We start from the raw sequence: 251,063 nt of genomic DNA, 5'->3' as shown, positions 1-251,063 counted from the left end.
GGGGAGAGCAGTCCCAGGACATGTAACACTGTGCCAACACCTCATGCCCAACACATGCACTCACAGCCAGGCCTGTCTGGTGAGCAGGACAGACAGCTGCTAAATTAAGCATGGCAAGAATCTGAGATTAAGTGAAACAGCAAAAAGTTGATATTTCCATTTTTCTTCCTTTTTGATTGACTAGAAAAAGCAACAAATCCACAGGCATCTGCATGAATGTAAAGTGTCCCATGTGTCTATAGTACATTAATTTTGAAACTTTTCAAACCAGTATATCCAGTTACTACCACTTTCAGTGCCAGAAACACTGGCCCTTTTAATACCTCCCTAGACAGAAACTTCTCAACAATTTCCCCAAGCAAGGGCCTTCTGTTATAGCTGCAGTCCCATTCACCCAGGTTCCCACTCAGCTTACCCAAAACTCAGCAAAACTTCCCAGATCTGAAAACCTGGGATCCTCATTCCTTCCTCCTGTCTTGGCTCCCCTCTACCTTTCTCTTAGCTTCAACATAAGGGACCCTAAAACTATAATGAACACTGGAACACATCTTGTATGAGGGTACCAAACATCTCAAGGATATCAGTAAAGATACAGGAACATGCTACAAATGCAGGATAGAACATGGCCCAGTGCCTTGCTAATCTGAAGTATCTATTATCCATCATGCTACTAAACTCACTATTTTTATAGTGACTCTGTCACACTATCTGTCACAGACTCTGCCCTTGTTTTCTTGATACTGAATTTATCTTTTTTAACCTGTGGTAGTAGCAATTGTATTTGGTGGCACAATAACAGAAAACAAACAAGCACCATCTTTTTTCAAAAGTAAGAGCACTAACCATGTTCAAGGGCAAAACCTGGAGCAGAAGGCAAGTAAAGACCTACTTACTGTACTACCTGACCCACAGAAGGTTTTAAGGAGAGCTCTGACCAAAGGGGAGAGCTGTTCATCTGTTTGATCTTTTCCTTACACACTTCCGTCTTTCTCTTCTGTTGACCAGTGCTGAAAATGCAAATGTTTCCTTTACACCCATCCACCCAGAAAGGAGAGAGCCAGTCCATTCCACATAACTTGTCTTTTCCTTTCAAGACTGGGCCAGCATTGCATATTCATTACCACATTAAAAACACTTTGCCTGAGGCCTGCATTTCTTGCTGTGCTGTAATGAGTTCAAGACCCCAGCTGTCTGCTTGGGGATTTAGAACACAGATATTTAATAGTAAATTATAAGGCAGAATATTTCATTTTACTTCTTTTCTGCTGAAGTAGCACATTTATAATGGTACACTACAGCCACTAAATAAAGATGGGGAGAGCATTTCTTTCTGTTCAGATAACACAATCTCTGGGTTACTGTGGTCTGGCTGGAGCCAATTCAGTTTCTGGATGCTGATCTCTGCTTTTAACCTATTACTGGATCTCCCTAATGCTACATCTCCCACTACAGTCAAATAACACATTGGAGCAAACTGTAATATATTTCTAGCACTATCCTAACAGCTTTTAACAAGCCCTACACAAAGCAGAGCTGCTAATAAAACCAAAATGCTCTGCAGTTAATTCTTGGAAGCTTGCCACTGAGATCCCACCAACACTACTTCAGAGACATTGGCTTTATAAAGCTCAAACCCTGCTTTCATCTAATGGAAGGGCCCAGATCCACATCCTGACAACATTTCACAGCTCTTGGCTCCCTCTGGGTCCTCTGACAATCTATGAAACATGTGTAGCATCACTTCCCAACTGGGAACTCTTTTAAAAACTACAGTATTCTAGAAGGAACAGCAGCATAATTATTATTTTTCTAGGTAATACCAGATGTGTTTAAAAGCCACAAAGGTAAACAGGAGGGGAAAAGCTGCATACTTTGAATTAAAGCTAGTAAGAGCATAAACAAGGCCCTACTTTAAATTTTCCTTTTACCTGTTCAGATGTATAAAATAGCTCCTTTCTGAAAATATCTTTTTGTAGCCCTCCAAAAAACTTCTAAAAAGACCGGCTGCTTCAATACATCACAAAGCATACTGGATTTCTTTCTGGTGCTTTGCTAAGTAGAATGTAATTTATGACATTTTTTTGCCAGTGAATTTTGATCACCTATAAAATCCTATATGAGTATTTTAAAAAATCTGTCCAGAAAGGATTTTTTTCTATTTCTCATTCTTAACACAATAGCAACACAATTGTGGAAATATTTTTCAGGTAAGCAACATCAAGTCATATTAAGCTTTGGTAATAGCACACGTGCAACCTGTTAATTTTTGAATTAAATATGGATTATATTGCCACAAACTGCAAACCAATAAAACCCATACAGAGAGATTCAGAGATATTATTATTGCCTGCTCTGATATTTGGGAAAAAAAAAAAAAAAAAAAGCAACAAAGAAACAAGAAAGGGAATATTGTGTTTATTCTCTTTCTGAAAGTAATTCCCAGTGCCAGGGAACAACATTCTCTGAACTGTTACTCCAGAGTCAATTGTTTATCCTTTTAACAGCCTTTAATGGAAGCATATTTCTATTATACATGATTGTATAATATATAATATATGTTTATATATATATACCACCTGCCCTTGTTTCCACCTCCTAAGTGCTACTATTTTTCACTCCGAGTTGGCTCAATAGGTCCTTATCCGTCCATGGTGGCCTCCTGGAATTTTTACCCAATTTTGTTCTTGATGGGAGGACAAGGACCTCCAGCTGTGTCTGCCTACATTTAGTGTACAGGAAGGGTGGGTTTCAGTGAAAAATAAATTCTATGTAAATGTGAAGTCATATAATATTCATTTGAGTTCGGAAGGAGTGTGAAAATACTGTAACTGAGGTCATGTGCAGGAGCAATATGTGCAACCCAGAGTGGACACAAGGTTATATGCCAATATGCACTCAGACACTGGCACTAATTTCTCCAGCAGTAGTAACACAGTGTGCATATACACTACTAGCAGTAGAATGCCTCGTAGCAGACTAAACCACAGCCCTTCCCTTTTTGTCACAGCAGTCCTAATATAGATTTATTTATTGTTTTAATCTAGAATAACTTGTAGCCTTAAAGGTCTGGAAGCTCAGCCTTCTCGGACTTAATTTGAGCAATGGGGTACTTTACTTATGAGCAACTGGTGTCAAAATACACATATAATCTGTGATGCTATTTATAGTAGCTGATCTGTGATAGCTCGCCTTAGTATGTGAATTGCTTTGATAAACACTCTGTGAATGTACATGGTGGACTTGGCTTTTCAGAAGACAACCAAACAATTGCTCTTGATGCTCGCCTCTGAAGGTAAAGCATTTGTGGAGAGATCGGAATTTATATCCAGTCAACAAAATTAATCTCATCAGTTTTAAAGAGAATGTACCTTCTAGTTGGTTGTCACAAATATCACAAATGTTGTATGTTTTATTTTCCTGATTCTCTGTTCCCTTTTGTTTTTTACTGTTTTTTCAGTCCTCTATTAAAACTTTTTTATTTGCATGAACTAATTAACAAATATTTTAAAAAACAAGAATGTGCAGCAGTGAAGCATGCCTTTCCAATGACAAGAAACAACAATTTATCACAGGTAACAGTTCAAAACTAAAGTCTAACCCTGAGTAGCAAAGAAAAAACCTTCAGAATTTTTTTTCTACCACTGGATCATGGGACCTGTTTGGCTTTTGTTTTTTTCAGTGAAGTTAATACAACTTGTTCTTAAGTGTTCTACTACTGGGACAAAGTTAATTTTCTCATGTAAAATTTACTAGTATTATGAGACAGTGGTTATGAGTCATTAAGGATCTGAGGGTTCTTATACAACGAAAAAAGAACTGAAAAAACTGTGCTACAGAAATGGATATGTAAAAATGATGCTATATGAAAAATAAGATTAATAAACTGAAGAAGATAAAAAGAACCCAACTCTTTTCATCCTCCCTACAATTACCAAAATATGAATTCAAAATGGATTTGACAAATGTGAAATATTTTGGCAAATACCCATAACAGCATCACTAAATTAACAAATAATGTCATCCCATTGTGCCTGTGCTTCTAAAAATTAGGAAACCCTCAATTTTCTCCTGCTCCTGACTGTCCAGTTGGTGACCACGAATGAAGAAAAAAGATGGACTCTGACTGAGGTGTAGTCACTTAAAAGTATCTTTCCTTTAATATTTGTCCTTTTTTTTTTCCTTTAAGAAAAGAGGGCAAAAGAAGTTCCATCAGTCTGTTGAGATCTTTCAGTTCCAGAAGGAAACATTCTTACAAATGTTGCACTTGTATTATATATCTGCAGCAAAGAAAAAAATCTCATGTTAGCTACCATGCTCTAATTATCAATTAAATTGATAATATACTTGTAAGGCAAAGGTTTTAAATTTAAATATTTACAAAAAATTGGGAAAAATAACACACCAGCAAAAACTCTACTAACAAAATAATTACTATGTCAAAATTCAAACTGTTATTAATTGCCTTTCTGAATTCTTCAGCTTGAGTATTTCCACCCCTAGGTGATCTTGCTTTTTGCTACCATAAATTTGATTGTGAATGCAAATAGGTTTGAAGATGATTGCAGGAAATCCTATTCTTCCTGGTAATTTGTGATTACTAGTTGCATAGTGCATGGACTATATTCGTACTATTTTCATTTCATTTTTCTTCATAAGAGCCAGTTATTCTAGAAGCTTTTCATATCTCTCAGGAATATTTTGATTACATAAATAAAAGAGAAGCTCATGACCCCTTGTGATAAAGAAATACTTTATTATGGCTGAAGAACTCTGATTTTGGCTGCATATGCACAAGCGCTCTAATGACTGAACAGTTTTATATTGACCTCATATGACATTGGAATCTGAATTATTTGGAGAAGCTTTAGGCACAGAAAAATACTTCTTGTAAGAAACATCAAGGCAATAGATCATTTGAATTGTGAGAATGAAAAATGAATACTGGGAGTTGTGGCTTTGTGCTAGAATGACAATATTTTTTGACGGTTTTAATAAAAGGAAAAAATTTCCATGAAATCTTAAATTTGTAGTTATATGCATTATTGTCACAAAGCAAAGGCAATCATTTAATAAAATGGGTAGGTTTCAGGTTTTTCCCTTATTTTTCCGGTAAAAGCAAAGTGGCATATGACATAGTTTATTTCAGAGCGATGACCATCACTGATGAGTTTGTCGAAACAAAATCTTAGAATCTAGTCTATGAATATTGCCATTACATCGCATATTTTTCACATCACATATGTATCACAAATATCTGGCTTTGGTATTTAGTTGTCAATGTAATAGAATGATAATAAAGTCATAAAATATTTAGTTCTCAGGTTACTTTACGGACCGGGTTTAGGGCAAATTTGGGAGAGAATCTCCAAAGGGGGGCCCCTCCAGTAAGCAAACCCACATGGCCCCGCCACCCAACCAGTTTGGGCAGAATTTCTCGGAGAGAAGTGGAAAGAACCTGTTTATTTCACAGGCACAGCACACCCCAGCACACAAAACGAACAATACTGGATGACAAAACTCCTTCACCACTCTGAAAAAAAAGATGACAAATTCAGAAAGTCTCTCTCAGGGGTGCTCACTCTGTTCTCAGTCCCTCTGGAGCTCAGGCAGCTGCTGCAGCCCTCAAAGAACAAATTCTGGGTGTTCCCAGGTCCCAGTCCAGAGCAGGTTCAAGTTGGTAAAAAAAACGAAAGGAAAAACAGGCCAGGAAGAAATTTGGACTGTTTAGCTAAACTAGCAAATGAGCAGAAGAAAGAGCAAACAGAAGCAAAGCAGAAGCAAGAGCGAGACAGCAGAGCAAAACCAAAAGCAAAAAAAGGAAAGGCAGCACAATGTACTGCCCTGTCTCTGTGTCCCGACAGACTGAAAAGAAAACCCCAGCTACACTTTGACTCTTCAGAGCCAGTTTTAAAGACACAGAACAAAATATCCAGCATAAACAGAATATGTCCATGAGGATACAAGCATAAAAATGTCACCATAGGACAACACTGCAGCACATTTCCTCAAAGATCATTTACTACAACATTAAAATGGATATGCTGGATTTATTGGGATTTTATGAATAGCATTTCATTTGATAAAATCGCCTTTCCAGAGTGTTTGTAAGCCTATCTTTCCAGGTTCGCAAGATTCCATTTAATATTCGTAAGGGAAAAGGAATCTTGCGATTTCAATGGGGAGCAATAGAGGAATCTTTGGTGCATGTCCCTGCACCTGATGGCATGCCATGCCTTTTGATGGCTTTGACTTTGGGAAAGATTTTTTTTTTTCTCCTCCAATTGCAATTCCTTTGATGGTATCTCCATTCCGGAGTGTTTGCAAGTCCTTCTTTTCTCTTTTGGCCTTCAGTGGGGATCCATTTTGGGCAAGCTTTGCTGCATGTGCCTGCACTTGATGGCATATGGCCTGCCTGCATTTTGATGGCTTTGACTTTGGGGAAGATTTTTCTCTTTTTTTTTTTTCCAAGTATCCATGCCATATCCCTCATCTCTTCCCCTCCAAGTTGTGTCTTCCTCCTTGACTTTTTCCCCATGCTTTTGCAAGATCTGTGAGCTTAGTTTTGGTCCTTTGCAATGCAGCTCATTTCCTCACAGCCTATTTTTTGAAGACACCAAAAGTCCCCATTTTCTGGGATTTTGAGTTTTTTTGCAATTGCATTTCATTTGATGTTTCCAGAGTGTTTGTAAGCCTTTCTTTTGGGGTGCGCAAGATTCCTTTTTCCCTTCCCGAAAGGAAATGAAATTTGAAATGAAAAGGAATCTTGCAATTTCAATGGGGACCAATAGAGGACCAAGAGCCACAGGCTGACAGATCTGCTCATTCTTTTTTCCCCATCATATCTCTTTCCTACTTCAAGTTCCACAAGCATGCACCACCTCAGTTGCCATGCCAGGGCAGAACATGTTACAGGAAGAAGCTAAGTCTACTTTTCCTTCAGAAAAGCTCCAAGTGTCCCAGTATCTCAATTACCATGAAATCTATGAACCACCATATTCTGCTATGCTATCTCACCTCACTGCAATGGGAGGCAGACAGGAACAGTCTTGGATCTCTCATGACAACCACCTCATCCTCACAGGAACCACAGCCCTGCCCTTGGACATTCTGCTTTGCCTTATTTCTTTCTGTGTGCTTATCCCCTGGAATTATGGCTAGTTTGGGTTGCTAGTGCTCTGACAAATACAGAACTGAGCAACATCAGAATGAGTCATAGATGTGAACAGGAAAAAGAAAAAACAGGAGAGGAAGAAGTTTTTCCTGTGACTGCTTGTGCTTCAAATAATCTTGTCCCCCCACTGCTATATTAACACTGCTATATACAGAATAGCTTCAAAGATGTTCCACTAAAAAGCTCTGATCCGGCCACTTACCTGATGAAACAGAACACTCTTTTCTTTCCAGCAGCAAGACATCACCAGCATAATGTTCTGACTAAACTCCTTTCATTTCTGCTCTCTAATTTTACCTACACCTTGACAAGCAGAGCAAAGCTTCAAATTCTGAGAACAGAAAATCAATGTCCTTCTGCTCAGGATATTGTTTTTGTTGGCTTTACTCCTTCCTCCAGCCTTTAGGTTAGAACCTAGAATAAACACGCCAGTACTTCAGAAGGGCAGAAAAGGATTATAACCATACACTCCCTTAGCATATCTAACAAAAACTAGAAGCCCTTACTAGAACCAAGAACCAATCCAGTGACTAACAGGTGCCCAGAAACAGGAAGGAAAAACTGTTTGAAGACATTGCTTGTTTTTTATTCATTTTCAAGACATGATTATTACAACATTTAAATCAGGTAACAGCATCAGTTCAAGGACTGCCCACTGCAATGCCTAGAAAGAGCCCAGAGATTAACGACCATCAACTCTTGAGTGGAAACATTATCCTTTATGGAATATTCATGGCCAACAATGACTTTCCATCTCCTGCTTGAAGCCAGCACATCCTTCCCCCAACAGGAAGGAGTGGAGTTCACAGAAGGTTTCTCAGCCTTTTCAGCACAGATTTATTCCCCATTATAAATGCAACCACAGAAAAGCCCTCACCAAATTACACTGATCTCCCACATGAAAAACAGCACTAACACTTCAGCCAGCACATTCCTACTATCACCTCAGAGCCCATAATCACATGCCTCAGGGCTGTTCTTCAGATACAGCTGGAGGTAGTTTTTGTATATTTGTGGGTCAGTTATTGTAGCCTTGATAGCAGGGTCCTCCTTCATGGCCTCCATCCAGCGTTGGAGCTTTGGGGTGTGATTCAAAGAGCTACAGGAAAAAGGAAGAGACTGAGTAATGCAAATGGAAAATTCAGAGGGCATCAAGGAAACAAAACAGCTTGAAAAGTTCCATTTTACTACTTTCTCTGTCCCAGTACAATGTCCAGTTTAGAGCAGGATGCTTCCCCCAAACTGCAACACAATACAAGCTTTCTTCAGCAGCCCCCAAGAGTGGCCCATTGCTGCAGGGTACACCAGGAATATTGATGCTGAGGCACTTCAGAACACACCAGAAGCCAGGCAAAGTACTTACTCCTTCAGCTGGAATGGTTCCAGACGTTCAAACCATGGCCAGATCATGTAGTCAACCATTGAGACTGAGTCCCCACCATAAAACACCGTGTTGCGTTTGGACAGAACCTGGGAAGGATGAGAGGTGTCAGCTGCCCTCAAGGAAAAGTGCAGCAGAACACTACACAAAAACCCCACTGCACAGTGGAAGGCAGGCACACTACAGGGATCAGTGAGCAAATGAAGGAGATACAGTACATTTCTCTTGTGCATACAGTATTAGCAGAGTCAGTATAGTTAAGATTAATACTATAGCTGCTATTTCACAAACTCAGCCCAGCTCTTCTCCAGAGGTTCAAAATCTGTCATGAAATATGAACCACTAACAAGCTGCAGCATGTGCACAAACAAAGAGTAGCTTAGCTCAGAATGTTTGCGATTTTTTCCTTGTCATAAAACTTAAATGGCACAGACTAATCAAACACAGCAGCAAACATTCATTTCTTGAGCAATAAATCCAGCTAAATTAATCATCCTGCTAAATTAGAGCACCATTTTAGCAGGGACTCTCTTCCCATGGCAGCTGAGGCCAAGTGGTGTCAGGGAAGCATTTCTAACAATACATCTCAAACTGCATTTGATTCCAGGTGCAAAAGCAACAGTAAGCAAGTGTAACTGACACCAGAAAGAGATCCTTCTCACAGCTCAGCACAGAAAGCATGCAGCAAGCTCTCCTGTTACATTTATGACTCTGATGCACTTTTAAGTGCCACGGTCATCCAAGTTTAATATGCTTTAAGGACCCTCCAGAGCCTGTTCTCTTCTTCCGTTAGATTAGTGGCTCTAGATTCATTAGTGACTTTATTTTCAGGCACTTTGGTGTTTTAAAGGTGGAACTCAAAAGAACTTTACACAACTTGTTTTTTTTGAACACACACCCCCTATACACTCACATGGCATTTATTCCCTGCCCATAACCCCCATGATCTAGTAGAAATCTTGAAGCAGCCCTTCAGGAAGCATGGAGCTGTTTGAGTTCTCAGGTGTCTGGCAGAACACAACCAGCAGCTGCACAGGGGCAGCGATGGGAACACAGCCCCCTCTGTTGGGCAGCAGAAATCGAAATACAGAAGTGTTCCAAAGTACTTCCCCTCTGGAATATCTCTTACAATACACTGAGGAAGTTTGCATGGCTCTGTTTCAGCCTCTCATTCACAGCTGACCATCAGCTGCTGCTGTAAAATCATTCAGGGTATAGTAAAATAGAGACAATGAAGCAACAGCAAGTTATTTTGCAGTATTAATTGAGCAGGAAGAAGGTTAATCCTTCCCTAATGTTTAATACATCTGTATTTCAGGGAAGTGAAACACACAACTTCCCCCAGGAACTCGCCATCTGCACTACTCCAGCCTCAGCCTGACCAGATGGACAACACTACCCTGGAAACAATTGTGTTTTGGCAACCCAAGGGGATGGGAAAGCAGAATGCACCAGACTTTCAGGAGAACTAGGAAAGAATTAAAAGGTTATTGGCAGCTTTGCACCAGAGCAGAAATACTCTGTTCTTCATTGATCCACCCAAGCATTGGCTGTTGATGCTAAAGACAGAAGGAATGGATTCATGACAGAGACAAGTGCAACACCTGTTCAGATTAGCCAAGAACCATTACTGACACAGACTGTCAAGTGGCTAACACAGCATCAAAGCCACCTGACACTTCCTGGAGCTCCACTGAAGTTGCATTACACCACCATGGTCCAGGGCTGGATTTCTACAAAGCACACATTACATTCTGCTTCCACCCACCCCCACAGATAAGCTCTAGAACAAAAAAGATTTTGTCATCACCAAGATACCTGCACTGGTTGGGTTCAGCACAGATGCTTTTCAGCAGCTCAGACTCTTCAGCCCTTGCTCTTAGTACATGCTGCAAGGTCTCCTTCACTTAGAGCAGAACAAAGACAACAGCAGTGGTTGTTCAAATTCAAAAATCTCTACAAGCCTACACAGTCCTTATCATAAGATAAAGTTTCGTTTGTTTAGTTTAGCTAGTTTTGGTCCCTGAAATTTATTCCAATGGTGCCATTGTGCATCCTGGGCTGAGGGTAATAAATTGAGAGACTGGTTGTTGTGGTAACTACCAACTAAATGAGAGATCTACCTCCAAATGCCACATCATGAAAGGACAAAAGGGAACATATAAAGGCTGGCAATCTCCTCCTTATCATGAAATACTCTCACCTCTTCAAGTTTGCCAAACTTTTCAGCAATCTCTGCTTTCAGTGCAGTGGTGTCCTGTCCATCTTTGACTGCCAAAACATGCTTGAAAAGCAAGGATGTTATCTATAAAAAGGAAAGCATAAAGTTTTTAATGCACCGATTACAAGAATATAAGTTAGTCACTCAAAACTGAAAATGTTAACTTAGATGTTAAGATCTTCAATGCAAATTAAATCTTAAGAGATTTGACATTAAAGAGCTACATAAAGTCCATTGATAAAAATCTTCTATATTTCATAAAAGCAAGCAAAAGCCTAGAGGAAGAATTAATACAAACAGTAATGAATTTTAGTCTTATAATAAGAAGAGAATAGTGAAAAAATGTTTTCCATCTGTGCATTTTCTTTCTTGCAACACACTTCCCTCTTTCCATTCGGCCTATTTACTGAGTGTTGTAAATATACTCTCCCTTTTATTCTCCTTCTTTGTCCACACCCTTTGCATCTTCTGTTTCTTTCTCTCTTGTTTCATGTCCATGTGACTTCTTTCACTTCCTAGACTCCTCAAATCACATGCTTTGTATGTTTGAATGTACAGAGAGGTTAATTCCAGTCAGCCAGCTGCAACCCCAAATAAGAGCCAAAACCAGCCTCCCTACACAAGTCCCGTGTTTACAGCCATGTGCCTGTCATGGTTTTAGGCTCTCTCAGGCACTTCCCACATCCTGCATTCACTCAGCATTTCCTCCAGAAAGGACCAGAATAAAATACAGCAATTGTCACTCCCCAGGTCTCACACATTTGGCTTGTTTGGTCTGCTAACCTTTGTTCCACTGCAGGATGCTCAAAACCCTATCTCAGTCATACAAGCTTTCACTTGCTTGGATGCCTTCCTGCATCCATCCTTGCACATAATTCTGGGAGCAATTCAGAGACACAGCAGACTGTATGTGCTCACAGCAAAAGGCCCCAAATATCCCCTCTGCCTATTTAAATGCTCATCTCAGACACAAAACCTACCTTCAAGGTTGACAGCAACATCAGCAACAGAGCTGCAGTTTTTGGTGCAATGGTGAGGTCAGAAACAGTCCCACCCTGATCACACAGTACCTTTGAGAAGTCTTCCAAGAGCATCTTCTGACAAGCTCGCTCATAGGGGTCTGAAGGCATCAGCTTCTTCCCTGGAAATGCTTCATCCAAGTACTCACAGGTGATTGGGGACTCCCAGATCAACTGGCCCTTGCTGGTCTCCAGAACAGGAACCAGCCCAGAGGGGTTCTTCTCAAAGTACCAGTCAGGTTTGTTCTTCAGATTGATGTTGATTACTTCATGGCTAAAAGAGCAAAAGAAACAAGACCCAGACAGGCTCAGTTCTGCTCCAGTCCAGCCCATACCATGGTGAAATGTAGTCACCTCTACAGTTCAATAATTGAGGGGCTCAACCCTCAAGCCCCTGTACTCCCCTGTTTTCTTTGAAGCTGTTTGCAGGACTAATCCTTTGACACAGAAGTACTGCCACACTTTGCTGGAGAAAGCACATACTGACTTGCAATGGGTTGGCTATAGACTGCAGACATGTCTTTTACTAGATTAACAAGCACACAACTACCAGGCTAAAAACAAAGATTACAACTCAGCACACTTACTCCATGTGAGTCCAGGGGCAGTCTAAGAAGCAGGTGACTGAAAGTGAGCTACCCCCATTAAGAAATGCACCTGAACCTTAACCTGCCCTTACACCAAAGAACAAATCAGGAGAGCATCCTTCCTGCTTATCTTCCCAACTTATGGCCTCATAAGGAACAACTGCTTAGGGCAAAGGCAAATAGATATTGATTTAAAAAATATATGGTAAATACATCTATATTAAAAAAACAAACAAACAGAAGTTATATGCTGACTTGAATGTGTGACCCGAGACAATTCCTATTAAGCCCAAAGGTCAGCTAAACACAGCTGAGCCTTCAAACAACTGAGTAGTTACCAGAAGGCAACTATCACATCTAGGTAGCCATAAAACCCCTCTAAAATCACTATGGTACAACAAACCTTCCAGCTCCAACATCAATCCAAAGACACCAAATAAAAACAGAATTAAACTGACCCAGAAATTTTATTGCATCTACCCTTCCAAAATCAAAACACCCATGTAAAAAACAAAATGAACTAACTCAACCCTCATCTTACTTTCAAGAGACCTGTTAGCATTCCCCATTCCAACATGAACTCCCAGCCCTGCGCTGGTTCACAAACCACTGGTAGGCCTTGGACTTGGCAGAGCCACAAAAAGATGGAAAAAATGGTTAATTTTCATTTGTACCTGAGGAAGATACTAGACCCCATTCAAGAATGCTGAAATGGCTATCTTGAAAAAGAAACAAACACAAGCACTGAATTTTGTTAACTAACTACAGCACAGGCAAGATACAATGTTATAGCAACACGGTACATTTCCTTTTTAAAAACGTCATTCACTCTCTAGTGAGTTTTGTTGGGCAGTAACACAACAGAAACAACTCCAGAATTTTCACAGCCACTCACATCAAAAACAAATAGTGTTTGCTATGTCTCTACTCAATTTACTCAGGGCAAAAATTATAAAAGAAAATCAGCTAGGGGTTCTTACTTTGGGCCTTTATGCAGCTGCTTTCATACACACCCTACTCTTTCAAGCTCCAGAACAAAACCACGCACAGAAGCCTGTTCCCAAGCAGTTCGTTCAGGGATGTTTAATTTAGGAAACAGAGGCAGCCAGGCCCGCCGCTCGCTCCGGAGCTCACCTGATGCCCTTGGCGCGGAGAACCAGGCGCGTCCGCTGCGCGTAGGGGCAGAAGCGCATGCTGTAGAGCCGGATCAGCCCCGCGGGCACCGGGCCCGGCGCCGCGCTGCCTGCGGGGAGAGCATAGGGGCTGTGACCGCCGGCCATGCCCCAGCCCCAGAGCCGTGCCGGCCCTGCCCCAGCCCGAGAACCCGAGATCCGTGCCGGGCCCGCGGCGCTTACCCTTGCCCAGGCTGCGGGAGTGATCGCCCGACATATCGACAGGCTCTGTGACGGCTCCGATCGGTGACGGCCCCTCCGCAGCGCCCGGCACAGGCCGCCGGCACCGCCCGCCGGGGGACGGGTGTGCGGCCCCGCCTCTCTCCCTTCCCTCCCAACTCCCTCTCGGCCCGGGAGAGCTCCGCTGCCGCTGCTGACGCCGAGAGCTGCTCGGTGGTCCCTCCCTGAGGTGGCCGCCCGCCCCACCGAGCTGGGACAGGCACTGCTCAGCTGCTCTCCCTCCGCCCGCCCCACGCAGCTGGGACAGGCACTGCTCAGCTGCTCTCCATGCTCTCCCTCCTCGTTTACAAATAACTGCGCAACCACCTCCAGCATTCCCGTGGCGATAGCACACTCACGGCCAAACTCCACCTCACGGGCCTGCTGAGGTACAGGGTTCCCCTCAGTGCCTCCTCTGCATCACCTACCACTCTCCAAAGCCCCATCCAACCCCACCTTGATGGTAACAAGAAGGGTTTATCTCTCCTGCAGCTGTCCTGCTTCATGATAAAAACCCAGAGAGGAGATAATAACCCAGGAAACAGCATAGCAAAAGTTAAATCTAACTTAATTACTACAGTGCAGTTATAGGATTCATGCTTCTGCAAACATCTTTGTGGGAACATCAGTGTGGGCATAGAGCAAAAGAAAGAACCAAACACAGATTGAAGTCTTCTCCATCCCTTTGCTCCATCTCTAGTTGAGACTAGGGTACCAGGGCCTTCCTTGTACCAGCTTTCCTTGAAGTATAAAAATGGAAATGGAGGTGCTTTCCTCTCAATGATTTTCATATATTCACACAGTGTCCAAGTTGATTTCTGACCACAGAGGTAAAGTGATTCCGGTCCTGTGGCTCCACACACCAATCTTCAGGTTGGCACTGTACATTTATTGAAACAGCACATTTGTAGGGACACGGCTCTTGCCAAAGGGAGGGAAAATCCTGGCCTTCCTGGCAGTGCATACTCCTCTGTCAAACCCCCAGGCTAACAGAGCATTCTCCAGTCCCATCAATGGATCCATGTTTACACAGGGGACAAGTCCTACCTGTTTTGGTTTGGTTTTTTGTTCTGGACTTCAGACACCAGGTTACAAAGACCAATATTTTCTGTGGAGATCTCACCTGCAGAAAAACACCAAGATGATCACTAGCAACACAACCATGACCTTGACACCATTATCCATTGCAATGGAGGAACATGATTTTTGTTGAGTCACTGCTGCTTGATTGCGTAGATATTAAGCAGCTCAGCACAGAAGGGGAGTGGTACCTTGTTGCACAAAGGTCTGCCACGCCCTAGGCAAACAGAACCTGTACATAAGGTGCTCTTTGCCAACAAAAAAACTTCTCTAACCATAAAAAAAAACCCCAGCTGTGTTAGAGGACATAGCCTTTATTCCTCTAAGTACCTATCCTTAGTAAAGATTCAGCAGAATTTTGTGATGAAAATAGAGAAAATTAATTTGAAATTTCTTATAGCAATTATGAAACACACAGGCAGTCTACTAACCCACAGCCTGGAGACAGGCATGTAGGAACTCAAACCAGCATCACAAGACCCACATGCTGCAATAGGCCCTCAGAAGTACCAAAGAAAATAAACTCACTTCCTCATTCTCTGCTGGTGTTGGCTGACACGCAGAGTGCCTGTGGAGACAGGAGGTGAGGAATGGGCTCGTCCTGCTGCCTCTGGGCAGAAATGCCACTCTCCATGCATTGCCCTCTAGCACTGTGAGTGCACACCAGAATGGCAAAACTGCACACTGCCACTGTCCAGGGAAGTTACAGCAAGCTAAAACAAAAAAAACCACAGTATAAATAAAAATCCTCCCTTAGGAAAAAAAATCTATTTTTTAAATTCTGGGAGGTTACTGCTGTGTCACCAGGCTAAAAGTACAGAAGGAAAGGCTGCAGGTGTACTTTCTCGTTTTTTCTGGGGAAAACTTCTCCTCAGCTCACTCTGAAGCTTCAGGAGCTTTATTGCACAGAATCCAAGAACTTTTGTACCTTGTGGAATTACAGAATCATCAAGGTTGGAAGAGACATTCAAGACCATCAAATCACCCCTAAACCACATCACCCAGCAGCAGATCCAGACCCCTCTTGAACACCTTTAGGGATGGTAACTGCAGAAAGACACAAGACACAATGGGAAAATAGGTACAGCTGTCCTGCAAAGAGACAGGCAGATGGCACTGGGTGAGATGCAGAGACATGCAGGGTGACCGAGAGATGGAACCCACAGACTCTCTCCCAAGGCTGATGCGCTCCTACACTTGATTCAGCAGCAATGATTGCCCAGGTGAAAGGGCACAGATTATATCAGTGGCTCAGGGGCAGAACTACCCCAGCTTATTAACAATAAGAGCTGCAACAACAGCTCCCACACTTCTCACGGCTCAGCTAAGAAGCAACGTCCCCACCTGGGTTGTTAAATACCCGCCCGTGCTCATTGATTGGCTGGCGCAGGGGCGCGGGCCAATCAGCTGCGTGCTCCGAGCCGGGCCAATGGCGGGCGCCGTTGCTGTTGCCAGGGCGCGGGGGTCTCGCGGCGGCGGCGGGCATGGCGGCGGGACCCGGCGCGGAGGGAGCCACCCTGGAAGTGAGGTGGGGGCGGCCGGCACCGCGCCCACACGCTCCTGAGCCCGCCTGGGGGGCGCCGTGTCCTCAGCTGTGCTCAGCCCGCGGCGGCCCCGTGAATTGGGCGGTCAGACAGGGAGGGGAGGCTGCGCTGTCGGGGTCTGTCAGGACAGCGCGGGCGGAGAGAATAATCATGGGCACGGATGGCAGGATCACGGAATGGGACGGTCCAGGGCACCTCAGTGGTAATCTGGCCCAAGCTCCCTGCTCAGGCAGGGTCATCCCCGAGCATGGTGCTTGGGATTATATCCACACGGTTCTGGGACAGCTCCAGTGAGGAGACTCCACAGCCTGTCTGAAAAAACCTGTTCCAGTGTGTGGTTCTTCTATCTATCTATCTATCTATCTATCTATCTATCTATCTATCTATCTATCTATCTATCTATCTATCTATCCCTACCTGCCTGTTTCTAAACAGCCTGAACCCTTGTCCCCTTAGGCCTTTACTGGATGTATAAGAATGATAAATTGGACTGTCACCCCCATTAATTTATCCCTACATACACGTTTTCTAGATTCCATTTGACCTCTCAACCAGAAGTTAGGAATACTTCATTTCCAATGATTCAGAGCTAATGTTGCAGAAAAGCACATTAGCTTTTAGTAAGCGTGTTCAAACAGGTCTCATGTGCTGTGGCACCCCATACAATCTGTTTTTGTATGAAGGAAGGCCCAGAAAAACACTGGCAGCTGGAATGTCTCCTCTGTTGCCATGGCTTTCAGTTCATCTCCACAAGCACATCGACAGGGCTCCCACTCCTCTCTGGCTCCACTTGACTCCTATGTAGCAAAAGAAGTCTAGAGCAGAAATTCCTCAGAAAAGATAATGGGAAGTTATTGCTGAAAATAAATTCATCTCAAGACCAGCAATTTTAAAACGTTCCTAAGTATGAGAGTGCTGAGGCTTTAGTACCATCTTCTCTGAAGAGTACAAAGGATCAGCAACTGAGCTGATTTTATGACTGACTTATGTTTGTGAAAGGAACATAAAAATATTTCTGGTCATTGCAGAAAACAAAAGTCCTTCCCAGTCAAATTGTCTGATTTGGAAAAAGAGAAGAGATGGGATGTTTCTGAATAACAATTCAAATTATTCAGAGGGAGGATGCTAACAGCAGTGTTGTACACAGAGGGTATCTCTGACACTGCTGGAGCTTTCCTGCCATGGTACCAGCAGGCTGAACTGACATCCTCACTTGGTGGTAGATGCAAATCCCTTTGCTAAGACCACCCTGCTGTTTGTCCACACACTTTTTCAAAAGTAAAAACATCTGCAAGCAGTTACAAATTTGTTGACATGTTGTAAGCTCATAAACAGAGTCCTCCTCAGTAATTTATTTCAGTCCTTGTGTAACACATCCTTTTACATTCCAGACTTTTACCGTGTTAAAGTACTGGAGTCTTTAAAGCAGAACAGTCCTCCTGGTTTGCTTCATATAAACAGAAGCTGTACCTTTATATCTTTTATGTGTATGAGATGAACTATGAAAGTGCAAAAAAGTTAAGCAAACACAACTGGGTCCCAAGTACAGATCCTACCCATGCAGTTCTTTCAAATAAAGTTATACCCTCTGCAGGGATATGTGAAACCAGAGCCTGTGAACTTGGCTGACTTTATTTTTAGTGAAAACTGAAAGAAATAAAAGCATCTCTCCATGTTCTTATGCCAGTTCTTTGTGCATTTTGTGACTATGTTTTTGGAAACAGTGAACTAGTGACTCATAGTACCAGATCTTAGTTGTTGTGGTTTTGCAACATTGGTATGGGGATGAGTCTAACAAATCCCAATCATCAATTCAGTGTAACTTTGGCTGCAGCGTTCCCTTTTGCACAGTATTTTGAGAAATTTGTGTCTGATTCATGTTTTAACATTCAGTTACTCTGTTTGCAGCTGGGTTCAGGGGTTCTCAAACAAGAACGTGGCCTTTATCAACAATCAAACTGTCTGCTACCCTTGTGGTAACTACATCCTCTTCCTGGACATCAAAACAAAGAAGACAAGAGCAGTGCAGTGTCAGAATGGCCAGGTGGGAGCCTTTGCAGCAAGTGCCAGCAGCCAAGTGGTGGCTTTTTCTGACCGGCAGCTGAATCCCCTCATACACATCTACACTTTTCCAGAACTGAGAAAACTGACAGAGTTAAAAGGTAGTGATGTGGTAACCCTCATCATCATCATTATTTCATTAAAACAGTACTTTAATCATCAGTTTCTGAAGTTGTGGGGCCTTTTTATAAGACTTGTAAACCAGGGACTGTTTGTCCCTGTCACAGGAACTGTCTCATGAAGAGATTCATGGAAAGCAGTGCAAGGAATTTTCCCCTGCACTACTTTTATTTAGGTTTAAGCTAGGGAGGAATATGGCCATACACAATGAAGCTATTTTAAAAGGAAAAGAAGTTAAATGGAATTAGTTTTAGGAAAATGTAGTCAGAATAAGCAATAAAATCATACTGCAGTAGACTCCCAAGCCAGATGAGAAATCCAGGAGTGAGGGATGAGGGTTCTTGCAGTTAAACTTTGGAGTCCAGGATCTAATGTATGGTTTTACCTGCTTCATGTAGTTTCTCTCCTTGGTTTAGTTGCTTACCTTATTCATGTTTCAGTTCCCTTGCCATTTAAATAAGGATCGTGATGCTTGCTTTTTCATGTATTTGAATAAAATTATGACTGCAAAGGATTTCATCGGACGTGGGGAAAAATACTTTACAATTTCAAGGTATTATTGGAAAGGAAATTGAAACAATTCCAAGCAGTGATACATAGGGAGCACTTTTATGATCAAATCAAAAGAATAATCTGCAGTGAAGCAAAGAAATCAAGGGCCTGAAGAATATTTAAAGAGTTAAATGGATATAAAGGAAGTGAGAAGAGTATCTGTGGTATTATAAAATAAAGTCTGGGACAATCAAAGACCATATTATTTATTTTTACATTTCAGGTGATGCTCAGCTGGACTATACCTTACTTGCATTAAGTTTTAAAGGCCCATATCTGGCCAGTTACTCTTCAATCCCAGAGTTTGTTCTTTCAGTATGGTAAGAGTAAAAAACCAAAATTCTCTTACACCATTTGTATTTAATTCATATTTTTGTGTGACTACTGTTTTAGCATAGATTTGGCTAACAAATATACAAATATGCTACACATACTGGTTGCCTTAATCTCTTCTTTTTTTGTTCCTGACTGATTATTGTCTGCAAACTTTCTGAACCAAAAATGCTGTTTATTTTCTAGTATAAGTAGACACTAGTCAAAATGGCTGTTAGTGGTAGCAAAGTTATCTTTCACCTTCTTCCAAATTTTGCTTTTTGGAGTGCTTCCAGAGCCTTCAGCATCAGTTAATTATCTGTTCACTGTTGGAGGGGGAGCATCATGCTGGTTGTGGAGGAAAGTTGCCTGCTGAAAAGAGGAGAAGGGTTCTAAAGCTGATTGGCACTGCTTTGTCCCCCTGGACTGTTCAGTGGTCCTCTTAATTACTTTTGCTTGATCTTAGTTCTGGCTTATAATTTTGCTCAGTGATTACACTAACTTGGATCACTGGGTTAGATCATAATTTTCTGCTCATTGATTTGAAGTATTATATAATGCAGTGCAGATACAGAAAGGTAGAATATTTAATATTTTAATTGTACTATAAAATATAATCCTGCTCTTGCCTTCATTGCCAGCAAGCTCCCATTGGCTGTGGAGTCTGAGCACTTCAAAATAAATGTGGAGGGTGGAGTAGGAGAGAGGCAAGTGAGGACATGTAAGGAACAGTCAGTATAGTCTCATTTTACTGATGATCTTTTCTTGTACAATTATAAGTGAAGATGCAGAAACTTCTGGAATTTCAGAATTTCAGTAATGAGAGTAGATACTATTACAGATGCCTCTTCTCCCTTCTGAAGAAGAATAATGTTTGCTGTGAACTCTGATCATAGACAGAGAAGGATGTCTGTGCATATCACACTGGAAACCAGCAAAGGCTCACTGGCCTGACAGCTGACACACTCATCACCTGCAGCAGAAGTAGCACACCTGGTCCAGTGTGTTCATTGTGTGCTCTTAAACGAAAATGCACCATCCTGAAAGACTTCTCTAGATTATTCTTAAAACCAGGAACACCTAGAAGTGTTTAAATGCTTTAAAGTAGTAGTAATTTCCAGGGCCAAACAATTTTAACCAGTTTGAATCAGTGTGTTACAACTATCAGCAGGTAATTGTCATAAAAACCATCTAAGACACAAAGAATTTAGTAACAAAATACAATTACATTAGAATATTAAGCTTAGAATGTGCAATAATTTGAACAGAGGTGTGTGAATTTACTGCCAAATCAGGACCTTCATTTTTGTGATTGGATTGTATTGTGTATTCATTGAAGATCTATGTGTGTATAAAGGTCAGAAGTCACAGTGTAGAGCATTGGATGTCACGACTATATCATAATTGCACACCCCAGTACTTTAGGCAGATAGTTTGGAATCAGAGGTGTAAGAGATGTTTTGAAAGATGTCATTCTCAAAATATAAAGAGCTTGTGGATAACTAAAACTGACTTTCATCTGAGATATTTTATCCCTAATATTTATTCTTTGCTGTTCAAAGGAGAAACTTAATGTCAGATTCCTTTTCAGATACATGTTTCACCATAGTTTCAGATCTTAGTCAATTATCTGCTATAAAACCCTGTTGGCATTATCTGGTAGGTATGAGACAAGAACATGCTGACAGATCTTTAGAAAGCAAGATAAGCTGATACCTGTAAAAGTCAGAATTGCAGTTTATAGCTTCCTGTAATTTTAATGAGGGCAACTGCATATGTGTGAATAATTCCCATTTTTTGCATATGCTATAAATGTTAACCATTGTTTGCTTCTTGATGGTTTCTGTGAGTGAATTTTTTACAGCCAGGCTAAGGGATTATACTGAATCTATTTACAGCAGTGTATGCATTTTACATTTCTCCTCTCACCAATAATGACAAATACTAAAGCTATAAATTTTATTTAGATTAACAGTCAGATAGGTTGTCCAATAAAGTAAAAAACAGTTTTAACCATTTTCTTCAAATGTTGTTAATCAGTTCTTGGATAGTACCTAAAAATGCAATTACCATCAGATATTAATCTGAATATTGAAAAATATTAAAAATAGATGAGGAGGTCATAAAATAGGTTATACTGGACAAAAGAAAAGTCAGCAGAAAGCAGATTCCCAGGTTTCTGTTAGCTACACATAACAACCCCACACAAACTCTGCCCTGGTTTGTGGCCAAGTTAGTTAACGCAGCCATAGCTTGTATGTCTGCATTCTCAACACAATTACTGTATTATCTAGGTAATTAATCCATAGATAATCAGAGGCTGAATGTGGTTTCTTTCCTCATTATCACACCTTCCAGCTGCAAGCACTACAGTCATTATGTTACAGATTGGAAAAGCAAGGCTGGGGTGCTGAAGAGTTAATTGTTTGGGCCCATTTTAGTTGTTGCTGATGGAGCTAATAAAAAAAAAATCCGTTTCACTTGACCATTAGTCTTTTCACGAAAGGGATTGACTGATAATGTTTCTAAAATGTCAGTTATTCAATCATTTTCTAGCAGTAATAATTTTATGTGTGGCTAATTAACCACATCCTTTTCATTCTCAAGAGGACCTTACTGTTTTGACAGCAGAAATTTTTTGTCAGTGACAAAGTATTTGTTTTCCAGACTGGATCTTGAACATCAGTCCTAATCAAATCCCGGCCTTTGGCTTCAATGTTTTTTACCTGTTTAATGGATTTAATTTTCTTTTATTCTCCTTAATGAAGGAACTGGCAAGAAAATATCCTCCTGTGCAGTGAGCATCAGCCAGGGCTCACAGGAACCTCTCTGAGTTTTAACCCCATGAATTGGCAGCAGCTGTGTTTTGTTGCTGAGAGCTCTGTTACCATCTGGTGCATTGAAAAGAGCAAGGACGAGTATCTCCTCATACGACAGTGAGTGGAACCACCCTCAGGCTAAGAGCAACCTCTATAAGTATATTTTAATAATTAAAGACTGGCCGCACACATCTATTTGCAAAGGATTTAGTCCCACTTAGTTCACCTAGGTATTGCAGTCAGTAATTACTAAATCACAACCACTATAAATCTGTCTAGTCAAGCAAGTGAATTAAATTTATGATTTCATTTCTTAGTACTCACATGACAAGATTATGCACACCATGAAGCTAATACTAAATCAGCTGCCTTGGCAGCCTTGATCAAAAGCTGTGTGACTGAATAAAGATAGTGCCTGGACTGCTTTTCTGTACATGGCTTTCTTGAGTATTGCTTTTGTAGCTATGAAAGCATCAAATTTAGCTCAATTTGTACAAGCATAGTTAAACAATATCTTGTTGGAATCACAAATTGTACCAAAAGCTGTATCAGTTTTCGATGTGATTTCCAACTTCTGTGGCTAATTTACAGGTCCAGAGAGCATAGCTCTGTCAATGCAATTCACTGAGCACAGCAAAACTAGAATTTATTTATGCCAAAATGTGTTTTGAGGTTGGTGGAAAAGTAGCATGTACCACTGAAGTTGGACTTGTTGACATATAAAACCTGTGCTTCGAGGTGGCAGCTACTCTGCCATTCCCAGCTGTGTTTAATCTCATTAACTATTAATGTAATCAACATATTGCCACATCCACAGTTACACTAATGAAAGTATAAACAAGGCCTTAATTTGTGATCTGAAAAAAATACCAAAGGGCTTTTGCCTTTTGGCATTACAGAATGCATATGTAAATACACAGGCATACTTATTTTTCCTCCATTCAGTTTGCAGAAATAAAGCCCATTTTAAAAACAGCTTCTCCATTTTGTATCAGTGGTTGCTATTCATATCTCTGCTCCTCTGACTGTGTCTTTTGCCTTTTCACAGCCCTGTGAAACTCCCTGATGAACAGGGAGCCATGAGTCCTCATGAGGATTTGTTTTTCCCACCTTCTCGTAAAGATGATCCATACTATGGCCCTGATTTGCCAATTTCAGCCATTGGTGGACTGGAAGGAGATGAAGCAGAAACATTTGTGGTAGTTACTGAATTTTTCCCTTTTTACTATTGCCAGTCATATTTTCTATACAAATACTTGTTAATAAATTCATAATTCTAATGCTTATTAAATAGGTACAACCCAGTAAATAGATCTGTTATCTCAACAATATTTTTGAAATCCATTTTTCCAGGAGACTGAGAAGGCATAATGCTGCTGCATAGTGCAGTACAGTGTTGAGATGTTTGACATAGCTCCTAGCATAAATCTGTGTACTGGAGGTTTGAATCTCTGTCAGCATTTAACTGTGCCTTGCTAAAATGACCTGCTGAAAACTTGAAAACTTATTCCCATGCTAAATTAACCCTCATGTATTCTTGCTTCCCATTGGGATTTTCTTTTTGACATTGAAAATATTTCAAGCTATGAAAATGTTGAAGGGTTTTTTCCAGACAGAAACCCCTGCTTCTGAAATACATTCCCATACCACTGGAAGTGTTGGACCTTGCCATTGGTCTCACTTGTATTTGATTATTTACTTTTTATCCACCCTTGAGGTGCCTCTTTTTAGAGGCTTCAAAAGTCTTCTCATTTTGTTTGAAATTTTACTTTCCCATGACTACCAGCTAGAAGTGTGAAAACATTTAATTTACAAATCTGGGATTCTCTTCTTAGATTAAGGCCATCAATTTCTATTTGGTGGCTTGTGGTGTATATGAGGCACCAAAACTGGCATGCATCAAATGACACTGGCATTATATACTGCATCTGCTCAATGGACAAATGGGTGTTCTGTATTAGTGTACAAAGTAGAGTCAAAAGGTAAAACCAGGAAATTATGTTTTCCTGACTTCATAATCTTTTTGTTGCTTCATGCTTTCACAATGGTAGAGGTTTTTTAACTGTAGAACTAGTTTCCTATGGTTTTTAAGGACAATCAAGAACTATTAAAAAAATCCTTTGTTGATTCTAAATACATGTGAACTGTTCCTCTTTGAGATCACTTAGAACGTACAAAGTAAAGACAATATATGCTCATCTGGGGCCTTGTCATTTTCTTTTGCTTTACTGCTTCTTAGGTTATGTGCAGATGATAAATTCTGCAAAACCCACTTTGTTCTTTATTCTGTAAAGTGAATTACAAGTAGTATTGGAGAAAAACAGTTCCTGTGTTAGGTCTGTGAGGCTTTATAGAATTTGTCCTTGAATAGATGCCATACTGTGCAGTAGTGGTAGGTTCTCATGCTTGAACTTGCAGAACCATGTTGGGGACTTTTCCACATGGAAAAGTTTATGCTTTCAGCCATGGTTGATATATGTACTAGAGATCTTTATAGGGTCTTTGCATTCCCAGCTGCCTTCAGAAAACCTAGATTTCTTTTTAGCACCTTCAATGTGATTATGTTCTCCTTATCCATAGAAATATTTCTGGAGTAAGAGTAAACTGTTCTAATAGTCTTCATTGAACATTTCATTTTCTTTCAAATTATATGGTAAATATTTCAATAGTTATTTACTGTCCAGTTTTCTTAGATGGGTGTATTTTGGTTGTTAGTAGTGGTAGGTAATGAACAAGTTGTTTAGAAATGAAATGGGGTTTTTCTCAGAAATACAGGCCCTTGTTCCTTTTGTTGTGGGGGTGGTATGTTGTTTCCTGTGTACTAAACTGTGAGGTTCTACACTCAGAGTTTACCTCTGGGAGGCAATGAATCTGTTTCTGGCATTTTTTCACCTTGCTCCAGTAAATGGTAGCTGGGTAATTTTTTTTAGGACTTGAATTTATTGTGCCTCCCAGGACTAATTCTCTCCTCCACGCATGCCTGTGCACATAAACCCCATCTCTAACCGAGCAGAAAAACTGAGCCCTCTTAGATCTTCTAAGCCCTGACACTGGAGGGAAATCCTTGTGATTGTGCTGTCACGTTTAGCCTCTTTCCAACACCCCAGCACTGAAAAGCCAGCCCGGTGTGCTGGTTTGCCTCGTGGAGGTGTGTCAGTGTTCCGTGCTCCAGAGCCACGTACTGAGACTGGCTACGAACCCAAGTGTAACCACAGCGGGGCAGCAGAGGGAAAGGATTGAAATATCCCACAGCTTTCCAGCCTTTTCTTCCTTCCTCAGAGTTTTCTAAATGTGCTTTACCACAGAATCACAGAATGTGCTCGGTTGGAAGGGCCCTACAAGGATCATGGAGTCCAGCTCCTTGCCCTGCTCAGGACCATCCCCAGGTGTCACACCCTGTCCCTGAGAGTGGTGTCCAAACTCTTGAACTCTGTCAGCCTTGGTGATGTGACCTCCGCCTGGGGAGCCTCTTCCAATGCCCAGCCAGCCTCTGGTGAAGAAACTTTCTCTAATGTCCAACCTAAACCTCCTGTGATACAGGCCATTCCTTCAGGTCCTGTCACTGTCACCGCAGAGCAGAGATCAGTGTCTGTCCCTGCTCTTCCCCTCACAAGGAAGTTGTAGTTGCAGTGAGGTCTCCCCTCTGTCTCCTTTTCCAGGCTGAAAAGACCAAATGACTTCACCTACTCTTTATATGACTCCCCCTCTAGAGCCTTAACTATCTTCCTAGCCCTCCTTTGGATACTCTCTAACACTGTATTATCCTTCTTATATTGCAGTGACCAAAACTGCTCACAATGTTCCGGGTGAAGCAGCCCCAGTGCAGAGCAGAGTGGGACAATCAAGCCCACTTGAATCCATTTCACCTCTAGCACCAATTTTATTCCATTGTCTTTTTATAAAACTTTTTGTGGCAAGGATCCATCATGGATTTTTTTCCCCTGATGAGGTGCTACTCAAAAGGGAGAGAAGTCAAAGAAAGACAGCATTATTATTATTATTATTATTATTATTATTATTATTATGCACCACCATACCATTGTACAGTCCAAGAAGCAACCTGGTTGGGGATTTACATAATCTCATCCTAGGCTTAGCATATTTTTATATGTAAAGACAGTCATGGCAGAAGGTACAAAGGAACACTGCAGAAATTGTGTTTACCCAGAAAGCTTCTGTTTTGCAGAAGTTCAGTTACAACCTTCCCAAAGATTTGTGATGTTCAAGCCTTATAAAATCAGTGAAAATGCCTATATTAGATGTTTTTCTGGGTGATGTAAAGCCCTATTTGCTGTAAATTTGTTACTGTCAGCCTTATTTGATTTATAAAGTAAATATTAATATACTTTATTCCTGTAACATTTTTCCCCTGAGAAACTAAAAATGCTTTGTAGGCATAAATAAATAGAATGTAAGTTACTTACCCAAAGTCACATAACAAGGGCTTGGTATATTTTGCTAATGAAATCTAGGTACTTATGGATATCTGTCCTATGTTTTCATCACAAGTTCATCCATATTTTCTCTTTTTATAGAACCTTTAGTGAGACAAAAGGTGTTTTACAGAATCATACATAGGACCTTCTTTTTTTTTCATCCATCATATTGTTTAGTGACCCTCACCACTTCTGCACACATGTATGGTGCTTTGAATCCTCTCTTTTAAATGTTCTCCCAAAGTTTTCTTGTGTTTGTCCCCCTCTTCCCCTCCTGAATTCTCTTTAATCTTGTTCTTTCTGTAAGGGCATTTTTATGACCTCTGTCACTGTTTTATCTGAACAGGCCACTCTCTGTCTTTAATAATATTTGCTGGAGAAGTTCTGTTCTTCCTGTTTTATGGAGGACAGATTTATGAGAGTTATTTTAGCAAAATGAAATTCAAGGCACATGGGAAGTCCAGGTCAGGGATATTTCTAGCACTTATTTGCAGATGACACAAAGATTGACAAAGCTGTTTTACAGAGCAATTTGGATTATACAATAAGATAAGGTATTCAAACAAAATGTGTTTTAGTGCTGCTAGGTATGCAAGAACCACATGTTCACGTTTTGGCAATAAAGTGGAAGAATATTCTGAAAAGCAGTTTGAAAGGCATTTGTTGTGGTGAGGTCATAATAAGTAACCATTTAAATTTGGGCTTCTAGTGCCCTTCTGACATTTAAAGAACCCTCTAGGGGCTCAGTGTATTGAATTTTATCATAATTCTATCATTAAAACTTTGGAAAATGCCCCTGTTGTGGTAGGTCAATATCTTTGTGAGGATAGGGAAGATACTGGAGGGATTTCCAAGCTAGAAATAAAATTGTAACAGATGCAAGTGCTGGAGAATAAATCCAGATAAATGCAAATTTAAAACTAGATAGTTTTTCATTGAAAATATAATTCATCATTTAAACAAGTTTCTAGAGGGAGAAGTGATTTTTCCACCACAGTCTCTAGATATACACTTTTTTGGAGAATGTTCTCTGTCAAGTTACTGGTTTCAGTGAAGGGATGACTGAATAAAATAATGCTGATGTTAAACATGATGTCAGACTCTGAGGTAATGATTTTTTTTTTCTTATCTTGAAATGTATGTAAGAGCTTGTACAGATATTTGTCCATTGTTGATTGAACTTGTTTATTTTCATGCTGAAGCCTAGAAATTGTATTAAGACTTCAGTGCATCCCACTGCCCACTGCTGGACTGCAGCCTCAGAAATATACATGGGCTGTAAAGAAGGATATGTTTTGGCAATTGATGCTGAGCAATACAGTGTTTCTGTTCTTCAACAAAAATCTCCACCTGGTAAGAAATAGCTGAGTGGGTTTCATTCAAGCAGGAAAGAAAGTAGATAGGTGAAAGCTTTTTGTGTTTTCTTCTGTTCTTCTATTGGGTACCTTACAGAAATTCTAAAGCTGTTTTGTAGAACCCTTTTTTTTTATTAGTAGAGTAAACAAATGAGAATGTCTTTTGAGATTCTGTGGGGGTGTTTTTAACAGCCAATAACTAACTTTGATTTTTCCTCATAAAAAAACCAAAAAAAAACCCCAAAAAACTGTAAATAGATCAAAATTTATTAAATTAACTGTGTTTCCAGGAATCCTGAGGTGGTGTCTCCTCTGCTAAGTGCCACTACTCTTCTGTGCCCATTAAGAGGGCTCCTAAATGGAGTATGCTGAGACACAGCCAGCAAAAATTTTTCCTTAGGCAATGTGTACCCCATCATCCTTTGATGGGATGGAAAGTGTCAATCCTGTGGTGCACATGAAGTTCATACCTTGGTCAGGCCTAGGAGGGGTACTGGAATATACTTCTCCCTAACATAGGGATGTTTCCCTAACAAACACTGAATTAGTGGTAATAGATAATCTCCTGATAATCTTATTTTCTTCTGTTTACATATAGCACATGATTTTTTAAGCTGCAGTAAGTACCCTGACTTCATTTTTGATAGTTAACACCAAAATGGAAGGCTGCTTTTAAAACAATCTAACAAACCAGCATTATTTCTCTTTTTAAAACAATCAGACTTTTAAATTTAGCAAATCAAGAGTTGGAAATCATCAAGAAATAAAAACCTGAGGTGTGACCAGAACTGTTTTTGTTAGTTGAGTAGAAGGCAACAAGAATATTGGCCATTTGGGCCTTTTCTTGGTCTGTGTGTTCATCTTTGAGTCCTGTCCTAAAACTGTTTAACAAAATGCTGTGTATTTATATTATACTGAAGCTTCTGCTTAATTTAAACCAGGCTGCAATCTGTATCTAGCAGAATGCTTAAGTGCATGGCCAGCTCTAAGCACATGCTGAATTCCTGATATGGTGCTGCAAACAGAATCATAAGGAGCCACAACATTTCACTTAGGCATTGTTTTCAGAGTGGCTGAATTTTCCTTCTAAGTGTATAAAAATAAATTTTTGTTAGAAATAAGAATACCATAACTTGGTACTAGAAGATAAATCTGCATCTGAGCCACTCTCCACACTTAAGTCCATGTTATCTCCTTGTTACAGCTGTAAACTGAATAACAGAACTGTGCTTGCTCAGTTGCATAGATGGCAGAAATGGTAGATATTAGGAAGAATGCACATTTTTCATTTAGCATACTGAAGCTGGCCTTTTGTTGAATAGAGTGGAATACAACTGACTTGTTTTGCAATATTGATCTACAAACAAAGTTGACATTCTAAATTGTTTTCTTTTGTGCAGAGGTCATGCAGAAAATAGCAGATGTGGTGTCCTATGCTCGTAGTGAAGTGCAGAAAAAGAAAGGTATTTCCATGTTCAAATGAAGCTAATAGATTTTTAGGCAGCACTGCTGATGTCTGGGAGTAATAATATGTGAGTGCAGCTGGAAGCCACTGGTTGGAAAAACTCATCTTACACTGGCCTCTGCAAGACACATTGTTGGCAATGTTGTGTTTACATGACAAAAGATTAACAGCTTTTCTGCTAAGAGACAGCCAAATTAAAAGCCTCAGGAGAAACAGTGACAGTGGGAAAAATTGTGTTCATTCTAATTTAAATTGGAATAAGTGGTGCTAGAAGAGGTTCCCTACTGCTTAGTTTAGCATTTCTGTAGAACTGCAATCACTCATAATTTATCTGAGTTAGGATTTAGGGGTTTGTCTCAAATGCTTTGTTTTGGGCACCACAGTACAAAAAAGAATGGATGAACTTCAGCACATTTCCACAAGGGCTGTTACAGTCGTGTTACATTACATACAAATTTGGTGTGAGAAAACTGTTTGTTCAGCCTGGAGAAAAGGAAATGAGGGATTTTACCATTGCTTTAGCTATCCAGTGAAAGGTTACAGAGAAGATACAACCAAACACAGTTTGCATCAACAGGAATTCTGGGTATATTTCAGGAAATAAATACTTTCACAGTGAAGGTAGTCAGCCATTGGGACAAATTGCCCAGAGAAGACATGGGATTGCCATTTTTGGGTATATTCAGACCTTAGCTGATATGAGTCTGGGCAACATAATTCAACTTTGCAGAGGGTTCCGAGTTTGAAATCAGCTCTGAGCAGGAGGTTGGATTAGAGGACTTCTAGGATCCCTTCCAATCTAAATGACTCATGATCCTTTTACTCACAAATAAATAGTAAATTATCCTGGATTTGGAGTTGCAGCACATGGTTGAAATAAATTAAATTTGATATTTTGTGTTGGTTTTGTGCTTTCAGGTCGCAAACCAAGCAATCTGCAAAAACCTGTTTTACTTACCATGGCATTTTGTAAAGAGGGACTGTATGCAGCTGGACATGTAAGGCATCCTTTGTGCTTTTGATTTACTCTGAGTGTGTGAAAATATGCATTCAAATGGAGTATATTTGCAGAGTTCACTGCAAAGACAGGAGTTAAGAAAAAGTGAGGGGCTGCAGGACCATAAAGTTCCTCTCTGGTGTTGACTATATTACTTTGTTAAGGCTTGACACAAGGGAGCAGAGTGTGAAAGGATTCCATTTTTGTACTCAAAGAAGCAATAAAAGAGGATAATCCTGGTTTTATTTAAGAATATTGTAGAGGAACAGAAATGAAGGATGGACAAAATAGGAAAGGAGAGAAAATGGCCAATAGAATTACCAAATTATTTTGTGCAATATCTAACTCAATATCTAACTCAATCTGAAAATGCCATTGTACATTCTCAAGTGGGAGACAAATTCTTACACTGTCTCAAAAACAACAATATGAAATCAAAAGCATTATCTAATGAGAGAATCTGTTGTTATCAAACATGGACTGTCACTAAGAATCGTATTAAAGAACACCTTTATGTTCAATAGATTTATTATCTCAGTTTAGAGTGCTTTAATTTAAACCTACTAAAGACAAATGACACCATTGGTGATGGGATGCAGTTAAACTCTGCTGCTCTAGTGATATTCTTAAGATCTTGCAGTTTATTTTGCCAGATAGTATAACTGACATAGACCTCATGTGGATTTGTACTTTTCTGCACAGGAGGGCATTTTAATCTTTTATCACATCAAAGATCTGCAGTATGAGATAAAAATCTCTGCTGATATCTCAGAGCCCATATCCAGCCTCGTGTTTTCTCCTGATTACACCAGTCTGCTGCTTGTCACTGACCAGGTACAACATTTGAGATAACAGCACTGCATAATGGGATATTCCTGGGATTCTATATGAATATGCTGATACTATTAGTACAAAATGTTTATGTAATCACACAAGTACAAAATGTTTAATGTAATCACACAAGTCAACAAATTATATCAGAAGATAACATAGTCCATTCTGTGTTTTTACTGAAAATTGGAAAGACTTTTAATGAAGCACAGAACAATTGTCTCCTACAGATGATGGAATATAAAGTACCTAATGTTGGGATTTCCCAACAGAAATCCTTGTGTGTGTTCAGTTGAGTACATGTTCAGGGTCTCTCATGTGTCCAAGTCATGGATCTACTGGGCCTGAATTCCAGGCTTGATGTGTGCCTGCAGAGGGAGAAAAGTGTACCTTGGGTGTATCAGACCTACTGTGACTCTGCAGTAGGGTTGTTCTCTCTACAGACATGAAGTTTTGTGCTGATGTCTATTTATTCATTTCTTGAGTAACATGAAATTGGGTGTGTTTAAATTACTTTATTAAAGCAAGTTTGAGAAACAAAACTTCTTGAAAATCAGGTTAACTGGAGTGCTCTAAAAGGAACTAACATTAACCAGGGTAAATTAATATAATCCTCTAAACTCAGATGAATCCTACTAGGCACATTTTACCTAAGGTTTGAGTCAAATATAAAAGCTCAAAGAGTGAAGCTCAGAAAGATGGGAGGGGTTTTTTTAAGTCTTCAAAAGCTTCTAATATGCCAGTGATGGATTATTTCTCTGTATTTGTCAGGGAACAGTCTATAGTTACAGACCTGCCCATAGTGGAGAAACTGTCAAACTCTTGGATGCATCCGGCAGTTGTTTTCTGGCAGCTGATTTTCTTACTCCAGGGAACAACTACTGTGTGGTAAGTAATTGTATTATTTGTAATATAGAATAATAGCTCTTTTCGGGTAACCAATATGTTCTAAGGCACAAAATGAAAAGCCTTGCAGAAATCAAATTGTTCTGATATTTGTTACAGTTATGTAACTTCTCATTAAGGAAGTAAATGGCATTAATTTAGCTATAGTCTATAAAAGGGTCAGAACTTTTATACTGGGTTTCAGGTTGGATAATTTATGTTGTATTGGTTCTGATGCTGATTTGTGTGACTTAGATTGTTCAGGAAGATAGCTGAGCAAAAGATGGATTCATTTCAGAGAACTGATGTTGTCCAACAATTGCTACTGATCTTTTCAGCCCTCTGCACAGATTGGAACATCCTGAGAGATACTTCTGTGCTGAGTCCAGGGACCAAGAATGCCTTACTCATGCACCTGTCCATTCTTAGAAATTCCTTGTTTTTCACTGTCTTTTACCCCTGCAAGACATATATCTTAGCCACCAATTCATTTCCAGGCCATGAATTCTCCAGGTAGCCAGCCTAGAAAACCTGGGGTCATAGTTTATTAAATTGGCTGAATCTCTTTGTTCACCATTAGCATGGGAATGCTAAATTTTACCTGACTGTGTGTGAGTAGTGTGAAGGTTGACTGATCTCTAGCCTTACTTCTTCTAAGCCTTACTCCTTGTAATTATGGAATTACAAAACTACCTGGATATAGGAAGAACTCAATTGTTTTGATACCCATCATTTTTCCTGTGAGAAAATGAGACCTCTTCTCAAGGCCTTTCCTTTGCAAATAAAATGATAAGCACGTTGTTCTATTGCTGTCAGGATGGCAGGAGTGCTAATATTGATCAAGCTAACAAATTTTGCCCTAAATTGTCTCATTCTGCTAGAAGCTGCAGGAATGCACAAAAATTATTGAAAGTGTTCCTTAAGTTGATGTACCTTGCAGCACCAGGATTTAGTGAAAAGCTAAATAATCCCAAGTAACCTTAATCTGCCATGCTCAGTGATTATTTGAATATATATTCTATAGGACATCACTAGTCACTTCCAGACTATTTGGTTGTTTCATCCTCTTCTGACTCTGTTTTTCTCTGTTCAACAGTCTGTAACAATTACAGGGGAAGTACAAGTTTGGTCCTTGGAAGATGGAACTTTCCTCAGCAAGATAAACCTTGATACTGAGGTACAAGTAACCAGGAGCTTATATCATGACTGATACTTAAAAATTTCTGTATTTTTAAATTGATAGCATCATATTCCACAGATTTGCATCAATCAGTGCAGAGGAAATTTCAGTAATGTCTTTGAGCAACCCATCAATGAGATTTAAAGATTATCTTTCAGAATGTTTCCTTGAGCTAATCCTGTCATGTTTTTATCTTGACTTCAAAGAAGAGGAAACATTTCAGCCAAATGTCCTCATGATGCATCTTTCAGTATTTCAGTACATCTTTGTAAAAAAATCTAATTTTTTATGGTATTTTTTTTTTAATGAGTGACAGAAAAGTTTCAAAAGTATATAAGCTAAATGCCTTGACTGATAATGAAAAACAGGTTTTAAGAATTGAATTGCTGAAAGTATTTCCAACTGTTAATGCCTTGTCCTGATTTAAGATGCATTCAGACCCTGAAATCTGACATAGTAAAGAATAAAACCCCTTTCTATAACAGCTATACACACAACAGTGCACTCACTGTTTTATTTAGGTGAAACTTCTTTCACTTAAAATCTGGAGAGTGGATATAATGTTTTTTTTTTTCTCTGTAAAGAACAGAATTAAGTTTTGATGTGTAGCTACAAAGCATAGATAAAATTTCCATTATGTCTCTAAATACTTTCTTTGTTAAAAACATGTTTTTAAAATAAACCACTTGTGGTTTCTTCTTCAAATTTTAGGGACTTTTAAATAGCAAAGGAAATTGCATGCTAGCAAATAGTATAATATATAAAAATATGTTGAATTGTTAAGTATCTTCTACTTCTCAACCAGGCAACTTCTATGGCTTGCAGTCCCTCCTCCAAGAGTGTTGCTGTAGGGACCCAAAGAGGTCAAATCTGTTTCCTTGATGTTACCAAAGCTGAAGCTCCAAGGGTTGTTCACAAAACTTTTCTTTCCAAACTTCCAGTGCTGTCTTTGCAGTAAGTATGTAGTAGGGTAGAGATATTGTCAGTTTATTCCTTGAGTAATGATATTAGTTGAACAAAAAAATTGACTTTTTTATTCTACAAATAAAAAATTGAAATATTTTAATAGCTTCTACATTTTTTGAGCATATTCTGAATTGTTTGCAAGAGGCAGTAGCAGGATTTATGAGAGAAATATAATAAATCTGTATTTTAAGAAGGTTTAACTTAACACAGAAGATACTGATGTATAAGATCCTTTCTGAAAAATCATATATGCAGTAATTATGCACAATTCTACGTATCTCACTTTAGAGGGTTATTTCTCACTGAATATAAATTTAAGGTTTTGTGAAGTTAAATTTAAGCCTTTTGGTCATCTCTTTCTATATGGTGGATTTTTTTACCATTGCTAATTATTCATTTACTTAAAGTTCTGGAGATTACCAGTCCTCTTGTAATTAGCTCTAGTTATCTAAAAGGCTTTTGGTGTTTGGTTGGGGTTTTCTTTCGGTTGGGTTTCTTCCCCCCGCCCGCAATTATTGAAAAATCTGAGAGTATTTTACTCTCCTTTGCAAAAGATAGAATGGATTTTGAACTGTTAAACTTTAATATAAATCTGCCTGTTATTTGAGACTCAGATGTATCCCTTTTCACAGCTACCTAAGACAGAACTTTAAAAATAAATACAGAAAGCAACTTGTTCAAAATTAAATCAATGCAAAAATGGTTTTTTTTCAAAATAATGTCAAGAGCTGTGTAATAATTTTATTTCCAAAATAGTGAATGTAAAAGAAATTTAGACTTAACAAAGTTGTTAGTGCAGACTGCAGTGTAGTATGATCAACTTTAAATTGATCTCTCACTCAATTAGAAACTGCACTCATAGTACTGAGCTTTATATCTGACCCTAAACTGTAAACCCAGGAGCTGAAATTTATGTTTATGCATTCAGGCAAGTTATGGGAGTGAAATTATTTGACTCTTTTTGTTGACTGTATTGAATTGATTTCGACTTGGACTTGATTTTACCTAGTTATGATCAGATTGGTCAGTTCCTCATTGCCAGAGCTACAGAAGGACACATCTTTATTCTAGATGCTCGTCCATCAAAATTGTTCCAGGTTCTGGGATATACAGGTAATACATGTAACAACATTAATTACATTTTCTTTTCTCTATTTTATGCATTTAAAGTATACTTATCATTCAGCCTAAGCCATTCACCTTCCTTCTATTAATTTTCTTGGGGGACTAAACATATTCTTCCCACCTGTTTTCTAAGGGCCAGAGTTCTTTTTGGGGTTTTTTGTTTTGGTGGGTTTGGTTGGTTGGTTTTGGTTTTTGCTTTTGTTTTCCCCTTTGTAATTTTAGTTAGCAAATGTACCAATATTACCTTTCTTTCAAAGTATGTATAACTCACATGGAAAAGAATGGACTAACTGACAAACTGATCACAGCTCCAGCATAAAATTAATAGTAATGGCAAAGAACTAAAGAACTTTGTGAGAATTTGGACTAAAATACTGTAGGTTATAATCATTGTGTGCAATCTCCTATTTCAAATTTCTACCACAGGCATCTTTTACATGGGAACTGCTGAAATGGTCACCTTTGATGATTGATAGTGAGGAATAAAATATGATGAATTTTAACTCACAAAAAAAATTGGAAATTGTGAATTGATTTTTCCAAAAGCATTATTCTTACAGATCATATCTGTGTGTATAGATCTTCACCATAATTTTAAGTATAAAGGACATTATTTTATCATTTTAATTGGTTTAGCAAACAGAACTATATCTCCTTAAATAACTTATGTAATCTGCCTGATCATATATATTCTCATTGTCTGGAGGACTTGTTAGAGGAGGGTTTTTCTGTTCTTTATCTGGCAGTTATCAGCAGATAGCCTCAAAATTGCTACAATTCAAGCTTGAGGTAAATTCAGATTTAACTATTTAATGTAATGTTAATGTGCTGGTGTTTAGGGATTCCCAGCACCCAGTGCCTCAAGGGGAGTTGAGTGCATGCAGCACTCCTGAGCTGTGTTCCCAACAGGAGTCTCATTTTTTGTCACAGGATATTTTAATAAAAACAATGTTACCATGCCACAGTAACAATTTCCATTGATCTTCCTTACCTGCTTCAGTACTGGAAGGTGAAGTGCTCCATCTTTCTGTAACTCCTGACTTAAAGCATGACTTAGTTAAAGTGATGGTACTTCTTAATGTAGCAGAGGACCAACAAGCAAGACTGGAAATTTTTCATCTGACTTCAGCAATGATAACAGGTAAAAATTGAAATAGATACTTTCATTTTCTAGGGCAACTAAGGCTAGTGTCAGATTTTCAAGTTATTTACATTTAATTTTGAAAAGGCCTTACGTTTTACAAACTTTTCAAAAAGTAGTTTTGTAGTTTTCAACAAAGTTAATATTTTCTTTAAATATTCACTAATTTTGGACTTATTTTTGTGCCTGTGTTTAGATATATAAAATGGGGCTTTATTTTCAAAGCTGCTGAAGAACTACAGTTATTGTCTTCATTTCAGTTTTATATCAGGTGCCTTGTCAGTCTTAATTTCTGGTGTCCCTTTAAAGCTCAAATTAGGGAATTAATAAAATATATTACCTTTATATTACTAACTTTTATTAACTAATAAAATGTATTAATTTTCTCAACAAATTAAATGCCCTTTTGAAGATGTGAACTGCAGTGCTTTAACCAATACCACCCAGGCAGTGTGTTCCTCATCGCAGAGATTCCTAAAACAAGTTCTAGATGAAGGCAGTGGTGACATGAACCTGCATGCAAACTAATTAGCACTAATTATGTTGACGTAATACTCAAGAAGCAGAGTAAATTAGTGCATGCAAATAGTTACATCATGGTGGTTAAAGTGTTTCCAGTACTTCTTTAGAGCCAGTAGAGCTATTGCTCTGCTTGACTGCAGTGTCCTGCACCAGCACAGCTCACTGAGCTGGTGTTAAATCTAAGTGTTAATTAATTTCCAGTCACTTCCCTGAAAATTCCCCTCATGCTCACTCCTTGCTGAGGATCATTTTCATAACTACATGATAGACAAAGCACCTGTATTAATGGTAATCATGCCTCTTCTTCCTCTCTCTTTCTTTTGTCAATCCTTTAGATAATGAAAACTGTGTGAATGAACAAGGAATGTTTAATGCTAGTGACCTGAAAAAGAAGCAATATGATGTGGATTACCCTTTGAGCTCAGCAGTCAGACTGAAGAATAACACTGTGTATGGCTACTGCTCCTGTGCACCTCTCATCTGTCAATACCACCTCTCTGAAGTGGTAATTCTCTGAAGTTGCATTATTTTGGGTGGTGGTTAAATACAGCTAAATAAAAACAAAAAAACAAAGGCTGCAGATGAAATTAATATAGCAGGATATTATCTTAAAGAAATCTTCTCTCTGGTCAAAATACCTACTCCATGCATACTCATCAACTTTCAGTATCTTACCACTTGCTCAGAAAACTGGCAAAAATAATGTCCTTGTTCTATTATTTGATTCTTAAAATCCACACAGCTTGCAGGCACTTAAAAGTGGCTTCTGTGCTGGAGCTGTGGGTTTGTGCAGTCTGCTCTGAGGACATGCAGCTCTTGAAGGGACTGAGCCAACATCAGCCCAGGACTCTCAAATGCAATCTCAGCCCAGCCTCGCAAGGAAGCAGTGGGGGCTTCAGGAAGCCACTCTCACTGCCTGCTGAGAGCTGCAGCTCTCTGCAGCTCATAGGTCTCCCAGAGTTTATGAGTCAAGGCAGGTAAAAAGGTGAATTCTAAGGTCAGATTCCTCCTTGACATGTCCCATCCTTTCTGAGCCAAGAAATTCAGGCTCGAACGTACTGAATCCAGGCCCTTTTGCAGAAATGAGAAGCAATCAGCAGCACAGCAATGTCACTACTTCCTCAGCTCAGTAATCCAACAACAGTTTAAACTGCAATGCATGTGGTAACCCACAAACCTCTCATTAATTTTCTCCAAATGGCATAGATATCATCTGAACTGCTGCTAACCTTTTGCTTGTTTGGCAGACTACATTCGGAGGTCCAACAATATTTTCATCAGAACTGACGGTTCCTAGCAAACAGTTTGGATCAGGCTTGCTCTGTTTATCACCCAACAGCCAGTGGCTGGCAGCAGCAGCCAAGGATGGTGTTTTATTTATGTACAATACTTCTGCTCTGGTAGGTGGGCGTCTGGGCACAGGCTTTGTTTGATTTATGTGAGACAAAAGTGTGAAAATTACTTCCTTGAACTGTAAACTTTTCCTCACTTGAATAGAAGTTGTGTGAGAAAAATTTATGTTGAAAATGAACTGGCTTAGCATTATACAAGACAAGACAATTATTTTTATAATGAGTGCGTATACATAAAAAAAAAGCAAACAAACCACTTACTTCCTTCTTCAGTAAATTTTAGTATTGATAATTTTGCTACTGTTCTCACCTCCTGCAAAATCAGTATACCACAAACTTGTCCCATGTGTAGTTAAACCTTTTTAAACTGAAAAACCCTAGTATTTTATGTACTTTGTACTGCCATTTTGGATTGAATTTTATCTAAAAATAAACCTACATTTAAATATTTTTTAAATCTAAGTAATAAAAATATTTTAAAGACATATTCTATTATAAAAACATATTTGCTGATACTGCTTCTATGACTTCTCTAGGATGTTCTTGCTCAAAACCATTGTCACTCATATCAAGGAGGGGGAATCAGATCCATGATATTCTCCCTGGATGGCAATTTCATCCTAGTTAACGGTGAAAATGATTGTGCCCTGGTGTGTCTGAAGTGGAAGTATGTATAAAGTGGCAGACTAATATTGATTGTGTCATTTCTTGTATTCTGATAAATTTTTCCCTCTACTTGTGCTTCTAGACTTCTTTTTCCTAGTCTCAAAGTAAGGAGAAGAGTTGGATAGAAATAAAATCATTCCTTTCATCTTTTGAGGCAGCCTGACCTCCCTAGCTCAGGAAAAGTCTTACACTTTGGGTCTGATTGCAGCACAACATACAGGAATATCTTCTGAGGATTTTTACAGAATCACTGAGTTGGAAGAAACCTTCAAGATCATCAAGTCCAACCCATGCCCTAAACCATGGCACTGTGTGCCACGTCCAATCATTTTTTGAACACATCCAGGGATGGTGACTCCACCACCTCCCTGGACAGGTGATTCCAGTCCTTTATCATTCTTTCCATAAAAACTTTTTCCTAATAACCAACCTATATTTCCCTTGGTGCAGCTTGAGACTGTGTCCTCTGGTTCTATCAGTTGCTGCCTGAGGAAAGAGACCCCACCTGGCTACAACCACCTTTCAGGGAGCTGTAGATGGTGATAAGGTCACCCCTGAGTCTCCTTTTCTCCAGGCTGAGCACCCCCAGCTCCCTCAGTGGCTCCTCACAGGGTTTGTGTTCCCAGCCCCTCTCCAGCCTCGTTGCCTCCTCTGGACGCGCTCCAGCGTCCCGACGTCCTTCCCAAGCTGAGGGGCCAGAGCTGGACACAGCACTCAGGGTGTGGCCTCACCAGTGCTGAGAACAGGAGCAGAATGACCTCCCTGCTCCTGCTGCCCACACTGTTCCCAATCCAGGCCAGGATGCCATTGGCTTTTCTGGCCATCAGGGCACACTGCTGGCTCATGTTCATGGCAACCAGCACCCCAGGTCCCTTTCTGCCTGGGCACTGTCCAGCCACACTGTCCCCAGCCCGTAGGGTTATTGTGGCCAAATGCAGGACTTGGCACTTGGACTTACTAAACATAACCTGATACCTCTTATCATTCTCACATCAGCTCTGGAAAGGGCTTTCTGGGCATGTAAGGGATGTAATCTGAGATACTGTTTTAACTCAGCGAAAAGGAGACATCACAGCTTTAATGGAAATTCTACTGTGCCTGTAGAGAGCTCTTAGCAGACATTAGGAGTAAGAGGCACTTGAAAGTACAGCTTTCCTGCAGGAAAATAAGTGTTCAGGTAGATTAATAAAGATGACTCTGTCAGAGCAATATTTCTAATATGGGTAATCCATCTTTCAGAATTTTTATTTCTGTGCAATTCTAGAACTCAAACAATACAAAAATACTGAATGTGCATTTTTAACACGTTTATAATTGTGTTATAAAGAATATTTAATACTTTGTCCTTTTTCATAATATATGAAAAATACATCAGTTCCCTTTCTGTTTACCAGGGAGACAAAGAAAACTGAAGTTGAAAAAGCTGCTCATTACTGGCAATCTCTACATGATATACTGAACAAGTCTATTTCAGCTGAAGACTCTGTTTTAAAATCTATGGCAGAATGGAATTTTGACCCAGAATCCACATCAAAATCATTTTCAGTAAAGAAATTTAAAGTGCTTTCTTTATTTTTATGGGGGGGGGGGGAAAGTTTGATCATTATCCTAAAATTTTACATGATAAAAATTGTCCTTAATACACTGATCCTTTTGTTAAAGTGGAAGAATACCCTTGAGGATAGGCTGAATATGCTTAAATAGTACTTTGTGAAAGAGTACTATCAAAGAAATAGGATATTTATGTGAAGATGACATTCACATCTTGATGTTCACTTGGTTTCCTCAGCCACAGGAAACTCTGTGAAAGTCAGTTTCTCCTCATGTGAAGTTACATGTCCTTCCCAGTGAGATGTTACTGCTATACATTCTGTGTTACTAATTGTATGGCTTTTCATTGAAACCAATCAAAATAGGGATTTCAGAGATTAGTCCAGTCAATCATTTCAGTCAAAAGGCTGTGCATAATAGCAAGAGTTTGCAGGATCAGATCTGGGGACTGGTTAAGCAACAAAATTGTAGCACCCTCTAATTTGGTGGTGGTGGTGTTTCTAATGGGAGTCCACTTTTTCTTTAATTTCCATCTTTCTGTCACTCACTCTTATAGTACCTGAGCTAGTTGTTTATATCCTTAATATAAACATCAGGAGGCACCACTGAAATCTTTTCATGCACAGGTGACAGAAGAAGATGGAGACGTCACAGATACTGATGGCATGACATGGATGGGCCAGAAAATACAGAAGGTACTTTCAAAAAACATTAATCACATGTAAAGTATTAATCAAAACCAGAGTTTTCAAGGGTCATTAGTCACTTGGGGTACCAAAGTATTTGCTGTAAACAGATCTAGTTTCAAAAGCTTTTCTCACATTGTGACCCTTTCTTTAACCATTGTGATCTAGACTTGTAGAAATTCTAGGCCAAAGGCCAAGGTTATAAACACATCAGAGAAGGTGCCTAGCACAATAGGAGCTCTGAAGACCAGAAGAACAGTTCTATACAAGGAGTATACCAAAAAAAAAAGGCAAATAAAAACAAGGGGGAAAAAAGCCTGACAAATTCACTTATTTTAGAAACTTAAAAACTTTTTATACTATATGTCAAAAAGTTGTCAAGAAGATTATTACCAGAAACCAAGCAGATTACTCAATGAAAACTGAAAACAGTGAAAATTTTCCACAATGAAAAATCTAAGGATTAAAAAATTCTGGGAGTAGACTTTATGCAGTTTAATGTGTCTGTAAGCATTGCAGTTGTAATTACATCTTTCTTTATATTTTCTTTTTTTCAAGTGCTATTGCCGTACAACCAGTTTACAATGTGACCTGGCTGTAAAATCTGTTTTCTCTTGTGCAATTCTGAGAATCATCCTATTGAATTAGGGTTGTGTCTGTTTCAGTTATTAACCCCTCTGGCATTTTATTTTCTTTACAGATAATGTTCCTTTAGATTACTTCTGATTTTTTTTTCTCTTGCCTTTTTTTTTTTTGCCTTTCAACAATGCATTGGTTGTATGTCAGGTTATGAGAGAAGAGACTCTGAGGTTTGCTAACCAGAAGAAAGAGGTGCAAATGGGAATTAGAAAACTGCGTGAAACTGTGAGTTTCTTACCAGGGTAATGGCTCAGCTTCCCAGATTTGTTTACAAGAACACTTCCTTTATGGCTGTGAGCTCTAGTGCTCAGTTACATTTTTGTCATAGACTCTGAGCAGACAGGTATTAAAGAGATGTGCCTCTTCAGGGACCAATGCTGAAACTGCCAGGAGCTACTGTCTGCTTCTCATTTTCCTTTGCTCCAAATGAATATTTTGCGCCAGCCTCATACCTTGAGCTATCTGCCCCCTCAGCAAGCTAATTTCTGCCTGTCTAACAACCTTCCATTATAAAAAAGACTGTCCTCTCCTTTTTCTTCTGTTTCTTCCCATAAGGCAGTTAAAACTGCAGATAATTAAAATAATTTTCTCTAATGTCAAATTAAGAATAGCAGTTCCTCTATTCACATTCAAATTACTTTTTATTCCTTATATTTTTTTTAATAAAAACAGATTCAGAAAATGATGCATGAAAATGAGCAGGTGCCAGACATTGAGAAACTCGAGCACAGGGAGTTCAACCTGGATTTAGAAGAACAGGAACAAGTGCAAGCAGAGGCTGAAGAAGATGTGGCCAGGGTATGGCAGAATGGGGGAACATTTTAAAACTATCAGTGTAAAGGAGAAAAGTTATTAAATAACAGAGGATTAGCTCAAAGTTGCTGTTCACTGCTGAGAAGCAGAAAACCAGGAAAGTATTTAAAGTCACTTTTGAAGCAGGTGAAACTGCTGAGGCAGACAAGGGAAACTGGAATATGATTTATGCCAGAAACTATAAATCTCACACTGTGGCCTTGGGATTGTTGCTTAAGATCTAGAATGCTTTTCTTCTAGAAAATGATGCCTTCAGTACTATGCAGATAGTTTTTGGAGAAGACAGCTATGATAGTCTAAGATGATGAAATATTGATAATTCATTTCATTTGTTAGTCTTCTTTCAGTAACTCAATACAAATTGTCCATATATTGTTACTTTGCACCACATCCTGTTATTTTCTCTTATTTGTCTTGAAAGGCGAAGTGGGAGATTGAGATGGAGATTTTATCCTACCGCTATTTGCAGGATTTAATCAAATTTGAGTGCTGGGATAACATGTGTGTAAAAGAACGTGCAGTTAAGGTAACCTCTGCTTTCTAAGATATTTTCTGCAGTATTTTATTTATTCCTTAAGGTACAGAGACAAAATAATACATTTCTGATTTGCTTATGGTGTGGGAAAAACTTCACTTCTTCCCAAGGCTTGGGGAAATCTTTTTTTCTGTTAATTTTGTCTGAGCCTGATGAATTTTACCTTCTAAAGTGGAAAGTAGTGCTGATAAGCAAATAGGGAACTCTAATTCCTTGATGTCAGACAATATATTTACACTTTATTGCTAAAAGAAGTAAATACTAATTTTCCTTGTCAGTCCATATGACTTCTGCTACAGAGAACATAAAAGCAAAATTCGAACCTGATTTTTCCTTTTAAATAGAGGGAGATGAGTCAAACTGATGATTCTGAATGATCCCAAGGGTAGTGAAAGACCAACTCATTTTACAAAAAGACCAAACAAACTAGTTCTGGTTTAATTCTGTGAATGAAGATGGATAAAGAGGCCACACCCATGGATTATTTTTTAAAATACAATTTTAATGCACAGGTGACAGAACACGATGGAAACATCACAAAACAATGTATTAAATACAATGTATTTAATACATTGTCTGTACTAATTGATCCTCAATTTTATTCCTGATTTGAAGCAGTCTGTAACTGTTTAGCATTCAGGTATTGAACAAATTAACTGATAGAAGCATGATGAAGAACTCCTTACTGTGTATTTTTTATTTTAAATTTGAGCAGTGCTTCCATATGGATTTTGCAGTGAGGAATTTTCCAGTGAAGGAACGTAGTAAAGAAGAGCTGGAAACTTTGAAGGAAGTTCTCCAGTTAAAGCGGACAGCTGATCTTCAGGTACAGATCATGATCTTCTCAGTTGGTATTTTATCACTTCTTCAACTAATTACATTCCTAAGGCCCATTTTCTTGCTCTAGGAGTTGGCCAAAAAAATTTAAAAACATAAATCAAGGTGAAATGTTGTTAAAAAAAAAGTATTAGTCTTAAATAATCACAGAATAGCTGAGGTTAGAAGAGCCCTTTGGAAGTTATCTAGTCCAGCATTCCTAGAGCATTTACTCAGGGCTATGTCCAGTGAGGCTTGGAATATCTCCACGGTAAAAGAATCCATAAGCTCTCTGAGCTACCTTTTCTCATGTTTGACAACCCTCACAGGAAAAAGAACCCCTCCAAGCCTTCTCCTTCCTGAGGGTAAACAATTCCAGTTCTTTCAGTCTGTCCTCACATATAAAATGTTTTAAATCTTTACTAATATTAGTGCTCTATCACTGGACTTACTTCAGTATTCCCAGTGTTGTACTGGGGAACCTACAAATAGACCCAGAATTCCAGATATGATCATTTCAACTTTGATTATTTTCATCACTGAGTAAATTGAAGAATATAACCTCTAGAATTTTCTTCAATGTGTGCCCTGGATCGTGTGCAAACTTAACACAGTTGCCATGTTTCTGATATGCAGGCTCAGAAGAAAAATCTTGACTCTGAGATTGGTTTATCTGAGGAAGAAGGAGAGGGGGCAGCATGGGAAGTGGCTGATCATGGTGCACCTCTCTGCCTAAATGGAAGCCTGAGCTCTCAGTATGGTGGGGACACATCTATCCTCTACCACCAGTGTGACCTGCACACAAAGGAGCAGAAACTCAATCAGACAATATTGTTGAAGGTGATATCTTCTGAAACCTGTCCTGCTGCAGTGACACTCTTGTATCTGTTGGTTTTTAAACCAGTCACAGTCACTGTTAAATTTTGGACATACTGACACTAAACAATGGAGAGTGGCACCAGTCTCTGAGTAACTGAGACAAAAGCTGATACATGCACAAACTGCTGTGGCTTTGCCAGCTTGGGTGTGCAAGAACAAGATTTTATGAAATTGGTTATCCAGTTTCAGGGTATCTGTATCCTTTTCACGGTGCATTTTAGTAAATTGACACATTAAGAGAGACATATGCTTTACCCTCTTTAAATTTCTGCTTTTCTTTGTTGAGATCAATTCTTTATGCTAAAAGAAGAATTTATCCACTAAGAATACAGGCTTTTTAGATAATTCTAAGGTCTGAGGTTTCTTAAAAATTCAGTTTCCAGTGTTTGTTTAATGGGCACATTTTACTTACATGGAAGCCTATTGAAACTGCAGGTTGCATCAGGAAAGTCTATCCTTTGCCTCCCTGCACCTGTGATTCACAGTCTCTAGATTTACAGGTCACATGTGTTTTTCTTTGAAGCTCCTCCTTCCTTCACCTGGAGAGGGGCAAAAAAAAAGCCAATAGAGGAGCCTAATTTTTTATCTAGCTTTGGCAGCAGCATGTTTCCTTCAGACTCTTTCTTAAATGCCTAATATGTAGAAGAAAATGAATAAAAATTTGTAGGGAAAAAAAAAGAAAAAAGACATCATCTGCCAAAGTCCATTTAACAAACTTGAACTCTATGCTTACAATTTTCACAAAAAAGTTTTACCATTTATTTCCTTGCCACACACACAAATACATTCATGATTCTGATGGCTTGAGGAGTAGTATATAAACATGGATGGATGTGATCTGAACAGTGCTGCTGTTTCCCTTTTTGGTATTCCAGGAAGTCATTCACAAAGTGAAGGCTTCTTTTAATGAGGAATTTGACATCATTGTACAAAAAAAGGAGCAGGAGATAGCACGAGTGAAAGAAAGAAACCTGAAGATCCAAGAAATCTTGGAGCAGCTTGACCTTCAAGTGGAATTGTGGGAGCCAGACTTTACAGATGATGAGATTCCAGAGCGAGTGCTCACCGTTCAGGATTCAGAGGTGTCTGAAAAATGCATCTTCGTATTTGACCCATTCAAACCCAGCTTTCTAATTCTTGTCATTTCCACACATTGTGTCAGTACTGAAAAACCCTCATGCAGATGTGTCTGTATAGTTAAAATCATCTTTCTGGCCCATTTTCTTCCCTTTCCTTTTTAGAGAGAAAAGCCTTAATAAGTTGATCTGAAATGAAAAATGTATACAAACTTAATTTATTGCTGTTAAAAGTTTTAAATACGCCCATAAATTTGATAGAAGTTCTTTGTTTCTAACATATCAACCAGGCTTTCAGGAATTGCTTCCATAGTTAAGAGTTTCTCTGTTTTCTCTGAGTGCCATTTTGAAAAAAAAGTAGTTTTAAACTAAAAATCTAAGTATTAGAGCATACTTAGTAATGTACTTATAAATTCAATTAATTATTTACAAAGAAACACCATATTTCTTATGCAGTAAATTCCACTGATCTTATCTGCTCGTGTGGTCAATCTTTTCCCATTTTTCTTTGCTCTCTCACCAGTCCATGTCATTGAACTAGAAGAGAAGGCATACACAAAACACAACTATAGCAACAATAGCAACAAAATAATGATGGTTTATATTTTAGGATATTTAAATATTAGCAACAAAAGTGATGATAGTTTATATTTTAGGATATTTAAATGTAGTTTCTGTTGTTGTTCAAAATGAGAATTTTCAACTTGAGGAATATTGTCACAGAGCAGATATACAGCAAGCATTGAGAATTTGTAGTACTCCATTGTCATGCTTTAACCCCAGTCAGCAACTATGCACCACACAGCTGCTCACTCACTGCCCCTTCTCACCAGGGTGAGGGAAACAATTGGAAGGGTAAAAGTGAGAAAACTCATGGGTTGAGATTTGAACAGTTTCATAACTGAAATAAAATATTATAATAATGACAACGATGATAAATAATAGTGTAATTAATGCAATTAAAACATAATCATAAATGTAATTAAGAGGAAAATAATGAAAAGAGAAAGAAATAAAGCCAAAAAAAACCCTAACTGATGCAAATGAGAAAGAACTGCTCACCACCAACATAGCAATCCCCAGGCTGTGGGATGCACTGTACACCAGCTACTTGGAAGAAAAGAAACTCCATCCCAGCCAAAACCAGGACTACCATTTTTCCAAAGGTTCTTAGTCTCTGTGATCACATTTGGAGAAAAGAACCCTGATACAAACTTCTTCATTTTCTGCCTTCAGATTAAAGCTGAGAAATACATGACTGAAGAGGAGAAAGAGCAGGCAGAAATGCTGGCTAAGCTTGAAAAGGAAAGACGCCTTGCTGCTACAGTAAGTGAAGAAACATCCCTTTTACACATCCCCATTGTCTCTGTTTAGGCTGTTTAATTATTGCAGCACTGAAACATTCCAGTAATGTAGTATGAGAGAATAAATCTAAACTGGTAGGTATTGATGATATCTGCCTCTTCCTTCTTATTACTGTTTACAATCAGAACTACATAGGTCAGCTGGGGGAAGAAAAGATAGAATGTTAGACTCACAGTTTTTAAACATGTGCTTAGGGGCAATTTAAAATACCATATCAGGTGGCTGGGAGCTAGATACATGTGCAAATTCATGCCTCTCCTCAGTCAAGATCTTTTTGCTTGATATGTGTTTGTTGATTCAGCAGCCTCTCTTCTCCATGGTTCAGACTAGAAGATTGTAGTGCTTTCCTCTGGCTTTAAAATGCATCTATAAAAAAACTAAGATGGTTCTGTCTCCAAAACAGATGCACAATTACAACTTCCTTCTTCATAGCTTGTCAGGAGTAACTTATGCCTGCATTCTTTCCAAAACTGCCAAAATGGCAGTTCTAGTAAGTTATTTGGCATATAAGTAACTTTACCAGAAAAAACTGAAACTTTTGGCCTGTTTCACACACATCCCCAAAAAGCATCAATCTGCTTTTACATGCTGAATAATCTAGAGGTAAACACTGTTATCATGCCCAAAACTTGCAATTGCTACACTTCCTTTTGTACCTTCAAATATTTTTTGTGGTTCTTCCCAGGATGATGATCGACTGCGTGCTCTTGAGGAAATGATGGGTGGAGTGCTGGAACTCAGGAGGGAAGACATTTTGAAAATGGTGAGATGTGTTTCTGCCATGTCCTTTAGGAAACCTGTGGGCTCTTCTGGCAATGTGAAATTCAACCAGCAAATATCTCCAAACTCAGTGACCACAAAAAGCTGGAGAACTGCAGAATTGCATTATGACCAGAGGGACTCCATAAGAGAGCATACACAAAAAAAGACCACAAGATTTTACTGCCTGTGTAGAATTACCTATCAACATCTATTCCTATCACATTGGAATACTCTGGAACATCATCTATTTAATGTACCTCTAAGATATTACCATTATAACACCTATATTGCTGGGGGAAGGCTGTGATCTTACAGAAAACCACTTTGTTTCATTTAACTCACCAAATATAGATAGTACAGCAATAGAGAAAGGAAAGGATGTGAAGGAGGGCCACAGGAAAAGGGTTGGTAGACCCAAGCACTCCTCTGAATTAATCTGTTTTGGAATATTAGGACACCACATAGAAGCTTATGGGAGCATGGAGTTAGGTTTGGGGTTCTGAAACAGAAAATTTGGTGTATCTCATACTGCAGTAGTATTGGAGTATGAAGTTCTTGTATTTGCAAGATCCAGTAGTGAATTCCTGTAAGCCAGTGAGTCTGCATATATATATGATATATAGACAATATAGATACACTAAAATTACTGGTGCAAGTAACAGACCAAAGCACAGAATATATATGTTACTTTGAATTAAGACTTGTATCTTCCTAAGAAATACCTTTTATTAAATTTAGTGCATGCTGTAGTTTCTTAGTGTGCTAATGTAGACTTAATACTGATTTTTAAACATATTATTCTTCAATACTTCCAGGATATTCCTCCACCTGATTTTTTATCCAAACCTGAGGATCTTTGGACTGAAGAAGAAAAGAAAGTATTTGAAGAATATGAAAAAAAAGTCAATGAATTGAATGAAGAAAAAGAAGATTATAGACAGGTAAATTAAAATGAGGAAAAGATGGGTTTGTTCACAGTGCTCATGACCAAAGCTTCCAGTCTTTCTTAGAAGCAACTTCTAAAAATGAATGCTAATAAATAGGATAAACTAAGAATAAATGATCATCAAAGATCACATGGCATATTAAATAAATCCCACCTCAGACAGAATCAGGCAGTCTCCACTTATAACAATTACTATGGGCAAAAACCTGTAAAAGATGTGATATCCTGAGAAGGTAACTTTCCTCACAAATGTACCAGTATTTCTAAAATGTGTTTTTCAGGTTCATTCCCAGAGTTGCTGATGCCATACAAAAATAATAAAAATTATTTATTCTTCAAAGTGGTATTGGAACAACATAACTTTGTAGCCTGGCAGAACTCTCTTTTCAAACAAGCAATTTCTGTGGCCTTTTGGCTGAATTATACATTTGTGTATTGTGCATTCTCCATCATCTCATGTATATAGATATATATTGAGAGAGACATAAAAAGTTACTTGTTCCTCCAGATGTAATATTGCTGCTCTTGTCCTTCCCTTCCCCAGTTTCTGAGAAATGAATGGAAAAAAATTGAAGCTTCCATCAAGGAAACAACACAAAATTTTGATGAGCTTGTCCACAAACTCTCTGTAAAGAAACTGAAATCACAGATGGTCATCTACCAGGTATTGCAAAAAAGCATTAATTTTTCATCTGTACCTCTGTGCAGCAGAAATTTTAACTTTTTTATTACAATCATTTCACAGGAAGAACTCAAAATAATCAATCTCATTTACACTTTACTGTTGGATGAAGAGTTGGACACCAGAGAAGCTGGACTTCATAAATTCCTTATGAAAAAGAAGAAAGAAAAAGTAAGTTATCATTTGGAATGCTGTTGTTGGGAGTAATGTAATGTTTAAAGTACAGTTTCATGTGAAGTCTGCTCTTTCCAAACCAAAATCTTGCCATAAAGGACTTTCTGACAATTTACAGTCTTTTTTTTCAATTTGTGCAGGTGACATACATTATAAATACTTCTGGTTTTCTTGATAGGTTCTCAGCTCAGTTCACCTTTGGTAAAACTTCATACATTCAGAAGGGCATGCTGCTATTTGTTTGCTACAAAGAATATTCTTTTCTACCTGGTATCAAGCTGAAAGTACAGCAGTTGGTCTAGGTTTCAGTGCAAGTCTCTTACTGTGGTAGTCTGCAGGTTGCTTCTGGCTTTTGGGACAATATTATCCCATTTGCCCACTTTGTCTTCATGGAGCTGTTCATGAGTCCTCAGATAATAAATATGCTGCTGCCTCCACATGTCAGCTCTCCTGCTCAGCCTGTGTGTGTTTGGAGCTGCCAGCAGCCCATTGTGAGCTGCAGGGAGGGATTCCCAACAGGCATCTAGCCCCCACCACTGAATTCACTGGACTGGTTTTAAAGCCATCTGAGGCCAAGAGTATACAAGCTTACAATTTTCAAATTTTTTTTCCCCTCATTTTCTAAATGGGCACCTTGGTACAACTTTTGGTCCATGGAAACTGTCAAAAACTGTCACAACAACAAGTTTGTCATACAACAGAACTGTCTCCCCAGCAGAGTATTAGCATTTAACAGTCTCTATAAAACATGACTTTAATATCCTTATACATAGCAGAGCTCTGCCATGACAATGGGGAAATTGCATTCTAAAGTTAAGAACTCTCCACTGACCAACATTTGGGATTTTTTGACTGGTTTTACCTGAGATGACATGAAAGTAAAGAGAAATCTCTATAGAAAAAAAGGTATCAACGTACATAGTTACATTCAATGTTTCAAAAGGCTTGTAAGCATTTCTTTTGAAATGTGTTACATTCTTAAGCAGCAGTTAGTTTAATTTTACAGCACTTCATCTTCTAGCAGTACCTGTAAGTGACCACTGAAGAAGGCACTGTATGGTTACTTAAAATAACTCACAAGGTTATCTCTAGAAATAAGAATGTGTGAGCTTCATCACTGTGTGTGAATAGCCATCCACTGCTTCTGCTGCTTTTTTCATTCCTGAAATCTCTCGGTTTTACTATAGGTCAAGGGTGCAAGAAAAATCCTGGCTGCAAAACAGGCTGTTGAGGCTTGCACAGGCCCCTATAAAGAGGCATTACATGAAGAGAAGGTGAGACTTTTGAAAACACAAAGAGTTTCAGAATTCAGAGTTTCATTAAAAGTTAATGTTATATCTTCATAATGAGAAGAATGTACTGCTCTGTAAGCAAGAGTTGTGGCCAATTCATTGATCAATGAAATTAGGCAGTAAAGGACACTGTGTGCATAGAAGAGTTTATGAAATAGTGCAGATTCCTGTGATGTTTGGGAGCACTTGCAAAAGCACTGTATTCTGTATTTCTAAGATATGGGCAAGTTGATGCTTTTTTAAAAAATAATATTGTGGTAACAAAGCTTTCTTCCTCACTCCCAGAACCTGGAACATGGTTTTGTGAAGCAGTTTGCCCATACACCTGGCAGTCTCTTTGAGGAACTTCTACAACTTTACAAACATCGACCAGAGTAAGATCCCCTCTGATTCCATTGTTTAAATACTAATCTTCTTTGTGAGTCAAGAATGAGAATACTATTTATTCTAATAGTCTAAATTTTATTGCCTGCTTTTTATGGAATAGTTGATAATAGCTAATTTCCAATCACACTAAAAATTGCTATTTTGAATATACATTTCCTTATTTACTCCACAAAATCTATTTTAAATGCAATCTAAGCAATCATCAGGTTCCAAGACAATATTATTGTTCGGTATAGTCTTATCTGTTTGCTTTTTGCAAGAGATTGAGAGTATGAAACATTCTTAGTTATTTGTGACCTTCTGCTATGCAACAGAAAATACAAAGTACATTCTGTCTGTGCTCTGTGTGTGCTCTAGGATCCCAGATACAGAAATCCTCCTTGACACAGCTAACCCCTATGTGAAGGGATCACCTGAGGATTACCAAGGTGCAGTTTCCCTTTTAATGAAAGCCATGGATGAACTGGATAGACCTGAGCACATGCCTAGTGGCTTAGACCGGTCTATGTGGGAACGTTTTTGTCTAGCTAGAAGAAATAAAATGGAGAGCGAGGAGCTGGTATGTAAAATTCTTTATTTTGCCCATATACTTCTTGATATTTTTGAATCTTAAATTTCAGTGGAGTTCTCATGTAGAGTCAAGCTAGTGGTGAAATAACAATGCAGGGTACATATACTCCCTTGGCCTTTGAAAGTTTGTTCTGGCTACATTCAATTCAGAATAACAGGTGAACCTGTTCTCTAGTTCTAGCTGTAGTTCTTCAGAGGAAAAATTAGCCTATTAATATGGATGGATTTGATCAGAATGATTGTCACCTTGATATGGTTTCATTAAAAATAAAAACCCATCATTTTCCTTTTCTCTATCCATACAAAAAAAAACCTATAAGGTATTTGATTCCCTTTATTTGTTGAAGTCATCCTCTCCCATAAGCATTCTACACTTGCACCAATGCATTCTGATATTTTTCTAGACTTTACAAAAGACGGTTCTGGAGATGTATTTGTTAATCATAAAAGCATGAATGAATAAATCTGAATTATCCAGAGACAGATATACATGAAATTTTACCAAAAGAGAAGAAAATATTATTTCCCTCCACATGAATATTCATATATGAACAAATAATTTCCTGAGCATAGTATAAGGCTTAACCTTTATGTCTTATATGCTGTACTGAGATTCTCAAAATACTGGGCTGCATATTTATATATAAAGACATCTTCTTAAGAACTTGGCTTTTCTGTCCTCAAAGAAGCTTGCCCTGACATACTGACAAAGTTGAAAAGGTTGAGAATGTCACAGTGTTGCTTGCCTAGGTGAAATGGAAGACCCTGGCACTGGCAGAGATGCAGGGCTGTCTCCATAGAAGAACGGAGGAAAATGATAAGATGAAGTCAGAACTGGAGAAAGCTTTCCAAGAACTCACTTGGTAATTTTTTATCTTTTCCGATGTTCAGCTGATCTTTAATACTCCGCTAACACAGAACCAAAAGTTACAAACAAAATCATTCACTTCTGTTCTCCTGCGCTCTTTTATCTAGGTTTCATAAATTCCAAAGAAAAATATAAAGGAAAATGGGCCCTGGCTGGAAGTCTCTTCTGTTTTCTTTCCAATTGATATTAAGATTTCATTTCAGTAATGACATTTTCCCCAGAACATTGCTTAGTGTATGTTAAACTGAATCCAGTGCTTGAAAACTTTAAGTGTATATATACCATAAGTTCCAGATTTTGTAGTCACTTCAGCAGCAAACAGAAGACAGAGTCTGGAAAAGAGTAAGCCCTACATGAACATACCACCTGCCAGTAATAAATAAAAACATTGAGAATCATGGGAGAATTTCTGTAATCCTGTTGAAATCACTAAACACTGTTTTTGTTTTTTGCCATCTTAGGCTGAAGGAAGAGAAGATAAAGCTTCAGCAGAATTTGATTGTCCAGTTTTTGCTAAAACAAGGACAGGTGGAATTGGATGGTACTCAGCTCCCAGAGTACAGTGATGCTGTTCTCGTTGATAGGAGTGTTGTTGAGGAACTGAATCGCAATGTTGCGGTAATTTACATTATCTGGAGGAGATTTAAGCTTCCTAAACAAATGTATTGTCCTTCAGGGGCTCAGCTTTTTCTCCAGTCTGACATCTAGTTTCAATTCATTACAACACACCAGCAGGCTCAATTGTAATCTAGAAGCTATTAAGCATTCTCTAATGTCTCTTCTGATGATGTAGAGATTGCAGTGCAGACTGCTTTCTTGATGTTTGATCAATACAGTTCAGGTCAATGAAATGGTGACAGGCTTTAGACACACCATCACTTATACATTGTAACTAGAAAATGCTAATATCATGGGCACCAGACCAAAAATTCCCTTGAGGCAAACTTACAGCCATGTTAAAAAGCATTCAAAGAGTGGCTCACATTAAATTTGAAAATTCATAGTTTCTTATGTAAGGTGAAATTGGTGATGATACTTAAAACAGTTTTTCATACCCTCATGAAATGTTCTTTTTTAAGGCATTCTAGCTGTACAAAAATTGTCTTTTACTGCTACTGCACAAAGCCTTCAGTAACATATGCAAAATAACTTAAACAGAGCAAGCTTGTATTTTGTAGACCTAAAATGCCTTTCCATTCTTATGTAAGATAGATCGATGGGGCGAGAGGTTAGTTGTCATTTTCTTCATCTATTTCCATGATCTAAGGCTGTGACACAGAGCATAAAAGAGAAAGAACTTCCTTAAAAGATAACCATCTGGAGTAAGTCTGGAAAGAGGCATAAAGTATAGCATGTTTAATTGACTAAAATTATGACTTTGGAAACTTGCCCATCTTGTTGCAAACAATTATTCCATAATCTGTTAAGTGTGTTAATTAAGATTGATCTATTTTTTTAGGCTCAAGGAGAAAAAAAAATTACTGCCATGGTAGAATTTAAGGACTTCTCCAAAGGGATAATACAGCTGGAATGGGAACACAAGAAAATGAAAATGCAGATACAAGATCTGAAAGAGAAGGCTCGGGATATTGTAATCCTACCTATTTCAAAAGATTGCCAGCTAGTGAGTTGCTTTTTCTGATTTATATTTCAACTGTAGAAAATTATGCTGCCTATACCTATTAGAAAGATCATTTATATTTGTACCTCATAAATCTCTTATTACCAGAGAAACATGATTCCTAATAGGTCAACAATTCAGCTTTCAAAGGGAAGTCTTACTCGTGAGATTGAGCAGTGATGAAATTCTTCGGGATGTTACAGTGTTAAATTAAGGCAAAATTAGCCCTAACTCAGTGTTTCAAAATTGGCCTTGAATAAGGAACCAGAATTTTGCAGCCACAAGGAACAGATCTCTTAAATCGAGCAGTCCTTTGTAAGTGGAAGTCTGAGGTGCCCCCAGCTGGTATGGTACAGACATTTTTTAGCTTTGCTCTGCTCGGAGCCTGAGGTTCCTGGGGGAGCCTCAGCGGGTCCCACCCTCTCGCTGCCATTCGCTGGCCCAGCGGCAGAGCCGGGAGCTGTGCCCAGCCCGGCAGGCAGGAGGGGCGGCCGCCGGCATGTCAGCACCTACACAGCTTCCAACAAGCCCAGCTGGCAGGCAGGAGAAAGAGGTAAAGGTTGTGGGACACGGCCAAGGATACCACTGGGAGAAGGAAGGTTGTAGGCAATGCCTGGGGGTATTGCTGTATGGGATGTTGAAAACTGTAGGGAAATCTTACAGTCATATGCTGATGAAGGGGGTGGCATAAAGGTTTGGAGTAAGGGATGTTGAAGGATGGGTAGGCTGAAGATACAGCAGTGGGGACAGGTGTAAAGCACAGAGGAAAAGGAAAGTGTTGGACAGCAGGTAAGGATATTGCAATTCAACCAAAGGATTAGAAGAAAATTCAAAACATATGTTTTGCTTAATCTTCATTTGTATTGCTGTTCTACAAAATGCATGTTCTGAATCACAGCCACAGGACTTTCATGGCTAACACCAATCACCAGAACAGCTTTCCAAAGAGGTGTTGTGACAGTGCATTGAAAAATTCTTGTGGCAAGTTTATCATCAGTGTTGCCGTTAGCTCTATTCATTACACGGATGAGGAGAGCTCTTGCCCTTCAGAGTTAAACTGCCCATAGTAAAGGCATTTACCAGTTTAATCAGAATTTGAATGCCCTGAGGGAATTTACTTAGGTCACTTTTGGATTAGAAATATGGGGTTAGTGGGAAAGACAAGGTAACAGATACCCCAACAACAGGAATGGAAAGAAAGATGGTTTATGAAAATGTGTGTGAGCAAGGACTTGAGATCATTTGGAATGAGGGCTGTTAATGAAGCAGTGAGTGAAAGAAGTTTAATTCTGTAGGCAAGGAGCCCCTTCTGGGTCTTTCCTGTTTCTCCTCCTGTAACTAGAACAGTCCACAGGATTCTCCCTGTCACTTTGGTGGGACAGTATTCTGGAAGGATGAATCTACGTCTACAGAAACCTGTCTACTGCCTGTTATAGATCCATAAAACATTATGGGGTTTACCATTTGTCATTTGATAAAGAGGTATTTTAGTAGCAGTGTGCTCAAGGAAAAAAAAATCAATAAATTCTGATATGTCAGTTACTATGCAGATAGAACAATAAAAGAAGTAAGAATGATTAGGAAGCCACTAGACAGAAAATAATAATTTTCCTCTGTAGCCTAAAGACAGACTGCCTCCAGCTATGTTAGCTTAGATTACAAGCAAAAGCATACCTTGGGGTTTCTGACAGCCTCAGCATACTTGTTTGGCCCTTGTTTCCATTACAAATATATAATAAATAACATCCTTTTTAACAGCTGCACAGTCTAGGTACTCCCACAGCATCCAAACATATCTTTACAAGGTCCATTTATGATCAATAGTAAGCTTAACACTGCAGAATTCCGGTGTTTTGAGTTCCACATAGTATGATTTTCTTCATAGAAGAGTGGAATTGTTGAGAATGAACAGGCATAAGATCATTTCCTTCTGGTTTTATTTTTTCAGTTCCTAACTGTGCATAACTACGACACCCACACTGCTCAGCAGCTAGCAGGGATGGAGCAGAGCCTCAGCGTCATGGATAAGGTAAATCCAAGGGAACCACCACATCTGAGAGACACATAGATATATAAATATAGATATATCATGTATTTGTCCATCTGGTTTTCAATAGTTTCCTCAGCTTGAGCTGTGCTGTCTGCAGCAGCAGCTCTCTAGTGTTTGGAAGCACTCATCACATGTGGATTGCTGCAGAGATGAAGCCTGGCTTCTTGCTCTGTTACTGGAATTAAATACTTTCCTACCCTGAACATCTGAATGCAGATATGCTAATCATTTCTTACACAGCACTGCCTATAAGTCATTTCTCCATTCCTAATGAAGCATTCTTTCCATCTTCAGTGTTTAATGTTTCTCTCCAGGAGCACCAGCCTGTTCAAAGTATGCCTCCCCTTTGTGTTCAAAATAAGAGACACAACAATCTGATTTGCTGGCTGCTTCATGTATTTCATCATTCAAATTATGACTGTCCTTTTTTTTAAAGTGATTTCACTGGATTTTCTCCAAGTTGTGCTAATTGGCATCAGCTTCCTCTTCCTCTTAGAGCTTTAGAATTTATCTTATCCCTTTACAGCCCATCCATCAGTTTCAGCAGCTTAGAGCATGTCCTTAACTCACTGATTCCATTGACTTCCTTTTCTCCCTTTGCCTTTCAAGTTTTATCTTTAATATCTCTTTCTTCCTGACCCATACCTTTTTATTCCTTGGCTGCTCCTTAAATTAGAACTCCATAAACTGAGATACCATGTGTGAAAGACACTTTCCAAAGTAAATCCTATCATGTGCTACTAGTCAATTCAACATACGTTAGAGTTTATCAAGATATGACACAGTGCTTAAAATTATAACTTTTTATAAATTTATTTATATATTATAAATTTGTCTGAACAGTTTTTCTATGACCTCATATATTTGCTTTATTCATCTCAAAATGGACAGTTGCACAAGAAGAATGTGAAAAACCATCAGAAAAAAGTCAGAGAGCTGAAGAAGTGCATCTGTCTGAAAGAGCAGGAGAACTACGAGCTCAGCCTGCAGCTGAAGGAAATGCTTGTCTCTGTGTCAGAAAGGATGCACATCTTCGAGGCAGCTGGTGAGTCCACTGAGGCATTTAGGCACAGGCAAAGAACATTCAAAAACTAACTGCAAGGCTGGACAGTGCTGTTCTCCACCATCAGCTGAGGGGCAGGGAATTCCTGTTACTGTATGTGCACAATGAGCAGAGTCCTTCCTGCCAAAACCTACCATGGTTACTGAAGAGTTACCTGGAGACTTTTGTGGCTCTTGTAACCAAAGCTAGCTGAATTCCTGGAAATGTTCAAGTCAAAATATTACAGTCATTAATGACTTCATTAGGCAACACAATTTCATTTTTTTTCTGAGAGCTGTTCAATGGGCTTCTTTCCACCCTTCCAAGAGAACAGAGAAAGTAATGTGGAGCTAAGAATAGTATTCACTATTAGGAAAACTTAGAGAGATCTTTCCACTAGTGGAAAACAGTTACAGATTTTTAAGACAGTGGGTACTTGCTAGAAGCTAAAGAAAGCATGTCCAGTGCCTTTTGAAATATTTTGACCACACATCCCCTTTGAGCACAGGCTAACACTTTGTTTTCTGCAGACACACGGGATATTTCTGAGAAGATCACAAGGCAGCGTTACCAAGAGATTGTGAAGCAGAAATATCTACGGAACCTTATAAAGGAACAGGAAAAACAGCTTGCACTTCTTCAGTCAAAACTTGAAAGTTGGAATCCAAGAACACTCCATATTATTTAAAAATCAGAGATTAATAATAGATGAATAATACCATGGTCTTAACTAAGGGAAGAGATTTTGACAGCTGATTCTTCTCCTTCTGAACTTTTCTTTCCACAAATTGTTTCTTCCGTAATTCCTTTTAATAATTTCCATTTGAAAGATGCATAGTTGTCTGATTTGTATTTTTTACAAATAGCCTGGTCTTAACCCCATTATATTTCAGGTGATGAGATTTATTTCTACTGGTTTTATTGTATAAACTGTATAGCTCATTATGGAAAAGAACCATGTGTGCAAGCTGGCCCCATCCCAAAGGCAGCTGTGCCTTATTGTAGTATAATCACCCACAGCCAGCAGGAACTGTGGCTGCTGCCAGGGGCAGAATCACAGGAAAACCAGGTTTGGAAGCATCTGGCCTCCTGAAATAGTTGCTGGCATCTCCCACCCCTTTACACTGAGGTGCAGAGTATTTTCCTGCCAGCTCCTTCCACGACAGCTAAGAAAAATAAAGGACCTGTGATAAAGTTACCTACTGCTGGAGCCCGATCTACCCTCTCAGGCATTGTCCCTGCTTTTTGTTTCCCTGCTCCATGGTGTGGGTCAATCCTTCTCCTTTCATAAAGTCACATGACATCTTAACCCATTTCATTGTGAGAGCAACAAATAGCTTTGATGCCTTAGCTTAAAATTCTACTATGTCAGTTGTGATCCTGTACATGTTTTTTCGCTTTGCCATCTCTACCTGGGATTTGTAAGGATTCTAATTACATCTCACTACAAGACCTTTTGTCTTCTGCTGAAAAAGCAGCAGCATCATTCCAACTCCAAGGAAGTGAACTGGCCCCTGCACCAGGCACCATCATCTTTTTGCATATGCCTAAAGAGGCAGAGAAATAGTACTTTAATACTCAAAACATGATTTGCAATAAAGGCTGTTCTGCATTAATTCTCTCTGGACAGCAAAAGTCAGTATTCTTAAGAGCAAATTGTAGGTACAGTCTGAAGTCTAATGAGCCTTACCAATGGTTAAAAGGTTCTGTATGATCTTTGATTTTCTTTCTCTTGAGCTGTCTAAGAAATTACTCCCTTATTAAAGTAACAGGATATAGCACCTGCAAACAAAAAAGGCAGGGTATAACCAATAAGAAAACAAGATTCCTAGCAGGGAGAGTTGTATAGTCATTAAGATTTATGTATTGTTACACTTGAGAAGCAGTGATTTTAGGGAAAATAAAAAACAAAAGGTACCATGATGAAAAAATAAGCAATTTCAAGTTAAATAAAAACAACTTTCAAAAAAGGCATTTGTTGGAGAATAAATGGAATTGTAAAGATTTATTCAGCTTTATGATGCTGTATTTGAAGCAATCCCATTAAACAAGGCCTTGTTTTTCTTATTTATTTGAAGAGTGGAAACACCTTGGCTCTAGATGCAGTAGAATAGAAAGCTGGTTTCAATTTTCTTGCCTTCCCTTCTATTACCTCAGGCTGTGGCAGAATGCTTATGAGACAGCAGCTCTGCAGAGACTGTCTGGACCAGAACCTGAAAGCAACTGCATTACGACACATTTTCCTCAGTAGGAGTTAAAGCTAGTGAAAACACCTTATCTCAGCTCTGGAATATTACCATCATGAAAATCAGTTAGCTTCACTTAACTCAAAAAATGCTGTCATTAGCACCAGGCAGACGTGTAAAATGGGTGTATCTATAAACAAACTGCACTCATCCCCATCTGAACATCAACAGAATTGAAAATTTGGGTTATTTCAATACAAGTAACCATGCAGAGACTAATAAAAAAATTGACTGCTTTCTACCCATTAAACTATGACTTAATTTTATTTTTATTAAATAAAAATTCACTGACCAAATCATTAAGCCAGATTCTCCAAAACATCACCAGTTTGTTTTTTTTCCATTAAGTAATGCCTTTTACAGTGCCTACTGTATGTATGCACACAGCTTTACAAGTATCTCTGGAGAAAACCTCCTAACCCCAAAGCATAAAGTCCATTGTCTGACCAACACTTCTGACACAATCAGTATTTATTCAGTCTTTTCTGCTTTTGTGTCTGTGCAAAGAAAGCTCTGCAGCTGTAGATTACGCATCTACAAAATCTTCTTCTGTTCTGCTGTAGTGCAGTAACTGGTCTTCTAACCCAAAGGTGTCGATGAGCTGAGTGAGACTCACTTTCGTGCCATCTGCAGAAAAGGCCGACTGCAGCTCATACAGCATCAGCTGGGTGCTGCTCCTCCACTTCACTATCAAAGCCTGCAGCTCACACAGGTTGTTCTGAAATTGGAACAGACAAAAAAGAGTCATCATCTGCTGCCAGCAGATATTCTTATAAAATGCCTTCAACTGAGACAATACACAAGCAGCACAGTAAAACACCAGTGAGTATTGCCTCACCTTGGATCTGTACATCTTCACCATTTTGAGCCTACGCAGCAGCTCCTCCTTCTCCTGCACTTGTTTCTCCAGCTTTACTTTCTCTTCAAGGGACTCCTGCCGACCAACATCAACTTGCAGCACATCTGAATCCTCTGCTGATCCACAGGGATCACTCTCCTGTGAGGGACTTTTGAAACATGCATGTCCAGTGCCATTTCCTTCCAGGCTTTCAGAACCATCTTGTAACCTGGAACAGTCTGCCCTTGTCTCTGGCAAGCACTCAGTGGCAGCACCAGCAGTGTCTTTTTCTTCTGTGTCTATTTTGAGCCGCTTTGCCACTGTAAAATTGGCATTAAATGAACGTCTTGTTTTCCTTAATCGTTCCCTCAGAGCTGCACTCATTTGCTAAAAAACAAAATAAATAAACCCAGAAAACCCAGGTGGTTAGAATATTCTTAAATTTTTATCAAATCTCAAATAGCTGTTTAGCAATCATTATTATTTACATAGAATATGTAATATATTTAACTATCATTTTAAAGCTAGACTTCCTAATTCTCTGTACAGCCTTCAAAAACTTGAACAAAATCAACTTCTTCCTCTCACATGTATTTGCACACACAGCTGCAAGATATGGAAAGGTGTAGCTACACATTTTATTGGACAAAATCCTATATTCTAGTGAGGTAAACTTACTCATCTAGCGTTTGTGTAAAAGAAATATAGTATAAAATTAGCCAAGTTGAAATATGCTATCAATTTCCCCCCTAGTTTAATGGAGATAAGGGTTTAATGGAGGTATGTTCTGTATTCTAGAATATATTAGAAATACCTGTATAGTTTTGACCTGTTCATGCTTCAAGATACTTCACAACCATCTAAAAAGATTTTTTGTTCTTCAAAATAACTATTTTTAATAATCTAACATTTTTATTTATAGAAATGCACTAAAATACAGGAGTGAGGGATTAGTTATGGAATTCTTTCAAACCAGGCCTGTCCTGCATAGATCTGGATGCTGAGTGTGACAGTACCACCACTTCACATCCCAGGATAAGACCAAAGCAGAGCTCAGCACTATGGAGAAGATACAAACTGATATCATTGTACTTTGTTCCACTCAGGCAGGAGTCACAGAAAGTCATCCTGCATGTACAGCAACCCAGAAAATTGGGATCTGAGAAAACTGAAGATGACAGGTTAAAAGAAAGAAGCAAAAAAATCCATCACACACCCTATATAATATTTAAATTTATTAGTAAGACATTGGGTTATGTTGCTGCATCACTTTGTATTCACAGCAAACATCTGCATTTTCACAGCAAAGCACCCCAGGCACTTTCCTTACCTGCACAGCCTCCCAGCTACAGGTATAAGGTGCCTGTCTCTAGCCTTCCAGCAAGCAGCATCTCAGTGACTTCTGACTCCTGGATGATTTCACAAGCATTCCTTTTACTAGGAACAATCATATTATTGGAAAAGTAGAAAGTTTTCATACCTGTTTCCCTGAACTGGTCCCTGGAGCAGGTGGTGCCCCAGCATCCTTCGGAGTACTGCACAAAGATGGCAATTTATCCAGCACTGACTCTTCCATCTCGAGATGAATAGCTGTCTCTGTTAAATGACAGAATGAATTATGGTGTCATTGTCACCTGATTATAATGAGCCCTTGGCTGCAGAAACGAGTAAAAAACTCTAATATTAAATTCTAAGGCTTATTTTCTAACTGGCATGTTCAGAAAGGACATCTGCATAAGTTATACAACTGTTTCCTGTGTAAGTAGCATTTTGCTTTGTGAACAGCTTTTCTTTGAGAGGATGCATGACACTACTAAATGTCATAAAGTCCTTTACTATCCATTTAATATATTATTTTTCCCCTCACTCCTAAAGCTCTGTGGAGCCAGGAACGTTTTTGTTGTCCACAAAAATAAACAATTAATCTTTTCTATAGAACAATGTAATTGGGTATCCAGGTCTCTGAAAACAATCCACTCTCATTTGATCCTTCTGGGGGTGCTGCTTAAAAAAGTAATTACTCACGCAGGTGGAAGTTTTGATTAACAGGAAACATCCCAAGCTCACTCAGAAAGGCACCTTAATTAAAATGGTTAAGTCACACCTCCCAGCATGAACCAACTTCAAATCAATTTGGCAATGTTTAATTTCATTTAGCAATTGTGAACCACCTACTAATGACCAGAATGCAGCTGGAAAATCAACAGCTATACCTCCACTCACCTGCAAATTGCAATTACAAGTTTTGAGACAGAAGCCTCTCAAGAATAAAATCCTGCAAACCAAAACTAGGCAACAGAGGGCAGGCACAAGGGGCTGCCTTTTCACAGATGAAAACTGCCAAAGCTTCAGTATGCCAGAGCCTTAATAGCCCAGCAACCCTGGTCTTCCTGGCTTGATACCAAAGGATGGAGGTCCTCATTTATCTTAGAAGTCAACATTCCTTCCCAGCTATTCAAAATTGAACATGTGGTACTCGATTAAAAAAACCCAGACCTTAGTAAGGAGTTTAGTTAATTGGGTATTTTAGTTATCTATCAATTAAACAGGAAGCCCAGAGCATCCATTAAATATAATCAAAGTTTAATACTATTATTTCTTTTTGTCAGGAAGAGCCTAGAAAAAGCAACATCATTCTTATGCATACTGTATATGACAAATATGTTGTGAGCCTTTGCAAGGAGCAAAATAATTTTAAGCCTAAGAGAGAGCTTTAAAACCCCCAAGCAATCCTACGATTCTCTGCCTTTACTTTCTATGGAAATTCGTCTTTAAATGACCATAACTAATAGTTTTTCCACTGCTTTGCTAATGCTGTTACTTGGCAGCATATTCACACAGATCTCCTGCACTCTTAAAATCCTTTTCCTGTATCTTCGGCTAAGAATCCTTGGCATTCTCAACCAGTAATGCTGTTCATCACACAAAAAATTCTGTCCAGCAAGTAAAGAAATTTTGAGTTAGAAGAGGAAAAGACAGTTTTGCTTTTCAATACTTACTTGACTTTTGCACTTTGGGTACGTCTGCAACTGTCCTCTGTTTTCCTGCTTATAGCTACGTTATATAAAGGCACGCACTCCTTTTACTGTCTCAACAACAAAAGGCTCTATTAACACTCAATACTTTTAACACTCTATTAACACAATACAATTAACACTCAAGCTTTTGCCCTGCTAGTTTTCCACCCGCAGAGAAGCAAGATGAACCCTGGGGAATCCATAAGCACGGCCACAGACCTGTGGAGCTCGTTCTGAGGTGCTACACCCCAAAAACGCAGCCACAGCACCGAGCCGCAGGGCTGGGGAGCGAAGGGAGGCCCCTGGGCGAGCACAAACCCCAAAGGACCGGGGAGAAAGGGGAAACAACGCGGCGGAACCGCCCTCCCGTCCCCCGCTCCCCTCAGCGCTTCAACCTCCCGCGGCCGAGCCGGGGCGGCCCCGCGCCTGCGCACTGCGCGTGCCCGGGCGGCGCCGGCTGTTCGCGCCTGCGCGCGGCGGGAGGCGCTGTGGGGCTGAGGGGCGGGCGCGGAGCCTGAGGGGCGTCGTGATTCTTCTCCCGGTCCTCGTCCCGGTCCTGATCCCGGTCCCGCGAGTGAGAAACGCGGAGCATCCCCTGAGGCCTCGTAGACTTTCCTTTTCTGTCTGAGCATGCCAGGGGGTGCTGTGTCTCTTAGGCCAGCATGGGCCCGCCATTCATGGCTGGCGTCTGGGCCAAGGTCAGGTGTCACCTCACAGAATCAGGCTGAAAAGTTAAGATGATCGAATCCAGCCTATGACCCAGCTCCACGATGTCAACTAGACCACGGCACCAAGTGCCATGTTCAGTCTTAAACGCTTTCTGGGGTGGACCAGGACCTCCCTGGGCAGTCTGTTCAAATTCCACTCACCATTTCTGTGAAGAAATTTCTCCTAGTGAGCAACCTAAACCTTCTCTGGCCTAGCTGAAGATGATAAGACAATGTCCCTGCAAGTGTCCCTGTGCCAGGGAGGGGGATTCTGCCTCCCCATGGATAGCACAGTAGGCCCTTTTGTCACAGCCAAGGGAACCACAGCTCTCCATCTCAAGCTGCAAAAGCCTTTATCCCAGGAACTGTCTCCTCACATAAGGGGAAAAAGTGTAGCTGAGGGACTCACTGGGAGATGTGTGACCTCAGCAGCACTGTTATGATTGTGGGAAAGAAGAGGTAATGAAGACATTTGACTGGCGAAACAGGGAGATTGTGACCGTGAGAAGGAGCAATCCCAGCTGTGGCTGCACTGTGCAGTTCAGGATTAGAGAGCTCCCTAACACTCAAAGTCAAGAGTGATCTTCCTGTTTCCATCAGCTGCACACCTGGCTTCCCCATGTGCATTTACTTTCCTCAAAACTGATTTGTACAAAATGTTTTTCAGCTGTAGCTGTCAGGTCCGACAGGTTGAGCTGAGGAAGCCACAGCAACAACAGCTGCCAGCCCTTAGGGGTCGTGTCCCAGTGGTTCCTCCACACTGCCCACAGCCAAACGGCCCCGAGCTGTGCCTCGATGCCTCACGCAGCCGTGCTGAGAGCTGCACGTGGGATGCAGGCACCCACATGCCTGGATCATGCCCTTGGCTTGTGTGTCAGGACTGCATTGATTTCCTGTCTGATTCCTCCTTCACTGCTACAGGTGAGGACACTATTGTCTCTTCACCTTGTGTAACTCCTATCTCTATTGAGACCAGAGACAGTCTTGAGCTGAGAGGTGAGTAAACACTGAGTGTTGTAGGTGTGATAACATGTTAGCAGTTGCTGAGGTTTTGACCATGAGTTTTCATAGGTTCACATACTTCAAAGAGGATTTGACAGGGATGATAGCAACCTTATACTTTCCTACAGTAAAAGGTATCAAAGTATTCAAAGCCCATCTACATGTTTTGGGAAATCTGAGAACTGGAGGCCTTAAGGTTATACCTTGTATAAGATCTTATCTGTGGGTGAAATTGATTTAGAAATAATATTCTCAATAGCTAATGTGGGAATTTACCTTATGTGGTGTTGTACTATATTTTGTAACCACCTAGCAAATAATCCCCATTGAACAATACCCCAAGTGTTGAGGCAGTTTGGAACTATTTTTTAAATCTGCCTCTTTTCTGGGTTTTGAGTTTGTTTTTTTAAACCTTTAATTTAATATAATAATTTTTTAATTTTTAAATATGTTAAAAATGGACTCCTGAGCACAACAGCAAAAGTGCTAATCGAACTTCTGCTGCAAATTTATCAAGAAGGCTGGATCTCAGATACTCTGGAGCTTTGTGGTGGCATGTCTCCAAGCTCACAGGGTATTTCCTTCAATCTCAAGGATGGTCCCTACTTTAAATTACTCATGCTTTGTTGTACAGACATGCTAACAGATGAGTTGCACAAGAAAAACAGCAAGTTTGAGATTTTAGATCATTTGCCAGGTGAGATTGCAGTAAGATTTCACAGGAACATAACACCTAAAGAAGTCATCCTGTGCATTATCATTGCCCTTAATGAGAGCAACGCCCGAATGCCCCACCCCAGTGAGATGACAGATGTTTGGGACTGGAGTACAGAGAGATGGTGCCACACGTTGGGTGTGTGAGTTCAGTGTGCTACATCTAGAGTAGAGGAAAGGAAATATTGTCATCAGTATTCACTGATGGGCAGTGACTCTAGGAAAAGGTCTTGTTCAGGTTGGTATTAAGTGTTTAGTTGTGTTTACTCCATTTACCTCCATTTACACAGTAGTGCACAAACATGGCTCACCCAACACTTGGCTGGAAGCCCCTGACAGAGCTGGGAACTGGAGTGCCATCAGGCACTATCCAGTATTTCTATTGCAGAAACACAACAGTGATGGATATTGTGTTTTCTTCAATTGGCAAACCAGAGTTAGACTGAAACCTTCCTCTCAAAAACTGCTCATCTGTTTGTCTTGGGAAAAACAGATTATCCATGTGTCATTGATTCTGGCATGTTTATGGCACTCTGCAGGGTGTTTCTTATGCTGTTCAGCTAAGATCACCAGTGTGCACACAGAAGAACATTCATTGCAATACAGTCTTTATTAAGCACTGTAATGCTATTGTTTGATTTCTTTGATTCCTCTTGTGACAGAATAGTTTGAGGTAAGCAAAATAATTGAAAAAAGTGTAGGAAATTGTGCACTGGGCAATAAAATTATTGATCACTATTTGCTGAACATACCACTTCCCTTCAGAGAAATTAGTTTCCTCAAGGAACCAAAAGGAAAATGTGCTCCTTGGTTTTATTTTCTTTGGTATTTCTGTGTTCACATTTTAGTGATCAGATTATTTTTTCTTCCCAGTGTACACCAGTTTGGCTGCACAGTTGAAAGATATTACCTATGTACCCTCTCAATTACCTTGTGGTAGCAGGAGAGCTCTGGGGCTGACACATCAGTGTTCTCAGGACAATGACATGTTTTAGTTCCCCTAAGGGCATCATCTGTAGTAGCAAAGGCAAAATGGAAGGTAATAGTAAAGGATACTGGCTTTGAGTTTAGAAACTCCAGTTTGTGCTTTATGGGTCCTTCTCTTCCAGGGTGTCAGGAGCATCACAAGACTTCCATTTGACTATTTGCTGGGCACACCAACCAGGCCTTTTCCCCCTAAACATTGCCACTGAGTATCTGGGATGTTAGTGAACATGTCTTAAGGCACAAATGTGTTACTCCTTCTCTCATTTTCTGAAATCTGTTGATCTTGTTTAAAGCCAAGTGATGTATCCTGATGCATGAGGCACACTCTGCACTGTCTGCATATTCCCTCTTGCCTGGGGCAGGAGGGTGGGGTGCTTTCATGTGCCTAACCACTAACTGCTGCAGAAAGTTTTAAAACCCTACCCACTTCTGCATCAGCCTAGGGCTGTGGTTTTGCTGGCTGCAATTCACATCTCTGAAAGATGTTCTGACTTGCTTATAGCCATGTAAATATACCAAGGGAAGGACTTTTTAGTCCAGCTGGAGTAAAACCAGTTTACTATAACAAAACCTGTCCTTGGGAGATGGATTCTGCTCTCATAATGGTGCAAATGTCCAGTAACTAAAAGTGAAGTCTCTAGAATGACATCAGCATAAGCTAAACCAAAAGTAAAATTTTTTTGCCCTGTCTGCTTTACATCTGTGGCTTGCAATTTTTGAGGTAGCTGTCTTGAAAAGAAAAACTGCCTGGATTTATTGTAGCTGAGGGGCACTGCAATTTGCCATTACCAAAGATAATGTAGGAGCCAGGTGAGATGAGCAGTGTAGTTCTCACTGCTGCCTGTGAGTAACCAAGTGGGTGAGGCACAGGGCTGATAAAAGGGGTCAGCATATGATTGTCTCTTATTTCTGTGCCTGTGGGATTTTCTCTGACATAACGAGTCAAAGATTGCAGTGTGAAGTCTTTATGAGACAGTAGGAGACGAAGGAAACAATAAACAGTGTTGTCTTTGCTGGAGAACTGGTTGATCATTATTTTAAGAAAATTCAAGCCTTTAGAATCTAAGCCCTTGCCCAAACTAGTCCCCAGTACAGCTTTTGCCATCTCTGATTGGCTGAGTACATTTTTGTGTTAAGAGTATTTGAATTGTAGCAGAGCTTGAAGAGTTGTTTCATTTTCTCACATACCTGCTGTAAGAGCTCACTCTGTGCTGTGTGCACATAACTCTTGGGTTGCTCACATTTATCTGTGCTGCTGGAATTGGTGAAGCTGGAAAAGTGAACGTGGTTTATTTGCAAGTGCAGACAAGCTGCTCTGAGCAGTTACCTGTAGTTTGGAGGCCTTGGTGGAACCCAGTGGATTAAACTGGTGTACCAAACAAGTTATCCAGTGAGTGTGTAAGCAGAGATGGAGACTTCTATTTCCTGAGCTTCTGGGGGTTTCCCTGTTGCTCTGAGTGCAGACATGAGTGACTGGTGTTTGTCATCACCTCAGCAGCACCACTGGTTATTTTTTTGTTTTAGAATAACCATTCTACCGAGCACACCCTACCAAACTGCAGCATCAGCAGGCAAGGTTTAAAAATACACTTCCTCCCTGGAAATTAATTAGATCATTTACCTGAGGCTAGAGAAAGCCTTATAGAGTAAAATTTTAGAAGTCTTTTCCTGAGGATGAAATATTAAAGTGCTTGTGGCAGTTTTCCATCTCTTACACTGCTGAGAATCAAGTCATATCTAGAGGGCTGAGGTTTCCATGTGGCAGTGGTTTTGGGCTCTACCACCACCTTATGTGGCAAATCAGGCTCACAAGTGAGTGAGAGCTGGCTTAAAGCTCTCCCCTGGTTGCCATACAGTTAATGATCAATGTAATGTTTCAAGTGTGCATGATTGTTGTGAGATGGGGGATATGTCTGTGGAATATTTATGCAAACCAAATAACATGTCTAAGGACAGCTGCCTCAGAATTGTGAGGCTGGAAATTCATCAAAATTTGTGAACAGGTATGAAACTGTCACTTTTTAATGTAAAGGTTGAGGCAAATTCTTAAAATTCAAAAGACTTAAGATACTCAAAACCAATAGGAACTCAATAAATACTCTTTATCACCCCTTCTCTCAAAATACTCAGCTGAAGGGAAGATAATATAATTTTCAGTGCCATTTCCTTTAGCAAGTAAAATGGGCAGCGAAGCTTCTTTGACTTCTGCCTTTTTCTTGAGTGAAACACACTGTTTATGCTACTCATGGCTTTTAAAAAATAAATTTTTCAGTGTTTATGACCTGTATTGCTTTTCTAAGCAATTTCAGTGCAAATTCAGTTAATATTCCTATCTGAAATAATGGTGTTTTAAATCTCTTTCTCTACACAGAAGTGTACAGAAAGTATACAGAAAGCTTTACTGATGAGTGTGTAATATTTTCTTACAACCTCTGTGGGCTCAAGTGACTACTGTTATATTATTTCTACTGTTGTGTTGTCTTCCTGTGGAGAGGCAGCTTAGCCCTTGTGACATTTGCAGTCATTGAGAAAGTTCCTGCTGACCTGAAGGGAAGCAGATTCTGCTGTCCTGATGGAGCTTTAGTGAAAGTGTGTGTAGCATATGGAGTCAGCTAATGGTGTTATTTCATGTGGTGCTGAGGATACTGGAATTGCAGCTGCCTCATGAGTGTGTTTCACCCTGTGTGGGACAGCCACCAGTCTCCCTCTCAACACATGAACACAACTGTATTTTGGGTGAAGAGCATTTGTCTTAACTGGAGTGCAGGAGCACTGAACTGATGCTGAATGAACCAAGCTAGGGAATGCCACCTGATTTAACTGATGGGAAGTTTTCCCTTCAGTAACTCAGGTAACTTCAAGTCTGTGTCCTGGCTGCAGTGACCTCCACCACACACATCAACAGACACTGAACAAGCTCTCTTTGTCACCAGCCTCTTTGATGACAGCCATGCCATACCATATTATGTGACACTCCTGAAATGAGAAATCTTGCAGTTCATTCACAGCTGAAAGAGTTATTCTGGTTTTGATGCTGAAAGAGTTATTCTGGTTTTGATGCTGAAAGAGTTATTCTGGTTTTGATGCTTTAAAGTTCAGTGCATTTCCTTGAGTTAATTCCAAGCATTTCATGGGTAACATATGCCAGAATAAGCAATTTCATCACTGTTAAATGCATGGTGGTAACTCAGCACATGGGTATGCCCTGACAAGTTTTCTCTTGAAAGGCTCCTCAGGATTTAGATGAGCAGATAGACCACTCTTAAATTTTACATGGTGTGCATCCTGCCTGTTCTTGAGACTGTGAAACTGGGCATGGATAGTCTTGAAGCTGTTCACATTATGTCTGGATATGAAGTCTTATGTGGGATTCATTTTTCTAGGATCAACAGTGCACATATGGGTGTACACTACTTAATCATGTGTGACATGTGGGTGCAAAGATTAATCATGGATATCATCATCTCCTCCCTACAGTTTGCTCTGTTTGGTGACATGCTTCTTTTCCATCTCACTGAGGAATTCTGGGTCAGACTTTTTCTCCTTAAAGCAGGATTCTAACTATGTAAACTCAAGCCTAGAAGCTGTGAAACTCTCTGGCTTAACACTTCCTAGTCCTAAGGTTTTCTCCCAAATACCACTACACTGCAAGAGCTACTTCTGCTTTGCCTAACCAGTTCATGTGCCTAGCTGTAACTGCTGATTTTCAAAAGATCTGTTTAACAACACAACAGGAAAAACAAAGCAAAAACAAACAAAGGGCAATAGATAGAGCTGAGAAAGTACAATGAGAGCAGTGTAGAGGGATAGGATATAAAAAAATACAGATAGTGTAGAAAGTAATCTTTCCCCTAAGGAGTTGCAGCTGGGCCAATTATCAAAGATTAGGAACAGGCCTGACTTTACCAGGCCACAGCTGTAACCAATGAGAAGAAGATGCTATAAAAGAGTGGGTTTGGCTGGTTGAGAGGGGAATTGGAGTCACTTGGCTGCTTTGTGAAGAAGAGAGAGTCAGGGCTCTGAGGAAATGCCCATGAGAAATACCCAGCAGGTGTGAAATTTTTGTGATAAGGAGACAGCAGTATGGGACCCCTGCAGTAAGATGACAACAGAGGAGGGTCTCTTCCCTGGAGAGAATAATTGTGCCAGTATCTGTTACTGAAAGGTCTTGGTGTTTTACCTTCTCAAGGAGTTTTGGGTTCCATTTAGTACAAATAAATAGTGCTCCTTACCTGTATCCAACTTCTCAGATAAACATGGGTACATCTTGCAGGCAAGAAGTACAAATACATCTCAAAAGCCAACACTGAGAGAGATGCTGCAAGCTTATGCTGGCAGGGTCCCTACATAGCACTGGCAGGAAAACTGTAAATGAAGAAATTACCCTTTCTGCTCAGTGCTGCAGCCAGATCTCCATCAGCTCTGCCAGCCTCTTTATTCTAGATTTTTCACAGTCAAACCTGTGGTCTGATTTTGACACCAGACAGCCAGCCTGAGGTACAGCACTCTGAAGAGTCTACCAGGCAGTGGAGAGGCTGAAAGAACCTCAAGAAGCTAAATAATCAATAAGTTTTCCTTTTAATAAAAATTCTAGTCCACCAAAGATTGATTGCCATGCATGTTGCCAAGCCTCAGGAGCAGGCCAGAGAGGTGAAGTCATTCAGTGATGCACTTTTATAACTTGGGTGTGTTACCAGGAGGATGGGAGCAATACCAGGGAGGAAGAACAAAATAAAAAAGATGTGGCTCATACATATTCCTTACAAAGAAGTATTTACTTTATTAAGTAAACCTATGTGTGAGAGCCATCCCCACAGATATGATGGAGAAATAGCAATGATTTACCATCCAGATGTGGAGGATCAAACCTCACATTCTGAGGTTACCATGACAAACTCTATTGCAGCTGTTAATTATTGCTGCATTCGTTTTTAAATGGCAGAACCACATGGGCCAGTTTCATCTTTAGCTTAGGTGATTTCATGGGAATTGATGATTTTATATCAACAACTAATTTCATTTAATTGATTTGTAAGAATTTTGTTCATCTGCATAATCTGGGCAGAAGAAAGATAAGTAAAGTGAGGTAAGATTGAATGCTCAAGTGCTTTTTTCTGGAAGCAGCTGTGTAGGAGATGTAGTCTTCTTCAGTGTTTTGGTCTGTTAAAGCCATTACTAGAATTAATGCAGCTGTACTCCAAGATTCCCTTTACAATTATGTCCCACAGCCATGTTCAAACTGGTGCTGTAGGTAATTAAAGTGTGAATTCATCAGCTTAGGTGGAGGAATCCCAAGGGGTGGTTACCAGATCAGGAAGGTTTTCATGAAATGATGGGTGTGTGTTCAGAGTATCTTTAGGATATATTCCACAAAGGAATGTTGAGTGTGTTTTTCCACTGATTTTACAAAATGGAGATCCTAAGTAAAGTATTAAAAAAAATTCATTGAAGGAACACTCTTAGTATATTCTTCCTAATTCTTTAAAATACTGTTAGCATTTGTCCCTGACAGTTCCTGAATACTTGACACAGACATATTCTATGAATATTGCACATTCACACAATGCACAACAAGCAGTTGTCTTGTGTTAGATCATACATTTGCTTATTACTAAGTTGTTTTTGTGTTGGGAGCTATAGATTTCTAATTGTGTGCTTGACTTCTATTGGTTCTAGATGCTGGTCTTTTTTTACTGGTTTGTTTTCATTCATTGTGCAAACACTATGCATTAGTTTTAGGAAAAGCTGGAGGATTCTGCTGACACTGGAAATAGCTACAGTTAAGTAAACAGAACAGAAGTAGGAGCATGTAATTCTAATAGCCCCTTTAACACCAGCCCAGCCATGGTTCAGTGCCCTCCCACCTGTGAGCTAATTGCTCTTGACTCTGGCCGTTGCTTAGTCTCTGTTTCCATTCCATCTTATTCCCACTTGTTCTCTGTCTGCCTGAGTTTTCATTATAATATTTTATGCACATGTATTGGCTTGTTGATTTCTTTATGTTTTGCTTGATTGCATACACTTGGCATGTGTCAGCTGCCACAGATGCTGTTCTGCTGCTTTTGGGTACTCAGATGGAGGGGATTAAACCTCCTCATGGATGAGGATATGTGTGTGTGTGTATCAGTGTCTCACTGTGCACTAGGTATTGGGCATGGCTGCTTATTAGCAGATGAATTTGGTTCCAGACATTTTAAGAATACCAGTGTCCAATACACCCTGTGCATGCCTACCCTCTTAAGGAAATACCTTACAAGCATTAAACACTGCCTGCTGGTTAGGTAGATATGGTTCACAACAGTTTGGCACTGCTTGTCCTTCATTAGCAAAATAGGGGAATTTTTACCTGCAGTTACAATTTTAGTCATTTGCAAAACTGCCAGATTTATCATCAAAACAGTAATTAACTGAAATGTCATGCAATTGAACCAGACCAGCATGTGTTTGACAGCCTTGGGAACACTAAAAATTAAGTCCCCAGCTCAGACCAGTACTTAAAATGTGTGTAGCTTTCATGGGTACTCCCTGTGAAGGCTGGAGGTAGTTCCCAATGGTGGGAGGTCTGGGAAACAATGTCTGAGGAAAGCTGCAGGAACAGGAGAATCTTAGTTTTGTGTTGAAAACTCTCATGGCATATGTGACAACAGCATTCAAATACCTAAAAGGTGACAGCAAGAAAGGAGATGAGTTACACTGAAAAGGGAAGAAAGGAAGTGATTGTTGGCTCAAGATACTCGTTTGGAACTTCAAGACATTTTCTGACAGCAAGTATGGGAGTTACAGAGCAGATCACATCAGAGGCTCTGAAACCTAATGGAAAATTTTAAAAGTTTTAAGTAACAATTTGTGAGGAATAATTAACATGGAGGTAGGCTTTGGACAGAGATGGACAAGAAACCTAATTGAAGGCCTTTTCATCCTTAACTTCCACTGTTGTGTGATTTTATGTGCTTAAAATTTCACATGTATCCTCAAAGTAAATGTATAAGACTCTCACAGTGTTCTTCTTTGTAGGCTTAGACAAATGCTGTTCTGACTGAAGTGGGAACAGTGGATCAGTGCTCTTATTTGGCCTCATCTTTCAAAATGAAATGGCTTCAGTGAAGTCAGTGTACTGAACTCCAAAAAAGACAAGCACTTGTTAGTGAGGGTACTTCAGATCACCACCTATGCTGTGTTTTATCCATTAGCTTTATATTGCCGTTGTGCCTAACAGAATGATTTCTTAATACAAATTTTAATATTTGGGGAGGAGGTGTAAATATTTAGTTCTGAACTCTTTAATTTATGCTGAAAACTCAAAACACCTTTAGGAGTTGTAGTTACAAAGCCTTCAGCTGACTACTTTAATAATGGATATTATTAAATTAGAATCCAAAAAGCACCTTTGCAGGCACTGAGTAAGGAAAGCAGCCACCATACCATGCATCTGGCAACCCTGTGATAACAATAAAAATACCCAAAAGGCTCCATGCCAGCAGGAATGTCTGAAATACACAACATATGGAGTGAGGATGAGCCCAGAACGCCTTGATTTTAATAAGAAAAAGCTGTGTGTTATCACAGGTCTCACAAGACAAATTTCTGATGGAAGCAAATTAATGAGAATCTGAATGGCTGTGAAATGAAAAGTTTGAGTAACAACTAAGTTTCCAGCCAGTCATCTTGCTGAGAAGAAGTGACAAACAACAGACCTGGCTTTTGGAAAAGGCAATACTTTAGTGCTTTGGATAAGAAACAGGATTTTTCAAGCAGAGACATGAAAATAGAGATGGGCACAGTCAAAAGGTTCGGAGCCAAGTCAGAAAACGTGCCAGAAACTGGAAGTGGAGGCAACTTAAATAGCTTGGATCCAAGTTTTGAGTGTTCACTTCCAAATGTTTTCCTCAGAACTATTTACAAAAAATAATCTGCTAGTCTGAAGTCAGTGATCAAGTCCTGGACAGGAAAGCTTCCTTTTTCACCAGGGTTCTGCCTTTCCAGCTGAGCAGCTGGAACACAGTGTGTTTGCCATCATGCCATCTTTCATCCTTTTACTTTTGATTTTAAATACCTTCTTGGTACTGGAGAAAAGCTGGTTTGTAAATTGAGATCGTCTTACAGGTGAAGTTGTATGAAGGAGTGATTGAACCACTGCTGTCCCTGACTGAGGAGAGCAAGGAGTAAAAGTGTCACTTGCAGCTTGGGGACCAAATTATGTAGAGCCTTTCCCAGTAAAGCCAGCTGCTGCTCATTGTGTTTTCTCTGAATATTCCTTGTTTATATATTTTTTGTTTTGCTCATTGCAACTGAAATTGTAATACTAGTTTAGCAAAATGTAATACTTGTTTAGCAAAAATAGTGAGCTATTCCAGGAAAATCCCCCTTGTGCAAGGCAGAGTGACCCTCAGCTTGCTTGGGATCATCAAGAGAAATGAGTGAAAGAATTCGGGAGGGAAAATGAAGAAGTGTTCCTGCCTAACTGCACAAAAATGAGTCTTGGTGAAAAGAAAAAAGATCTCCATAAGCTCTGGAATATTGGAGAGCTGGTCCTACAGTTGTCGTCTTAACATTGTTGTTTTATTCATGGCAAAGGGTGACTGCTCAATTAAATGAATTGTGATTGATGAGCAACTTAGGATTGTCTGAGTTCCTACTACACGTGAGCTGACTGTAAGACTGCCATGCATGAAGGAGCTGCATGATTTCTAAAAAAATAATATTAGGTCTTATCATTATGTTATTATTACTACTCTTTTTATTACTGCTACACCAGCAGACATAGGCAGATATTCCAGAGACTGCATGCTCGAGAATATAAGGCTGTGAGGTGACTTAATGATGGCACTCCAGTACCTGAAGGGAGCCCATAAGGGAGCTGGGGAGGGACTTATGACAAGCATAGATAGTGACAGGACAGGAGCTGAATGGCTTCCAACTGAAAGAGGGCAGACTTAGATCAGATGTTTGGAAGAAATTTGTTACTGTGGTGGTGTTGAAGCACTGGCACAGGTTGCCCAGAGAAGTTGTGGGTGCCCCATCCCTGGAAGTGTTCAGGGCCAGGGTGGATGGGGTTCTGAGCAGCCTGGTCTAGTGGGAGGGGTCTCTGCCCATGGCAGGGGGCTGGAACTAGATGGTCTTTAGGGTCTCTTCCAACCCAAACCATTCTGTGATTCTAGAATTCTACCTCTGTTCTTACAAGGCAGAAGGAAGTAATGTGAGAGGGCTCACACTCATCTATTCTCTTCTGGGTCAAAAATCTCCTTTTTGTTTGTTCTTGAACAGACATTTTTGGGTTGGAATTAGCATATCACTTGTGGTTTGTATGGCAAAGGTGTGACTGGCTAGAGGTTTGCTTGCAGAAGCATGATCTCTAATGAAAAGTGAGAAACTTGGTAAGTTTCCCATTCTGAGAGAATGGGAGCATAAACAAAATAACCATGAATGGTGCTGAAAACTGCTTTAAACCCACATGAGAAGAAAGCTGCAATCTAAAAGATTGTCCTAGATTTAAGAACAGTGAGAGATCATAAAATATTGGAAAATACTTGTTAATGAGCTGTAAGGCATAACTTTTTGCTTCTGTAATATTGCTCAAATATTTATTCTTATTCTAACTATTGATAAATGGTGTGTCTCTAACTGCATTGTGACTCCAGCCACAGTTTCCCACTTTTACAATTGTCTGTTCTTAACTGACTCAGAGTCAAGGCAAAAAAGAAAATGTGAAGTCTGGCTTATTTTAATCCTTGTATCTGTTATTTTTCCAAATGGTTTCTGAAGAGAAGTATTGAGTCTGTGTTGTGACTGTTCTCTGTGGATCTGGTCTGTTCTTTTCTGTGGGGACATTTGTATGGTCAGGAATTCTGTGCCAGGATCACGCGTGTAGATGAGAAACTTGAGATTGTTGAAGTGCTGTGTGTCAAAATAGAAGCAAGTCCACAAATGCTATAATTTTAACACAAGATATGGGTGAAAGGCACTGTGAAAGAGATAAATAATTACTATTTATAAAAATCTATATTTAACAGCAGAATTTGAGCAAGAAAGACCTTGCACCTTCTGGCCAAGATTGTAAAAAATAATCCCAGTCTAGATAAAAAAAGGATTCCAGTTTCAGTCTGTGCCAGCTTCCTCATGAACACAGCAAAGGTGTGTGTTATCTCCAGCATAACCATCAGGGAGCAGGCAGCACACTGCAGACATTTTACTCTCTCCAAACTTTTTCAATGACCAATTGGAAAAAGAACACTGCTTTGTGCAAATATCATATAAAGGAGTCTCTTTGTAAACAGCCAATTGAACCAACAAGTCAAGACAGAAGCATGTTCTAGTGAAGACACCTATAGCTTCCCTGTGGAAATAGAGGCTCAGTTGAAGTACTAAATTTGAAAACCTCACACATCTCTGTTTCAATGGGAATTGAAATAACAACTTCTCTCCTATGACCACAAAACCTAGGAATTAATATAAATTCCCATAACTATTTGCTAAAAAGAGAAGACGAGGAAAATCTGTGAAATAAGTAGAAAGAGGACTGTTAATATCTCTGTCTTGAGGAGGATACTGAGAAATTCCTGAAGACTGGAAGAGTAGAAAAGTGTTGGAAACATAATTTCTACAATGTAGGAGAACGTTTCCACAGAAGAGACAACTGAAGTGAGAGCTACTGTGTCAATGAGATTGACTCATTCTTTACTTCAGGAATTTTTGCATTTTGAGAGAGGAGGGTCTCAGCCTCAGTACTGACAACACATCCAAAGCTTCCAGCTGCCACGTGAGGTGTGCTCTGGAGAGCGCTTTTGCCCGGTCTCATGTCCCATCTTGTGCTTGCAGTCCTGCAGGAGATCAGCAGTCTTCTAGTCATGTGTATTGGATAATAATATTTTATGCCTCTGGAATGTATCCTCTAATAAAGGAGTGCCATTTAAATTGGGGCTTTGCAAGCCTGCACATGGCAGCTTGAGCCTGTGTGCCCCAGGAAAAGCAGGTGCAGCATGACAGCAGCCAAGAAGGATTCAAGTTTTCTGAGGACCAGTTCAACTAATAAATAGCAGTAGAAATAGGAGTAAAAGCAATTTCACACACTTTCTTGCCATGAGCAATTATAACAAGTGCTATGTCACCTTTGGAACCAAAATCAGATCCAGAATGCCCTTTTATTGTGTGTTATTAATCCAGATCTAAACAAATGCAACAGGAACATGCCCAATCCAGCTTTATACTAATGGAAACAAAGCTCTTTATTTAACACTGTTTTGCAATACTCAGATAAGCATATGTTTGGAAATTGATTTATGATTGTGAAGAACCCAGGAGAACAAAAAGCTGGTGTGAGCTGAAATGCCCATCCCTAATTATAACACCAGTCTGTGCTGTGATAAATTCCAATCCATGATGAATCCATAATGATCAGTGGCAATAAGCAGAGCATGTTCCCTTAGAGGGAACACTGTAGTAGCCCAGCAGGGACTTTTCATTCTGTTGTTTACCTTGGCAGTGAAAAGTGAGCACCACCCTGAAATGCTTGAGAGCCTAATCACAGGAAGTGCCTTCCTAGCAAAGAAGAAGGATGATGGTGTTGGAGCCCATCTCTGAACAGAAGTCTTGTAGAACTCTGCAGCCTCCCATTCAAAGTCTGACTCAGGAAATTTGCTGAATGGCCTCAGTCTTTTTCACGGGGGGTAGCCAAAACTCAGGATATACAGAGAACATAGGTTCTAACATGTTTGTACAGCCCCCCTTTTTTTTCCCCCCTCAGAAACTTTGCACCTAAGCTTCACAATTTCCTCAAAAACCTCATTATTTTAAAGGAAGCATTTCATCAAAGCCCCTTCAGCTCAGGACAGACTGTCTTATCACAGGGTTGAAGAAAACAGTGCAAAAATCACAGGTTTAAATCACTGTACAGTACATGTTTGCATGTCCCAAGTGACTGTATTCACCATTGGGATGACCTTCTCTCAGTTCTCCACAAAAAATCAAGTGTGTTTTTATTTCCATTTTGTCACAGATTTTAGACTAAGGTTGCAGTTCAGCTGTCCCTGCAGCAGCAGGCCCGGTGCTTTCCCCAGCAGTGGTCCCAAGTGCTTGGCCAGGTTCCTTGCACTGGGTATGAGCTGTGGGCTTTAAGCACAATCTTGTGTTTCATTTCTTCTCAGTGCCCAGGTACTTCCAGGAGATGTTCTATGCACAAACTCACCTGAGTGTCACAGCATCAGTAGCACTTCCATTCTCAGAGATTCCTGGATTATGAAATAATCCTTGATCCCAAAATTACTGTTTGAAACTTAGCAGGGAAAAGGACTTGCAGGGCAGGAATGTATGGGATTGGAAAAGGGGAAAGCAAAAGAAAACTGTTCTCAGAGACCCTTCAGACACTGTCCCCTGCATTTGCCTTCCTGCTAACAAGGATCTGTCTCTCTATATAGGAGGTGAGTTGCTACAAACTGTAGCTTAGCCTACCTGAAATTTTTCATCAGGATTTTTTTTGCCAGTGTGTGCCTTGAATTTTCTGTTAAGACTGCAGACAGAAAACATGCTTATTTGCCAACACCCATAATTTTCTGAGGCAGATCTCCAAGATAAGCAGAGTTTTTGTCCAGCTTTTGTCTCCAGCTTTTGTCCTGTATGCAGTTTGCACTGAAATTCTCCCTGTGTTGCTTTTTGTAAGGGTGCTTAAACTTGAAGGCTTTGGACTGGCACAGGTAGAACTGGTAGAATTATTTGCTTGAAATACTAATTGCTTGAAATTTCAATCATGGGTGAGCTGGTGAGCTGTTCACAAACCATACCTTATTTTCTTTGGAGCTGCCAGAGAGACTTTAAAAAAAATATTTTGTTTGGGTTTTGTTTTGGTTTGTTTTTTGGGGTTTTTTTTTCCCATGGTGACAGTTTTTTGTAAACTGCTTGCTTTGACTTTTCTCCACTGTGTGTGTTGGCAGCACCACAGCCAGGTCATCACACACTGGTTGTGTCCCTTTGCTGTCTGCCTGAAATGTTTGATATTCAGATATTCAGTGATTCAAATGTGCTGTGTCACAGCCCTGAAATGTGTGAGGTTAGCGCACGTAGATTTTGTCTAAAAGGCACTGGTGCTAAAACTCTTTTAAGGGTTCACAGGTAGACTTTCAAACAGGCAGGAGTTCTCTAAAAGCCAGGGGACAGGAAATTATTTGATTCTGTGAATGCAACTTGCACAGTATGGTAAGTAAAATAGTCAAGGACTGGTTCCTTTTGGCCCAGCAGATTGGGCAGTGGGCTCATTGGGAATAACTACCAGCATCAAAGGAGAGCCTCAGCCAGCTCCTGGCTGTGCTGCCGTGTGCAGCTTGTGCTGCAGGCAACTCTTACCTACAGGACAAAGTGAAAGGGATTATTCATCATGCCAGCACTGCCAGGAAGAAGAATCTTATGGATGCAAATGACTTCACTTAAACTCACAGTGAAACCCCTCAGAGAGACAGTGATCAGGCTCATCTGCTTCACAGCCCTGTTGCCTGGCAGATGCTGTGGTGTGCTGGACAGCTGGGATAGCTCCTTAATTTCTATGGGGACAGTGGGGTAGGGTTTGGAGGGAGGGGGAGATAACAGCAGGTCACCTTTGCACACAGATCTGTTTACATTGCAGCCTTGATGCCATTAGAGGTGAGAGGTGAGTCTGACATGGGTGATAACTTCTGGTTCTGCCAGCCAACTCCTGCTGTACAGCCTGACCTGTACTGAGATGTGCAATGTGCCCGAGCATTGATGTGCATAAAAAGCAGCATGGGGGCCAAGGAGGCCTCTGAGAGGTGTGTTTTGTTTGGATTTGTCTGTCCCCAAAACTTACATTATCAGGAGCAGCCCCAGACACAAGATAATGCACATGTCCATCCCCTGTCCTTCGACTGGGCTACTTGCTAGTAACTATTAGGCAATTGTATTGCAGAGCACCAGGGCCCTGGTGTCTGTACAAACTTGTCTCTGCAGAGATGCACAGCTGTCTCCAGCTGCTGGACAGACCCACTCCTCCTGTCTACATGGTGATAATAAGAGCAGCAAGCCCAAGTCAGCAACTTCCTCCCAGTTGCTGTGCCCCAGCAGAACAGTCCAGCCCTGTCTCTCTGGGCCAGTACAGTTCAGTTTGTCCTGCACTGTTGAGGAGCTGTGTTCTATAATATTCCATAATATGAAGGTATAAATTTATAATAACTATTGTTATTTATTGTTTGCACTGAGAAGCCATGTGGAATGCTATAGAAGGCCAGAAGGAGAGAGGAAAGGCAGTCCTTAGCTGTACAATCTTTGTATTAATGAGTACAAACAGCCAATACTCTTGATCACTGAAGTACCCTGAGACCTGAGAGATGGAGTTAGCAAAGTTTTTTTGCATGCTGACATTATTCACTTCCCTGCACCCCAGAAAAGATGATCAGTTCCCAGCAAGGCTTTTATTCATGCCTGAGGTTACTCACAGTGAGTTTCCCAAGTGATGTGTGAACCATGGACTCAGGGCATTGAGTCAAGGGGTGACTCAAGAGGCTCTGGTTGGTTCAGTGGCTGCCTTTTATAAAACCAAGGCATGGAGGGAACTACAGTTGCTATACAGAAATAGGTGTGGTTTCTTCTTCCTTGTGCAAACCATCCTTGTGTGGGCCTGCACTATTCCAATCAGCTTCTTGGCTGATTCACGAGTTGTGTAATTTATGTTCCAATCAAGACAGAATTATCAGACCAATGTGCACCTTATTCATTCCTCCACAGCTTCCTTTGAAGGTGACAAGTTACCATAACTTGTCTGCTTCTAAACCATGAACACACCTTAAGCTTTTAGAGAGTGGCCACAACAAAACAAGCTGGTTCAGCTTTGAGAACCTTTATACTGGACTTCCCTTGCAGAGTAAGAAGTGATTCAGATGTGTTGTAGCACAGCCCAGCTCCAGGAGCAGTGACTGTGCAGAGCTCTGCCTCATCTTCTTAACTTTTTCAGTGCAAGCATCAGGTGCTGTAAATTCTTTGAGCATCTTTCACCAGGAAAATGGTGGTGTCTTCAACTGAGATTTGATGTCTCTAACGGCCAGACCAAGACATTGATGAAAGCTCAGTGTGTCTGCAACTTCTTGTGCTGGGAGCAGGAAAGACAGCAAACTCTGCAGCTGGTAGAACATTCCCAGGTACACTCAACAGGAATATGTCTCCACCTCTGCAGACTTCTATGGCTTCTGCAATCAAAATTGAGCAGGACAGGTGGGGGATGGAATGATGGTGATTGTTGCTCCAGAAGGAGCTCACAGTGCCTCCTCTGCTCTGACCACCAGCCCACACACCACTGTTAGTGCAGGAATGGCAGCTGATGACCTGAAGCTGGGTTTGCTGCAATTCTTTGCACTCTGCCATGAGACACCTGGCTTACAGTGCTCTGAATATCTGAGGCCATCACTGACTTCAGTCAAAGCTGTGAACAGCTCAGGACCTCTCTAAATTATATCATTGATGTTACACTTGCCCAGCAGGGACCTGAGTGACCTAATCAATGTGTTTCAGCTGGCAGCATACTCAACTCCATCTTATCTTGTGAAATGTGAGGTCAGTTCTCAAGAGGCTCTCAAGATGTTATTTATTTTCAGTTTCCTTTTAAATCACCTTCATGTTATACTCTTACCTCTGCCTTGCTTAACTTTCTGGTGAGAAATTGGCCAAATGTCTCATGAAGAAATGCTCCTTGAGCGCCTTGTTCTTAATAAACATTTAACCAGGTTCTTTGTCACAACATTGCAGGAATGAAAATACTGTAATTTTCTTATTTTATCAAAATTGTGATGGCTTCATTTTGCTTATACATTAACAAAACCTGGTAGACAGAGGTAAAGGAGAGTGGAAATTTCTCCAATCCTGAGAACTTTGTCTGAAAATGTGAGGTCCTGTCTCTTGCTCCAGTGAAGTCTGTGTGCCATTCCAGTAAGTCTCCCTCATACTGATAGATTTTACAGAGTTAGAACATTCCAATGCTTTCAGTGCCGTGTTTCCTTGAACAATGTGTGTGTCTGATGCACACACTGGATTGTCTGAAAGTGAATGTAGAGTAAGGTGAACGAAGTGCAGGTTTTAGGTGCAGTTGATGACAAGAGGGACAGTTTTGTGCCATGTTCAAAGAGCATGAAGCTCAGGAAGCTAAAACCACTTTTGTCCTTTTGGTCAAGGTTTAAAGCCAAGTGCAGTTTGACGCGGTCTCAAGCTGAGTTCTACACCTCTTAATGACTTAATTACCAGATGCAGCTTGTTTAGACAACTAAGTGTTCTTTGATTAGTGTTCCAGAAGCAGAGTAATAGCTGCTTCCTGCATGCTGGGAAGAAATTACTGCATAAATACCTGACTAAAGATAAATATAAATACAAGGTCTGGGATTTAGGAGATGCATTGATCAATTCTGAAAAGGTCCTGATCCCCATCAAAAACGCAGGGCATAGCCTTTAGAGTGGAGTGCAGGGCTGTAGAGCAGCCATGTCCCTACACACCTTTGGAAATTTCCAATATGGAACTTAAAAGAATGGGATACCATCTTGACAGTACAAGGCTACACCCCTCGAAAGTTCTGGGCAAAAATCCCCATGAAGTGTTAACTTCTTTCCTATTCAGCAGAACAAATCTGTCAAAATCTGTAGGGTGGGAAAAGCCAAGGTGAATTCTGATTCTTACAAAGAAGCACAGGGCACTGAATGGCACTGTTATGTTCAGTAGGAGGGAAAATATTTACACAAGGTATAGTTAAGCTATAAAATCTTTGCTGTAGGACACTGTACATATAAAATATACAGATTCAAAAACGAGTTGAACAAACTAATGGAAAGCCATCTGTCAAAGAATGACTGCAGTGCTGTCACTTTTGACTCTGTACACCAGGAAAAAATCTGCATGTGCTTGTCCCGTTCAGCTGGTGTTCCAGAGCTGTTACAGTGAGCTGTGCTAAGAAAGCAGGGTCCTGAGCTGCATGCAGGTTTGCTCTAACCCACCATAGCTGCCCTTCTGCTTCAGTTCCTATGCAGTGAGAAGTTTGCAGGTAGTATTCATGGAAGAAATTTTGTTTCTTACTTAATTTGGTGTATTTTTACATATTAATATTGCTTCTTCTGAACAGAGATAAATATCTGTGGGGTTGGCAAAACACTTCAGATCCCTGACTTAAGTTGTTTTCAGCCAGTTTGTCATAGCTGGTACTTTAGCCTGCTGTATTTGCAAGCAGCAGAATATGCTTAACTTGCAGGCAGCTTTGCAGTGGCATCAGCAAGTGCTGTGTAATTTCTTACAAGAAAATTCCCAAACAGATATTAGATCGTGTATCAGAAAGTACTGCTAGACCTGTTCACATTCCCTGGCATAAGCCTTTATGCCTTTGGGATCTTAATAGTTAATCTACCTGAGTGAATAGGAAGGAGCATTTTTACTTTCAATAAAGTTTGATTCCTGGAGGCAGATCTTTTTTTTCAGTGAGTGTCAGATAATTTGAAGGTTAGGGTGAGGCAGGAAACCACGACACGCCTTTGTTGGGACTTGTATAAGAGCACGGGAATAGAAAAGCAAAAGAAGGGCGAGAATAAAACAGGAGAAATAAAGAAGAGGTGAACATTTTTGGATGATCACTCAGGTTCCACACACCTTTGGAAGGACATGATATAAAGTGCAGGTGGCAAATTTTTGATAGAAGGGAAGCAGTTGAGGAGAAAAAAAGATTTTCATTTCAGTAACCAAAGCACTGCAGGTAAGTTACATTACTAGAAAAAAAGAGGCAGAAAAAGGTATCCTTTATTTTGTCTTCCAGATTCTTTTAAGAACAAGGCTGACTTTTCAGACAGGATAAAGCAGGTGTTACATTTTTATATGGGGAATACAATATAAAAACAAGTTTGCTTAAGGGCTGGATCATTGTGGGTTTCTGTTTGTCAGTGAATACTACTCATTTGAAGTGAGTATCCAGTGAAAGGAGTTTACCTGCTGGGAGAAAGAAGTGTGAAGCCAAGTTATGGATACATTGTTAATGTGTTTTGTGAAACGACTGCAAAATCGATAAAGTTTAACTGAATTTTTCTGTTACATAAGGGTACCAGCATGGTGAAATGCAGATCATCTGTTGGCTGTTTTTAAAAGTGAGCAGAGCTGGAATATGCTAGAGGAGTAGTGATTGTAAATTGGAGCTTCAGATGTTGGGTGCAGGGTGTAATATTAAAGAATAAATCTCTAGTTGTGAGAATGCCTAGAACTGCTTCTGAGTGAAAGTTTGTGTTGCCATGGGCAAATTACTTTGTCTCAAAGAAGTGAGCTTGTTATCAGCAGTGACTCATTGATTGTGTATTTTGTGCTGTATTTTTCTCATAAAGATTATGAGGTGTTTTGGTCACAGTAAGTCAGAAGAGTATGATTTGAGAATCAGTTTAAATCCTTTCTACAGCAAGTCCAGCAGTTTGACCGTAGTGGCATAAAGTAAAAGATTTGCCTTTTTCTGTCTTTAGACTGACTTGAGTGACTTTAGAGAAGGTGCTTTTCCATGACTAGTTGCTTCATGTGTGAAATGATGACAGCAGATCTGTCCCATTCTGCAAACACTTTTTTCATTAATACCAACCAGATTGTTTGTCTCCTTTTCTGTGCCAGAGCCAAGAAGTTGGTGCAGGTCAGAATGGCCTATTTCTTTTTCAGCAGCACAGTTAAGTAGAGATGGCAAGGGCACATTTTTGAAAGGAAAGGTGTCTGGCAGAGCAGAGTGAAGTCTGGGCAGTGCTGTTGCTTGTGCTCTGAGATGTGAGCACATATTGGTGTCAAAGAAGCCAGGACAGGCTGCAGGCAGGGCACAATTTGGTTTGTACAGCATGACCAACCTTTGGCTGGGCATCTAACCTGCTTCCCTGGCATTTGCATCATTTCAGCCTACAAAATCAGCAGGTTTGGAAGAATGATTTGGTTTATTCAATTCTGACTGTGTTGGTTTTGATAAAATGACTTGAAAGTAACAGCTTTTAGAGCAGGACAAGAAGATCAAATTCCTAGTCTGTGGGATCAAAAGAGATAAGGGATCATTTTTAACCAGTTTTAGTTCCAGGCCAGTGGCAGGAAAAGTCTTGGCTAAGAGGAAGGGGCACCTAAAAGACAAGTGAAATGGTAGGAGGCATAGTCAGTAGTGTCATTTGGAGACATCTGCTGAGTGTCAGAGTATTTATGATCAAAAGGTTCTGCTGACATTAAATATTATTAATCTCAGCACCTGCAGGTGCCTCTTTCTCCTAATGGAGTGTCTCACAGCAGGAACCTCTGGAGAGAGGAGAGAGCTGAAAGGATGTGCTGTGAGTACAACAGCATTGTGAGATGAAAACTGGGAGATCATTGTGGAGGGATCAAAGTATCTGAAATGTGCTTGCTTTTATTTTTCCACCAAAGGACACCTTTGTGGTTATTCCACTCCCCTTTGAAAGATATCAGTAATAAACTTTATTACCATTGCATACAATACCTAGATTCTAAAATGATAAGAGAGGATTGAATGTCCAGTCTCAGAACAGCTTAGTGTCCTTGCCAGTGTTGCACTGCAGCAAAGTGGAACAGGGGATGCAAGAGTTACCCTGCATTGTCAGGCTTTTGTGGAAAGCACAGATCTGAGCACATCTGGCAGTGCTGGGCAGTTGTTACTGTCCTGCTTTCAATGCTGTACAGAGAAGAAGCAGCCTGCACAAGTGTGGCAGTGCCACTCCTCTCCTGGTTCTGAGTGCCAACAATGGCTGCAAGTTCTGGGTTTCTGTGGGTGCCACAAGCACACCACAGCCCCTGGCTTATGTAGCAGGGGCCATAGTGTTGCTGCCTTACCTTCCTGCACTGTTTGAGTGACTCCACAAGTTGCTGCTTGTTGCTCTGAGATGACTGCAGATGACTTCTCTGATTCAACAGCGCTGTTGCTGTGGCACAGACATAGCCCCCAGCTATGCCTTTGTGACTCCAGAGAGGAGCCTGGGAGATGAGTTAGGCCTGGCAGGCAATGGAAATGCAGCACAGTCAGTCTGCTGGCATCCACATGCAAAGGCACTGTGTGCTGGAGTTGGACTGTGGCACACATGGCTCCAAAAATGGACTTTAAACTTCGTTTTTTTCATAATTCATATCACAGCAAGATACTTTCCTTTCTCAAGGGAGGGCAAAGATGCAGAAGATGCATTCACTCCATGGCCTCTTCCAGCACCCATAACCAGCACCACCTCCCAACAGCAAAGAGAAAGTGGAGTTCTACAAAGCAGTAGGAAAGCAGTTTCCAAATACTATTTGTGCTCCTTGCCAAAAACACTGATAAAGCCAACAGTGCTGACATCTAGACAGCAGCTTCCAGCATCTGTTTTTAGGGAGAGAGCTTGAAAGATGCTTCCACTGTTGATGCAGTAAGGAAGAGATGCAGAGATAATGCATTTTCCTGGAGTGAATGACCAGAAACCCTTCTGTTGCAGGGGACTGTTACCCTGCTGGAGGAGGAACTCTCCTAATGCATGTAGATCAAGCCTTGCATGTGTGTTGGGATCAACACCCTGGAAAATCCCTTAGAAATCCCTAATGTTAGCAAGCATCCTGCTGCCACCAGGTTGTGTCGGGACTTGGATGTGGCCTCAGGAGCTCCACTTACAGAGCTGTTAGACAAGCTCAGGGTCAGCAGTGCAGAGTGAGGGCTGTGGGCTCTGTGGTGTTCTCTGCAAAGTGCAGATGAGTCTCTCGTGGGGGCTGAAGTGGCTTGCCTGGCACTGTGCCTTCTCCACTCAAATTGTTCCTGTCAGCTCTGGGAATAGCAGGAGCTGGTTAAGGACAGAATTAATCTGAATGTTGAATATTCCTGCAGATTCTCTGCTGCATCTTGCCTTGTGTCAGTGTTTATGCGTGGGCAGTACAAGTGTAACATCAAGGGGGCTGCAGTTTACAGAAGAGCAAATGGAATCATGAGGATCAAACTAACAGCTCACAGAACTGGGGGACATGGTCTTGGCTTCTGCATCAAGCTGGCCTTTAAAACTTGGAAGGGATTTTGCCCGAAGTTTTTTTAGACTCAGCCTCTTAAATGTGTCTGTTTTGGTACAGCTGGGCCTTCAGTTTAAAGGAGGAAACTTCAAATCCAGTGAAGAGTTTTGGCCTGTGGTGAGCTTGTGTGTAAATTAAAATATCTTCCTTCTCATTGTTTGTGGCTGCACAAGATGAAATGTTATCTTAGCAAGACTAGGAGTGAGCAATTGTGTGGTTCCTTCTGACAGAAGTGTTTTCTCTTCTAGATGATGTCTCTTTTTCACAATCATGTTTTTTTGTGGCAGACAGTCATACCTTGGGTAGAGATTATAATTTTGACTAGAGAGGAATCCAGGTAATGAAAAAGAATGTACACAGCATTCACAGCTTCAGTTCCAGCACTGTGTAGACTGACCTGAACTGGCATTAAAGTAGATAAGATTCCAGAGATACAGACAGGGTCTCCAAACTGTTGCTGCACTACCTGTAAAACAAGGTAAAGCACTTCCTGCCTTAAGTTCCTTGCTGCCAAAAATAGGCAGTTCAAAGGCACCTCTGGTGTTTTTTCTGCTTTGCACTATTATGCACTATTTCTCTTAGCAGAGCAGCAGTATTTCTGCTGAAGCTTTTCTGGCAGTACTGGCAGGGTGCAGGGAGCTTACTCCTGCAGCTTTGCCTGCTCAGTTAATCCTGCACTGTTGAGTCTTGCCCAGAACAGATGTGTGGGAGTAGTGTTTTGATCCACTGGTTTTCATCAAACCTTTATAGGGGTGCCGCTGGAGACCATAATGTACTGTAATCTGGTTATAAATCCAGGTCTAAACTCCATCACTGGGTGGATTTGCTTCAAGTGCCTCTATCTCACCTGTTGGCTTTACAGCCCCTCCTGGTGTTTCAGCTCTGCTGCCTTGTGCAGCATCCAGTGTTGTAGGTGGCAGTCCATCTGTAGTAATCACATGGCTCTGGAAGGGCTCTGTAAACTCCCAGGCACAGACATCTTCCAGGCAGTCTAGTCCCCATCCAAAGTGAGGAAAGTGGTGGGATTTGTGGGGAGCTGTTGTCATTTCTTACTCTTCACGGAGCTCTGAGTGCTGTCCCTCTGTTTTCCCTGCAGGTGGCAATGATATGGATTCTGTAACAAAGAAAACGAGGCAAGATGGATCAGAAGTAACTGAAAGACGTAAGGAGGAGATTTTTAATTTTTACATCACACCCAAAAAGCTAAGAAGTGAATGGCCATTTCTGTAAGGGATTAAATGCTGACCAGTGGTCCAGAACTAAATTCTATTCTTGGCCCTGGAGTCTGTGTTGAAGTCAAAATAAGGAATAGAATGGGCCAAGGTTAGACCTTTAGAGATGTGTATCATGACCTGATTGTTTAACCAGATGATTTCCCTGTGGTAGCATTTCTAACCAGTAGTGCAGACATTGGGATATGACTCCTACCTCTGGTATCAATGCCCTGGGTGGCCTAGAAATTGTCAGGTGGCTTTGTGTAAAACTGGTCAATTTTCTACTGACCTTATGAGAATTAACAAGTGTGGGCTTTGCTGTTACAGCAATGGCTGCGGTTCAGAAGTGCCCAGAAATTTTACAGGGATCTCGTACAGAAAAAAATCTTTCATGGCAGTAATGTTCTTATTCAGAGCTAGAAAGACCAGCAAAGAAACACAGCATTGTGTGATAATGAGCCTACAGCTACAGCCCCAGGCAGTGTTGTCCTTAGGGACTTTTATTTAAATGAGTCAATCTTCTTTGAACAAGTCATGCTTTTGCATGGAGAATAGGTAGAACATTGATCCAGTTTGGCTCTATGAACATGCCATTAATTCTGCATCCTTTCTTCCCTCAGTTATTACAGAGACTGTAACCACAAGACTGACATCCTTGCCACCCAGTAAGTAATTCTCAGTCATTGCATTTGCTTGATGTTCTGTTATTCATGCTATTTATTTGTCTGCATTATTTCCATTATTTCCATAAATCCCTGGCTGCAGCAGATCTCAGTGCATAAAGATCTGCACCCAAATAATGCAATTTTCAGAAATGTCTTTCTCTCAAGACACTTGTTACTGGAGAGGAGTAGTATTTGAGGACCTGTCTGGGTATTGTCAGAAACAAAGCCACATACTCTACTAAGGCTAGAAGACCAGACTCTGCAAAGATTTAAGTCCAGATATAGGGTCTCCAGTGGTGATTGTCTCTTGGGAAGAAGGACCAAAAGTGATGGGTCTGCAAGTTCCACTGCTGGGGCTGCAGTGTATTAGTTCCCTGTCATCACCCAATTGGCAACAGTGAGTGAATCTTTTCAGTAATATCAAAGGTCACAGGACACTTCTACCTCTGCAGAGAAGTACCAGCTCCAAATAGGGAAGAATCCTCCACACTCTTTATCCCACCATATCCTTGATTAGTTTGTTGCAGCTGAGTTGGCAAGGAATTGCAGTATCATCTTATTTATGATGAGGGTCAGTCTGTGTATGAAGCAAGACTTGACTACAGACCTGCTGGCTGTGGAGTGTGAATGCTTGTCTGCTCTGCCAAGACACTTCCCTGTACTTCTGATCTCTCACCAGATATGAAGCTGTACTTATAACTGAGTGTATGGACAACTTTGGGTCCCTCCTGCCTTCTCTTGCAGTGTCCTTGCTCCTCCTGTCTCCTGCCTGGAGAGAATGTCTCATTTTGTGCTCATCTCTTTCAGAAGGAGGGAGCAGCAGTGGGCTCAAAACATCATCCCACGCTGGAGGGAGTGGAGTTGAAAAGCGGTCGTACACCCATGGAAGCAGCCATGTGACCTCAAGTAAGGAAGGAAAGCACTGCCCAGTAGGAGACAGAGAGCAAAGGCAGCAGAAATGGGCTGGGGAGATTCAAGGCAGGGAAGTAGGGTGAGCCAGGGGCAAGGAAAACAGGAATTATGAAAGTAGAAGTGCCAAATGCATACATAAAGCAAAGATATTCCTTCCCTAAAATTGAGTTTAAGAATGGGTGAGTAAATGGCAAAATCCCATTTCCACAGGGAAAACTTAATTTCAGGAGAACAACAACAAAAAATTTCATTCCTACTGTTTTTAAGAAGTCATCCAGAAACTGAATTTCCCTTCTTTTAGTTTTTCCAAATCACAGTCTTTCTGACAATTTTTCTTCTAAAGACAGTTTTGATTAATCTTTTTGTTGATCTTGCTGAAGGTAGAATATTATTAAAGAAATTCCTAGAAACTGTTTTCTTAGGTTTGTGTGCCCATGGCTTTAGCACTTTGAACACTTTGCCAGATTTTCTGGATGTGCTAAATCATTGTGTGCTGCCTACTCTATAAAACCATTTCTTTAACAACATTCTTTGCACAGCTCTTAGATTGTCATAGCAAAGGCTTCTAAAGACTGAGATTCCTAGCTAGGTACCTGGCACACTTCTCTGTCCCCAGAGGGGCTGACTGTAAAATTCTCCTTATGGAAAACATTCTCTGTGCTCCAAGGGAGCTGACAAACCAAAGGGAGTGAAGTGCACTTTGGAAGCTCAAGGGGAGAGTTAGCCATACCAAAGAGATCTGACAGACACCTGCATGCCAGCTAAAGGCCAGAGTGTGGAATCTCTTTGCCTCAGGGCACAAGTGAAGTAACTCCACTGCAGATGTTGGGCTAATTGTCTGGACTGGCATCAATGTGAGAACTGAATCCAGTCCTGCAAACTCAGAGGACCATGCAGGATTACCATCTTCTTTTTTTTCAGTATGTGGAAAAAGAGAAAATAACCTGAACTTCAGAGATACTGATCTCTTGAAGTTTCAGAGAGCATTCTGTAGTCTCTTCTTTCCCATTTTCTTGCAGAATGCCTCTAACAGAGGCCTACTTGGCACAGTAGTTCTTTCTGCTGAATTAAATGGAAAAGTTACAGAACAAAACAGGTCCTCTTAGAGGGGAAGTTGGCATGAAAACACTGTTGAGATCAAAAGGACACACTTTTTGTAGGGATGGGTAAACAATCCCTTTGTGCTGCAGCCTGATCATACTCCAGCATTAGATTTTGTGCAAGAGTATGAACACAGTAATTATGGCTTGCCTCAGTTCCTTCTCCACAGCCCTGATGTGAATTAGGAGGGAAATTGTTTCTTCTGCCTACATATAACAGGTACTAATAATGTCCAGACTGTCTTGGGCATGACACACACCTCAGTCACTTCTCCAGAAAGTGGATTAAGTGGGAGTGTGGTTTCCATTATCTCATAATCTGCATCCTTCAGCACTTTGAGTTTGGTTTAACAGTCTCCCAGTTTTTGTAGCCTATGTCATGTAATGCTTGAATTAACAAATGAATTTATATCCTTACCAAAACTCAGCATCATCCAGAGCTAAATTTGTTCCTGCTCAGGGGAGATGGTTCACTATTACCCTAGGCCAGAACCTGGTTTCATACAAATCGTTGACAAGATTTGCTTTGAAATAAATACACAGTCATGCACAATGATAAACAATACTCCTCTCTGCCCTGAATGCTGAGGACAGCCAGAGTAAGACCCTGATATTGTTCTTGTCCATCTCTAGTTGTGAAACACCAGTGCAAGTTTGTCCAGCTCAGAAGATAGTAACATAAAGCACACAGGGCATCCAGAGTGTACTGCCAGGACTTCTCTTCCATTTGCTGAGGGTGTTTTGTTTTGGCCATAGGTGGAAGTGGTAGACTGAATTCAACGTCATCATCCTCCAGCTACAGACAAGCTCAGTCTCCCAGCTCTACTCTCACCAAATCACCTGGCTCAACATTTGAAAGAAAAACCTATGTCAGCCGCCATGCAGCATATGAAGGTATCACAGAACATGCCATAGGAGGGAGGCAGTGTGCAGTGCACTCTGAGGTCACATTAGTGCAGAATTGTCCCCAGTCCCGTTGTGGTTTTCTTAGGAAATAAACTGTCAGGGACACAATTTAATGATTAAGTCCTATTTATCCTAGGAGTAAAGCTCATTCCTAAAAGGAGTTGTGGCATATTCTTGTTGAAAGACATTAGCAGCTCTTTCATGTGAAACCTGAATAGCTCTTTTTTTTAATGGAAATGTTTTCTGCCCACTGAGATTAAATAGTTGCCAGGAAGTCATGTTTTGAAAGCTTTTAATAATCTTGTACAAAGTATGAATGAACATTTTTCTGTTCTTTGCAGGGAGCTCCAGTGCCAACTCTTCTCCTGAGTTTCCCAGAAAAGATTTCGGTATGTCCTTTTTAGAGCTGCTGCTCTGAATGTTATGGCAAGGTCATGTGAGTTGATGACCATAAGGGCTTTTTGCACATTTCTGTGTCCTGCTCTATCTATGCTACCTCTGTACTGGGCCACCATGCAGCTTCTTCACAGGATTTATGTGGGATTTACATTAACAGCTGAAAGTCAGGTCTCTAGCTGATCATATTCAAACAGATAGTGAATACTGTGTATCTGCTACTCTCAGCTGCTTTTGTGATGCTCCCTGTATGATATAGGACATGGACAGGAAAAGACAGACATGTGATGCTTCATAGCATTCCCTTCACCCTTCCAGAATAGCTCAGAGAACAGCTGCAAGCAAGAAAGTCCAGACTCTTGGGATTTTGAGTCATTGCTGGATATACTTTTCCAGTAGCTCATTTCTAGACTTCATCAAGTGCATATGGAAAAATGAAGTGGCTATCAAGTGATATATTTACACTAAACACTGTCAGCAGGTATTGTCTTGCCCTGTCCAAAGTCTGAGTTGCTGATTTTACTCAGTGAAGGTAGTGAAAGATTGTGATCAGGTTACCTTTTGGCTCATAGAATGAGGCAGGGTTTCACAATCTCCAGCATTGGTCAGTGGGATCAACAGGTCTCTTAACTTCCTTTTGGCCATTTGAAATGTGACATCACCCTCTATAAACAGCATTTCCCTGTATTAAAAGAAACAGCATCTGGTCCAAAAAGGCTAAAAGTGCTGCTGATTCTTTAAAATACCTTATGGTCTAAAGGGGGCCTGATGAAATCTCTTAATGGTTCAGTTCTCCCAGCTGTGCTCCAAGAAAAGTTACTGCCTGAATGTAAGCACACTGAGCAAGATCAGTGTGCTGATTTTCAGAGGTGTCACAGGCAGTAAAGACTAATACAGCTTTTCTCTCATTGCTGTTCACAGCATCTGCCTCTACGAGAGGGAGAAGCCAAAGTCGAGGTGAGTGATTCTGTTCTTTGAGAAGCCTCCTTTTTTCAGTTCAGCATAATTCAGGTGTGTTAAATAGACCTATTCTTGAGCTGGAATCCACCAATTTAAGTGCAGAGCAGTCAGATGAGGTACATGGATCTGCACCACTTCAGATGTGAGCCATGAATCTGTAAGCAGTTGTTTAAACAAGCTTAGTGTAAAAATTGACCTTAGTGAACGTCATGGTAGTTCAGACTGTGTCAGAAAGGAAGATATTCTTGGAAACCTGGATGTCTGAGAACATGGTCTTCTATCTTGTCTGTTCACTACAATAACCTTAGTCCATCCATGCTCTGGGACCAGCCTCTGACATATTTACAGTAATTGCATTCATGCTTCTCCTACTGTGATCTGTCTTGCAAACCATAAAGCCATACCCTGAAATAATTTCCTACTGATAGTAAAGAGATGGTGAGGAAATTGCAGACTTACTGTGATCTGTAGCCAGCTCACTGTAAAACTCTGCATTGTTTAAATCATTCAGCTCTTCTAATAATTTATTAACAGTGTTGGGGAAAGAAGGATTCTCTTGGTCTCCAAGAACGTAGTATCTCTTTCCAGTTGCTTGAAGAGGAAACTATAATGTCACTTTATTCAAGTTAATTTTAGCAGTGGGTATAAATCACAGCATGGTCTTGCACAGTCCTCCTGGAGAGTGTCACATTCCCAATTATTCTGCCTCAGATCGTCACAGTCTCCTCTAGCACACTACATACCTGAGCTCCCAGCAGAACTAGGCCATGCATAATAAAGTAGACACCAGAGAATCAGGTCCAGCTTCTCATATTACTTCAGAAAATAATTCCAATCCATCATCTTCTCCACATGAATGCCAAGATAGTATTTCTTTTCTAGTGCATGCACTGTCAGATTTCGTCATGAGGAGCATGTATCACATGTTCTGGCTGACCACTTTGCTTGTGGGAGGCAAGTTTAAAGGTTTACCCCAGCCAAATCACATTAACTGTGTAGTTTCTTGTGCTGGACAGTAAAGGTCCAGTAAAAGTAAGGCAATAGCATTGAGTACCTGGTGGGAAGGTTGGCTGAAAACTGGGCTGGTTACATTCAGTGAGCTGAAAGAGAAGTCAGTAAGTAGCAAGAGACTGAATCATACAGCCCACTGTAGAAATGTCAGTTGTAGCCAAGAGGTAGTAGGGAATTTATGTATTTACTAAACATCTTTTGGCTCTCTAATTTTTTTGTTCAGAGGGAAAATGAAAATAATATTTGTGATGAGTGGAAACATCAGTGTCATTGAGGACTGCATAATTAGACCTTCTGTATATCTGACAGTAGCAACATTATTGACTTCATCAGAGGCCATCAATGAGTGAAATATAATTCCCCGGAATTTAAAGCAGCAAAATGTGACCCCAAAACAAAAAGTTGCCCAAGCCCATTTGCTACCAATTTGCATGGAGTACTGCTCAGATTAAGCAGTCAGACAGCAAGGTGGAACATAGATAGCAAGAAGGAAGGAATTCACTTCAGCCTAAGGTTTCATTCCCAGCCCAGGGAACAAATGAATCTCTCTCCATATTCATGATCTGCTTTTTATCTTCCCAGAGAGTGAAATACGAGTCCGACTGCAAAGTGCATCTCCCTCTGGCAGATGTAAGTTATTCCAGGGGTATTGGGGATAAGGTAGAGGGTGTTGCTGCTAGGGTTATGACTTTTCCTGTTAAAAACATTAATTTGAGTCCCTTTTCTGGACAAGGAAACATGCTGTGGGTTAAGTGATGCTCTTGCAAATATGTAAAATGGTCCTTAGTCCCAGAAACATCCTCTAGAGCTTTGTCATTAAGTGGCCCCCCCCAGAAAGTAACAACTTCATACACATGCAGATAAATTCCACGGAATTATTTAGAACCAGAGCAGGATTACAATGAAACACTGGCTTTTGTGTGACTCTGGACATTTGCTTTTCCTGCTAGGGACAGAGTTGGATGATGTGAAACGTTTGCTGAAGGGAAGTCGATCTGCCAGCTGCAGCCCTACTCGGTCATCATCCGGTACCCTCCCGATACCGAAAAAGGCCGTGGTGGAGACAAAGATGGTCACTGAGAGCTCTCAGTCAGGTACTTGGCATTAGCAATGTTGCACTCATTCCAAACAGCATTTGCCATAAAAAGTACTCAGTTGTTAAGAACATTCAGATAAGAATACATGGTGTTCCTGTACAGAAAAAGGGTCAGAATGCTGAAAGATTGTCCAGGTATTGCTGTAACAAGAGCCATCTTGGGTGTCTTTATAGGGACTAGTCTAATTTCCAAATAAATGAGTCCATTCTTTCTGCCACCAGTTTCAATTCAGAGGTATTTCTAGCAGAGATAAGAGCTCTAAGTAAATGTGTCTGAGAGTGATTTGATTTCTTATCTCCAAGTGAGACAGAGAGATAGGACTGAAGACAACATTTCAGTGCGTGATTTATTAGCCATTCCATTTCATAATAACTCATCAGGAACTGCATGAGAAGACAAGGGGGAATGGCTTCAAACTGAAAGAGGGCAGGCTTTAATAGATGTTAGGAAGAAATTCTTTACTTTGAGAGTGATGAGGCACAGGTTGCCCAGAGAAGTTGTGGATACCCCATCACTGGAAGTGTTCCAGGCCAGAATGGATGAGACTTTCAACAACTTGGTCTAGTGCAAGGTGTCCCTACCTATAGCAGGAGGTTGGAACTAGATGATCCTTGAGGTCCCTTTAATCCCAAACCATTCTGTGATTCTATAACTGAAGTGGTACTTAAAATACTACAACCTTTTTTACTTATTTATACACCCCACAACAGGGCTTGAGGATTCCATTGTCTTCCATCAATGTCTAAAAACAATATCTTTTGTCTTACTCAGAGCTACAATCCTGTCTAAAATAGAATTTTAGTCCAGTACACTAGTGAACCAATCAGAGACATGTGGAAAGCAGAAGCCATACATCCCATGGCGATTTATTAATGGAGTGGCAGACTGGGATGGTTTATTCTGGTACCATACCATCTATGAGCAATGAAATCTCTTCAAGGTGTTCTGTGAATGATCATGCTATCAGGTCAATCTGTATTCCATTGGTTAAAATTTGTGTGGGCTGTAATCAGCTGATGTTTGAGGTCAGTTATGCCATGCTAACCTGGAGTCATTGGGTTGACTCTACAAGGATAATTGAAATGTAAGTTGTTTGTCCTATAAACCTGCAGTGTATGTTAAGCCACAAGCCTGGCCTTGTTGAAAACCACTTCTGTCTGCTTGGTTTTTTCAGTGTCAGGGACATATGACACAACCATCCTGAATACTGCCCTCCCTTCATACATGTGGTCCTCCACTCTGCCTGCTGGGTCTTCCCTTGGTGGATACCATAACAGCTCTTCCTTGATCAATGCCATGTCTCACTCTACAGGATCAGGTATGCTCCCTGGATTGCCCAGGTTTGAAGGATGGAACTATCCTGAAACTGGGTCAAAAGCAGGCTTTTTTGCACAGTACAAGCTAAAATGATGGAATAATCAAAATGGCAAGGGATATGCTTGAATTTTCTCTGGTTTTCTGTCATTTGGTGCTCTCTGCTTCTCCACTGAATCTATCTCAAAATCCTTCTGTGTGAGATTTATTGTCCTGGCTCTGTGACTGTCATTAAATTTTGATGTCATCTTTATAAAAGAGGTCAACCTCACATTCCCTATAAAAACCAGTTTAGATTCAAACTAATGTTGGATTATCCTGGCCCATTGTAAGAATGGCTCATATACTAAAGATATTATAAGTAAGCTTTGTGTGTTCTTACACCTGGTGAGGCCCATTTCTAAATGCCAGGGATTCCACATTCCCCAGTTGCAGAGAAAAACCACAAGAAGCTTTATGATGAAATATTATTTAAAGCTTTACTTTCTCTCACTGTCACATGATCTCATCTTGTCTGAGGCGGGATTTTTTGCCTGTGTCTGTTCAGTAAAAGGGTGATTATTATTATTGTCAAGATTTTTCCTCTGTGCAATTATTGTGCATTATCATTAGTTGCATTTCCAAGTTGACTCTTAATTTCTGGGACTGTGCCATTGACCTTTTGGTGCTAGATTTGAGAGCAGTAATAACATTTCACTTCTTTTTGCAGTTTTTGGTGTTCCAAATAACCTGGCTCCCAGCAGTCATACTCTGAATGCGGGCCTGAGCTCTTCCTCTACAGGTCAGATTTTTCTTCCCTTCACACTTTGACAGCACTGCATTTCTGGCACTGACAACTACAGTGCAATAATACCAGTTTCTCTCCTATTCCTCATCTGAGTGTCAGCAGCTCTTTGCCCCACCTGCAGAAATGTCCATGCAGCCAAGAGAGCTCACAATGTAACTCGAGATAATGTTTTAAAATGGTTGCCATGATTGTCCTGAGCCAACAATAACAATACACCAAGGTGAACTAAGTTACAAGACATTTTGTTGTAAGGCCTGTGGTGCCTCCAGAAAGCTGGTGAAATTTGTTGGGAGAGGTCATTATTTTTGTGTCACTGGTTTTGTTTGGGTTTTAACCAGAATGCCACCTGCATTGCAGGACTCATATAACCCTCATTGCAATGCTTTTCTTTGCAGTATTTGGAGTTCAAAACAACCTGTCTCCAAGCTCTTCTTCTGCAACCCAGAATGCTACAGCAGTCTCTGCAAGTCAGCAACAAAGTAAGCCTAGAGAAAGTGTGAGGGTCACCAATGTGTGCTTCCTTCTCCCACCTGTTCTGTAGTGATTAGAAGGTTCATCTTGACAGAGGCCTCCTCATCATCTTCTTGTGTGGCACAGTGTGGTATGAAGAGATATTCAGGGACATTTCCTCTGCTGTGCATGTGCAGGAGCAGCTCCCAGTGCTGATGCACTAGAAATTTGCGTGCTGGGGAAACCCTTGGTTGTTTGAGTTGTCCTAGGAACACTGAATGAGAACAGATTTTCTAAATATTTTGATGTGTGTAGATCCCTTGTTATCCTTCATCTCAGTCATTGTTGAATTTCTTCTTTGCAGCATATGGGATGAAGAACACTTCTCAGAGCAACACCATGGCAAGTACTGGTGTGTCTGCCTCAGCAGGTGAGTCTGTCATTCACAGGTGTTTAGGCATGGCCTCGTACAAGAATATCATAAAAATGAGTTTGAGACTCAGTAAGTGACTCTCAGGTGCATAACTTGTCACTAGCCAAGTCTCCTACCAGTACCTTTCTGAAAAGAGAGTCAGAATCTAAGAACGAGCAAATGAACTGGTCTGATTCAGTTCTCTGCAATAATTTGGATTGTTTAATTCTGAGCTATTTCAGCTCAGGAAGCTGGATAGAAGATGACACATGTGAAATTGTACTTTATTTGAAGCCAAAACATTTGCAATGTTGCTCTTAAAAATAATTTTTCAGTTGTACCAGTTTCAGCTTCAACCACTCAAAAATGAAGGAATTGACTTATACATGACCAGAATATGTTTTTTAAATGAGAGAAGCCTTTTGTCTTTGAACAGTCAGGATTCATCCTTTCCAGTTCTTTTCTGCAATTCTGAGAGTTACAAACTGCACTTTTTTTTTCTCTGTATGTAAAGAAAGCCAAGTTTGCCTTGTAATCCAAGGACTCCCAAAGACAAGGCTTAAAAATAGATATAAAGACCACAGAAGTTATGATAACATTTCTAATAAAGGTTTACTCCAGGTTCTGCTAGAGTAATGGAATGAGTTTCTCTGACTCCACAGGAAGTGTGCTTGAGGAGCAAAGAGCTCATTGAGCAAATCACTTCTACATATGATTGAATTCCAGATGTTCCCCATTTCTGGCAGCAGGGCCTCCCCAGCTAGTGAAATGCACATCTCCAAAGAAACCTAATGACATGCACAGCTGTCCTGTTACCTTTAGTGGCCAGTGTCTTACAGGGCTCTTTTTGTACTGGCAACCCCAATCACAATGTGACCACCTGTTTTTATGAACAGAAGTGATGTGGCTTGTAGTTATGGGCTCAATGGCCCTCATCTCCTCTCTACCATCTTTTACTAATATTGCAGGAGGAACTGCTGTGAGCTCCCAGGGAGACGACATTCTGCGCAAAGACTGCAAGTTCCTGCTGCTGGAGAAGGAGAAGGCACCTGCAAAGGAGATGGAGCTCTTGGTCATGACAAAGGACACTGGCAAAGTCTTTAGTGCTTCTAACACTGGGCTTAGTGGAGGTAACGTTCCTCCTTCAGGACATGTGGTTATTTTGAGGGCAGAGAAACTGATCATAAGGGAAGTTCAATGTTCAGGGCACTACACCTAACTTGTACATCATACAAGAACCTCTGACAGGCAGGCAGCTTTTAAGCATGCCAGCTGAAACCTGGCTCTGGATTTTGCTTTTGAAGCTCCAGAGTGTGCCTTGGGATATTTCACAAAGCTCAGGAGCTTTGAGAGAATAAAAACAAACTAGATATGGTTTAGACAGCAGAGCTATTGTGTCTTCCCAGGAAAAATCCACCTTAACCAATGAAAGAAGATTGGCCTGGTTTAACTTCTGGTGTAATGTTTCTAATTATATTTGGTTCCTATTCAGGATCTTTTGGAGAAGACACTTTGAAGAAAGAGAAGCAGGGCTTTTCCTCCTCTTATGCTACAGATACTGGCCTGAAATCAGATGCAAATGGTAAGAATTTGTTTCTGTGGAAGTGCAACACAACTTTCTCCTTCTGCCTCCTTACTACCTTTCCCTTTCAAGCCCACACTCTAAATTTTGTCATGCAGAGAAAGACTGGTAAAACTTCTTTTACTGTTGTTAAAACAGGAGGGCTGAAATCCATGCCAAAACGGGACAAAGAAACTTATGCAGGTAAGTGATGCCACTCAGACTTTCATTGGAAGAAGCACCAAAGCACAGTACACAAAAAAGCAATTGTTCTTGAGGGACATGAGTGGTCTCTGAGCAATGAATCAGAGAGAGGGAGGGAATCTTCAGGAGGCTACCAGAGAAATTGGTAGCAGTGATTTGATTGTAGATAAGTGGACAGTTGGGTTATTTTTGCATGACTAGAGAAAATCAGATAGCTGACAGTCCAGCTGCATCCTGCTACTGGGACAGATTTATGGGGAAGAGAGGGTCAGACAGACCATGCTGGCTATTGCTGTCATTTAGGGCTCAGATGTGTACAAAAAATTCACGCTCATGTGATCATGTTTTCCAGCTGTTATTTTAAAATACACTGAATGGTTTTGTCCCCTGTTTGAATTCCCTTTGGAAATACTGTTCCCAACTTCCACAGGGACTAGAATTACACTCACCATGTGCACAGAGTGGCATAAAGATTTTTTCCATAGCCCTTTATATAATGGATCAGGCCTTGATGTCCTTATTGTAAGAGATTCTTAACTCTAAAGTCAAGGAACTCTTCATAAATCAGGAGATTCTTCCTTCCCTTTTCCAGAAATACGAAGTGGTGATGCAGGAGGTGCAATTGGATCAGCACCATCCTGGTGTCCTTGTGGTTCCTGCTGTAGCTGGTGGAAATGGCTCCTGGGTTTGCTTCTAGCCTGGTTGTTCCTCCTTGGATTGCTTTTTGGACTCATTGCTCTGGGTAAGAGATAACTGAGGAAAAAATGTTGAATGGTATAGAATGACAGAGGGTTTAAGCTGGGAACAAGCCCAAGCACCAGAGATACCAAGCCAGAGAACTGAGGGAAACATTCAGCTTGATGGTGACTTGCCACTGAGATATTACAAATGGACAGAAAGAATGGATAAGGAATACAGTCTTTGTTGGGGAGTTATATAATCTTGGGGTGAGTAGGATAGCAAAGCTTCTGAGATCTGAGGTCTACTGCTCCAAGACTGACAGATTCCAAAGCTGTCATTTAAATTCCAGATATCCCTTCTGGGGAAAAAAAAGAATTCTTCAAAATTCAGTGGCCATAGCTACATGACAGTGTTGCCATGTTCCTGTGATAGCATGAGATGTTTCAGGCATGCATATCTGGCAGCATGTTCCCTAGCATTTTCCTTTAACCTTCCAGCTGAAGAAGTGAGAAAGCTGAAATCTCGTGTGGAAGACCTGGAAAGAATCAATGGTGCCCTCCTGGCAATCAACCAAGGGAATTCAGTAGTAGAAAAGGATGTTTCAAGAGTAGATTTTCTTCATGGTAGCTCACTCTCCTCAACCTTCCCATATGAAAATGAAGAGTCAGTCTGGTTGATGGTGAAGAGCAGACTGAATAAGGAAATAGAACGAGGTGAGCAGAGTCAAAAAATGAACCCATACCTTATTTCTCATGCTACTTTTGTTAGCAGGGGAAAGGTGATTTACTTCTGTCTAGCACATGATGGAAAGAGATGAACAACAGAGCAGCCAACATTCTCCCATCTTTAGAAATTTCATGTATTTGTGAAAACAAATTTACTGAGGAAACTCACAAACCATACTGTGCTGCCTGTGGCCTGAAATCCAAATAGAAGTATCCTTGTTCTTGAAATGAGTATCTACTGTGCTGTATAATGAGCTCTAACAGCCCCTTCACTTCCTCTTACAGGCTACTTCCGAGGGGAGAGAGGAGAACGTGGTGAGAAAGGTACAGCCATATAGTCCTTCTCTTCCCCTGTCCCATTCCTTGGCTCTGGCAATGCACAGTCTTGTAGAAGACAAAAAGAATGACGTGGATGTCTCTTGATTCAGGTTTTTTTTTTTTTTTTTTTCTCTTTTTTCAGGTGACATGGGAATACAAGGTCCCAAAGGTGAGTCCGGAGTTACCTGCTTTCTCAGGTAGATTGGCAGCCTGTCATAGGACCTGGGTAGAAAATGGTATTTTGTAACTCCAACATGTGGAGAAGCTAATGCCAGTTATCTGTTAGTTCAGATATTGTTGTGAAGGTTGGGGTTTTTCTCCTGTTTTCTGGTTAAAAATCTCACTTTGAATCTAGAAGCTCCTTTTGCCTGGATGAGTCATTCCTGAAGCCAGGCTCTACCTGGTTTAATCACAGAGTGCTTCAGTGCCCAGAGGGTTTTGCATGGTGTGAATGATTCAATTATTTACATAAATACAAGGGAGACAATTGCTGGAGGCCCTAGAACTTGTAAATATTCCAGGAACATAAGCTTCTTTTTATGAGGGTGAGGGTTAGCCAAAGTGACAAAAAGAGAAAATTTATTCCCCACTGACTGTCTCTTTGTTTCTGTCTACAGGTGATCGAGGACTTCCTGGTGTCCCAGGTGGGCTATAGTTCAATTCCCCTTTAAGGGAGGACATTTGTTTACATTACTGTGGGCAAGAACAAATACAGCACTTCCTTGCAAAATTCCTTGAATTTAGCTCAAGGTGGTTCTCTGAAGAGTCAATATTTAGCATAGATTAAGTCACTTGATTAATACCTTGGTGCTGAGCTACAGACACAGCTCAGAGACTTGTTTACAAGCAAAGCCTTGGCCAGACTTCCCCTTAGTTGAACATGCTGAATTTGTGAAGATTCTAGTCCAGCACTGAAAGAGTCCTACAGCTGCATAAATACTTGGTTCAGCTTTCCTGTGCTTTTATATGTATTGTGTTCTTCTAAAGAGATAAAGTACCCATCTTATGAGTAATATATTCTTTACCCCATAGAATTAATCTCTCCAGATTTCCCTAAGTTGCATGTTATTGTTTTATGGTACATAGTCAAGAACTCTGAATGCTTACTGTGTTTTCTTTCCAGGCATTCCTGGTCCTATTGGGCATGCAGGACCAGAAGGACCAAAAGGCCAAAAGGGAAGCGTGGGTGAGCATCTCTGTCAGTGCTGTGAGTCATTCACAACTGACTGACACATGGCACAGGAGTACAGACACCTGGGTGTGTGATCATTGCCTTCCCCAGTGGAGCCAGCCATGGATCCTTTTGCCCAAGGCCTCCCTCCCACAGACACCTGGTGTTACAATGCATTTCTTTCCTGTAGGTGAGCCTGGCATGGAAGGTCCCATGGGACAAAGAGGTAGAGAAGGGATGCCAGGGCCTCGAGGGGAACCAGGACCACCTGGATTTGGAGAAAAAGGAGACAGAGGTAGGAACCAAGTGTCTTGTTGTTGGATAAGACAGAGAAGGACAAAAGCAAGAGTTTGGTCCTGATTAATAGAACACCTCAGTGATAAAATTTGATTTCACTATTCAAATCCAGATTTCATCTATACATTTCCCAGCACAGATTAATATGTCCTTAGGGATTATTTTTTTGTCAGACTTATAATGGATAAACAAGGATTGCTTTGGTTTCCCAGATCTTACAGTCAAGTCTGAGTCTGACAGAACCAAAATCACTTCACTATCAAGGTTATCTTCTTCCCTGTTACCCAGATCATCAAAGCTGAGGAATTCATCTTGCTAAAGCTCAGAGAGCTCATATTCTTCTCTTGGACAGTGCATATCTGTTTGGGTGTTTTGAACTGATGAGCAGATTATTCATGACACTTACCAGAGAAAGAATAACAGTAGATAGAATAATGGGGAAATGGGACCATGGCTCTATTCTACCATGTCTATTCATACTCTTATTTTGCAGGTGCTATTGGTGAGCCAGGTCCTCCAGGGCCACCTGGACCCCCAGGTTCTACTGGCCTAAAAGGTAAATGTGAAGATAGAGAGAGAACACCTAACAGAGAGGTTAGGAGTAAATGGGCCCTCCAGCTGTCCCATTTCATTTGCAGTAACCAGAAAAGGGAACTAATAGTCTGAAGCACATATCCCAGCATCTCAGCTGAGATAGATGGCTTGGGTCTCTTTACTTAAGTGGAAAATATTTCTTCAATGTCACAAGGACTAAATTCTCTGAATTTGTTGTCCTGGTTTTGAGGATGCCAGTAATGCAAATTCTTCTAGTGGCTGGGGAACTTCCAATCCACTAAACACCTCTTGGGTTGTGGATGCTGTTGTGCAAACTGAAAGCAATTTGATAATTTTCTTATTTTGGTGTTACTAAAAGAAAATCCATGTTCCTTACAGGTTTGATGGGTTCTCCAGGCCCACAAGGTCTTCCAGGTGAGTGCTGTATTACTTTGCTGTGGCATCTAGAGGCTGAGGAGAAAAAAACCAGAGTGACAGAGTGACGGCTTCTCATAGTTTTTCTGCTTCAGTGATGCATTGTGGTGAGTGGGATGAATGAAAAACCCCCATCTCATTTTTCTGCAGGTCCTCCTGGCCTACAAGGATTTAGAGGTGAAGCAGGACTCCCAGGTGCTAAAGGTAACTTTCTCCTCCTCCTGGCAATTCAAGCAGCACTAGCTGAGGTGCTTTTCTAGCACTGCTCTGAGCAGCAGATGTGATCTGACCGTGTTACATTTTGATTCTGTGGGCAAAGAAAAGCATAAGACTGAAGAAAAGGGAGACAAACCAAAATTAGTCAGTGATTGCTAGCAAATATTGAGAAATGCAGAAGACACAGAGGTAACATAGCAGTCTAAGAGAGGAAAAACAGTTGTGTGGATGGAGCTGTGTTAAAGGGAAGGAATTTCCAGTTTGAGTTTGTCTGGTACCACAGAATCTCTATTTCCCTTGATGCATTAAATGCCTTTCCCTCATGATTTGTTACTACCATTGTTCAATCACCCATATCTCTTTCAGGTGAAAAAGGAGCCAGTGGACCCCCTGGACCCAAAGGTATGCTGACCAATTAGGTATTCTTTTGTGGTTAATTTTCTTTAGATTCCTTTAGATATGGATACTGTCCATGGGTTTTATCCTTATCCATCTTTGGCTTTTTCTTCTGTGCTCTTGTCAGAAAGCAGACTTCATATTCCCTGATGGAAACATTTTACAATGAAGCAATCTCACAGAATTTGTCCCTTTTTTCTGCCACAGGTGATCAGGGTGAGAAGGGTTCTCGTGGAATGACAGGTCAGTGGATTGAAATACTGGAGTAACAGCCGACCTAATAAAAGCACAGCCCAGCCAATCCCAGTTAGCTTTCTGAAATACTATAAGGATGTTACTGATTATAGGAGTTTTATTTTTGCACCAAAATTATAAACCAATAGATCCCATTCTTGATTCCAGTAATCTTGGTAACAATCTTTGTATTTAGCTTTAGGAAAATCCTCTCTCACATGCCCTATATTCACATCACTTGAACATTTCTAATGCCCAGAGACAGTTGTGAATCATGAGGCCTGAACATCCTATCAATGCTGGTTTTCAGTTGCAAAGCAGCAAATATTGCTGACAGAATTGTCCAAGACTTGTTTGATTCATTTTCATACTATTTTGCTACAGGTGAGCAAGGCTCAAGAGGATTACCTGGACCTGCAGGAGAGCCAGGGGCTAAAGGACCTGCAGGTGGGTACCAGAAAGCAGCTGTATTTATATGGGAGGCAATGTCATTCCACCCAGATTGTGTTTCTGTGAGCACAGACAAGGAAACAGTATGGGAGTGGAATATGCTTGTTGTGATCCTAGGTCTTACCTTTGGACAGCTGTGGTTAGTCTGTACACTCAGAAAAAATGTCCTGCAGTTAAGTTTTGAATGAATGCTTCCTGGACCTTCAGTGATGGCAACCAAGGTTTCTTTCAGATACAATGTGATGAAAAGCCACTCTTAGGGCTGGGGCTGTGCTCCACTTTGGAGGAAGGCAGGATAACAGTGGTACTGTTTCAGAAGTCCCTGACAATCTCTTTTTTTGGACAGGACAAGCTGGTCGTGATGGACAGCCAGGTGAAAAAGGTAAGGGCTTCCTTTGAGGTAGAAGTGCAGGCACTTTCTGATTTGGTAGGAGTTGATTTGTAAAAGGGGTGGGAGAAAGATGGCAGCAGATTCATGTTCTGGGATCTTCTGTCTCAGAACTGTAGAGTCAACCTGTAAACGTGGAACTGAGACATATAATGGAGCAGGCTGTAAACTTGTGACAGAGTTACCTCTCTGCAGAACTCTTCTGTCATTGATGTTCCCCTCCCAGACACTGATGCTGGAGATGGCCACTTGGCTGTGAGAATACAATAGGTAGAAATTGCTGCAGGACAGCCAAGCTTGAATGGATTGGTAGGTTGTATGTCAGTGACTTCTGTCTCATTAATGGTGATTATATCCCTAGGTGAACCAGGTCTTATGGGAATGCCAGGTGCCAGAGGCCCTCCAGGACCCACTGGAGATGCTGGAGAGCCAGGTAAAAGCATAAAGAGAACAAAAATGCTTTTTGCTCAGTCAGGAATGCAGATGTATTTGTCAATTTCCAGTCTTAATTTGAATTTAAGTCTGGCAGAGGATCTCTGTATTCTTAAGGTGGTGAGGAAAGGAAAATACATAGAGAATCTAGACCCTTTATGATCCCAAAATTGCCCACAGTGCAAACATCAGCTGCTATGAGCTGATTTACATACCAGTTGCTAGGCCAGTTTCCACCACTTTGAGAATTTTTTTGTGCTATAATTTCACATAAATGGAATCTTTTTCTCCCTGTCTGTCCTTTTCCCATATGAAATTTTTTAGACATCTTAAAAGTTTTTGCCTTTTTCTGACAGGTCTTACAGGACCTCAAGGACCACCAGGTAGGCTTTTTCATATTCCAGTGTATCAATGACACACTTTAATTTGAGTTCAAAAACCCTTGTAATTTTCCCTCTGTGGTACTCAGGATTTCCAAAGTGATATCCCAAGGTTTCCTAATCTCCTTTGGCTTTTGAGACAGGCTTTGTGCAAGATGTGTGATTTTTGAGCAATGCAAAGCTTTTGAGTGTTGAATTTTGCCTTTCCCCAAAACATAACATAACATTTCAGTTCCCCACGCATCACTGAAAAGTCCTTCTAGTCAGCAGCAGAAACAGAAGGGAGAGAATGTGGCAATAGAGGTAGAAACAGAGGATGTGACATCTGTAAGCAGAGGTGGCTGGGGGGGACAGTTCAACAGGGAATCCATCCAGGAGCTTCAGGACAGGTAGCAGTATCTAGAAGATGCTACAGGTAAATCTGTGAAGCAGTGTCATCATCCAGGGAGCAGTGGGACCAGGGAAGCCCAAGGACACAACCAGCTCAGTCTGTTCCTCCACTGGCTTATAAAGTCCTCAGAGACCTGCTTAGAAAGGCTGAAGGCTGGGGTCTTGGGTAGGGAGCTCCTTCTGTAAACTCACCAGTGAAACAGCTGGGGTACCTGAAAAGCATACAGCAAACAATATTTGCACTAACTATTTTAAATTGTTTGTCTACCTCATATCAGGACTTCCAGGCAACCCCGGCCGACCAGGGGCTAAAGGTGAGTTTTGTTCCTTCCCTAATGCTCATTTTCTCTCTAAAGATTTCATTTTAGCAAGGATTAGCTGCTCCACTGACCAGTCCCTGGATCAACAGTGGCATCTAGTGGCTTTGGGAAGGGAAGGTTTGAGAAGCACGGTAGGCAAAGCTTCTCTGAGCATACACAGAGGGCAGTGGGGACATCTGCTGAGGGACTTGGCACGGCAGCTCTCCTCTGAGCAAACCTCTGAAGCCCGGTTCTGCCCTGAGCATGAGATGCCTGCTGACTGCAGTGGAAGCTGTGTGCCTGCCTCAGATAAATCAAGCTATTGCCTGTGCTGGCAGATGTAGTGCTTGGAAAGCTGATCAGAGGGCTTCTCTGCATTAGCACAGCTCTCTTGCTTCCCCCCTGACCTTCTACTGCTGTGACTTCTCAGACATGAGATAAAGGGCAGAAAGAACAGAAACTACATGCTTAATAGTATAATGTTATTGAGCCTATTATAGCACTTACCCACCCACCCCCCTAAAAAGAAGCTCAACTTTTGTACCTTTGTTTTCCTAGGAGAACCTGGAGCTCCAGGAAAAGTCATAAGTGCAGGTATGTAGTGCTGTGAGGGTCACACTTCTGATTAGGAGGGTTTTCTCTGGGGTTTTGTTGTGCCTCCTCAATTCATCTTGATTGTGTGTCAGACTTGTCCTGGGGCTCCCTGTGCTGGGAGAATGTATGTGCCATAGATGTGGTATTCCTTAAGGATAGATTTTTACACATTCACTGTGTAAATAGAAGTGTAAAGATGTGTGAATATTAGTGTCTGTGTGCTAATCTATGTGTTTGTTTTTCAGAGGGTTCATCAACTGTTACTCTGCCAGGCCCACCAGGGCCCCCAGGCCCACCTGGCCCCACTGGTCCTCCAGGTGTTCCAGGTGAGTACTGATGAGGACAAAGTAGTGATAGGTCAAATCCAGGGACTAGAATCAAGCTCTTTCACTGCTCAGGAAGGCAGGCTTGTGTCTCATCCCTTTCCCAGCACTGTTGCTGAAATTAGGAAGTGCTTGTTTTCCAGCCTCAGCTTTGAGCTCAAGGCAGCAGAATTCCCACTCAAGCATCTGTAAGTCTTTCTCCCACACACACACAGGCTGTGCATGAGCTTGGGCCTCAGACTCCTCTGTCCAGTCACTCACTGCCCTCCAGCATGCTGGTGTCAGGCAGCAGAGTTCCTGAGCCCTGACTCTCATGGCACTTTCTGCCTGGAGCTAGTCCTGGAGCTGGTTTGGCAGAGGCAGTCTCAGTTTGCAGTATGGAATGTGAGAGGAGGGTTAGGCCTTTTGCATTCCATTTCTTTTGTGGTCAGTGGCATTCTGGTTATTTCCCCAGTCGAAGAGGCACCAAGCATTTTAATTGCCACAGGATGGAAATTCAAGTAATATATGGGGCATTGATTAATTCATACCCCATAGCAATTCCATTTGTTTGTGTAGAAAATACATTTTTTCATAGTCTCAGTCTCAGTTCTTATAAAAGTTCTATTGATATTTTCTGCTATTGTAAAATAGCCAGTAAAATCTAATGAAATTTGGGTTTTTCCTTTGAAACTAGGTCCTGTTGGACCAGCTGGTCTCCCTGGACAGCAAGGTACCATTTTCCTTCAGCTTTGATTATGCTTCTTAAGAGAAAGGAATTCATTAGTTTTTCTTAGTTTCTAATTCTCTAAGCCCTTGGCTCATTCCCTCTCCCTTTTGTTCACAGATTTCTTCCTTTCAGTTCATTTTGTTGCACTATTTGGCTTAATTGATCTAGTAAAGAATTTTTATAATTTTTTGTTTTCCCAGGGGAAGAAGAAGAGTGGTAAGAGGGTGATAAGAGCCAGTGTCATGTGGATGCTGCAGATGGCTTTTTTTTCTTATGCTATTTTTCCTGAAGGCTGGTATTTCTAAGGCACTCCTCAAGTGCTGTTGCCTTTCTGTGATAGGGGATATAGTCCAGCTGGATACCTCCTGCCATTTTGAAAGGCAGGAGAGCAAACTAGAGCCAAATTGGGATTAATGTCACTGTGAAAGCACTGCCAGTTGGGCAGACATCTCTTAGAAAGGGCCTGAAGAGAGCTGACCCCTAAGAACCTTTCTTAGCTGGTTTTCTCTGATCCTGTTAGAGCAAACTGGGCATAATTTCCACACTTGAATGCAATGTCCCTCAGATCTGGGGACTGAGTTCATGCTCCCAGTTCTCTTAAGAACAGTCTGAACCTCTTGTCAGAGTAGGTACAAAATGTCACCCTCTCTCAGTTACATAACTCCCTTTCTCTGTTTCTTTTTTTTTTTTTTCCTGGAAAAAGGTCCACGGGGTGAGAAAGGATCCCCAGGTGAAGCTGTGATAGAAACCATCAGAACAGAAGTCTCATCATTAGCATCTCAAAGTAAGTGGCCCTGCCTTTCCACTCCTTTGCCTGGAGGTGTGTCAGAGCTTCAAGGCCTGCTCACATCCACCAGGAGATGCCCCTAACTCTTTCTTCTCAATGTGACATGGGGCAAGTATGTGTGTGTGGTGGTGTGTCTGCAATGCCAGCTACCTCTTCTTTCCTCCTCATCTGTACATCCTAAAGTCCTTTCAAAAGGAGGCAAAGGACATCAGGCCCATATCACAGAGAGGGAAGCTGAGGAATGGTGGCTGATGAGCTGCCACTAACAGGGGAGATACAGAGCTGAGAGCTTCCAGCCACTGAGTTCACACAGGGCAGTTCCCTGGGCAATATGAGCATGGAGCCATCTGTAAGATGAGAACCAGTTTGAAAAGGCATGTTAATCTAAGCAACAGAAGTAATCTCTCTTCAAATTAAATGATGAATTCACATGAGAGCAAATAAATTTTAAGGTTAAAAAAATGTAACATTTTGTAAAAATTTTAAAATTTTAAGATGAAAATAAGTGGAGCTGAGCAGAATGGTTTAGTGACATCCCAAGAAAAGCACTTGCTCTGTGCAGCACTGTTTTGCATTACACAGAGATGTGTAATGCGCTTAGAGTTGCTATTCCTAGGATCTGGGACCTCTGCAAGTTTGCAGCAAGGTAGATGAGGGCATAAAATTATAAATGATCCTTGCCTGATCACCAGCTGAATGGGGCCATGTAGATTCAGACCATGCTTCAGTACTGTCCAGCTCCCCATTCAGGTGTCCTGGATCACAGCATCATTGAACTTTGAGTTTGTGCCTCAGCTTGGAGGTGAGGGTACATCACACAGTACAATCAAGATAACACAGTGCAGCTGCTTGATAAATAATTTCTGTGTTGTGTTCTCCTCCCAGAATTTCTCTACTCTTATAAAGAATCTCTCCTCTCCTTGAAGTTCTTTCCCTCCTTCTTTAGCCTTTGGTCCTTTGCTCTTTCTCTCAAGAACCATTACTTTCCTCCCTGTTTCCAGTATCCTACTCAGAGCTGTATTTTGCTTCATGTCTTACCAAACACATCTCTCTTCTCCCTCCTCTGCTTCATCCTGGTCTTACGTAGGTCACTCAGGTCCCATCTTAGTCCACCTTTGATTGTAAGAGCTTCTAGCAGCAATATATTGACAGTTTCCATAGCAGCACTTGCTCCATAGCAACAATTTTCCCTTGTTTGTGTTTTTCTTTTGCACAGTGCTGGGAGAGCTACAAGGGCGAGCAGGACCACCAGGTCCCCCTGGACCACCAGGTGAGTAATGTACAGAGCTCAGCCCCTAAGCATGGAATGCTGACACAGCATGGCATGTTTCTGAGCCATGCAATTTGCTGAGTAAATGTTTCTAATACCCCTGTTTCATTTGTCATCAGGTGAATCTGTGCAGGGACCCCCTGGACCTCATGGTCCCCCAGGTAAGAGTTTGTTCCTCTGAAACCCAGCTGGAAAGTGGGAGGTTTTTCCAAGGCCTAGGGCTGGAAGCAGAATGCCACATAGTGGATTTCTACCAACACAGTTTCACTGCAGCAAGATGCTGCCCAACAAAGAACATTTGCTTTTGCAGCGGGTTCTAGCCAGAGTACTAATTAGTAAAAGTATTTTGGGAAGACACTCAAAGTTTTCAACTTGCCAAGGCTGATCCCTCCTGAAGCTTTTCTGTTTCCCTTTTTTCTAGGATTGCCAGGACCTCCAGGCCGACCAGGATCATCCATGTCCACCTCAGGTAGGTCCTTGCCACTCATTCTGTCATCTGGTCCTGGAAATGTCCTGTTGGGGTTCCAGAGAGCACATAAAAGGCTAGGACCTAGTGGAGCCGGGGAAACCTTGTTTCATGTTCTGTTGGAAGTCATGAAGAAATCTTTGTTTGAATTGCAGAAGCATTCTTCACAGGCCCACCAGGTCCACCAGGACCACCAGGCCCGAAGGGAGACCCAGGTGGGTATATCGTGCTGCCTTACTAGAGGGGTCTTAGCACCTTAGACTGAAAAGAAGAAAGGGCTTGGGAGCAGAAATTCCTGCCTTTCTCTGTCTGTAAGAAAGCTAGCACAGTTGTCACTAAGTAGGACTCCTGTCTGCTGTAAAACAAGTCAATCTTTGTCAAAGACATTTATTAGTCTCCAGTGCTGGTGCCAAGGCAATTGCTGTATTCAGATCCCAACTTTGCAAGCCCATTATACTCAAGAACATTCAGAACTTCAGATTTGCCATTGAAGGGGACAGCCATTTTGCAAATGCACTGTGGACTAACTCAGTGCAATGGGGTGGCCTGTGAAGTGTAGCTCAGCTGGCAGGAAAATGTGCTCCCTTTACCCATTTCTCCCCTACAAATTGAAGGCTAAGATGATATGCTGCAGTGTGGGCTGGGATGCTGCTGATGAGAATAAAGCAAATCCTGACACTGTTCCTGTGCTTCCCTGTTGACAGGTGAACGAGGCCCGCGGGGATTCACAGGTAAGGAGATGTCAGTGGGTTTCAGGGTAGCTGGCCTGGGTGTAGGAGTGCTCCTTCATTTCTGTGTCTCATGCAGGAGAACCGGGTGATCCTGGCCTTTCAGCATTCTCCTCCCACGGTTAGTCTGTGCCCCCTTTTCTCCTTTGAATTCATTGTCCCTGGGCTGAAATCAGGCCAAAATCCTGCTCTATTCTTTCTAACTTAATTTTACCGGAGCCAGGATTTTGTCTACATACTTTATTCCTGTCAATCTGACTCTCTTTCTGCAACTGGCAGGTGAAAGAGTCACCATACAGGGACCCCCAGGCCCACCTGGCCCACCTGGACCAAAAGGTGAAGTTAAAAATCATCTTTCTTTTATTGGGGGTGGCCTCACACATCCAAACGTGGTTGAGACTAAAAGATGGAACAGCCCAGTCTTTTGGGAACTAGAGCTGTGCTCACCCCTGCCTTTTAAGGGAAAGCAGGACCAGAGCAATAGAATTGCTGTGAGCACAAGGCACTTGACCAGGCCACAGAAGGCTCAGGCAAGCTGCCGTGGTCTCTTCCTTATGCTCTTTCCCAGCAAGCTGGCATTTCAAGACAGTTATTGCAAGGGCTGGATAGTTACTTCTCTAACAACATGAAGCTCAGCTGTTTCACATGACCAAGTGTGCAAGATGCAGTCACACCCATTACAAGTGTCTGTCTCCCTCACTCTTTTCCAGGTGATGCAGGTGTCCCAGGTGCACCTGGCATCCCAGGAGCATCTCGAGGTAAGAGGCCAGACCATCATTGCTCTGACATTAAGAAGGAATGTTGATATCTGGTGGAGGCTTTGAAAAAGCTCCTTTGACTTTTACCAGTGTGGGTGCCAACCTAATGCTGATGGGATTTCTGTTCAAAACCCTTCTTGCACAACTTGTCTTAAATCATAAAATTTAAGAATTCACAGGGGGTTTTTTCCAACTTACTGGGAATCCTTTAAGCCAGAGTTTGCCTCTGTGTGGATAGGTCCTTGAACTGGTGCTGCCCAGGCTGACTGGAATTGGGAGCAGCAGGGCAGTGATATTAGACTAATGAGCTTGAGCTCTATGATCTCCATCTGTATTCTGCACAGCACTGCACTCTAGTGCTCAAACCCACCAGGTCTGCCTGTACAAAGCCAGGAATGTCTCTGGACTCAGCCCTGCTGAATTATAAGATGCTGAATTAATTGAAGACATTATACTGCCAAATAGCCCATGCTCAGACTGTGTTTAAATATGCAGGGGGAGCCCCTCCATATTCAATTTCCAAAGGTCTTTCCAGGCCTGTGGGAAGGGCTTAATGCAAGTACACTTCACTATCACTTGGTCTAATGCAACTGTGCCAAAAACACTTCTCCTTACAATGCTTTCTGTAGGTGGATCTAGACAAATTCCGGGACCCCCAGGACCTCCTGGGCCACCTGGTCCTCCTGGCCCAAGTGGAGGTTCATCTCAAGAGATTCAGCAGTATGTGACTGACTACCTGAAGAGTGAGTATAATGAGATTTTTGCTGTGGGTCAGCAGTTTCCTGCCTATCTCTCTTGCTCCCTAGGACCTTGTTCTCTTCTATTAGAAACCCTCTTCTATTAGAAACAACAGCCCTGCTGCTCTGGGCTTATTTCTGTTGAGTACTGTGAAGTGCTGTTGTCCATTGTGGCCTCTGTAGAACTGTCCTTCTGCTGTCCTGTTCCTTGTCAAAGGAAGCAGGTCTGGTAATTGTGCATACGGTCAGTCTTCCCTCTGTCATGTGGGCATATCTTGGGCTTTTTACATAGGTAACAACGTCAGACATTATTTCACTGGTGCCCAAGGTCCACCAGGCCCTCCAGGCCCGCCTGGACTCATCACCACTGCAGATGGGATGACCTTGGACTATGCAGAGCTGGCTACCCGTGTCATGAGCTATATGACAAGTAAGCACCATGTTGATAAACTCTGTACTGAGTCATGCCCTCAGCTGAGCTTGTGCAGCACCTAGGAGGTGAGAACTAGATGGTTAGATTAACTAGCAGTTGCTGCTGCTTGGAAAGTCTTATATTAAACGTTTGCTGTTAGACTCTTTGACACCCCAAAGACCCCAAACAGAGATGGCTTGTTTAGTATATGTGGTCTCAAGTATTTGGGGGTTGTCTTGGGTGCTCCTAAATTAGATGAAATCCCCAGAGCTTTTGGAAGTAGCCTGGAATCTGAACCAGAAATGAACAGAGCACACAGCTGTCTGTGATGACCAGGATGTGTGAGAGAGCAACTGTTTCATAGCTGGGGGCATGAGAAGGCCATTCTACCAGTTAATCAATTCATTTGTCCTTTGTTCCTTCCTGACCCCCCTCACCTTCTGTCTCATGCTGGCTCATGTAAAACCTTTGCATTCCCACAGGCTCTTCAGGTCGCTATGAGTCACTTTCTAGCTCAGTATCCACTACATCCATTTTGTACCAAGAACTTCTGGACCTGCTGCAAAGTAAGTGACCCTCAAGGGAAACATGGAATTGAGGGTAAAGCATCCTGGAGATCTCTCTTTCCCTTCCAGTCTCCAGTCTGCAACTGGAGTTACCTGCAGCTGCTTCAGGCTGTTGTACTTTCCAGCTCCCCCACTCTGTGTTTCTCCCATAGCCTTGCTATGTTGTTGTTCTTAAGGTGAAGGAGATCCCCAACTCTGTATTCTTTTCTATACACACTGTTACTGTGGGCGGACAGGTAAATCTCCAGGTTGTCATTTGGCTGTCCCTGAAGGTAATAATTTTGCTGGCCAGCACTGTGCTCCAAATGGCTCCAAAGTGTCACAAAGCTCAGCATGGTCTTTCCCAGCTGAACTGCTTTTCATTCCCTTTACCCAAGAAGTTGTCCAGGGTGTCCTGAAAAAAAACAGACCACAGAGAGGTCCCTTAAGCCATCCAAATTCACATCCTCCTTATACCCTTATTATAGGAGGTTCCCAGCCTTGTCACAAATGTTTCTGGCACTATATACAGGACAATTCACTGCAAAAAGAGGGAGGAAAGGAGCTTTGCATCCATAGGTTTTGGTGGTTTCCTTGTTGGAGAAGGCTCAGCTCACAGGCTGGGATCTCCTCACACCTGGTTCTGTGCAGCAGCTGGACAGCCTTAAAAACTGGGATTTTTTCGTTTCTAGGAGAAGAAATCCGTCAGTATCTCATTGGACTTCGGGGCCCACCAGGACCTCCTGGGCCAGGGGGAGATGGAATGTCTCTGTCACTGGATTATGATGAGCTGACCAGGAGGTTTATCAACTACTTGTCAAGTAATGGTTTTATTAGTGTGTGTTTCTCTCTGTTCCTTTGGGAGCCCAGCACAAAGCTCATGCTGTCAAGTCAGTAGAAATTATTCCAGTGCTAATTGTGTGAATCCCTGTGTACAGAGACCTCTTCACAGGGACTGTAAGAGTCTTGGAAGAGAACAAAGATACCCTGTAGCTAAGATACCACTGACAGACTAGTAATGAATCCTTTCTTTGTTAAAAATTGAGCTTAGGAACAAAATTTCATCTTAGCCATCTTAGAAGTCCCACCAACACCTTTAAGTGCCTTTCTAACCTTTATCTCTGTGGTCAGGATATATTTCTCTGTGAAAGAGTTGGTCTGTCCAGGGGTGTCCCCATCATGTAATGGGTTCATGAGGTGCAGAGCTTTTGTCAGGAGCAGAAGCCCCTGCCTGTCTGTCTGTGGGTGTCCTTGGGATTGTCAGGTCAAAGTCACAAGTCCAGAACAAGGTTTGAGCTCTGGCTCCTGGCACAGCTGCTGATGGGGACTCTGCACTCTGCAGGAGCCCCTCCTGCATTGCCTGTGAACAAGCCCTGCAGCCTGTCTGCTCACACTGTAACAGCCTGTTCTGATAATGTGGATCTGTTGGATTTTGCAGGTTCTGGGATGAGCATTGGACTGCCTGGACCACCTGGGCCTCCAGGGTCACCTGGGATATCTTACAGTGACCTGACAGCGTACCTGCGAAGTAAGCCAGCTTCTTCACTCTCCTGCCATTGGGCTCTGTGTGACCCCAGGACCTTTTTTACAGCCTTAGTCTCAGAATTTCCCTTTTGGCCTGTCATCACAAATAACCCTCTGATGGTCCTTTGTCCTTAGCAGCACTGCAGGCCTCTGCTGGCACCTGCACACCCCACAGGGGGCTGCAGCTGGATCACCATGCTCCTGTGAGAAGCAACAGCAGTGGGGGTGTCTTGGCATGAAGGAGCCCTTTGTTGTGTCCAAACTCTGCAACATAAAGGCATCATTTCTTATGCCTCTTTAAAAGTATATTTTAAAAAGAGGGACTTTACTCTCTTTGGAGTCACCTGAATGTCCAGTGTGACATCTACATGCAGGAAGTGAGGTACACCAAGAAAACTACACCAGGAATTACTAGAGAGAAAAAAACCCTTCCACTTGGCTGTATCTGGTGTAACTTGTATTGTCAAAGAACATTCATTAGGGTTGGGGTTGTTTGGGTGACTTCTTTTCTTCTCTTGTGTCTTACAGACTCTGAATTCAGTGGTGTTGTTGGGCCCCCTGGTCCTGCAGGCCCCCCAGGACCTCCAGGGATCCCTGGATCACCAGGCACCTCTCTGGAGGACATCTCTGCTTACCTTCAAAGTAAAGCACTTATGTTTCTCACAGCTGGCAGGGTGATTCTGTTTTTAGATGCAGGGGGGACTTGAGGCTGAGATTTAGCTTAGATTTAGCAGGGATGTGACTGCCCCTGGAAACAAAGTCACTGTATTAAGAAAAGAATTTGTCAGTGTTGTCTGTAAAGGGATGGAAATTTGGGTTGGAGCCTTTAAACTTTCAAGATCATGACAGATATGTGAAATTTCCTTATCCTCTCACTGATGAAAAATAATTCTTTCTCTGTCTCAAGATGTTGGATACTCTTCCCTGTCTGGAGTCCGGGGCCCACCAGGCCCTCCTGGCCCTCCAGGACCACCAGGTTTCTCTGGAACTGGCCTCCTGTCCTATGCTGACATCACCAACAGCGATGAGTTCAGGAGTGAGCTGATCCAGTACCTGAAGAGTAAGGGAACACCATCCATCCTTCCTGCACACATCCCAAGGCATGCTTCACCTGGTGTAGATGACTGGCTCTGCCACAGCTGAGACATTCCTGTAGGAGCCTTCCCCCTACAGCCAGGTCTACAGGAATGTGCTGCACCCTGTAGGCTTCTCTCCTCTCAGTCCAACTGCCAGCCAAAGCCTGTGTTGTGAGACAAGGACAAGCACTGGGTAGTTGCAGTTGGCCTGTGCTGAACATGGGTCCCTAGGAAGGTCACCAAGAGTTTTACCATGGGAAAAGCATTTTCTTTGGCAAACATCTGCCCACAGAGCCATGGATAATGGAAGGGTTGGAAGGCAGCACTGAGCTAGCTGTGAAGCACCAATGGTCTGAGCTCATGCTGGCAAGCTGTCCAGGGCAGGCTTTCAAAAACACCTCAGTTTTGGTAAACTGGTCACAGAATGGCTCTTCTGGCAGAGGTGCTGAAATTGGTCTGAGGAGTGCAACCTTCTGCAAAATCATTGGGTATGTTCCTAAGATTGAGCACACAAAATTGTGGGAGAGATAGGAAAGAGGTAGTCTTGCCATCTATGAAGTTCAAGGTTGATATGTGCCTGCTGCGTGAGAAATGGCACTGGATGAGGGTTACTGATGGTTGGTGAGACAGAACTTCACACTCCAGTCTTCATTCAGGTGGTATCTCTGTCAAGCCCAGTGTCCCCCCTTGTATTTTGTAGGTGAAGAAGTTCGAAGCTACATCTCAGGACCCCCTGGGCCCCCAGGACCACCAGGACCCAAAGGAGACAGTGGCTTTGTGTCTGGGTCTATGTCTTCATCATACAATGGGTTACGAGCTTCTGAGCACTTGCACGGAGGATTCCTTGGTGCTGAGGGCTCCCACGGGGGCTCAGTGGGCACAGGCAGCTCTTATGGCAGCTCCATGAGCAGCAGATCCTCTTACCATGCCTCAGTGGGCAGCGATGGCGCCTACGATGCCTCCATGGGTACTGCTGGGTCTTTTGATGGGCTGCTGGAAGAGGAGGAATCTCACAGATCATCAGCAGGGTCGAGATCCTACAGCAACTCCTTCACAGGTTCCCTGGATTACAACGAGCTGGCACTCCGTGTGTCAGAGAGCCTGCAGAGTGAGTGCAGTGCCTGCTCATCCTGACCCTCCCCATCCCAGCCTGCACTTCCACACCCCCTGGGCCTGGTCACGCTGTTCCCTTCCCTCTCCTCCCTGCTGTCTATACCTCTCCCTCACACCTTCTGCCTCAGCATGCAGCCACAGTTCTCCTAGAGCTCCTTTCAATGGCATCTTTAATTCCACAGGCCGAGGTATTCTCCAGGACCTGATGTCTTACACAGCTCAGGGGCCTGCAGGTCCCCCAGGCCCTCCTGGTCCCCCTGGCATCAGCAAGGTCTTTGCAGCCTATGGCAATGTCACCGCAGACCTCATGGACTTCTTCAGAAGTGAGTGACGTTTTGGTTTGGCATTTCTGGCTCATGCATATTAGATCTCCCCAGCCTCTCACAGACCTACTGATCTTCTCACCTTTGCACAGTGCAAAAGTCTAAGTGCAGACTTGAAGGTGGATGGTCTTTCCATCTCCTTCCTTGCTTGCTGGGGAGGTGCAGTCTTATCATTAAGAAGGACATCAGTTTTTCCCACTCTTGGTAGGAAACTCATCCCAAACCCTGAAGGCCTCTGTGCTTACAAGCTCTGTGGCCCATTTTAACATGGCTGGGCTGGCACAAGTACAGAAACATGAGCCAGCTGCTCACTCTGCTCTCAGATTCCCCACCCTGAGCATGGGCCAGCTCCAGCCCTAGTGACAGCCAGGACACCCAGAGAGAGTGACACAGCAGTGCTGGTAAAATGACACCACAGCCTGTCCTTGGGACTTTGTTGGGACCAAAACCCTGTTTAGAAACCTCGCTGTCAGTCTAATACTATCTAACCAAGAGGAATGTCCTTCTAGTGTGACTCACAGCTTCTCTGGGTGGGCAGTGGTTTCTCCCATTCATTCACTCTCTCCTTCATTTCCCTCTCCAGCACATGGTGCCATCCAGGGGCCACCTGGTGAAAAGGGAGAGAGAGGTTATCGTGGACCCAAAGGTAAGGCTTGCCATCCTTTCCCTCTTCAGCCTTGTCAGGACCAGGAAGCAGCACTGTGACCACAGAGGTCACAGCACTGCTCAAGGTCACACCCTCTCACAGTGAGGGTGGCACCTTCAGGATCTCAGCCAAAACATTGTCCTGATTTGGTGTCCCTTTCCCTGGCCTGTCCCTCTCTGTGGGTCACTTGTGCTGAAGGGCAAACTTGGTCTTCTCATTCCTTCAGGTGACCCTGGGCCAATGGGCCCACCAGGAAGACAAGGGCACAGGGGACCAAAAGGAGAGAAGGGAGAGAAAGGTAGGAACACCTGCCATTCCCAGGAGAGCAGGGCTGACTGTCACAAATGGCACCAGCCCATCCCTGGGAATTGCTGGAAAACACAGCCTCAGTTTTTTGGTTTGGATCTTTTGTCTTTTTACAGGGTCTTTTCAACTAACCCTCCTTTTGATTTTTCTGGTCCCCAGGTGAACAACTGTATGTTGGCAGAAGAAAAAGAAGAGCTGTTGGTGTTTAAGGAAAGAGGTAGCTCAGTTATGCACAGGGCAGCATTCCCAGCAACCTATAGAAAATTAGCCTGAGTCTTCACTGCCTTAATGCTAAAACATCCTCACTGCTCAGCTGACCCCTTAGAGTTGATAGTTCAGATCTGAATGTCTCTTGTGTGTGTCCACCATGGCCCGTGTGGGTGTTTGCTCCTGTTACTGATGTTTGGCTTTGTGCCCCTGAGCTCCCAGGCTGATGGCCTTGGGCTGACAAGGGCTTCCTCTCTCACCTAGTCCAGGCTTCTTGTACTACTCCCAGATATGTAAAAACCTGGGTTTTTTAACAAGTAGCCAACTATGCAGAAAAAAGAAAACAATCCTGTTGCAGTGTAATGTAATAGCAACACAATCCCTTCCCCACCAAATGCATGGTTTGTCAGGGATCAGATGTAGCCCACAAGGCCCTGTGAAAAACCCTGGCCTTGCACTGCCCTGGGATTCCCTCTCCACAAGCTTTGCCAACCCCAAGTGGAGCCCATTTATAGCAGCACAGTGAGACAGGACACACACAGGGCCAAACCAAAGCACTTTTAAAAGTAATTTGTTCATCTTGTAAGAATATTTTTGTACTTTCTTGGTTTTTTTTAACTCTGGTAAAAAATAATCTTTAATGTAAACAGCCCAATTAAAGTGTGTTTTTAGCCCCATCCCTGAACTATTGAGGATGGCTGTTCTGTGCTTGCAGGTGGTTGTGGGCAGGGTTAGGCATCTGAGATGGGTCTGAGGTACAGTGGTAAATACAATGGCAATCATTAAATACTTTCATACTCAGTTATTTTAAACATTGTAGATCATCCCGTTCACTCAAACACTTGTACAAATCACTTGTATTTCACACAAGTTTTCCAACAACGAAATTGAGGCGATTTCAGCAAACTGTGATTTTATTGTATTTACAGCAGAATTATTACAATATTCTACAGAAAGCCATGAAATCAAATTACTTTGAAAAACAAGACAAAAAACTCCCAAAACCGTTGTATGGCTGCTACTGCAAGTTCACTTCCACAAGCTGTACAGAGACCCTTAGCCAATTATTCATCCATCTCATGATTTTTGGTTGCTTTCTGTAAGGCAAAAATAGCTTGGTTTGCAGTTAACACAAAACATTCAACAAACTGCTGGGAGAACACGAGGGAGGCCAGCGGTGCCTCAGGCGCGTGTTTTGTCACAGGATGCTCCTGCTCTGCTTGGCTTCCTGACAGAAAATGGGGTGACAGTACAACACTGCATGTCCCTTCCTACTTTCTGTTCTTTCCACCATTTTAGGACTGATTCTCATTACCAAAGAAGCTTTACCACCGAATTGTAAGTCTGGAAGACTTTGTGAAATCAGGGCAACCCTGGACTCAGCCACTCCCTTCTTTCAGTACAGGGAAAGCACATGAGCCCTTTCTCATGGGTTGGGCATGAGCATGCTTAAGGGATTTTCCTCTGGCACCACTGACTGCCCAGATACTGGATGTGCAAAGGAGCTACAAAAAACAAAGCACGAGGACTGAGCTAGAGAAAAGAGATGCAGGACAAGTAAAAGTTCTGTAAAAGAACCACTGTAATTTCCTTTGTCTTCTCCTTCCCTTTATCTGTTCTCATCTTTTACAAGACTGAGAAATGATGGGGCATCCTGGCCTTGGCTTGCATGTGAACAAGGTTAATTCTCTCTAATCTATCTTCATCTGCTGTGAAGATGGCAGAAGGAGGCTGGGATTGTGAAATTTGCATGGACACATCAACACAAGGAAGTTTCAGAGATCTAGAAGTACAGATTTTGATGTAAAATGATGAGAGTGTAAATGCTAACATTGAACTTATTGACACAGTGATGGCCCTAAACACTCCCTGCCCTTTCCTCCAACAACCACAGAGTCACTGTCCTCAAACTTGCCTGTCTTCCCCACAGCAGATAAACCAAGAAGCAGTAGATCAGTGGAAGCAACTAGCACCAAGCTTCTTTGTACATTTCAGTTTTCAGCAATGATATATTTCTGAGGTCCTGGGAGCTACAGCTGCACAACAGCTCTGAAAATCAGGCTACCTGAAAGTGAACTAAAGTGCCTGAATTTAAACCACCTATTTGAATCTTTCCTATATGAAAGCAAGCTTGAAATACTTGCAAGGCAGATACTATTTCAATTGGAGAATCAGCCTAAACTTCCTATGTGATGCTGTCACAAGACATGGTGTGACAAAAGTGATTTCATTGCTGCTTTGCTTAGCTCTGTCTTAGTTAAGGTGCTATGTTTCAAATTTTTAAGGACAATAATTCAGTAGAATAGTTATCATAAAGTCCTCTGGGACAGAAGAATAATTCCTTAAACTATGTGATAGATCAGATATTGAGTACCTGTGAATGCAATTTTAAAAGAATATCAGCTTAAAAGACTACCTGGAAAAAAGGGTGCAGCTCAGACTGAACATCAGTTTTTAATGTGATGTGAAAAATCACTCTGAGTGACTGCTGATGGTCAGGACAGTGCAGCCCTGCCAGCAGGGAATTTGAATTCAGGTGCCAATTCAAATAAAGGTTTTCCTTCATAAGTTGTTTATAAATCAGGACCTACATTATATGAATAACAACTTCAGTATCATATCTTTACATACTGTGTATAGTTCTCATGTACACACCAGTGACAGCAGAATGCTTGGAGAAGGAAAATGTGTTTTATGGGGATCACAGAGGATCAAATGCCGGAGTAAGTCTTCTTCATAAAACAAGCAGGAGAGTTCCCCTGGAACTTCAGAAGATCAAGAGCTGCCACAGCCCATTTTCTGCCTTGTTGGTAACCCCCTCCTCAGCCAGAATCTCCTAAAAACAGGTAGCAGGTGCACGTGAAGATCTTTAGCCTCAGCTCTCCCTGGATGTCTTAAGCAGTGCAAAATGCACTTTCAGAGCTTGGGAAACACATGGTGTGAGGCTGAGGCCCTGCAGGCAGGTTTTCCATGAGGATCAGTTGTAAACACAGGAGGACAACCCACATGCAGCACTGCAATCTAGGGATTTATTGCCTTTTCTCATTTTCCTGTGGACAGAATTTACAATGTAGTAAAACACAGTGGTGAACAAACACTGATTTGTGATCAGCTTTGGAGGAGCGTGTGGGGACAATGAGATCTGCCAAACAGTAAGAATTTGTAAGTAAGTACACTGGCTGCAGAAAATACACTTTACCACCCTGGAGATGGAGCTGCTAACATTCATTAGAGAGGTGACGTGAGATAGTACCAAGATTGGATTTCACATCTCAGGAGATGTCCTTTAGGCCTATGTGAGACTAAATTTAATTTGACTTGAATTTTGTGACACTGATACAATATTGTAACACCTCTCTCACATTCTGCAACACTTAAACCAAATTTTGTCAGTCTAGATGTGTAAGTACCCATGCTAGTTCTTGTTATCACTCAGTGAACATATTTTTGTGCTTGGTATCAATTCTCAGCCCAGTTCACAAGGCTGCAAGTGCTTCACAGGGCTCCCCACCTGGAGACCTGAGCAAGGCTTCCATCACCACATCTGATCCCTCACTTCATCCCAGAGCTCAGTTACAGTTATTTGTGCAATTTACAATGAGATCAGATTGCAGGGCCTGTGTGAAAAGGATCTTCAGATAAAAGATGTAAGAGATTCAGACAGAGGTAAACAGAATGCCATTACATATTAGCAATGTATCACTGAAACGACCAAAAACGTAAGGAGAAGATTATTAACATTTCCCTGTGAGGATTTAATAGAGATGAACGTAGACATAATCCAGAAGAGGAAATCTGCCTGCCCTGCCTACTCCCCAGGTAAAGCACTGAGCCTACTTCATATGAAATTGCAAACAAATTCTTTTAAATAGAGATGAAGATTATTTAATGTTACCTTAGTAACAGTCAATTTATGAAGGTGGAGCTTAAAAAGCAAAAGGTCTTCAAAGACTTGTTTCTCCCTACTAAACAAACAATTCAAAAAACTTTGCATTCAGCAACAAAGAACCTTCTAGAGATATGGTGTGTGAATTTACAACACTACACAATACACATTTAAAATAATAAAATGCCAGAAATGAAGGCTAGCTATTAAAGTAATTATGCTACCAAAAAGTTACAAAATTTAAATTAAAACATGCATTTTCCAATTTTCTTTTTACTGTGCTGTAAATTAAGTGTCTTCATTGAGAAGATACTGGTTCAACGTCCAAGGATTTCAGCATCCAAGGTTTCAACCACAGCTGATTAAAGTCCTATGTTAATTTCTGAGTTCATTGCCATGCAGCAACACTGTTCCCATGAAATGAACGCCATGGAATGGGCATCAGTTGCACAGTCAAAGCAAGCAAACAAAACGGGTGCAGTTGATGCCCAAAAATACCAGAGAACATCAGACCTCAAAAGACAGAAAGCAAATACTATTTTACAAATGGAGCTCCAACATACCCAAGTACAGCTTGTAACACTGCCTTGATATGACTCAACCTCCATCCACCAAAAGGAGTGCAGCAAGTGACCTAACACAGCTGTATTTCCCTACCCTGCTATAGGAGACACAGTTCAGATTTCCCACTACAGATCAGTCAGGCAAATAACTTATGGTACATCTAGGAACTCAAAAAATAAAACCTGCCTATGTTAGTAGGTGGCGACACAAAAGCAAAACACCCAGCTTCATAAAGGAGTTTGTCTGTATATTTAACTTAAATCTTTCCTTAAAATAAAATGACTAAAATAAAAAAAAAAATGAAACTAACACTTCTAGTGAAATCAGACTTTAGCCACGGTTATTTATAAATATGACCATCCACCTCCACTTCTGTGATGGAGTTCAAATGAACAGACTTTGGTAAGAACAGAACAATGGCTCTACCCATTCCAGGTACAGTTAGAGAAACCACGTGCATTTTGCACACCGCTTTCTAAAAAATACATTCTACAGTTTTTTAATTTGTAGAACTAACCACCTGTATGTAATAGCTAAAGAAAATAATAAACTGTGCATTTTAAAGTTAGCATTTCTTTCACCTTTACATATTTTAGTGCAAAATATTTTAGGGTGAGGATTTACAACAAAAATGGCAGTAGCAGCAAGAAATCTTGTTTTGTACAGTAATAGCAATGCTAAGGAGTTTTGTGTTTTTAAATGACAAAACAGTATCCTGTTGCCAGGATCAGCATATCTAAGTGTTTCAGGCACTGTATTAATTAAACTAGCACCCCATTTCATTATGGAACTAATGGACAAAACGTGTCATGGAGATCAGCTCAGTTTAATTTATGCCAGAGGTTTCTTTCGAAAGAAATTGCAAAGGCTTTTGCTTTTGCCAATTGTGTTTAAACAGAAGGGTTTGTTTTTCTGATTACTGGCATGTTCTTAGTAATTAGTTTCAGTCCTTGCCATGAAGACACTGCTCACATTATAAAAATTTTAAACCTCTCATGGCAGTTTAAATTGTGGAATTCTCTCATGGAGAAATCTGATGCTTAAAAACACAGTAGCAGAACTAATATTACACAATTTAAGTGTTCAGATGAGAAACCATTTTTTTTATGATGAGAAAGAGCATAATTAATATTTCAGGCTTAAAGTCAAAACCATAGGTAATGTACTTTTAGAGACTGGGATAAAAAGCCCACTTAGTCTTGAAACATCTGAAGGACGTAACAATACCACTGTACACCAACACTTGGTTTGTTTCTTCTATTTAGGGGAGTGAAGAAAGCGCTCCTGACACTGATTGTCTCCACTGAAAACAAGACAGGCGAGGTCCCTGATGTTCATACGCCGCAGGTAAGTCGGGTTAGACCGTAAAGAGGGAGAATTCCAAACACCAAAAATCCTCCAGAAGTTCCCAGAGTTATGACCCAGTGGAGTGAAGACTGGGGATTGGGTAGAATTTGGAAATCCGGCTTTGTGTTGAAGGATTAAGGCATTCGGATTCTCCAGTCATTTTAAAGAAAACTTCCTGTTCCTGCAGTTTTCTGGCAAATTCTTCTTCCAGCATCTAAAACCAAAATCAGATTGTCACAGGATTAACAAGGCAAAGTACAAGAAACCCATTACTATGGAGACATTTTGTCTGATCAATCTCTGAACTGTGTGAAACTCTACTGCGTTCCCTTTTAAAATAAAATAATCCCCCCCAAGACCAACCTCCACCACCAGCTATATGTCTGCTATATATCACTCAATTTTTGCAGTAACCTATTGGCTTCTGAAATAAATTGCCAGCCTCAGATTTTCCTCCAGCTAAGTTTTCCCTGCAAACCTGCACACATGCTGCAGGTGGGAGCCCTGCAAAGAGGCTGGTAACACCCAGCCTGTTTTGGTGCACCTGCCCTTTGCTCAGCTTATGCAATTTTTAAACATCTTTTATTATACAGTGAACTGCAACAGCTTTGTACAGCAGCTTGACTCTCCTCCTCTGCAATACTTTTGTACTGTCTGTATGTTCTAGATCAAACCCTTGATAATTGCCTGACTCATGAACTGCTCCCATTTACCTTTTTTCTTGGTCTCAATTTCTCTCTCCATTCCTTCAGTTCTTGACTGTGCTCTTCATCCAGCTCTTTTAGCTTCTGCGTCTCATGCTCAACCAGTAGATGGCATTTTTCATTCTTAAAACAAGATAATCCTTATGTAAAACTAATTCAGATTAGGCAACTCAACATTTGTACAGTGACATATGTTGTCCTAATTCTTTCTAATTAGCTTATTCCGTGTAAATAGTGACGTGAATAATTACAAGATGAAAGTATGTTACAAGGCTGTGTTTTCAAAAGCTGATCTTTCCATCAGAGCCAATTGAGATAAGAAACACTCATAAATCCAAATACACTGCTGAGCATCATTAAGGCAGCTGCTGAGAGTGTTACTCAAAACTGTGTTTCACTGCCTAATGATGCTTTTCAAGGTCATGCAGCATTTCTGCTTTGCTTTTTAAAGATAGTCTGTATAATTTATTAAAACCAATTACATTAAAAAGGAAGCTGTTTTTTGGAAATATTTCAACTCTTGGTGCCAAGAGTTGAGACAAACAAATGGAGCTTAGAGAAGAGACAAAGGTGGTTGCAGAAGCAGCCTCAAAATTGCCCTATGATAAGGCTCAAATCACACCTCAGCTTCACATTTCTCTCAGTAAGGTACCCCGGCATCTGCCTCACTTTCAGAGCACTTTTGAAGCATGACAAGAAAAAAATCAATTATTTGGCTTCAAGTCTCTGCACTTTTTTAAGAGCAGTTGGCGATGGTTGTGTTCCTAGGGTTCCAGTTCCAAATGGGTCTGATGCAGAGTACAGAACCACAGCAACACAAACAACAAGCACTTGACTAGACCTGAGTGTAGCAAGTGCCAGTTTTCCTTGTGAAGCTCAGAGCAGCCCTAATCTGCTGTATTTTACTGCAGCTCAAACTCTCACAAGGCTCCCACAGTACTTGGGGATTTACTGGGGCATATTAGTGGCACAGCCAGGGACTGTTTTTTCAGGATGTAAGAAAGTGAATAGAGTAGAATGAGCTTCATTGGTCCTTGCATGATTTCTCTAAGCAAAGGTTATCAGCAGGTGATCATTTAATGCTTTAAAACTTGCCTTGTGTCCCTGAAACTGGGAAAAGCTGATTTAACAGAAAAGGAGATCTGGCCTCTGGAATCCAGCAGAAACTTTAACAAAATGCATACCAAAAGAGACAAATCAGAGCTCCTTATCACAAGAAGAGAATTCCTTCTAAGTACCTTCCAGAAGCTCACATGCAAGTGGCAGCACTTGGTAAAAACCTCCTATTCCTGCAGTATTGCTGCAAACTTCTCGTGGGTAATGCCTGTGCTGCCTACCTCTGTTCTGATTAATGACACTCCAGCAAAATCAAGTTAAAAGGAAATGCTGCCTACAGAAAATAGCCCTGGGAACTTGACAGGTATTCCAGAAGTGATCATCTGCTTCTGGTTCATACTCTTCTTCATTTAAAATGATTACTCATAAATTGATGGGAACATATGAATCGGGCAGAGCAGTGCACTGCAGGCCTTTGAAAACAAAGCTGAAAAAACTACACAGTAAAAATTAAGGAAAGGTGTTTTTACTTTGCCTGCATCTGGTATTAACTTAAGTCTTCTCACTGAATGGTCATTTAATATCATCTATTTTTAACCTGTAACTGATGCAGTTCCCTGATGTTTGCTTCACACTGCAACTGAAGGTCCCGCATTTGGTTTTCATGTTTCTGATGCTGCGCCAGTCTCTCATTCTTCTGCCTCTTTTCTTCTTGAACAGCAAACTAAAATTAAAAATAAGACATTATTTATATTGTGCCTCTGAATAAAACCGTTTGCATGAGTCAAAGAACTGCATCTAATAGAATGAACACATACTGAGAAGAACAGTTCTAGAAGATTTAAGCAGTAATTTTCTCTATTTTTTCTTTTTAAAATTCTTACAAAGGAAGTTCTGTACAGTTTTAATTCCATTTCTCTGTCTGCACTCTGATTTTTCCTTAAAATGCAGCACATTTCACTTCCAGATTCCTGAAATTACCTCCCTCTGAAGCTGTGACACAGCAGTCCAGCTGCAAGCATTGGTTTAGGCTGGTGTTAAACAGCTACAGGAAACCATATTTTCCACATCTGTCATCCTTCCAGTGCTCACCGTATGAAACCATGATTTGTGACTGTGGTGCATTAGAAAGCAAACCTCTCAACCTCTGCACAGCATTCCCTTTTAAAGAATGAGTGAATACCTACAGCTTTAGTTCAAAAGCTCACAAAAATCAAGCACCCTTAAAAATGTTTCACAGAATCACAGAACAGTTGAGGTTGGAAGGGACCTGCAAAGATCAACCTCCCTACTCAAAGCAGGGTCACCAGGAAGAGGCTGTGCAGGACTCTGTCCTGTTGGGTTCTGAGCATCTCTACAAGCTCTCTGCACAACCTGCTCCAGTGTTTGACCATCTTCCCACTACAAAATATTTTCTCATGTTGAAGCTGGATTTTCTGTATTTCAGTTGTGGCTGCTGCCTCTCACCCTGTCACTGGGCACCACTGGGAAAAGTCTGGCTCCACCTTCTTTGCTCCCTCTGTTGGGTACTTATACACATGGGCAAGACCCTCCTGAGCCTATTCTCCTCCAGGCTGCAGCATCCCAGGTACCCCAGGTGGCTCCTTGTGTAACAAGACACTTGAGTCTCTCAGCCATCTTCTTCAAGGCCCTTTGCATGACTCACTCAATAAATCTGTGTCTGACTTGTACTGGTAAGCCCAGGGCTGGACCCAGCACTTCAGAAGAGGCTCACCAGAGCAGCAGGGAAGGATGATTTCCTCTAACCCCATCCAGTGCATCAGCCCAGTTTGGTACCATGTGGGAACGCATGAGAGTGCACTCTATTTCATCCTCACATTCAGCATTTACACTATTAAAACTATTAAATATTAATTTATTAATTACCTGCTTAATTTTTTCACGATCTTGGTCTGGAGAAGCAAATGAATTGATTCTTAAACTTTTCTTAAACATGGCCATGCGGGTCTTTGCTTCACTTCGTTGGATTTTAGGCAGTCTTGCTCTTTCCTGAGTTTGCTTGTTCTTTAACTCCTCTATAAGGCGTTGATTATACCTCTGCATTTGTTCTGTTTCCTGAAACGTTAACCATGTGGAAATATTACACAGTAGCTGTGATGTTATACAGTGTGCATCTCTTTTCAATAATAAGTCTCTGGTGTGACTCAGTGCCTGTCAGCAGAAACCATTCCCAGCCCCAGGAGTAACAGTGGGGAGGAGAGGCTTCTTGCAGAGAGCTCTGGATCTTGCCCAACCCAAAGAAAATTCTGTAATAAATGTAAATACACATATATTTTACCAGCGCTTACTCAACTCCTGCACTGCCTTTTACAAAGCCTGTTATTCAAAAGGAGAAACTCCTTTTTGTGTAACTGAACTTCTGGGCTACAGCTGTGGAGGGGGCAGTTTGCTTAAAAAAGCTAGGGAAAGCAACAGTCTACATGGGACAAATCAGAGTGGACAGAACAAGCCTTCAGTGGAGGCTGCTCATGCTCTGATCACCAAGAGATGCTCAAACAACTCTCTCCTGGTTTACAGTTTCAGAAATTGAACTATTTTCTTTTGTGTATTCTATAAAAACCAAAATGCCTAGTGGAAAATAAGGATTTAGCTATAAAGAGACAGTTGTCAGCTACTTGCCCAGAAGCTAATCCAGTTCATTCTGCTCATTTAATTCCAGGATTATTTACTTCTGAGCAGATTTGTTTAAACACAAATCAAAATTGGTTTTGGCGGATAAGCAGAATTTGGTATTTTTTATAGTAAAAGACTGATGTTGTGGTTGGTTGGTGGGTTTTTTTTTTAAGAATCAAAAGGGAAAATATCATAATTTGTACTTCTGTATATTACTAAAGTAAGATTTTTTAAATTTCAACAGAGCATATAACATCTTCAAAATACTTATCTGGGTCTTGCCTGTGCAAACACTGGGAAAGATTGTAAGATTACTTGATTAAAAAAATTGATATTACAATACACAAGAGAAAAAGTCAAAGTCAACACTAACTTTCTCATGCCTCTTAAGCAGCTGGTGCCTCTGCATGAAGTACTGATCCTTGAGCTGCTGCTTGAGGAGCTGGTGTTTCTCCTGTAGGTGCCGCTCCTCCAGCTCCCAGAATGCAGCTTCACGAGCTGGAAAACAGAAAGGTTGGTTCAGGAATTGCAGTCCTACCCCATACTTCCCAACCTCCTAGTGTATGTTCAGAAGTGGCCAAAAAATGGATTTTAAAAACAGTGCTCTTTCATAGCAAATGAAACAGGATTTTGTTACAGTTCTAGATTGGTCATGAAATTTTTGATTTCATAAAGCAAAGAAAGAGCATTGTTTTACTAAAAACCAGTGCCTGTTTCCAAGGAAGTGCTGGGTACCTCTCATGAGCTGCTGTTTGTTGTTGAGGCAGTCACGTTCAATAGTGGCCAGTTCTGTCTTCTGCTGCTGAATTATTTTCTTCAGAGATGCATCCAGTTCTTGTTGCTGTTTCTGCACAAACTCCTGCTCCTGGTAAAAACCAATAGAAGTAAATTAAATAGGGTTCTTCTAACCATAATACATGTTAATGAAACTCCCAGTCCTCTCAGCATTAGCTATATATGAAAACAAATACATCTATGAAAGTTTGAGCTAGGGTGCCTTGGCTATCAAATTATCCATCTTTTGTATTTTCTGTGTACAGTGTAGGTAAGAGCATATTCATGTTTAAATAATACAGAAATAAGACCAAAGGTACCAATCTAGCCAGTCATCTGCAACTCATTCCATCTCTTGTCTCTCCTCAGAACAAGCTGCACATTCAGAGCTAGCAAAGACAATACTCAATATAAAGCTGATCTCATTCTAAAACAGGTTAATTATTCATGTAGGTAAGAAAATAAAGGTATGTATGGTTATTCTGCTTTGAGTGATTAGCTAAAGCCTATTTATTTACACAGTTAGGTTTCAGAACTGTGTGGTTTATCTTGTCCTTGGGGCACGCTGTTGAGACTGGGAGTTCTGCAGGACCACTGTGCAGACACCCCATGGTTCTGCAGGGGTGTAACCTGCTCACACCCGAGCTGAGCTGGCTCCTCACAAAGGGATTTATCACCTGCATCTTCCCATTATCCAGGGGCATCACTGTTACATCCCATCATGAAAAGCAGACAGCACTGAGTCCCCCTCCCATGCCCCACGACCTACTGCTGCCTTTCTTCTTTGCAACCATTAAAAACCACAGCTATGAGCATGCAAGCATGCACATACACACACACACACTCACACCTGCCTTAAAACAAGAAATTGAACCAGATGCTTATAGCATGATATCAAGGCCAAAAGAAAGAACAATGTCAGAGCCAAGGTGGGCTGCTCAAATCCATAACAAATGGAATTAATGTTCATTAAAAGTACCTTTTATTTTGACAAAAAAAATCCTGGTTTTCATCTTTACATAAAGTTATTCATAGATGAGGCTTTCTTGTCTCTTAATGAGACAGGTAACAAAAAACCAGAGGTGAATTAAGCTGACAGTAACAGATCTCAGGGTACAAAAAGAACTGGAAGGTGATGTCTGTAAATTAAGTCAGACACACCTAACCGAATTTATAGAGGGACAAAAAATCCTGTTTTTTCCCTTTATACCAGAAAAGGTTAAAAAGACTACTACAAATTGAATATTCTGAGGGTGTAGACACATAATCAACACAGTGTTTAATCTGCAGGGAGATTTTTGATTTGGAGGGAGTGGGGGAAAGCTGTTCTAGTGTAGAACATGGTCATGGTCAAAAAGTGATTATGCTTGAGCTTTACACATTTAATCATTTAAATATCATTGCTGCTCTCTACAGAGTAACTCTTATGAAGTTATACCTGCTAGTGCTGTAAGATAAACTAGGCAATCTCAGGAAATACCCTGCCCTTTCCACTTCTCACATCTACTCAAGTATCACATAAAATGAATGTCACCGACTTTACTAAAGAATGTGTTGGGTGGTTTAAAGGCAGACAGTGCAAGGCAGCCAACCTTTTTCAAAGTACCACTTGGTTATGCCCCGTATCTTAAAATAAACTCAAACATCTTTAAAATACATGGTTTCACTGCACACACAGAATACAAGTCACACAATGTTTCTCACATGTGCTGACCAAGTGTCATGTTGCATGTGTGAATCCTCAGTGTCTCGCTCAGACTGAGTAACTACTGTCTTTTGGAACTTTTGACAATGGATAGTGCACAATTACCCACATTGGTGCTAACCAGTTTGGAGACAGCAGTGACATTGATCAGCACATATGAGCAGAAAGAGAAGAGAAGAGAAGACACACATCTGGAAAATCAGGAAGATAAACTTGCACTGTGTTGCATTTTAAGACTTACATCCTGCATTTGTGCGTTGAAAAGCGTACATGAAGACAACTGAAAAGACTGAATCATAACCTGAGCAACACCCTGTGGGACACAATGTAATTGTGTGTCATAATATAGTGAAAGGTATTCCTATTCTTAAAAAAGGGAAGAAATGAGATCTGCTGTACGTTAGTAAGAAACATTTGAAATGTCAAGGCTAATCACACAAGTAGATGCTGATGGAAGTTCTAGATATAAGCAGCTGCACCTTGTTTAGCACTTGTCATTCCAAGTAAGGATATTTCACACTTAAAATCTTCTTTCACCTCTCTTCAGCAAATTGAAAGCAGCAAAGGAAATTAACTATGTCTCTACAAATACTATGAAAAATTAGATTTTTGTTTCCTTAAAAAGTTTAAAGACAGATATCTTTGGTATGGGGAAAGTGCTGCAACTCAATCACCTTCTATCCTGGGAAATCCCCTCTTAAATTAAACACATAATGGAATAAAGTTGCTATTTTATACTAGGTCACTCACATAAACATTTAATCTTTAAGTTACTCAATCCAAACCTGCACTGCTGTGGTTCAAATTCACTCTGTACAAGCTGTGGCCATCACAAAGCCAGTATTTTTCTGAAATACTAGCCCTCTTTCTAGCTGGGTCATAGAAAAGCAGCAAGTCTGAAGGCATGAAATCACAGATGATGTTTTGTAAAGTTTCTATACACCTACACTTTGACATTTAAATAACATTTTACCTAATCTGTTCTGCTCCTATAAACAAGATGTCTCGTGCTTACATATTAGATACATTTTCCTCCTCTGCATTTGTGTAGTTCAAAACTTCCTCCTGACTATAACCTTTAAAATTTGAAGGACCCATGGAGTACTTACCACTCATAAAAGCACTGTAAATAAACGTGCTGTAGAAAAATACCATTCTTTTTCAGTAGAGCACACAAAATCCTACACTTGACAGTACAAACCTGGCAACCGCTGCCACATTTCTACCCAGTTAAGTCTAAGATGGGAGTCTAAGACATGGGAGTACTTGAAGAAAGAGAGCAGTTTGTAGGGTTAGTTTGAGTTAAGTTCCATATTCACTCAACAACAACAAGAGGTGAAAACATCAAGCTGTGTGAATACTGCTGCCTTTTGTATTTTAGTAGCTTGAAGCTGCCATTGTTACCTGAGCATGCTGGCTTTGTGCAAGCTCCTCTTTCTTGCGTTTCATGAGCTCTTTTCTCAGCTCTTTTGGTGCTTTCTCCACTTCACATAAAACCTACAGTGTATATAAGCATGCAGAAGGTGGCGAAAAGAACACTTTGTCTCCACAGCAAGCACTACTGTGAACATAGGGACATGCAGGTCAAGCACTAGAGGTAGTGGAAGCATGCATTGCTTCAGTGGCAGGGATGTTAGTTTAGTGAAAGAGCTTAATGAAAAGAGAAGGAACAATAGGTGCTTTATGCATGCCAGCAGTGCAGAGAGGAGGGATGTGCCAGCGCTTTTTGCATGCAAATGCTGCCCAGTGCTCTCAGAAATGGCAGTGCCTCGCTTGTGCTTCCATGCAGCTGCCAGAAGAGTCAATAGTTAAGAAAACCACCACCTGCAAAAGTGGTATTTTCTTGAATCACTATGGCAAAAGGACTACAGAGTATGTTACATCACATAAAGCTGTGAAAAATGGTTGGAAGCTTAAAATAACTTCCATTGAAATGCAGTTATTTCTGACACTGTCTCTAACCTGAATTTACAGGATGCCATTATTAGTGTCTCTGACCATAAATGACATCTACACAGCTTATGTCTTCAAAATAATCATACAAGCAAACAAAACATTATTTGGTTGTGTTTGGTTCTGAAGAATTTAAAGCGAAACCCACCAATAAATAAGAGGTTTTCAGGAAACTTTTTGTGACACGTACGCTGGGATGGAACGTGTTTCAGTACACGGTGAATTAGACAAGATTAGCAGAAAGAATCTAAATATAACCTGGCTAAATCAAGTGACTATTAATCTGTTAATTTGCTGATGAGTTTTGTTTTTCAGAATTACAAAAATGTAGCATTGTACACTCCAATATAACATGGACAGTTTTAGAGCAGCAGCTGCATTTTCCTTCAAACTGTACATTGCCTTTTTAAGCTTTAAACACAAAAGTATGCACCCAGAGACAAATGCCTGTGTGTTTAATAGTGGAAGCATCATCAGAAAACAGAGTCCAAATCACCACATGCTATTCCTATGTCCATGAAAGAACTGCTTTTAGCTCAGAGCAATATGTCAAATTCCCCCACTTTCCCATGTAGAACCCAATCACCAGTGAACAGAGAGAGACTCAAAATGCAAGAGGTACCACAAAAGAAGAAAAATTGTTATTTACATATGGGCATACAATTCAAACTAAATACAACTTATATTTCAATGCACATTTGTGCTACAGGATCATTCTATGCAAAAGCACTGACAGTTCAGCTTTCTAAAGAAATCTCTGAGTCTAGTAACTATCAGAGCAAACACTAGAGCCGTTTATATAAAAAGGGGCACTACGCAATTGAACCAAAAATGAAATAAAACAGCTTTTAAGATGCAAAATCCATATGGAAACATATCACCTTTTCTTAATCCAATGCAAGTAAATTATTGCACCAGTTGTCAGTGTCAGTCTTTTTGCCTTAACAATATGACATTTATGAAATTAACTGTAAAAGATTTTAGGTTATCCAGACTTCTCTCTCCTGGCTTTCCTTTTTGAACTAACAAACCAAATTCATATTATTGCTGTCAATTCATATAAAGAAATTCTAAAAAAATTACAGCACATATTCAATAAAAAAAATCTAAAAAAAAAAACCAAAAACTAAACAAAACTGAAATTATTGTCTTCGAAATTCTAATTTATTAAGTATTTACTAAGTAACTATAGCTGGGGTTTTTTCATAGTCTTTATGAAAATACTTTTTCTTGATTTAGTATTTGAGAGGAAATATTAAATATTTTGTGAAAAACAAAATCTTCTAACTTGATGATGATAAAATCAATACCTCAAGCTTCCTGTCAGCTGTTTGTATTTCACTTTAGGCAGTCAAACAAGAAACACAATTCTGACTGGTAGTGACACTTCCAAAACTCAGTATAGCACAAGTTTGACATGGCTTCTGGGAGACCTAATCTCAACTGTTTGCTATGCTTATACTCCTTATTTTCTATATTGGCATCGTCTCTTACCTCTTTTTTTTTGTTTTTCAGCACATTCTGGAATTTGGACAATTCCTTCTCCTGCTCAGCCTTGATGCGCTTTGCTTCATCCCGTAAGCGATTTGTGTGCTCCTGCTCCAGGCGCTCGATTGTCTGCTTCTGCTGCTTCTCCAGGTTCTCTATCTCCTGATCATACTGTCGCTTTTTACTCTGTAAAAATTATTTGGTACCTTTTTTTAGAAAGATAAGTCCTGTTAAGTGAAGTGCTGTAGCAAGGAAGGGCCATGATGGATTGTTGTGGCAGCAAGCCCCCACACAAGCTGGGCACCCCACAACGGCAAATATTGCCTTTATTTAAGAATAAAGGCTATGCTAGAGCCATCATGGCAGGAAACACCTGATTGCTCTTAGCACTATTCTGCCTCCTCCATCAAGATGTCATATTTTAAGAGCACCAAAATGCAGAAACTCACTGTCATTTCCTGTTCAAAACGTCTGAACATCTGCTCTCGCTGCTGCAGAAGCTTATTGCTGAGCTGCTGTTGGGCTCTCTGCTCCTCTTTCTGAAGAAGTCTCAGCTCTCTGAGCTCTTGACGCCTAAGAAGGACAAAGAACACTTAATACTGAGGGGAAAACAAAAGAAGTGCAAAATGACAAGAGATGAAAAGGATCATTAACAACTTGGGCCCAGTAAAACTATTTTGAACTGATTGTCTTAATAAGAAACACTTTATATTCACTTCTACCAAAAAACCAGTAAATTTATCCCCAAATATGACTGAAATAAGATCATTAGTCCCCTTGTTTTATTCAAAGAAAAAAAAAAATCAGCTGCTAACCTCTTGAAAATTTGACTTTTAGAAACACTTACCGTAGAAATCGCATTTCTTCACTTTTTGAATCGTTTTCAGTAACTATTTTTGACGTGGTTACACTCACTTCTACTCCATCAACAACAAACTTCCGAGTTTTCTTTAACGTTTTCTTCTGCCTTCTAGTTTCCTAAATTAAGCATTGGTAAGTTGTTATGTATTTATTTAGGTTATATTCTTTTTTCCCTTTTTTCTTAATACTGAATTATATCAAATACTTCTGGAAATGTCTTCTATGCAGTAATCAAGAGCCCTTCTCACTTACCAGGTGCCTCACTAATCAAGTGAAAATTTGAAAAATTCCAATAAACTGAAACTTTCTAGTAAGGGAAGGAAAACTGCAATTGATTATCCTAAGTACCAGAAGAAAAAAAATTAAGCCAGAAACTCTGAAGAGAACTGATGCAGTTTTATTTTCAAGAATTGAGACAGATACATTTACTGTTTGCTTTTGATCATGATTTCCCCAGCCACCAACACATATTTAATTCTTAAAACCAGTTCTGAAACCGGATAACAATTTACTCACCTACTTCCTCCTGCTTTGGACATAAACAAGTGAGTTTATTTTTTTATTGATATATATTAGCAAAAATCATATCATGATCTTGCTGACCACTAGAGAAGTCTCAGTTGTCAGAGCTGCTGCTGTTTCATTGCAAGAAGAGAAGGACCCCAGCTGAACCTGCACCATCTCCATTGTGTCAGGGCAACTGCAAACTCCCTCATGTTTAGCACAGCTATGCCAATTTATGATTCTTTTGTTTGGTTGTCTTTCTAGGTTTGTTTTTCCCCCACTCAAACTCACATTACACAGTTACTACCCCAACATAGCTATATTCATTTTAATACAAAGACTTTAAATAATTAAGTTCATAGTCTGGAATTTGCTTCCTCTGAGTACACTCATTCATAGTGACCTAACTGCATGGACACAGTACAACCACAGGAGTACACTGACTGGAATAAAAAAATCCAGCAGAATACCTACCCTGGGTGTCCCAAACAGAGGGACAGAATATGGGAGTGGCAGGAGTTCAGTATAAGATTAGATATTCAAGAGATTTTCCATTGAACAAGAATTCTGTGCATTTAGCTGGTCTTCTTGAGTATCAGCTCTGACCTACAGCCATTCACAAATCTTCATGTGCAGTATTATTACACTTCCTTTTATGGCTTATACTATTATGCAATACAGTAAGAAACTAATTAGCATAACTGCACATAATCCAGACATTGTTGTATGGTGCAATTTAGAATACTTTGGTTTCTACAAAGATTTGTATATATGTCCCATACTGGTTTCTCCCTCAATATTTTTCTTTGTAGCAAAGGCAACACTTGGAGATAATTTCAGGGTGACACTCACATGAGATTTTATATTTAAAAAATATATCCTTGCACTTACCTGTAAAGATATTGATCCTGTCTCTTTGTTTTTACTAAGGAAACTAGAAATGGACAAGTTCAAATCAATGCTGCTGTTATCAGCTGTAGAACCAGTGCCTGAATCTGCATCATTTTCCTTCAAATTCTCCGATTCCAGTTGCTGTAAAGTCTCAGTATTGCCTTGATTATCTGTTTTGACCTTCTCATTTTCTTCAGTGCTAATACTAATACTGGGGACTGGAGTGACTTCAGAGTCCTCAGCTTGTTCACTGACAGTGTCTTGAAGCTTATTCTTCACAATTTCATCTGAGGTAAGTGCTGGATGTTCTTTGTCTACCTGGATGTTGGTTTCCTGTATATTCTCAGGTCCATGCTCTCCTGAATTTTGGTCCATACCAGTCAGTTTATCCACCGGTTTATCAGGAATGTCCTTAGGTTTAGTCTGTAATGCCTTCTGGTCTACGATATCTTTTCCAGAGTCTTTGATCTGTGTTTCCTCTGTGCTGTTTATATTACTGATACCCTCATTTTCACTTTCTGCCAGTTTCTGATCTACTTCAACAACTGTATCTTGGTTTTCTGATACAGTTTCTTCAGAGCTGATTATCTCATGGACCTGCTTAGCCTGACTTTCCACTGGCTTATCCTCCAGCTCAGGTATTTTATCCCCATCACTGATGGGTGTTTCAGCAATAGCACCTATCTCCTTAATGTTGTCAATGCCATGGTTTATTAGATCCTTTTCTTCATCAGACACTTTAACTGTAGCATTAGGCAGAGCTTCTGTAGTGGTATCTATTACTGCCTCTTTCTGAGCTTCACCTTTATCTTCCTTTTGTTCTGTATCTCTATTTTCTGCAGGGACCTTTTCTTCCTCACCATCCAAGAGATCCATTCCCTTCTCTTCTTTTTCACCAGTTTCCTTAGAAATGCCTTCTTCACTTTCTACCCTATCTTCAGTTACAGGTACTACTTTCAGTTTGTCATCTTCTATCTGTTCATCTGCCATGGAATCTTCTTTCTCTATTATTAAGTCAGGTTCATTCTTTATTTCCACATCAAGTTCTTTACCTCCTTTCTGGGATTCTGTATTCTCATGCATTTTTTCCAGGCTTTCTGTATTCTTTTCTGCTGGCACCATTTTTCCTTGCTCATCTTCACCAGTTGGCAAAGAACCATTCTGCACTTTCACATCACTAATGGGAGTATCGTGTATGTTATCAGCTGTTTTCCTAAATTTAATGTCCTCAGATTCATCTCCAGTTGTTTTGTCCTCAATGGCATTACTTTCTGTTTTCTCAGAGAGAGATTCCAGGACAGAAGCATTCTGTGAAAGTTTATCCTCTTCAGAGCTGGCAATACTAAGATCAGAGGATGCACGTTTCTCTGCAGGTAACTGCTAAAAAATTAAAGCAAGAAAAGTATTCAGTCATTTTGTAACTTAACCAAAGCACAGTTTTATGGGAGAATATAGGAACAGAGATCAATATTGTATTCACGTGCAGTTATATGAGTTAGAAAACTTCAGAGTCCTTCCCTTGGACTATCACAGAACAAGTGCATGAACTGCAGACAGGCTCTGAACAGAAAGTTTCACTGTGATCAAGGGAAAGGGATCATGGTCATCAGCTATACTCTTCAAGGGTCTTTTTCTTTTCACATTCCTTTTTTTAATCAGTTCAGCTCCTCAACAGTCTCAGCTACAGCTGGATTTGAAAGACTTTACTTTGCGCCAGCTGGGCAAGGAAGCAACTGTAGCTTTGGTTAGTGCAGCACTGATAAAATGCTAAAAATGCAGCACTGATAAAAGTTCTTCTGCTTTACTTTGTGCTCTTGGCTAAAAATGCCTGAAAACTTTTCATCTGGTTTTAATCATGTTGAAACCCCATTAAAATGGTGAAAACCTCCAGCAGATCTGATTAAATGGCAGTACAGAACTAGAACAGAAACAGTTACCTCACTCTAGAAACTGCCGCTGCCAGAATATGAATAAATGTTATCAGATTCCATAGAGACATCCAAAAGAATATAGTAATAAAGCATCATTTTAACCACAATTGCCCTTTCACTCTTCAAAGTGATTGTGATATCTGTCTGTATCTCCTGCTAGAGCCCTGTAATTTGCAGATCAGGCTTTTGATTTGCCATAGGGAACATCCCAGGCTAGCTGTTGCAGCAAGCACAGGTTAGATTGTACACTTCCTACCTTAAGGACTTCCCAAGCATACAGAAATCGATTCCTTTTAAGTCAAAATTGCATTTAAAATATTTCTTTGTGTAATTGTTCAAGAAGTTTAGTGTTAATCTCCCAGGAGTGTTTAAAATTACCCCAAGGAAATAACGTGAAGAGCTCTACCTCACACATTGCTGCAATGCCACTTGTGAGATACCTGACAGAGTCCCAGGGTGGGCTTCAGTCCAGCTCTCCTGGAGGGATGGCTCAGCAGCTCATCCACGGGAGGGGAGCTGCTGGGGATCACGTTTCGAGCCCGTGGGGTGGGCTGGGAAGGCAGTAAGGAGGCCAGGGGCCGTGAGGAACGTGCAGATGGGTGAGGGGGGAATGGAGGCACCTGCTCGAGCTCTTGGCTCCTGCAGCAGTGCAGGACAGCAGCTCTGGGAGGCACGGGGAGCACACAGCCTGGGCACTCTGCTACCTGCACCCCTCCCTGGACATCACAGTTTTCCCTCTGAGCAACCACACTCACACTCTAAGAATCTTAAAGCATCTTTAGAACTACATTGATTATAAAATATGTGGGGTTTTCCTTATCTTTGATAGCCACACTGTAAAATCACAAACTTAGTTTACATCATAATAGTCAAATACTCTTCCTAATCTTTTAAACACTTTATGGAATACAAACACACATTTCCTCATTCACCCAGTCATTATGATTTAAAAACATTTACACAAAAATCAGGATCCCATTTTTAAAATCGCACATATACATGTAAAAAATTTAAGACGTTAGTCTTTATTAGCTATTATTTACTAGTAGTTTTTAAAGAGTTCAAACATGCTACTTTTTAAATGGCTGGCTACCTATTTTGTAATAAGTTTAGAGTATGATTATGATGTTATTCCTAAAATATTTGATGTCAAAGTTGGGCTAATACAATTGAAACTGAATTCTCGATGGGAAATTTGCCACAGCATATTAAAAAAAGTAAATTTTGAACTGACCAGAGAATTTTCTGTTTCTTCTTCTTCATCCTCATCTTTACCATCTTCAACTTCTTCTGTAACTTCTGCCTTAGCTTCTGCAATCAATTCTCGTATTGGTTTATTTGAAGTAACAGTAACAAATGGATGCTTGTGAAAGCAAAAAAATAAGCACAATATTAGGTGGTGGCTTCATAATATACAGTGGGAAAACCATAATCTGAAAGAAATAGAACTTCAAAGAAGTGTTACTTTGGTTGCCTCACATTTGAAGATTCACAATTAACATAACTGTTCCAATGTGTTTTTTCAGCAGAAGTCTTAAAATCACAACATTTGTGTTCAAATATACTATATAAGTAGTCTAACAAACTTGCTAAAAATACAAATATTCATTTATACTGACCTTTTTCACAATCCAAAGAATAGAAGTAGAAAGACTTCTAAAAAGGTTATTTTTCTTGGAATTAGATTTCATTTCCGTTCCACAGTTAAATTACTTCTTGACAAGCTTTATCTAGAAAATATACTTTCTAGAAAAAAATGTGCTTTGCCTTTCCAACAACTTCTACTAACATGAACTAGAATTCTGGTTTTTTCTTTAGGAACAAGCAGGTACCTGTTCCTCTCCTACCATCTGAATCTTCTTTCTCTGCTTGGCCCTGCTACTTAAATCTATTCAGCATATGCCAGATGGATTGTGGATCAAGCAAATGGGTGCTGACGTTAAACACAATCAAATGTACCTGGTCACATCTATTCCTGTTCAGCTGTTCTGCACTGACAGTATTACAGAGGAGGCTGAGCATTAAAGCTTTTAAAACACCTGTCAGCAACTGGCCACAGACCTAACAACTCCTTCATCCATTGTAATTATACAAGTATAGTTACTTACACAAAGTAATTGGTTCTATTACAGCAAAATATGTTCAACTAATAACCTGATCTGTGCTTAGTATCATCTGATCAAATTTTACCAAATAAGGATCAATTTTAAAAAGAGATTGTGGACAAAGACCTTATTTGAAAATATTTAAGTAGTTACTATAATAGCACTCTGCTTTAAAAAAAATACCAAATATGCTTGCCTTTAATCAAGAGTTCTGAACAATTAACTCTTCCTACCTGTAGAAGTTGGCTTGCACTCCACCTTGCATCTACATTCTTTTCCAAACATTTCTTCAGAAAATCTTTAAAATCTGATGACCTACACAACAAGCAAAGAGGCAGTGATTGTTCTTCTGTCTTAACATCAGACTAGCACATAAAGTGAAATACCCTTTAGGTTCACATGAATCTACACTGCAGCTCCAAGTCCTGCTACTGACTCAGGAAAACACAAAGGGAAGACAGGAATGCCAAGGCAAAAACAGCATAAAGACAATCTTAACAAGGTTTGTCCTTTATCAGAAGAATTTACTTTTTGCTCTTCTTCTTCTACTTCATCTTCTACATCAGTAACTGAATCATGTGAAGATACTAAATTGAACAAATAGATAATGGCTCTTAAAAATACTTTCTTAGTATAAAAATGCTTTAGTTTCCTTTCACCCTTTGTTAGATGGCCTTCAGATCTGTTACTACATTTTTAAAAAAGCTATTTCACATACATTCTAAGGCAAAGCCTGTAAAATATTTCTGGGTAAAAGCTTCTATACAGAACTATGACCAAAAAAAAGTTCAAATTGTGTCAGAAGACATATAAAGGTATACACACATGTACAAACATATATTGGGATTGTACGGATATGCCTTAAAGCATAAAGCTACACAACAAACTTCAACAGGGCTGTGCTCATGAAATTTAGCAAACAAATGACTTGGAGTGCCTTACACTGGGGTTGGAAAGCTGTCAATAAAACACAAACCATTTGGAAGGCTGTGCCAACGTTGGCGGGTCAGATTTTGCGATTTTCAGCAGCACTCGCATGGGATTCAGTTCATGGTGAGGTGGCTCTATCTGAGCCATTTCTATTAAAGTAATGCCAAGAGACCAGATATCAGCCTTGTAATCATATGGTCTGTCTTTAGAGGTCTCACACATTACTACTTCTGGAGCCATCCTGCAAAGAAAGCAACAAAGTTCCAGATGAGAAAAAGCTTTTTGATGTGTTCTGAGAACAGTTCTAAACACAGACATTCACTGAAGTCTTGCTAGAAGCACATTCTACCATCAGAAGATTTACACAGTACCCATCAAGCTTGTAATATCAAATTAAAAGTAACATTAAGATACTAGTGAATACAAAAAGTCAGCAAAAGAGTGCACTTACCAATATGGTGTGCCAATAAAGGAGTCTCTTCTTTGTATTGTTCTGGTGTTTTTAGCTGATACTCCAAAATCCGCTTAAAGCAAACAATAAAACACTATTCACAGGGTGGTGGAAAGCATACTATGATTCTTTTTATTTACAATTGTCTTTTAAAATGATGTGTATTCCAGAGCAAACATTCAGTATTAAAAATTCAAAGTGAGGTAAAAATATTTGTGCTCTGATAGCTGAGTGACAAGGTTTTATACCATTTATAATGAAAGATTTTACATAAAACATATTCTACATTTCTTAAAAAAAACCCCAAACCATAATGCTACTGTTGGGCTGTATGGGACAGAAGCAAAACATGTATTTACTACAGGAAAAAGTGCATTACATATTCCTTTAAGTAGAAATTCATTTCTTTAGCCTATGAAGTCTGTATTCATCAAACATGGCACCAACTGTCTCATTAATTCAACAAATCATTCCATTTTAAATTTCAGGACTCAAATTTTCACAAAGTTATATTTCCTCTTCATCTTACAGGTTTCTTTCCACATGATTTTTGATTTTATAATAAATACTTGAAAGCTTGCATATGTACTTTTCATTAATATCTACCCAAAAAAAAAAAACATTTTACCTCTTTGCAATTAGTTATCTATAAAGCACTATATCTCTCACTCTTAAAAAAAGACATTTAAATAAGTATTATATGCTTATAACAGACAATTTTGTTAATGAAGATCTAGAGATTAAAGCAAAGGGACAAAGAGCCATATGTTGCCATCTGTAATCTGTACAAAATCACTTGATGGGCTCAATACGTGAGAAGTCTAATTTTGCTCTGGGGAAAAAAAACAGGACTAAAATCTATTGGCTCAAATGCATAAAACTGAAATTTTGAGGGACTACAGGTGTTGAAATAATAAAACTCAGATATATATACATATATATATAAATAAAATGCTATAAATTTACTTGCCATTCACACATCAGTTAAAAAAGGAATTATATATTTCTTTGTATAACAATCCAAATACAAGTAGTTTATAAGGAGTAAAATGCTCCTTCAAAGGATGCTGTACATTTTTCATAATTACATCAAGTCTTTTTTAGAAATCTTAATTAGCAAACCTGAATGCATCACCAAATGCACGTGAGAAAGAAATCTCCTGTGGTCTAAACTGTTAAGTAGTATCTTGACAGCCTGCAAGGTGCTGTATACCAGCTAAGCTTGACAAAACCTTAAAGTAGTTCCAAGTCTGTATGAGGAGAAGCCAGGTCATGTGAGGAGATGAACTGAAACAAATTATTCTCTCTGACCATGAGACTCCTGCTGTGATCTGTGGTTTCTTTTCCAGCAGTGCCAAGAAACTAAGACAGTGGTTCTATTACATTTACACATCAGGCCTATGACCCAAGTGCATCACTAAATGTTCTGGCTCCAAAGAAAAGCTACACCAGTAAAGTTACACGCACTCTGCAGACTAAAAGAAAGCCAGATGCAAGGATTGTGTGTACAAGGAATAATCTTGTACAGAAGGAATTCATGGAAAAGCACAATCACACTGAACTGATCAATACAGCAATGCAGGTTCTTAAATATTCTCAGTTTCTAATGGAGAAGGTGCACAGTACCTTGCTGAGATGTGATCAATATGAGTTAAGCAGGAGATATATTCCTGAATTTGGACACATCTTGCTTACATTTAAAAGGAAAGTCTGTATCAAGGCTGCAAATTTAGAGCCCCGGTTCCCTGTGGCACTATTCTGATTTTCCTTACCTCTGCCCTCTGTGCATCCAAAGAAATACAACTGATCACACTGATCCCATGCAGAGGGAAGGCTTTGAAACCTGAGCGTGGGCAGGGATGTCATGGAACTATGCCATGGGTAGAGGCACTGCAAAGGCTGACAGCTTATACACATTTCCCCCTGAAACAAAGTGGATCCAGATAATTCCTGCCCTTTCCTGGCTGAATGAAGGGATGCTATTCACCACCAGCAGCCCTTTGTCAGTTCTGCATGGAGGAATCCTCATCAGACTAAAAATGTGGATGACTGCTTAAACTAAGATTTAAAAAAAAAACAGAAATCAACAATAGTAAGCTGTATTTTGTTCCAAACTGTTCTGTCTTAATTTCAGTGCAACAAACAATTGAAAAAGGAATGGAAAACTAAGCTGGATGATTCAGATTACTACTCCTCTCTCAAAGGAAGAGAGAACAGTACAAGGTACTGCTTTTTGGTGGCTGTGAACAATGTTCCCTTTCCAAACTAACAACTTCAAAGGGAAGTTCTGATGCTATCACAGTGAAGGTAAGTATAATCAGGAATGTTATACTAAGAAACAGCAAGATCTATGATGACTTCTTGTGCTGATTTTGAAGTATGAAATCTGTCATAAGAATAGTCAGGATACTTGCTCAAGTTTTTTTTTTTTTGGGGTTTTTTTTTTTTTTTTTTTGCTATTTGGTTTTTTTTTTGCTATTTTCCTTGATAGCACCAAACCACTTGCTTCTGAAAAGCCTCTCATTTTTAGATTGGTATTTCAGTAGGTAAATATTGAACCTTGACAAACTGCAGCTTAAGGAAAATACAATTAAAAGACCATGCCAAGTTCCAGGAAAGAGTTTCATTTGCAACATGCTTACCTAGTTTAATGTCTCCATCTAATGTGAAAAGAATATTGCCAGCTTTTAGATCTCTGTGGATGATCTTATTCTCATGCAAGTAGTTCAGTGCTTCCAGTGTCTGCCTGCACACCACTTTGATCTGTGGCTCTGTTAACGGCCTTTCAAGCTCTACAAGAGAGAGACAGAAATAATCACAACATTTTTGCATTTTATGTTACATGTTCATAGCAAACCCTATAGGAATATATGGGGAAACTAATTAATCTGACAGATTCTAAGCATCACATGTCAGAAAAAAATTCTCTCAGAATACTTGCTCCTTCCAGTAAAGATTTTATTCCTTGAGCCCAACCCCCTTCTCATTATGAATTATGTATACCTACCTATCTGAACTGTGAAAAAACTACATCATTTAGAGACTGGTTCTTTTGTGTGTTACATAGAGATGCTAAAGACTAGATCTTTTACATAAATCATATCAAAACAATACATATATTAAATAAGTTACAGTATATATTATCACTTTAAGGTATCAGGATTATTATTATTAGTTGAAATAACTTATTTACCCAACATTACTGCATCTACTGCTCCTCCTGCACAAAATTCAATCAGGATCTGTATATAAATAAATAAAAAAATATAGAGATTAGAAACTAAATAGTTCCACTGAGGTGAATCATTGATTAAGGGAGCATTTTTGGGAGATCAAAATTTCAGAATATTTGGCCTCAACAAGTTATTTTACTAACCTGCAAAATACTGGTACTCTTACCCAGCTAAATGTAGGGCTGTACTGCTCAACAAATTATTTGAAAAATGCCTTGAGACCCTCAGACAAAAGTTTTAATCCAACTATAAAATAGCATAATAAAGCTTATAAAACATAATGACACAGTCAACTTAAACCTACTCCTTGTAATGTGATTTACATAATCCCTGCAAACTCATTTCTTGGTTATTAAGCTCTACTCCTATACTATAATCTCTCTGACTGAAAAGTCCAAGAGCTAAATGATTTTCCAGTACCTGATGCTATCTCCTATATTGTTTCAGACAAGATGAAAACACAGAATAAATGCTCTGAAAAGCTACATAAAATTATTAAATTCAGATGTTTACATTAACTTTCCTTTATTTTCATTCATGCCTACAATACTTCAAGGCCTTTATCCCAGAATTTAATAATACCCGAACAAGTTCATTCCCAGTTCTGAGCTTCCTTTTGAAATAAAAATATACTGCAATTATTTATGAGCACAAACTATGCTGCTATGAAGGACAGAAAGAATATATGCAAAGGAGAAAGAGGAGAGACAAAAAGAATGAGGAGAGCAAGAAAGAGGAAATCTCATCCAAGACTGATACCCTATTCTTCCTTATGTGTTTATGTGGTTTTCTTCTTTAATTTAAACTTTAAATATTATAAATTATAATCTACTGTCTGAGAGCTAAGAAGCATTTCTTGCCAGAATCTCAACAGTCAATATGATTGGAAATAGTATGTTATTTTTTTATTTTTCTGTAGAGTAATTTTAAGATCAGCGTATAATTGCTGATAAAACAGGAAACCTCAAAGTATACCTTGTACCACAGCATTTATATATACACCACTTATGTCACATGTACTTCAAATTATTATTGCAATTAATCCCCACAGCAATGGTACCAACAAATATATTATATAATGCAATTTTTTGTAAATCCTGTAAACATTCTTCCATTTACATGCTTCTGTGTGCCAAGTAGGTAAGTGTGGGAAATTGCACATAAAGAATTTATTTCTCTAAAATTTGTAGTTTCGTCTGACAAAGGTCTCTTTGCTAGAGAAAACATGTTTCTAATCTTGGAAAGCAAACATGCATTTAATGTCCAACTATCATTCTTTTTTTTGCCCTCACTAAATTCTGTTTATTTACCACATCATTAGCCTTGTGGCTTACAAGCTCCTGCATTTCACTGTAAGTATGTAGCTCCAATTTTATTTTCAAAGTGTTTACTTCTATCTTTATTGTGCCAGTGAAGCCTACCCACTCAGTTTCATATTGTGCCTTTATGCCTACTTGCTTCCATGCTGACCTTTATGCACTGAAATTTTTTCACTATTCCACTGTTTTATATAATAATTTACTCTGCTCTGAGATCACCAAGTTTTGAGCTTAACAAAACAAACGTGCATCAGGAAACAAGGTACTACACTTCCACCATTTGTTCAAAGAGTAAAGCTTATTTGTAAGACTCCCAGGAAATCATCTTTTATTTGGTTTAGGTATCTTTTTGAAGTATAAGCTCTTTAAAAAAAAACCCAATCCATGCATTCTTTGTACCACTCCAAAAGCAGCCATAAATATTGCACTGAATTACCTACAAGTGCAAACTGTTTTGTCACAGCTAAAGCCACCCAAGCAAACAGCAGGGATGTGCAGTCCCATGTACGGTACGCTCTGCACGTCAAGGTACAAATACCCAAGGTTTAAGTAAATTAATTATTGTTCAAGTCCTGCTAAACTGTCCTCCCTTCCTGGGAGTGCCAATAAACCCCCTGGCATCTAAAGTATGTACTTCACAGGCTGACCTTTTCAGCTCTTTATTTATTTTTCAGGTGTGGATTCTGAGTCTCACTTAAAATCATGCTAATGTAATTGAAAGCCGAGTCCTGTTGTTACAAATAAGCACCAGCTGAGAACTCTCTCAATACAAAAAATGAACTGCTAATTTCCACATTTTAGATTCAAACCCCTGACCAAATGACTCAGGGTAGCACAATTCTGCAGTGACAATTACCTAAGTCATACCCACAATTTACAAATTAGTTTTGAAATGGAGTAGTTATCTCAACAGTGACAATCCAGATAAAATCTGACAAATAATATTTTGATAAAAGAAAAAACATGTAATTTCAATAACCTTTTGAAATAAGAAAAAACATTTAGAAGAGTACTTACCCACAGATTGTTTTCATAGTAGAAAGCATCTAGGAGCTTGACAATATTAGCATGATCACAAGATGCTAAAATATCAATCTCCACCATGTAATCTTCAAGTTCTTCTTCTGATTTAGTATCTATCACCTTTGCAGCAGCCAGAACTTTCGTTTCTTTGTTCTGAGCCTGTAATAGAAAAGTCACAGCAAACACATGCATTAATTTCACCAGAAAACTGGCACCAGCAAAAAAACCCCCAGAAATAAAGCAACTCTCTCTCTTGACACTTCTGTACAAATTTCCTGTCTCTGGTTTCCTCCTCTACAAAAAGACAATCCCTGCATATTATAGAGGAGATAAAATCTAGCAGAAAAAGGGTTTAATGACTTTTCTCAAGGCCAAGAAACAATGAAAGACATGTAAAAACACTTAATTCTCATCACATTCTTTAAACCATCATCAATAGCTCAGGATAATTGCTGCCTTACTACAATGAAGTTTTGTGCTGCTCCTCAAACACCATCTATTAACACAAGGCAAGGAGTCAAGGAGCCTCCACCCTCTGGTTCTGCCCTTCTGACTCTCCCCACGTTGTGGCAGCACCGCTGCTCCCAAAGCCAGGCAGGGAAGCAGATCCTGCCCCAGGAAGCAGCTGGAGCTCCTCTTCAGCCAGGGCCTGTGTGCTGTATCCCAGCTTCAGGAGCTGCCAAGCCATCATTCCTTCCTTTGGGCATTTTGCTCCCTGTGTTTCAGCAGCCTGGGAGGACTCCCCAGGTGGGAGCTATGGAAGGTGAGCACTGCAAATGCTGCCAGCTCTCCTGCACTGCTCCTCACCCACACATCAGGGACAGGGACAAGTGCAGAACAACTAAATCAAGCAAAGGGAAAGCAAGATTTTGGGTGCCCACGGAAAAGAAAAGGCATTTCTGCTGTGCATTTAAATATTCTTTGGATTTTTTCAAACATAAGAAATTACAGACAAGTCAGATGACTTATTTAAATAGCAAAACATTTCATCAACCAGGAAATACTACTTATTAAAAGAACACTGCTGAAACCTAATCACAAAAAATATATACACTCTCCAATAATTCTCTTGTAAGTTATGTTTGAAGGAATGCTCAATTCCAAGCTGCAGCAAGCTTTAAACAAGTATTTTTCTCAAGTCATCATAAAAACACTATTTTGCCAAGTAGTGACATTTCCAGTGGCTACCTCTGAATAAAGGAAGTGCAGGACTGAAGTCTACTTCACCCATTGAACATGAAGACCATGAAGCCCATGAAGCCAAGTCCTGCATTTACTCCACTGAGTTTTTGACATTCAAATGGCAAGAAGGGACACAGGCTCTCTCTAAAGCAGCAACAGACAAGGATCAACAAGGGGAATTCCAACTTCTGATGTGCAGAATCACAAGGCAGTTCATGTCTCTGCTGGTGTGGATTGTGCATGGCCCTAAAGCTATTTTGGATGATCCCAGGACAGGATGCAGTAAAAATCCCAAAACCAGTATCAGACAAAAGCTGCTATCAGACAGCAAGAACTCTTAGGAACAATTCTGAAGGTCTAAATATTATTACTTGCACAGCTATATATAATTCTCTCTATGTGGCAAAAGATAATAAAATATTTAAAGATAAACATTTACATTAACATTCAGTAAAACAGCAGTAACAGCAAAACACACTTATAAAGCACAGTCCCAGCTGATTCATCTCATGTTGAGGGTAAAGGTTTTCCATTACATGTCTTTTTATCTCAATATTCTTTCCAAAACAAAAAACAACCAAATCTTCCCAACCTCAATATTTGCCCTCCCATGTTTAACAACAAAGATAAGTAATCTGTATAACATCATTTGAAAACCAACTACTGAGAAGGTTTCCAACACACATTCTAATAATAAAAAGGAAAATATCTGCTTAGTAACGCAAACAACATTTGTTTTGGTTTCATGCTTTGTAGCAAGAATGAAAGACCAACCTTCCTATTCGAGAGCTGCACTGTAAATTAAACACAAAAAGTGAAACAGATGTCTGACCACAACAGAATTGGACTTGGTAGCTTTACTCGTGCAGAAAAACAGTTTTTAAAGCACCTTTCTATAGAACTCAAATTTTAGCTGTAAATGGACTTTTTTGAAGCATGCATGGCCACACACTCTTCATTTAAAAAATACTTAAAAAAATAAAGCTGAAATTAATTTTTACACAAATTTGCTTACAAACTATATACTGGCAATAGTATTTTGTTTAAGTAAACCATCTACATCAGGTAACAGATGTTACTGCTTCCAGATTGAGTTTCACCTTTGAGCAAGAAGGGCATTGCTAAGTTCGTGTGAATGATTACATGCTCAGGAGTTTGCTACATTTACAGCATATATTATTTTTTTTCTACTGACAGAACACTTTGTATTTTGATTTTTCCCAGATCCTTTTGCTTAAAGCAACTAGAAATCTGCTTTGAGTATGCTTCTACGATTTCCTCCTTGTGCAGCTCTAGTAAAACACCTCATTACAAATAATGAATTATTATAGAGACAGTGTGATTATCTTTATAAGCATCTTAACAATTATAAACAAAACAAATGTTTGCCTTTGTTCTGCCTCAAAATAGTAAAATTTTGTAGGTCTAGATCCAGACTTTTTTCCCAGCTTCTAAAAGAAAAAAGCTTTAGAATTAGCATATTTCCACTGGCTATTTCTGAGGACTGATGAAACAATTTAAGTATACATCAAGTAACACCTGAAAAAAATTATATGTTTTAAAGTTCTTTTTGAATAAGGCATTAGTCATCTCCACCCCACAATGCACTCTATGAAAAATACCCATCTATTTGACTTACTGTAAGTAACATGCTCTTTTTAACTGGGTAGAAAAGGATTTAGCTGTTCATGCACAAGATTTATGAATCACTGTACTGTACAGTGAAAAAAAAAACCTCTTTGGATTAGGAGGAACAAAAAGCACTTGCAACTTTGTGTGGGTATGTTTGTTTTTCTAAACTTTGGCTGAAGTCTTTCTTCTTCCACAAAATATTCTCCAAAGGTCAGAGCCAGAGCAAAAATGATTGTGTAGAATCAGTCCTGATTTGCACATGGCAATTCTGCATTTGGGTACACCAACAATTAAAGTCAACCTGCCATTTAAGTTACAGGATATATTTTCAAAGGGCAGAACTTCTGAGTAGCTGTAGTCCAGCAGTTTCTTCCTGTATTTTAGCTCTCAACTACCATTTCAATTTATTCCAACTGCTCTGCTTGAATACATTTGATTCTGCATGTAGGATTAAGTGACTTAAACCTCAGTCCTATGCTAAGAAATCCAAACTGGCATTTTCAATGGTTATGTGCAGACAAAGAAGAAAAGGGTAAAAGGATTCATTAACCAAATTTGATCTTTTCAAAAGATACATACATAATAGATGAAAACCAAATTGGAATAACTCATTCCCTCAAGACGTGACTAATGCAAGATGACGTGGATATTATTAACTGTTACATGCAACAACACGCAAACATTGCAATCCTTTCAGTGAAACTCCTATTTGGATTATGTATTGAAGGTTACTACAGCAAACATTTTAACTTAAGGAGAGAGAATGCACAAGGAAATAACCAGCTGTATGTTACAGCATGGTTCTTGCAAGGGATGGCACAGTCTCATCAGCTGTCAATGCACAGAAAAACACACTTAATTCTAAGTTAAATACTTTGAAAAGATGGATTGCAGGCTTGTATAGAATAAATCATCTTAAAAATTACAACTTGCAATTGAATATGTCTGAACTTACATCCCTTACACTGGAATGGCAACGTACATCTAATGCACAAAAGTGTTGCAGAAATCTGAAAATGTCTCAAGAAAGAAGAATAACCATTCCACACAAAACCAGGCCGTACAAGAATGTGAAATTAGTGACTCCTCCCTAACAATGCTGGATTTTTGCACAGGGTATCATATAACTAAATTTAAGTTCTAGAGGCAGAAGCTTTGTGAAGAGACTGACAGCAGAATATTAAAAGGTAGTTTACTATCTGGGCACCAGGCCAAGAAGATGCATATTGCCAGCCCTGGACAGCAGGGAGAGCAGAGCTACTGCTGCACAGTAATAGGATTACAGCTCAGAGATAACACATAGCCTTTCATCTTCTGATGACCAATATGAAGTTTCAGCCTTGCTTGTGAAGAGCTGTTTCAGTTTCGGATCACCAGCAAACGTTTCCTTCCCAGCTGTGCATCTCCTCTGCAATGCAGCTTCAAAAATTAAACAATATTTACAACTGAAAAAAAGTTAAGTACATCCTTTACCTCTTGCTCAGCCAGCCAGGAACAAAGCTGAGATATGAGATAGAAAATTGTTCATCACTTTTCCTCCTGATGCCTGATCTCTTGTGAGATGTTACATAACCTCACTGCATGTTTTGCAGGCAGCAAAACAAATCAATTAAGAAGCTTTTCCTTTCTGACTCATTCTTCTCAACAAAACCATATAGTCATAATCATGGATCATCAAAGTTGTCAAAAGGGGAAAAATATACACATCCCTATTCAGCAAAAGATGTTTTTTCCCACATAAAAAGCTCCACTTTTGTGTGAAATTGGGATTGTCAGCTCTAGCTCCACATAAATTTTTTTTGACAGTGCCTGGGTAATCAGTACTGAAAGGCTGGCCTTGTACAACACAAAGGCAGGAGCTGTTTCTCTGAGCTACCACAGAGCAGAGATTTCAATCTTTCTTAGAACATATGAATTAAGGAAAAAAAAATTGCTCTCATTTTAAATTTTAGCAGCTCTATCAAATAAAAATATAAGCAGTAGTGTGGCCTACTGAAACAACTACAGTGGACTCTTCTTTTGTCAAAGTTTCCTATAACATAATTAACAATGTCCTGTACATTTTGAAACTAAAAAAACCTTAAATGATTGAACAGTATCAAGTGTTCAAATTTCTTTTCAACAACATGGAAAGGTGTTCTTCATCAGTGAATTTTAGAAGTTACCTTAGATAAAAGGAAGCATTAATTCTAACACTAAATGTTAAAAATGTAATTAAAGTATCAGTTTGAATTCAAGAGCAAATAGCTACTCTTGCAATATTAAACCAGTTTTATCAAGAAAACACAAGTTCAGCCAATGAAGAAGACAGCAATCTCCACAGACTTCTAGAAATTAAGATGAGTCAATAATTTCAAAGAAGTTGTTTTTTGCAAGAATCTTCACTGAGAGATGTTTGAAAATGCAGTAGTAATAAATTTTTAAAAGGGAGATAATTTCAATTTTTTGTTTAATTATAGATATGCTTGGCCCAAGGAATTAAAAACCAGCTAACTTCAGTTAAACCTGCTGAAAATTGTTGAAATGATGGATACAGAAGATTTATTCAAAAGTTAATGAAATGAACTATCTCCCAAAGAAGATGATACACCCTTGAACTACAGCTGATCAGCCAAACACTTTCCCAGCCTGCTCAATGTATCACAGCTACCCTACTAAACAGTTTCTTCTACTTAATTAAATTCAGTTTCTCTGTTTAATGCTGAGGAAAAAACCAACCAAACAAAAACAACAACAAAAAAACCCCACCAAAAACCAAAACCCAACCACCGCTGAAATAGAAATACAGATAAAAGTGCCTCTGTTTCCTACAAGCAAATGCTCCTCCTACAAAAGTGGAGGCCAGGGCTCATCCCTGACTGCTGAAGCATCTTTATGATCCTGTGGTCTGGTGCTGCCTTTGTGGCTACGCTCATTTGGGAGCCGTTTCCATGACAACTTCACTCTTTTAACATTATCCTTGTACTTCGTACTTACTGTGGTTCTTCTGTTTCCTCCACAGTTGGTTTCTGAGGATTCCACAAGTTATTTTTGGGAGTGGTATGAAATATAATTTTCATGTTTAACCTCATGTTTCCCACTAAGTATTCTCATTTATTCTGTGGTATTTTGTGTACTAGCTAAGTAGAGCTTCCATCCTGATTGCACATGCTTTGTGCCACTGAAATTAGAAGGAATACTTATATTCATCTTTGAAGAGTATATGAGCTGAACTGGCAAATATGTGCAAAATAACCGAAAAAATCCTTTACAGTAAACTTAACAGGAGAAGATATCAGATTTCAGCATAATTCTTACTTAAGCAAATAGATTTAAAACAGAGTAAAAAATAAGAAAAAATTGCTAAATACTGGCAAGAAAAAAACAGCCATGCTGTTCTATAATAACACATCTCATTTTCCCTTCTCTTGCTGCATGATGGCTTTCATAAAAGCAACAGGGAAAACCAGCTGACAATACTGGGAAAGCATTTGTAACTGAAGCATTAGGTGGTATCAGAGGTGTATGTGCAAAAGAGTTGCATTTTTTCCCAAAATTCACTTATAATAACTGTATATCCTACTTGCTAAAGCAGCATTAAAACACACTATACTGCATTGCAATCAACTCCTAAATTTGAGAAGAGGGAGGTGTGACAAATTGAGATTTATCCCCACAGTGCTAAGCTGCTTTGCCAGTATCTTTCCCCTGTAGAGGTCACTAACAGTTGCTGGCAGAGGTTCTCAGTTTTATCCAGCAGCAATGACAGCTCCAAACTAACTTAAACCTCCCAGAAAGACAGTAACACAGTGGATCTTCATCTTGGATTGCAAACATCCTACAGTTATTTCTTTGGTTTTGTGTCATTAGGGCAAAAACCAACACAATGCTTAAAGCTTACCAATTTATTTTAGTGACTACAGCTTAAAATTCAGTCTATTCCAATAATAAACACACCTTTATTCCAAACGATGTCATTAGGAGTGCTTCCAAGAAACAATGTTATCAAGAAATAATTTTTAATCACACCATAATTACTAATTTTAGCTGTTCCCTAGAATTAATACAAACAAGAAGTCAGAGTTGAAGCTGTGTACAGACTGTGGTTTTATCAGAAAATTATCCCACTGCCAGGTTGAGAATTTTATGATTTGCTTTTGCTTATTTTATGATTTGTCTGAATATAGGACTCAAAAAACTTCCAAGTCCTTCATCTGGGAAGTTTTTGCTGTAATCTTGTTTCTAATCATTAACATCTGTAAGGAGCTTTAGTTGACTGGAGCTCAGAGCCAGCATTCCTCCTGCTAACCCCTTCCCAAGGAGACATTTGGAGCAGCTGAAGCTCACTGGAGCCTTCTCCAGACACAGACACCTCGGAGTCTTTTGGCTTCATGAGCACCAAGTCATTTTGTTTACTCACACTTTGCAGACTAGTGTACATCCACAGATGTACAAGTATAGATCTACTACACTCCTTTTTTACTTTTTTGTCTTTTTTTTCTTTAAATACAGTGGCTCAGTCAACCCACAGTTCCTCAGAGTTAAATTACAAAACAAAACTGGGATCTGCTTTGCCCAGAGCTTTTCAGCCTGATCAGATGCAAGATGGCTACAGCTGTTTGCTGACCCAGCACAGCCATTCATTATGACAAAACAAGAAAAAAACAGAGCATCTGACTTGAGCATGGAGAATTCTGTCCTTCCCAACTGGATATCAACAAGTCAACAAAAAAATAAAGAAAGAAAAATGACAATTTCTTTGGGCTTTAAGAACCCTTCAACAAAGGCCTTCTGACGTTACTAGGGGAACTACAGAGCCCCAGAAATGCAATGTGGCATAGTCATTAAATTAAAAAAACTTGCTGTCAAAAAAAGTAAAGAATATTATTAAAAACTCTACATTTCACATAGCAGAAGGAAGGCATTAAAAGACCAGCACTAAGAATTTATTTTATGTATCTATTGCAGAAAATGATGACCTATAACAGATGTAACTTAACTGTCATTTAAAGTGTAAACATCTTACTAGCTCAAATATACAGCAAATTTAAGAAAAGGTTCTGTATAATTTGATACTGCAATGTGAGCCATGTTCAAATTTCACAATAAGCACAGCTAAATAGCCAGAGGGGAAAGATTAAATTAAACAAGATGAATGAAGCATCATCACCTCTTTTCATTCTTTGCCCTCTTAAAATGAACACAACAAATACAGAATACTTCATATGTTTTAAGGGAAAAACAAACTATATAGGCAGTTTAAGATTTAGTGTTTTACAAAGAGATACAGTTGTAGCAGAGGGAAAGGAAATGAGGCAATACATAAATACCACACTGAAACTGGCAACAACTATTGCAAAACTATCAAAGCATATATTCTGTTGCTTCACACAAACTAGTCTGTTAAAATGAAACTTCCTCTATTTCTAAAGAAGTAAAAGAAAGAAGTAGAGTAGCTTTAAAAAGTTTCAACTAAAAAAGCTGTACATCATTATCCCTCACTTCTAAGTGAAATTGTTACAGAAACTAATTCACATTCTATTTTTAGTATTCATATGTTTTAAAAATAAAATTTAGAATTATAGCAGGGACTCATTCATTCCTTACATACCATCTCTAAGGCAATCTAACAGAAACCAACTGCAAAGACAGCAACAACAACAAAGAAATCAACAATTAAGGTGTCATTCAGCACTCTGTAATGTAAACAAGTTATTTTCAAGTCAGTCCTACTATAATAAACTTTATTAATTATTAAATTCATTCTGCTGGTATATGCTATTTAATGCTAGTACAGTCTATAACTTGACAGTAGTTTCTCTTGTGCTGTAAATCCTGACCCTAAAGTTTCACAGCACCTCACAAGCACAAAATGAAATTTCAAAAGGTGCCTCACACAGCTCAGATAAGCTGGCTACCTTTGTGCTGCAAGTACAGTATCTCAAGAAATGAGAAAGAGCCTTCTCAATAAACATTTGTTATTCCTTGACAACTGGCTATTCAAGTACCACAAAAATAGCACCCTAGGTTCTGTAAATGAACTTCATTCATATTCAACACTGTAGTGGAATATGCTGCTTTCTGATGCTGCCTTTCAGATTAACTGTTTGGTTTGTTGGGGTTTTTTCAATTGTTGAATTTAAACAACTAAACAATTAAGAAAACTGACTACTCTGAGAAACTATATGAATGGAAATCATATTACTTATCAGCAATTCTCAAAGGAAATTTTAATTTAGAAGCATGCTACTGATGGTATTTTTAAAATTCTCATGTTCTATGCACTTGCTGTTTGACATTTTACTGATTAGTGTCATTTGTTCATAATTTACCTAGAATGCTACTGATAAACACAAATGGCCATGGGAATAATTGCATAACTTGATAAAATTATTTTTTAAAAAATCCAGATAAACAAATCAAGATAAAATTCTTCAAGTCTGTGAAAAAGCACAATGCACAAAATATGCAAAGCAAAATGTACTGTGTTACTCAGACACCTGCAACTAACAAACATTGATCAATGTAAGGTTTTCACCTAATGTTGGAACATTGTTCTTGCTCTGACAGACCTGTTGAGAGTCATGGTAACACTGAACAGTTAATGCTTCTTCCTGAACATCTCCTGTGCTTGTTCTTGCCTCATAGCTGTGTGGCAATGCTACTTTTCATGGAATTATGGAAGCTTCATCTTGTTCATGTCCTCAAGAAGTGATGTTGCATGGCTCTCATGAGGAGGCCTTGTTATGGGAAAATTACTTCATTTCTTTATTCTTCTCCTTCTCTCTCTCTTATGTTTTTTTTTCTTTTAATTGAATAGTAGGCTGAAAGCTTTTTGAAGCAGATTACTATCTTTTGTTGTATATTTGTACAGTGAGAGGGAACGAAGAATTCTGTTCCATTTGGAAAATTATCAAAGCCACTTCTTGCTCCAGAACACCTTACTCAACTCAAATTCAATTCAGTTTCTAACTCATATGAGTTAGATTTAGTGCCACATAAGAAGTCTTAGAAAATTTTCAATCTTTTCTAGCAGTTACTGAGCATACCCAAAGTAGAAAAGAGAATCACCACCTGAACTAAAACTGGGATCATGGGCTTCTAGTCAATTTGCAGTTATGCCTAAATAACAAAATGCACCTAGCATGGACATCAGTGGTGCTAAGGGACAAAACCACTGGCTGATAAAAACACCACTAGCATTTCCCATAAGTACCTTTTTCTTAGTAGTTGCTAACAGCAAATGGCTCCTACAACAGGAACAAGTCTATTTTTCCTTTTGTCCTGACTAAAAGCATTCATCTGACATAACTTAACAACTCCACAGCATTAATATGCCACCCTTTGACAGCTACTGAAACCAACACTGACAATGTGCTGTCAATTTTCCCTTCCATTGGCAGTGTCACTTGTCTGGCCCTCTCGTGAGCTGGTCTGGGCAGCCAAGAAGATTACATGGACAATCAGCTTTTGCATGGCTTAGTTCCTGAAGCAGATCAGCACGGGGTTGGCAAGCACCAGACCTGTCACAAGGAAGGATGTGGGAAGGACAATCCCCTGCCAGAACCCTGCCTGCACCGACCTGCGCCCGCCCAAACTGCTGTGGAAAAGAGTCACGGTAAGACCCTGACACTCCTCATTTCAGTGTCACTCCTGCACTTACTAAAACGCACTGCTTTGGACAGCAATGTGTTGTTGACTGTTTCACTTAGTAAATATCACAGTTCCACACTGTTTAAATGCTTTTTAGGGATTCAGAATAATCTTCTTTATATTGCACTGGCTAAAAGTGAGGTCCTATGTCAGGCCACTAAAGGCCACAAATTTACAACAGCATCAATAAACACTGAAACAAACACAACAAACAGCAGAAGAAAACAAGCCTGTACATTAGCTCCTTTTTATATTTCACTTTTAAGTGCTAAGGCCAGTGTGTGTGGGGTCTTTGTTTTTATTCAAATGCAACATAAAAATCAACAACCAGCTTATTGGGTTCTTAAGCTGGCCAGAACACCTATATTTGCTACCAAGAGACAGTTTGAAATTCAAGCTACAGCCAAGAGCAAATGGACATTGTCAGGTACCCCAGCTATCCCTGTCAACAGGAAACACTTGTCAGTACTGTTTAAGTGGTGATTTTTAAGTTTTCACACTTTCCTTCCCAGAGAGATGAAAAATAGCAGATAGGTTACTTTTAAACTTGGTTAGTACATCTCCACTAATAGCAAAAACTAGTTGGAAAGAGTGAATGACTAAAAAAGCTCAGCTTAACTCAGAGTATCCATTTCTCCACATTACTGGGATGATTTGAGGTTTTTTGGGGGATAATTCCTGCTCAAACTATTCTGGCAAATTGCCCCATGATGAGCACAGCTCACAGTGTGCTGTAGCTGCACAGACCTGAGTTTCTGACTCTTGACTATCCAGCAATGAAACCCAGAGAAATTTTGCCTGAATGGTGAACTGAAAGATTTGTGGCATCCACAGAAGAAAGTAAGAGAATGAGAAGGACAATCAAAATTATTAAAGGGTCAAGCTGTTGTCTTATAGTAAGCAGACTAAAAAGGTTGGGCCTTAAATAGGAAAAGCTGAAGGTGGGGCAGGAACATGACTGAACTTTACAAAATAAAAAAGGCAGCAAATGAATTGAATAAATCCTGATTGAGACAATGGTTATGAAGGAGATGAGGGTTAACTGCAACATTTCAATTTTTGCTGAGGCACTCAATTAACATTTCTCCACTATTGTTTTACTACCTTTTGATTACAAAGGTATTAACTTTTCCTGGTAAAATACTATTTAGAAATACAATTTTTAAGTTTTCTTCTATAATACACAGTGTAGACGTGCTAGAAAAAAAACCTTTGTTTTTACAGCATAAATCTGTTTCAGGAGAACCATTACCTGGGAGATAAAGAAATAATAAAATCCTGTGTAAAAGTCTTGCCAAGTTATTACACTATCACTGACAAAGTTACAGTAACTTTCCTCAGAACCCTTTCTGAATCACAGCTATGACTAAACATTTCTGGAGACAAACCCAGTTCCTTAAAGTCTTCCTTTAACAAGGAAGTCTCAGATTCTTCATATCAAGGAGATATGAAGAAAGCAAAGGGACAGTCTTCTCCTAGCTTATTACTAAATTACATAGATAAAACCCCAATTCAGCCTTAGGACAGGGATTCACCATTGCTTCCCTACCAAGTAAACCAATTGTGATATAAGGCACAATTTCAGTTCTGGGGTAATGGTTTCCCTGCCACAAAACATTTTAGTTCTGTTCACCAACTCATTTTAAATTGAGTTTAAATTAAGATTTAAATTAACTGCATTATTGCAACTGCAGAAGAAATCATCTAGTCGTCCTGAAAATAATAAAGTTCGTTAAGTCACAATGGTATCATTCATTTTCAAATTTTCAGAAACATAAATTTTCAGGATGGACACTTGAAGGTAACAGCCAGTCCTCTGTAGTAACAAGAGATTTACCCAATTTTAAACACTAATCAATAAATTGATTTGACTATTGCAGTATGGTCCTAACTTTTCACTTCTTCATGTTCTTCTCCACAGAAAATAAAGTAAAATTTGAAAATCATATCATAGAACAGCATGCTTCAGGTAGTCAGAATATTCTTTAAGGCACATTTTGTGTGGAACTTGATTCAAGCATGAGTCTAGGTTTGAGCAATTTCTTGCTCTAGGCTATAGGCAATCACCTAATTAGAAAATGGCTAAAAATATAAACATGCCAGGCAGAGGGGAAATACTTTGTGTCTCACTCAGCTTCCAATTTACAATTCATGCTTAGCTGCCTTACATTAACCTCTCTATATACACACATGCAATGACACAAAATACTGAAAAAATCCAGTCTTAATCTAAAACAGTTTTAAAAAACCAACCAAACAAACACCACCACCATCAGGGACAAATCTATAACTTTAATATTTTAACTTGCATTTACATGCAAAACTCCTTCAATAAACACCATATCCTCCTAAAACCAAGTATGGTAGTTTAAGCAGGTGAACTAAGTATTAGAAGAATCTTACATTAACATTTTATTGCAAATTTTTTTTGCTTCATGTACATCTTCTGCTGCATATACTCCAGTTGGTTTGTGTCATGAATGTAGAGAATATTCAACAGAAAATCTGAAATACCAGTAGAAATTAACATTTCCAGTAAAGCCTTCATTTTCTGTTGAAGTATGAATACCATTAGAAAATGGTTTGAGGTAGCCTACTAGCTTTTATTGAATATTAGACAATTTTTATTGCCTGACATCCTTCAAACATATTCCTCAAACACTGGGTCTTTTTTCTCTCTAATAAAAATTCCTTCCCATTTCTGAGTGGAGAAACTCTATTTCCCCATGACACATTTGAGATATATCTGAGACTTAAAATTTCTTTCAAGCTGTAATCATGTTATAAAGTCATTAAATATGGACTAGAGGGAGAATTTTATATGGTTTTGGAGAAAAATTATAAAACATCACTTCTTTTACTCTGTGCTATTAAATCAATCTGCTTTCTGTGCTATTAATTCCATCTGCTTTGTTTTCTAACTGTAGATTTCATGGCTTTTCCATCACTAGACATAGAAAACTGGAACAATCCAAACAGTATCAAGAGAAAAGATAGCACAAGCATTGTAGTTGACTAATTTGGCAGCTACTGTAAAATAAGACAATAAGCAAAAGAGGTGAGACACTATGAATTTGCCAACTCCGTGTATAATCTGAATATAATTAAAGGTTATTGGGGAAGCACAAAGAAGCAAAGACTGAAAAAGTATTTATAAATGACACATCAGCCACCAGGGTCTCAAGGAATGTATTTAAAATCTCAAATCAGAGAGTTTAATTACAGACTCCTCTTGAACACAGACGCAACTGCCACTGAAGGAAAATGATGTTTACAATCTTAGGAGATTCTCAAAACGTGGGTCATGGCCCACAAGACATGGAATTCCTAGGTGGGCTCAATTTAAACAATGACAAAATCAAATAAAAAGAAATCTCAGACTGGGGATTGGGATATTTGCAAATACAAACTCAACAAATTATTTCTAAAATATTGTTTACAGGGTGGTCAAAACTATAATTTCAGTCATTACCAACAGAAACCTTTCAACTATTGCTCTGCAACGCTGTAACAAGTGTGTTACTATTTGAAGGCTTGTAGCTCTGGAGGATCCTGCCAATGATTAAAGGTTTGACCACATTCTCTATATTCTGTTAACAAACCCCAAAAATCGACAAAACCCTGCCCAAAAACCCAGAGCAGAATTATTTAATTAAAAGGACTGCATGTGACTTAAGATAGAAAAAATATTTCACTAAGTCAGAACAGCTTAAAGAAGCTTCATTCTGCAATCTATTTGACTTGAAACAGTCACATTTAGCTTTGAAATGTGAAGTTTTTCTTTCCAGACAAGAAACCACAGTCCAAACAGTTACACAAACAGTTAGCTAAGAAATGTGATATATCAGATGACATAAGAAAAACAAAAGGGAACTTAATAAACATGAATAAAATCAAATAATGAGTTCCTATCTACTTAAGAGTTTGAAACAGTTTACATAACTATGCTCACACCTTGGAAAAGATGACTACCTTACCAAGAACTGATCATAAGCATTCTATAATTATCCTCCACAAACTGTCTGCAGTTTTAGTTCCAAATCCAACAGACAGACAATACATTACTCATAAGTTAAGTATTGTGATGCTGATTTCAGGCCAAGTGATGCAAATATGTCCAAAAAGTGAGACACGTGCTCAGCTCCTTTTGAATATTTCCTTGCTACAGACAAAAAGGAAAAGTAAGAAACAAGTTGCCATTTCAGTCAAGCAGTTATCTCAATCCACAATTTACAGATGACTTTCTGGCAGTACCATTTCCTCAGAAAACTTACTGGAGTGACAATAGGTGTAAAGAGCTCTGTAAAGCTTTCCCTTTGACAGATTTCCCAGAGTTTAAAACAGACACTGCCTTTTCCTTATCTGCTATCTTCTAATCAGGCTAAAACTGCAATAGTGTGAAAATAAAGATAACATTGTAGGGCAAGGCACCAAGCTGATCAGCAAGATTGCAATCATTTGCCTTCTATGAACTGTCAAACATGTTTTTCATCATTCACAGTAGCCCTAGAGGACTCAGGCTACTTTTACAGAGATGACTGTTCCTAGCAAGCCTTAAGTAAAGTTTAGTTCTATTTCACTTGTATTTAAAATGTCATATTGGCACCTTTTACATTCCTCTCTTGAGAGTAAATCAACTCCCATATCTCCTCTATGTGCTAATGCCTCAATGGCTAAACAAAGCAACCCAGCACTTTAGAGAATATTATTAATTCAGATCTTCTGAGGGCAACTGCACCATTCCACTGCTCCAGTTTAATGAGAGGTCAACTTATATAGTCAATTATGAATGACAATAAATTAGAAGAAACCATATTTCTTATAGCAAACAATTTTAATCAAAATTGCCAAGAGTTCTGCCCCACTGAGTCATTCTTCTGTATTGAACTTCAATTTTGAACATTTTCACCTGCTATTTCTTTCCAGGTCTGGGCTCATGGCAGATCCACATGAAACTCATTTTTGAAACACTGTGTTTGACTGGAAACTTTCAAATATGAGTTTATCTTCCAACTAGGACCAAACATGTAGGACTACAGACAAACTCAAGCAACATCCTTCCAGAGGGAACTATACCATCCAAAAAGGAATGTCTGCAAAGTTTCAACAGTTCTACCAAATTCTTCTAAAGAATTAGTGGAACTAATGACACCACATCAGTAAAAAGATAAAGAGTAGAAAAAACAAAGCCTATCTCTGCTTCAAGCTTAGATATAGTTAAGTGGTCAAAATCAGTTCTTGGGATTCCTAGGTTACAGATCTAAAAGATATCCACCCTAGGAAGCAGCATGATCCATTACTATCAGCTAGATAGCTTCAAATTGAAATATCCAACTGCAGGAATTTAGAACAATGTGCTGTAAGACCCAAGAGGTTGGGAAATATGAATTCTCCTTGTTCTGTCCTTAATTTGTTTATAGGTCAGACTAATTAATGCATTTTCTAGGATAAGAAAATAAGTTAATATGTTAGTGGTACAAGAAAAGTACTCCTCAACAGCTACCAGCAGTCAGTTCATATTTAAATATTAAAAGGAATTAAGAGCACATAATCATTAAATGACATAATTGGTCCAGTCTTATTAAATCACTACTTAAAAATTCTATTTGTTTCTACCTGCTGTAGAAGACATTAAGGCAAAACCAGGCTGTCCTGTAAGTCATATAGGCACATTATAGATAAGATGGTTTTCAATACAGATACAAAAGTGAAGCAACACCATTGGATTCTTTGACTTGAAGAAACACTCTTGTCAAAAGTCCACTATGACCTGCCAGAGATGAGCTGGTACTGGCCACTACTGCCAACAGAAGTAAATATGAACACTTAATGTAGTGATTTTCAGAGGATAATGCAATTGGGTGACGCTGTTCACCATGATTAGGGTTATCAGCTTGCACAAAATTTCTTCTCTGAACTCAAAGAAAAAACAGATTTTTTTTTTAAACCAAGCACCAGTTAATTCTCAGAGCTGGAAAACTTGTGCTAGATACTTCATATGAAGTTTTCATTTTATTTTCTGAACTCCTATGAAAATTTTGTATACAGAATGCTTCCAACATCTTAGATTTAGTGTAGTGAATATAGTGTAATACTATAAAGGGGCAGAACACTCCAGCTCAAACAAAGAAGCCTGAATGAAATTCTAAGCAGACAAGTCCAAAGTATTCCCTAACAATAATTAAAATATAGATATACTATCTCTATATACACATACCATATAGAGATACTCTGTCTTATATAGTGCCACATATGTTTTACTTCTGTAGAATCTGTTCCCACAGAAGACTTAAAATTAGTATATTTGTGCAGATGGTACCCATAATAATCATAATCGTGGCCAAAAGTACATTAATTTCTTGGAATAGCATCCCCTAGTAAAGGGCTCAAAGACAACTAGACACTATGAAAATGCCTTTCTGCAATGTAAATCTTGTATATGAGTGTACAATGTTCTTACTGCCAGAAGAGGCTGGCAAATTTTACTGAAATACAGGCCCAAGACTTTATTTAATTCAAAAGGTTAACTGAGGAAGATAAACATCATTAATGAAAATGCAGGTATCTGTAGCAAGAAAGAGTCACACATCACATCAGGCATTTGAATGGTCTGTTTTCACATGATCTGAATATTTACTTCTGTGAATTCAGAAAATAGTTTAAAGTTGATGAAAGTCTGAACACACTGATCTATCTTAAAGCAATGCTTACAATGTGCACAGAATTGCGATTTGACACAACAGGGTACTAGAACACACAATGCAGCAACATGATATAATAATGTAACCACTTTCTAAAGCAAACTGATGTAATTACAATAAGAGCCCATGTTTTTTTCAGGGCACTTAACCTAATCAAATCAAGAGCAGTTTCAAACTGTCCCTCTTTTGTTTTAGGAGCTTTTTGTGTCTGACTGCCAAATTTCAAAGTTGAAATCAGCCTTCAGTGTCCATCAGAACTCTAGGAGTCTACTCAGTTATTCTAAATAATCCATGAAGAGCACATAAAATTCTATCATCAGGAAACTCGAAATTCTCTTCAAGAGCCATCACCTGACTCTGAAGTACTGCTAGGATCTATAAATTGTAAAAGGACAGAAATCCACACCATTACTCATTAGCCAAGAGCAAAAAGAAAACAGCCTAAAAGTGGCCTCTTTGAAGAGCCTGAAAAGGGCCAGAATAAAATGTCCCACAGGGCTATAAAACCTTTGCCATCAGTAATCTGCAATTACAGAGCTCCCCTGATCACAAGAGACTTGCAACAGCAGTTGAAACAGAGTATTTCTGAACATTACTTACAGGCCTGCGAATACAAATGTATGAACTCAAAAACCCTTAGAATGCTGCAACAAACAGCTTCAAAGGAGATAAGCTCTTCTAGAAATTTGGCTAAGGTACTAAAAAAATAAGAAGGATCCTTGTACTTGATTGCAAAGGAGAATGAATCACAAGTTTTCAATGACCTTAAGTCTTCAGTACACAAAATGAATTATCACTGGACAGCGTTTTTAAGTAAATTATTTAATCAGGGAGGCTTCCCAGTACTGTCAGAATCATTTAGAGCTGGTTTTGAGCCTTTACTTTAATATTTGACACTTTGTTCAGAAGATCAGTTGCACAACTAAACTAATTACCCCTCTGTGGGAAATCATAGCATGCAACCAATCTAACCTACTTTTTAGAAATTCAAAGTATACAAACATTTGTATGGCAATTCCATTTTAACATGCATCTGCCAAAACGCTGTCACACACAGATCCTAAGATCTTAAACAAAGGCAAATGTACTTTTGGCAAATGTAACTGACACTAGGGTGATGGGGGGGTTGGCAAACAAAACAAAATCCATTACACAAAATGAAAACCCCAACCCCCACACTTCCATTACCTAAAGACAAAGTCTTCAAGCATTCTTGAGAGCTTTGTTCTGGCTTATAGTTTGGAATCCAAAATTTGAGAAGGAATTGAATGTCTATTCCTGCAGCTTCTCATTTGAGGTGTATGTCCATGAAAGAACAACCTAACACACCTTTCCTGCTTTCCACAATGTTTCTTGGGAAGCACACTCAGGTGTACGAACACAAGTACAGTTTGTATCTGTGTGTAAGCCTCCTTCTCAAACTATATGGAAACAAAAAGAATGCTGATGAACACATGCAGTAACATATTTTTTAAAAGGGGAATTTTTATCAGTAATACTGCCTGTTAATTCTCATAAGGGCCAACTGGTCAACTTCAACAAGTTGACCAGAGCAACCACATCTGTAATGCTGCCTACGATCAATTTCAACAGTGAACTCTGTCATTTCAGTCAGAATTAAATCTCGGAAGTGAAAAATGACATCCAAGTGGAAAACATTCTCCTGTTTCTGTACAGAGTACACTGAAATGCAAATTTTACCCGGTGCCTTGCTCAGACACCTTCATCAACTACTACTGCTATACAGATGAAGGGAGAAGAGGTTTGAAGATGGGAGGGGAAGAGCACGTGGGGGAAGAGGAAAACAATTTAGTATTATATCTGAGGCATATTTTCAGAAAATGGGAATCAAAACTCCACTATGAAGCTCAAATTAAGACTTCAATACTCTGGAAGCGCTGTTAGAGATGTTACGTGTTTGTGGTGAGCAGGCTTTATGACAGATATGTTCCCAGCCTTTTAAGAAAAAAATCCCAGAAGTCTAATCTTCAAAACTGACCAAAGAACCACCATCTAGACTGTGTACTACACCAGCGTCTAAATAAACTAAATGTTCTTAATATAGAACATTGACACAAATTCCTTGGGTGAAATGACCCCACCTAACATTCTGACCGTACTGTGGCACTTCTGCTCAAATATACAAACAGGTGATACCACCACAGTACAACAGAACCTAAAATAACTTCTGCCAAAAATAGCACAAGTTTCATGAGCACCCAGATTTCATGAACTCTCAAATGCAGTACTCTAAATTTGTTTCTTGACCGAATTAGCTCTCAGAAAGACTGCAAATGCCATCCTCTCGTGCTATTTTCTCTTCATCTCCAGAAGCAGCTCCAGAGCTTCAATTCGTGTCAGTTCCCAATTCTCTCATGCTTATCCACCAGGATGTTTTTTCCACGCTATCCATATACCAAACATGGAGTATTAACACCCTTTCAGGAAGGGGCAAGCAGCTGAAGATTTGCCTGAAAGCTGAAGTCTCGTCAAACACTAGCAGGGTTGTATCTGTGCCATTGTAGTCCACTTGGCTTGATAAATTCTAGATAAGGTTCCTTAAAAACCCTACTTGTACCAGTACACTTAAAGATTTAAAGAGCAAACAACTGAGAGAAGTTAGGAGATCCAACACATGGATTCCGGCACACAGGGAAAGCCACGAGAACACAGCTGTTTAATTCAACTCCACATGGAACAAGATGGGAGCATGCCCATTAAAGCGACAACAGCCTGGCTCTGTGCACTACACACAGAGTCAGTTTTACTGCTCATGGGGTTCCTTCCGTACAGGGAAAAAAAAAAAAAAAAACCAGTATGAACTTCGGATCTAAGAAAATGCAATCTTTGTAAGGTTAGGAGCCATACTGTACACGAGTCCCAAAAAACCCAGAACACAGAGAAGTGAGCAACCCAGCAGCGGGCAGGGTGGAGCAAAGGCGGGACAATGACCTAATAGGTCTTTTCTATCTTTAGTTTCACGAGGCTCCGTGGCCAAGAGGCGCCGGGATGCCCCGCTCAGCCTCCGGCCGCGTCCCCCCGCAGCGCTCGGCGCCCCAGCCGAGCTGTCCCGAACTCGGCGCTGCCAGAGGGATCCCGAGGAGAGGGAGCCGGCAGACAGGAGCCCGAGGAGAGGGAGCCCGCAGACAGGAGCTCGAGGCAGCGCTGCGGGCACCGGCAACGCACCGAGTCACTCCTCAGCTACGGGAACACAAGAGAGCCGCGCTGCCCGCCCTTACCTTGAACACTTTACCGAAAGCACCATCGCCCAGCTCTCCTATGATTTCCCAGAACTCCTCCGGGTTCAAATCCCTCTTGACGTGCTCGTATTGTTTCTTCTTCTTCTCGCCGCCCAGCTTGAAGATCTTACGAAAGTTGAAGAAGGACATTTTGGCTGCGGCCGAGGGATGGGGCGGGCGGCGGTGCTCCCTCCGCCCGCCGGGACCACCTGGCGCGGCCGGGGATGCCGGGCGCGATTCCCACGCGGAGACCAAAGTCTTGGCGTCGCCCGGGAGGCGCCGTCACTGCGGGGAGACAACACCCCGCGATGCCCCGAACGGGGCCGGGCTCGGCGCTGCTCTCCCCGACGGGCTCGGCGGTCCCTTACTCGGCCGGGCCGGTCACCATCGCGGCAGCAACAAGTGCCGGTCTCGCTCCTCGGGACGGGCGGCGGCGGAGCCGGAGGAGGGGTCACGGCTCCGCTGGGAGGGGGCAGCCGCTGCGCGCCGGGCAGCGGGGAGCGGTCACGTCCCGCCTCGCAGCACGGGGCGGATGCAGGGGGGGGCGGAGGCTGCCCCGCTCCAGGCTCCCAGCCGGTGTCCTCGCGAGCGGCGTCCCAGGGTGGCACCGCGGCGGAAAATGACGCTTCGCTGCCGGCCTCTCTTCCACTCGCTCGCTCCCTCGCCCTGTCGCGGAGCGGGGCCCGGGCGGCTCCGCTTCCTGCGGGGCGGCACCGGCGGCACCTCCGCCCCCTCCGCCCTCGCTCCCGCCCGCCGCCGGCGCGTGCGCCCCGCGCTCCCGCCCCCCTTCCCGCGCTCCCGGAACCGCCTCGCGCCCCTCCCGCCGCTCCGCCGCCGGCGCACGCGCAGCAGCGCGCGCCCCCGCCGCTCCCCCTTTTCCCCGGCGCGTGCGCACGCGCCGCACCGGCAGCACGCGCGCGGCCCTCCCCCGCCAACGGCTCGGGCCCGGCACCGGCGGAGGGAAGAGGCGGGGCTTGTCCTGCCCACGTGACGCGGCAGCGGCCGCCTCAGCCAATAGGAGCGCGCGGAAGCTCCGGGCGGGTAAGTCGGTGTCGGGCTCAAGATGGAGGGGGGCGCCCGCACCCTCCCCCCGTAGCTCAGAGCAGCGTGGCAGATCAAGGGCTCGTCCCTCCCTCTGTTCTCTTTCCCTTTAGCCCGCTGCGTGCCGTTACGGGAGTGGCGTGTGGTAGAGAGACCGTTTTTCCTCTGATCCCGGAGGAGACCCCCGGCTCTCCCTGCCGCGCAGGCAGGGTGTCCCCAGCCCTGTGCAGAGGCTGATGCTCCCTAGGCGGGGCACGGCCTCCCCTCAGGACTGGCCGGGGGCCCTGAGTGCCCAGGCCCGCCGCGGGAGCCGAGGGGCCCTGAGGGGCTCGCTGTGTGTGTCAGGAGCGCTGTGACGGCAGGTAGCGCCTCCTGGGGGGCTGGGGCTTGGACATGGAGCTCTGAGAAAAGTGTTAATAGCACCAGACGGCGTTGGAAAACTTTTGCTTTTGTTTGTGGTCCGGTGCTGTCCGTTGACCTGCTACTTGTTTAGCTTCTGTCATAGCAGGGTGCGATGTTCTTGTGCTGCCCATTTGGTATCTTCGGTATCTTATTTAATCTCTGGGACAGGCCTGAATTTCCTTATCTCACAACCTTCTCTTCCCACAAATGATTCCTTCCTCACCCTGAAGTATAATTGCATTTTAATAGCTGTGTTGTGTGCTTGCCACCCAATGTGGGGCGTTTCCTCACTTGAAAGCGAGAGGCGTTCCCGTTGCCTGGATTAGGGGCAATTAGCAGAGCCGGGCGCTGAGTTTGGGTTGTGACGGGCTGCGAGTCCATCCAGCAGCAGCCGAGACCTCAGAGACATCTGACAGTGAGACAAACAGCCAGGGAAAATCGTGTAATGCCGTATCCTCGTATGAACCTGAGTGCCTGCAATTGCCATTAGCTTAAGCTGCGTGATGAGCTTCTGAAGATCAAGCCTGTGGTGTGCATCATTCCCCAGACCATTTTATTAGCGTGACAGTAGTTTGCTGTGAGGATAGTCCGTGTGTAAATTCAGTAATAATAATGAGGCATTGAGATGCCCCTGACACAAAGCGTTTATGAATCGAACAACAGTGTTCTGTCATGAGTCAATTTCTTTAAACTGTATAAAACCAGTTTCAAACCAGTCCCACCCTATGAATAGAGAGCCTTTCAAGTACTCTTGCTAAACTGATTTGTTGTAATAATCAGCATTTGTTTTTCAAAAATGATATTCAGCTTTATGGGTTCCTTGTACTGATGGCTCTGCCACAAAAGGTAAAACTGTTCAGAAGGGTGCTAAAACCAAGGCTGTTTGTGTGTGAGGTCAAAACCAAGAAACAACTGCAAGCCTAAGGATGTGCTTTATCTTCTGTGATCTGGCTGGCTGGCTCCACCTATTAATTTCATAGGCAAGTTTCATTCAGATATATTGAATTAAATGCAATAACAAAGACAGTGTCACCAGCAGCAATTTAACTTCTCATATCTTAATTTTTAAAGTTCAGTTTCTTTTTCTTCTCTATAATTTTTCTTTTGCCCCTTCAGGTGGGATGATAGCTTTGATTTGGATATTAAAATACAATGATGGCTTAAATAATAGTTTTTGTTAATATTTGTAATTTAATATTTTGATTTTTATTTGCTTTCTGTCAGATAAAAGGTGCTTTGGGACTAATTTCTGTAGGTTTACTTAAACTGACTGGTTGATAGAGGATGGGGGGAGAAAGGAGTCCAAAGTCATAGCAGGAATTCCTTGTATTGAGGCAGGATTATCTTTTCTTTAGCCTCAGGGTTAATGGCAATGAAGTGGGAGGGGGGCATGGGGGTGTTTATGTGTGAATGTTAGAGTTTGTAATAACTGGAAAGAAATGCAAAACTAAAAGAAAATTTGGTAAGTTATATGTGAACAAGAGCAGTTGAGGTGGCAGCTGTGGGCTGGGATAGCAGGGCCTGGTTGTGCCTCAGCTCTGTTACAAACACTGGGCTGTGCAGAGCTCACACACAGCATCTCTGCCTGGGTCAGTTCCTGTGTGACAAAGGAGGCTCAGAGCAGAGCTTGGTGCCATCCTACCAATGACTGAACCTCAGCAGGTACTGCATTGTGCTGCTTTAGACTTGTGTAAACACAGTCTGCCTGTGCCACAGGGCTTTTCATTCATATAACATTGGAAATATAAGATGAAAGTCTGGTATGAGAAAGGAGCACTTAATCTAGTGATAAGGCTTTGCTTTTAACTTCTTCTTTCTTACTCTTGAACAAGTAATTCAAGATAAAACCAGTATATATGAAAAGGAAAACTATGACTCTGTCTCATTTTTTCCCATATTCTTTCACTCTGGAGTTACAGCTTGCCACTCAATCCTGCAGATAAACTCCATGAGGTGAAGGTTAAGTGCTAGTAGCAAATCCTTCCCAATTTGCTCTGACTTCCTGGTTTGGAGGAGGCTGTATGAAGCCTGAATTTTGTGTGTGTGGTTTTTTTCTTCCTGATAGAAGGAGTTCTGAGCAACTGTAAATGTTTCCAGATGGTAAGGATAAAAAGGTAAAAGTGAGTTATATTAAAATTTTTCCTTTAGGAATTTAAAGCAATGCTTTTTGAAAATTCATTGCTTCCTTTAAATGTCAGAGGAAGATGTTAAAGTGAAGATGTTAAAGAGCTATCTTGATTGTGCATCAAATATTTTGGCTTAAAATAGCTGTAAACTCTTTATGACAATCTTTTTCATCTCTTTGTGAGTTAGAAATCTCCTTTATACTTCCTGCTGCTTAATACCACCATCCTTTCTCATTGACTCAATCACTTACACTTGCCACTGTTCCTAACTCTCTCTTTAAGCTGTTTCTTTTAAACTGCTCCAATTTATCTTAATTGAAAGTAAACACTTCAGAATTTTAATTTGAAATGTGTTCTTCACAAGATTTATTGCCCTTTTGCTGCAGTCCTATATTCTGTTTTCAGTTCTTTCAAAATATTTAATGGTATATTTTTATATTGTCTTGACTTTCTGTCCACCCACGCTTTCACTGATCTCCAAAATTCTTTCTGGTGTTTGAGCTCACTGAACTGCTGTAAGGTCACAGGTGGCTTGTTTGTGGTTAAATCTGGAGTGTAATTCTTGTTTCATCCATCTTAATCTGTCTGTCACCCTTGGCACTCAGCACTGTCCTTTCTGTTTCCTTTAATCGATGTACCCTGTGTTGTTATTGATATTTTCTCATTGTGTGGTAGCATTTTTTCATCAGCTCTGCCATTTCTCCTCTGATCTGTTCCCACAGTTAGCACTCTGTGCTGTATTGGGCTCATTCCAGTCTAAGCACCAATGTAGCTTCCAGGTCACTGTAGTGCTCCCCAGTGCAGGGGGATGATTCTGTCCTGGTCCTGTGCTCACACTGTTCCTGATAAAGGCCAGGATGCCACTGACCTTCTTGGCCACCTGGGCACTCCTGGCTCGTGATCAGCTGCTGTTTACCAGTGCCCTTGGGGTCTTTCCCTCTGGGCCACTTCCCAGCCCCTGTGTCCCAGCCTGTAGCCCTGCCTGGGGCTCTTGTGACCCAAGTGCAGGACCTGGCACTTCCCCTCCTTGAGCCTCACACACTGGCCTCAGCTCACTGATCCAAGCTGCCCAGGTCCCCCTGCAGAGCCTCCCTTGGCTCGTGCCAGCCTGGTGTTGTTTGTGAGCTCAGTGGGGCTGCCCTCGATGGCCCATGCAGGTGATGGATGCAGATGTGGAACAGGGCTGTTCCCAGCTCTGGTCCCTGCGCCCAGCCCTGCTGGCACCGCTCAGCACCACGCTCTGGGCACAGCCCTCCTGGCAGTTTTGTGGCCAGCAGAGAGCCCCTGTGCAGGCCATGGGCTGCCAGCCTGCCCAGGAGAATGCTGTGGAACACAGGATTGAGGAGTTTCCTGAAGTCTTCAATAGGACAGCATCCACAGCTTTTCCCTCATGCATTGGGTGGATCATCTGGTCATAAAAGGAGCTCAGGAGATCAAGCAGGACCTGCCTTCCCAAAAGCCATGCTGGCTGGGCCTGAGCCCTTGGTTAGCCTGTACATGCTACTTACACAGCACTCCTAAAGGCTTTCTATAGTAGCAGTCCCTGTAACATCTATGTACTGTATAAGTGGCCTTGCCCCAGTTCTAGTTATTCTAAATGAGCCACAGCTGCCAAGTCCTTAGTTGGGCAACAGCTGTGGCTCGTGAAGGTTACTAGGATAAAAGGGGGTGGGTTGAGAGCCCTGGTGGAGTCACAAGGAACAGCACTGCTGGGAGGAGCTGTATGTGAGAAAGCCACTCAGAAGGTATGGACTTTAGGAATATATTAACAACAGTATGATTACAACAGCTTTCTAATAAATGTACCATTGATAGAGCTGTGTCTTAGAGACTTCTCTTTCTCTTATGCAGAGCAAAAAGAGACTTAGTCTTGTACTCAGTATTTTGTGTTTATGATATGAGTAACAGGAATAGTTCAGTCATAAATAATATAAACAGGAAAAAATTATAATACCAGAGGTTGGACACTCAAGAGCTTGCCCACACCTTAGCCAGAATCGATACTCTGGCTCCTATCAATAACCTGGGTATACTACTATTTATTATTTGGGTTGGGGTTTTCTCCTGCCTTACTGCAGGATCAGTTAATCTAAGAATTGCCATAGAAGTATGTGGCATTCGGAAGCTTCAACATGTAAGGATATAGCTCGATGTTTGCAGTAAAAAAAATTGAATATTAAAATGTTTAGGAATAGGATTGATTGGATTTTGGCTTCAGAAAAGTCTGTGTGTTTATTCTAAATTGGCCATACTTTTTCAGCAGTCAGTGGGGAAATGTATTTTCACAGGGCAGTTCACCTTCCCCATTTGAGATACTTACCTTTATCACAGTATTGGACTGTGTGAGGTGAGTTTTCCTGGCAACATATAATGGGAGTTCTTCCTACCTATGGAGAATCCATTGCCAGCAGAACTCTTGGAGTGCATTTCTCTTGATGTCAGCAACACTTCTGGGAATGATGACAGAGCAAATATAAAAATTGCCAAATTACCTGAATGTGTCCAAGTAAACCTATGATGTTTTATTGAATAGACTTTATCTGAAATTAAATGGCGGAGGAAAAAAGCAATAATATAACTAAGTTTGAATAAGGATCAGATTTTTCAACAAATAATGCAAGAATATTTCTTGGAAACATGGCATTTCAAAGCCATTCAAGTTTTAACATGTTGACTTTATTGAAGCTATAGCAAAAAATGTTTTTTTCTTATTGCTTCCAGTTGATGTGCAAGAAAACCCTCTCCAAGACTGAGATTCAGAAATAGTCTTATGTCTTTGTAGGGGAGTGAGAAGCAAACCTCAGATTTAATGGAAGGCATCAACAACTTGAAACTTACATAGCTGATTCTCTTTGATTAATTGACTAATGCAATTAAGAACTTCAGATCCTCCTGATAAAGCTTTTCAAGAAGGCTGCACACTTTTTGGTTTGTATTTAACACAAAAACCTCCTTTTATAGAAATTTTCAGTTAATATTCAACTACTGAGCTGCACTGGCAAATAGTTGCATTTTTTTCATGGAGTACTTAGTCTAATAAAAATTCTCTCCATATTGTAATGACTGTAACAATCTTTCACAGAACCATGCAGGACTAAGTCCATCTAGAACACTTTTTTAAAATAATAATATCCTTTATTACTATACTACTCTTAGGTATAGTTTTGTATTCCTGTATTCCTTCAAACGATTTTAATAATTTGATGTTATATTTCATTTGAAATGAGATTTATTTGATCAAAGCTGTACATGAACACAAAGCAAATTATTTCAAACTTGTGGAGCCCCCTCCATCTGATAGCTATTAGAAGCTTTAGTTAAATCACATGAAACATGTCTTGCAAATGCTGCACCGTGGTTCCCTTTCCTCCAGATGGTAATTAAACCTTTTCCTCTTGCGTAGCAGTCACGAGCTGATTTGCTCTTTTTGTTTGTGGCTTTCAAATTTGCATTAGTTCACATAGTAGCTAGGATTAGAAATTTATTAAGGGATAAAGATAGCTTTGCATCTCAGTATTGCTCTCAGTCAATACTGGCACAAAAAAATGTCTGAACAGAAAGCCCACATGTATTACTGCTTTTCTTTCTGTAAATCCTGATTTTCTTTCACTGTTTCCCAGGAGTCTTTTTTTTCCAGAATGGACTTTGTGTTCTCTTGTGATCCTGATCAGCTCTGGAATCTTGGGACCAAATAACTTCTTCTGTAATATGAAAATTAATTTTTTTAAATTATGGCTGGCTGGCCAGCCATCAGACCCAATCCTGGTTGTGTGGTAAGCATAACCAGGAAGTTTATTATGCCTTCTACAATTACTATTAAAAATATACCATCCTGTTAAATAGGGAACATTTCCTACACACAAAATAAAGGAAAATTTGACAAAAAGATAACACTAAAGACTATTGATTTCTTAGTGATATCCCAAAAAGAGACATTGCAGTGGGATAATATTGCAGATATGTCTACCAGCAAAAAGGGGAAATAACGTAGAATGTGAGATACCAACTTTTTATTAATGTAAAGCTAGACTTTAAAATACTAAATTTTTTTATTGGAAAAAAGACCAACAAAGTTTTTCATTGCATAATGTTATTTTTGCATTACAACCATGCTTGTACTGATTTCTGTGTGTGTAATGTTCTTCTCTTTTTACCTAGAAAATGAGGCAAAAATAGTTGACTGTTGTAAAGTAGAATTTGGTTTCTTGTAGGATCTCATCTTGGTACAGCAGCAACGAGTGGAGCTGCAATAATATGGCAATTGTTAAGGCAAACAGCAGCTACTGTGTGTCCAACAATAGTCTGTGCAAACTTTGGCCACTAGCACTTGCTTATGACAGAGCAGGGTATTGTGATGTGATGCACTTTTTGTCTCAAGTGCTCTGAAATGTTTATTTTTTGACAGAAGGGATCTTTAATAGCTAATCCTCAAAATTATGTTTTGTAGCACCCTGTGATATTCATGGACTAAGCCAAAAAAGCCCATTACATTGCATGGACTGAATCATATCAAGAAATAGAATTACTTACATGAAAAATCATTCCTGTGGCTTCTGACTGAGCACTAATATATTTTTCTGGATAGATTATCCAGAAGAGTGACTTCCTTTCAGAGCATGAGGTAGGAAATGACATCTATTCAAATTCAAATGCAATTAAGGAGACACTTAAATTAGTTTATAAAAGGCTGTTGCTTTCTTTACATACCAAGAAGTCGGAAATAGTAATCAGTTTATCATGTTAGCTGCGACAGTGATTCATGGAAGAAGTTACAGCCACAGGGAGGTATTTTCTTTCAAGTATCTAAAAAATGTTCTGTCCATTTAGTGCCTTTCAATGGGATTTGGAACAAGTTTTTAAAGATGGGCAAAAACCAAATCATAGGTTAATTATTTTGAAATTTCAGGTTGTAATGGAGTGCTCTGTGGTGCTATGAATGTTCATATAAATTCTGACTTATTCCAAAAGCTGTTCTAATTTAGGCCAGATACATAAACCAGTTTAAAGGGGAGGGAGGTAAATGGACAGGAATGCTTGCCTCTAGAAACTAAGTCAAACTTGTGGAGTTCACAGGCACAGTAAGCTATTAACCAGTCTTGTCACTTCTATGCAAATTTATGAAATTTGAAAATGTTAATTCAGGAAGTGACACTAAATCTATGTTACACTGCTAAAACAGACTATTCTCTTTTCTCTGTTAGTTAATTCCTTTGTGCTGTATCAGTAAATTACAGAATCCCAGAATGGATAAGGTTGGAGGGGTCCAACCTCCTGCTCAACCAGGGCCCCCTAGACCACATTAGTGAGGATTCTGTCCAGACAGTTCTGGAATGTCTCTGGGCAAGCTGTTCCAGTGCACGTTCTCCCACACACATTTCTGGATCCATGGGAAATTGTATCTAATGCATGGGACAAGGATTAGAAAGAGCTACTTGTACTGTTTATTTTGTTACACACCTCCCTGCCAGATTTTTCAGAATCAGGTTTTGGAAAATTGAGTGCCAAAACTTTGTTTTGAGGTTTAGCTTGCATATAAAACAAATTTCAATGCCAAAAGGAGGCAATCTAGGACTTTAAGCTTTGTCCCCATTCCTTCCAAGATTGTGGATGTTGGAGGAGCCGGTTTGGTCTTCTGGAGCCACATGCACCTGTCCAGAAGGTTTTCCAGGCAGTGGAAAGGTAAAACCAGAGGGAGGGAAATGTTACAAGTTATCACATGGAGACCTTAACTCCACTGGAACACTGTTACACTTACAGCCTTGTCAGTTTATTGATAAAACAGCTTTTTTGCTCCTACCTGTATCCTGCCTTATGGGCACTGTGGGCAGTGCCATTATGGGTTGTTAGAATCCCCACTGGCTAAAGGTTGCAGTGATGGGCCTCTTGTCTTGTAATAAAAACTAATGTAAGTAAAAGACATGCAATGTTTAGAATTTCACGGAGTATCTTTAAGAAAAAAATCTATAATTCTTCCTTTTGGTAAATTGTTATCTGAACAGCTTAGACAAATGTTAAACCCTTGTACAAGTAATGTTTGAGGAAGTGCTGAACTTCTGGAAGTTCAGAGGAGTTCTAGATTTCTTAATTTTGTTTTGAAACTATGTCTTTAAATTGGAATTGTACTTAAATGTAAGAACTACAAGACATGTAGCATCAAAACTGTCAGGATTTTACATGACAGAAGCAGAAAGTGGTTTATTATGAAAGACTGAAAGTGCTTGCCCCATCTTGATTTGTAATAGAACAACCAGGTAGGAGGTGGTTCCAAACTGACCTTACCTCACTGTTTGATAGTTTTCCAACAGCTGTTTTCCAGGAGCCTTTTTTTGCCTTTCAGTAATGTGTTTTGGTCTCAGTGATGGTGTTCATCTTGTTACTGGTGTTGGATACTTTCTTTTAACTATGTATTTTTTAAAAACCTATGGGTGAGTTTCATGTCTAGAATCTTTGTTCCATATTAACTGTAACCAAAAGCTTTACTTCCCAGTTCAGTAAGATTTACTTGTATAATAATACAATGGGTTTATTTGGTTTTAATTTAAAATGTTGTATGTGGCTGTAGGTAATTAAAAACATTTCCTGAAAAATGGTGGGTTTGACTGTACCATGCTGGAATTGCCTCTGCTGAGCATGAAAAGTTGAATAATAGTCGTTTGTTGCATAGGGTGTTGACTCAGACACAGATGATTTCAATTCAGATGACAGAGGGTGTTACAAAACCCAGCTGTTGACTCTGCTCCTCTTTCCACAAGTTGCTTTGTCTGTGGCAAGAATGGCTGACCTGTGGAGCAGTTTTTGACAGGCACAGATTCTGGCCTAGTTTATTCAAGTAAACCAGTAATGACTTTAAGTTGTTTTAATGCACTGGGTTGGCAAATCCAACAGTTTAGGAGCTGTTTCCAGTGTAAATTGTCAGGGCTAGCATGGTAGTGGCAGCCTTTGGAGAAGAGTGAAAGCCTGGTAGGATGTTTAAGTGCCTGTATTAGTGAATAAATTCTCTGTTTCTATTTTACAGCTAACTTGAGAAAGAGTTTTTGCAGCAGTGTGCCAGCACTTGCAGAGCAGTTGCAGACAGCCACTGGCAAGACACATTTTCTTGGCTCAAAATTATTAATCTCAAACTGAGGCAATTTTCTCTAAGAGCTTTGGTTGTTAATCAAATTTGGAGAAAAGACAACAAGAAACATGAAAACAGATACTTTTCTTTGAGGTTTTAATTGCCCTGGGATTGGAAGAAGACTGTTCACCTTTTTCAGAAAAGGTACATGGTGGGCACAAGAATATGAGCCAAGAAATTAATTCGCCAGGGCTGATTTTGAATAAATCAATAGGGTGTTAAATAGGAAGCTCTTGAGACAAAACAACCCAGTAGGCTGCTTAGGAGGGAAGAAAGAAAATGGGTTTGGGGGGTGGCATGGTTGGGAAGGGTGCCCATTTTCTTTGCTTTCCCTTCTAGGATAATACCTTGCTGAGCTAGCAAGGTAGCTCTGGGGTTATGGACTTGGTTGGCTTCTCAGTAGAGTCAGGAAAGCTAACATTGATAGCAGTAGGTGAAAGAGACAGCCCAATCTTAATATGTTAGAATAATCTCAAATTGAGCCTTGTTTATTTGTATCCAGATACCTACTATGTAAACTTTAGATTTCTGCCCTTCAAACAGAGTTGTTTTCCCAAGAAGAACTTAATTCTTCTCTTGGTTTTGATTATGCCTTCATAGCCTTTTTCTGGAGTTAAAAATAGAATGCTGATATCTTCTGTCTAATTTGCTTGTGGACTAGATTCTTCTGTTGCCTTTTTTTCTCCTGTAACATGATTGAATTCCTTGCACTACAGCAACCCTGAAGTCATTGCACTGCACTTAAAACAAAATGCAGAAAGGAATGACCTTTCGCTAGGACTCTGTGTTGTTTATATTGCTAAGCCTGATCGCCCTCTCCCAGCAAAGGCCAGTTTAATCCTTAAACATTAATTAGATGGTATCTGGTCAGAATTGTCTATTGTTTGCTGTCTGGGTCTTCATTGATTAGAACGTTGTGCATCTCCACAATGCCCCTATTTGCCCTTTGGCTCTTCATTGTACAGGGCAGCTCTTATCATCTTTGCTGATAGCAAATCACCAATGGTACCAGTTAAGAGCTGCAAACACTTGTAGCATAATGGAAAGTTCCACTTTTGCCAGGATGACTCATGAATTAACCCCGGGCTGGAGAGGCTTCCTGTGCCAACTTAGGAAAAAGTTATGGGAAGATACTATTATATATCCAAAGATAAATGATTGGAAGAGTTTTGTCAGCCTTATAGGAATTATGGTTTTAATACTCTCAATCTGCCTGAAACGAGCTTGGAAACTCACTGAATAGATACTTTGAAAATAATTTACATCTTGCTTTGCTTTAGGGGCAAACAGACAAGTGCTGAGAAGAATGGACTGATACTAGCAGTGTTGTACATCCAGGAAGACTAAACATCTTTTCTTTCCAACTGACCACAAACTTTTGGCTTCAAATAGGCCACTGTTCAAATGTAGCTACCAAGCTGACCACTGGGAGGGAAGGAAGAAAATAGGCTTGGTTTTGGGTTGTGTCAGGGGTTGGGAAGGCTCTTGGGACTGTGGAGAGGCCAGGGAAGGCGTTGGCTGCAGTGCAGGATGCCCTGGTGTGCCTGTCAGACGCTGCTGACAGTGAGTGGTGGCTGGGGTACGGTTTCACTGCCCCAGCCTGGTGTGGATGGAGTGTCTGTAACTCAAGACTTCAGCAAATTTGTCCTCTGGACTTCAGGGAATCCTGTGATGCCTTCATAGTGCTGGGGGCACAATTTAGTTTTTGTCAAGGAATGTTTGCCACATCTGCAAGATAAAGCATTGTGCGTCTGTAGCAGGCTTGAACCAAACAGAATGGTCTCTACATAAAGACATATGATGGCTGTAAATATCTCCAGTGAGGAGCTGTAACAAGGCCTGGGAGTGAGAAGAAAGCTCCAGAATTTGAAATTTAAGTCCCAGTTGTTTTTGAGATGGAAAGAGCTTTCACTGCAGAAATCTTCTCCCTTCAGAACAGGAAAGCAGTAAAAAATTTTGGGGAGATGCTCTTCATTTAGGCTTAAAGTGTGCTTGGACTTGATCTATCAACATTTGGGCATTTCAGGCTTGACAAGTGGCTATAAAATGCCAAAATACAGATATTTTTAATCTTCAGTGGAGCTGCTTCATTGATTTCCCCTCACATGCACACATGTGCAGGGGTGACTTCTGCTTTTCACCCCAAGGAGTGTCTGTTTACCCAAAATACAACAGGTTAGACAGACTTGGTACCTGATTGCCTCTTTTTGGTTGGTTATCTCAGGCTGCTGTCTGTCTAGAAGGAAAACCAGGTGCTGAGCTGTGACAGGCTTTGTAACCATGCAGAGTAAATTGGGGGGCATGAAGCAGAAAGCAGTGTAACTTTGTACTAGAGACTGCAAGCAAAAAGAGATGGAGAAACTAATTTTGTAAGAAAATGAGTATGCCAAGTAAAATACAGGTTCAAACCATTTGTTCCTTTGAGAAACTTTATGGTCTAAATTTGACATGGACTGTAGCAAGTATTCAAAGAACTGCCATATGGAGGAATAGCAGCTTGTGTTAAAATCATACACTTAACAGCTTAATTTCTAAATTTCTATTGAGCAGTGTCTCAATTCAGCAGTAGAAAAAGGGTGCTTCATGGGGAGACTTGAGTGAGAAAGGAATGGTGTGACTTTTGGAGTAGACCTTGCGGGTGCAAAAGGGAAAGGCTGGGAAGAGCTGTCTCTAGTGGGGAGCAAGACACGAATCCAGGTGTGATCAAACTATTTCAGTTTGTTACTCAGTAGGGAAGTTACTGCTGGAACTGACTAAATATTTTCAACTTCTCACCTAAGAAATGACCAGTCCAAGGAAGGGTAAATAACATTGACTTTTTTTTAACTTTTACTAGTAAAAGGAAGATGACCTGGAAAGCCTTACAGGAACAATGTACCTGCACCTACAGGAGAAGCTGCTAGAAAGTATTTTCAGCTTCCAAATCTTTATGAGGATCTTCCTGAATCGAGTGCTGGGGGTTTTGACATCAAGACCGTGATAAGCAGAGAATTGGATCTGTAATGGCATAAGATTGCAGGCATAAACTGTAAAATCTGAAAGGGTAAAAGGGAAAAGTAACAATTTCAATGTTAGTGGAGACTACATGCCCAAAACAAAGAAGGGATGGCTGTTTTGTTTTGAATAAAGTCATCCTCCCTCAACTCCATGATAAAACACAGCACAAACAATGAGTACGTTAGGGAGGGAGAATGATGGGGAAATAATAATCATTTGTAGAGAAAGTAACCACTTAGGATCCCACAATCCTGCTCTTTTAAACAAATGTTGACTTTAGTTCTCTGTTTATGGATTTTAGAGAAGAAAAGTCTCTGAAATTCTATTTCATTTGAAGTTACTGGGGGAAATGCTGTTGCTGGATTTTCAGTACTTCAAACAAGTCATGAGTATTGATACTTTGAATATTTCATGTGACAACACATGAAATATTGATAGATAAATGTAACATTTTATTAGATAAACTCCAGCGTCTCATCCTCCGCTCTGCTGTGTTACTGTGTGTACACTCATGAGCTGTTTTTTCATTTATGTGAAAAATAATGAATGTGAAAGCTCTTTACCTTTGTAGAAAACAATTTAATGTCCTTCTGTGTTCACAGGTTTTGGATGCAGTCTGAGAAGTACGGAGAAGAGATGCCTTCTCTGCACTGGGGTATCGATCCTGTGTTTTCTGCATTTGCAAGGCTCTATATTAAAGATATTACAGAAATGAGAGAATCTATACAGGTGCCAGGTATGTATTTATAGGTGCTGGTTATGATGCACACAGTATTATGATTGATTTGTTGTGCTTTTAATGAATGGATTGAAGAACACTTCACAAACATCAGTGAAGTAGTTTTCCACAGCCTTAAGCTAAGTGATGTTAGTTTCTTTTAAAAGTTCTAACAACAAGAGATTGTATGTGAAATGTATGTGAAAAATAAAATATATTTGTTAAAATGGTTTTCCTTTCTCTCCAATACCTCTTTTACATTAAGGTAATGTGTTTCCTCTGTGTGGTGGTGCTTGTTATATTCTGATAAAGTTAATTCTAAATAATTGCTTGTCCTTTCTGGCCACATGTATTGTTATCTCTCTGCTGTCTCTACATTTTTCGCAAAATTTTGACAGTTGAGGATATTGCTGAATGTGTGATTTTGCTCTTTCCTATGGATATTAATACATTATAAGACAGATACAGGTTTTGAGGTTTTTTCTCCTTAATTTCTAGATATGATAGATATATGCCATTCTTCATACATTGGAACAAGCTTATTGTAGATTCTGGCCTCCATGCTGGACCTTGCCCCACAAGTTTCTGCTTTGCAGTCTGTCCTGCTGCTCTGCAGTGTCACCCACATGTGAGCTTTGGCTGAAGCAACACAGCTCTGACCTTGAATTGCTGTTTTCACTACACAGGCTTTAAATAGACTGCAGTGTCTTCTGCTGGGAAAGAGTTCATTACTCCCAACTGAAGCCTGACATGGTGCAAGATTATCAGGGAGGGACCCAGAGAACCTAGAATTAATGAGGAAAAGCAATAAGCCCTAAGCACAGTGCATGTCTTTGGTTTGGTTTTGATGTTTTGTTTGTGGTTTTTTATTTTTATTATTTTCTGTCCACAGATACTAAGTACCCCTGTTTGGCTCTTTGAATATGCTTTGCCTTGTAGGTTTTGTTATTCTTCAGTTTTCTTTAACAGCAAGGATAGCAGCAATGCTATTTTTGGAGAAATGAAGGACTGGCGGGTTTTTTTTCTCTTCTTGCAGCCATTTTTATGTACATGAGGACTTCACAAACCACAAATACCAGTCTATCTATCTATCCTGGTTATTTAATATGGAGAGAGACTTTTATCATAAATCCATTGTAATAATTAGGCTGCAGACTGTTGTTGATATCTGTCCTACAGCAAGTTTTTTTTAAAGGCCTTTTAAAACTGTCTTATAAATGTCTCCTAGTAGTACTGGTGTGGGAAATGCATCTGGTAAAAATTGTTCTTCATATTTTGTTTTCAAACAAAATACAAAACAATTCAATGCCAGCAGAATTGGATTGTAGTTTGGACTTGAACATTAGTACGTACACATGTGAAAATGTAATCAGAATAATTAGCATTATAGACACCAACAAACATTTCATGACAGCAGGAACAGACCTAGAAAGTACAGTCCTGCTCTTTTCTTTACTCAAATACCTGAATTTCCCTTCTTACTTCTCTTCCTGTTCTTTTACTTTACTGAGTTGGCTTCTGCTTGAGGAACTTTTTCAGTTTTGTTATTACCTTTGTTTTTTCTAAGATGATCCTAAGGAGGTGGTATCTGTCATGTCAAGATATCAGCCTTTACAGTTGGTACATTTGAGCTTTCTCCCCTTCCTGTGCATCTGGCACTCTGCACTCTGTTTGTTTGCAATCCTGCATCATTTTCTAAACCAAACTTCAAATTAAATGATATTTTCTGGAACCAACATCCTGAATTTTGTTCATTCTCCTGGTGCTGTATATATACACTAAACCAGACATTTTCCAGTGTATCTTATTTGGTGGCAACAAATGATAGCACAACAAAAACACTAAAATTAATACCTTTTGAGGAAGGAAGAGTGTAGGTGTTTGTTGTCAATGCTTCCTGCCTTTAATGGGCTTTTAAAGACCAGCTGAAGCTAAGTATATGGTTGGCTATAAATCAGTCATTAAGTAATGGTAATTAAGAATGAATGAGTGCAAAACAAAACGTTGTAACTAGGAAGAATGGAAATAAACACAGTCTGAATGTCAGGAAAAACATCCCTAGAATGACATCTGTTAGACCATGGCACAGCCTTCCCAGGAAAAAGGTGGGATGCCCTTCACTGGGATTGTTTATATTCTGACTGTACAGATTGCCAGGAATTTACTGTACAAAATGGTCTTATATTGGCTCTGAGGAAGTGGACTGAATGACCTAATGAGTTTTTTCTTTCCACTTTTAAGCATTAGGATTTGATGCCACCGTGACTAATCCTTTAAAGCAACACAGAGGGAAGCAGCAAACCTGGCCAATTACTCTGCTGCTATAAATGGTGACAAGAAGGTTGGAAAACCTCCCAGATAAAAACAGCAATTGTGTTGTCTTAGCAGCCTTGCAATGAGAGTGGGTGTCAAACTCAGTTGTAACACATAATTACATAATGGAAATGAGCTTTTCTCAGAGTTATCATGCACCACTGCTTTGTGACAGCTTATCAACAAGGAAGGGAAGCTACAAATAGCATAAAAGGAGGTAATAATAATTAAAGAAATGGCAAACAGCACAGCAATGCTGGTACAGACATGACCAGCACTTGCCCTAGAGATCTCTGTATCTATAGCTCCCTGTAGCAGTGCTGTGGCTGTTATGGTAATGGCATTTTGCTCTGGGTGTTGAGTACTGGGGTTTTAGGAACCTCACTGAATTGTTTGTCCACAGCTTCAAATATTTAGTATATATTTATTGCTACCAATATGGACTTAATTTGAACAAATAAACTGGAAGGACGAGTCATTTACACCTTGAAGTCATCAAGTGCAATAACTTTTTATAGGTTAAATATAATTTCATTCTTCAAATTAGTTCAGGTAGTTTCTCTGAGAGTAAGGGTGGAGTTCTAGGAGAATTTACAGGGATGGAGTGAACCAGTTTTATTTGGTCTCTGTCATCTGCCAAAACTCAGTTTACTAACTGGGAAGCAAACATAATAACACGTTGCTTGTTTGCATAATCAGGAGCTTGGAGTCTCTGCTCCACAGTCTTGCTCTAGCCCAGACCTTTTACAGAGATGTTGTAAGATTCAGTGAATGACTGCACACACTGGGAGCATCTCCACTGGGGGTTTCTGCAGCAGTGTTTATTTGGTAAATGAAATGGGAGACAAGTGGACAGACCTGCTAAACATTGTCTGTGCCAGACCTGACCAGTGACTGCAGGTTAGTGTAGCCAGATCTGAGATGATAGCCCTAGATGCATCCTCAAAACACTGCCGTGGATTTTTATGAGCAGAATTTCTGCTTATGAGCTGCTTGGCTGATCACCTCTGATTTCTTCTGAAACTTTTGTGTTTTCTCTCTGTATTGTGTGAAGAAAGTTAATTCCAGGCTCATTTAAGTGTGCTAGCTATGTAGGACAAGTTATTTTTGGATTTTGGATTTAGGGTTTTTTTTGTACAGAACATTTTTCTGACTCCCTTGCTGCTGTTTCCCTTTGTAAGAATAACACTTGCCACAGTGTATGGAGCCAAATGTTCCCTTCTGAGTCCCTCAAGTTATCTACTTTTCAGAAGACAGTTGTTGAACATCCCAGATGGCTTATTTCAGTAAAGCAGCAGTATTTGAAAACTGAAGAAAACACAGTCACTGAAAGCTAGCCAGCCCAGGGTATATTTGGAGCTTATTGCCCTATTTTCCTCCTGCTGTTGGACTGTGAAGCCTCAGTGTATGATGTTTACATTAGTGTTTGTTAACAACATTTGTCACTCTTGAAAGGGATTACAGAGCAAGGCAACCTCAGTGCTCTCAGGGTCCACTGGGCTGTGATTTCTCACTCTTTCCTGGGCATGTTTCTAAGTGTTAAGTTATCTTTATAGATGCACAAAAATAGCTTTGAAGGGATGTTTTTAGAACAAGTGTTTTCAGAAACTGAAGTTCAGGATGCAGTCCACAATGACTGCAGTAGTGTACTCTGCAGTCTGAGAGGGCTGTTGCTCTCCCCCTGCCCCCACAGCTCCTGTTCCTCTAGAAATGAAAGACAGAATTATGTTAGTTTTCCTTTCGGAGGCTCTGCCTTAATCAGGAACAGCTGCATTGTGAGAAGCTCAAACTGCTTCCTTTGTGTTCTATTATTTATTCTGAAGCCTTATGAAGATGTAAAAAAAACCCAAACCAAACAACAAAGCAAAGGAAAACAAAAACCCAAATGAAGCAACAAAGAAAAACCCCCTAAAGCTTGCAGCAAGCAAACTGTTTTTCAGATTCAAATGTGCAGGAAAACAAGAGGTTAATAAGATTCTGACACTCTACAAAAGCAAGCTTTTGGTATCCTAAGTACAGCTGATACTTTCTCCTTTTAGTGTCCCTAGTCTTCAGTGATACAGGGGATTTTTCATGTGTAGGTGCTGTATAATTTAAGATTTATTAAATACATGAGAAAGTATGTTTTTTTTAATTGACAAATGTGACTATGTAGAGTAGGATGTTAAAAGAAATTGTTACACTAATCAAGCATGTTTTGTGTCTAGGTATATTCTTTTATAATGGACATCCTATAAGACAGGTGGATGTTGTTGGGACAGTGGTTCAAAAGAAGGAGCGAGATGCCTTTTATAATTATGGAGGTAAGGAAAATGTCTCTCTTCTTGCACTTATCAGCCTTTACTATTTATCTTAGTTGCTGTTAGAACTGAAAGGTCTCCCTATGTGGTCCTTGTGTATTCTTGAAACAAATGTGTTCTAATCCTAATATATATCTACAGCTGAGATTACCTGGCACATGTAGGGAAGCTACTGTTTATCTCCACTTCAAAAATAGAGAATTAAATTGTTAACACAGAGTGATTGATTCATGTGGGGTCATGTAGCAGATCTTTGGGTATTGTCACTGGACTCTGCTACCTTCCTCTCCTATTTGCAGTAGCTTTGGTTAGATGCAAATGTATTGAACAGTGTCCACAAATGGGAAATCACTTCTTCCATATTTGAACCTTAGAAATCCTTTCTGACTTTTTGTATGTCTTGTCCAACTTCTTGGAGCCAACTTCTAAAAGCTGTCAGGAGCTTGTTTATGTTTAGATGCACAAAAGTCCTAACAAATGCACTGAAGCATCATAGTACCAGTTCTTGCCAGCACCAGCTGGGAGTTGTCTCCTCTGTATTGCTTTTCCCAGTATTCAGTTTTATTAACATGGAAACATCTGATTGTCATTTTGTTCAGCTGTCTTTTACATCTGGAGAAAAAGCAGAGTACAGCAGTGGTGATGTGGCAAGTTTCAAAAGGTGGGGGGAGGTCACCTCACAGTAGGAAGGGGGAGCCAAATGCAGAGATCCTATTGAAGCCCTTATGGCCAGTGTCTTCCTCTGCCATGGGTTTTCACCTGGTGGAGGTGAGTCACAGAGTGCCTCTCCTTCCCAGCTCCTTTGCTTGTAAGATTGCAGTTCCCTGACCCTTGGGAGTGCTGTGAAGATACAGCTGATGAATTAACCAGCTCCCAGATACCCCAGCATCAAACTGCTGCAGGGTGGCATTGACTGCAAATGCATTTATCTCTTCATGAGAACAGAGGAAGGCAGAATCAAAATGACCAAGACAAAACCAATTCTATGTGTAAGGGCTTTCCATGCTGCTCTCAGCATCAGTTTAACAACTACACCTGTGGAAAATGTTTGACTGGAGCAGAAAGTAGAGGAATAGAAATAAAAAGAAACTACAGAGTAGTGGAATTAAGGCCTTAGATCAGCTGACCTTCAAGTGCAGCTCACAGTAAGCCTGGCTTCCTGCTGTCTTTCACATCCAACTCCACTCTTTGTTCCAGCAGTTCCTGGTTTGAGTTTTCAGGCTACCTGCCAGAGTGCCCCTCCCCAGCCTGCCCTCCCTTTCAGGCAAGCCGACTCTGGCAGCACAAAACTGTAACTTCTTAGACAGTTTCCTGCTTGTAACTTCTTGCATCTCTCAGTTCAACAGACTCTGGTGAGTCACAAGGGTTGCATCAGTTGGAGTGCCACACACTGCTCAGGACTTGCTCACTTTCCATCTGCTTAAAAGTGACTTACAAAGCAATTCCCCCTTTGTACTTTCCCTCTGATAGGGAACTGAAATGTCTTTGTGTCCCTGCCTTGATCCTCCCCCCTCACTTCCTATTTGTCCGTTTCAGAATACACATCACTCACTTTAAAGAATCTTAGGTCCTCTGCTGAAAACTCTAGAGCCAGAACTGATGACAAAATTATAATTGTAAAAAAGAGTTAGTTTACTCTTTCCTGGCTTAAAAAATTAAAATTACATGCTATGTAATATCTTATTTTGACACTTTGATTTGATTGTTTCTTGCTATTATTATGATAAGTTAGGAGAATATCTAATTAAAACATTGCTTTGATCAAGCTCATATTTTACCTAGTGCACCTTTCTGACCCCTTTGTCTCCTTTGCTTTTTAACAAAACCAAACATCACATGTGGTTTTCTTTGTATTCCAAAACTAACTTTAAAAGCTAAAAGGCAATTGACTTAAAATAAAAAAAAATCACCAGCATCTCAATAGGTCCATGCAGGCCTGACAAGAGCCATACCCTTTTTGTCATAAAGAAATAAAAATTTACACAATTATCTCATTTAGCAGGTAGCTTTGAGCTACCCCTCAAATAATTAAGCAAGAATCAAAGAAACCAAAGCTAAACAAACAAAAACCAGGAAAAAAACGCCAACAAACAAAAAGTACACCCACAAAAAACCCAAATAAACAAAAGTTTAAACCCAAAGAGATGAGGAAGGGCGGCACAAGGAGCACGGGAAGTTTTCAAGAGTTTGTAGACCCCTTGTGCATTTAAAATAGATTGTCTAATTAGAATACAATTGCAAGAGTTACTTGTCTTTTTGCTCAAAGCTTTCATCTATGAAATTCCAAAACTTTGTTTCAGAACCTTACTCTGCTACCAGATTCCTTCTGTGGTCAAGTACAGGTCAGTCTCTCCAGAACTCTGTTTTCAGCTGTTACATTGAGGAGAAGCAGTCTGGCCTCCTAATCCTTCAGTCTTGGTTTGTTTCCAGGCCCTTCTTAGGAAGCCTGTCTGTCTTGGCTGGTGCAAGCTGGAACATCTACAAACTGTGGGAATGCAGGGGTGAAATGTTATCTGCCCTGCTTCTTGTTGCCATTGCTGACTTGCACACATGGCTTGGGCATGGCTTATGAGGGTTCTGCCCCCTACTAAAATAGTTGCTGTCTGTCTGTACCAAGGAGAGGAAATCCTACCAGCAGATTGTTATCTGTGCTCTGGTACAAAATTAAAGCTGCTGAAATAGTTGCAGACACAGCAGCTCTAAGCAGAGAGAGCAGAGAGGAGCCTACTTTTGTGATGGAATTTGGAATTGCCTGCATCTTATAAGTGCTGTAAGTTTGCTAATAGGAATGTGCAGCTAAACTGCTTGGAAACTGGAAGGCAAAACAATAATTTGAAATTAGACCCCCCCAAACAGGGAGATTTGTTTTAAAACATGTGAGACAATACAAAGGCATTGATGCTATGGTTCCCAGAGGAAATGACTGCAGGTATCAATCAGCACCTTCATAGTAAACATTGCTGTTACATTTTTAGTCATGGACCTGCTTTAAGGAGCAGAAGAAAATTGCAGGTTTCCATTTGTGAGGAGTGGAATCTCAATCTTGGAGATGTTACATTCAAGAAGCAAGGTATATTGGCTGGATGATCCTTGACAGACATTTAGTGTCTTTCTATTTAGAGTGTTTGTTGTACAAGCCATCTGTATACAGTCCCTTGATCAATGGACAATTGATTCTTCAGACAGATTTTAGTTTCCTTTGAGTTTTGTCTTTTCCTGCTGTCATTGACAATGCAGTGCCTGGAGCAGAAATTGTCAAACTGATTTTCATTGGTCACTGGCAGAACAGGAAGAGCAGCTCCATGCTCAGGAGAAGGTGTTGAGCCTTTTCAGCAGAGGAAGTGGCATGCATGCCACCAGCACCTGCACTCTGAATTGGGAATTCCTGGCTTAGAGCAGAACCACAAGCATGCATGTCTTCTGTCCTTCCTGCCTAGGGGAGCTGCCTTTCTGCTCCCTGGACATCATCTTGAATTGGAAAGACCAGCAGACTTTGAGCATAATATTGGCTTGGAAACCAATGCAGCTGCAGGTAGCTGCACTCCTGGTTTATTGACATGGTTGTATCCCCAAATGTTGAAGTGCTGTTCCATCACTCTAACAGTAATGCTTCTGTAGTTTGTGCCTGGTTTCCTGTTTTAATTTGTCTGATTTCAGCCTTCAAAACTAATTCTTCTCCTGACCTTGTCAACAAGATTAAAACCCCTTAGTATCCAATATATGTACTGAAGCCTCATAATTTAAATTACTGTATGATCTTTCTTTGAGAATATACGTGTTACTTTGCTGACTATGCACATAAGCACATCTGGTGCTGAGCTACTTCCATGTCTGAAACAACTGTGGAAATTATTTCAGATATGCGAGTAGAGTTTGGACTTTACCTTCCAAACCAGTTGGAATGAGATGTCCTTGGCAGTTATCTCCCTACATATTTATGTATCTTCACTTCTTGGAACATGACTGCTTGCTTTCCTAGTCTGTAATGCTTGCAATTTTGTTTTTTTGCAGTGGATGATAGTACTGGAGTTATAAATTGTGTCTGCTGGAAAAATCCCATGGTAGCGGAAACTCCTTTATCAGGTAATTTATCAAAGAAATAAGTCCTCTTTTGACTTTTTTTTTTTTTTTTTACTTATCTCTGTCTTAAATAATTTAATAAGTGATCAAACTTACAGAAGGGCAAATACTACCTGGGCCATTTTGGGAATTTTATATTATTTTTTTGTGTTTTGTTCAAGGGTGATGCCAAATAAAACCATTACATTATGTCCTGTCCCTGCCTTTTCCTTATTTGAGTAATATGATATTTCATTTCTATGCTGTGACATTGTTCAGAGAATTTGCCTGTTAAGGTTCTTTCTGTACCTTCATCAAGTAAGGAACTAGGCTGGAAATGTGCCACAACTTCTGTTTCCAAAGTCAGTCCATTGACCTGCCCTGGTGATTTTGGTTTCAGGATTTATCCTTGCTTTGTTTGTATTCATATACTCTTGCTCAAACAGACACTGTCAGCAATGAACTTGAAAGTAGCTTCAAACACAGTGGGAGGATGCCAGCAGTCTTTTACAATTTGGGCAAGTCCTAAATGTGCAGTAATTGTGCATTTGAAATTAATGTATTACTGTAACAGAACAACTCAATAGTGTCTAGCTGTCTCTTTGCTTTTTCTCCCACTGTTTCTTGTAGATCAAAGTACAGAATTCTTTCTACTTTGGCTCTTCTTGGAAGCCCATGTAGTGGATTGACAACCCTAATATGAAGCTGATCAAATCCTACTGAAATAAATCTTACTGGTGTCATCTGCAGTGTTAGGAATGCATATTAATAGAATGGAGAAAGGAAAGCTTGATGTAAAAGTTAAAAGCTCTGATGTCTGTGGAACAAGCCCATTTATACAGACAGATAATTCATACTTATATTTAACAATCCTATGACAGGTGGTACAAATGGTCCCAACTGGAATGTAGAAGACAGCTCTCACTTTGGAGAGGTGATGATCTGGCACAGCTCTCAAAAAAAAAAAAAAGAAAAAGGAGACATGCAATCAAATCAGTTTTGCGAAACTTAAATGAGGAACTTAGATGCATTAAAAGGAATTGCATGAAATACTTCTTGAAATAGAATGAAGACCAAGAATGCTTTTCAGCCTTGTATTCTTATTTTACTCATACATCAGTAGTGCTTGGATGGACACTATGCTAAGAATGTAAATTCATTTATTTGTACCTGCTAAAGAAAGCTCTTAGGGGGCACGAGAAACTTTCTTCCAGCCCTTTGTAATTGTGATCAGGGATACTTGGAGCAATAATCAGGTTTTAAGTTATGAAGGATTTACTGTCCTACAAAGCTGTGTTATGTAAATGTGAGGTTCTGTCAAGTTAAATTCACCTCAGTTGGATTCACCCCAGTGTAGACATCAAATTGCATCACATGAATGCTTTGGCCCCACCTCAGATGACTCATTCTTCTTTTGCATGAAAAGTTCAGCTAACTTTTCTTTTCCCCTTTCATCCATCTTAGCATGATAAAATCAAAAAATGCCAAAACAATTTCAAATTTATGTTTCAATTTTGCAACCCATCTATGACATTTTCAGAGGTAAATCAGTGTCTTCTACCTTTTATATTTTCCCCAGATGAACAACTCAAATAAGTATAATAAAGTAATCTAATTTTGTCACCCAGAAGTTTTCCTACCCAGGACACATGGTGCCTGGGACCTTACCCTTTTTTAGTGATATGACTCCTGTGGTGCTTAGGTGGGTGAATGCAAAAGGACAATTAATGCATTGACTTTAGTGCCTGACTCCCTTTCCCTCACTTCTTGCAGGTCATCCAAGCACACCCAGCAGTCTCAGTGTGTTTGAACAGCTGAAGAAACTCCAAGAAACAGTAAGCCAGAAAACCAAGCTGGAGATTGGGGATGTTGTCCGGGTCAGAGGTCACATCCGAACCTATAGGCAACAAAGAGAAATTCAGGCTTCATGTTTTTGTGAGTGTTATGAATCTGTGATATATGTGACTAAGATGTCTGAATCTGTGAAAATATCTGAGCTTTATGTAATTAATTGAATATTTTCGATATTATTTTCTGGCATCTCATTTTTCTGAGGATTCTCATCTGTATATCTTTATTTCAGTTGTAGCAGCATAAGGTTAGAAGACACACTATGTAATGCGTGAGGTTAGACTGCCTGTAAACGAGGCTTTCCTGGAAAAACTGTAAAAGCTGATTAGCATGCATACAAGAATACCACACAGACACTGTGGTTGGGTGTCTGCAAGAGTGATTTGCTCTTCAGATTTCTCTGTGTTGAATTAGAGCAGCCAAAGCCTGTGGGAAGGGAGCTGCTGACCTTCTGTGTCCCACGTCACCAAGGGTGCTGAGGGCTTTGGAGAAGTGGCTGCTGTTCATCACAGCCAATCCATTCCCTGGGCAGGCAGCAGCATATGGGCAGGGTCCCACTGAAGCCTGGCTTCTCCTCAGCTCCGTGGCTCTGCAGGATGAGGGAGAAGTGTTCCTCAGGCACAGATCTGCATGCAGGTGCTGCCTCTGTGTCTGACAGCTCCTGGAGCAGCAGGGCTCTGCAGCCCACAGCTCTGGGAGCTTCCAGTTACATCACTGCTTCTCAGTTCCATGTCTGTGCTGTTGTGTAAGAGCTGGTTTTCCCCAGTGAGATCTTACACAGATAATACTGAAATGATTTCTTTAGTGAAGAAAATCCTGTCTTTTAAAAACCCTGTATAAGTCAGATAAAAAAAAAATATAGATTTTTCAGCTCTAGCTTAAGTTTGCAAGGGAGTTCAGCCTCTCTTTCCAGACAGAAGATTTATGAGTATATACAACCCATTCATGGGTTGGTAATAATACCAAAGAGAGCCATGCAATTCAAATAGTCTTTAAATTGCTTTCACTTTGGCCCAAATAAAGCTCCTTACTACGTGTTAACTTCATTTAATGGATAAAGGCTGCTGAAAGGTAAAACAGAGATCATAAATTCTGGTTAAATAAGTTGTCAGACAAAATCATAATCTGTAATGCACCACAACAGGCCATTTTTCCTCCTTGTAAACTGTAAAAGCAGGATTGGCCTTTGTGGTTTGTTTTTATGAAAACCACAGTGAACAAATTTTGCCAATTTAATACTGGCTGTGAAGCTCTGTTCTGCTGCCTTAGGTTTGCTTGCTTAAAAAATTGTGTGGGAGTCCTGGCCAGGTTTACAAGTTCTCATTGCCTTTCCAGATAAAGTGGATGATCCTGTGTGTGATGTCCAGATTTCGAGAATGCTGGAGCTCCCCTGTCTCTATAGAGAAGTTTATGATAAACCTTTCAAGAGCCCTGAGGAATTACAGAGGTAAATGCAGTATGCAGAACTGCTCCTGGGGCAAAGTATGGGATATTATGATTGTTTACTTGTTGTAATAACTCTGGAAAAAAATAGAGCAGGGCCTGACTGTGATTCAGACTGCATTCATTACAGTAGCAGTCTGCTTTTCTCACAAATAATTGGTGATGCATACAGATGAGATACCTGTCCATAATCTGAGGAAAGAAATATAATGCTGAACTAAAGTGACTATTAGGAAGGAAGTAAAATAATGTGTACAGACCTCTTTCATCTAGTGAAAAAAAAATGGGATTTAGAGCAAGATTTGGGGCTGAGGTCAGCAGAGAGGATGGAGATGTATCCTTGACTGATGTTTTATGTGTAAGGTTGAGGAGCTGTTCCACTGAAGTGCTCTCCTGCCCTTGTCATTGTCAAATCACAAATCCATAATCTCAATAAGCTGAGTCAAATACCCACTCCTGTACTCAGTTTCAGGGTAGCTGGATGCTTATTGGGAGGCCTGGTGCATGTAGTGTTGTTTCAGAGACTGCAGATCTTAAATTCACAAAACCCTAACAGCAAATGATTGAAGAAGAACAGTTGAACGTTTATACTTATAAAAATGATCTGTTTTAATTAAGGATTTAAATTCAAAATCTTTAAGAGCAGTAAAACATCTTTTGATCTTTGAAACCAGTCCAGTGGACTGTTGTTGTTTTTTTTCTACAATTACTTTATGTAATTGTTCTAAAACACATTTCTTACCTTTTGACATGTTCTGTGTATCCTTGTAGTGGCCCGGAGGGTCAGAATTTCTCAATCCACATGCTGCATGAGAAAGTGCAAGGCTTTCTATTAGAAAACAAAATTCAGACCTTTTACCAGCAGGAGTTGGAGACAGTTGATTCTCTGGTGTCTCTGATGGGTGTGCATCTACCCAGCCCCAGCTGTGAGGAGGTGAGTGAATGCACCTGTTCCAGGCTTTTAGTGGGGGGAGATAATACCATGTACTCTTTTAAAGCATAAACAGATAAGAGACTGGCGTCTTCAGAGGATTCAAAAACCAACTAGTGCTTGAGCTTTACACATTAATTATTTACAGAGATTGAAGAAATCTTGTTCCTTTAGACATACAAACCTGGGCTGGAAAAAGTAATGCAGGAACATTCTGTTATTAGGGGTAATCTTGTGTTAGGGCTGAGCAATCTTACAGCCTGCAACAGTCACTACTGTATCTAGATTTGTAATTAGTAGCTGTGTCAGTAAAAGAGATCCCTTTAAGGTGCTTGAGATTTTTGGGACAGAGGTTTGAGATCCTGGATCTAATCAGGAGAAGGGATCACAAAATCTTTGTCTTGTTTCTCATTTGAAGCTCAATATATTAATAGAGATGCAGCTCTCAAGAGGAGGTTATGATGAGTGGATGAACAGTGCTCCCTGCTACATTTCTCACATTGTAAGTCCCTAACTGTGAAAAGATGAGAAGGTGGCATTAAATTGAAATCAGTTTACAGGCAGTTGCATGTAACCAAACTATTAAGAAATTTTCCAGTGAGTTAGTAACCTCTTGATCAGCTGCAGAATGGGAAACAGAACAACACCCATTTTGTAAAATGCCTTTGTATTATTCTGTATTAGTTGGATAAATTACAAACCAGATTTTCAACTTGTATGAAGTGATAATTTTCTGCAAAGCTTACAGTTACATCTTTTATCATGAAAGAAATGGCAATTGGAACTTAAGCTGGAGTGTTGTGATTCATTTGTTTATGTTTTGGTTTTCTATAGAGAAATAAATCCCTGGCAGTCATTTTCACCTGATTTTGATGTGCACTGTAATGTTAAGTGCTATGTTATGTTGAATTCTAATGTTTGTTTAATTCTTAAGAAACCCAGAAAAAACCCTTCAAAAACCAGTCTCTTGCAGATGAGGTCAAATAATAATGAAAAGTAGCTCTTTCCTCGTTGGCCTTGTTGAAATGCTGCTGATAGCTGTTCTTGATAGCTGAGTTGGTGTTTTTTTGTTTGTTTGTTTGTTTGTTTTCATTTAGGGTGGTTTTTCTGGTTTGCTTTAAAACAAACATGGATATTAGCACTAACAGGAGCTATTCTCATTTTAGACAGAAAATTTTGCTAGTAGATTATCCAATATGGCACCTGGTACATTCTAAACTAGCTGGAGCAGTATTAAAAGTTCCCAAACACTTTACAATAAAGGAAGTAGTCACCATTGTGTCCAATACTGGAAACTTAAATGCTTCAGCATTTATAGAAAGACCAAGATAAATAATTTACAAAGCCATTTAAAGTAGGAACTGGTGCAGAACAAACATAGAAAGACTGAAAAAATCCCCCAAGAAAAACCAACCCAAACAAAACACCAACCAACCAAAAGAAAAACAACTCAAAAACCCCAAATCAAGAAAAATACTGTAGCATCAGTGTTATTAGCAGTCATGAAGAGCTGTCATAATAATAGTTAGTTGCTCCTGACCCTGATACAAGGACATGAGTATATGTCCCAGGAATGTGGGTGCACAGCTTCTTATTTAGAAATTGCAGTTCTACTTATTGTCCTTTACTACTAATTTCTTGCAAAGAAGGTTATCTGTTCTTGCATAAGAAAAGACCTTCAGTTGTCAAGTGGCATGAATGCCTTAGGAGGAGTGCCTAGTAATGCTCTGGAAATGTATTTTCTTGTTCCTCTACTCCATCTCTAGAAGGTGTCACCTTTCGTAATTGGCAAAGGGTCAAGTACCCAGTTCTATCCACAAAAGGAAGTGTAATAGATCTGATTTCTGTCCCTCTTCCTTTCTTTTCTCTTCAGCAGTCTTTTGTTTTGTGCTGCTCTCAAACCAAGAGGATAAAAGGTGCTGCTGATGTGGAACAATGTTATTTTGGGCCTATTTGGCAAGGCAGGAGCTACAGAGCCAACTCAGCTAATTAGGCCATGCCTCAATATACACACTTGTTCACTTCTTGCACTTTTCCTGCTTGTAAAAGGATGAGTTATTTGGATGTATAGGTTTATTTTTTTATCCTGATTCCAGTGTTCTAGAGCACAATTTGCTGTTAAACTATTTGTTTCCTTTCTCTTCCTTTCCCCCTTCATCTCTTTCCCAACTTGTAAAATACTTACACAATGTTCATCAGAGTGGGAGGGTGTCTCCCCATGGAATATTTTCTCCAGAGAGGTGATGAACTGCAGTGGAGTGGAGCAGAGGGTGAAGATGGAAGAGTTAGCTGGGATGGTTTGAGGTAGGCAGCATCTCTGTGTTGCTTTTCAGCATTACTGTGTAGCTGAGCCCTGTCCACATCCCATACAGGTCCTACAATAAATGCCTCATTCCAGTCCTCATGCCTCCCTGGCAATGCAGTCTTCTGCCTGTCTGGAATAAATTTCCCTCTAGCAGATGCATCTGGCAGAAGTGAAATAATTTCCTCTTCTCAGACATATACTAGGGAAAATTTAATTTTATAGTCTACAGATGATGAGGAAGAGAATTTAACTGCTTTTAAAAGTAGTTAAAAATTAACAAATCTTTTATGAGTTTTAAAGCTATTGGAGCTTTAATTTGCATAACCAGTTCCCCATCTATCCCAAAGGTGTAGCCTTTTCCCTGTCCCTTAAAACAAGTGACTTTTCAGTCTGGAGGGGTGGGTACCAGAAGGAAGACTACAAGTAGAAGAAGAAAAAGTAATTTTGTGCTTAGAGAACCTCCAGAGTGTACTTACTGGACTTGGACAATTATGTTTGGCAAATGGTCAAGCCTTTGGTTCCATTTTTGAAGAAAGCTGCATGTTAAGTGGATCCATCCAATTTCTCAACTGAAATGCTTTAAACCAGCCAGTCTTGATTAACAATATTTCTGCCCTTCTGCCGTGCATAAGCTACAGTGTGTGCTATTTTAGTGCTGCCATTCCAGTTTGTGAATGTCACTGCCCTGGACACATGGCTTGAGTTGTGCTTTCCAGAGTGTGCTGTTTGTGCTCCTCTTGATTTGAATGTTATCTCAAGGTCACCAATGAGAAGTAGTTAAAGCAGGAAGTTTTGCTGTGTTGTTCACTCTGTCTGTGCCCACCCTGTTCATTGTACTGTAGGTGTAACAGTTCACTGAAAGTTCTTGATGCAGGGTCTTTGTCTTTCTGCCTCTCAAGGAAGTTTCACCACTGCTTTAAATATTATTTAAATATTTTTAAATATTATTTAAACATACAAAAATATTATTTTAAATATTATTTGCTACAGCAAGCTGCAAAGCTTATTATAGGACTTCAGGACTGACATGTCCAGGATCACTATTATTAAAATTGTCACCTGCCTAAGCCCAGGATTAAACATTACATGAGGAAATGCAAAAGGTGATTCCCTGAGTAGAATCACATGTGTGGTTATACCAGGAAACTTTAACACCATCAGGGTGTGATTCATAATGAGTCAAAGGTTGCATAGTTCCAGTGTTTTAAACAGACTCACTAATTCCTTTGCCACTTCATTTGTTTGACCTATTATTGATTGTAGAGAGAATTTGTCTTGTTTTAAAGATCTGAGAATAACTGATTGCACAGCACCAGCCCACTAAGCTGTGTGAGGCCTATCAGATGGAATATATTGATTAAAGTACCAATTTAATTCTGGACACATAGATTCTTCTGTTGGCTTTGCTACAGAGCCCTTGGCCATTCTTGGGAGGGAGGGTAATGATAGTAAAATTATTATTTAATAGCTGCTTCTGTGTCAGGTTACACACATACACACACAACATGTTTTACAAAAGGGATGACTGATGAATGCTCCTCTGTTTTGGATGTACAGCTTCATTTATTTGAAAAGGACCTGATTTGGAAGAGAGGGGGAAGACCCTGCTGTTACTGCTTGAGAGATCCTGAAATGGTGCACCCTGAAACTAAGGCATGCTCAAGGGGGGCACTTTGCAAAAGGAGGTGTGAACATTGGGAGAGGTATTGGGGAGAAGAACTATTGACTTGTGCATTTGCAGGATGAGATGCTGGAGTTGCTTTGGGTGGGCCAAAAGAGCAGAATAAGCAATTTCAGTCTGTGTTGACAAAGAAACTGAATTGCTGCCTTACTCAGTGGAATGGAGAAGAGGAAGCATGTTCTAGAGCACACAAAGAAAAAAACTCAAAATTTTCCTGTCATTTTATGGTACTACTGAACACCAATAATACATAATATTTTTGTATTTAATATATAACATGGTACTATTAAAGTTGGCAGGAGCCCTATTTTGGTTTTCAGAAACAGTCCTTCTGCCATGAAGCCCTTTTCCATGGATTCTGCAGCACATATGAGAGAGTGCTGATATGGAGCAGCTGCTTACTTATAATAAGGCCTCGCTGCTTTCACTCTGTCAATGCCTTGACTTGCATTCTTAGTGATTCTGTTTCAGTATCCATCCAGGCTGAGCTGTGTGTCAGTTCACACAGAGTCTGTTTTTAATTATCTCCCTTTTCTGACAGGATTTCAGTGGTAAGCCAAACTGAATAATTATTGTGCTTCTTTGGAAATATTTTTATCTTTTTTTTCTCCCCAAATGTTTGCTTTCACATTAAAAATTGATCAGAGTCTTGAGTTGGTTGCTTTGCTAGCAATTTCTTACATTCTTGAGGATTTATTACTGCATTTGAGTGAGAGGCAAAGTCTCTTCATTTTACATATGGCTGTGAGAATGTGTTTTTCTGTGAGCAAATATTCCCTCTTCACTTAATCCTTCCTGATGCATTTTATGTTTGTTTCTTCAGTTCATCAGAAGAGGCACAATAAAGAGAAATACCTTTGTGGTATTAATGCAGTGACTGGAACAGTGTCCAGATGCATGGCCAAGTCTGTAATTAGAAGTAGAGTCTGTTGTTATCCAGATTGGTACTATGGTGGACAGGAGGACAGACAATGTTCAGGCACTGAATCCTTCAGCCTGAAACAGAGGAAACTGAACTAAGAATAAGAGCCATTGTTCTGTTATAATTATCTTGAAGTATTCAGCAATTATTTTTGCTGGTGATTTGAGAGGAAAAAGAGAATTAGCTGTTGTGGGACAGAGAGAGAGATGTGATTATGGCCTGTTGAAATGCTGAGGGTTGTCTGGAGGAACAGGAGGGAGAAACTTGTGATGCATGCTAACACCAATATCCCTTTTGGATCCCCGAACTATTCCCAGTTAGGTACATCAGCTTCCAGGCTGTTGCAGTGTCCCTTGAGAGCTGCAAATACATTGAATGAGTGTTTTGTGAGGAGAGATTCTTCCTTTGCTCCTGTGGTGTCCATTTCTCATATTCATGTACTTTCTTTCTAGTTCATGATGATTGCCTGCTTCACTCCCCAGGCTCTGAGCTGCTCCTGGTGAGTGAAGTAGGACATGTCAAGTCTGATATTTCTGTTCAGAACAGAGTGGGAGCATTTCTGGTGATAGTTGAAGGAATGGCTTGGCAGATCTTGCTCTGGTTGCTCTGGTGTGGTTCTAGTTATCACATGGTGGTTTGTGGGAAGCAGTTTAGCTCTCTTCTCAAAGAAAACCACAGGGAGCACAGTGTGCTCCCAACAGATGAGAAAACAGCAATTGGGGAACTGAAGCAGTCTGTGTAGATAAATGGGAGGTTGAAGGACACAGTAGGACAGATGGAGATGGAGAAGAGTAAATCATAGTCTTGCTCTTATCTACACATACTTTCCCTTCTCTTCAAGTAATTATTTCCTTCTACTTCCCTAGCTGTCATTCCACTCTCTTAGATCTGCTCTACTTCCAAACAAATACTGCTTTTCCCTGGTTTTTTTCCCCTCCCCTTCTTTCCTTCTCTGTTAGATGTGTCCCAAACCCAGAACCCTGTGTTGTAAATAACCTCAGTTAGGACTGCCAGATACATTGTTCTCCTTTCACAAAAAACTAATTTCCCACCTACCCCTAAAATTGAATCCTTTGTTTCCTTATTTCGTATGCTTGCCTTAATTTCTTGCAAGCTCTTTATCCTTTCACTACATTGGGCTGTGGAGAAGCTCCTGAGAGCATGACCAGAATGTTTGTAAAAATTTGGAAACAAAGGGGGCGAGAAACAAATACTGGTTTTGTGAGTTTTCTCCTTTCCCTGAAATCAGGAGATGGGAATCTAGTCCTCAGCCCTTGGATTCCTCCTGAATATCCTTACAAAATACTGATTTTCCTACCTTCCTACCCCTACCTTCACCCTTATTACCAGGAAAACTCTGAAAGTGAACAAAGCTTGATTAACAAAAAAGTCAAATGAACTGCAAGCATCAAAAGAACATTCCAAAAAAAGATTTCTTGGTCCATCACCAAATAGCTGCTAATCACAAAGAAGGCAGTTTAGAGATTGTGGTTCCTCAGGATTGATACAAGCTTCTGGTGTTTGAGTTTTGTTTAAAGCTCAGCATTGTTGATTATTTCATACATAACATATATGATTTGTGAATTACTAAATGAAGAAAAATGTGTAACAAAATTCATGTTAAAGAGGATCTGAAGTCATCTTTTTCTTGAAAGCATCTGGAGCTTTTGCTGGTAACTTTGGTTGAGCTTAGATTTCTCACCATCTGCTTCATTCCTTTCTTTCCATCCAGGTGAAGTCAGAAAGTAGCTCCAGTTCCAAAAGGATTCATGGTGTTTTTAAGGAAGCAATAAAGATGCTACAAGAAAAAGGAGTGGTTTTCCAGAAACCTAGCAGCTCCAAGGACTTATACTATGTAAGGAACTGAGCTGTGGTTGCAAGCAAGTTCAGTGGTATGACTTTCCTAATCAGTAAAAACAATAAAAAATACTGCAGAAATAGTAGAAATGTTTCAGAAAGAGCAGCAGGACATCCAGGTGCTCTCAGTTTACTCAGAAGTATTTTCTGCAACTTACTTCAGTGTTGGTTGTACCTCTGTATCACCCACTGAGTTGTTCCAAGTTCTGCCTGTGTTCACTGGGCTGCCAAACTGCTCTGATGCAGCTGAGCTCACTGAAACCTGGGGCCTGGGACAGTTCTCCAAGTGGGTTCAAGTTTGCTGTTCTGCTGAGGCAATCACCCTCCTTTGGGTCAAACTTAGTTGTATCATGCTCTTCACCTAACTCATGGAAGCTGCTAATAGTAGTAAAACTATTGCCTGAAGATTTGATGTCCATTAGTCTTGGAGGCAGCATAAAGTGCAGAGTGTAATTATAACAGTGTTAGCTTGAAATACACCATGTCAGTGGATCGTTTTTCAACAGCAAGGCCAGTTTCTTCTTTTTTCTTCAGGTGACTGACCATGATAAGGAGCTGTTTAAAGTGACCCTTGATGTGATTAAAGAAGACTGTCGAAAACCCAGGCGTAAGTAGCAGGGTGATCAAGCTCTGATGAGCTGGTGCTGATATACTGATGACAATATCTCCTCCTGCTGCCCGTCCTCACCCTCGAGCTTAAGCTGTTGCTGGTGTAGCTAATCAGTAAAACTAAAAGCAGGAGTGCAGGAGCAGCTTCCTGTGAGCATGGAGAGCAGGTGTGCCCAGCAGGAAGCAAACTTCTCCCATCTGAAATAAGCAGCCATTATCTTAGATCTGTATCTTTTGAGAATACTTGGATTTTGGGAGGAACCAAATGTAATACAGTCAGGTCACCACCTAGCAGGTGTTGCTCTGCACTCTGGAGAAGTAGCAAATCTTGCTGGTTCAGTTTCTGCAGAGGAGTTGACACAAAAGTGACCATGCAGAAAGGTGAAATCCCCGCCTCCTTTAAGTCAACAATAACAACTTGCTTAAGTCAGTAGGATATTCTCTGGAGATTTTAAGCTCGGGTAGAGCTCAGATGGTATTTTTTTGTAGTTAAAGATTTCAGTCGAACAAAGTCTATTTCTTTTCAGATAACGTGCCTCAGGTGGTTTCTGAGTTATCCCTGTCCCTCAAACTATTGTTTTTTTGTCAGAGTGATAACTTGTGCTTGACTTGAATGTGTTCTAATTACACAGGTACATTGCTACAGAGTGTCTTTCAGTTCATGGGATAGAATGTGTCAGCAGGGATCACTTGCTGCAGGAGTGCAGCTATTTGTGGGACAGAATGTGCTTTAGTATAGAATAAATGACTGACTGAAACATAAGGCATAAAATCTTAAAATTCTCATATCCCTATACTATCATAATTACAATAGCACTTGTAGGACCTGGAGTATGATGGTTATTCTGCAGTGAAAAAAAGGCTAAATGAGGCAAAATCAAATTTGAGTTTTAACTGTCTCTCTTGAGTGGTACAATGGTAGATAAGGTCTTGGGAGAAGAGGTTACTGCTGGGCATGCAGGTTAATATGGGCTTGTTTTCTTGAGGGTGTTTCAGTCCAACAAATTGCTGTATCACATTGTTTTATTGTCTTTTATCCAATTAAAAAACATCATTTCTCTAAGAGTCAAATAATTCCTTTGCTCATTTTATACATCAGTTAGTTCTCCTGATAACCTGCTTTTTTAATATAACTATGCCACTATCGAGGCCAGAACCTCTATACAGTTGACAGAGGCACTGAATGACTGCCCCCTATTTGTTCCCTTCTTGTGCATTGTCACACTGGTCAAGTACTCTGTGATCCATGGGAAGCTGGGAAGTTCTTTCGGTCAGGAAAGTCAGCAGCAGAAAGTAATTTGTAGATCAGTCACAGAAAAGACTTTGAAGAGTCCTGAGTCCTCAAAGCCATGTTTTCCATAATAAGCAGTTTAAAATTAGCAACTGTTTTACAAACCCTCTTGTTCTCCTTGAAGCTTTCCCCCTACTTAGTTTCCAGGTCAGTGTCCCTTTGCTGCTTTCCAGAAGGACCATTTCATGTCCTGGTCCTCGGCAGTAGAAGCAAAGCCAAGGAGCTTCAATGGAAACCAGCAGGCACGGCGGTATTTGTTGTCCGGGGATGATGCAAGAGCGCGGAGCTGAGCGTGGCTGCCGGCCCCCTCTGGCGGCGGGAGCTGCAGGAGAGAGAAAACAAGGACATGGCCATTCACCTCTAGGGCTTTTTCTTGTTTGTTGCAAGAAATTCCTACCCGTTTTCCTCCAAGAGTAACAGTAATCTTCCATGACAAGAGGGATGATTTATGACAAATCAAACTCTTCTCTCCAATGAGTTACTTCTCTGCCAGTTTTCCAGGCAACGCCTTGCCCCGTTGCTGTAGTTGTGACACATTCCCAGGCCCAACCCAGCTGTCTGAAACTATTGTAAAAATTAAAAAAAAAAAATCTTGCCTGCCTACTCAGAGCTGCACAAGCCCTGATCTGAAATGTGCCTACCTGACACTCCTAGTCCTTGGCTCCACTTATAGTTCCTGATCTTAAATGCACTCATGAGACACCACTGTGTGTCCATCGAGAAACTTTATATAGCCAGATAGCACATTTTGACTCCAGACTGAACTGCAAAATGGATTTGGGTTTTGGTTTGTTTCTTTCTCTGTTTTATAAATTTTAGGCTTCAATCAGGCTAATGGTAGAGAAGACAAAAACCAGAACCACTTGAAGTTAAATTTAATATGTCAGAATATACCCTGTGTGAGACATCTACAGTGAGCAAATGGCAATTCTAAAACTCTGTCCTCTCTGATGTTGGTTGTCAGGCAGGACAGTCAATCACAGCCTGGCTTCCCTCAGCTGCTGGACAAAAGTAAGAGCCCAGGATCTCAGTGAAAGAGGGACAGGAGTGTTTTTGGGTTACTTAATAATTGTACACACCTGCAGCTTCCCCAAAGTGCTGTTTTCTACCAGCATCAAGGGTAAATGTACACATTGTACTGTTAGGTAACATTTGAGTCATTAATGTAATTCATTGAGATTTAAGTTCCTCTGGATCAGGGATGGGCAATTTGACCTTCTTATGACAAACCTATGACAAATGCAAAGTGCAGCTGCCCATTTTGTTTGCAACAACAGTCACTATGATCAGGTAGAAGCATTGTTCTGTTCTCTGCAGTTATCTCTCCCAGGGTAGTGGACACATTTTTGGCTATTGGCCACAAAGGTCTTTTTATCATGCTGGATACTTCTGAGGAAGTATATCTGCCTGATTCACAGCCTAATCAGAATTAGGCTGAACTGTTTATTTACTGCTATCTACCAGTGACTTTTCTCAGCAGCTTTTTCTGGTCCAGCTCTGGGGCTCAGCGGATTCTAGAGTAGAGAATTAACTAAAAAAACCCAAAACACAACAAAATATAGGGCCTTTCCTGGCCCATGGCAGTTTCTCAGTACCCTTATCAAACTTGCCTTGCATCACGTGAGCAAAGGAGATGGAAAATAATTTGTGCTGATAAATCTGATTTATGTCTTTTTTCCATTGTCAGCTGCTGTGGAGAAATATGTTGCGGACTTCAGCACCTGGGGGACTGGGAGCTTGCAGCACTGATGATTAGTGGAGGAAATGATGACTGGGACAGCTTCAAACAATGTCCCACCTAGCACAGAACAGATGTGTGCAGCCATGAAGGACCTCTGTGCTTGCCCCTAGCAAAGGGGAATTTTAAACTTCTATTTTAAACTTCTGTTCTCTTGTACATTGCAGGGCTAATTCCACTTAAAAGGAGATAAAATCTGATACTGATGGTTCCATGACTGTCTACTCCCATAATTGTCTGGGTGGTCTGCAGGGTAGGGATGGGATAGCATTGCGAGTTGCAGTGCAGCAATTTTTCCACAAGATGCCAGCGTTGGGCCAGCGGTTACAGGCCTTGGCCACGCACCTCCTTGCTGTGCTTGAAGGCTGTGAAGTTGGGTCTCAGTAAAATGAATTTCATTTGGTTACTTCTGAAGTTGCAAAAACTGGATGGCCTGCACAGGTGCACAGTGGAGGTGCCCTTACATTATAAACTCCTCATCGAGTTGTACTGAGCCATGTATGTTAAGAGTAGTCAAGACTGAGTTATCTTTCACCCTCATACTGTTACAGCCCTGGCACTTCCCAGACAAGTCACTGGGAACAGTTGATAATTGGAGAACTGTAGGCACAGACAGGATCTCTTTCTTCTGAATACATATCTGTTTCTGTATCTAGGGCTGTGGGATTTTTCCTGATTGATCTGTAGTATGATAGTTCAAAAGAGACACACTGAAATATTTCTTCCATGCCTGGCTGCATTTTTCTTTTTCCTGCAGATGCTGAAAAAGGCTGCCATTTCCTTCATGTCCTGAGCTGTGTTCGGCAGAGCTACAGCCCCTCTCTGCCTGAGGTGGTGATGCACCGTGTCTTGGAACTACTGGAGAGTAACAGTGATGTTGTCAGCACTATGGAAGGATATTTCATGGTATTTTAAAGAGAAAAGATAAGAAAGAGAGGTTGAGAGACTGAAAGAAACTGTAATTATCTGGTATTATCTAGATAGTAGATAAAAAAAGAGCCTTTTGATTCTCCAAATGCTATTTTTGTTCAGCTTCAAAGAAATTGTTCAAATACTTGTTTTAATATTCTTCCTGACTTCCTTGCTATTCCTAGTGAAAGTGGTATCAAACTCATTCTGGGCATTCTAATCTAGCAGGGAAACTGGAAAAGAAACTGTGCTCTTGGAGTAAGATGAGACATTGATCATCCTCACATCTGCATCCAGTGTGCCTAAAGAAAAGTCACTGCTAAAGATCACTGTTTACAGCAGTGGTCATCTCAGGAGATAGTTTTCTGGCTCAATGATTGATCTTGCTAGGTTTCATGTGGTAATAGCTGTAGATCTTTCTTTTTATGTGAACTTGGTAACACCTAGAGAAAGGACACACAAACAGAAGGATTTGCCTGTCCTTCTGGCAGTGCTGGTGCATGTTTGTTTGTGAATGTGTTCCTCAATCTGAACAGCTTTCCCACTACTAAAGCAATCCTCCCCATTCTCTGTAATGTTCAGGAATGGGATCCTGCATCCCTTGCCCACTAGTTGTCAAGCATGTATGCATTCCTCTGCATTCCCATCTGTGCTACTGATGTCTGTTGTTGCACTTTCTCTTCAGACTAGAATTTTTAAAATCAGCTACTATTTTGCTGTTTCAGTTGTTTCTTAGATCACAAATGGTAAAACGTAAATTCGATGCTTTGGAAAAGAAAATACAGAAACCATTGAGACCCACTGTAATCTCCTCTGCCTGTTGCTTTTTGTGTCTTTTATTCTTTGTCACTTTTGGGGTAAAATACTGCCCATTTCTGTGCTTACAGAAGAACACAAGGCATAGATGAAACAACATTAGCCTAAAGAAGGTTACCATGCAAGATGTTTGATCTGGAATAATTATGTGCAACAGTTAAAAAGCAAAGTTGTTCAATATTTATGTTTAGAGAGAGCTTGCTGCTGCAGGGGCTTGTCTGTTTAATTAATCTGTTTAATTTATGGTGTGGAGGTGAGACCTTTAACTTGAAAAGAGTACAAAAGATTGAATTTATCCTTTTTTCCTCTGCACCTTCCCTGTAACAGTTGAAACAGCAGACTCCCAGGAGGCAGCTGTAGTGGTAAAGCCCTATATAAGGATTGACATAGCAGGGAAAAATAAACCATATGCATGAGGAAAGCCAGTGAGTAGCCCCATGTGTGCCAGCTCTCTGGTTTGTTATATTATCTGCCTCACTCCAAGCCCTGGCTGCAGTGAGATATAGGCTAAGAGAAAGGTTTGACAAAATATTTGGCATTTGCATTCAGAGGCCCTGGAAAACTCTGGCCTTAAAGAGACGGTGAGTTTGTTCCTAGTAGAGAACTATGCATGAATCATTCATTTGCTTTGTGTTCCCCACTTGCTGCAGGACTCAGTAGTTGGTTTCCTCACAGATTTCCCTACTCCTCACATTGCTGCTCTGCTCTGACTCAGGTACCTTCTAGTCAGATCTTAATATGGGCCCTGAACAGGTGCTGAAGGGGGATGTACCTGTGCAGAAGGAAATAGAAGAGGATTAAGGAAGAGTTGTAGTGTGTTTATTCCACACTCCCTCCCCACGCCCTGAATATCTCTGTAAATCAGGGAAAGAAGGCAGATACTGAGTGAAGTGCTACTGAGGGGAATTGAAACTTTCATTTATGCCTGTGAGAAGATCTGGTTGGCCACTGGGGAGATTTGCTTTTAAATTCCTGCTCTGATTGTGGATGAGTTTGAAGTGATGCTTAAAAACAAGGCTATCTGTGGAAGAAGTAGCTTGGAACATTGATTCCTATATTCAAATTCACTTCAGGAATTGCCCACAATCAAGCAGTACATATGGTTAAGTTGCTTATTTGGCATGAATTTGAGGATATATTAAAGGAAAGCATTTGGAAGAGCATGGCATATAATTTACAGGACTGTCTTGGCCATTTTCTTGAAATGTTCTGTATTAGCAGAAGCTTATTTTGCTGGGAAAGGGTTAAAGAAACATTGCTAGCTCAATGGGAAAGGTGATCCCTGCTAAGTTAGAAGAAAGACCCTCGTTCTCCTGAGGATGACAGCTGAGTGTGTGGGCTGGATGAGTTCGAGGAGAAAAAGAGTTTGGAGATCATGTTGCTCTTTAGGATCTCTTTAAAATAAATTCATACCAAAATAGGATTACGTCTTCAGCTTTGCAGTTTGTATAGTTTCACGTGCAAATTCTGTTGCCTCCAACTCTGAGGCTGCACTTACTGTGTTTTAAATGTGTTTCTTTGTGTAAAGTTTGCCTAAAATCCCTGTCCACTGATTTTCAATGCTTGGAGGTAGAAAGGGCAGACACTTGTGTCTGCTTCAGTCCTGCTCCTGTTGCAGTTTAAAAGCACTGAACAACTGCAAAGCCTCAGGGATGAGGTGGAAGGAGCTTATCTCAGGAAACATGGGTAAGTTATTCTGGAAAAAACCTGTCCCTGGAAGTTTTTAAGTTGATCCTTGCTGGAAGTTCTCAACTCTTGTGATGGAGGGTGTGTTGTGATGGTGTTTGTCCCCTAAGAACAGGAAAAAGGGATTTTTCTCAGATGAGTTGTCTCAGGGAAGTAAGATGAATAAACACAAGGGAGCCTATAGTTTTTACAAGAGTGAAAGGTTAAGCTAAAGTTAATGGAGGAGCCTAGAGTTAAGCTACACAGATTCTGACTATTTCTACAGAATAGCTGTGTCTTAAGCTTGCATGCTTTATTTTTTCCACAGTAGCCACCCAGCCCAGGTTAATGCTCTGGTTGAGAGCATTCCCTCTTGCACCTACAGGGAATACAGGATGCATGTGCCTGCACAGCAGTGCCCCAGGAGCTGTGGGAGCACAGAGCTCACTGTGGGCTGATTTACCCATTCACTCAGTATCTCTACAGTGTGCTTCTGTGACAGCAGTCTAGACATACCCATGTTGGTATAAGTCACCTTTATGTAAGTCCAACTACACACACTGGGGCTTTTACTGCAAATAAACTGTCTCTCTGTTTAAAGATCATATCCTTAACCAACAGAGTCATATCATGCACACTGTTAAAATTCTTAGACCACACCTATGAAATATTGTGCAGAGCATTCAGTGAAAGCATGCTTTCTTGTTTTGTTTAATTTGAAAACTCATTAGGCAACACAATTATTACTGGTTTATTAGAGGACTTAGAAGGTGGCACTTTAAAGTAAGACTGACAAGTGAGAATTCATGTTGTAGAACTGCTTCATGGCCAGTTCCAGTTTCCATAGCAACAGTTACGGCAGTAAAGGTAGGTAAGGAAAATGGAATTTTTAAAAGCAGTCAGCATTTCTACATTACCTCTAAAAGGTAAGTTTCCATAGAAATGCAGCACCTGAGAACAAAAATTACCTAAGAATCTCAATATTCTATTCTAGCAAAATGCACAGTGTTTGCTTTTCTGGTGAGGAAACAAAGGAACAGCTTTACCTTCAGTCCCTGCCCTCTGCTTATGTGAGAGAAGAGATGAGGTTGCTTCATACCTCAGTTTCCCCCTTCTGTAAACTGGGAATAATACAACTCCCTGTCATAAGGTCATAAGCCTCAATTTTTTTGTAATCCTAGTCATTAAAAGCTCTATGGGAGCTATTAGAGAAAAACAGTATGGCTGTGTAGGAGAGAGTGAATGGATAGATGCTGGAGTGGGACTTAGGAAAAGTTATTCTTCTACTAGTACTAATAGCTTTGGTTTTTTCTGCCTCTCTTTCCATGCATGTTGCTTTGCTTATCTTGTCATCTTTCTCTCCGAGGCCTATGAGGCAATGATGGTCTCCCTGTTTTTATTTTTATCATATTTTTTCTGGAATCCTGTTTCCTCTCATGACTTCTTAGATGGCTTCATAAAAATGGAAATCTAGATAAATAAGTTCTGAGTATTCTTGTTCTGAAATTGTTGGATTGTAAATTTGGACCCATGAGGACAAGCATGTTACACAACCTGCCTGGGAAATAAGGCTTTACTTTCAAAATAATAAATTACCAAGTTAAATATTGGTGACATGACTAAAAGCTGTTCCTTTTTTGGATCTGCGTATACTTGTGTATTCCAGTGATGAACAACATAAATAGGACTTGCTAATTCATTATTCAAAGTGGGAATTGATCAATGAGCAGCCAGTGAGGCATGGAGCCACACAGAGAATTACAAGACAAAGTACTGGAAATCTGTTCGTCAAAGAAATGCTGTTTGGTTTACTTTGAGAGTAAGCTGATCCTGTGGGGAAAAGATGTGCCTAGCAAAGATTTGTATCTTTATACTTACCTCTAAATGGGAAAGGGAGCAAGTTCAGATCCCATGGGCACCCTGAATTTTGAGACTTCCTCTCAGTGCAGCGCTGTGTTCTTTACTGCTGTCTTTCAGCACAGTCTCCAGTCCTCCTGCCCCAACCCTCCAGGCTAGAGCAAAAAAAATGTGCAGTCACAAAGATAAAAGAATAGTTACAATAATTGGTTACCATCCTCCAGGAGTCCCAGCATTACAGCCACATTTTTGTGGATCCTTATGGGCAGCAGGGAAATGCTGAGCCAAGGATCTTGGGTTTCATTCCCAGCAATATACCCTGTCAGGCACAGAGACTTTCCCCCCAGTTTCTTTCATCTATTCCTGAACTCCACTCTCCCCTCTGGCTCAATTCTCGGGCCCTTCATTTCATTCACAGTCACAGATCCTGTCAAAATCCCTTCCTCTATTTTGTTCCCTTTATCTTTCCTAACTCAAATATCCTTGTCAAGATTTGGTAGTTGAAACTTTCAGAATGATTCCCTTGCCAAACTGACTTGACACTGTTCACAGCCTGATGTGATTCCAGCAGGTTGTCCTTTGCTCCTTGTCTAGGCACCAGAAGAGGCAACTTTCTTCTCAGTGTAGTTTGCAGCAGGAAAGAGCTGCAATTTCAGCAAAACAACTCTCTTTCCACCCCACCCTCCTGAAGATTTAGTAGCACCCTAAATATTCTAGTGGTGGGATTTTTTTGCAGGTATCCAAGTACAAAAAAAACCCACCAAAAAAACCCCACCACATCTAAAAAATAAGTTGTGTCTTGCCCAAGCCTTAACAAGAAGTCACACCCCTGATAGAAGCTATCTGCCTCTCCCTGCCACTTTCGTGTCCTTTCAGATCTCATTGCAGACATGATCTGTAAAGCTGATGTGGACTTGTAGCCTGTGTGTCTCTCAGTTAGTGTCTCTTTTCAGCCTGGTTTTTTCTGAGAAGTTGTGACTCTATTCTGATGTGATTGTACTGTGTGTCTGGGCATTTGTCAACCTCTGTCCCACCACCTCAAGTGACTTTGGCTAGCTAAGATGTGTAAAGGACCCTGAACTGTTATGGTCTGGCACATTTGTAGGAAATGGATGCACTGATAGAGGGAAGCCCAAATCAGTGCCTCTGTGAAAGGGAAGGAAGGAAGACAACACCAGAGAAACCACACACAGGACAATCCCAAAGAACCCATTCCTGTAACTTCAGCTGCCACAAGAAGTACTTGTTCTGCAAGTGCTCTTTTAAGAAGTGATTGGACAGTTTTTGCAGAAGTTTCCTCACAGATACTTCCCTAAGACATTCACAATGGCAAACTGCAAATCCATCAAAATCTGGTAAAGCTGCACTGGGGGTGCAAAGTTGAGCAACTGATTGTTAATGATGCCACCACCCCATTTCCACTAATATCTTTAAATGTGCAATGGAGGCTATACTAATTTAGTCACAGCAATTTACAAGTTGAAACCAGCCCAGATTAACAAGACTGCATGAGAATAACACAGCCAGGAATTTGTCAGTGAAAGAAATAACCTAAAGGAACGATTTTCAGTAAGTGTTAACTACTGAACACTGCAGTGCCAATTAACCTGGCACAGCATGTCCTACAGCTCTTGTTTTAGCTTGCTTTCTTGTTACTCACTGGAAGAAGGCACACTCCTTCCCTGCCAGCTAGAACTGCCACCTTCACATGGCTCTGCTGGAAACAAGGTAAGATTAATAGCAAATGTATGTCACTGCATAGCAACATGATTAAAGACAGTGTGTGCCAAGTCTGTTATTGGCCTGGAAAGTTCATGGTTCTTCCCAGGAATGGAGACTTCAGCCAAATTTTAGAGTGATACTTGGAGACAGGAGGGAGGAGTCTATTCCCTCAAATGTTTTCCCCAACAATGGAGTCCTGTAAATCCTGCAGGCCTAACAGATTTTAACATGTGCTCTTCTTGGCAAGGAACAAAGGTGGTACAGAAATGAAAAGAGTGCTTGGGGCTGGGTTTTTCTCTTGTTGACAATATTGGTCATTTGCTTTGAGAGTGTAGGGTCTGTCCTTGTGTTCATGTAAAACTCTTTGCTGTGTTGTCCACAAAAATCTCTGAGCTGTAACAAGCCAGCTGGTGTTCTGAACTCCTGCCTACACTGCTGACTAATCTCTCTCATTGTTTTCTGTCCTCACCTTGTCTTTTTTCCCCTCAATAAAATCTCTTGAACTTAATTTCTGATTAAAGGTTATGGTCTCTGTCCTCTTGTGAGTACAGTGATCCAGGACAAACATAACAAGAGCAAACTGATATAGAGAAGAGTTTTTGTTGGAACCCTGAATTTAGGAAAGGATGAGAAATACAGAGGAAGCTGAAGGAGGAGGATTTAGCACAAAGATGTTTGAAATGAGTCCTACTGAAAAAGGCTAAAGAAATAATTGCCTAACGATGCTGTAGACATCTGTTTCAGAACAAGCAGCAGGTGTTGCATGTAATGAAAGCAAGGACTTGTACTGTTTTATTTTCTGCAATTAGAAAGCAGAGAAGGAAATGAGGTCAGGAAAAATGGAGTAAGAGAACATTTAGCATAAACAGCTGGGCAAATTTACATAGAGCACAGCAGTATTTATATGCTCTTCCTTTGCCTTCCTTACACTATCCTTGAACAGGTCTGTTCTGCAGAGTATTTTGTCCTTCCTAAAAGACCAATGGTTTGGGTGCTCAAAGTTAGATGCTAAAGTGAAAGTTGGTCACCAATATGCCTTTGAGGACCAAAGTGTTCAGGATAATGTAATTGTCACACAGATGTTGTCATGAACTGATGAGAATGATCCTGAGGGTAAAGCTGCCATTGTCTCACAGATGGTTTGTGTGCCTCAGTCACCAGAAAAGTGGCTGAGAAAGTATCCACTAGTGAAATGATTCTTTAGGCTTGCGTTGCTGATGCTGCATGGCCAGGGCTCAACTTGGGATGGTCTCATTTCTTGTTAACAGCAATTAATATCCTAATGGGCATTTCATTTTTCAAGCATCTCCACTACTGCTCTACAAAGTCTAACTCCAGTCTAATGACTGGGAATAAAACCCAAACTCTTTGTGTCTACCCAGGGGATGAAGTTGCTGTTGGGGAGATCTGCTTTTCCTACAGAAGTCTCTCAGTTGGGAAAACCACTTTGCTTTTGCAAGAAGATAACAAAACAAAAAGTTAATGCACTGCTGAGAGATGTTACAGATTCTTCTTACAGTGCCAAGTTTGTGTGCTCATCACCTGTGTTCAAACTGCAGTTCCATGAGCAACTTTTCCTAAGGTTTTATTTGTATGTTTTTATAGTTCACAATCTGTCAGTCAAATGTTTTCTGGTTTGGATATTGGCAGATAAATTCTTCTACTTTCTCTAGGGACTGTGCAGCCAAATAAAATTACTTTTTGGTTTCAAAAAGGGTTGAATAAGTAAAAATAGTGAACAAACAAATTCTAATTTCAAAACAGTTTGGCAGAAATTTTAAATCTCAGTGTCCATGTATGTATCCATAGAGGTAACATGGGAAGAAAATGCAAAGAAACACTATTTCTTCCTAGACTGACTTTATTTTAACAAGCCGATGTTATCAATAATGGAGACTACCATGTTTTTTTGCAGAGGATAAAGTAGAAACCAGTCTTAAAACGTGCTATTTTGAGAACAGTGAGCATGCTGAAGTCAGGGATAGAATCTGGGAAGAAACCTGAGGAATCCAAATCCAAACCTGTGATCAGTTTGGTAAACTTCAGCTGTCTCAAATGTAAGCCTGACACGTATATCATAAATAAAGAAAAGTGTGGCTTGGGCTTGCTTTATTTTTTTAAGTGCTTCAAGAGATATCTACAAAGCCTCTGTAAAAATGGAAAAGTACAAGGTGTACATGGATGAAAAGCAGGGTACAATGTGCTGCTGCCACCCTAAACACTGTGCAGGGTGCACACCACAGTGGGAAATCCTTCATCCACAACTGCTAAGAGTGGACTGAAAAATATTGTTAGTCATGAAAGTGTTAAACTGTAAGATAGCTGCTTCAAGGAAAGGATAATCTATAATTTAAGTCCAGAGGGTGAAGCAGATCTTTCATAATGTAAGTAAAAGCTGTTATGCTAGTGGAAAAGCATGTACACTGCCTGCAGAAGGAATGATTATTTTGGTTTTTCCATTATAGTAGATTGCACAGAGGGGCTGACAAAGCAGCAGTCTCTGCTGAGGAGGCTGGGAGGGGAAGGGGCACAAGAATACTGTGCTAGAGGAGGGGGGATTTTCTCTGCCAGCACTGCTGCTGGTTCCTTTGGCTGCCTTCTACCATATTAGCTGGGCCTATTTATCTCCAGAGGGAATTTCATTCGAAGAGCAGTAATCTCCCAAGAAGATGAAATGCAACTGGCTTTTAAAACAATAAGAAAAAAGATCACACCGTGCTTTGTTTCAGAGTTTGAGATTTGAATGCCAGACAGGCTCTACCATTTCTGTCATTCCTATCAAAGGCTGTGTATGTTGAAATGCTGAAGTGGAAGGACTGCATGGAAAGCAGCCTTTTTAAAAAGCTGAGGTTTTGTAAGTACAGAAGCTGAGATGGGAGTGTAACAAAGGCTCTGTGTTGTGCTGTTGCACATCAGAGCCAATAAAACCCTGAGGGGCACATCTCTAGTACCATGTCTAGCAGATTATGCATGCAACTCCAGTTGCCAGTAATGAGTTGTGTGGCTGATCTGTCATGCACAGCACTGCACAGTTCCCCTTCCCCCAAGGGGCTGAGCTCATGGCATTTAATTTCTCCCCCAGGGTGCTGAGCACCGTTAGAGTCTCTTCAGTTAGTGGGACAGGAAAACCCTGTGTTCCACCTGGCTGCTCAGTCAGAAAACAGAAAGGAAAATCATCTTTAACAACAAGTCCAGCCACCACCGACAGGGCTGCTAGACCCCAGCATGGTTAACATTCAGGGGCACTTACCTATCTACAGTGACATGCCATGAATTAATAAGAAGCATTAGAAATGGCCCTAATGGAGCACAGAAAAGCCTGACCCTTGTTTTATTTTCTCACTGATTTAACAATCCAAGTGTTTTCAATTTACAACTCAAATGCTTATTTACAAAAAAATTGCCAGCATGAGAGAGTCCTTTTGAAATATGAAAACTCAAGTCATGCTCCAGCTCTGACAACATCACATACACACATTCTGTCACGGATCAGCTTTTGCTGTAATTGGAGCAGAGTCCAGGCTGCTGGGCTCTAGCTGCACTAGGTCTCTGAGGCTAATGTGATTACCTGCTTGTTCAAAAAAAAGTCAAAGAAGAATCTTTACCCCAATACCCATCTAGCAAAAGAGGAGAAAAAAAGGTTTTAAAAATGGCTGGTTTATTTCAACCTTCAGAAGGTGAATTTTATCAGAAGCATGAGACTTTGAAAGTGAGTTATTAAATCAGCAGTTAATATTTATACTAATATATGTGTTAAAATTGTTTTAACAGCAGTGATATTCCCATGCTATGATAAGACTTCAGTAATGGGGGCTTTAAGAAAAAAAAAAAAGGTAAATATTAGGAGTTTCAGCACTAAAATCTCCAGAGTTATTTTCCTACAAATTAAGTGTCTCAGCCTTGTGTTCATGGCCCTGGTCAGGTACAGGCTGTTCTGCACCCAGCCTGCTGTGCTCCTCAGTGTACCCAGGCTCGCTTCCATTCAGCCCCAGCAGCTGGAGCTCAGCTCTCCAATACAAGCCTGGGAAGTGCCATCAGCTTAAATTTCCCAGCTGCTGCCTAAGACAGGAGCAGATTTTCCCAAGCCTGCAGCATAATAAGGGGTTTTGGTTATTCTTCTGCCAGCTTTGCAATACTTGGAGATTGGACTCCCACTAGACTGGGTGTTGTACATGTTTTAAAAGAACTATCCATGCCCCTGGCAACACACATTTTTCCTACATGCATGGACAGATGCAGCAAGCAAACAAGGAGAGCAGGAGGTGGCTGTGAGCACAAACCCATCAGATAATAGAGGAGGAGGGGGACAGAGGTGCAAAGGCTGGCCAGGCTTTGCAGGTGGGATGGGTTGTGTGGAGCAGAGGAGAATCAAATTGAGTTGAATAGAGGGAAGGGGAACAGTGGAGCAGATGCGGTGAAAGAACAGGGCAGACACCAAAGGGCTACAAACCCCAAGGCACCAGTCTCAGGTTTGGTTGAAAACACAAACTCCTTCCTTACAAGAGCAGGTGAGAAGAGTATCAGTAAAAAGATGCCAATCATTAAAAATGTCAGGTTGGGGAGGCTGTTTGGAGAATGATGTATTTTGTCTCTCCCTCCCAATGACATGTTTTGAAAGCTGTTTTAAAACAAACCCTGAGTCTTCAACAGTCTTTTTTTTTTTTTTCTGGACAGCGTGATAGGAGAACGGGATGGAATGTGTGACGTGTATTATAATGGTTCACAGGGAAAAGACATCCAAGACCCAAATCACACTGGCCACATCAGGAATATTTTTATCAATGGGTTATTTGAATATTTACATTTTGAAGAAAGAATCTTCTTTGTTTGCTCTGCACACCAGGGACTTCTTGGCCAGTCTAAACAGCAAAGGTTTCTAATGTAAATAATTGTTCTTCTGCCTTGTGTCATGCATGAGGATTAGAGGTGGAAAGTCCCTCAAAGAAGAGAAGAGGGTGCCTTGAAGAAGATAAGCCTCAAAAGTGACAATGGAAGTGGCACATGAGGTTTTCCCCTCTGTTGCCCTCCTTGTCTCATGTATACTTATGCACCTCCTGGGGAGGGATGCTGGCATTTTAGCATTTTATGTCAGGTCATTTATTTTGGTAAACTGTGTATATTAGCTGAGAAGGGAGGAGAAGGCTGGCTCAGAGCATCTGTCCTTGTCACTATGCCAGCAGATACCTGGTTCCCACCTGGCAGTAGCTGATAACTTATGCACTGATGGGCTGCTCCTGACTTTTTCTTTTCTCTTTTCTTTTTTCTTTTCTTTTCTTTTCTTTTCTTTTCTTTTCTTTTCTTTTCTTTTCTTTTCTTTTCTTTTCTTTTCTTTTCTTTTCTTTTCTTTTCTTTTCTTTTCTTTTCTTTTCTTTTCTTTTCTTTTCTTTTCTTTTCTCCTCCCTTAGGCTGCTTGTGGAAACCTGCTATGTTCTGAAAACAGCCACTTTTTATGCCAGCTTTCTGGCCCAAATACCTAAGGCTTTGTGACTGTGGTGTCTGTCTCATGATTATTGTTTCAGGGCCAGTAACATTGTAAAAGTTCTGTTTCAGAAATTGTGACTAGAGCACGTCAAAGGAAATCACATTGAGATGGACTGTTCTGACTGTAAATAAGAAGCTTATTTTGCCAGGAGCTGGTCCTCTCTGCACTCCTGGGCTGGCAGGTCTTGAGCCGACAGCAGCACTCTGGAATCTTACTGGAAAATCTGCACGGGCTGCTCTTGAAGAGACTTCAGAGGAAGGAGAGATCTTAGTAACTTCAGTTAATTTGGTGAATAGCTAATGCATGTCATAAAACAAGCTGAGGGCTGGAAGATCACATTGAAGTTCCCATTTCTGACGTAACTTTAAAATAATCATATGCAAATTAATGATGCATTACTGAAAAGAAAAAAAACCCCAAAACCTGAAATTTCTGGGGAAAACTCTTCTTGGTGTGGGACTAAGATGATATCCATTTACCTGTGCATGTATATACAAAGAGCAGAATCAGCTCTAAAAAGCCCTCATAATAGCGGGTCTGTGCAACCTTCCTCCAGCTGAGATGTCCGTGTGTCCCTGCGGGACGGGGCACTGCGGACCTTCCCTGGCCGACCTTGAGCTCCCAGCTGGAGCCCGGTGCGAGCGGGCTCAGCCCCTCACTCGCGGCTTTCCGGCGTGGCCTTGGCCGCTCGGGGAGGGCATTCCGGACCCTTTCTGCAGCCATGGAAGGCCCTGGGGCTCCCCCCGCCCCTTCCCCCGGGCTCTCCTCGAGGCCGGGCCGCGGTGTCTCGGCAGGGAGCGGGGGCTCTGCCCGGGCCCGGGGGCAGCCGCCCGCCCTCTCCGGCACCGGGGGGCGGTGGCTCCCGTCCCCTCCCGCCCCGTCCCGCCAGAGCCCTCCGCTGCCACCCGGGGGCGGAGCCGCCGGCCCTGCCCGGCCCCTCCCGCCGCCGCTGCCGCCGCCGCAGTGGCCGCGCAGCCCCGGGGCAGCGGGCAGGGAGCGGAGCTGGGCTGGGCTGGGCTGCTGTGAGCGGGGAGACGCCGCCGCCGCCGCGGCAGGGGCGGAGCCGGCACCGGGGCATCCTCCCTTGGCTGTCTCCCTGCCGCCCGCTCGGCATCGCCGCGGCGGAGGGTGCTGCCAGCGCCGGCAGGGAGCGGCGGAGCCGCGCCGGGCTGCGCGAAGATGCTGTCCTACAGCGTGCTGGACGCCAACGTGGTGGACGTGGAGAAGCGGAGGAACCCCTCGAAACACTACGTGAGTGGCGGCGGGGCGCGGGGTGCGCACGTGTGAGGGGGACGGGCCGGGCGCGGAGCGGAGCGGTCGCGGAGCCCGGAGCGGTGCCCGGAGCGGTGCCCGGAGCCCGGAGCAGTGTCTGCAGCCGTGCCCGGAGCCCGGAGCGGTGCCCGAAGCCGAGCCCGGAGCGGTGCCCCGAGCCGTCCCTCGCCTCATGTGGGCGAGACGCCGGCCCCAGGTGAGGCGCCCGCGGGGCTGCCCGCGGCCTCCTGCTCTGGAGGTGCGGCTCCTCTTCCTCACCCTCTTTCACCCCGTTTGATTCTTGGCTCGTTTCAAGGTTACCATTCTGAAGTTTCCCTCTCTTTCTCCTCACCAGTCCCAGAGCAGGATGGGGCAGGTCTCCCGGATCCCCCGGCTGTCCCCGTCCTGGCCGGGGTGCGCGGTGGGGAGCGGAGCGAGGTTCGGCTGCGGCGGGGTCGGGCAGCCGGCGGTGCCGAGCGCATTTTCGCTCTTTCTCACCCCTAAGTTACATTCAGACCTTCTTTGAGGGGGCAGTCTGTCTGCATGCTTCCCAAGGCAGACTCAGCGTTTGGATCTCTTTTATCTCTCTTTCACCTTCCTTTCACACCTTACTGCCAATAGCACAGCATTAGAGGAGAGTTTTTAACCATTTTCCCAGACTCCTGTGTTGCAGCCTGTCATGTTGAGGTGTCTTTGCCTGAAGGAGTTGGCAGCATACAGTCAGTAGCTTTTCTGTCTCCACATTGGTAGAGAAGTATTTTTGCTTCTCTGTCTCTCACTGTTTCTGGGTTTTAGTTGCACCAAATCCTTTAACTGTTTCTCAAGATACAACATGCATTTTAAAACACAGAAAGCTGGATTTTGTCTACAGAGATGGTAAACCTTCCAGCTTTGGTAAGGAAAAGCCTGAGGGAGTATTGCATCTGGTGTGAAATTGCTCTGAGTATACTGTGTTTCCTGGCATTGTGTGTCTGCCAGATTTCTCCAGAGCTGATCAGCAGCTGAATGGATTGTTGAAAAGATAAGGCCAAAGACTGGACATAAAGCTTTATATTAGTGTTGCATATCACTGAGGTTTTTCCTCTGAGGCTTAGACCATAATCCCGTTTAAGGCTAGAGGGCACTATGTTGCTGGGAGATGCACTCCTGTAAAGCTGAAGCTCTCATCTACCATGGAATTAAGCATCTTGGGACCAATTCATAAACTGGAAGTTGTAGGCCTTATGTCCTCTCAGGTTGCAGCTGGACCTGTGCATTCAGTCTATTATGCACTCACTGCTTCCAGGTGGGAAAGGTTTATTTGGTTTTTGCAGACTTTGCTGTGGACTGTGGCTGACACAGCTGCAGGGTGTTATCTCACACGAAAGTGGTGGCAGTTCAGCATCAGAAAAGTACATCTGCCAAGCACCGAAATATACAAAAAAACTGCTAACAATATCTTCCAGTCTCTTGGATTGTTTGCAATCTCTTCTCTTGGAGAGAAATTGACACTGTTCATTTCTTGTTTGCTGGAAAATGACCAGAAAACAAGGATTTAAACCCTGTGTTTACAGAATTTGAAAGAAAATATTTCCTGTGTTTACCTGTAAAATACATCTTTTTCCTTGATGATCGTTGTCGTTGCATGTTAATAAACAGTAACCTAGACTATTCCAAGATCTCTTCAGTGCTTCTAGTGGCAAAGTTGTTTCTTTGCCATCACCCTTCTCACTGTACACCTTAACTGATATGCTCTTCAGTACAATAGTTGCACACCTCCGTGTGCTCAGTTCTCGGCCCAAACCCCACAAACTAAATGGTTTGTTTGGTGATGAATGGTGTCTCTGCCTTTTGTCCCACTTAGTTTCCATCTGTGGCTGTACAGTGTTCAGTACAATGGGGTCACTCTGTCATCTGTCACTGAGTGTGGACCCGTGCTTTCAAAGAATTCAGTTCCCTGGGTCTGACCCATTGGTTGCTGTTACTTTGATTCTGCGCTCTTTTTCTAACATGAGTATTTTCTTCTAAGGTTAATATAATTTAGGATTTAGCTCTCTCCATTGCCTGTGGATAGTTTGGAGAGTGCAAAGCTTTATGTTCTTTGCTCTATGTGGCTTTGAAATATCAAAAAGCTTTTCTATCTCCAGCATCCATAAATGTCTTCATGCCAAGCCTTCAGGCCATGCAAACGTGCCTTGGCATCAGATTAATGATGTGTTTCTCTGGTGGATGGTGACCTAAGTATTGCAGGTGTTTTAACACAACTCTCTCTCCTTTTAATTGTGATCTTTCAGGACCATAGTGGAACCTGCAGAGATGAAGGCACACCTTAGGCATTGTGAGCACATGGAGAGGGCTAAATGTGAGCAGCACATAAGCCCCTCCACTGCTTGGCTTAGCTGCCAGGAGTCATTGCCTGGAGCAGGTGTCTTTCATGACATGAGCACAGCTTTTGTGGCTTTGAATAAAGAAAGCTAAAGAATGAAGACAGCTTTACATATCCTCTGCTATGATCCTGTGTGTGTGAAACTTCTGGAGAAGTTGAATAAGACTCTGTTTCACTGGAAGTTGAAAAAGGCTCTGCCTGTGGGAATAGATTAAAATCCGGGCTCCAATGCTATTGATAGGAACCCAGCCAGCTCTCTACCCTCTTCTGGGAAATCCTTACTGGGGAAGGAGTCTGCAGTGCTTCCCTCTGCATCCTTCTCTGCAACTGGGTTGCACAACACCACCTGGCTGGCTGGGGGCCCTGGCTGGCAGAATGAGAAAGGATAAACAGAAGGTTGGATCAATAACCACATGCCTCTTGTATGGTATATCCCCAACACAAGCTACTGCTGCTCTTAGAGCTTTTGACTTTTCAAATTAGTTTTCTATTTCTCCATACTGATGATCTTTTAAAAATTGATTTGCACTTGCTAATACTTAAAAAAATGTTAAATCTCCTTGCTTTGTCCCTTCCCTTTTCTTTTAACAAGAACAATATCAGGAAGGTCAAGTCTGGGTTTGTTGGAAAGACCCCTGATGCAACAGGGGTCACACATTGGCTGAGCAGTGCTGCAGTGAAGCTGGGTGGGTTAGGACAGTGCAGTTAGTGGTTGAAGGTGCCAGTGAATCATTCTGAAGAGAAAAAGCTGGTAGCAAAATCCAAATCCCTTTTCTGGCCCCTGCTAAGCACTAAATAGTCAGAAATCCTCTTTTCTCAGTTGATGAGGTTTGATCTGTTTATGGGGTAGCTTCTCTGGCTTTTGATCTGAAATTGTAATTGTCTGAACTAAGCACAAAATGATCCCAAACCAGAAATTCTGTATTTCAAAGGATGTACTGCTGATGCTTGCCTCCTTCAGCCATCCATCAGGGAGGTTAAAGAGGACACCTCCCCTCTCCTTCCCTCTCTCTGCTCCCATCTTATCTTCAGGCAGATATCTTATCCTTTACCCAAATGTCTGTCTCCTTTAGCAGCCCTGCAGGGAGCCTCTGCCTACAGATGTGCTTGATCTTGCTCCCAGGGAGATGAGATTGGGTTTGCATCTTCACCTGTTCACTGCTTTGCAGACCTGGGTGATGGCAAACGTTCATTAGAAGCCAGATGAAGAGGATCCCCCACCCCCTCTCTTACCACTTGCTTTTCTGCTGGGGACCGAGCACTTACTGATGTGCATTATCTCACCAGACATTTATAGGCTTGAGGTAATTTCTGAGGTCTCTTAAGTGTGCCTGTGTTATCCCAAGGGATGGGGTGGATACATCAGTGGAGATTTTCTCTTTCAGCACTGCTCTGCTCCTGTTTCAGCTGGGCTTTATGTGTTTTTCAGCTTTGTCCAGCACAGAAGTAAAGTAAAATGTTCTTGGCTTACAAGTGGCTGCTCTGCCTCCTTCCAGTTAGACTGAGGTGCACTGCTGATGTCAGTCATCTGAGATGCCTGCATGCTGTCCCAGCTCCTCCCCAGGGTAATTGTTTCCTAATGCCCCCTCTGAATGCCTTGAGATTTCTTGTAGGAATGTCCCTGCATGGATGGTCAGTGGTTGCTGACCTCCTTGGTGTACTGGCATTGCTGACTTTTAAGGGACTGAGTTCTGCTGTGTAGGGTTTCAGCACTGCTCCTGGGAGAACATGAGTGTGCTTGTGTCAAGTGACCTGTTGTAAAATGTCAGCCTGCTTTGAAGAAAAATCTTGTATTGATAGGGTCAAGCTCTGCTCCTTGACTCTTGGCTGCTCCTGCTTTTACTGCTCAGACTTGAGCAATTCTGACACAATCAGGCATCTTCATGGCTTTATTCTCTTTGCTGCAAGCTGCTGTTTATACCATGGCCAGCACTGATGGAGAGTCTGGACATGGTTTAATGGCAAAGATCTTTGCTCCTGTGTTAGTATACCCTGGAGAAGGAATTGCTACCCTGGGAGAAGGAGCTGAATTCCCCCTGCTTGGCTCATCAAATGAGTTGTCCTGTGCAACTTGAAGCTGCTTCAATGCATTCAGGGAGCCCAGCAGATCAAGGAGCACTCCCAGTTGTTTCTTCCAGCAGAGCTTTGGGCTGGGAACATTCAGCCAAGAGGCAGTGGTATCTAAATTCAACAGTTTGCAAAGCAAATGGCTGTGTCCAGCCTTTGGAATAGATTATCTTTCAATAGAGAGATAAGGTAGTTGTCCTGATGTGTGGTGGTCAGGGCAGGATGAAATAATCCAGAGGCCTTATGTCCCAGCAGGCTGCCTGCACTGGCTCCCCTGTGGTTGAGTGTGCTGGGAGGGCAGCTAAATGAAAGTTCAGGGAAAAGCTTTTAGCAAGTCCATGAGCTGGGGACAACAGCTTCAAAGCCTCCAAGTTCCATTTTAAAAACAATGAAGATGCTACTATTGACTTTCACTGGACTTGGTTGCCAGGGAGATGATGGCCTAAGACACAGCACAAATGCTGTTGGCTGCTGCAGCTGCATGTGACTTCTGGCTTCATGAGAGCCCTGCCTGGGCTCAGTGTGTGGGTGCTGGAGCCCACTGGTGCAATTCACCTTGATGGCTTGTAGGCAAAACTACACCAGTCTCACTGCTTTGAGTTAAAAGTGAGAGGAACTGAGACACCAAAGCATGGAGATAGAGAGATGCACAGACATCCTAAGGAAGCAATTGTTGGAATAGCAAAGGGAGCCCAGACTTCCTGCATCCCAGAGCAGCTTGTCTATTCATCTCACCCACACCCCTGGCCCTCAGAGAGCAGCTCCAAGGCATTGCCTCCTCTGTCCCTGCAAGGTAGGATATGTGCTGGTATCCTCACTGGAAGCACAAAGCAAGAAGTGGTTGACCCAGAGCCACCCGTGAAGTGTGTGTAGCATTTAATGTTATTTTCTTTGGCTTTCAAAGCAGTCTTGCAATTACCTGATAAAAAATACAGTCTGAAAAAATACTACTCTTGTATTCAATCATTGTCTTGCTCAAAACCCATTTCCCATTTTATATGGATTAAACAGGAAGAGGGATTCAATGTGACCCTACCTGAGGCAGGAGGTGACGTACGAGCTCTCTAATTTAGTCATTTGGGAGGAAGCAGCTGGACCTTCTAATGTGAAGTGGTTTTCTTTTTTTTGATCTTCCTTTTTCATGCTGTATCCTCTTAATCTGTGCCTGCTCACGCACAGGGAACTGTCCCCAGAAGCCACAGGGAAGAGCAGGACCATGAGGGGGGCTGGCAGCACCGTGTGCTGTGTGACATTGTGAGGCTCAAGGCTTTCATGTAGCCAGAGCAGACACCTTGCCTGGAGCGTGCTGTGTAAATATTGCATGCAGAAGGCAGAGAGCAGCACAGTAGCATACTGTTTGAAATTGGTGGTGTCTGCTGTTTAATCAGGTAGTGTCAAAGCCAAATACAGTCAAGTTGATGGAAAAAAACCTCCTAGTAACTTTCCTGAGCTTTGGTTCACACCTCCAGAGAGGCTTTATTGAAACTTTTACTGAGAAGTTTGTAATTACTAAGTTTGTTAATATAATGCATTTTCCTTTGTCTTTACTTTAAAAGTAAAAATTCAGTTTCCAGGATCTGTTTGTTGTTCTTCTGGGCAGGGACATCTTCACATTTGGGGTGTGGGGGATAAAACTAAAGGAAACCAGGTGATTTTCTTCACCTCAAAGTATTTTAAAGTGGAATATTCTTCAGATTAGTTAGAGTCTTCCCACTTTAGAGCTCTCACTCTTTGCTCCACCTTCAAGATAAATATATAGTAATAATAATAATAATTTACTCCTTCAAACATACATTCACTAGATGTCAGTTATATGATATTCTCATTGTATGTATTTATAAATGTGGGGCAAGGGTTGGAATGCATAAGAGCATTTATTACAAAGCAAGGCTGCTTTTGCACTGAAACGTGTGCAGACAGACCTGAGAGATGGTGTCTGCACTGGGCTGTGAGGGACAGGTGATGACAGCCAGGGACAGGCAGGAGGGAGCAGTGAGACAACCTCAGCCAGCTGAGCAGGTGATTGTCTGGGCATAGTGGTAACCTAAGCTACTGTCTGGTTAGCATTTAGGCCTTGCTGCAAAAAAATGGGCACAAGAAAGGATAATAACCTTTAGATTACCCTGAGATGAAGGTACAGCAAATAAATATTCTATTCATTGTACCCATAAGTGCTTGAGTGTAGTGATGATCTTAATTCGTGCTCTCATGCTTTTTGATTTTGACAAAGCTCCTTCTTACTCCAGTTTTTGGAAGAGGAGGTCAATGTGTAGATAGCCAACCAAGCCCTTGGACTGGGAGCATTCTCCTTTAGTGGGCAGAATACACATTCCCAGCTTTGTGTCTCCATCAGAACATCACAGGTTGCACTGGTTTGCTGAGTGCATTCCTAATTGGTCATGGCAGACACTGCTCTGGGTGTACCACGGCTTCACAACAAAGCTCCGATTCTGTATTGTTATAATGCAACTTCTTCAGTTTCTTTGAGTTGACTCACTGGATAGAATAAACTATTTCTAGACTCTAAGAGTCCATGAGTGTGTGTGTGGTCCCACACATAGCATGTTTGAAGCCTGACTGGCAGTGATAATGTTTTGATACGTTGCTGGCACTGTTTCTCTGACCAATGGGGTGTGTTTTGTTTTTCCTGTAAACCACGCTGGCTAAACTCAGGGATGCAGGGCTCTGATGCTCTCAGAGTCAGTAGCATGGGTTTATGCTCTCAGTAGTCAGCAGCATGGTTTTATGGGCTTGATGCAAACTTGTTTACAAGGAAAACACCCCTATCTCTGTTCATGGGGAGAAACATGCCAAATCTCTACTAACCATAGCTGTGTTTAAACAGGAGCTCCACACTGCCATTCTGTCTCCTTTACAGCTGTCTTCCAAGCTGCCCCAGAAATGCTGGAAGCCAGGTTCTCCACTGTCCAGGACATGCCTGAAAATGCAAACTTTAACACATGAAGTTCATAAATCACCAGAGAGGTTTGAACAAACTTCCAGTGTGATACACACAGGACGTTGTGCAGTGTGGTAGAAGAGTCTTTACCAGTGTGGCCTTTAGGCTCTCTGGATCTTGGTGTGCTCTGCTGCAAAGCCAACAAGATTTACTCACGTTTTATAAAGTGTAGAGATGCAGGTGTTACCTGACTGCTGGCATCAGCTTTGAAACCCCCAAGATGGATCATCTTCCTCTATGGGCAGGGCTGCCCTGGGAGCAGAGGCTGTGGGATGGCCAAGGTCAGGCTGTTATCCAGAAATGCGAGCAAGGCTGAGCTTCCCTGGCAGTGCTCAGGTAGTGATTGGGATGGCATAAGATCTGTATTCCCTTCTGAGGAAACACACATCTAGGATGCCAGCTGTGCTTGTCGACTCTGAGCTCCCCATGGGCTTTCTTCCCTGTCTTGGAGTCCCAGGGTCTGTGGAAGTGTTTGAGGTGGAGCATGGAGTGTGGTCTTTGTGGGAGTAGCCCTTGGCAGTGGGCTGCTGGCTGCTGCTGGCTGCTCTCTCTGGTGTCTGTGCATTACCTGCCAGGAAGGCTCCCTGGCACAGATGCAGTCTTCTTTCCAGATATTCTTCTACCCTCAGGGCTTGGTGCAGCAGAGAACATCTCAATTACTGCTTTCCTAGCCCTGTGAAGATGAGATTTCTAATTGCTCCCTCAGCATCCTGTGAGATTTTCCTGCTCTTTGACTAAGGTTATTTATTATTTATACATTAACTCATGCATGTATTTTTTTGTGCCTAGAATGTTATTCCTGATTTTCCCCTCTCCAGCAGGTGCAAGCCTGCCAGTAAACCCCTCTGACCCCAAGCAAAATACCTTGAAAATCAGTTTTAAGTGTTTTTAAATTCCCATGCCCTGCAAGCTTTGCTGCTTTGAGCTCAGTCTATTCCCTTTGCCTGAAAATTTGATGCTTTGACACTTGCCTCATCTTGAGCAGCCTGAGCTGAGCTTTCCTGTGGTGGATGGTAGAAGAGGCAGATGAGCTCCCGGTCTTCTGCAGAATCAGGGCAGCTGGCGCAGCCCCTGCTGATGCCTAAGGGGGAGGCCTGAAGTTTCCCAGAGCTATCACTCCAGCAACTTTCACTGACATTAAAAGTCACTTAGAATTTAAAAACAAACTAACAAGGATATGTGAAGTATTTTTCTGGAAGAAAGCCATGGAGAGCAGACTAAGTGCATGTCCCTCCTCCCATCTCCCAGACATGTCACAGGAAGACAGTTCAGCATTTTCCTCAGTGGGATTAAAACAGGCTCTGGAGATGGCTTTGGGATGGGACAGAGGAAAGCCAGCAACAGGAAGGAAGCTGTGTGTGTGTTTTATAAGTATGTCTCCATCAGGTGAAACTGTCTAGAAACTCTGAAGCAGCACTGATGGTAATATGGCTTTTTATTAACCAAAAGGCTGCTTCTTTTCAGTTAATAACAGAGAAGAATAAAAAGTGACTGGTTCTAGAGGAACATCCATGCTGGTTTTCCATGTACCAGAAAGTAGCAGTCCTGTACCTTATACATTTTACAAGCCCTGGATGTCCTTAACAAGTTCTTTTTTTCCCCCAGCCCCTCAAATTCAGCTAAGCTTTCCTCTAACCTTTCAGCAAAAAATGCTTTATAAAGGCAATTCAGGATGTTTTACTCAAGAGAAATCTAGCAGTAGCCTCTGGAATACTCTCATATGGAGGAGTGTTTTGGCTGTTACTGTTCAAGAAGAAATTTTCAGTTTAAACTTTTGCTGCTGTCTTTGTGATTGTAGACTGAGAGCATAGCATTGATGTTTTTACCACCCCTGAGGAAAGGTTACCCAACACTTTCCCTGTGTGCCAAGGGCTTTGTGGGGCTCTGCCCATCATGTTATCCCTGCAGTGATTCTGAGCCATCAGGGCCCTGATTCATCTGATAGGAGTGAGATTGTTCTCTACCAGGCACTGGCATTTATGGGGTTCCAGGTATCCTTTGTGGGGCTGTTGTGTGGAGCTAAAACCTCCTGGCTGTTGTTTCTACTGTGTGTGAGAGGCGTTGGCTGGGTTATGATAAAGACTTTGACTCAGATGAGGGTGAGGGTGCAGCTGGCCATGTGATTTGGTTCACAGGTGACCTGCAGTGATCCTAAGGAGCCAAATGAAGAAATAATGTCTATTGTTTGTATTTGTGGAAAGAGAGAGACTTCAGTTAGTACTAGCAAAGACCTGAGAGTCAAATGTATGTTTTATCTGCCAGCAGCCTGTCCTGCCTGGCCCTTCATCAACCTTCTGTATCTGGGCAATGTGAGCTGTAGCAATCTTGGTCAAACCTCTATTGCCAAAAAGTCAATATGTTCCGTGCTGTACCTTGTGGCAGAAAGGGTTAAACGGAACTGCAGAAATGCTGAGGTGACATGGGAACACTCTTCAGCTGATGTCCTTGTGAGCCTCTCAGTGACATCAAACTCCTGGAACCTTTCCAGTGCAGTTTGGCCTTGCCCCAGTGACAATAGATGTTAATCTGTTGGCTTGTCAAAAAAACGTGTTAGTGGTTTTTTACAGATCCATTTCCAACCCTCAGATTTCCCTGCTAGTAAACACAGCATTATGTCATTGTTTTACCAGGAGCCAAGCACCAAAGCCAACTGTGCAGTGCTCTCATCAGCAAATGTCCATTCACTTTGGGGCTTGATCTGAGTTCCCAGGCTTGTTTCCCACTGTTGCCCATGTTCTGGTCTCTGTGTCCATCAAACACCTCTGATGGTTTATGGCAAATGTGCAGGGCTTTGCAGTTGTGGGTAGCACTCTCCAGTGCATTTGTGTCAGATGAGGCTCCTATACCTGCTTAGCAAAAATGCTTTGATTTGTAAACCTTGATCTTCTGGTTATGTTAGCCAACACAAACTTTTGGATTCTACATGTAAAACGAGGTGAAGGGTTTTGCAGCCCAGCCTTGCTTCTAGTTGATAAAATAATAGCCAAGTCATAGTCACAGGCAAGGCCCTGCCCATGCTAGATCCTGTTTGTTTCAAAACACAATAGCTGAGTTCCTACTAAAAAGACTGGTTGTCAAATTGCTAACATTATAAATTAACTTCCATAGCTTTCAGAAACAACACTCATCACAGATTAAATAAAACCATTTATAATATTCTTGTAACTCTTGTTCCTTGGTTTGCTTCTAGACTTATTTCCAGCTGTTTCTGTGAAGGATATGGAAAAAAAGATTTGTAAAGTTACCTTCAGTGGTCAGGATCCAATCTGCTTAAAGCAGCCTTGCTCATGCTGGCAGGGGTCAGATGCAGATGCCAAGAGCAAGGTTGGCATTGATGGGTGGTTTTCCAGATGTAGCCAGATGTGATTTGGAGTAGATGCACTCCTGGACCTGTACCATCCGCAAGCTGCGTGCCGTGTCAACATGAGGGAGGATGCCTGTAACTTGTGCTTCTGTCACAGTTTCATTTTCCTCCCTTCAGGGAGTTTCAGAGCTAGTCCCAAATCCTTGTAAGTGACACTCCACTTAGAAAAGCAGAGGAGAGAAAATGTGGCTGATTATGTTGTCACGTTAGCTTTAATAAAGGTAATTTTAAGCAGATGGTGTCTATTTAATGTTCTGGTAGCACCGATAAACTGGTTTTCAGCAGGTCTTGGGAACAGAGTGGGAGAGAAGGGCACGGTTGTGGGGGCAGCAGGCTGCCTGAACCCAATCCCTCTTGGCAGGGTTGCTGGAGCACTTGGGTGAAGCTCCCTCTCACTTGGACAAGCTCTGCACGTCCTGCTTGGGCGAGAGGAGAGGTGGCCTGCGGTTTCTGTCTGAGCTTCAACAGCAGTAAATAATTCCAGATTGACGCTCTGGAAGCGTGCTGTTTTTGTGGAGGGAGGACAAGGGGGGAGCCAAACATAACAGGAGTTTCTCAGTGCTTGGGGAAGGGAGCCAGGGTCACATTTGGAGCTTGTAGTGTTGGCAGACACAGAAGTGATGTGACACATCTTACGTGTATCGGCAGAGATAGCTGGGGTGATTATCAGCAAGCTCCTTTGTAGGCTGGTTTGTGATGCTGATGAACCAAAAATGATGCTGGGATGTTTCAGACAAACACTCTCTTTTCATCTTCCCTATCTGCTATTTTTTAATATTTTTGGCATTTGTCTCTGGGGTAAGGACAAGGCCATAGCAGCCCCTGGGATTTCAGTCCTCGTGAGTGTTAGTTGTGAGGTTATAGACCTACTGCCATTAAATTTAGTGTCACTTGAAGCTGTCCCCTTTACAAAGCTGGGCACTGACTCTATTCCAAAGGGCTGAGCTCCTGGTCCAAAGCTGTCCTTGACCCTGGCTGTTTGGCCAGCTGTCCTGCTGGCTGGTGTCTCTCCATCTCCCTGTGCTGGGGAACATTCCCAGGACCTGACATGAAGATTGCTCACTGTCCTCTCTGGCACACTCAGTGCCTGTTTTTTTAACAAATCAGTCCTACAAGATGTGTCAGTGAACTAAGGAGGCTTTAGGATGGCTGCAGCCTATTTCATCAAAGCAGCCTGAGACTCATTTGCCCTTCAGATGTTGAACTCTGTCGTAGAGGCTGTTTTCTTTGGGAGACCCCAGAAGGGAACATGGTCCCTTATGTTTTAAGGCAGTTTTCACACTGAGCTTTGTGGTCTGTTTCAGAAGTGCTGGCAGAAGTAACATAGGCTTTCTTGGACTTAAATTCACTGTTCAGTGGAGGAAAAATGTGCAGAGACCACTTGTTTAAATTATAGTTGGTATCTTTGCACTTTTCCACAAGCATCAGTGAAACTACAGAAACACTTTTAGGAGCCTGTGCTTACTGTGACAGTGTCACCAATAGATAGCAGCATGGGGGATCATGAGCAGCTCTTGAATGTAATTTGCTAAAGGCAAAACCAGAGTGGATTTGGGATTTGTTTGGGGTTTTGTAGGCCTGCCTGAGACTGTTTTCTCAGGAGATGGTGAGTACCTGTGTGCTAGAAACTGCACTGTTTCTGGAGGTTTTTGAGCTGCCCACACCAGCATCCCCTCAGCTGGTGCTGGCCAGTATCAGGTGTGGCTCTGATTTTCCACTGCTGCTCTGGCTGCTTGAATATGTTCTGGGGCAAGAAAAAGGACTGTCCTTAGTAGTGTCTTAGGTGATTGCTGAACACATCAAGCAGCTCTTTGTTCTAGCTGCTGGCCTGAGGAACTGGGGTCAGCACTCTGCACTGACCAGAGAGCATCTCCTGGGCATTGCATGGTTGGCACCCTTGAGTGTAGAATGAGCCATTTTGTGTCAGGTGCAGCTGCAAGCACCTGGGTCAAACAGCAGTGCCTGGCTCCCTCCCCAGAGATGTTGTCTGTGAAGGCACAGGAACAAATTGTAAAGTAGGAAGGTGGGGCACTTTTAATGATAACGTGCCCAAGATACTGAGCCCATTTCCTGAGCTCACATTGCCTCATGGGCAGATGGGGATTAGCAGGAGTTGGGCTGGAGGGATTGCCAACAGCTGTCACTCATCTTAGATAAAGGGAGGCTGACACTTAGCAGTGCTGCTCTGGCTAGGAAATGCTTACTAGACTTTTTGTTACCCTAATACATAAAGATTATACAAGGAGCATTAAAATTAAGAACATTTATTGCAAAACTCTTTCCTCTGAAGTTTTTTCTCTGATGTGAGTTTTTAAAAATTGGTTAATTCTCTTTTACTGTGAGTGTGCAGCTGATGAAGAAAACCAGTTGACTCTCACCGGGTAACTCTGCCACATCTGAATTCCTCCTTGTGTCCATGGAGGTTTGCTGGGCAGAGGAACTGAGGTGCCTCATGCTTGAGCAGTGAACTATAATAATGATTTCGACTCCACATGCTCAAAACTGATCTTGCAAAGAGATGCTGTTGCCAAAATTGCAGGGGCAGGATTTGGTCTCCCTTTGATCTCTGTTTAAATCTCATGGGCCATTTACTGCAACTTAATAAGTAACAGTGCATGAGTAGTGGGGCGCTCACCCTGCCTCAAACTCAGCCTCCTCGAATACATGGCAGAGCAAACTTGCTTTCTTTGTAGATAAACTGAGTCAAATGGTCTTGCAGTGCAGGTCAAGGTTTATGCAAAGATGCCATGAATTAAATAATGCATGTAATAAGGTAAATCATAGCACTTTGGCAATGTGTGTGATCAATGTTGCATGGTTTAGTGAGCCAGCTGAAGGGGCTTCAGGGATTGGGAGGTTTTGGTTGTGTCCCTTCAGTGTGGTTTGATGTTTCCTCAATATGAAATTATTCATCTGGTGAATTAAGGGTGAATCAAAGGTCTCTTTTGCAACTCCCACTGCTTCACTGTTTTTTGTGGTGGGGAGATCTTTTCATTTCTGTCCTGGTTTAATAGATCTTTGTAAAGTAACATGCTAATGATGATTCTGGCCATGGAGTGCTATGGATTTGCCAGCAGGAGAGTCTGTTATCACAACGTGAGATGCCTCCTCTCTCAAATTACATCTTCTAATTTGATTTATTTTGTGTCTTCATATTTCTACAATCTGTGGTTTTATTATCCTGTGTTAGTTGCTGTTGTCTTAGACTCTAAGAGTTTTCCTTCATGCTGGCAGGAGGAGAAACAGGATATAAAAACTATTTCATTAGTGTTGCTGAAAATAGGCCAAATTACAAACATACTAAGTGTCTTTCAATCTTATTTAGAGATACAGTAATATTCTTTAGGACGCCCTAAAACTCCTCTAGTGAAATATATCATTAACCCACTAGAAATGAGATTTCCTAATAAATATGAATTTTTAAATCAAAATTCAGCTGCATGCTTAGCATTCCCTAGGTAGCACAAACCCCTGGTGATAGAAATTGCTTGGACTGTCCTGTGCTGGGGGAGAATTGCACATGTAGGGGCAAGAAACTGAAGTTGCTGCAGCAGCTGTTGCTGACATTTTTGCAGAATGCACTGGCTCAGTTTTTCGTGGCCTTGCAGCTGTGGGGCTCCTTTGGCACATCCCAGCTCCTGGGTGGCTCAGCTGTCAGGGGACAGCACCGAGACAGGGAGCTGCCCCTTACTGGCTCTGTGAATGTAGGGGGCTGCCCCAGCAACAAAAATCAGTCTGTTTTTGTTTTTGGAAACTGGCTGGGTAGAATTCTGCTCTGTGCAGTGCTGAATTAGAGAATGAAGCTGTGGCTGAGGGGTGTGTGTGTCTCTGCTCCTGGCAAGGAGGACAGTGAGGGCCATGGCTGTGTCTGCCCACCATTCCCCTAAGGGCAGGATGAGTGTGCTCACCCCCAGGCAGTGCCTTCCCCTGCCTCCCCCTGCCTTGGCTGGCATTAATGCTGATCCCTGCCTTTCTCCACTCCTGGGACCTCACTGGAGACAGGCCAAGTAGAGCATGGGAGGCCTCTGTCACCTGGTCAGGAATCTGGGCTGGCTTTTGGGCTGCCCTCACACTGGCTCTGCCTCTGCAGCAGTGGAACAGAAGGTTCTTTTGAATATGAAGGTGAGCAGCTTTTGGAAGCTGCTCTGCAGTGGGGCAAATACAAGGACAGGGGTAGGGAAGGTGTTTGTGTCCCTGTTCTTTCCCATGTGCTGGTGGTGCGAGTGTTTCAGGTTGTTACTGTGTGTCTGGGTGCATGGTGCACATCCCCTTTTCTAACACCCCATGCAGCTCCCACCAGAGGAGCAGCTGGGTCTGGGTCCAGAGCCAGTCAGGCTCCTGCTGGGGAGGGTGACAGTGCTGCTGACCCTCTTCCCTGCAACCTCTTTGTCTTGGTGCTTCTCTGAGACTCTGGTTAGCCAATTCAGGGAGCCAAAAGAGTCCCAAATTATTTCCTATTTTGGAAGAGTAGCTCTGATGTCGGTTGGAAGGCAGGAGCTGTGGTCAGGGATGCTATCCTGTGCTGGGGTAAAGTGTCATCTCTTCCAGCTACTCCCAACCACAGGTCACATCCTCCTCCCAAACCAGTGGGGATTAACTGGAGCCCATTTCCTGCAGGGTTTTCCTCTCTGTACTTTCAAAGGGTGGCACACCTGGTCCTTCTGGCAGATGTGTGGTGGTGCTAACCACAGGAGGGAAGGGGCAGCACCAGGCCATGGGGAGCAGTGGCCAGCTGCCTCCCACATCTGCCCAGCTGCAGCTCTAAGCAGATCTGGCCCCTCAGCTGGGCAGTGGTTGTGCCTCTGACTCACCAGCCTCTGTGACACACACGATGTTCAAAGTGCTCTTGCACATAGGAAGTAGTTTCACCATAGCTTTGCTCACTGTTTCATTACATTTGACCAGAGTCTGCATTGTTAAGTGTAAATGTCACACACACAAATATAAAAGCATCTGGTTTCAAGTGAAAAGAGTGAGGAAATGGGTGTTGTGCTTAAAGTCAAGTCTGCATCCTGAAGTCACTCCTCCACAGCCAGGTTTTGTTCAGATAGATTCAGTGTAACCTGCAATATCAAGACTCAGATTGTACATAGAGAATTAGAGCCAAGGCTGAGTTTTTCCATAACCCTGACCTTTCTGTCCAGGTCATGAGCATTTTGGCGACATTTTTCCTGTCTCTGAACATCTTTTTAGTGAGTTCTCCTGCATGCTTCACTACCTCTTACTCTGGTGTGCAGCCTGTTGGGAATATCCCTACTGACTTCAATTCCGATTTACAGTTAGGATAAATTGAATCTCAGCCCATTTATTAAGGAAGGACCTTCTAACTGCAGGCAGCTGTAGAAAGCTGCTGTCCCAGCACTCGAGGCCAGCTGCCTCTCGAGGAATTCAGTGCCATGTACGTGTAGCTGGGTCATCCTCCAGCTTTTCCTGTTACTGCAGCACTGAGGGAAGGAACATGCAAATATATTTTCTATAGATCACTGCAACTCTCACAGAACTCCATCCTGTTCTTGGCAGCTTTCAAAACTGTGTGCTTGCTCCAGATTTTTGGCCCTCTCTGGTGTCTGTGGGAAGTGGGAGAGAGTTTTTGATTATGTATTCTCTGCAGCAGTGGATATGCTGTCACACTGTGTGAAGGATTAATGTCATTTTCATATGGCCTAGATATTTTAACTTTGAAAACTAAAATGAGAAACAAGTAAACTTCTTTTTCATGCCTTTAGGACAAGAAAGTTTTGGGTGCTTGCATCTTTCTTATTAGAAACCATTTGATATCACTTTAAAGGATGCTGGACATGTACACTGATTACGTATTTATCATTTGATAGATGCCTTGCACTGCCCTGCAGGCCTTTTAAACTCAGCATTAGTTTGAAAACACAATATATGAAGCCCTATCAGTGCACCCTCTCACAATAACTAAATATTATGCATGGAGCAAAATATTTCCTTTTCATTATGAAAATAACTGATCTCTGCAGTGTTATGCTTCAAGCGTGTTGTTCAAAAGATGTGATCATGACATCAAAGAGAGGAAAATGATTAAGATAGCAGGAACTGAACCAGCTGCCTTTCCTTTGGTAATTACCAGACCATCTCATGCATTGCCCTGCTGAAATTGCAAACTTTCTCTTTTCCCCTTGAGAGTTGTATTCTGAAGTGGGAATCATTTTACTGCTTTTAAAATGAATGGTTTGATTTTATACTCAGAATAAGAATTAGCAAGAAGTAAGAGTCAGCTTCAGCACTGTTATAACCTGGCTCTTTAGTCATCAGAACAATTCCAAGGGTAAGTACTTGGAATTGTTTTCTCCTCTGTTTTAGATGGGAGGATGGGACAAGTGTTGGGTGCCCTTGGTCTGTCTGACACAGCCAAGGTGTGCACACAGGTGTGTCCCACTGGCTGCTCTGAGTCTCTGGGAGAGATGTCCAGTGCCAAAAGTGTGATTGAGATCTCACCTGCAGTCCCCACACGCTCCCTGCTGGGGAGAGCTGAGCTGCCAGAGGTGCTGACCCCTCCTGTGGTGGTTCTCAGTGTCTGCCTGGGAGCCACTTCTTTATAGCTTGCCTTCTTCTGCACTGCACCTGCTCCAGACTCCATAGATGTGCTCCAAGAGGCAAGAAAGGAAAGTCAGTGCAAGTCCTGCAAGGACAGTAATTCAGTGCATCCCTCAGGTTTGGAGGTCTCTGCCTTGGCACATTTGTGGGGTGACCTTAAGCAGCTTTTTGGACTCTCACATCTCACTTTGTGAATGCTAAACATTAAAAATCATAGCAAACATGAGAAAGAACAACCGCTTTCATTTTTTTTTACTTTTATTTTTTTGTTCTCCCTACTTTTTTTCTTATAAAGAAAGCAGTTCTGTGCCATCACAGGACCTTGTGCAGGTGTGCTGGAGCTGCCTGTAGCCCTTGGTTTGTGCAGCTGGGACAGCACAGAGCTTGGGGTATTTACCTAATTTCTCATCCTGGATGTTGGGGTTTGCACTGCAGTGTCTGCCCTGCCCCTTAAAGCCAGCTGGGATCTGCCTGTCTGTCTCTCTGTGTCAGGGCTGTCTGTCCCCATGCCATGTCACTAAGGTATTACAGTCCTTCTTTCTCCAGGGTACACAAACTGGTCCACAGAACCAGAACTCTGTCCTCAAAGCCTGCAGTTGGGCCAGCAAGCCAAAATATGTTGGCTTTTCCAGAGTTTGGTCTGCTATGGGCATGCAAAACTGGTTCAAAACCAATGTCTTTGGTTTGATAATGTCCCCCATTTGATAATGTTAAGATAGGAGCAGCACCATCTCCTTCAGGCAGCAAGGAGAACAACATGAGGGTGGGGTTTCATGGAAGGGCTCATCTGCTTTGAAATTTCAGCCCCTTGAAGTGAGGGATATTTAAACTGCAGTTTCAGTGAGAGGAGTTTCTCAAGGGAAAAAGCTGTGGTGAAACATCTCTCACAGAAATTCAAATATCAGGAGACATGGCTTCTGTCCTCACCCTGGCTGCTCACTGCTGTTGGCAATGCTTTGCAGTGGTTTGCCACTGCTGTTGGCAAATCAATCATCAGCTGGGGTTTTCCTCCCTCCTTTTTTCCCCTATCTTATTAAAATCAGAGTTTCAGAATTACCTTAGTGAAGGTCATGGTGGCCACTGGTGTTTTTTAGCTTGATGTAAGCCATCGTTTTTTCCTTGTGTTTTCCCTACTTCAGTTTTGGGGGACATAGGGGCGTTTTTCCATCCCTGACAATGTTTTCAGTTTAGCAAATGCCAGGTGCCTCTATAGGGTGGTACAAGTGGTCTGTGCAGTCACAAGGAGAGACAGTGATTGCAAGTTTAGTTCTGTTCCCTGCCCAGCTGTCCTTGACTGGGATGTGGCAGCAGTGACACCGGGGTTCTGGAGTCATGTGTTAAACAACCTTGTGGTTTAGATATGAAGTATATTTAAAGTATATTCTGGGGTAAGGCTACACCTCCTTCTTGGAGTGTGGTCAGACCTGTGTTCTTCCTGCTGATACCAGTTTCAGATAAGGAAGAAGGTCAGAAAAATCATGGTGGTTTTTGTTTTTAATTGCTTCATCAGACAAGTTGTAGCTGTAAACAAGGAAATTATTGCATATGCTGTTTGTGACAGGTTGTTGATTTATTCCTGGAAAACAGTTCCTCTTGGCATTTTCTTCCCCAGAATTGCTCTCAGATTTTGTGCAAAGGAATGATACAGCCCCATCATCTCTCACAGAGACATTGCATCAGAAGAGGTGTGTTATTGTGTGATGTTCTTTGAGCCTGGCCCCAGCCAAGCCTTGCAGGTCAGACAGTGTCAGGAAGGAGGGAAGACAACACCGTTAACTCTTTAAAAATCTGATGAAGGGGGCAGACAGATCAAAAGGAAAATTTGAGTGGGAGCTGAGACTGCTTGGGGGAGCTAGAAATTCTTCTTTATCAAAATTACAGCTTGCCCGGGGCAGTCTAGAAGTGATGTTTGGTGCCATCTCTCTGTGTTTTTGGGGCTGAGTGGCAGCCCCAGATCCACCCAGCTTTGATGATGGAGAGAGGTGTGTGGGAGGAGAGCATGCTCAGCACTTTGTGGGATGAGAACTTTTTGTCAGCTTGTGTGAAATGAAGTAGAGCTTATGTACAGAAGTGATGGGTGGTAAACAGCTCGAACAAGGGAGATCAGACTTTTCTCTTTCTGTTCACAGTGATGTCCTCCCTCAGTGCTTTCCTCCAGCTGTAATTTTGTCTTTGTGTACAAATTGGTCGCAATGACATGTACATACCAAAAACTTCCATTGTGTCTACATAGTCCCCAAATTGTCCTTAATTCCTGTTGTAAGAGAGCTTCTGTCTGCAATGGAAGCAACTGGCTAGAATTGTGTATTTCAAACTGTTGTTTCAGTGAAATAACACAAACTTGAGAATTGTCATTGCAGTTAATGCTCAATTAAAAAAGGATGTCTTTCCTGCTGAAAGGTGGAAAAAGGCTTGTATTTGAATTTTCATCCTCTGCAATAAAATACTGCATCTTGTGCAGAAATGAAAAGCACTGTTGAAAAATGCTGAATGCCATAAATGAGTAATTTTATTTAGTCAAAAAGCTTTTTTGAAAGGAAATCACTCCCAGTTTTGCCCTAGAAAAGCAGGAATTTTCTCTATGTGTAACATAAAAGGGAGCCTAACCAGTGGACAAAATAACCAAGCCATCCAGTGTTTAGAGCAAACAACCCAAGCTTTAAGCTTCTCTCTGATCTATTACATTCAAATTCACTCTTGGAGATGATTCCATAGGGAAAGCTCCTGTCTCCTTGGATAAAAGATAAATTCAGCTGGAAGTGAAGGTCTCTGTTGGATGCCCTGGCTGTGTGGCCATGCAGAAGGAGGCTGCAGTGGGGGGATGTGGCACCATGTCCTGCTGGATCCATTCAGCTCCTGCTGGATCCATTCAGCTCCTGTCTGCAGCAGGGGACATGCCACCACCCCAGTGCCATGTCCCTCTCCTGGCTCATTCCTTATCATGACAAAGCTGAGGGAGGCACAGAGTACTGATACCCACAGGGTGAGAAGGTGTCTCTGATGGGTTTGGATTCCAGGCATTTCAGCTCAGAGCTGCTGCAAACTCTTTGTTCTCTGAGCTGCAGCAGTGCCAGCGAGCAGCATCCACGTGTGTAACCATGGTGGAGCTCTGGAGTGACCATGCTGGCTTGTGGGAAAGCAGCCACAGTCTGAGCAGGGCTCCCAAGTGGCTCCTTCAGCCTCAGCTGCTGGCAGTCATGGACACAGTTCCCATGGGCTGGGATCTCCTGCTCTGCAATGAATTCCCTTTCTCAACCTACAGTTTCTGATGTAGTATGAAAGGACTCTTTGGCCTTTCAGAATCTCTGATGCAGCTTCTTCTGTTAAATCCCTTAGCACAAGTTGGCTGATTCCTTATTCTGAATAAATTAAAAATATCTCATCCTCCTTGTAAGAGTTTGAGATCTACTCAGAAGGGAGCTCTGCTCTTCTCCTGATGCATGCAGGCTTCACCTGTGAGCATTAGTGCCTAATGCAGGGATATTTGGAAATATTCCACTGCTGTGGGGGGCAGCCCTGGCAGGGGCAAGTGTCTGAATTAAAGGACTGAAATAGCAATGAGGGAGGAGCCTGGGCAGAGTGCTTTGCTGGGTGATGTACGTGACTCCAGACAGCTGCAGGCTCTGCTGGTGCCTGTTGGTGGGGATGGTTTAGAGGTTTTGCACAAAGCCCTCCCCACCTGAACGAGCTGAAGGGGAGGAATTTGGCACACAGGTTTCAGGCACGGCTGCTGTCTATGTAAAAAAAGCAGACGTGTTTTAAGTGATCAGAAGATCCTGTTCAGACCTGGTATCATGCTATTCACTTCAGCTGGTTACTAATCCTGGCACTGAGTTTGACCCTTAAGCTTTTTGTTTTTATCATGTGCTTTGATACAGTCATAAAAATACTGACTGGCTGGCAGAGCTCCAGGGCTTGGCTTCATATTCGAGCAACTGCGAAACGAATGTGCTTATCGTGGTTTTATGCTTCAGGATATTGTCCTTTCCCCCTGCCTGCCCCTCAGGATTATTTTAAACCTCACATTCCTTGTTCTGGGGACAACTGTGTTGCCCTCTGCACGTTGTGCAGGGCAGGTTCATCCCAGGATTGCTTTTGCTCTTGGCTTCAGACCTGGGTCTGTGGAACCACAGGACTTCAGTGGAAACACTGCCCCTGGCACCGTGGGAGAGGAGATGGAGCTGGAGGTGGGCTGGGACCTTGGGGCCCTCCTTCCCTGTGGTGCTGAAGCCTGTGCTCTCTCCCCACCAGCCATGCCTGGTGTTTGAACTTTCTGAAGCGTTTGGTGCTGGGATATCCCCTCCCTGCTGGGCTGGGGGCTGTGTGTGTCTGTGCCTGCACACAGAGTGAGGCGAGAACTGTTCCAGGAGAAAATCCCTGTGCGTGACTGAGCTGCTGTGCCCCTGCCAACGAGTCAGCAGGCTTTTAATATCCCACAGGAATATCCCACAGGACTCGAGTGTGCCCCAGAGAGACTCCAGGGAGTTTATTCTGCTGCTGGGAGGGGCAGCTTTGGTTGCATGGGGTGCACTGTACTACTGCATTTCAGCAACATGCCCCTCATATTGGTTGTGAATTTAAAAATAAATGTGCCCTTGATTCTTCCTTCATTTCTGTGAATAACTGCCATCCAACTCCTGAGTTTTAATCTCTGCTCTACATTGCCCCTAGAATGGATTTTATCTGGGTTTAACCAGACCTTCCCTTACCATGCTGCTTCTCTACGGGCTGCAGAGCAGTTCAGTCTCCCAGGTACTGCATCCAGATTATATCTTTGGTTGCTGATAAAGAAATGGAAGGAATATACTTTTTGTTTGCTTTGTATAGGGAAAGTACAGCTACTGCTCTTCCCCATTCCTGCCAAAGGGCAATTTCATCGTTGCAGAGGGATGTTGCACCCTGTAGAGCAAACTTACCTATGCTGATGTGGATAGACAGGACTGCTCCTTGAAGGCAAGTGCCCAAGAGAGCATCTTGCCTAGGCCAAAGTAGGAGATAAAGTTGAGTCAGATGTTATTGACCTTGGGATACATCATTCCCTAGAGCAGGCAGCTCCCCAGCATGCTCCCAGTAGACTTCTGCTTATTCTGCTGTCCAGGGAGCTGAGATGGAAATCTCAGTCCTGGTCCATCTCAGGCAGTGCATGAGCAGCTGCTGGGCAGGGACTGAATCCTCTTGGATTCTGCCTGTGCTCTCTGTTTTGTTCCAAGTGCTGCTAATAATTAGTCAAATAAAATTATTACTAAGAAAAGGAATTTGGTTTATTGGAAGAATGTTCCAGGAGGGTTTTATTGCTCTGGAATACTATCTTTCCAATCAAATAAGTATCACAGGGTGAAGAGAAACCCAGTAGCCAGCTTGGCAGTCAGTAGGCCAGCACTGCCTGTAGCACAAGGCTTGAAATAAACTTGGTATGAAAATGCATTATTTTATAGCCACGTTGCTCTTTTTTCCTGGAAAAAAACATTGCTTCCAAAACACTTTTTTCTTCTGTCTTGTGTCTGGCACTGTCAAGTTTAAATGTCCCAGCTGTGTATGCAGGTACTGGTATTCTCAAGCTTGTGAATTTCCTCTGCATTTCACCATGGGTCTTTAAAACCAAAGCACAAGATTTTCTCAAAAAGCATTTCTTCCCTTGCTGGAAAACAACCCCCTCCTACTGCCCTCACGTCCAGATGCAGCCCCTCAGCTTTGAGCCAGTGACAAGGTTGAGTTGGTTCTTGGACTGGAGCTTCCAAACAAGGCTCCCTCTCAGTCTTGTAGCTTCAATTCTGTTTTCCTCTGGAAACACTGTGGTCCTTTTTAAGGCTATGTTCTAATGTTTGGGAAACAACTCCCCAATGTTTCACAGCTCAGATTTGGCCTCTCACAAGCTCCATCCTCACACCAATCCCACTGGCATCAGTGGTCTTGGCCCTGTGCTCACTTGAGTGTAGGAGCTAAAGTTGTTTTGTTGTTTGGCTTGGTCTGAGTCCTACCTGGTTTTGTTATGAGGAGTTTGGTCAGGTTGCTGGAGCTGTGATAGATATCCAAGCCCATTTCCTTCTGGTGAAAAGATGGTTTCTTGACAGCTGAAAAAATTCACAAGAACATGAAGCTGGAAGAGAATTTCAGCTCATGTCAACCTAAAAACAGGAGAGGCTGCACAAATATTTTCCACTGTTACCAGGTTTGTTGCCTGCTAGGACAGAACATTTGCTGGGAGCACAAGAGCTGCAGCCCTCACACTGTGCATCTGAAATCAGTGTTTGCTTCACCAGAGCAGTCCTGAAACTGCTTTCCTAAAGGGGTTACAAAGGTACATGCAAGAGCCTGGACGTGGAGGAAGCTTTGCTTGAGTTAGTTTTAGGAACAGATCTACAGACTGTTACTGTAAATAGATATGTCCAGCCTGAGGCACTTGTTTCTGGAAGGTTTTTCTGTGGGAGATAAGAGAGATGCTTTACCTTCTTAAAGGGGGTTATGGGTTCATTGCAATCTGTCAGTGTCAGCTGGTGATTTTTATGCAGCAGTGACAGAAATGGTATTTCCATCCCCTTCCCAGCTACAGGCTGATTATAGCAGCTGTGTTCCTCCATGGGAGAAGGGAATGGGAGTCCAACCAGCTCGGTGGAAAAATGTTAGGAGCCATGCATTAACTGACTGCATCCCTTCCACTCCCTGGATAGGGAAAAGAGACCTCTGGAAAATGTGGCTGTTGGTTTTTCTGGGATGAGGGAAAACCCAAGGCTTGCATGCCAGATGTCCTTTCAAGGGAAAAAAAGAATAAAATGACATGGCTGGGATATTATTTGGGTTGTTTTTTAATGTCACACCTCGATGGAGTCTGAGGTTGTTAACTAGGGGATTGACTCTCAATATTGTGGCCAGATGCAGGGTTTGGCTGAGCTCCCTCACTTCAGAGCTCACTTTTAAATCATGCTCCGATAATTTACCCTGCCAAGGAGATTTGTAGTTCAGTGGTGCTTTGGAGTTGGTTTTTAGCTAAGGAGGGTTCCCATGTCAGTGAGAGGGTTGCTGGGTCTCCAGTCAGCCTCTCAGGTGTTTCCAGGTGTGCTGGTGGACCTGTTTGAGTGGCCACATCTGCAGGTGGGAATCAATATCCCTTTCCCATAGATGGGATTTCTCTGAACTCCTGAAAAACAACTTCAGCCTGTTTTGGCTGTCCTGTTTCTTAAATCCATGGGCCTGCAATGGGGCTGATCAGGTAGAAGTGTGACATTTTTCTGCTTTCTGTGATTTCTTGCTGTGATAGTGGTTTGCTGACCTGGGGGTCTGGTGACACCCTTGCTGACTGAGGCTTTTGATGGTTTCAAGCTAAGAGGCAGTGCTTAGACACCACAGCCTTGTGGCAGCCTCTGCACAGAGTTCTGGCTGCTGAGTGGCTGCAGCCATGGCTTGGCTTCCCTGCCACCATGGAGGGGCTGCTCCAGATCCCTCCCCAGGCTGGCATCCACAGCTCGTGAGGTTTAACAAGGGTTGGAAGCTTGTGGAGGCTGCTGCAGCTGTGGCAAAAAGTGAGCCAATATGGAGAGGATTCAATCATCTCCAGCTGAAAGTTGTCAGGTTGTGAGTGATGTGTGAAAATAGGGTGTGGGAGCAATCTGTGTGTGCTGGAGTTGTGGGGATGTTGGGCTGGAGGGCTCCTGCTTATCTCTGCAAGGCTGGAAAAGCACTGTTGGTCAGGGGTGTAGACCAACTGCATGGACTGCTTTGGGGAAAGCCCAGAATTATAGCAGGATGATACTCAGCAAGTTAAGACTTTCACAGAGACCCCAAATCAGCAGTTGTAGAAGTCCAGGTACTGTAATTTGTCACTTCTTGTGACAAAGGGACAGAAAGGCCTTGATGGTCGCAGGCTGCAGAGCAGTGACAAGAGTTAAGTGCAGGCTTAAATCCCATTGAAATTTCTGGAATTAAGGCCAGAAGTTAACCATTCTTGAAGTTTGCTCTGTCCCTCAGTGCCCTGGCAGGCTGAGTCTCCAAGGGATTGCTGTTGTGATCTCCACAGGCTGTTCTGTCTCTGCCCTACACTTTCTAGGAAGATTTCCTGTCCTGAGGAGGTGACATTTATCCATGGGACCAAAGCAAATCACTCATCTCAGTGTTCAGAAAAGGTTTTTTTTTGTGACCATGGAGAGCAGGAAAAATCTCACCATCAAGTGAGTTGTGCCTCTTTATTTACAAGCCTTGAGGAAGGTTTTGGCTGTCTCTGTGTTGCTGGTGGAGAAGCCTCCCAGGCAGCCGGGGGAGCAGAAATCGTGTGCTCAGGAGCACAGACAGGATGGGACACAGCCATGCAGCCCCAGCTGTGCTCTGGTCTGTCCCATCCAGGGCAGTCCTGGCCTGTCTGAGACACTCCTGCAGAATGCTGATGGGGCTGTGGTTTTGCCCTGTGGTCAGCCACGTCTCAGGGCTGGTGCTTATCCTGTGCTGAAACTACCAGTCTGCTCTCCAACCGGCCTCCTTTGCTTACCCTCAGGAGCAATTTGCATGGTTAAAGGGAGGAGAGACTGTGGGAGCCTGCTGGTGTCTCTCTGGCACCCAAGCCTGTGGCTTTCTTGTCTGCTAGAGCTCCTGCCATCATTTTGTGTGACTTTGTCCCTTCCATCAAGTGAAGGCAGCCACAGGGGCTGTGTCAGACAGGATTTGGGATGCCTTGTGGAACACTTACTCCATGTTTGCTGCTTCCAGTGGAATTTGGTTGACTTGTGAGCAGATTTTTGCCCCAGATTTTGGTTTTTTTCAACCATGGAATCTATTCTCCTGGCCCTGGAGTGGTGGATCACCCTGCTGCTCCAGCTAGGGGATGTCCAGCATGTCCATTCCTTCTTCCTGAGGAGACCAGGGCAAATCCTGGAGCTGGTGGCCCAGTGGAGTTGCTGAGGGCAGGCCCTCACGTTTGACTGTCTACATCTGCTGGTGTGTGGGCAAGGATTTGTTTTTACCTGTGAGCATGCAGGTGGAAGCCAGCTCCCATCAGCAGCCTGCACACAGAGCTGCAGAAGGAGGCCCTGACCCCGAGAGCTTTCCTGGCACCTCGTGGCAGCCCCTCTGCTCCTGCCACAGGGGTGTGTGGAAGATGGAAAGGGAAGGAATTCTGCTGGAGCATGGGAAGCTTTTCCTGTCAGCAGAGCCCACCCATAGCACCCATCTGTGAATCCAGTGATTTCACATCCATCTTTGTGTTGTTCCAAGGCAACAAGTGTTTCATATTTAAAGAGTATTAATTTAATATTGCTGAAGCCTTAAGAAAAGGCACAGTGGGCCAAGTCCTGCTAGTTCTGCTTGCATTTCACAGGGCTGAGGAGGGTGAGATTTGATCCTCTTTGGATGCACCTCTACTGGAGGGGCTGTTGTGGGGGAGAGGGAAGAGACAGGGGAATTACAACATTGGAAATAAAAAAATCCTACCTCTGCCAGAAGCCCTTTTGCAATAAGACACTTCAGGGTGTGAGTTAAGATGCTGTAATTCACACCTCCTGCATTTTGTGGCATTCAGCCCACTGCTTCATGCCCTGCACAGGGGGGTGAGGGATTTCAGCTCAGCTTGCCCCCTGGCCAGAGGTGGCTGCAGGGTTTGTCTCTCCCTGCTCTTTGCCTCTCTGCCTTGTGGTGCATGGCAGTGCTGCCTCCAGCTCCTTCCTGTTTGGCGCTTCATAAATTAGAATTTAGAATCACTCTGGGGACCCAGTTTAAAAACTTTGCATCTTTTGAATGAGGATTGGAGTCAAATCCTTATTTTTTTAAAAGGGTCAGGCACATGGAAGTGTTACATCACTACCAGTGGTGCTGAGCCAGAGCTCATGTGCCCAGCAAAGATTTGGGGCTCTTCGTGTGAGTGAGCTGACTCAGCCAAGCTGCTTTGGACTGATAGTGCTGCATCATAGAGGAGACACAGGTTGGTGTCAATTTGGGCATCTCTGCATCATCCTTACTGTACATCCACCTTAGCTTCAGCTTGTAGGCATTAGGTGTCTGCCTGGATTTGTCTCTTCCTGCAGGCAGAGGAAGAGGCACCTCGGGAGATGGATGTGTACCCTCGGCACCTACCTAGACAGGGATCTGAGATGAGTAGCTTTGGCCAGTTTGAGATCCCAGTGTAGGGTTGTATAAAGCTAGGACTTTTTCTCCAAATTCTGCCTGGCAAATTCCTGCTGTCTACAGGTGCTGATGTGTTGAGTGCAGCTGTATTAGTTCTTGAAAGCCTGCTGTTATAGTCAGTGATCTTTCTGGGCTTTGGGTGGACATTTCAGCAGATTTAATAGAGTTTCTGTCTGTGCAACATACATAATTCCCTTTAAGTGGCTAAGAGTGGGAGAACATTCAGCCTTGGGAATGAAAGGAAGAGCTTTGTTTATTGTTCTCAAGCACTGTAAGCCCTGAATTTGACAGAAATGTAAACTTCTAAGTCTTTTTGCTGATTCATGTTTTATTAGTGATTTTGATAGAACATATAATATGGGCATGGCCCTTAAAAGCTTATTTCTAATGGGGCACATGCTGACTTGCGGCCACATACCTTCCTTCCAAAAATGAGTAATTCCCAGGGTATGTGAGGTTTTTGCCTGATCTATGAAACAAGAAGGAATTAGTGTAGCCACTGCCACCCTGGCATCTCTGACAGAAGCTGCAATGCCAAACAGCAGTGCACATCTCCAAAGATGTGGAGTTTTTTATGGGGAGAAGCTGTGCAAGTGACAAAGCCCAGCTTAGACTGACTGGAAATCCCTGGGAGTGTTCTTCACCCCTACACTGAAAGAGTCCAGGCTCACAGCAGGAGCTCAGGTGGTGCTTGTGCCAGGCCATGCGGCTGGATTTGGTGAGCAGATCCTTTGGCAGTATGGTCACAACTGCTGATAATCACCACCCACCCTAATTCAGCATTCTTTTAGGGGCCCATCTCCTTTGTACCCTATGTACAAACTGCAGAGAAGCAGGTTGGGTTGGTGGGCAGTGCAGGTCAGTAGGACAGCTTTCTCCTCTGGCTGCAGAACAGCCTGGAGACTCATCTCCCAGCTCCTCAGCTGGGGCTGAAGCAAGGCAGTGGCACTGTCCTGTCCAGCAGCCATCCCTGTGCCCAGCAGTTAAAGAGCTTTTCCTACCTTCAGATCCTTATATTTGCAGGGTTTAAAGGGGGCAACATTTTGAGCAGAAGTACCCAAAGCCTGGTATTGCTCTGGGCTGGACAAAGCAGCTCTCCCATCTCTCCCATCTCTCCCATCTCTGTGGATCCCGGCAGGGTGGAGCAGTGCTCGCTCCTCCCGGAGTGCTGGAAGGTCTGGAAGCTGCTGGCCA

At 41.2% G+C, this 251,063-nt stretch overlaps 6 protein-coding genes and 1 long non-coding RNA gene across 16 annotated transcripts; 3 read left to right on the top strand and 4 right to left on the bottom strand.

Annotated features, from left to right (window-relative positions):
* Positions 1–7,735: 7,735 nt before the first annotated feature.
* On the bottom strand, positions 7,736–13,865 carry LOC131561250 (glutathione S-transferase omega-1-like). Its single transcript, XM_058810487.1, has 6 exons — positions 13,735–13,865; positions 13,514–13,622; positions 11,844–12,066; positions 10,756–10,857; positions 8,535–8,641; positions 7,736–8,270 (listed from the first exon to the last, which is right to left on the bottom strand). Exons 1-6 carry the CDS (start codon positions 13,766–13,768, stop codon positions 8,117–8,119), a joined length of 729 nt encoding a protein of 242 aa, XP_058666470.1. The 5' UTR covers positions 13,769–13,865; the 3' UTR covers positions 7,736–8,116.
* A 594-nt stretch (positions 13,866–14,459) lies between these two features.
* LOC131561570 (uncharacterized) lies at positions 14,460–15,846 on the bottom strand. Its single transcript, XR_009275087.1, has 4 exons — positions 15,779–15,846; positions 15,379–15,563; positions 14,818–14,893; positions 14,460–14,650 (listed from the first exon to the last, which is right to left on the bottom strand). It is a non-coding gene; the product is annotated as an uncharacterized LOC131561570 (long non-coding RNA).
* Positions 15,847–16,334: 488 nt separating this feature from the next.
* Positions 16,335–58,629, top strand: CFAP43 (cilia and flagella associated protein 43). Its single transcript, XM_058810767.1, has 39 exons — positions 16,335–16,378; positions 18,303–18,556; positions 19,351–19,447; positions 22,208–22,375; positions 23,307–23,457; positions 27,897–28,047; positions 29,450–29,512; positions 30,433–30,512; positions 31,214–31,345; positions 32,114–32,230; positions 33,324–33,404; positions 34,213–34,361; positions 35,383–35,486; positions 36,499–36,639; positions 37,497–37,666; positions 38,409–38,561; positions 39,050–39,180; positions 40,574–40,724; positions 41,357–41,425; positions 42,203–42,280; positions 42,728–42,853; positions 43,290–43,394; positions 44,119–44,229; positions 44,856–45,059; positions 45,974–46,180; positions 47,411–47,500; positions 48,225–48,302; positions 49,117–49,242; positions 49,792–49,911; positions 49,993–50,100; positions 51,291–51,377; positions 51,681–51,769; positions 52,140–52,341; positions 53,103–53,215; positions 53,682–53,838; positions 54,680–54,844; positions 56,790–56,870; positions 57,783–57,936; positions 58,464–58,629. The coding sequence occupies exons 1-39, from the start codon at positions 16,335–16,337 to the stop codon at positions 58,619–58,621; spliced, it is 4,965 nt and encodes a 1,654-aa protein (XP_058666750.1). The 3' UTR covers positions 58,622–58,629.
* Positions 58,630–60,390: 1,761 nt separating this feature from the next.
* Positions 60,391–64,292, bottom strand: SFR1 (SWI5 dependent homologous recombination repair protein 1). The gene is made up of 5 exons (XM_058810825.1): positions 64,254–64,292; positions 64,017–64,102; positions 62,498–62,613; positions 61,018–61,404; positions 60,391–60,897 (listed from the first exon to the last, which is right to left on the bottom strand). The coding sequence occupies exons 3-5, from the start codon at positions 62,591–62,593 to the stop codon at positions 60,706–60,708; spliced, it is 675 nt and encodes a 224-aa protein (XP_058666808.1). The 5' UTR covers positions 62,594–62,613; positions 64,017–64,102; positions 64,254–64,292; the 3' UTR covers positions 60,391–60,705.
* Positions 64,293–65,540: 1,248 nt separating this feature from the next.
* On the top strand, positions 65,541–122,822 carry COL17A1 (collagen type XVII alpha 1 chain). The gene is given in 58 exon segments (XM_058810341.1): positions 65,541–65,662; positions 89,539–89,604; positions 90,277–90,321; positions 91,129–91,227; positions 93,090–93,227; positions 93,581–93,628; positions 94,557–94,592; positions 96,189–96,236; positions 96,557–96,700; positions 97,878–98,021; positions 98,727–98,798; positions 99,200–99,283; positions 99,619–99,684; positions 100,635–100,796; positions 101,159–101,248; positions 101,387–101,431; positions 102,024–102,173; positions 102,610–102,825; positions 103,123–103,161; positions 103,298–103,324; positions 103,773–103,799; positions 104,279–104,341; positions 104,517–104,621; positions 105,117–105,179; positions 105,557–105,592; positions 105,743–105,796; positions 106,175–106,210; positions 106,412–106,447; positions 106,823–106,885; positions 107,235–107,270; positions 107,638–107,709; positions 108,065–108,091; positions 108,757–108,792; positions 109,336–109,371; positions 109,617–109,697; positions 110,371–110,406; positions 111,107–111,187; positions 112,407–112,460; positions 112,580–112,621; positions 112,882–112,929; positions 113,082–113,141; positions 113,631–113,657; positions 113,734–113,775; positions 113,934–113,990; positions 114,365–114,412; positions 115,042–115,155; positions 115,442–115,579; positions 116,044–116,127; positions 116,799–116,927; positions 117,545–117,634; positions 118,159–118,272; positions 118,538–118,690; positions 119,407–119,814; positions 120,002–120,142; positions 120,726–120,788; positions 121,015–121,055; positions 121,057–121,086; positions 121,254–122,822. Coding segments are annotated over 58 exon segments (4,680 nt in total). The 5' UTR covers positions 65,541–65,586; the 3' UTR covers positions 121,368–122,822.
* On the bottom strand, positions 122,199–171,694 carry SLK (STE20 like kinase). Of its 3 annotated transcripts, none has more exons than XM_058810342.1 (19): positions 171,047–171,694; positions 150,655–150,819; positions 148,279–148,327; positions 147,728–147,877; positions 145,086–145,158; positions 144,681–144,875; positions 143,938–144,019; positions 142,834–142,962; positions 139,669–141,048; positions 138,260–138,390; positions 137,862–137,985; positions 137,419–137,598; positions 135,376–135,468; positions 132,228–132,357; positions 131,866–131,990; positions 130,746–130,934; positions 129,457–129,582; positions 127,812–127,925; positions 122,199–127,312 (listed from the first exon to the last, which is right to left on the bottom strand). In XM_058810342.1, exons 1-19 carry the CDS (start codon positions 171,194–171,196, stop codon positions 127,166–127,168), a joined length of 3,732 nt encoding a protein of 1,243 aa, XP_058666325.1. In that variant the 5' UTR covers positions 171,197–171,694; the 3' UTR covers positions 122,199–127,165. The 3 variants fall into 3 exon arrangements, with proteins under 3 accessions (XP_058666325.1, XP_058666326.1, XP_058666327.1); XM_058810343.1 differs by having other exon boundaries at positions 139,669–141,045; XM_058810344.1 differs by lacking the exon at positions 135,376–135,468.
* Positions 171,695–172,034: 340 nt separating this feature from the next.
* On the top strand, positions 172,035–210,451 carry STN1 (STN1 subunit of CST complex). 8 transcript variants are annotated; one of them, XM_058810335.1, is made up of 11 exons: positions 179,069–179,236; positions 180,216–180,294; positions 185,332–185,465; positions 189,968–190,063; positions 194,072–194,143; positions 195,893–196,054; positions 197,306–197,417; positions 198,185–198,347; positions 204,985–205,107; positions 205,644–205,716; positions 209,505–210,451. In XM_058810335.1, the coding sequence occupies exons 3-11, from the start codon at positions 185,339–185,341 to the stop codon at positions 209,660–209,662; spliced, it is 1,086 nt and encodes a 361-aa protein (XP_058666318.1). In that variant the 5' UTR covers positions 179,069–179,236; positions 180,216–180,294; positions 185,332–185,338; the 3' UTR covers positions 209,663–210,451. The 8 variants fall into 8 exon arrangements, with proteins under 8 accessions (XP_058666321.1, XP_058666319.1, XP_058666317.1 ...); XM_058810338.1 differs by lacking the exons at positions 179,069–179,236; positions 180,216–180,294 and adding an exon at positions 172,035–172,087; XM_058810336.1 differs by lacking the exons at positions 179,069–179,236; positions 180,216–180,294 and adding an exon at positions 172,226–172,449.
* The last annotated feature ends 40,612 nt before the right edge of the window (positions 210,452–251,063 follow it).

The sequence above is a fragment of the Ammospiza caudacuta genome, chromosome 9, assembly GCF_027887145.1.
Source record: "Ammospiza caudacuta isolate bAmmCau1 chromosome 9, bAmmCau1.pri, whole genome shotgun sequence".
Lineage (NCBI taxonomy): Eukaryota > Metazoa > Chordata > Aves > Passeriformes > Passerellidae > Ammospiza > Ammospiza caudacuta.
Note: the sequence above shows the minus strand (reverse complement) of the source record. Positions and strands in the feature narration are given on the sequence as shown.

What these genes read in the sequence shown, in the direction of transcription:
- LOC131561250 (XM_058810487.1), bottom strand. Translation starts at nt 13,768, where the DNA reads ATGTCGGGCGATCACTCCCGCAGCCTGGGCAAGG. An exon ending in AGTTTGGCAAACTTGAAGAG is followed by an intron (nt 8,642 to 10,755) that starts GTGAGAGTATTT and finishes CATCCTTCCCAG; the next exon opens with GTTCTGTCCAAACGCAACAC. An exon ending in GAACCATTCCAGCTGAAGGA is followed by an intron (nt 8,271 to 8,534) that starts GTAAGTACTTTG and finishes TTTTTCCTGTAG; the next exon opens with CTCTTTGAATCACACCCCAA.
- CFAP43 (XM_058810767.1), top strand. Translation starts at nt 16,335, where the DNA reads ATGGCGGCGGGACCCGGCGCGGAGGGAGCCACCCTGGAAGTGAG. An exon ending in GCTTTCCAAGAACTCACTTG is followed by an intron (nt 53,216 to 53,681) that starts GTAATTTTTTAT and finishes TTGCCATCTTAG; the next exon opens with GCTGAAGGAAGAGAAGATAA. An exon ending in AACTGAATCGCAATGTTGCG is followed by an intron (nt 53,839 to 54,679) that starts GTAATTTACATT and finishes CTATTTTTTTAG; the next exon opens with GCTCAAGGAGAAAAAAAAAT.
- SFR1 (XM_058810825.1), bottom strand. Translation starts at nt 62,593, where the DNA reads ATGGAAGAGTCAGTGCTGGATAAATTGCCATCTTTGTGCAGTACTCCG. An exon ending in GGACCAGTTCAGGGAAACAG is followed by an intron (nt 61,405 to 62,497) that starts GTATGAAAACTT and finishes TTTGTTTTTTAG; the next exon opens with CAAATGAGTGCAGCTCTGAG. An exon ending in TGAAGATGTACAGATCCAAG is followed by an intron (nt 60,898 to 61,017) that starts GTGAGGCAATAC and finishes TTCCAATTTCAG; the next exon opens with AACAACCTGTGTGAGCTGCA.
- SLK (XM_058810342.1), bottom strand. Translation starts at nt 171,196, where the DNA reads ATGTCCTTCTTCAACTTTCGTAAGATCTTCAAGCTGGGCGGCGAGAAG. An exon ending in GTGCAAGCCAACTTCTACAG is followed by an intron (nt 142,963 to 143,937) that starts GTAGGAAGAGTT and finishes TGCTTTCACAAG; the next exon opens with CATCCATTTGTTACTGTTAC. An exon ending in TGAAAAACAAAAAAAAAGAG is followed by an intron (nt 135,469 to 137,418) that starts GTAAGAGACGAT and finishes TATACACTGTAG; the next exon opens with GTTTTATGTGAAGTGGAGAA.
- STN1 (XM_058810333.1), top strand. An exon ending in AGCGGAAACTCCTTTATCAG is followed by an intron (nt 194,144 to 195,892) that starts GTAATTTATCAA and finishes CACTTCTTGCAG; the next exon opens with GTCATCCAAGCACACCCAGC. An exon ending in GCTCCAAGGACTTATACTAT is followed by an intron (nt 205,108 to 205,643) that starts GTAAGGAACTGA and finishes TTTTTTCTTCAG; the next exon opens with GTGACTGACCATGATAAGGA.